We start from the raw sequence: 288,358 nt of genomic DNA, 5'->3' as shown, positions 1-288,358 counted from the left end.
GCCACTTGTTCTAAATAGGAAAATCATAGATATAATACCTGCCTGTAATGATGAAGAGTAGTTTAACAAATGAATTCCTTTGTATTAATTAAATTTCCCGATTCTAACATTGTAGGATAAATCCTACAGGTAATGTAAACTTTGCTCTAATGATGTCTGAGACTATAATGTGCCTAGGAAAATTAGGGTCAAATTAATTCTCAATTCATGTTAATAATATTTAGGATATCGTCATTAGTAATTTACCTACATTTAAGAAATGGAAGAATTTATTTAGTTGTTCAATGAACTTATGGCCTTGTTTAAGCCTTCCTGGAACAAGATTGGACACCACAGATCTGTTTTTTAGGTAACATTGGCTAAAGGAAATGTAGCATATTCTGTTAGGAGCAGATGGGGATATCACTGTTTTCTTGAGACTACTGAATAACGTTATCAAGGGGCAGCAACGTCTGTGGGCCATGTACAGAGAACAGCTCTGCCATGCATACAGAAATAATGGTTTCGTCTTAGGGTTTCTGGGCCAGGGCTAAGATAAGGAGGCCATGAAATTATGCTTGCATTCATGTGCCATCATGTTAAAACTACAATAGCTAAAAGAACTGGTAGTTGGTTATTGGATTAATATTTTCTAGTTAGCTCAATGTGCTTGTACACCAAAATTTACAAAGTGGTACAGTCCAATAGTATTGGATATGGCCTCCTTGATATGGATTCCCCCTAGCTATTTACCTCCTACAAGTTTGTCTGTGCCCAGCTGCCAAAAAGGGGGTAAATATTGTCGACAGGAGGTCACCTGTTTAGGTTACCTACTGTCGAAAGGGGGTAGAAGACTAGCGTAAGAGACTAGCTCCTGGGCAAATTAAGGTTAAGCAAAATTAAGTAACACGTTGTCCTTTTTTCTTGGTTTATGTGCCTATTATGTGTATTATTGTGAGCTATTCTGCGTGGAAGGTACGCAGGGCAGCTTGTTGTTGTGTTCTCTCTCACACCTGTCTAAGCTGTCTAGGAACGGCCATGAGACAATTGGTTGGGCTCGCCTTAGTCATTTATTTCACAAGATGCTGTGAATATGTTCTTAAATAAATAGAGACAAAGCACCTCACCAGTGCAAGTCTAATTGGCTATTAAGTAATACTGTTTGAACAAATTGTTAGAATTAATAAAATAAATAGATAAATACGCCATGTTACTGCCCCTCCTGTCTGTAAATTGATGTAATATGGAATTAGATAAGAATGAATGGATGGGTAGGATAGACTGATGTTCCCTTATTTGACTGAAACGAGGAAGACTGGACTCACAGTAACAGAATCCCTTCTAACAAGTTTAAATATTTCGCTTTCCGCTATGCAATAAGACTTCCTATGAAAACATCTTCAGGAAATAATTCTTATTGGAAGGATGGCCTTTCTGCCAGGATCATCACCGATTTTAAGCCTTCTTTGATTGAAGCTGTTTTGTGGGCCGTAGGACTCTGTGCCCTTTACTGCTGTTAACAAATGGTAAAGTGCCTGTGCTCTCCCTTCCTACATGGAAACATTGGTAGACACGATTGGTACATTTCATTTATTTGTCAATTTTATTGTTTAGTTAATAAAAACCATAACAATTTACATACAAACAGTATTGAGTAACGACATCCATCCAGATTCAAAAATTGCTAAGAAAATCCATATTTTACTATCTAACTTTAAATATTTCTAAAACTCAGGGTCCATTCCGTGATGAAAGTGGGTGTAAAATTCGTTTTGATAAAACCTCATAAGTTAAACCCCGTCCAGGCGGCGAGCACTCCCTCCCCACTCCCCCATGTTTGTTGCCATCGCTGCGCGCTTTTCCCTTAATTAGCACTTGACCACTTTTTGGTGCCTGAAAAGGTCGCAGTTTTATTTTCACAACAAACATTTTGTTAACAGGAAATCTTCATATTTCAAATTTCAACACTCATGGTCTTATTATAGTCCTTCAATGACCATGTTTCATTTTTATCCATTGTTCATCATTTTTCTATTCGCATTCTGGACCCAGCCGCCTCAATTGCCTGGGAGAGGAGAGAGGGGCCCCAATCCCTGTGTTTCGATTCACGGGTCTAGGCTTCAACTTGCTACCGATTTGGAGGGTGTCCCTTTCTGGGCATGCCCGGGCTGCAAGTGCCGTCCCGCTCGTCCTGTATCCTTTCGGGGCCCTCCCTTCTCCCTGCGGTCTCTGCCGTTTGGCATCCCAAGGACCTTACTTGAGCATCTACTCTATTCTCTTGCGGCGGGGTCCTCGTCATCTTCTCCGTCTGTACCCCTGCCGTAAGGCATCGCCGGGGTACTGCGGGAGTGTCATCTTTGTTCTTTGTCTGGCGGCACGCCGCCCAATGGCTCCCCCCGTGCCCCTGCCGTGAGTCATGACAAGGACACCATGCGAGCCTTTCATCTATCTCCTAGTAATTTTGTTCTCTACTAGGTTCCTCGTGTCAGCTCCGCCACGCTCCCTACGGTTTTTCGATCGGAGGGAGCTCCCCCCTTAGCTCGACCTAGCCTCGCGACCTACTTGCCCCCTCCTAGTTCGAATATGCCCGCGATGTTCCGCGTGAACTTGTCTATTCCTATCCCCGAGTGGTGTACCCCCTCCTCCAGGTGTTACCCCAACTACCAGTTTGCCGGCCCATGCTGCCTGACGCCCACCCCCGGGCCTTGCAGGCTTTGGCCCTGGTGGTGTGTGGCTCTCTTCTGGATTTTTCTATGCCTTCTAGCTTCGCCCTCTCCGCTATGCTCAGTGTGTGGAGCCGGTATAAAGGACTGGCTTTTCGTAATTGACACTAGGGGAATTGGTTTGGCCATTTTTTGCCACCGGGCTGGTTGATTGGTGGCGTGCCGGTAATCTGGATTGTTATAGCCCCCAGGCTGTCTTGGTTCCTTTCTGCTGTTTTTCTAGGCCAGCTTGGTGTCCTTTTCTTCCTGGGACCCTCTTCTACCCCAACGGTAACTTTTTTCCCGCCCTGTCCGGGTCCTGCTCTACCCGAAATGTCTCGTATTTAAAATGACACCCAGAGTCGGGTTGTCCTACCCACCTCGGGAAAACCTCGCCCGCACTGCCGGTCTGCCCCCACTATACCTGGTCCCACCCCTATGCTTATTTTCCGCACCGATGTTTCTCAGCCAACTTGTCTTTTATCTGCAGTGACCTGCCACTCCCAGATCTTCGTTTAGTAACGAAAGAAAATCATACTGTTTTCCTTGTGTAACTGAATACCAAAGCCCTGGAACATCGTCTGAGAAGAAAATCTCTCAAATATTGTGTTCTGCACTACTGCCTCCTTGGATGTAGAATTTCTATTAACTGCAATAGGGCCATACATATTTGTTAACCGTATCTTGCACACCAACCTTCTGTGAGATGATCCTCTTGCAATGTGTAAGTTTCACTGGCCTAGCTGTGGGATACCAGGCAGACACTCTCCAAAGGTTTACCCAGGTCTGCTGTTTACAGGTTAAAGAGGAGAGTGCAGGGACGCACCACTGCTTCAGGCCACCTCCGATGGTAATTTTGGAGATAACGGTATGTGGCCCTGTTCTCACTCGGACCCATGTGCCGGAGTAAGTCGTTTTTTACATAGCGTCTGGCAGTCTACATTGCCAAAAGTGGCACTTTATTTGATGAAACAGCAGAAGAGTGGTGGCTGTTTTTTTAACTGTTTGATGACTCAGGACTGTGAGTGAGGTGATATTATCTATTGTTGATGCAGCTGCTCAAACCCCTCTCTGAAAGAAAGGCAAAGCATCATTGTCCACAAGCCAGGCCACCCACTCTTTAAGTAGAGAGTGAGCATAAGCTTTGCCCTCTGGCTCTAAAAGGGTTATCAAACTGTATTTAGATGGATTTGTCGGGTCCCCTTTCTTGAGAATTGGGCACAAGATAGAACGCCTCCATGCATCTGGAACTTGAGCTGAGAGGAAAGCTTGTTTAGTGAGGGGAATTAATATCTTTGCACAATCCTCAAAGGCACATTTAAATATTCCAGCTGGGAGGCCGTTGGGACCAGGCACTCCCTCGTTTTGCATTGCTTTTATGAGTTTGCAGACCCGGGCCGGCGAGGTCACTTCCTGTGCGTTTCCCATCGACTGATCTACGATTCCCCTTATATCAACTGAATCCGGTGCAGCTTACTGGCCGGTGTATAACGCTTTTACAAGCCTCACCCAAGATCCTTCCGGGACTCCATTTTCCCTGGTGGTGTTGGGGGATTTTTGTGTCTTGATGTGGTTCCAAAAACGGGCTAAGCATTTGGTATATTTGTAGCCATTCCTTTTGCTCTAAGGCTTTCTTTGCCTCTGACATTGATTGTTTGTACTTTTTACACCAGTTCACGATATTCATTGCCGTTTTAACACTGGGATTGAGCTTGTGGGTGCACAGGGACCATCTTAGCGCTCCTTGGGGCATGTTATCAAAAACGGCGTTAAAATGATCGCCGCTTTAGCTGCAGAAAACTGCTGCTAAAGTGGCGATAATGGGCTTGATAATATGCCATTGAGAACTCCCATAGTGGTCGAAGCCGAGAACAACGGCTGGATCACAAGGAATGAGGCAGAGTTCCTGTCCACAAAAAATCCAAGGACACCGTATTTTTATACGTTGCCCAAAATTCATAAAGGAACTACACCAACCCCGGGTAGGCCCATCGTATCCGGGATCGGCTCAATCCTTGAGCCACTGTCGAGGTTTTGTGATCACTTTTTACAACCCTTAGTGAAACAAATACCCTCATATGTTAGAGATACGACTGACATCCTCCGCATTTTAGAGGAGACAGAAACCACCGAAGAGATAAACCTCTTGGTCACTCTAGATGTGGAGGCTTTATATACAAATATACCTCAACAAGCGACCCTAACAGTCATGGAGACGGCCCTGTTAAGAGAGGAGTGGACATCACCAACACCAGTGTCCTTTATCATGGAATGCGCATCTCTCGCACTCACTGAAAATTACTTTGAGTACCAGAAGAAACTATACCATCAATCCCAGGGTACTTCCATGGGAAGTACCTTCGCGCCGAGTGTGGCCTGCCTCTAGAGGTCATCATGAGCCCAGAAAACCCCTTCAGAGAACACCTCATACTATGCAGGAGGTTCATCAATGACATTTTCATCCTCTGGAAGGGAGAGAGATCCTTATGTGAAGCATTCTGCTCATGGATTAACACCAAGAACCCACATCTGAAATTTACACATACAGTGTCAGCAACTGAATTACCATTTTTAGATCTGATGGAAAGACTGGACAACTCGGAGCTGAGCACGACACTGTTTAGGAAACCTACGGATAGGAACAGCTTGCTCCTGTACAGTAGCCATCACCCTGGCACCCTAAAGAACAACTTACCAGTAGGTCAATTCCTGAGGATCAGGAGAAATTGTAGTACACTGGAAGACTTCAAAAAAGAGGTGCAAACATTGGCTGATAACCTAGAACAACGTGGTTACCCCTCAAAAGAGATAAAAAAATCAATGAAGAGGGCTAGGAACAATCCTCGGAAAACACTACTCCAGGTAGTGACTAAAGAACAGACAGACACTCTGACGTGTGTTACTTCATACACACCAACATCATCTTCCCTTAAGAAAGTGATCAACAAACACTGGGGTATATTAAATACCGGAGATTTAACCATACCTAGACCTAGATTTGCGTTTAAAAGAACTCAGAATCTAAAAGACATACTGATACACACCAGATCATTGAAGGAGGCCAGGGTAACACAAAGTACATTATGGGGCCTCCCACCAGTCAAAGGCCACTTCCCTTGTGGCAATTGTACAACTTGTGGACAGACAACAAATACCAAAGAAGTGACCTTGAGAGACAATTTCACCTGGGAGCTGAGACCACATACAAACTGCAACACCACAAACTGCATCTACCTTGTGACATGTCCTTGTGGCCTTGAATACGTAGGTATGACTCAGAGGGCAGTCAGTCAGTCAGTCAGTCAAGATAGCTTTATTCGATTTTTAAAGTTAAAATCATAAAAGCACAGTCAAAAGAAACATAATTAAAAACAAAATCGAATTTCGTACAAATTATGTTCATCATAAGAGGGGATATCAAACATAAAAACAAACACTACCAATAATTAATCCAGAGTTAATCTACATCGGATAGCGAATTTTAAAAACTTGGATACTGCACTAATAGTTATTTCATCTTCCAATAGGAGCAATTTTAGATACGCAGGTTTGCACTGTCTTAGGCCCCAGATCTTAAGAAGGGGAATCAAATATTTCTTTCTTCCCCAAGCATAGTACTTGCAAAAGAAAACACAATGTATTGAAGCTTGCAAGGCAAGATCATCACAGGGGCAATTAATTAAATTAGAAGAACAATCATTGCTCACTGGGAGTGTTATCAACCTGTAAAAAGTACCAGTTCTCAGGCGCGATAGCAACATTCTGTCATAACAAGGATAGTCAGGAGACAGATAAAGGTGCAAACCAGGGCCCTGGGCAAATGCGTTATATTGAATTACAGAAGACTTAGTCCTCTCCTCAAGCCATCTTTTGTTCCCCAGGTAATCAAGACAACTTTTCTTAAAAGCCTTTCTAGAGATCAAAGATAGCGAGGAGGGGTTATCAAAAAAAGCTTGATGGCCCATTTTAGTCATAAACTCCTTAACATAAAGAATCCAATGAATGTCTTTCCATCTCTCTAGCCTGAGGCAATCATTCAAAATAGCTCTATTAAAAACAGTTTCTTCTGAGGTCCATATCTTATGCCATAGGAGTAATGGGTTAATTTTAATGAGATCCGATATATAGGCCAGATCCAATTCCTTATGGCATATATATGTTGAAGTTGATTTGGGGACCGCTAATAGATAGCGGAGGAAACTGTTTTCTTTTACTTGGATTTCCTGGGGGTCCGCAATACCCCATATACCAGATCCATATAAAGCGGTTGATATGCATTTGGACTTGTAGATATCCGTTAAAATACGTACAGGCCTGCCCCCTAATTTGTTGGCAAACTGTCTAATTGCTCCTATGGTACGGGCAAAGGCAAAATTCCTGGCCCTAATTGCTGTTTTCCAAGTACCTTTTTGATTAAAAACAATCCCCAAGTATGAAAAAGTGGTAGTAAGTTCTATCTTAGACTTATCAATAAAAGTCTTACAAGGTAATTTATTCTTAGACGAGCAGCACATGGTAAAGGTTTTCCCTATGTTTATTTTTAAACCCCTAGAACTCATGAAGAAAGAAAAACTAGTTAATGCCTTTTGGAGGCCCAACTGAGTTCTAGCCATGATGACCGCATCGTCAGCGTATAATAAAATAGGAACTGCGGTGCCATCAATTTGAGGATAGTCTAGTTCTTGTTTGATTAAAAAATCTGCCACTTCGTTTATATACAAATTAAAAAGAAAAGGTGCCAGAATGCAACCCTGTCTAACTCCTTTCATAATCGGAAATTTGCCAGTGCACTCCCCTTTATTTCCGAAACGCACCTTAGCCCCTGCCTCTCTATATAATGCTTTAATAAAAATAAGGATATTTGAATCTATGCCCAGACCTAATAGAGTATCCCATAAGACGTCGTGGTCCAGGCAATCAAATGCTGAACTAAGGTCAACAAAGGTCAGAAAAAGATTACCCTTTTTTGCCTTCATGTACTTGCCAGTTATTAAAGCCAAGTTGAGCCCTTGTTCAACAGTACCTAGGCCAGCCTTAAAACCGTACTGAAACTTGGAAATAACATCACATTCCTCTGCCCACGTGTGCAATCTATTTAAAATGATTCTACCCGCCACTTTCATAAGTGAATCAAGTAGGGAGATCGGCCTGTAACATTTGGGATCAGTTCGATCTCCCTTTTTAAAAATAGGAACCACAATGGCTTCCTGCCATGTCGATGGGAATCCCTTTTATATTAAAACTATTTAGCACATTAGTCAACAAGGGGGCCCACAAAGAGACAGTATCTTTATATATGTCTACCGGGACCCCGTCAGGCCCGGGGGCTTTGTTTCTAGCACATTCCTGTAGGGCCAATTCCACTTCAGAAGGTGAAAAAACAATCCCTACAGGAAATAAGGCAGGAACAATAGGTTTGATCGCAGGCTGCTGGGTTAGGGGTTTAGAGGCTATACAATGCAAAACATCTTTTTTGTAGAGCTCAGTAAAGTGATCCACCCATGTTGATTCTTCTATCATAGGATCCAGCTTATCAGAGTTCCTTTCAACGAAGAAGGGGGCATTTACTGCTTTCCAGAACGAGATATTATCTCTCAAGGAGCTTGCCTTTACTAATGCGTTCCACGCATTCTCCTTGAGCTCTCGCTTCCGTTTTTTTATCGATGTTTTATATATTGCCCTGGCAGCTCTAACCTCCAGCATATCTTTAGGTTTTTTCTTTAAAATCTGCTTTAAGTTAGAGTGTGCCTTAGAACAGTCCGAGTTGAACCACCCAAAGAATTTTTTGGTGGGCCTTTTCTCGTAGGGTTCCTGTTAACTTTTTAGCGATAAATGAAGAAATCTGGTCAAAGGCGCAAATGGTCAAGCTAGGATCAGGATTATCCTCTAGGCAAATCCTGACATTTTTATATTGGTCCAGTATCAGGTTCTGGAGGAAATCAGAAGGGTCGACCTTATTCCATTTTATGGCGTATCCATTCTGTCTTGCCAAGGAAATGGCATGGTGGGAGAGATTTTCCACTACATTTGGGATAGCTCTAGTTCCCCTATCGATAAGGAAAGTTGAGCTAATCGGAAAGTGATCACTCATAGCAGTGTCTAATGTTTTAAACATCAGGACTTTACGACCATGAGAAATACTAACCAAGGTGTAATCTATAACAGACTCTAAACCTCGCCCGTTAAAAGTGGGTTGAAAATGGACCTGTGACGTACACAGTTCATTAGCAAACCCCAAGTCCCAATCAAAAATTAGACTGTTAAACATATTTCCCACCACAGTATGCTCAAAATGTGTACATGGGTCGCCAATTAGGTTAACCATTCCACATATACCAGAATTGTTATGTGGGCATAAGTGACAATTAAAATCTCCTGTCAGAATGATACATGTGTCATTTTGTTCCGAACCAATTGCACCGAATATTAAATTGTTTAGATCTTCAAATACTTTGTTCAGATCATCCTTCGGGATATTATTATATAGATTGATTAGTATAAATCGATTTCCTCCTGCAGTTAGGCAGAGGACCTGATAAAAATTATGCCCCTCTGTACTCTGTTTCTTTATTTCCAAATTTACCATGTTAGAAATATAGGTACAAAGCCCCCCCGAGTTTCTGCCTCTCCTAGACTCTGTTGCAGGGGTAAAAAATATGCGATGCCCTGGAAGATGAATCTCAACCTGATCCCAGCACTCCTGAAGACAGATAATATCATTCTTTTCGATTAGATCACAGAAGATGGGATCATCTACTTTGTTTGCTAGACCTGCTATGTTCCAAGATAAAAGGGTAAGCTCTCCCCTTGCTATTACTTGTTGACAGTCTTTGTCAGGGGAGCAATCTGGACACGGATTTAATTCCGTCAGGGAAATGTTATGTTCGGTATCTAACTCCTCATCAGAAGGGCAAGCCACAGATGGATGTGTTTCTACCAAAAGAAAGTTGTTATCCATGTCGGGCTGTGCTATAGGACGGGCAATTTTCGGAGATAAAGCAATTTCTAAACCACGGTCAGAATGTGTAATTATTTCTGACTCTTGATTATCAAATTCGTCAAACGAAACCTTAGATGTTGTTGGAGGATCTAACGGGTTTTTTTGTATCCCACCCTCATTAGCTTCTCTTTTGGGATCGTTTAATGGATAATCTAAGCTTTTGTACTGTTTATTGGTTCTAGAACAATGAGGCGGTAAACTAACGCCAGTCTGATGGAGTCAATCCACCGTCTCTAAGCTACTATAGCGATTTGATGTAGGTAGTCCTCTCCAGGTGTCGCTATGTGTTAAACCCCTGTTAATTTGCCTCCCCCATTGACTTATGCCCGCTCTTCTATCGCAAGTTTTTACAGTCACCCAGTTATCATCATTTGGTAGATAAAAATGAGATCTAGGAGGATAGAAAAAAGATAATCGTTTGGTTTGGATAGTCTCATTTATATGCTGGTTCCCCCAGGAGCAGATGTAATCAACCGTTTCCCGGTCTTCAAAATTGACCAGGATACAGTCCCCCTGTAGTGTTTTTCTTTCTGCCCCCACCCAGGAAACCCTACGGACCATTAGGATCTTACTCGTCTTATTCAAGGGAAGTGGCCGGTTTGTGTTAAGCCAATATTGGGCCTTATTTTTCAGGGACTCATAGGATTCTTCTTTATCCTCTTTCAATTCGGGGGCGCCCGTTAAAATCACCAAGTAAGGTGATACTTCTGGGGGCAAATCTATGACTATATTTCCCGATTTAGCATCCCTGTTAGAATCTTTATTTATACATGAATTTCCAGAAGGCTGATGAATTTTTTCTGTTATGCAGTTCTCAATATTAACCGGTGTCAGGGTGTTAGCTTTTGTGGTGTTTATTAAAACTTTAGATGATTGGGGGCCCACTAGTACGTTTTTTGTACCTTTTTTTATCCCTTCCACAACCTTTGATGGACCGATACTAGATGAGATCTTAAGAGAAGCAGCCACATCTATTAGCTGTGTCTCAATCTTCTTCAATCGAATTTCTAATGGGGTAAGAAATGTTCTAAAAAGCTCCCTTATGTGTTCGATTAAGTTATGATCAGCCTGCAAAGGCTCAGGGTTTAATGACATCGGAGTAAGAGTAGCAACGTTAGAGTGTTCCAATAACTGGCTATCCACAATAGTACAATTTTGGGTTCGGCCCTCTTTTAGCTCTTGTTCAATTCGTTCTTTCCCTCTAATGTGGGGTTTTCCTTTCCCTTTCTCCCCAGTTGCAATGATTTTTTTTGACTTGCTATACTTATTTACCTTTGGTTCTTTTTTCTTGTATTTTCTATTAGGGTATTTTGTAGTCTTTGGAATTGTACCCTCATTCTCTCTCATCATCTGGTTATTAACTGAGTCTTGCGACCGTGATTCTAACACCAGGGGCTCCGGTACAAGAATCGGTGACCTCTCTAGTTGCGAGGAGGATAAGCATTCCGTCATAGAAAAGGACAAATCTACTACATTTGGGATACTATGTATATCCGCCTGTACTAAAGCAAGGGGTGTTTTGTTACCTATATTATCGGGAGTTTTAGCTGTCGCAAACAGGCCCAAAGAGGAGCGTTTAGCTAGTAGTAAATCTTGTGACACTCTTCGTTCCATGAGAGCAATTCCTTGATCGATAACTGAATTTGCTCTTACGATGAAGTTGTCTAATGGGCCAGTAATGTTACTTGTATCCTTGATCATCCTGTTTCTACTCCCTCGTGTGGTAGCCATGGGTGATAACGTGCAAATACAAATACAAACGTTATTTAACAGGAGATATTCACAAGTCAGCAGGGATGTCTAATGCACACAAAATAAAATGTTAGTAGGGGGGCCCGGTCCGGTCTTACTCGGTCTGTAACGGGCTAGAACGGGCCCTCCCTTGGCCCGGGCTTCGCCCGGCGCGCGTCCTGCGCCGCGTCCCGCGCCGCGTCCCTCGCCGCGTCACAAGTCTCGATTTAAATAAGTATTAGTCCGCTAAAAAGGGAGTGTCCGGGAAGAGGCCGCAGCTGTAGCTGGTTTCCCAGCCGCGGTGCCTCGCAGTCCCTCACGCCCTGGTCAAGCACCGAGCAGCACAGACAAAGTTCCTCTAAGCACGAATGGCACCCGCGAAGCGGGGGCCGTGAGATGTCAATTTCAAGGCAGGCAAGGGGGAGTGTCCGGGAAGAGGCCGCAGCTGTAGCTGGTTTCCCAGCCGCGGTGCCTCGCAGTCCCTCACGCCCTGGTCAAGCACCGAGCAGCACAGACAAAGTTCCTCTAAGCACGAACGGCGCCCGCGAAGCGGGGGCCGTGAGATGTCAATTTCAAGGCAGGCAAGGGGGAGTGTCCGGGAAGAGGCCGCAGCTGTAGCTGGTTTCCCAGCCGCGGTGCCTCGCAGTCCCTCACGCCCTGGTCAAGCACCGAGCAGCACAGACAAAGTTCCTCTAAGCACGAACGGCTCCCGCGAAGCGGGGGCCGTGAGATGTCAATTTCAAGGCAGGCAAGAGGGAGTGTCCGGGAAGAGGCCGCAGCTGGCTGGTTTCCCAGCCGCGGTGCCTCGCAGTCCCTCACGCCCTGGTCAAGCACCGAGCAGCACAGACAAAGTTCCTCTAAGCACGAACGGCTCCCGCGAAGCGGGGGCCGTGAGATGTCAATTTCAAGGCAGGCAAGGGGAAGTGTCCGGGAAGAGGCCGCAGCTGTAGCTGGTTTCCCAGCCGCGGTGCCTCGCAGTCCCTCACGCCCTGGTCAAGCACCGAGCAGCACAGACAAAGTTCCTCTAAGCACGAACGGCACCCGCGAAGCGGGGGCTGTGAGATGTCAATTTCAAGGCAGGCAAGGGGGAGTGTCCGGGAAGAGGCCGCAGCTGTAGCTGGTTTCCCAGCCGCGGTGCCTCGCAGTCCCTCACGCCCTGGTCAAGCACCGAGCAGCACAGACAAAGTTCCTCTAAGCACGAACGGCACCAGGATTCGAATAACAGAGCACAAAAGTAACATACGGTGCATGAAAACGACAACCAGGCTGTATACACACTATAAGGAACACAAACACACCCCAGAATCATTGAGGTGGTTGGTCCTTGAAACTCACCCTAACATCACACAACAAGCCCTGTTCAGAATTGAACAGAGATAGATACACCGTCTGTCCTCAGACTCCCTTGGGCTCAATGATGACATCCCGTGGGTTAGCTTAAGGTCAATTTCACAGGAATACCTTAAGATATTTGGACCTCCATACACCCAGAAGCAACTTTTTTAAGGGGACCTATTTAGTCCATGAGTATCCATGGTAACGGTCGATATACACTAACTGACCCCTTTTCAATCCCCTACCTAATTTGTTCATAATACAACTATTAACGCTGATATATATTCCACATTATCACCATCATAAGACTCCAACACCTGACATAGAGAGTCATTCTTACTTAAGTAAACTCACTACAAAATGGCGCCCACCGTAACTCTGACAACTTGGAATTCTAACCGGACTTACACAGTCCATGAGTATCGCTGGCAACAGTGGTCGTTATACACCTACTGCCCCCCTTTTTCAGTAATACAATATATCTGACGTTGTCACCATCATAAGACTCCAACTCCTGACTCAGTTAGTCTTTCGTACTTAAGACAACCCACTCCAAAATGGCGCCCACTGTAACTCTGACAACTTGGAGCTCTAACCGGACTTACATAGTCCATGAATATCCCTGGCAATAGTGGTCGATATACACCTACTGACCTTTTTGAATATTACAATATATCCCACATTATCACCATCATAAGACCCCAACACCTGACATAGATAGTCATTCTTACTTAAGAAAACCCACTACAAAATGGCACCCAATGTAACTCTGACAACTTGGAGTTCTAACCCGATCACATGATCTTGAATTCCAGCCCAATCCAGATTAGAGCCCTTTACTACATAAAGGAAGTTGAAAGACACTCGTGTTGTTTGCAGCACTGGCGGTGACGGGTAGGTTACGAACCACCTCAGGCAACATGAAACTGTGAGTATCAATTGGCTGCAAGCGACGATGCTGCGATACTGAATATAACAACCTAACATTAGATTCATACATGTCTATGGGTTATTAATGGTACTAGAGACCATCTAACACTAGATTTATCCAACATATATTTGTGTGGGGTTCCATAATGATTCTAGAGAGAGGTGTGTTTACAATAAGTTTATCGAATTACTTACACACGGACGTACTCCAGATTGCCTAATGAGGTTTAAATAAGGACTCGATAAAATAGGGCTCCCAATTATCCTTTGTAACATGATTCTTAAGCGGTCTGTTTGGCTCGCTATGTGCTAATGCACGCTAGTTGTGCCTCCGCTCAGCCACCAGCTATGGCCACAATACTTGGCGATACCCTAATACATCACTATCACACCTGGTATTACCAATCAGGCTACCTTGGGATATGCAACCGCTGTACCGTAGTATAGCTCAGACAAGGCATCTTTAAGCCTTTACAACCGATTTTTAATTTTCTTCTTTATTAACTAAGAGATTGTTTAGATGCCTAGTACTCCTTGTTCCGTACACAACCTCTCACTATAACAAGATATTCCATGTTAGGAACAGCATCCTATACCTGAATAGCCAAATCCTTTGCCGTTTAACACGTGGATTTGCGTTTATTTCACTTCACAGATAGCTAATGGGCTAGCCTGTGACACCGCCAAGAGCTGATTGAAGCACTAATACCTGTCGCTCTAGGTGAGTTTCACCGTAACAAAATCATTTGCTACTTATTCTCCTATGCGATGAATTAAATTGGTGATGAGATGTCTACCACTTAAGGGTCTAATAAATGACTCCACCCCTAGTCTTGATCACCCACTCAGGTGTTCACCTGCACTCTGACATAAACAATAACGGGCACAGAACTAGATTGATGTCACATACCTCACGATGGTTTGGTTGGCTTGAGGTATACACGGTTGCAACCTTGAACATAAACAAATATGATTCTGATATGAATTTTGATATTCCCTTCTCCGCAGGTTGCTCCACTGCGACGATTGGCACACCTTAGTGGTGCCAGACCCAGATAGTGATAGTATCACCCTCTGTACACTGTAGATAGAAACACACATAGGTCCTGACGAAATGCCATGAGGGCATGAAACATGTCGACCACTAGAGTAGGAGACAGTTAGAGACAAATACAAGTCACACTAACTGCCCATCTTCCTCTAACTTTTTAATGAGGTGGACAGCTGTCCTAAATAAACACATTCAACAGACTATCCAACCTTTTTTAACTCACTCTACTCATCTACACTCCTTCAGGCCCCTCACACCCACGCACTCAACGGCAAGGAACAAAAGATCCCCGCTAAAGAGCCCCTTCACGGGTGCCCGTCGGGCATTGCACCGCCGGCCCGGCGAGGAGCTGGCCCAGATGATGAAGCATGACAGCTAGCTTGCTGGGTGTGTGAGGGCATTAGTTCCGAATATGGGAACTCCCCTTTCCTACCTTTAGGTTCTTTGAGTCCAATCAATATCGACGGATTTGAGAATTGACCTTACTAACAAACCATCCCCTTAAGGAACTGCATACCCTTTCTAAATATAGTCTATCCGGGGCATGTATGCTGGACCTCTTGTAAAAGCCCTTCTGTCCTCCTCCTTTTGTTAATAAACTCCCATAGAAGCCCATGTTCTGGTGTCAACCTGGGCTTCTATTGGAATTCTCTGTTGCATATTATCAAGCCCATTATCGCCGCTTTGGCGGCAGTTTCCTGCCGCTAAAGCGGCGATAATTTTAACGCCGTTCTTGATAATATGTCCCTTTGTGCTGTAACAATGGCCATCATATTGAAATTGCTCCTTTCCGTTGGCCCTTGGATGTTGCTGGCAGTCCCCGATTGCTAGCAGGGAATCCCTTGACTCATTTGTCAGTCTGTCCCATTTATGATGTATGTCTCCCGAGTGGGGGGAGCAGATAATGTTGGGCACGGTGGTCACCTTTCCTAGCCACTTGACCACCGTTGCGGTTTGTGTATCCCTCTATTTGATCCTCCTAACTAGCTTTGTTGCTTCGAAACCCATGGAAGAGTCCACTCCCGACCTTTAGCTGCCATGGGAGCTCTTACATCAAGAGTTAAAGTTGGGGATTATGATCATGTTCAGGTCTATTATAAATCTCAAACTTAATAGGACGACTCCCTAGAGATTCTTACAGAAACAGATATAGTCGATGGTTGAGATTCCTTTAAAGGTGTGGGGAAACTGGCAGTGAGGGTCTTGAGCCTCAAATATTTATTCAGTGGAGATTAGTTTGTAGGTTGTTGTCAGATGGTCATTCATTTTTGCATGTTGTTTGGCTTTGTGGGCGGAGTTGTTAGTGCTCCCCAATTTCCTGATATTGAAATCCCCTGCCAGCAAGATTTCATGCATACCAAACTCTAAAAAGAGCTCCTCCAAGCTGTCATAGAGATCTTCGATTGCAGACAATTTGGATGCTTTGGTCGCATTGTGATAACAGTTTATCAATAACATTAGAGGTTTTTTATGGCAGATTGTTATCCCTGAAATTCTTGCTTCTTGCAAGGCTGAAGAATTTTGGTTGAGTGGCACGACATCAATCTTGCAAGAGTGCTTAACAAAAATTGAGAGACCTTCCAATGGTCGGCCAAATAGATCGGTGCATTTTGCTGGCTTAAACAGCTCATAGAAGCCATGTAGAACTGATGGGGTGAGCGCCCAGGTCTCCTGCAGGCAGAGTATATCACTTCTGTCCAAGCAGGCAGTGAGGGACTTGCCTGTCAAAGTTGTCGTAAGGCCAACCACATTCCAAGATTTAATTGTAAAATATGGGCTCCGACTTGGGTTTCTATGAATGAAAGCGGCCTGGGAGGTAGTAGCTAGGAATACGTTTCTAGGCTGTCACCATGGAGATTACCCAGATGGCACCACTCATCATAATCGTTGTTTCTTGTCATTCATCTTACAGTTCTTTGGTTTTGAGCATAAGATACTTCTAAGAGTTTGCAGCTTTTGACGCACTTGAGAGCCAGTCGGTAGCAACCCACGCACCCATGAACATGCTCCTTTGTGACCTTGGGCGCTTGGGCTGCAGTAACACGTGAGGGTATATCGGAGGGTGTAGCTTTAATAGCTCAAAGACCCAAAATTATGTCTCTGAGGCCCTCTCACAACCATGTGGTTTTAGTAGTGTCCGCGGTTCCTTTACCTGAAATTCGAGCTAACTTTACAGATGTTAGGTCAGCGAAGGTCAGCTCTTTCAATATTGGAATGTGTTGGAATAGGCGTAAAAGTTTGCCTCTATTAAGTATATCGTGAGATCCCTTGGGAGTGTAGTGTGGGATGGACGCTAGTTTGAACTGTTCCGTGGTGGTTGCATAAATAGCTTCCCCGAACCTGTGGGCAGATTTACAAGCCCCTTGCGCCACTTTTGCATCACTTTTAACATGGGAAAAGTGACGCAAAATTGGCGCAAGGGGCTTGTAAATCCACCCCCTGGGGTTTAAGGGCTCCAGAGCCCCTAAAGGTTGGGAAGGTAGGGGCCTGAGTTCACCTGGAAGGCGGTTCATGTAATGTAATGAGGTGCTTATATAGCGCTCTATCACCGGACGGATATCCTGGCTTAAAAAGGAGAGTCCCCACCAGACGTTAATAGGGGCAGCCGAGGTGTGACACATGAAGGGAGGAAGAGAGATAATATCAGAAGGAAAATTTACTCCAGCCTAGGGAATAAAAACGTTTTCAACTTTTTCCTGAAATCCATAAGACTTTGGACCTGACGTAGATCCAAAGGGAGAGTGTTCCATAGCCGAGAAGCAACGGCAGAGAAGGATCTGCCACCTGTTCTGGACCGCCTGAACCTGACTACATTCATCAGAAATGCAGAAGCAGAACGAAGGTTTCTAGTTGGAGAAAACCAGCTGAATTTTCTTTGCCGGTTCTTAGGGCCCATTCCATGAGCTGCCCTAAAGACAGTACATAGAGCTTTGAATTGAATTCGCTGGTGGATCGGCAGCCGATGCAAGTCTCGCACGGCTAATGTGGTTGAGGTCCCTCGCTGCCTATTTAAAGCGAGTTTCGCTGCAATGGCCTGTATTCTGTACAGCTTCCCGATAAGGGTGTTAGGCGCCCCCAGATAAAGAGAGTTGCAATAATCAAGTCTGCTGAGAATTACGCATCTCACAACCTGCGTTCTAGCAGAGTTTGGCAAAAAAGGGAGGATCTTTCTCAGCACTCGGATTAGCGAGAAGCAAGTGCCAACCGTTTTGTTAGCCTGAGAATTCAGTTGGAGATCCTGATCCACCATCACCCCCAGATTGCATACTGAGCTAGAAGGGGTAATAGGTGCGCCAGTAGAGGACAGCTGAAAGATGGGTAAAACAGGCTGATCAGATCTTCTGGAAGAACACAGGACCACTTCCGTTTTAGAGATGTTAAACTGTAACCAGTTCTTCTTAAGCCACTTCGTGGTGCTAGTCATACACTCGTGAAATCTTTCCAAGGAAATTGAATCATTCCCTTCCAAGGAAAACACGAGCTGGGTATCATCTGCGTAATTCACCACCTCCACTCCACAAGATCTAATAAGCGGAATGAGAGGCTGCAAATAGATGTTAAAGAGCACAGGACTAATCCCTGAGCCCTGTGGGACCCCCTGTCGTAAGGAAGACTTGTTAGCGGAGAATGGCTGAAGGCACACTGTCTGTGTCCTGTCTGTTAGATAATAACAAAGCCTGTCAAGGGCGCGACCGGTCACACCCTGGTCTTTAAGTCTCTCCAACAGTATACTGTGGTTTACAGTGTCAAAAGCCGCTGACATGTCCAACAGCACCAAGATCACTGACTGGCCACTGTCCGCCCGCATCCTCATATCATCAAGCAGGGTTACAAGTGCTGTTTCAGTACCGTGCTTGGGCCGAAAGCCAAATTGCATCTCTTCAAGGAGCGAATACTCCTCAAGATACTGGGATAGAGACTTACTGACGATGCGTTCCAGAATTTTAACAGGATATGGCAATAAAGAAATTGGCCGATAGTTGGCCACACACCCGGGGTCAAGCGTGTTTTTTTTAGAAGAGGGGTCACAACTGCTTCCTTACAGTTTTTAGGGACCTCCCCCGTACTCGAAGAGAGACCACAGATCTGTCGTAAATATTCCTTCCAGATTCTGTGGGGAAGGGGTTCCAGGGGGGACCCAGAGGAGACACCCCTGGCTAAGGTATCAAATGTTTCCTCAGCCGGAATGCGAAAGCAATCCAGAGTATGCTGGCAGTGTTTTAAAATGGTAGGGTTGCTGGGCTTAGAGTCTGGTGATGGCAGAGAACACTGCTCAGCATTGGGCAACTGAGGATCAGGTTCTTCCACCGCTGTTAGTGGATCAAAATCCCTAACTATCTTGTCGATTTTATCCTCCAGATAGGAAGCTAACTCATCGCATAAAGCTTGAGTAACAGGAATTTTGTTATTAGCACAGTCAGGTTTAGACAGACTCTTTACTAAGCTGAATATAGCTTTGGTGCTATTAGCTGCTAGAAGAATGGTATTAGCAAAAAACTCGGCTTTAGTTATCGCTATAGTGTTTTTGTACAGATTAAGTTGATTCTTAAAAGCATTTTTATCTGAATCACTATATCCTTTTCCCCAGGCTTTTTCGGCCACTTTACAACCCATCCTGAGTGCTCGCAATTCCTCATTAAACCAGGAAGCTGAGGGTTTCTCTCTCTTTTTTAGCTTCTTTGCAGGAATATGCTTATAAAGCCTGTCTCGGATCTGCACACAGTGAATTGGTAATTCGAGTACACCGACCTACTGGGGTCCAGGCTGTCTAAGTCATTCCAATGCAAGGAATTTTTAAGCTTACTCAATGTGGCCCATTCTCTGCCCAGCCGATATTGTTTCTGATGATAGATTTTACAACACACATTAGGCAGAGTAAGCCTAAAATTTACCAGACTATGATCAGCCCAGCACAGTAGTAGAACATCTGTAATTGTAGCCATGTTGGAATTAGCAACAGTAGATTGTTTATATATGTCCACCCTGGTGCGTAGGTTGCAACACCAGCTGTAGCATATCGAAGCTTGTGCAAGCTTCCGACAATTCCTTAAACGCCGTGTCCAGCGGGCCATCAGCCCACAAGTTGAAATCACCCAGGTTGATCAGTTTAGAGTGTGTCAAGGCCAGGTTACACACCACATCAATCAGGGCAGAGCACTTAGAGTTAGGTCCTCCTGGGGTCTGTAGCAAAGCATACCAGTTAATAGATGACCGTGAGCTTCCCTTAAGGAAAACCCCAGAGGTTCGAACCCTTCGGCCTCATCTAATTCGAGAGGGGTGAAGTTACATTTATCTTTGAAGATTTCTCCCAAACCCACCTCCTCTCCCTGATATACGGGGTTTGTGAAAAACATTATACCCAGGGGGGCAAGCAAGTCCTAGTTCAACTAAAGAATCAGTGCGGGTCCAGGTTTCTGAGATGAAAATTCCAGATCATGACATTCCAGCAGGATGTGTATTTCCTGAAAGTGTTTAACTAGAGACCTGGCATTCACAAGACCACACATTACCTCAATCAGCGAGCCATCAGTACGCAAGGCCTGATCCCCCTCCCTCCCAGCCTTAACCGCTACCTCGGACTTCTGCCCACCAAGCCTCATAAGTTGGTCCTTGGAATAGCAAACATTAGCAGGGCGTGGGGGCTGGGAGAGCGATCCGGCAGCATGACTGGCACTGTGCACGGTCTCAGTGCAGACAGGCGCAGACGGGCTTGCCTCTGGCGCGCCCGCTGCGCGCTTGTGATGTAGCGCGGAATGCAATATCCCTCCCTCCGTCACAGATCATAGATCACACAGACACACTCAATCACTACACTCGCTGGTGGGGCCCATAACACCAACATTCAACATCTATTAATCTGTTACCTATGGAGGCGATTGTTCCGTTCGCTGTGATGGGAGGAAGTACCTACTTATTCCCAATGAACTATAGACTTCCCTACCTTTCTATATTCATTAAGGCCTAAGCTTTCACCTTTAATACTCCTCCCATGAATAGGCCATGGATCAGCTTAGCTGCAGGTTAAAGTGATACTCAATCTATAACGTATTTACATAATATATACATTTCATAACGACCTAACACAGTTCTTGTAATAAATCTTAAATCTTTATCTAAATAATTGAAAATCAAATCATTTGTTTAATCAAGCAGCTGACCATCATATTTACCTATTCTGGCTAAAAGTCGTCCTCTAAGTCAAAATCTTTGGTCATCAGTTCAATCTGTCAGAGTCTTTGGAAACAGCTGTCCTGCAGTGTCACCGTCCTCTCCATCAGCATAACGTCAGGAAATCGAAATCTTCTGAAGGGGCTCGACTAACAACCTCTCTATTCTACCACCTTTTATAGTAAATTTACATTCCAAAATGTTGCAAATATTATTTTGAATGTTCTTGATTGGCTGACGAAATCCGTTCTACTTCGTTCTCATACGGATAATGTCTCTTTTACATGTAGTTCATACATATGTATCTTTTTATTGTCCTCACAGAGCAGTTGTCAGGTATCCCAGAGTGACCTTCATGGGTACAGTCGAATTTAGGGTCGATCGGAGGACACTGCTGCTGATGATGACGCATGCGCACTTCACCCAGAGACTTTCTCGATGAAGTCATCTTTTCAATAGGGATGTCAGCCATTTTGTGGCCACCAAATGGTCAACTTAAGCAAAGAAACACAAAAACGTAATTAATACATAGAAATGACTAATAACATGTTATCCCCTTGCTAATACCCATATGTGTGTGTATTTATCTAGCAAAGCGGTACAAAAGGGGTGGTGATGGACGGAGCATCAGAACCAATCAAACACTCACACCCAGTCAACAGATCTGGGTTTGATCCATCACCGTTCTTTAGCCCACTCTGCCACCCCAGTTCAGACATGGCCATGCTCAGACGTGAGTCCCTTGCTCACTTTGCCACTGGATTCAAGCAAGCCTGGCTGAAGACGGCTGAAATGCCAGAAACCGGTCCTAGGAAGCTTGTTTCCGGTCCAGGGAAGGCATGGCTTGGCAGTTCGGGCTGGACTGTTCCCATGAGGCACAGGGTCAGACTGATTTGCATATGGCCATGCCTGAACTGGGGTGGCAGAGTGGGCTAAAGAACGGTGATGGATCAAACCCAGATCTGTTGACTGGGTGTGAGTGTTTGATTGGTTCTGATGCTCCGTCCATCACCACCCCCTTTTGTACCGCTTTGTTCGCCATAAGTTGGCAGGGTATGCTCAGACGTGAGTCCCTTGCTCACTTTGCCACTGGATTCAAGCAAGCCTGGCTGAAGACGGCTGAAATGCCAGAAACCGGTCCTAGGAAGCTTGTTTCCGGTCCAGGGAAGGCATGGCTTGGCAGTTCGGGCTGGACTGTTCCCATGAGGCACAGGGTCAGACTGATTTGCATATGGCCATGCCTGAACTGGGGTGGCAGAGTGGGCTAAAGAACGGTGATGGATCAAACCCAGATCTGTTGACTGGGTGTGAGTGTTTGATTGGTTCTGATGCTCCGTCCATCACCACCCCCTTTTGTACCGCTTTGTTCGCCATAAGTTGGCAGGGTATGCTCAGACGTGAGTCCCTTGCTCACTTTGCCACTGGATTCAAGCAAGCCTGGCTGAAGACGGCTGAAATGCCAGAAACCGGTCCTAGGAAGCTTGTTTCCGGTCCAGGGAAGGCATGGCTTGGCAGTTCGGGCTGGACTGTTCCCATGAGGCACAGGGTCAGACTGATTTGCATATGGCCATGCCTGAACTGGGGTGGCAGAGTGGGCTAAAGAACGGTGATGGATCAAACCCAGATCTGTTGACTGGGTGTGAGTGTTTGATTGGTTCTGATGCTCCGTCCATCACCACCCCCTTTTGTACCGCTTTGTTCGCCATAAGTTGGCAGGGTATGCTCAGACGTGAGTCCCTTGCTCACTTTGCCACTGGATTCAAGCAAGCCTGGCTGAAGACGGCTGAAATGCCAGAAACCGGTCCTAGGAAGCTTGTTTCCGGTCCAGGGAAGGCATGGCTTGGCAGTTCGGGCTGGACTGTTCCCATGAGGCACAGGGTCAGACTGATTTGCATATGGCCATGCCTGAACTGGGGTGGCAGAGTGGGCTAAAGAACGGTGATGGATCAAACCCAGATCTGTTGACTGGGTGTGAGTGTTTGATTGGTTCTGATGCTCCGTCCATCACCACCCCCTTTTGTACCGCTTTGTTCGCCATAAGTTGGCAGGGTATGCTCAGACGTGAGTCCCTTGCTCACTTTGCCACTGGATTCAAGCAAGCCTGGCTGAAGACGGCTGAAATGCCAGAAACCGGTCCTAGGAAGCTTGTTTCCGGTCCAGGGAAGGCATGGCTTGGCAGTTCGGGCTGGACTGTTCCCATGAGGCACAGGGTCAGACTGATTTGCATATGGCCATGCCTGAACTGGGGTGGCAGAGTGGGCTAAAGAACGGTGATGGATCAAACCCAGATCTGTTGACTGGGTGTGAGTGTTTGATTGGTTCTGATGCTCCGTCCATCACCACCCCCTTTTGTACCGCTTTGTTCGCCATAAGTTGGCAGGGTATGCTCAGACGTGAGTCCCTTGCTCACTTTGCCACTGGATTCAAGCAAGCCTGGCTGAAGACGGCTGAAATGCCAGAAACCGGTCCTAGGAAGCTTGTTTCCGGTCCAGGGAAGGCATGGCTTGGCAGTTCGGGCTGGACTGTTCCCATGAGGCACAGGGTCAGACTGATTTGCATATGGCCATGCCTGAACTGGGGTGGCAGAGTGGGCTAAAGAACGGTGATGGATCAAACCCAGATCTGTTGACTGGGTGTGAGTGTTTGATTGGTTCTGATGCTCCGTCCATCACCACCCCCTTTTGTACCGTATTTATCTAGCAAAAGCAGCACTCATTGCGGTTTAGACACACATTATTGCAGCACGATTCACAAATACATCACAGAAGCAACATGTAACATGTAAAATTCTACTTATCTATGGTCAATATGCGTACACGTTTTAGTTTACATATTAGTTAGGCCATGCAAATGCAATTCCCACATGTATTCTTTATATTAGTAAGATTGATTAATCCCACACCAAACCAGTTAATACGATTGTTAGAATCCGGGTTCTCTGGTTGGCACAGGTAGGTACTTGTGACAAGCAGCGAACCTTTCCTCTAGTCAGGGTAAGGGGATTACACTCCTAAAATAACCCCCGCTCACCCTCTAGGTAGCTTGGCGCGAGCAGACAAAACCCGGATTCTAACAACGATTATTATTAATTAATTTATTTTATTAATCTAAACATGCAAAATGGAGAGGGTATAAAAAGAAAATTTAAACTAAACCCTGCTCCAGCACTTGCATGGGTCTCCCTTTTAAAGAGGGAAGGATCGAAATTACGCTAGAATGCTAGAGCGCCAACCAAAATGGCGCTCACCCGGTGTCTCAACAGGAAATGAGGGAAAGAAGACACACCGGCTAGAGCGTCTACAGGAAGTGAGGGTAAGAAGACACACGGGCTAGAGCGTCTACAGGGATCGAGCACACTCAAGACAATGGCAGGTAAATTTTAAAAGCAGCATAAAAAACGATTCCCAGCAGCAGTCCCCCCAAAGTAGTGCAAATAGCAAAAATAAGATAAGTAAGTAAAAATTTTGTTTTTTAAAAGGCAATGAACAGAGTTTCACGCACACAACCAGCAAGTAAAAATTTAGTTTTTTAAAAAGCAAGGAACAGAGTTTCACACACACAACCAGGCTCTTAATTTGATCTGAGCTGCGCTTTCATGGGTCTCCCTTTTAAAGAGGGAAGGATCGAAATTGCGCTAGAATGATAGAGCGCCAACCAAAATGGCGTTCACCCGGTGTCTCAACAGGAAGTGAGGAAAAGAAGACACACCGGCTAGAGCGTCTACAGGAAGTGAGGGAAAGAAGACACACCGGCTAGAGCGTCTACAGGGATCGAGCACACTAAAGACAATGGCAGGTACATTTTAAAAGCAGCATAAAAAACGATTCCCAGCAGCAGTCCCCCCAAAGTAGTGCAAATAGCAAAAATAAGATCAGTAAGTAAAAATTTCGTTTTTTTTAAAAGGCAATGAACAGAGTTTCACGCACACAACCAGCAAGTAAAAATTTCGTTTTTTAAAAAGCAAGGAAGAGAGTTTCACACACACAACCGGGCTCTTAGTTTGATCTGGTTCATATAGTTAGGTGAAGGCTTGCTTATGAAGCCATTCTGCCCCCGGCCATTGGCCAGTTGGTCTTGGTAATGTTTGCAGTTGATTGTTGTGGTCAGCGCTGTTGCAGGGTATAAAGTGGGCCCACTGGTTAATTGAACCCATTGCAGATTATCGTTTAGTCCATACTGGGGCACCCACTGGTCCAAATTGTTGGGGAAAGAGAGGTTGGGCAAGAGAGTGTTTTAACCACTGCTGGCGAAACCAAGAGGGCCTTTAGAGAAGGGTGGCCTGTTGAATGAGTCAATGTAAAAAAGGATTGTATTGCTACTTATCTCCAGCGTTTGATTCTCAAAAACAGTTGTCAGTGTTGGAACCCGAAACTCTTGCATGTTGGCCTTTAATGGCTGAGCTCCTTTGGTCTCTTGTTTCGCCGCTGTTAGATTATTTGATGCACAAGTTGAAGAGCTTGTGTGTGTGTCTGATGTGCACAGTCCTACCTGCATTGTATCCGGAGGGGCATACATTTCCCTTGTGTCTTGCACACCGCTTGGTGTACATATACCTTGAGCTCTCCTTGTCTGCCTTAAATAGCTCCACGATAACTGTGGGCATTAGAGCGTCCACCGATGTCTGTACATTGACCTTTAATGGATGTGCACCGTTGATCCCTTGTGTAGCCACTTATGGTTTATTTAAGGCACAATTTACAGAATTCGGGAGTACATCTTTTTTTGGCGATCCTGCCGGTGCTATTCTGAAAGGGGCAAGATTTCTCGTTGTGTCTTGCAAATAGCTCAGTGTACGTATATCTTCCATGCACTCCATGCTTGATTTAGGTGCTAACTCAAATATGGTGATAGAGCGACATGTAGTTTTGAAATTGTAGGGGTGCATCATATTCCCAGGTAGTTGGCACCCACATATATTCATGAGTGGTAATAATTTCAATCAGTAGAATTGTGGGGTATTCATAAATGAATCCGTAAGTGAAGTGTTAGAAAATGGTTTTGTGTCTAATGAAAGAAGAAATGAAATGTTGTTTATTTTAGTGTTGTAACCCATAGTGTGCCACATTTATTAATGGAAAGCCTATGTGTAATGTAATGCATTCGATTTAAACATGCACCATATTAATGTTGCATATGTAGAAATGGTTAATTGTGCTTTAATAATGATGAAATGTAGTGCTTGCAAATATAACGTTTATTAATGTGTAATTCTTGATGTGTAAAGGCATCATTCACATTTTAATTCGAAAGGCTTATTTGTGTTTCTTATGTTAGCTGAATTTTGTAGGCCTGAAATGTGTTCCCTGGGAGAGCTCTCATTTAGAGGTAGTCAGCGAAAATTCATGTACGTGCAAGGATGTGTAGTTCTCAGGCTTCTGTTGCAGGTGCAAGGACATAGTCCTCGTTAGCTAAGACTAACCCTTTGTTTTAGGAGTTAGGTATGGAGGAGAGTTGCTGTAAGAGTCTTCAGGAATGCTGATAATTTGAGATGATACTTTTGGCGCTGAAGGAGCCTGGGACCCAAGAACGTTTCAACCGTTGCTGGACAAAGTTCAGGTTTCAGTGGAAATTTACCTTCGAGAGGTCTCCCGCCAGAAGAGGTGGTACGAAGGCGTGTCCTCCATGTTGTGCATTTTGTATTAGGGACAGTGCCCAAGGGAGGAGAGCAGAAGAAGGAGATGAGAGGTTAGAGAAGAGGTAGATGAGACTGATGGAGTAGGGAGCCGGTAGAGGGTAGGAATCAATCTCTGGAAAGAAGACTTAGAACAAATTCTGTAGCTTTGGCTATTGTCATACAACGTGAGTGTGCTTCTTAGGAAGTCTTCACGAGCTGACACCTTTTTCTGATTTCGCTTTGGAAATGCTAAGTAGGGATGCCACTCTAGTAGTAGTGTAGGGACAGATTAATGGATTTTTTTTTTAGGTATTAATGAAGACTGATTTAGATATCGGAGCAGTTATTGCTTGCTTAATATTTCTAGAATTTCTTATTCTTTTTATGCTTTATCGCATTAGGTTACTCCGTAGGAGGAACTTTGTATTAGTGCCCATATATTTTTTCAACCTCCTTATGAGGTGCTTGTACTTTCAGTTATTTTTGGCTTTGTAATAAAACCCCTGAATTTTATTTCAGAGTCAGTGATCCTTTTCCCGAATTAATTGGTCCATTGGTTTAGTTGAATGTGTTGCTTTTCTCCCCTTTACACTTCACAGCAGGTAAAAAGTTCCAGTCGGCCTGAGGATTCTTATGATTGGTAAGATAAGATAAGAATCCGGCGTTATCAATGGAAAAGAGCTTTGTGGGCCCCTGCCCTTGGTACACCTGAAAAGTGTTAAGCATCTCTGGGGTCAAAGATCGCCTTATTGCAAGGCGTTGGTTTTTTGGGGGTTTTTTCCGCCCTTCTTGTGAGGATAGAATTTTTTGCTGATGATGGTGGTATTGAAGTTTTCCACAATTGCGTTATTTCACCATCTTCGGTCGGGATCGAAGAGGACGTGTCTGCTGTAATGGAAGGGTGTGAGCGGGCTGTGTGATGGAAGAATGGGGTCCTATTTCAATTTACGGGGAAGCCGTTGATGACTTGACTGAAGAAGGGCAGCAATGAAAGTCAATTGGTTTGGCTGGAATGGTTCTGTTCGAGAGAGATTTGTTTGTATTTATTCCAGGACAGCAAGCCTTGCTCTTGATACTTTCCACAAGTGGCCATAGTATTTCGGGCAAAGTGCTTAGTTTGTCAATCAATGGAGAGCATGAGCAAGGATTGTCCGCCTCGCACATCCAATAAGATTTTCCAATTAGCTTAATCTAAGCTCCTGGTCTGCTAAGCTTGAGGCGATGGATTGGTTTAAATCTATCTGAAGTTCAAACTTTTGAGATTGCCATAAAAGTGCCCTGGCATTCGTGTCTTGCATAATACAAATGGAGGCCAGACAGGCCAAAGAGAGTCTGGGAGGACTAGTAAGGGGAGACGCATGTGCCCTTGTCTGTATGGAACTGATGGGCCTACATTGGTGCTATGCTCCAAATACTGATGTTTGTGCTAGTGATGCTTCAATGTGGGATCCAGTGTAGTGAGAAAACAGATGGATAGATTGCCCAGTTTCAGATCAGATTTGCTTTCTCTCCTGGGCTTCTTTGGGGTGACTGAGTGGGATTAACCGCTAATGTGTTTTTCCCTGACTCTGGTTCCATTGGTGTTGCCTGAGGCAGAAAGGCAGTCACCCTTACCTGCACTTTCCCGGTCACTGTTACTACCCACGTGCACTGTTTGCTACGCAGATCTTCCATTTCCCAAACATCTGTGCTTGACGGGCCGGGGAGGTCATTATCTTCCTCCATTGCTGATCTTTCAGGGACGATTCCCTGAACCGCCATCTTCTTATGACCTGGCAGAGAATAAAGTAGAGGTGTCTCCTTGCTTCGTTGGTCCTCCCGGCGTAGCCTTGAGCAGGAGTGCGACCTGCAAGACTTTGGCCCAGCGGCAGACGGTGCCTCTTGTCCTTCACTGTATAGGGTCTTTGAGAGCTTATCGAACTCCCATGGACCCAATGGCGAGGGTGGTTGGGTTCTTTGGAGAGGGAACGTGGAAAAGTATTATCGTTGATCAACCCCTGAGACAGTGGTGGAGTTTCTTGGAGAGGGATCTTGTAAACATGTTCGTTAATCAGCCCCTTCAACACATTCGGGTCAGGTTTAATGGCCATAAGTGAGGCCATGGATGTACTTCTTTGACTGATCTCATTCGCCCCTTGATTTCTCAGTGTAATTGGGGAGGAGGCACAAACTTCCTGGGGGAAGGCGGGGGGGGGGTGTAGATGACAGTGTAAAAGAGTCCTCTAGGAGGGCATTGACTTTTTTCTGAGGCAAGGCTTTTCTTATATGCATAATGCTGGATCTTGGCTGGAAACTTGGCTTGGCTTGGGACACTGACTTATAAGGTTTTGACTAGGTTTTGAAAGGAAAAATTATAGTAGCGTCATCTTACTTCCTGCTCAGCAGCCCTGCCCTACAGGGCACCAACGGGACGAGGGTAATTGGCACTAGCAGGCTACAGGCGGGAAGGTTTCCCACGCTGGATGGATGGGTCAACGGACTGACTGCTCAGAGTGCTGCAATAAGTGGGGAGGATGGTTGTAGTAATTGGGTGCTGGGCAGTGGGCAGATGGTTACAGTCTGTTATAGTTAATCGCATGCACCAGCTGTCCCCAAAGAGCTCACAGGGCCATCCAAGTCACCAGCTGTAGTGTAGTTGTTACGCTTGTTACTGGAGCCCGTAGTTAGTGATACAGTCCCTGGAACTATCCCTAGAACTGCTCCTGATGTTGGTCGTTTGAATGGTGCTGGTGAGTGCCAGGGAGCTGCTCTTGTGTGCTGAAATAGCCTGGCCAGGTGCGGGGGAGCTCACTGTGGAGAGCAAGCCGCACCACTTGATGCTTCCGCCACCCACAGTCTCTACCCTTAGGGGGGGAGCACTGGCTTCCACTCACACCCCCTGAGCCTAGTTGCCAGCACCTGCCTGCTCCTGCAGTATAGTGGAGGAAACACTGGCCAAAACTGGTCGTGGTCAGGGCAAGAGGCAGGACGACCCCCTTACAGGCCTCCTACTGGGCTAATTTACGTACACCAGTATCCACCGTGCCTCACTCTGTTTAACTCCCCTCACCTGCTAGGTAAGAGCTGCTCAAGACACTGCTGCCGCTGAGACAGCTGAAAGAAACGCTGGGTCCCCGACCACCAGCTGCCATGAAATTCGGGCTCCGAATACGGTTGATCACATGGAGCGGGTGCTGGCTCTGGAGGCAAGCCTGGACCAGCTTTCTGCATAGGGAAGCGGTGGGGCGAGGGAAGAGGTGTGGCGCTGCGGCCAGGGCGACTGACTCCGGAATTTGGGGTTCAAGGTTCGATCACCGGCACAGGCGGCAGATTAGGCCAGCACCATGAGACTCTGGGCAATAGCTTGCTTAATTTTCCCGACGGCCCCCAGCTCCTAGAGACCCTTACGGGTGATTGTTTGCACTTTACAAATGTGGATTATTATTACAAATGTGGATTATTATAAAGCCACGCCCCCCAGTGGCCTCCCAGTGGTCAAGAACCAGCTGCTGTGGCAGTGAGATGCGGTGGTGAGGAGTGTGGGCAGAGCTGGGTTGCACGCTATGTTGCATGTCCATCATCAACGGTGGCTCGTACTCCAGCTGTGTTATGCTTCCCTCTGCTCAGACAGCTTCCACTTGACACTGATATCGCACTATTCTAGCTCCTGAATGCCTTGCTGTCCAACCTAGAGCTTGGCAGTGTCTGTGCAGCAGTTCACTTTCCATAGGAAGGCAAGATTTGTTTCAGATTTTAATGTGTTTACACGTCCCTACTATATAGTACTACATGTACCCAGGACCTGTAAATGAAATGCTACTGGATGAGGGGAGGTGTAGATCTTCCTGACAGGGTGGCAAGGGAGGAGCTCTGCCCTGTCCTGATTACATTTCAAAGGAGCCTGCCCTGATTGACACAGAAGAACCTGACAATAGCCCTGCCAAACGCAGAGGACAAGCATTTTCAATGCAATAGGTCTCGCATTTACGAGAGTTTTAGCTATTGGCATTGAAAATGACAATGCCTTTTATTTATGTGATTTCAAAACCATTACATATATAAAAGACATTGTCATTTCTAATGCGAATAGCTCAAACTCTTGCAAATGTGAGACCACTTTTGTAGTGGCCGCGCCCCTTTCTTTAGACGTTGCCTGCCGTATTCATGTTACAGCGAGCTGCATCTAAAGAAAGAGGTGTGGCTACCATTAAAGTGAAAGCACATCATGGGGTGCTTTTACCCAAAAAAAGAAATTGTTCACAAACAGTTTTTAGGGGTAAAAGTGCCTCATACCGTGCTTTCAATTAAATAGTGTGCACGCCCCTTTCTTTAGATGCCGCTTGCTGTAACCTGAATACGGCAGCTGTGTCTAAAGAAAGGGGTGCGGCCACTATGCAAGTGAAAGCATGATACGGGGGCTTTCACTGAAGAAAAAAAAATGTTTCATAGCACGGCCGCTAAAGTTAAAGTCGACTGCGCTGCCAAATAAAATAAATAAATAAGTGTGGCGGCTATATTTAAAGAGGACCACGCTGCTTAAGTAAATAAATAAAGAAACGCGGCCACAGCATTTTTCATGTATGTCGTCCATATTCGAACACACCCAAAAAGTATCATTACGATTCCCACGGAACCTCACACGCTCCTTTTGCCCTCATGTAGGCAAGCACTAGTCGAGATCAGAATCGATTTCGATATTCATCAAATCGTTCAGCTGTTGCTCGAACATCATTCTATCCATCAATGTCTCCTTGGTAACAGATGGCCGTCTTATACACGTTGTAGCACAGAGGCCACATAAGGCAGGGCCACACTGCACACAGAGACAACACGTGAACAGAAACGTCACAACAACCCCTACGATCATCAGAATCTTCCAACCCCAAGTTGATATCAAGCCCCAAAACCATCCTAGAAGTGTCCAACCACCTTCGTCCACGTGTATGGACTCGGAGATCTTATGCAACTTCGAGATGGCTTGGTAAACAGTTGGAGCGTTGTCAGGGATGAAAATGCAACAGCTTGAATGGATAACTTTGCACACACCACCTCTATCTGCAAGAACAACGTCTAGAACCATACGGTTCTGCAACGTCATAAGTCTATCCGCCTGAAGTTCTGCTGTTAAATTACCAAGAGCACTCGCAGTTATGTTGGCAGTCGACTCTACCACACGGGTCAACTGTCTTAGGTTCCTACTATTAACCATAGGTCCCCAAAACGGCAAGAAACCCTTAAAGAAGTCTCCTGCTTCTTGACCGGCAGTGTCCTCTTCGCTAATAACGCCTCTCACAATTCTTGTTTTGTGATAGTCTGAGGCAACTGTAAAAGTCGGTGGCAAAAGATTCGCAATATAACAGGTACCCGAGAAGTCACGGGGCAACCATGTATATGCACGTTCATAACATACAAAATAGGTACCCTTGGCAGTCAGAAAAACAGGGGAAGAGAGCATCGGTAGAACATACGTATCAGTACAAGCACTGTTCCCAAGTTGTGCTCTCGGATTTCGAACAAGACCTTTCAAGCAGAAATTACCGAGGTGGGGTACGATCCATATTGGAGACGAGCTCTTAAGCTGTCTATCACCCACTGACATACTATACTCAGCCTCACTCAGGTCCTTATAGGCTTGCACCTCTTTATCTGGAATAAGCGATGCATCAAAAATATCTCTATCGAGATCAGCAATCGCTATCGCCAAAGGCTTGTGGTACAGACCAGGACCGAAGTTTGCAGAGCGTGGCTCTCGACTGGGGTAGGAACCTAGTGCACTACGGAACATAGTTTGGAATGCTCGAGCTGACCCTTGGGAGCTATAAGGAAGAACCAGATACAGAATACCCCTATCCATGGTATGTGGCATTAACCCACACACCCAACAGTTGGTAGTATTCATCACCAACTGATGCTGATGTAGGAGTTGAACGAAGGAGTTATTCATGAATAACCCTCCCTCCCTCCCTCCCACTCTCACTACGCTCTGAACCAAACCTGCTCAGGTTCAGGAAACATTTGAAAACTTATCTATTTCCAGAATAATTCTAAATCTGTTCTGCTTCACACAGGCAGCTTGCTCTGATTCTCTATAAGCGCTGGGATGCCTCTGGGTAACCGTGCGCGGTACAAAATTCGTTAATAATAATAATAATGAATTCCGCACGTCTAACCTGTTCATGTTGGGGCAGAGGATGAAAGGAATGTGGAGAAACAGTGGTAATAGAGCTTAGTTTAGGAGAGAGAGTAGGTGAAATGGAAGGCAATAACGACTGTATTCCGAAATACACTCCACCCACCAATAGCATAGAAACAGTCAGAAACAGCAGGAATACCTGAAACAAAAAACATTTCGTTCGTACAATCTTATGCAATTTTGATCTTTGCGCCGACATCCTTTCTACTTCCAACAGCTTAGAGAATGCCATCCTCTAAAAACCGTCCGTGACGTACTTGACGCACTTCGTTCTGAGTAGCGATTATCAATTCCCAGCAGTTCCCAGGAGTCGACAAAAAGTAACCGACCTAGTGTCAGAAACCTGCTAAACAGAAGGGAGTACCCGCACGGCCCTACGGTTAACCCGGATGATAGGTTTTCCTAAACACTCAGCTTAACACAAATCTCTTTAGCTGTGAAAAGCACACATAAAAAGAAAGTCAAAAAATCAGAAAAGGATGTAATTATTCTTAATGTTCATGGCAACAGTAGAGGAGGATATAAGAAAATTTTTTATTAGTCTCGGTTACGTGGACGAAGAAAATATCGATTTCTTCCAGGTCGAGTCTGTTCTTCAAATAATTGTTCAGCTGGTGAAACAGTGTTCAGTCGATTAGATGACAACTCAGACCTTGAGTTCTCCCAAACTGACGACCCAACAGGTGTATCTGGCTGCAATGAATTGTCTTCTACAGGTTGAGCATCGTTAAACGGCACAAAGCATAAAGGGGTCTCGGTTTCCGTTGCCACAATACCAGTTCTCACCCAACTATCTGCTGGTGAGGGGATCTGAACCTTCTTGGTATGGCCGGCGTGTACCCAGTTCTTTCTGCCTTCCAACCGAACTGCAGTCCTTGTAGCCAATAGTACTTGGAAGGGTCCCACAAATCTCGGCTCCAAGTTGCGTTTTCTGCCAAAATTTAGGGTAACAACCCAGTCACCCGGTTGGAGCCGATGTCCAGGACCCTCTGTCTGTGCCGGCAAAGCGTCAAAGACCTGTTGATGAATTAACCTCAGTTTAGCAGTCAGATCATGAAGATAATCAATTAGCATTGGATACTCAAGACTATCAAAGGCCTTAGGTCTCGGGACTCCCCAAATGTTCGCAGGGCGGCCGAACACAATCTCATATGGGCTAAGCCCTACTCGAGAGTGCACAGTCGCCCTGGTTGATAGGAACGCCAGAGGCAAGGCATCAGGCCATGACAAACCAGTCGTAGCTTGTATCTTTGCAAGTTTCAGCTTCAGAGTACCATTGTACCCTTCAACCAAACCCGCTGCCTGAGGATGGTTGGCGCTATGGAATTTCTGTCGAATTCCAAGGCCCTTACACACACTCTGCATCACGCTTCCCACAAACTCACTTCCATTATCTGACCACACAATCCGTGGCATTCCATACCGAGGGAAGTATTCCTTCAGTAGGACTTTCGCTGTGGACAGGGCAGTATTATCCTTAAGAGGATAGGTCTCGATCCATCTGGAGAACGCACAAACCACAACTAAAACGTACTTCAGATTATTGCATCTCTCCATATGAATGAAGTCCAGCTGGATAACCTCAAAGGGACAGACAGGAGGAGCAAAATGACCAGGTGGAGTGGGGGTGCCCTTGCCAGGATTATGCATCAAACACACCATACAATTCTTAACCACCCTCTCAGCACATTTAGCAATACCATCGTTCTTCCATACAGGGGACAATAACTTGCATATACCTTTCGCACTAATGTGTGACAACCCATGAGCCATAGTCACGGCGGCTAATACATACGCATCCGGTAACATCCACCTCTGACGTTCCGACAAGTCAACCCAACATCCATGCATGTCCAACTTTCCCGTGCTTTCTTTCCACTTGGTCCTTTCAGTCTCAGTGGCCTCATTCTGAATTGCTTTCACACTCTCAACAGTGTCTTCACACATACCAGTCTCCGTCGGCCACCTCACTGAACTCGTAACATACATTCGGGTTGCAAGATTCTTAGCCGTTTCCTTGGCAATCTCATCCGCAAATGCATTACCACGACCAACGTCATCCGTAACCTTTCGATGCGCACTACATTTAATGATCGCCACCTGTTTAGGCAATGTAAGTGCATCCAAAAGATCGTTCACGAGCTGTCCGTGTTGGATCTTCGTACCATGCGATGTCATAAATCCTCTTTCTCTCCACAATCGACCAAAACTATGTGCAACACCGAATGCATACTGACTATCGGTGAACACATTCACTCGCTTTCCCTTAGACAAAACACACGCTCTTGTTAACGCAATCAATTCTGCCGCTTGGGCTGAATTCTGACTCAACCTCGCAGTTTCCACAACCGTGCTCAACGTCACTACAGCATACGCAGTTGTCACATCACCATTCGGCAACTTAAAACATGAACCATCAACATACAAAGTGCCATCGGGATCTGTCAACGGAGTGTTTTTCAGGTCCACACGACCCTTCGTTTCTTCCTCAGTTCGTAAATAACAATCATGTGGTGGTACATCATCTGATTCCATATTAGTCGGCAACAATGTCGCCGGATTCAGCACATTACAACGCTTGATCTGTATATGACTTGCCAAAAGTGTCAACTCATAACCGGACAACCTTGCACTCGTCAGATGTTGAGTTTTTGTCCGATTCAGGAGAGTGTAAACTGCATGCGGAACCATCACTATGAGCATATTATCCATGACCAGACCTGCGGATTGTCGAATAGACACCGCAGCTGCCGCTGTCGCCCTCAAGCAACTTGGCAACGCTCTAGCTACCGGGTCTAAAGTCGAGGAAAAATACGCACATGGACGCTGCTTACCACCGAATTGTTGCGTCAAAACACTCAACGCACAACCTTCTCTCTCATGAACGTATAGTGTAAATGGCTTACTGTAATCAGGAGTACCTAACACAGGAGCCGAACACAACGCATCACGTAGTTCAGAAAAACTCTTCTGACATTCTTCCATCCATGGCAAAGGAGTCGAAACATCTTTGCACGTGAGAGCTATCAATAGCTTCGCTAACAGTGAAAAGTTCGGGATCCACTGCCTGCAGTATGACGTGATACCTAGAAAGGCACGCACATCTCTCTGAGTTGTTGGCACAGTCATTCGAGCAATTGCTGCAATTCTTTCAGGGGTCAACCTTCTTCCCGCCTTTGACAATAAGTGACCTTGATAGGTTACTTCTTGACAACAATATTGCAGTTTAGAAGGTGACACTTTGTGATGTAAGTCACATAGATGCTGTAACAGTGACACTGTAGCAGTTCTACAAATTTGTTCAGTGTCAGCAGCAACCAACAGATCATCAACGTACTGAATCAAAGCCGCACCAGCCGGCAACACAAACGCATCAAGTTGACTCTTAAGAGCTTGGCTGTAGATCGATGGACTCTCACAGTAGCCCTGAGGTGCGCGTTTGAACCTGAAGCTACGACCACCTAATGAGAAACCGAATAAATCTCTACTTTCCTCAGCAATCGGAATGCTAAAGAACGCATTCTTCAGATTGATTACCGAGAAGCACGATGCAGAGGCTGGAATCAGAGTCAATAAAGCTGTAATATCAGGCACCACGGGAAACTGTGGAACAACAATTTTATTCACCTCCCTTAAATCAATAACAAAACGATACACGGGAGGCTTGGATGGATCAGTTCGTTTCAAAATAGGTAACACAGGACTATTACACACGTTACCCCGCGTTTCCTCGATAACATCTTTATCGATCAAATCATAAATGATCGCTAATAGTGCTCGTTCACCATCAAGAGAGATACGATACTGGGGAATGCGTGGCAGTCGCTCGTTGGATTTCAATTGAACAACATAAGGTGGTATATCCAGCAGGCCCACATCATTGGGACCTGTCGCCCACAAAGAATCAGGAAGAGAACTCAATTCCGGTGGGAGCTTATCAGTCGACAAATACATAGGAGAGATCAATCTCTGACCCAAACTAAGCTCCACTCCCGCAGGAGAGCAGTACAAAGTCGCATATAACCGTTTCAACAAATCCAAGCCCAAAAGATTCTCACCACAACCAGTAGTCAAAATCAAAGGAGCCTCCAACTCACAAGACCCAATGGAAAGGGGCAAAGGGCTAGAAACTGGGTTGCTAACAGGGGCGCCAGAGAATCCAACGGAAACATTCGTTAAGCCAGACAAAGGCGCGCCAGGGAGTTTCGAATGCATGACGGAACTTTTCGCTGCACCAGTGTCCAACAGAAAAGGCTCAACTACGCCCAATGTCGTGACTGCGACATAAGGCCCTCTCTGATCAACCGGAACTGATACTACTCCCTTTCTTTGTCTATGGCTGTCCTAGTAAGTACCGTCCGCATCAACATCATGCTCAACATAATAGTCATCCACATGATACTGTGCAGATCTACCAGACGATGGATCGCGGCGATCAAAGCAATTTCGCGAATCTGATGAGGTGGCGAGACACTCATTCTGATTCTGAGTAACACCGCGACCTCTACCACGTGACGCTTGTTGAGGACCACTACGCCCTCCTCGAGCCGAAACACCATTGTTCCGGTCACGCAAAACTGGACAATTAAACTTCAAATGGCCCTCACCCCTACAATATGCACATTGATTATACCCCAACACAAAGCGAGGTGTAGAGGAGGCAGTACGCGACTGCGATCTAGAAAACTGCGGCTGTAATCGATTTGGCTGTTGTGAGTCATTTTGATTCGAGCGCGGAGGATACGCTTGCTGCAATAAAACCTTTGTTTTAAGATCCTTCGTTTTCTTATCTGCGCGTTCGCTTTCTTCTTTCTCTCTATTTTCGTAGTATTGGGCCGTGGCTAATATCTGAGCAGTGGTAGAAACGGCCCACGAACTTTCAGAATTCTTCAACTTGTTGCTCAGTTCAGGCCACAAATTCGATACAAATTTATCAACGAACAACCGCTGACCTCCCTCAGAGCTCATATCCTGACCACTATGATCAATAAATGCCTCCTCAAATCTCGTAAAGAAATCGGAGACACTCTCATCCTTCTTTTGCTTGCACGCAGACAATTTGTCCCAATTAACGCGTATAGCTGGCATAAGTGTCTTCATAAGTGTAATTATCCTCTGGGGCAGATGCTCAATGAGCTGTTCAGGTTTAGCCCCACCAACTTGCCATCCATCAGCCGCCGCAAGAGCAGCCCAATCACCGCCTAACTCAGCTGCGTGATTCTCTTGACGAATTTTCGCCCAAATCGGTTGAGGTACTACATTACCAAACAACATATCAATATCGGCAAGGCTCATGACAGTAGCATCCACTAATTGGGACAACTCCTTATAATAACCTGCAGGATTTTTGCGGGGGTCAGGCAAGGTTTGTTTTACCTGCAAAACTTCCGATCGCTTCCACGGGAGGTGTATCCAAACTCTCTGAAAATGTGGTGGAACAACAGGATTAGCAGCAGGATCACCTGGCATCCATACTGGGGGAACTTCCCGCATAGGATACTGACCTGGTTGTGCCATCCACTCCTCAGTGTCGTCCTTAAACAATGCTCGAGGTTGCACTGTAGATCGAAAAGATAACAGACGCTCTAAAGCACGTCGGACATTATCACCTACAATCATACCAGTCGAAAATTGATTCTGAAGCTCAGTGATCTCGGGCGGTACATTATCTACCTCCTCATTATCCCATTCTTCTCTCAAGAATCTACACATTTCCTCGAACACGAATCTTTGCGTGGGCTCATTAAACTGAGAAAATGTCTCAAAAACTATACGCGAAGCGTACTTCACAGGATGCCTAATCCATTTACGCGCCATTTTCACCAACGACTCACATTCCCTACCATCAGGAATTTGACTGCGCCTCTGAGCAACATCAGAAAGATCTGACCAGAGTACTGGTCCAAAAAACGGAGAATAGAGAGTAGCGACAGCATTAAATATACGACTTCGAACAGAAGGGGAAGAAGAAGGAGGCACAGGAGCAACAACATTAGGAGTAAACGTAGAAACAGTAGCAGTAGTCGGGGTAACAGGAGTAGTAGTAAGATTGGGCTGATGAGATACTGGCAAAGGAGCAGTAGGAAAAAGAGCGGGTAAAGGAGGATGAACAATTTGCGGCACAAGGGGATTCGGAAGAACAGGAGGAACGACAGGCTGACCAGCAGCCACCAAAACAGCAGGTTGAGGAACAAGAGGAATCACAGGACCCACAGTATCTGGAGCATAGGGAGGTGGTGATTTCAATAGATAGAACAATATGGGATCTTCTACCACTTCTTCTCCCGTCTTATCTGTACTAGACGGTAAAACCGGATAACATTTATCCACCGCCATATGATGAAGTCTAGCACAAACTTCCTGCTCCTTCTCATCTTTGTCTCGCTGATACTGTTCTGCATTTCGCATCACCGTAATGACACCTTCTCTCTTATTTTTCTTAATCTGTTTGATTTCTTTCTGCTTGGCCTCTTTGTGCCATAATCGAAAGGAATCAAACATGGCCGGCCTAGCCTTCTTTTTAAACAATTTAGCTTCAAGATTATCTAATATTGCAGTTTCGAAACTACCATGTGATGGCCAACTAAGAACACCATCATTTTTAGTGTAACGAATCCAATATTCATTATATACAATAGGACCTACTCCGTGGCGACTATAGAGCTCATAAATTGGAGTTCCAACTGGAGGTATCGGACATGAATCCTCCAGTCGGGAATCCGTGCTGCAACATTTAAGGAAACCAAACAAAGTATACGGCCAGGCATCGTGCACACTAACCGAGTTTACAAACTTCAAGGGCTATCGAATTACGATGTCCTCGCAAAAATGCAAGACCCTCGGTTTTTGGCAATTGCAATCGTCAAATAAAACCCAACAACTAAGAATCAACAACGAAGAACCACAAATGCAATGGAACCATGCAAACAACAAAGTAACCGTCCCAAAAAGGAACTACAAAACCATGAACTCTGGGAGCGACCCACAAATACTTAACTGAAAGAGCAATACCGTCACCAGGAAGGCCCGTCTATCGTCTCGCCGTACAAAGGACTACGCCAGGCGCCAAAACAGGTCGACAGTCAGGGCATCAGTCTGTCGCAGCCGTCAGAAGGCGGGAATCTTCGCGGGAAAAGTCTTCGGGCCACTTATTTCGACAACTGGATCGATGAAGCGGGGTGCACCTTCCCTCGGAGATTTCACACGAAGTTCCTCACGATCGTCGGGCTTTGGACCGGTACCGCTGATGTCGCCAACTGAAGGACTGGGCTATTCTAAGTCCCAGCGGTGCCAGGGGACAACACCTGAAACCTTCGTGGGTTACCTGTTCCGGCGTACAAAACACAGAGACACTTCCTGCGGCGTCAAAGATCAGCGTTTATTTACTGCAGGGATACAGAAAACGCAAGAAGTACACAAAGTGTAGGTTCTGAGAGACTGCTTCAAATTGCGAAAGTGGATCGCTCCTTTTATACACATTTTGGTCATTGCACAACATGACGAACAAAAGGTTACAACTCAGTTCCCACAGTAAACTTCAAAAGGGTCGCATTCATGTTTCAGAGGCCCGGAACATAATTACAGCACATTGCCGGTTCCCAACTGTAAAATCACATCATCCCCACATTAAGCACATTCCATTCTGACTGTAAACGATTTAGGAGAAGGGACAGAAACAGATGTAAAGGAAAAACAAGGATGCACAACAGATTGGAAAAGAGTGTAGAGAGTAATAACGGAAACTTGATTGCAGGATCAAAGACCTCGTGCCTAATGCATGCATGACTGAAACAATAGACTACACGGCAAGATGAGCCTCGAGCGGGGCATCTGCCTTTGCCGTGTCATTTCCCTTATCATAAAAGACACCTTCAAAGAAGCACGTGTCCTTCGTGAAAGCTTGGGAATCCCAGGGTCACAGAGCAGACAAGGTCCCTTCGCTGGCTACTTGAGGGCACGAAACAAAATGGATGCCGCATCTAAAATGGAACCCGAGGGTTCGGATGGACATACCCAGGAATGAGACGAACCGTACATAGTAGCGTAGTGAAAACGCGTACACCCACAAAACTCGTCATTTGCGGTTCGTAGATACCAAACTCGTCCATATTCGAACACACCCAAAAAGTATCATTACGATTCCCACGGAACCTCAACACGTCAATGTTCTTCCTCACAGTGTTCTTTTTGACTAAAGCCTTCAGGTTTTTTGTCATCTTCTTTCTGTCATCTCTTCTTGGGAGACTATGTTCTCCACCCTTGTTTTTCTCACTTTCCCTCTTTTCCCTCCTCGCTCGTCATCTTCTCCTCTTCATCTCTTAATTGGCGATTATGCTTTCTCCCCCAACTTTCTTTCCTCTTTCTTTCTTTTTCTTCTTTTCCTTCCTCAGTCCCTTTCTATACTGTTTTTTTAGTTTTCTTTTTACTCTTTATAATAGTGTTTCTATATTCTCCTCTTTACTCACTTATTTTGTCGTACCAAGCAATTTTAGATCCTCTTTTTCCTTTTTGCTATTCTCTTTTTCTCATTTACTTCCTTTTTTCATACTTGTATCCTTATTTATTTCTTAAACCCTCTTTTCTAACGTATTTTCATACTTTAGTTACTAGTTTTTTGCACCTGTCATTTCTAAGGGTTGTTTATCTTTATACCAACCTCATCCTTGAAAAGTCTTCGCATTATTTAATGGAATGTAAAAGGTATGCGTAATCCTGTTAAGAAGCAGAGAGTGTTGTCCCATCTTGCTAAATTGAAATGTCATATTGCTTTGTTACAAGAATCACACCTCAGGTTACAAGACTTAACTTCATTACGTAAACACTGGGTGGGCGAAATTTTCTGCTCCCCAGGTGACAATAATAAGAATGGGGTTGTTATCCTGTTCTATAAATCATTAACTGTTCATTTACAAAATGAATCTAAAGATACTAATGGTAGATGTTTTTTTTAGATGTTACTGTTAATGACACTCATTTCTTTTTGCAATGTATATGGCCCAAATGGTATTGACTCCTCCTTTTGGTCTGATTTTTTCACTCTCCTCACATGCTGCAGAAAATCTGATTGTGGGCAGAGATTGTAACCAACTCATCTACCCCTTTCTTGACCGAAAATTACAAATCAATATGTCCCCAACAAAATGCAAAAAAAGTTCCATAAAGCAATTACTGCAAGAGGATTAGTTGATGCATAGAGAACATCACACCCGGATGTTCTAGAATTTTCCTTTTTTTTCTCCTGCCCACACATCCCACTCCCGTATTGATTATATCTTCCTCACTCAACATACCTTACAATTCATGAATAATATTGAGATTGGTTCTATTATCATCTCTGACCATACCCCCATTATTTTAGATATAGAACATCCCTCTCCTATACCCTCATCTCGGCACTGGCGTTTTTACAACTCTTCTCCTGGATCCTCAATTTGTTGAAAAATTCTCGCTCTTTGCACAAGAATTCTTTCTCCATAATATCTCCTCTGTTTCTCAATTTCATTTAATCTGGGACGCCTTTAAAGTCTCTGCCAGAGGTTTTATAATTGACTTTGTCTCCCGGAAAAAGAAAAAGGCACTTTCAGAGTCAGCATCTCTCCTTAAACAAATTAAATTGTGGAACATCAGTATTTTTCCGCTAATTGCCCTGACACACTATCTAATCTTATTAAAGCAAAAATGCAATATAACAAATAGTCTTGGGACTCTGCCTGTAATAACCTTCTTAAATTCAATGCAAAAATGTATGGTGGACGGAATAAAGCTGGCAGATCTTTAGCTAATTATCTCAAAATTACAAAGCAAAAAACTAAAACTGATCCTTCGGGCGTTTTACATCTCTCTGATGCCAAAATTCTCGACTGCTTTACTAATTATTACACCTCTTTATATACCCCAGAATCTTCCCCCTCCGCTGATCTTATTGACTGCTTTTTTCAAAGAATTCCTAAATCTCATGAGAAGCAGGCTGATCTCTCTTCTTTGAATGACCCCATCTCCGTAAAAGAAATCATTGATACCATCTCCCATTTTGCCTAAAGATAAGACGCTGGGCCCGGATGGTTTCTCTGTTCGATTCTTCCTACAATTTAAATCACTTTTGATTCCTCACCTCCTCTCTTTAAATAATTACTTCCGTACCACTGGCGCAGCACATGGTACTTTTACTCAAGCTATGCTTTGCTTGATACCTAAAAAAGATAAAGATCCGTCTCTTTGTAAAGATTACAGGGCTATCTCTTTGATTAACACAGATTGTAAAATCTTTGCAAAACTACTCGCCTTAAGTATTAATAAAGTTATCCCCGATTTCGTTAATATATACAAATCCGGATTTGTTAAAGGTCGTTCCATTACAGATAACTCACGCACCTTCCTTAATATCATCCACTTGGCATCTAAATTAGATTCTCCTTTAGCCGCCATCACGTTAGATGCTGAAAAAGCATTTGATAGGGTTAACTGGGAGTTCATTTTCGGTGCACTTAAGTGGCATGTTTTCAGCCCTCCTATCCTCCAATATATAAAATGACTTTATTCAGCCCCGACCACTTCCGTTTGGGTAAACGGTTGTCAGTCTTGTTACTTCCCTCTTCTTAGAGGAACAAGACAGGGTTGTCCCCTTTACCCCCTTCTTTTTATCCTTGCATTGGAACCCTTTCTAGAAACAATCAGACGTTCTCCTCACTATATGGGCTTTCAATTCAAATCACTAAATATTAAGTTTACTGCATATGCAGATGATATTCTTTTATATATTTCTAACCCACCCATTTCTTTGCCAACTTTTTTCTCACTTTTACAGGAATACTCAAGAGTCTCTGGCTATAAAATAAATGTAGATAAATCTGAGATCCTACCTCTTAATAAGTTCTGTCTTCCATCTATGTTTTCAAATACAGGTTATGAATGGAATTCTAAACATATCAAATGCCTCGGTATCCTCTATGCTAACACCATCAAGGAAACCATTAAACTTAACCTTGCAGATATCCTTAAGAAAATGTCCGCTTTTATTGTAGGTTGGTCTCCGCTTTTTCTTTCATGGTGGGGTAGGTTAGCTACCATCAAAATTATGCTTCTCCCTATTATACATTTCTACTCATCCATGCTTCCTATTTCTCTTCCCAATTCCTTTTTTCGGGTTATAAATAGTTCTCTCTGCAAGTTTCTTTGGAATAATCGCAAACCCAGGATCTCATTGGTTCGCCTTCAATGATCCAAAGAAATGGGAGGTGTTAATTTTCCTAATATTCGCTGTTATAATTCTGCTTTCACCCTCAAGCAAATATGGACTTCTTTATCTGAGACCTCTGATCCGCTTCTCACAGCATGGAGTTCGTTAGAGCAAGCTCAATGTTCTCCTTTTTCTTTCATTTCTGCTGCCTGCTTGTCCCAACCTCCTAAACGTTTCTCTTCTCCTATTTTCATTCACTCCAAAGCAATGACTACCTCTCTGTTTCACTCTCAATTCCCATCTGTTGACCCTTTTCTACGCACCCCACTTTGGTATCACAAATCCATTAAGATTAATAAACGTACTTTATTTTGGAAAGAATGGATTGACAAGGGTATTATTAATCCTCAACACTTAATGAAAGATGGATCTTTTATGGATTTTTCAGATCTCCAAACTTCTTACAACATTTCCTCTTCTCATGCCCTTCACTATCCTCAACTCAAGGAATCTCTCACTCGTCTTTCTCTTCAGGATTCTCCCACGATTACTCCTGAACAAACTCTCTCTGCCTCCATTGATTTCTTTACTCAATTCAAAGCTTCTACTATTTATAAAATACTATCTCATTCCTCGAAAATCAGGACCAAATCCAAATTAGAACAGGCCTTAGCACATGGACTGCTTCAAACGCCTATCCACTATGCATGCAGTCCTGTAACCACCTACACACTTGTCTTTCACACCTTCAATTCCTCAGTCAGTATCCATACACTTCCAGCAAACACCCTGTGATTCTCCTTGCACTCCTATAGTGACCCATTCAGCACCATGTACAAATCCATTCACTGCGCCAAATCCCAAACACTTGTGAATTCACCCAGGCACTCTCCTTGCAGTACTTTAATCATTCAGTCAGTACCCAAGTACTCATGCACTGTGCCAGGCCTTAGCACATGGGCTGCTTCAAACGCCTATCCACTATGCATGCAGTCCTCTAACCACGTACACACTTTTCTTTCACACCTTCAATTCCCCAGTCAGTATTGAAGAACCAGAACCTTATGGGCCTGGCGGTGCAGGGTACGCCTTAATCTCCGGGGTTCTCCTGCTTAGCTGCACAGAGACACGGGACACTCTGTTAGGCGTAAAAGATCGGATTTATTTGCTGCAGCTAGCACAGTTATCCCAGAAGTACACAAGGTAGGTTCTCAGGAGACTGCCACTTCACTCCGTGGCGCACAATCTTATATAGTACATAGGTGACATATACATTAACCAAGAACACACCTAAAACATACAAAAAGAATCAATAGGAAAAGCTCGAAAATAGAATAGGTCCAATAGGAAAAGTTGGAAAACAAAGATATCGAGTAACTCGAAGAAGCCTCTCCTCCAACTGTGTTTGTCACCCCTCCCCACAAGTTAATTAATTAGCGGGTCTGCGACCGACTCGCAGGTGACTAGATATGTTTGTATGTTTTGGAGGACAGTTGTGAAACGAGAGAATACGAGCAGAGGACAGCGAAGGCCAGACGATAAGATAAAGTCAGAAAAGAATAGTGTGAACCAACAGATAGCTAAGACAGGGATTAGAAAAACCAGACAGGGATTAGTGTACTCGGCCGGTCCCTGACACCAGCTCTATAAATAGAGGCAGAAGGTTTATTTCAACACGATGCTACTTGGAAAAGCAGAAAAGACTTTGTTCGCCGTGCTGCCTGAGTGAGGGCAACACAAAATGGCGGCGGAGCACAAAATGGCGGGTCGATACGATCGTGATCGAAAATCGAATTTCCTCAGACCCTCCTTTTGCCAGAACTAAGGCAAGATACATAGACTCACGTTAATCTGAGTCAATGTCGATGGCCATGAGGTCATCGAGCTGTTGCTGTAACATCATTTTAATATTCTCTGTTCTTTGTAACTTGGGTTTAGGGATGCATACAGTAGCACAAAGGTCGCAGATGGCGGGGTCACAGTGCATACAAAGGCAACAAGAGAAAACGATGGCTAAAATTATTCCAAGGAATATCAATACCGTGCAACCCCATTTGGACAGTAGTCCCCAAAACCATTCCAATAATGACCAATCTCCTTCGTCCTGATGTATTGATTCGGTGATTACATGTAACTTAGAGATGGCTTGGTATACTGTCGGAGCGTCATCAGGTATGAAAATACAGCAACTTGACCCGATCAATTCACACACTCCACCACAGTCCGCAAGAACAAAGTCTAAGGCAACTCGGTTCTGTAAAGTCATAAGACGATCCGCCTGTAGTTCTGCCGTGATATTACTTAAAGCTCCTACAGTGGTTTCCACAACACGAACCAGTTGTCCTATATTTCTGCTATTGGCCATAGGACCCCAAAAAGGAAGAAATCCTTTGAGGAAATCTCCTCCCTCTTGTCCTGCTGTGTCTTTGGAATCAATAATTCCTCTGCCATATCTATTTCGATGATGATTGGAAGAAGCGGTGTATGTAGGAGGAAGAAGGAAAGCTATATAACAGGTACCAGAAAAACCAGTCGGCAACCACGTGTAAGCCCTATCGTGGCAGATAAAATACATGCCCTGAGATGGTACTAACGGCGGTGAATTCTGAGAGGAGTAGATGTATGTGTGGGAACATCTATTTTTTTGTCCGGTGTCGGCAGACTGGCCATTTATTTGTAGACAGAAATTACCTTGATGTGGTATAGTCCAAATCAGTGGAGATTTTCCCTGTTTAACCTTATCATTAAGGCTAGTGATATAATGGGTGACGTTCCAGTTAGTAGACGCTTTTCTTTCATCAACGGAAATCCTACTATTTTCCATGATTTTAGCCATAGCTACCATTCCCTTTATCAACGAACTATGGCTAAAATCTGGACCACCAATGTATGAACTAACGGGTCGTTTGAATTTGCTTTGATAGGCATTGGAGAAGATAACAAAATAAGCCCAAGCGGAACCTTCGTAGGAGAATGGAAGAACTAAATACGGCATCCCTTTTTCTGTAGTATGTGGCATAAGTCCACATACCCAACAGTTGGTTGTATTAATCACTAATTGGTGTTGATGTAATAACTGAATGAATGAATTATTGTAATATTCGGTTCTTCTAATGAGTTCATGTTGAGGAAGTGTATGAAATAGATGCGGAGAGACAGTAGAAGACAAAGAGATAGAAGGAGAGACAACTTTTCGCTGCAGAGCATAAACAATCCAACCTATACACACCAAATAAATACACAATAATATAATAATACATAAAGTAATACCACAACGACTGTACATTAATTTACACTGTTTTTCCTTCTTCTTGTTCTTTCTCTCTCTTTCGCTTAATGTAGTCTCCATCTTCTAAGTGGATGCTCACGGCAATCTTCCTCAATCACTTGGTCACGATTGTCTGCCGTCCTATGACACTGCAAGTCCTGCAGGCCTATTGCCACTACTCAGGTCACAACCAAGACTCCTACCGTGACCCTGCAACCGGGATAGAAAACTACATAGGAGAGGGAATCTTAAGTGTTCTTTTTCAATCTAGATCTTAAATTATATTTGTTTCTGTCCGATACAGTCTGGTCTCGAAACAATGTTTTTGGATCTGTGGTATTCAAGCGACGATGTGGTGGTATCACTTCCTGGAGAATGTTGTCGTCCTCTTTCTCCGACAATGTTCCATTCAGGCGTGCATCACTGAAAGGTACAAATCGTGGAACTTTCTCGCTTTCTGAGTCACTAATGCCTTACGGACCCACTGATCAAACGGTAAAGGCAAAGGCACTTTCTTGCAATGCACGCCGTGAATCCAGTTTTTCTTTCCTTCGACTTTCACCGCGGTTCTCGTAGTTAGGAGGACCTGCCAAGGTTCCTTTTACCGAGGCTCCAAATTTCTCGTTCTCTGGAAATTCTTCACGCAGACCCAGTCACCTGGTTGTATGGAATGACCTGAGTCTGTGGAGGCCTCTGGCAAAGCACTCTGAACCTGTTGATGGAGAACACGCAATTTAGTCGTAAGGTCGTGCAAGTAATCAATCAACATTGGATATGGCAAGTCTGAATATTTTTTAGGGCGAGGGACTCCCCATATATTAGCTGGGCGTCCAAAAACCACCTCGTAAGGGCTAAGTCCCAAACGAGAGTGTACTGCTGTTCTGGTGGATAGAAGAGCTAATGGTAGAGCATCGGGCCAATTAAGTCCTGTACTAGCTTGCACCTTTGCTAGTTTAAGCTTCAATGTAGCATTCTACTAAACGCGCTGACTGTGGATGGTTTGCCGCATGGAACTTCTGCTTAATACAAAGACCTGCACAAACTTTTTGCATGACCTGACCCACAAATTCACTCCCATTGTCACTCCAGACAATGCGCGGCAAACCAAACCTGGGAAAGAATTCCTTCAGGAGTATTTTAGCAGCTGATAAAGCTGTGTTGTCTTTCAAAGGATAGGCTTCTATCCATCTAGAAAAGGTGCATACTACCACCAGAACATATTGGAGGTTGTTGCATCTTTCCATATGAATGTAATCAATTTGCAACACCTCAAATGGATATGTCAGAGGAGCAAAGTGACCTGATGGAGTTGAGGTTCCCTTTCCCGGATTGTACATCAGACAAACAATACAATGTTTCACTACATTTTCTGCACACTTCGGAATTCCTTCGTTCTGCGACACTGGAGCCAAAAGCTTGCATATACCTTTCGCACTTAAGTGGGCTGGACCATGCGCCATAGTAACCACTGGTAGTACATAAGCGTCTGGTAACAGCCAACGTTGGTGCTCTGATAATTCCACCCAACATCCCATCTCATCGAACATCCCTGTACTTTCTTTCCACTTACTCAATTCTTTCTCTGTAGCCTCTTCCTGAATCGCCTTCACACTTTCTACTATATCCTCATTCATTCCTCTCTCTCTGACCCAATTCGCAGGACCCGCAACATACATTCGACTTGTAGTATCTCTGGCTGTCTTTTTCGCTACCTCATCTACAAATGCATTCCCTCGGCCAATATCATCTGTAATTTTCTTGTGTGCACTACACTTCACAATAGCTATCTGAGCAGGTAAAGCAAGTGACTCAAGAAGGTCAGTCACCAACTGACCATGCTGTATTTTAGTGCCATGCGAAGTAAGGAATCCCCTTTCTTTCCACAGACGCCCAAAATTGAACGCCACACCAAACGCGTACTGGCTATCAGTATACACGTTCACTCTCTTTCCTTTCGACAATACACACGCTCTTGTCAAAGCTATTAGTTCTGCTGCTTGAGCTGAATTGTATCTGATACGTGCTGTTTCCACAATGGTATGTAAAGTAGTTACAGCATAGGCTGTAGTTGTATCTCCATTAGGAAGCTTAAAACAAGAACCATCCACCCATAGAGTTCCATCCGGATTTTCTAATGGTGTATCTTTCAAGTCAATCCTTCCTTTTGTCTCTTCCTCAGTACGGAGGAAACAATCATGCTGTTCTTGAACACCTTTCTCTTCTGGAAGAGGCAGCAAAGTAGCTGGATTCAAAGTGTTACATCGTTTGATATGTGTGTGACTAGCCAAGAGCGTCAGCTCATATCCAGACAAACGAGCACTTGTAAGATGCTGTGTTTTCGTCCTGTTTAGCAATGTATCTACTGCATGTGGCACCATAACAACAAGAGTATTATCTAGCACTACTCCAGCAGACTGTCGAATAGAAATTGCTGCTGCTGCGGTCGCTTTAAGACAACTAGGCAATGCCTTAGCTACTGGATCTAATGTAGCCAAAAAATAGGCACATGGTCACTGTTTGTCTCCAAAACGCTGCGTTAAAACTGACAATGCACAACCCTCTCTCTCATGGACATATAGCGTGAAAGGCTTACTGTAATCGGGAGTACCCAACACAGGGGCAGAACACAAAGCAGTACGTAAGTCAGTAAAACTCTTCTGACATTCGTCAGTCCAAGGAAGGGGCTGAGGCGTATCTTTCAACGTGAGTGCCAACAGAGGTTTGGCCATCAAAGAAAAGTTCGGAATCCACTGCCTACAATAAGAAGTAATGCCCAGGAAGGCACGTACCTCTCTTTGAGTGGACATTTGAGCAACCGCTTGAATTAGTTCTGGGGTTAATCGTCTTCCCTCCTTTGACAAGAGATGACCCAAGTAGGTAACCTCTCGACGAACATATTGTAATTTGGAAGGTGAAACCTTATGATTCAGATCAAACAAGGGTCGTAACAATGCAACAGTCACCATTCTACAAATATCCTCTGAATCAGCAGCGATTAACAAGTTGTCCATGTACTGGATAAGAGCAGCACCGGACGGCAAATGAAAAGTATCAAGGTGACATTTTAAAGCTTGGCTGTAAATAGAGGGACTTTCACAATAGCCTTGAGGTGCGAACTTGAACCGGAAGCTTCGGCCTCCAAGAGAGAAGCCAAAAATATCCCTACTATCTTCTGCAATAGGAATACTAAAGAAAGCATTTTTCAAGTCAATAACGGAAAACCAAGTTGCTATAGAAGGTATCATTGTTAGCAGAGCAGTGATATCTGGGACAACAGGAAATTGTGGTACAACAATTTTATTTACCTCCCGAAGATCAATTACAAAACGATAAACAGGAGGCTGAGAAGGATCAGTGCATTTAAGAACAGGAAGAATAGGACTGTTACATATGTTTCCTCTCGTTTCTTCAACCACACCCTTCTGAATCAAATCATGGATAATTTCCAAAAGTGCTTTTTCACCTTCAGTGGAAATTCTATATTGTGGAATACGTGCCAATTCAGCATTAGGCTTGAGTGTAACAACATAAGGTGGGATCTCAAGACAACCAACGTCGTTCGGACCCGTAGCCCAAAGCGTTGCAGGAAGAGAGAGCAATTCAGGCGGAAATTGGTCTTTAGACAAATACATTGGAGAAGTCAGTTTCTGTCCTAAAGTAAGATGTACACCAGAAGGAGAACAATATATCGTAGCATGCATTCTTTTCAACAAATCCAAACCCAACAGATTCTCACCGCAACCATTCGTCAAAAGAAGCAGAGCTTCTAAATCATAAGGGCCAATTGAAACAGGCAAAGGGCAAGAGACCTGATTACGGACTGGGGCGCCAGAAAATCCTACAGATACATTCGTTAAGCCAGACAAAGGTGCCCCTGGGAGTTTAGAATGAATGATAGAACTTCTCATCGCACCAGTATCTAAAAGGAATGGCTCTGAAACACCCATTGTAGTAACATCAACATAAGGTCCATTCTGATCTACTGGAATCGACACAACTCCCTTACTTTGTCCATGGCTGTCCTAGTTAGCATGAAGACTTTCATTCTCGCCTTCAATATAATGGTCTTCATTGTAATACTGGGTAGATCTAACATTTTGCTGATCAAAGTAATTCACGGAATTAGGAGGAGGAAGGGTTGGGTCAACACACCTCGACCTCTACCTCTGTTTGCTGACTGGAGGCCACCACGACCTCGTGGAGCCGATAGTGCTCCATTTCGCTGCAATAAAACCGGACAACTATTCTTAAAATGACCTTCCCCCCTAGAATAGGCACATTGATTAGGTCGTAACAAAGGTCATGGAATATACAGCTCAGGCTTTTGATACACCCTCTGAAACTGCGGAGGCTGTTGAAACTGAGGCTGAGCATAACGAGGAGGATAAGCTTGTTGTAAGAGAACCCTCGTTTTTAATTCTTTCGTCTTTATCTCTTGCTTTTCTTTTTCTTCTTTATCTCTGTTTTCATAATATTGTGCAGTAGCCAATATCTGGGCAGAAGAAGAAACAGCCCATGAACTTTCAGAATCTTTCAACTTGTGTGACAGCTCGGGAAGCAAATTAAATACGAACTTATCTACAAATAATCGCTGTCCACCCTCTGTAGCCATATCTTGACCACTGTGATCAATAAATGTCTCCTCAAAATGAGTGAAGCAATCGGAGACACTCATCTTTCTTTTGTTTACATGCTGCCAATTTATCCCAGTTGACTCTTAAGGCAAGCATCATCGTTTTCATTTGTGTAATAATCCTACCAGGGAGTTCTGTAATCAAAGCTTCAGGCTTCGCACCACCCACTTGAGCTGTATCTGCAGCAATTATAGCATTCCAATCGCCACCCAATTCTTGAACGGGATCCTCTTTACGAATCTTAGCCCATAATGCTTGTGGGACTACATTTCCCATCAACATATCGATATCAGCTAAATTCATGATGCAAGCATCAACAGTCTGTGATAATTCTTTATAATAACCCGCAGGGTTTTTACGAGGATCCGGTAGAGACTGTGTTAGTGCTAAAACTTCAGATCTCTTCCAGGGGACATGTATCCATATACGTTGGAAGTGAGCAGGAATAGCTGGAACATTACCTTGAGCTGCAACTTCTTCCTTCCATATTGGAGGAACCTCTCTCATAGGATAATTCTTCGTGTCAATCTAACCGAAGGATCGAATCAAGGAAAGTGTGAGAGGACAATAAGGATCTAAAGGTAATAAGTGTCCTTACAGCATTCTCAACCTTAGAACCCACAATAAGTCCTTTATCAAAGTCAGCCTGAACATCTAACAGACCCTGTGGAACCGAACTCAAATTTATATCCTCCCATTCTTTAGCAAGAATGTCACACATTACATTATAAACATATCTCTGCGTAGGCGCATTCCATTGTGAAAAGGTAGACATAATATCGGGCACACTATATTGAGGACCCCTCTTGATCCATTTGCGTGCGAGAGAGTCCAACTTTTCTCGTTCTTCAGAAGCTGGGAACTGACTACGAGATTGTCTTCGAGCAAAAGCCGGAGACACATTTAAAGCTTCAAAGAAAGGAGATAGAATACCAGAGACAGTATCTGTGAGTCGCTTACGCACAGACGGAGAATTGGACATAAGGATAGGGGACAAGGTATTAGGCGAACTAACTGAAGGAGAACCAGTAATTGGAGGAGGAGCAGAAGGCAAAGGAGATCGAAGTTCAGGAGATGAGGGCAAAGAAGTCAAAGGCAAAGCTGGTAGAGGCGGCAATACTGGAAGGGGCAAATGTGGAAGAGCCGGAGCAGGCGGAGGTACTGCTGGCGGCTGAACAGGCTGTAACAACGGGGGTGCATTAGCACCTTGTGCATAGGGCGGAGGCAATCTTAATAAATTAGACATCAAGGGATCTTCTTCTAAGTCTTTCTTTTTATCAGAAGAGGAAGCAGGCAATACCGGATAGCATTTATCTATCGCCATACGATGCTGTCTTTCTGAAATTATCATCGCATTATTAATTTCGTCATCTTTAAATTGCTGGGCAGCCTGTATAATCGTCATACCCTGTGCTTTCCTATCTCGTTTTGCTTGCTTAATTTCTCTCTGTTTGGCTTCCTTTCGCCAAAGGCGGAAAGAGTCAAACATTGCCGGCCGGGCTTTTCCTTTTAAATAAAACTGTTTCCAAATTATCTAGCACATCAGGCTCGAAACTACCATTTTCTGGCCATTTTAAAACACCATCTTTCTTAGTGTATCGGGTCCATGCCTTGTTAAAAGCAAAGGGGCCAACACCATGTTTAGAATAGAGCTTATAAGTGGGAGTTCCAACCGAAGGAATCGGACAAGAGTCCTCAAGCCAGGAATCCCTATTACAACCAAAGCAACAAAGCTTTCCAAACTTAGTCAGACCAGGCATCTCGTGATTTCACTGGACTGTTCATAAACTTCAAGGGGGTAAACTCAAGTTACGCAGCACAAATGCACTTACCCCTCGGCTTCAGCTATTGCAATAGTCGAATCTAAGGATCTAAAGACAAAACAAAGAACCAAAGTTGTGGGAGCGACCCACCAAATACTTAACTAAGGACGTCTTCTTACATCAACAGAGGCCCGTCTATCGTATCGCCTTACCATACATCACCAAAGGAAGGGCCAAGGCAGGGCGGCAGTCAGGGCAGCAGTCGTCAATAGCCGTCAGGAAGGAGTAACCACACTGCAAAAGACCTTTGGACCACTTCGACATACAGGGGTCGCTTGACGTGGTTCGCTATTCCTCCAGAATATTCTTGCGGGGTTCCTCACGACCTTCAGGCAGAACCACTACCACTGAAGCCGCCCAACGTTGGGCGCCAGTTGAAGAACCAGAACCTTATGGGCCTGGCGGCGCAGGGTACGCCTTAATCTCCGGGGTTCTCCTGCTTAGCTGCACAGAGACACAGGACACTCTGTTTGGCTTGATCGGATTGATTAGCTGCAGCTAGCACAGTTATCCCAGAAGTACACGAGGTAGGTTCTCAGGAGACTGCCACTTCACTCCGTGGCGCACAATCTTATATAGTACATAGGTGACATACATTAACCAAGAACACACCTAAAACATACAAAAAGAACTAATAGGAAAAGCTCGAAAATAGAATAGGTCCAATAGGAAAAGTTGGAAAACAAAGATATCGAGTAACTCAAAGAAGCCTCTCCTCCAACTGTGTTCGTCACCCCTCCCCACAAGTTAATTAATTAGCGGGTCTGCGACCGACTCGCAGGTGACTAGATATGTTTGTATGTTTTGGAGGACAGTTGTGAAACGAGAGAATACGAGCAGAGGACAGCGAAGGCCAGACGATAAGATAAAGTCAGAAAAGAATAGTGTGAACCAACAGATAGCTAAAGCAGGGATTAGAAAAACCAGACAGGGATTAGTGTACTCGGCCGATCCCTGACACCAGCTCTGTAAATAGAGGCAGAAGGCTTATTTCAACACGATGCTACAGGAAAAGCAGAAAATACTTTGTTCGCCGTGCTGCCTGAGTGAGGGCAACACAAAATGGCGGTGGAGCACAAAATGGCGGGTCGATACGATCGTGATCGAAAATCGAATTTCCGCAGTATACATACACTTCCAGCAAACACCCTGTCACTCCCTTTGCACTCCTCCAGTGACCCATTCAGCACCATGTACTAATCCATTTACTGCGCCAAAACCCAACCACTTGTAATTACACCCAGGCACTCTCCTTGCAATACCCTAATCATTCAGTCAGTTCCCAAGTACTCATCCAGTAACCCAGGCCTTAGCACATGGACTGCTTCAAACGCCTATCCACTATGCATGCAGTCCTCTAACCACCTACACATTTGTCTTTCACACCTTCAATTCCACAGTCAGTATCCATACACTTCCAGCAAACACCCTGTCACTCGCCTTGCACTCCTCTAGTGACCCATTCAGCACCATGTACTATTCCATTCACTGCACCAAAACCCAAACACTTATAAATACACCCAGGCACTTTCCTTGCAGTACTCTAATCATTCAGTCAGTACACAAGTTCTCATGCACTGTGCCAGGCCTTAGCACATGGACTGCTTCAAACGCCTATCCACTATGCATGCAGTCCTCTAACCACCTACACATTTGTCTTTCACATCTTCAATTCCACAGTCAGTATCCATACACATCCAGCAAACACCCTGTCACTCGCCTTGCACTCCTATAGTGACCCATTCAGCACCATGTACTAATCCATTCACTGCGCCAAAACCCAACCACTTATAAATTCACCCAGGTACTCTCCTTGCAGTACTCTACTCATTCAGTCAGTACCCAAGTACTCATACACTGAGCCAGGCCTTAGTACATGGACTGCTTCAAACACCTATCCACTATGCATGCAGTCCTCTAACCACCTACACACTTGTCTTTCACACCTTCAATTCCCCAGTCAGTATCCATACACTTCCAGCAAACACCCTGTCACTCGCCTTGCACTCCTCTAGTGACCCATTCAGCACCATGTACTATTCCATTCACTGCACCAAAACCCAAACACTTATAAATACACCCAGGCACTTTCCTTGCAGTACTCTAATCATTCAGTCAGTACACAAGTTCTCATGCACTGTGCCAGGCCTTAGCACATGGACTGCTTCAAACGCCTATCCACTATGCATGCAGTCCTCTAACCACCTACACATTTGTCTTTCACATCTTCAATTCCACAGTCAGTATCCATACACATCCAGCAAACACCCTGTCACTCGCCTTGCACTCCTATAGTGACCCATTCAGCACCATGTACTAATCCATTCACTGCGCCAAAACCCAACCACTTATAAATTCACCCAGGTACTCTCCTTGCAGTACTCTACTCATTCAGTCAGTACCCAAGTACTCATACACTGAGCCAGGCCTTAGTACATGGACTGCTTCAAACACCTATCCACTATGCATGCAGTCCTCTAACCACCTACACACTTGTCTTTCACACCTTCAATTCCCCAGTCAGTATCCATACACTTCCAGCAAACACCCTGTCACTCGCCTTGCACTCCTCTAGTGACCCATTCAGCACCATGTACTATTCCATTCACTGAGCCAAAACCCAACCACTTATAAATTCACCCAGGTACTCTCCTTGCAGTACTCTAATCATTCAGTCAGTACACAAGTACTCATGCACTGAGACGTGCCTTAGCACATGGACTGCTTCAAACGCCTATCCACTATGCAGGCAGACCTGTAATCACCTACACACTTGTCTTTCACACCTTCAATTTCCAGTCAGTATCCATACACTTCCAGCAAACACCCTGTCACTCCCCTTGCACTCCTCTATTGACCCATTCAGCACCATGTACTAATCCATTCACTGTGCGAAAACGCAAACACTTATAAATTCACCCAGGCACTCTCCTTGCAATACCCTAATCATTCAGTCAGTACCCAAGTACTCATCCAGTAACCCAGGCCTTAGCATATGGACTTCTTCAACCGCCAATCCACTATGCATGCAGTCCTCTAACCACCTACACACTTGTCTTTCACACCTTCAATTCCACAGTCAGTATCCATACACTTCCAGCAAACACCCTGTCACTCCCCTTGCACTCCTCTAGTGACCCATTCAGCACCATGTACTAATCCATTCACTGCGCCAAAACCCAACCACTTATAAATTCACCCAGGTACTCTCCTTGCAGTACTCTACTCATTCAGTCAGTACCCAAGTACTCATACACTGAGCCAGGCTTTAGTACATGGACTGCTTCAAACACCTATCCACTATGCATGCAGTCCTCTAACCACCTACACACTTGTCTTTCACACCTTCAATTCCCCAGTCAGTATCCATACACTTCCAGCAAACACCCTGTGATTCTCCTTGCACTCCTCTAGTGACCCATTCAGCACCATGTACTAATGCATTCACTGCGCCAAATCCCAAACACTTATGAATTCACCCAGGCACTCTCCTTGCAAAAAGAGGCGCTATGTGCCTGCTGGATGAGGAGCTCTTTGTAAACTTCCTACAGAGGGGCACGTGCTGCCTGCATGTAAAACGTGCCAAAGATGTTTGATTATTGGGGTAATCGTACGAAAAAAGAACATCAGAAAAAGCTTAAAATGCGTTTTGAAAAAAGAGGTTTGTGTAAACCCGGAAGCCCACATTCCCCCAGAAGACCAGTGATGGTTTGCCTGAGAGCAACAACATAGCTATATTAGGATCAAAAATAAAAGTAACAGGTATAGTTGATAGTTTGCACGATACTAAAAGGTTTGGCGGAATAGTGAGGAAATGCTACTTTAAAAAACTCTTACTAAGCAAACTGTGTCCCGCACAGCTGTCATGCAGAAGCTCACACCTGTTACTGCTACAATTAGATACAAGCATCGCGGCACCGGCGCTTTACTTTAAAATTTAAAAGTAAAGCGCGGGTGCCGTGATTATAGCAAAAGTAAAGAAATAGATGTTTTTTTCTATTTCTTTACTTTTGCAAAAGTGAAAGTCATCACGGTTCGCTGCAGACGCAATATGTGGTGGGGGAGGGGGATAAGTGGGAGTTGTGTGTGCGCGTGCGTCATCGTGATCGCGATCGCGATGAAAGCGAAAGTGATCGCGATGACGCACGAGTTTTCAAAGTGCTGCTGGTGGGCGGCTGCGCGCGTGTGCGTGCACGATCGCGTGAACGCAAGCATTAGGCCAGCCAGCAGCACTTTGAAATTCCCACATACAAAATGTCTCTTCGAGCCAGCTCATGCGCTGGTGGGCTCAGCGAGACCTAACAAGGGTGGGGGAGAGTTACAAATACTTGGGCCTAATAATAACTAAAGGAGGCAGTCACAATGACCATAAAACAGCATTAAAAACAAAGGCACAATCCCTTATCTTTGCCCATCGCTCCATAAAAGGTAAAATGGACTGTCCCAACCATAGCCACCAATTAAAAGTGATGGCAGCCCAGATAATCCCGACCCTATCCTACGGCTTGGTAACATGGTGTGGGAAGGAGGCTGAGCTATTAAACATCTTACAGACTAAAATTTACAAAGCGGTCTTCAATCTGCCAAAATCTGCATCAGCCGCACAAGTCAGGCTTGAATTTGGCCTGCAAAACCAGAAATATCGGAGCATGAGCAGTTTTGTGAAACTTTGTCATAAACTTCGATCTGCTCACACAGATACACTGGATTGGCTAAGCTGGGAGGAAATAAAACAACGGGGGGAATCTGAAAAGCCAAATATTTGGGGTCAATATCTGAAACAATGTGTGGAAATGCTGGAGTTGGATTCAGTCTGGAAATCAGGGCCTGACAAGGCTACGTTTAGTAAACTAGCCAATGTGGCGGCAAAAAGGAAATCATTTATGGAGGATAAAGAGACATTGGTAAAACTTCGGCATGGTTGGACCATCATGAACTCTTTCATACCCTCAAAACCATTGCCCTACCTAGCATCCCACTTCAATGCACATCTTAAAAACGTATTATAGCTTATCGGATGGGGATGCATGTCTCAAAAGATCTACTACCATCTTGGAAACCGCCGCATCAGACGAAACAATGTCGCCTTTGCGGGTACTACACAGAAACCTTGGTTCATCTTTTCTGTATATGCCCGGCCCTGATAAATCAGAGACGACTTTTATTGAAACCAATTTTAAACGTGCTTAACATTCGAACTTGCAGACAGGCAGTCACATGTTGGCTCAGTGGCTCCTCGATTATTTTAGCTTGCCGTGGAGTCAAATTCCTCGAAGAAGCAATAAAACTCCTTTCTTAATCTCTGGACAGCATAAGTACATCTTTTGAAAGTAAAGAGTATTTAATTCCAGTATTAACACCTTTTTAAAATGAAAAAAAGAGGTTTTAGTCATTGTAATTGCATTCACTAGGTGCATTTTTGTAATAGTTTTAATTAATTATGCAAATAAAGCTTTTGTCTTTGGGTGGGGGAGTGGGCGAAGCTTCTCTCCGTACTGAACTACCACAGCTCTTCGCAGAGCTTGAGCGCTGGCTCACGCTCGACCTAAGAAGTGACGGACAACCTCACGACCACTCTTGTCACATATTAGCATAATTATATAATGTCAGGAATGACCTGATCTCATCACCTTTGTGCCGGTGCTTAGCACCAGCACCTTTTTATCAGGGACGGGACTACACTGCCAACTTACATCAACGACTGCACTACAGTCTGCACGTTATGTGTCAAAGTAAATTAAATAGAGTTGCCTTACTGGCGTGTTATTACAGTCTCCAGAGACCTTCGGTGAAGAAGAAGAGTGCTGCTGAGAGAGCACAGCGAGGTGGATAATAAATCCATATCCATGATGCGAATCAACATGCTTTCAGTGTTGCCGGTATGCGGTCCACTGACTGGGCTGCATTTGGTTCTATGGGAATAGGGGACTACGGCAGTGTGCCATGCGTAACCTTTTTTACACACACACACACACACACACACACACACACACACACACACACACACACACACACACACACACACACACACACACACACACACACACACACACACACACACACACACACACACACACACACCACCCCCCCTCCCCCCTCCCCCCCCTCCCCCCCCCCCCCCCCCGGTGGTTGTGACCTTTGGTCGACATCTTCGGATTCTTTTTCCCCCCCCCCCCCCCGTCTTGTGTTATTCTAGTTTTTCTTCTTATTTTGTAAAGTCTTGTATGTGTTTAATCCCTTTCCTACTGTCTCATCTCTTGGCGGAGGAGGGTGGGTTCGCTAGTGAATTACTACGCCGACAAGAAACTATACATTTTGCAGCGTGAATCTTTCTGGATTCACTATGCTGTGCATAGACTTTGTAGCGGTTTGTCCTTATTGTGGTGGCTGGGTGGAAGATGAGCACTGGTTACTGGGTATGTGTTGTAAGACCTCCTGTCCCACTTGTGCTTCTTTGTTCATTTGGATATCCACACAGTAGTGCTTAGTGAACGTGTGCACTGAAGACCATGTTGCAGCTTGGCAAATGTCTTGAATCGGTGTGTTGGCCAGAAACGCTATCGTTGCTCATTTCTTCCTTGTTGAATGAGCATGAGCTGCTCCTTGTAACAGTTGTCCAGCTTGTTTGTGGCATAGTTGTAGGGTTTGTGCAATCCATCGTGCAATGGTATTTTTGGTAACTGGTCATCCCCAAAAACTGTTTGCGAAGGAAACAAAGAGTTGCTTTGTCTTTCTGCATTCCTTTGTCCCTTCTATATGGTGCATCACCGCCATCCTGGCATCCAGTGTGTGCAGCGCTCTGTGTGCTTGTGGTCGGTTTTTGGATTGTTTGGTTGATGTGGAACCGGGGCACCATCTTTGGCATGAAGTGTGGGTCTGTTCTCATTACGATCCTATCACTGTATCTGCAGGTAGGGCTCTTGAAGAGTTAGTGACTGCAACTCACTTACTCTTCGTAGTGATAGCCACTAAGAAGGCAGTCTTTAGTGTGAGCATGTGCAGTGTAGCCTTGTGCATCGACTCGAATGGTGCCTTCATCAATTGGGTCAGCACTAAGTTGAGGTTCCATGCTGGTGTTGGCATTCTGTTTGGAGGTGCGATTCTCTTTGCCCCTTCTAGGAATCTCTTTACTTCTTGTGAGGTGAAGAAACATTTCCCCGTTTCTCCTCTTGTGTAAGCCACAATCGCCGCTAAGTGTACCCTTAGGGATGTGTAGCTTAGTTTACTTTGCAGTAGGTGTGTTAAATATTTCAGTGCTGTGGACTCCCTTGAGATATTTCTTTGCAACTTTTCTCTAATGCACCATTCTGAGTACCTTTTCCACTTTGCTACGTAGCATTTCCTTGTGGTAGGACTTCTTACCTCCATGAGCACTGCCATCGTACTCGCCGGTAGCTTGAGGTGTGCGAACTCTAGGTCTTCAGGAGCCATGCCACCAGGCTGAGGCTCTCTGGCTGTGGGTGTAGCACCCTCCCGATCTGCATTGTTAACAGGTCCCTTCGTCTTGGGAATCTGGGTGCTGGTGCTTGCACCATCTCCACTATTTGTGAGAACCATGACTGTTCGGCTCACTGCGATCCTATCAGTATCAGTAACATGTTGCTGATCCTGCATTTGTTGAATACCCTGTGTATCAGTGGTATTGGGGAAAAGCGTATGCAAATGTCTTTGACCGACTTATCCATAGCGCATTCCCTTGTGACCGATGGTCTGGTTGCGACGTGTTGGCATTTTGGTGTATTGCAAATAAGTCTATTTTTGGTGTACCCCACTTCCGGAAAATTTCTGTAATTCCTGTTGGTTGATCTCCCATTCGTGGGATGCTGACGTCTACCTGCAGAGTCTGTCTGCTTTCACATTGTCCTTCCCTGGGAGATGTATTGCTAGTAGGTCAATCCTCAGTGGAATAGCCCATGTTCATAACTCCTGTGCTAGTCCTGATAGCGCTACTGACTGTGTTCCTCCTTGTTTGTTGATGTAGAACATGGTTGTGGTGTTGTCTGTTTAGATCAACACCCTGTTTCCGTACAGCTCCTTCTGAAAGGCTTTTAAAGGCTGGGAACACTGTTCTTAGTTCCAGGTAATTGATGTGCTTGACCGCATCCTGTTGCGACCATAGCCCCCTCACCTTGAGCTTGTTCATGTGTACGCCCCACCCTAGCTGGGAGGCGTCAGTCGTGATGGTCACTGCTGGAGTTGGTGGTGTGAATGGTTTCCCCTGTGATATGTTTTGTTAGTTCCACCACGCTTTTTCCTGATGCACTGCGTGTGTGACAACCACTAGATCTTCCCAACTCCCAGTTGCCTGTGGCCATTGCTGCTGTATCCATTCCTGGAACGGCCTCATGTGCAGTCGAATATTTTGGACTAGGTGAATGCAGGGTGCCATCATTCCCATCAGCTTGCTCACCGTCCTCACTGTCAGAACTTGCCTCTTGCGGTAATTACGTGTTTCCTTCAGTATCGCCAATATGGACTCGCCAGATATTTCCACTTAGGAAATGAAGACTCAACTGGGCAAGGTTAGTCTCATCTCTTTATGTTTGGGGGGGTTTGTGTAGGAAAGTAGGATCTGCTTCTTATGGTTACCCCCACGTTTTGCTTAATGTGATGCTGTTTTTCACTAGTCTGACTGGGATGCTGCTAATCAGGACCCCAGTCTATCTGCTTTCTCCCTAGACTGTTGTGTTCAGTACCTAGGTACATCCCAGATTGGATACTGGGGTACCCTTGTCATTCCCTAGTATATATGTACCCCGGTGGTCTCCCATGGGCTGAAGCATGCATTATGCCACCCATGAGATACCATTCAAAATGGAACTACAGGCTTGCCATTGCAGCCTGTCAAAGTTGGTGCGTGCACCACTTACTGAAGATATAGGTTTACTATATCTAAGGGCCACTGCACTTAAAACCTATACATCATCCCTATAGCAGTCCTTTACAAATCTGAGGGCAGGGTGCTTGGTTCTGGGTGAGAGGGTGCATGAGGAGGACACCCCTGCAGCCTACGGAGTCCATTCTCTCGGGTTGTCAGTGAAGCAGCCATATAGTATATAGAGGGGCATCGCATAATCGTGCAATGACCATCTTGAAAATGGCTGCAACAAATCTTGTCATGTTTGGTATCAAACATGTTGGAATCATACCCCCACACCATAAACGGTGTGGGGGTATGATTCCAAGCACCGGTAGAGCCCTCCATTGACACTTCAACAAAGTAGCTAAGGCCGATACATAGGGTGGCCAAGATTTTAAAACCAAAAACCGGGACATTTAATAAATATAGAAGTAGAACTCTTAACTTTTGAACTGACCGAGGCCCAGAACGAGTTCAGAAAGAGCTCATGGACATAGAAAACAAGTGTACAGGGAAACAGCACAAAACTCACACAAACGTGCAGCACTCGGAGAGCACGTCAGGAGCCGCAAACGCGTGTGCGGGGAATGGCATGGCAGAGGGGGTGGAGTCTCGCCACGCCTGGCTAAGCTGATAAGGCACGGTCGGCTTTCAGTTTCGCCCTTCGCAAAGCTTTCTTGTCTTTATGGGGTCAATTGTTTGAAACACATGGCCCCATAAAGATAAGAAAAGCTTTTACCACAGATGTAAAGCAACCGAGCCAGTCCAACTGGGACGGCTCTAAAAGAGAAAAGTGTACGTCACTAGATGCTCTTTTCCAATGGCTGGCCACCATTTAGCATAAACGGTGACGCCAGCCAATGGAAAAGAGGGGCGGGGCTTAAAGCCCACTAGAGAAATCTACCCTAACTCATTAAATCTTGCCAGCGAGACTGCGCATCTCTGCGCAGTCTCGCTGGCGAGACCTAAAAAGCAATCTCACGTGAATGAGTCTAAACAGACAATTTTGGGGCAAAGGGCCATTTTAACATGGTTTTAGAAACACAGGTAGACCCTTTCTTGAATAAATAAAACTTTATTTACAATACGGTACATCGACTGTTCAAGTCAGATAAGCTATATACATATTATCAGCACCACATAAGCTTATATGTGGAACTGAATAATCAACTTTGCCCAAAGCAGTAGGCATTTCCTAGAGGCTTTACTCACTCCGTGTGGCCGACAAATAATGAGAAAAAGGCATGTTGGTAGCGTAAATGCAGGCCAAACAACATAACAAGAACTGGCTTAAAGACTGCATTTCTTCTCATCTCAAATCAGTAACCACCAAGCAAGTACATTACTTTTCATTGCCTCCCACCTCCAACAAGGTTACTAGCTTACAGCACGAAGATTCCATTAAACATTCATCATGCCAAACTAAAAAGACTTTTCCTTGTTTTACATCTTCCACTTGCTGCACTGTTCCCCTGCTCACCTCAGTCAGAAGCTATACCATTTCAGCAGTGTTAACCGGCCCGCTCAGGTATCCAAACATTTGGGAAGCTCTGGCAAACGTATTCCAGATTACAGTCGAACAACAGCTTCCCAGCTCCACAAAGCAACAAAACTCCAAGAATGTTGGGGAAAAAAAGCAACAATATTGATTGTAGAGGAACACATTAAGCGTTAAAAAGGTGATTTTGGAATCAAGGCACTGTTACAAAGGCTGAATACATCAGTTCCAAAAGTAAAGTTCCAATCCTGGTGTTCACGGCCTTCTTTTTCTTGCACTCTCACGCGTCCGGTATGGTGACTTTGCAGTCGTCATCCGTTTCTACCCCAACTTCCTCCTGCAAAATAGCAACGCAGCAGTTAAGGGCGACATGCTTGCATTCCCTAGTCATGCTTCTGTGTGTTCTGGGCTTTGTCCCTCCAGTGGGTAAGGTTGTAGGTGGGATTGGGGTTAGAGGAGGCTCTGGGGCTATAGGAAGGATTTAAGTGTTACGGTGAGAGTTTACGTCTGTAGGTGCAGTGGTCATCTCCATGGTGAGAAGCAGCACAGTCTGCCCACTTTAGAATTGCCATTCTGGTTGTTAGAATAACGGTGCTATGTTCCCTTTTCCCCCAGAAATCAACATTAAATGAAACATGTTCTACAAACCCCAAGCTGAAATAAATGTACTTTCACTCCCACGTGACCAGTCAGATTACATAATATAGTTCTACTATACCAGTTCGCTGTTTATACCACAGGAAATCAAATTCAAAGAGACTTTAATCGATTGCTTTTTGAGACAATCATAAAAATACTTATAAACAATTCATTCGTTAAAACTATAAATTATAAGCTATACATAATTACGTTAAAATTTTGACATACAAACAATCATAATAGTCTCCATGATTTACTAAATGATAGTTTTCCTGAGGCTAAATACTTTTTTTAAAAACATGCCTATTCTCCAGGCTCTGTGTACATCGTCCAGGAGCTGCAGCACAAGCAATGCAGGACGGCATTGTCTCAGGCCCAGCTCTTTAAAGATTGGGACAATCTGGACTCTCCTCAGGTTATTGTAAAACCTACAGAATAACAAAATATGTATGGTCGATTGATCCGAACAGCTGTCACACGGACACAGTCCTAATGTTCGAGACCAATCATTCATACCTGGAAAGCTCACTAGCCTGTGGAAAATATTACATCTAAAACGGGTTAGTAAAAACCTGTCGTAGCCACCAGGTACAAACAGTAAGTAAGACTGCATATTAAAAGAAGATAAAATCAATTGATTATACTGTACAGTGGGATTTGAGCTCTTGCTTGCCAGTCTAATTGAGTCCAGATGAAGTAGTCCCTGCTTTTTTAATTCCTTTCTACTGATCGACTGCATGGAGCTCGGGTTATTGTAATACTCCAAATGGCCAAGATCAGACATGAAATTTCTATTAAATCTCAGCCATGGTATCAGTAGCGCTCCTTCAAGTTTTAAACTATCTACTAAAACATCCCGATTTAGCTTTGTCTCAGGTTTAGACCATATTCTGTGCCATAGGAGGATAGGCTCCATTTTTATCAGATCTGAGATAAATGGCAGACCTAGCTCTGAGTGGGAGACGTATGCAGACGTGCTACTCGGGACAGCTAAGATGTATATCAAAAAGATGTTCTCCACCATTTGGAGCGACTGAGTCTCCGCGAAGCCCCAAACTGCAGCTCCATACATGGCCGCAGAGACGCATTTTGCTTTGTAAATTTGTATAAGTTCCCATGGTGGTCTTCTCCCTAATTTCCTTGCAAAGTTTGTGAGGGACATCATTGATCTAGCCATTATAAGTTTTTTCGTCTTAATGGCTTGTGTCCAGGAATCATTACGATCAAACAATATTCCTAGGTATGCAAAGCTTATAGTATGCTCTATTTTCTGACCATCCAGGAACATGTCCCTTCATATGTGACTCCCGGGCCCACATCTCATTATGCAAGTCTTAGAGATATTCACCTTAAGATCCAGTTGCCCCATAAACTTAGTAAAACCCGTTGTAGACCTAATTGCGTGCGGGACATTAAAACTGCATCATCTGCATAGAGAAGTGCGGGAATGGGGCGTGCGGCTATTTGTGGGAAGTAGTGATTGTCTTTAATCAATGCTTCACATAAACCATTAATATAAAGATTAAAAAGGAAGGGTGCCAGGACACAGCCTTGCCTGACACCCTCCCTAATTGGAAATGGGGCCGTGAGTTCTCCACCTATGCCAAAACGTACTTGCGCCTTAGCATCATAGTATAGGCGTCTGAGAGAGTATTATTTGTGTATCTACCCCTAGCTGTTCTAGGATAGCCCACAAATCCTCATGTCTCACAGAATCAAAGGCAGCGGTGAGATCGACAAATGCCAAGAACAATCTATCTTTTTTCACTCTTGTGTACTTTCCCACTAAAATAGATAAATTAAGACTCTGCTCCACTGTCCTCAGTCCATCCCGAAAACCATATTGTATATCGGCCAGGATGTTATTTTCCTCAGCCCATTCGCTTTGACGTTCCAGTATTATGCGTCCAGCTACTTTAGTCAGAGCATCCAATGAAGAAATAGGTCTATAACACTTCAGATCCTGACGTTCCCCCTTTTTAAAAATTGGAACGATGGTAGATTCCACCCATGTAGTTGGAAAGGGGGCGAGGCAGCTAGCATTTAAAACCTGGGTAATAATTGGTCCCCATAGTTCAGTGTTGAATTTAAAAAGATCTATGGGGATCCCATCCGGGCCCGGGGCCTTACCCCCTGAGCTCATATCAAGCGCACGGGTTACCTCCTCCAGTGTAAACCTAAGCTCAGAATACATAGTCTCAGGATTGATAACAATTTCCCCATGAATACTCTCGAGGGTGGTAACAGTATTTCCATTAACATTGTACACCCTCGAGAAGTAGTCAATCCACTGGTTCTTGGCTATACCGACCTCTACAGACGGTCCCTCACTAGAATTCAGAAAGGGTGTTTTTATCACCCTCCAGAAAGCCGCACTATCACCCCTTAAGGATGCTTCATGGAGGGATTCCCAGGCCTCATTTCTCACTGTGGCTTTTCGTTATCTGAGGGCCACTCTATATTCCCCTCTTACCCTCCTTATATGTTCAACATTTTTGGGTACCCTGGGTAGTTCCCTTTTCAGGTTGGAGTAGGCCCGAGAACACTTTGCATCAAACCAACCACAAGGGTCTTTTTTGTTTTTCATTGAAACAAATAATGAATCCCTTACTGCCTCAGATATGAACTTCTAAGACGAAAGAATGGCAGCTGGAGTTACTGTCTCATCTAAACACGTGTCAATAGCTGAGCTACACTTGCCTATCACTTTTCTAGTGATAGCAACAGGGTCCACTTTCGACCAACGCAGGTTATAGCCATTTGTCTTGTTAATGGTGATGTCTGACAAAATCTGGTCTGTTACATCTTGCCTATGTAATTTATTAGATGGTGTTTGAACTGAGAGACACAAAGGGTAATGGTCGCTCAGAGAATTATCATCCACATGAAATGAAATCAATCTGTGAGCATGGCTATTCTATATAAGAATGTGATCTATGGTAGTGTGGCAACCCCTACCATTAAAAGTGTGGGGCATAGGTGCAGGTATGTTGATTAATTCATTAGCAAATCCCAGATTCATACTGAAAATCAAATTATTATACAAATCCCCCAATGGGGAGTGACGGAAATGGGTATTGCCAATACCATCCTCTGGCAAAACGCCACAGGTTTTCCCTCCTTCGCTTGGGCAAATTCACAGTTCAAGTCACCTACCATAACCAACATCATTTCTCTATAATTTTTCCTAAGTACAGACTGCACATTGTTATGTAGTTGCATTAAGACATCGCTCACTAGGGCCAGAGGTATGTTGTTGTAAAAATGTATCAATAGTATGCAATAATTACCGGCAACATAGATTAGCATTAGTTGATAAGGTTTCCCGGTAAGAAGCTCTACCTTTTTAATTTCCAATCTATTTGATATGTATATACCAAGGCCCCCTTTGGCTCTACCGCCAAGCCCTTCGATAGCTGGAGAATCGAAGGTCTTAAAACCACTACAGTCACCCCAGGTGCAGCTGGAATGCGGTGACACCCAGAAGTAAAAGCAGCAAGTTTGCTACTGGTTCAATCAAATCATGATACAGGTCTACAAGTGGGATGAAAAGTAGGGGTCTGCAAGAGAGGAGTGGCCTATGCAATTAAGGGTGTGGCCTAAACACAAACTACATTTCTCAGATTCTCATAATGTGGAACAGACTGCTATTTTGGTTGCACTGAGCTTTCTGTGCACCTAAATATAGATCAACTTGGCATGTACCTAAAACAGCCAGGATGTTTAGCCTTGTCAATGTTTAACGGTTTAAAATAAAATAAAAATATTTTGTTGCAAATAATTAAAACTGAAAAGGTTTCAAATCTGAACTTGAGATGTGGGAGAGGTACTGGTGTTCAGAGTGTCCCATTATGTGTGCTCGATATTATGCATGGATGCCCTTTTCGCTCCATATCTCCTCCATCTGCATATCTTACACCTCATCTCTTTCCTCTTCAGCACATTTCCACACTCTCCTGAATACACGTCCTCGTATTTCCTTCGCTTCACGACCTTCCCAATCGCACAACGCACCCATTCACCTGCACGCACTGCATTTTCTCCCTTCTTTTTCCTGGTCAATACTTTGACAATGGAGTACATCCTTCACAAGGTTTGCACCTAAAATCAGTCATTAGCAAAATGATAGTCCCTTTAATTTTCTTATGCACAGCATTACACGATGGCAGGACTCTCGTCAATTGACACTACATTATAAACCACTGCCTTTTTTAACAGGACCGGTTATTCTGAAATTAAACACTTATGAGCAAGAAGACATTCAAAGTACAGCATTTGTATTTAGTGCACACAGCTACGAACACTTTCGTATGAATATCAAGAGATAAAGCATTCAAGCCCTGGGGGGGGGGAGGGGGTAGTGATGGCGAGACCATGTATTAATAGGAATAGAATGCATTCTGCCATAGGGTAGAAGGCTGCAGTGAATCACCTCAGAGTTCAGTAACATACTAAGAGAACTCCATCTTGTGTCTCGTTCGATGAGACTGTTGACTGAACTGCAAAATCTGAATATATGTGGCCAAGTGTACTTTATCCCCATACAAAAACAATTCGAAAACTTTCTTGGAGCCCCGGATTAATCCTATTCTACAGGCAAATTAAGATTGGTATGTCTGAGGCAATCTTAAAAAGAAAACAAATGTTTTGTATACCTCCTGTAAACTAAACTGGAGGCATTCTTAACTCAACCTTATTAACATGAAGAGCAGCTTATAAATGTAAGCTTACCTTTGGATAAATCCTGGGTTAAATCCGTTACTAATAGAATGTACCTTTCTGTGGTTTCCACTGCACTTGATAGAGAGAAAGAATTTGCTCAAGTTGGCAGGGTTTTTAATCTAATCTTTAAACTGGCCTGTAATTGCTCAACTGCTTCGCTTTAGAAATGCAAGCCCTTTTCTGACATTCATAACTGTTTTACTCAAATGAAATCCAGGCCTTGCTTTCGTTCTCTACATGTTTGAGACTAACAATTCCCACGGTTTGTGAATTACTCGAGTGGTCTGAGAAATAAGACAAACAGGGCAAAAACTTCTGGGGTTTGTTCGAAAAATAGTGCTATGCAAAAAAGAAGTCTGTTTTCCTAACTAGCAGTATTGACAAAAGGTTTGTTGTCCTGAATTCGCTCTTCTGGTTTTTCTAAAGAAGTTGAGAGGGCCATTTCTTTCCTTCATCCTTTTAAAGCAGTGGTAAATATTTCCTATTCCTGTTCCCTCTTCCATTACTGTACAGCTTTCTGGTTTCGCTACAGGTTTTATAACTCTTTTGTCCCCACCTACAGTAAGTGTGCAACTAGACAAGAATATGATTTCAGAAACGTGTCAGTGTAGATTGTCTTGGGAATTCTTTTATTGAGATGTTGAATAATAGTAAATATTAAATTGGAAGAAAGGTATAACAATGAGGTTTCTACCCTTAATATTTTGTACTTAAGGCCGAACAATGAAAGTAGCAACGCTGTGAACCAAAGACTCTACTGGACACAGAGCAACACAACATTCATAGTTATTCTGAAAATAGATGATGACTCAGCAGGAAATTGACCTATGGCATTTGAAAATGAATGTAGTATGCATTGGGTATCAAGAAAGGTTATACATTAATCAGAATTCAGGTGTAGGTGACACTCTTACCTCCCAAAAATGTACTCTAGCTGCTTAAACACTAGGTAGAGCGGGGAAAGCAGCCCCTTTTCTCAAATGTCCTAGAATCCTGCACTTCCACGCTGGTGCATATTTGAAACCCTGTAAAGTCCATTTCTGGGTGATGAATTTCAGATAGATTTGGCACATGGAATAACTGCAGTATTTCGCTCCATGGCCACAAGACACGTGAGGATCCCTGGGTCTTGGCTTCAGTCACCAAGATTCTCTGATCCATTTCCCCACCTGAAAGTACTGTAGCAATGAGTAGACATGTTTCAATTAAACTGTTAATGTTCAGACCATCTGCTGGTTTCTCAGGTTCAAGACCCATGTGATGCTACCTTTGTACAGCCTCAAAGCTTTCTGCAAATTTCTCATTGTCTCAAATGATTGTGATCCGATAGCTTTGTTTGGTCAATACAGTCAAGTCTGTTCTAAGCTCAATATAAAAATTAAAAAAACACAATAGAATTATGAAGGTATATTAAGATGGTTACTCACAAAAAACTGCTTCTTGCTTTTGGGATATCCTTCAAGTATCGCATCAAATAAATCAGTGGCCTAAAACAAAGTTTACAGTTCAATATTGCTCAATTTATTATTGAAGTGTGAACCTATATTGGCAAAGTATGATCTCAGAGTATGTACAGGACAAAATAACCTCCGACTTTAAATCACCCAATTCACTATTGAGAATACATGATAGTAGTTCATAACAGGTTTATAGCTAGGATAAAATAAAATAAAGCAGTTACCATCCTTTTTCTTTTCCTCCATTCCTTGCAGTATTGTTTTCTCTCAATGTATACCTAAATGAAATAGAAACACCACATCATTAATACCTTTTAACAGAGTAAAATATCAATGGACTTTGTAAAACACACGGTATCTGGAATGTCCACAGCTGTAACTTACATGAGGGATGGCAAAATAGCATTTGAGTTCTAGTGGCAGCTTAAGTCCTCGGTGGGTCCCCTTAAGTGATGTACCGGTCTCAACAGTGAACTCTTCCTTAGTCATTCCACAGGAAGAAGTGGGGGGGGTAAGTGGGGGGGGGGGGGAAGTCTTCCATTTACAATTAGTGGACTTCGCCCATAAAGCCATCCCTATGCAACAAAGCTGAAGACAAAACTACCTCTGAAAGAATGAGAATTTTGAAAGCACCTCTATCTCATGGCTGGCGGCCCAGAGATGTTTTATACAGAACACTATCTCAGCCCGAAGCTCGTCTGGCAAGAGGTCAGACCTATAACCATTTCAGGTAAGAGTAAAAACGTCATACTGTAAAATGATGTATGTTAATCTGTGCAGCACGGAGACGATTTGGCCCGGTTAGCACTACGACAATATGACAAATTAATGTGACATTGGACTTGTGTCTATAGGATATTTCACCTTCCCTTTGTAGCCCCTCAGACACCGCCAGCTCATAGTCTTACGTACTCTACAAAGTCCAAGTTCACCTTAGCATTTTTAGGATGGAGGGTCTCTTTAAATGGAGGGTTTTTCACTTCGCCTAGTGAAGGAGTTCGGGGTGTCTGCAATACGAAATACGAACAGCATCAGCTGTGGCGTCACACCCCTCATTAGTTTGGCTAAGGCATCCAGTAAAGTCAGGGGAAGTGGCTATTGTGGCATATTATCGGTTACCTCCTGTGTCACAGCACTTTCAGTATCAGCCGACAGTGAGGTAATCGCTCGAGCTGACTTCTAGTCACTAGAGGTAAATAATGAAAAGAAAATAGGCTGGGGTTGTCTGATTTACCTCATAAATGAGCACTGAACATCACAAGTGAAATTACAGATTTTATTTCCTACAAGTGAAGTACAAAGGCCTGCTCCTATCAAAGCTGATCTTTGAGCATCTTATCCCTCTTCTCCAAGTGTCATTTTCTGAGCCCCGCCCTTTCTAGTTCTATTCATCCTATTGTACTGGATGCGGCATTACAACTCACAGGGAGGGGGTGACAGGTTTCATCACAGCCAGATTCTAAACAAGAAATTCTCTAGGCCTAGAGACAAGTACACTATCCACAAATACTGGTGGCGGAATAAGAAACGAGGAGTCTGCCGACCCAACCCATGCGGTATAAAAGAAAAGCGACTGAAAGGAACCTTCTGAAGAAGAAGAAAAAAAATCACTTCTCAGGTAGAACTGGAAAGTATTGTGAAGGATAAAACTGAGCTCAGAGGGAAGAATTCAACGTTTCAAAGACTGTAGTTTGTTTGAATAATCCGAAATTCAACTTCAGTATCGATGAGAAGAAAACTCCAGAGGTACTGGGGTCAGCGCTGTTCCTTCATTCGCTTCATCCTTGGTCTCATGTATTTTATGTGTCGACATGCAGCGCATCGAGAGGTGGCGTCTGCATGCATCGCACTCACCAAAGCAGATGGAACATTTGTGGTCACAAGTGGGTTCAGGAAACCTTTTATCCTGCTCCATGCTTGATCACATGACCCAGGGTGTGACGCTGATACCTCAATGTCCCTGTTGAAGACCCCGTTGGAAATTATTTGTAATGCATCAAAACGTTGACGCAGCAACACATTTCCAGGTTACTTTTAACTGATATGACCTATAGTTCGTTTAACTTGTCCTGTAAGTTGGGAGTCCTGGCTTCTTTAACTAAGAGGACATTAAGTCAACATTATCCGTTTCTGTAAACTTTCGTACTTCCGGTTCCCCTCGGTCACTAGGATAACATGATAAATGTTAAAGATCACATTTTCTGTAGTGTAATATGGCAGCGTGCATAGAGGGCCAGTATAGCGAGAAATCATTACTTACAATCTTAAGCCAGTGTGCTCCATCAGTGCCAGAGCCACAAATTGTCTTAACAAGTGTAGTTTTGTCCTACAGTCTGGATTTGAAAACACTTTTCCAACAGATGCTATCATTTTAACCTTTTGCAAGGGACCTCGTCCCATTCCCGTGCGTGTGCTTCGCGTATTCCTTCTGTTGGCAGGATGCAGAGGTGAACTCCTTCTCCACTCTTTGTTGTTCCGCCCCTCACCAGCCCAACCCTGTATTTGTGAGCCAAGTTCAATTTTGGAGTGGCTTAAAAATGGCATTTCTCTTTCACACTGCCCATTGCAGACTGAGGGAAGCCTGCACCGTTTTTTTGGAGCACCTACTTGCTATATTGTTATACTGGATAACTGTCAATAGGTATTAAATACCTTTTTTCAATGCTTGAAGATTGCATATGTGTTTTTGCCTAGAATGCACAGGCTTAGTGCTTCCTCGGAGGGAACCATTGTTCTGGTTGTAAAAATAAAAAGAACCCATAAACGCAGCTTAAAGAAAGTCTGCAATGGGCAGTGTGAAATAGAAATGCCATTTTTAAGCCACTCCAAAATTGAACTTGGGTCACAAATACAGGGTTGGGCTGGTGAGGGGCGGAACGACAAATCAGAGGGAAACCCCAAGAAGAGTGGAGAAGGAGTTCACCTCTGCATCCTGCCAACAGAAGGAATACGCGAAGCACACGTACGGGAATGGGACGAGGTCCCTTGCAAAAGGTTAAAATGCTAGCTTTTAATTGCAGCAATAGAGGCAAAGTAAGGTACTGATATTTCTGCAAGAAATGCAAGCAATATCCACGTCACCTTGAGTCATCATGCCACAGATTTGCTGACCCGATTACCAATAGAAACTCATACCACACAGAAATCAAAACCAATATTATCTGTTTTTGTACAGCAGACAAACACAATGTTTCTTGGTACATCTCGCAGGTCTAAAGCAGAGCTGCTATCAATTAGAGGCCATTCGGCAAGCCCTAGGTAAAGACCTTCAAGGTCACTCCCATTCACTTCAATAGTTTCAAATTGAAATGATGGCCTTGAGGTTGCAAAAAGTGGTTTCTAGTTAAGGAATCTAAAAAAATTGTATACACCGGGTAATCTAAAAGAATACTGCTCCCCAGCTGAACCACAAAATTAGTGTGTGAGGAGTTAAAAATTAAACACGCATTTACAATGCAACGGTCTCTGCATTGTTAAAGTTAGAGCTATTGGCATTGCTCATGACATTATTTTTGTTTATGTTTCTGTTTTAAAACATTTAAAGAAACGGCATTGGTTTTTACAATGCCAATAGCTTAATCACTCTCAAATGCGAGACCTATTGCATTTTCACCCACACACAAAGCCACCAACACACACAGAGCCACCCACAGAGCCACTCACATAGAGCAACCCACACACAAATAGAGCCACCTACACACACACACACACACACACGCAGTAGCCCACTGACCCATTTACATTATGTGCACTTTGTGATCTGCATGGTACATGTTCTTTGCTGCAGGCACATTAACCCTTTCCAAGAGTCAAAACTTCCACTAGACAAAACTTCGATCTCTCTCTAGGAAGAACATTAAACATCAATCATAAGTATACAGTCTTAGAAAAATACACTTAGTGATCATCCTAGGTAATAAAGGCCATGCAAAAACAACAGAAACATCGTGCACAAGTCTGTTGTGAGAGACACTGACAGTTCTGACCTTGTTCAGCTAGTTCAAAGACACTTCATCTGGCCCAGGCCTCTCCACTTGGTGAGTGAGGGAGGGATGCAATCTACCCTGTTGATTTCAGAGGAGCGGCATCCTTACAATTCAAAAGAGTGTCTTTCAAGGTCTCTGAGGATACATCTGTGCAAGCAGAACCTGGGGTTGGATATATTGCAAAGTAAACCACACAGAGGTCTGTTAGCTGCTGTCATCAGATATGTACTTAGTAGTAAGAAAATGTCAAGGACATTCTCCATAAAACAAGAACAGTATTATATCTGTGGATGCAATGACAGAAGCAGCAAAATACCAATGGGGCGGTACACTATGCTAAGCAAAGATTTTTAGTTTATGTGTTTTAAGCCACGCCCTTACTTACATTGGCCACGCCGCTATGAGAGACGCCCCAGTTTTTTCATCCCACTTAAACCACTGGACCTAATGACCACAGCTGCCAACTTTGGGGCTAGTGATTCAGATTCAAGTCATGGCGTCAGTTCAACCCATGTGATTTTGGCCAAATCACATCTTCCAATGTCGGCTGATCGTGTGTAATGTAATTAGATGCTCATGTAAATCGATGTGGTGTTTTTGGGCCAAGTTCGCGCTATATCAAACTGTAAACTTGAAAGAAAAGACTAATGAATTCCTTAGTTTGAAAATGCGAGGAAACTGGAAACTAAAATCGATTTTAAAATGTACGACGCATGATAAAACGCTTCTTGTCTCCCCAGCTTCTGTTTCTGACAGGACTAGTGACGAGCGATTTTTTAAGACTAACTCAGCCTCCTCCAATGCCTTGAATGGAAGGAATTGGGAAATCTGTTTTGTCCTGCAGCATGGCGGCCGCTACTCGTTTACCAAAAGCCCATTTAGCGTTCTAGTTGTTTATTGGAACTGTGTTCAGAGGACGGAAGTCAATGGATTGCCGAATACACTTACCGGTCGGCAGCTCATGCGTAGAATATAGCCAAGGCAGCTGGTGCGATAGGTAATGAGCAAATACATTTTTCCTGTTTTTTTTCTTCAATAAATCCCCACTTCATTATTCCCATATTTCTGCATCTACGAGGAAGTAGTCCCTCTGTTTTGGCAGGGCACTGGTTGGCCGTTTCGGTGTGGGGTCTACTGCATTATTATCTGGAGCAGTTACTTAGCAATGGTGCCATCGGTCTAATACATTCAAGGAAGATGCCACCCTCCTACCCCGGTTTCGTATTAAAAGCTCGCCTTAGTAGGGGGCAGTGGACCCTTGCAAATGTTAGGTTTGCAGGTTGTAAGTTTTGACATTTATACCGCGATAACCTTGGGGGCCTCTAGGACTGTTTGAAGAAAAAAATTAAAACCTAAAGAAATCAGTCCCAGCGCCTTACCTGGCGAGAGCCATGAACACCGCCGTCTTTCTCCAAGGTCAAGCAGAAATGCCTCGGAGAAACGCAGCGGCATTTTCAGATTCAGTGGCGTGTTTTTCTTTCTCTCCTCTTGCCATTGGCTGGAATGTTTACATTCCAGAGGAGGGAAAGAAAGTAAAAAACACGCCCCCGAATTCGAAAAAGACGGGGCTTGTTTGGAGAGACAAAGCTCTTCTCCAATGGCTGACCAGCATTTAAGAGGCCAGCCAATGGAGAAGAGGGGAGAAGAGGGGCGCGTTCAAGCCCCTCTTCTGAAAAACGTTAAATCTCGCAAGCGAGACTGCGCAAGCGCAGCCTTTGCTGGAGCGGGTTTTTATTCTAATTTTTTTTTTTTGTATAGCCTCTCCATTTTCGCATGTTATATTAATAAGATTAATTGATTAATAGTAATTGTATTAACCAGTTTGCTGTGCATTTCTAATCAACCTTATTAAAATAAAGAATACACGTGGGAATTGCATTTGCATGGCTAAATTAATACGTAAACTAAAACGTGTACGCATATTGATCATAGATAAGTAGAAAATTACATATTATATGTTGCTTCTGTGATGTATTTGTGATTTGTGCTTTATTAATGTGAGTATAACCCGCAGTAAGTGTTGCTTCTGCTAGATAAATGCACACACATATGGGTATTAGCAAGGGGATAACATTTCGTTAGTCATTTCCATGTATTAATTACGTTTTTGTGTCTCTTTGCTTAAGTTGACCATTTCGAGTGGCCACAAGATGGCGGACATCCCTAGCTGACAATATGACTTCATTGAAGAGGTCTATGGGTGGACTGCGCATGCGTCGCCAGCAGCTGTGGTGACCGAACAGTGACCCTAACCCGACTGTGCCCACCAAGGACACCCTGGGAGGAATGCCAAATTTATTGAATACAATAAGAAGATACTTATTCCCGGGATTTAAAAGAACTACATTCAAAAGAAACATTTTCCACATGGGAAAGCGATGGCACAAAGTCCATCGACCAATCAGAGATGACTTAAAGAGACTACTCGTAACTTTTGGAATGTAATTTTACTATAAAACAGCCTAGATTAGAGAGGGTAGGATCGGAGCTCATCGTCACATCTTTGAATTTCCAGACGTTATGCTGACGGAGAGGACGGTGACACTGCAGGACAGCTGTTTCCAAAGACTCTGACAGATTGGACTGAGGACCAAGATTCTGATTTAGAGGACGACTTTAGCCAGATTAGGTAAATATGATGGTCAGCTGCTTGAATTAACAGTCAATTTTCAATTATTAGATAAAGATTTATAATTAATTACAAGAACTGTGTCGTTATTATGAAATTGTGTATTTATGTAAATAAAGTGTAGATTGAGTGTCACTTTAACCAGCAGCTAAGCTGATCCATGGCCTATCCATGGGAGGAGTACTAAAAGGTGAAGCTTAGGCCTTAATGAATAAAGAAAAGTCTCATTGGGAATAAATTGGTACTTCCTTCCATCACAGCGAACGGAACAATCGCCTCTTAGGAAAACAGATCAATAGAGGATGAGTGTTGGTGTTATGGGCCCCACCAGCGAATGTAGTGATCGAGTGTGTCTGTGCGATCTATGATCTGTAACGAAAAGAGGGATTTTGCATTCCGCGCTGCAGCAGTTTTTCCTGGTAGCAGAGTTATGGTTAGCCACTGTTTTGGTTTGGTGATCATTGCTTGTAAATAGCTGATTGATTTTGATTATTGATTAGTATTGATTTATGTACTAACACTCTATGTTGAGTCGCGTCGAGTTATATGTTGTTTGCACGGCTTCTGGGATGTAGGGAGTCGGAAGTTTGTAACAGTTCCGTAGTAGAGCAGAGGTAAGCGCTGCTCTCGGGAAAGACGGAATTGTTGTTGCCCTGTAGGTACACTGGGGAAACGTGTAATGATTGAAGTTGCACGTCGCATTGTTTGGGTTCGATTCGGTAGCATCGTCGTGTGTTACCACTAGAAATATTTTCTGTGTAAAAGAAGTGTGTATGATAGCAAAGGTTATCTGTGAAATTTTGGTCCAAATGGAATACCGATAACGCTTATCACTGAAAAGGTAGCAGGTATTCTCTGAGTTTGTTAGAAGGACAAAGTAGAGGTAAGCGCTGCTTTGTTAACGTATGTCATAATTCTGTAGTAGGACAGACTGTTCGCTGTTCTCGAGAAAGACAGGATTCTGTGTGAATGTGCTACATTTTCTTGTGTGAAAGTGCGTGAACGAAATGGCATTCGGGTTGATTGTAAAACTCTGGATTTATTTCTTAAATACTAGAGAAACAGTTAGCTAATGCTTGTTAGAAGGGTATGGTAGAGGGATGTGCTACTTTATCAACGGAAGTAACGATTCCGTAGTAGGGCACAGGTAAGCGCTGCTCTCGGGAAAGACGGAATTCTCGTGAGAAAGGTCTATTGCTGTTCTTTGGTTAGCGAAGCGGACAATGGAGATGTTTTTGTGCTGTTACTAATAGAATCGTTAAAAAGTTGCAATAGAAAGTTCACTGAGCGGACTTGTAAAGGAGGGGTAGACAGAAGCAGAGCTGTCGCAGCGGCTGCTGATGTCAGAACGACCGCGCTGGGATTGGACAGTCGGTCAGAACTGTAAAACGCTCCGGATTGGTGCGTTAGTGTAAAGCCGCGCTAGGAGTGGAGAGATACAGGGTGACGAAAACGCTCCTGATTGGTGCGTTAGTGTAAGTCGCGCTGGGATTAGAGGACTGACAGAGTGACGTAGACGCTCCTGATTGGTGCGTTAGTGTGAGTCGTGCTGTGAGTGGACAGAATAGCGGTACAGTTGTAGAGAGACTAGCGATATACGGACACCAAAAAAAAAAAAATTATTACCAATCGCAAGAAAAGAAGAAGTCGTGGTTTGGTAAAGTGAAAAAGTGGTTTAAGCAAGACAAACAGGTCAAGACTAGGGAAGGACAGTTAATTCCTCCATCGAAAACCCCCGCATCCTTGATGATTGCATAATATGGGTACCATACTTGTATTTGGCTAGACAACTGGGTAAAATACACCCAGGACGATGGAGTTCTGGCATTTCCAGAGCATGGTTCCTTTAATTTGGCTGTTTTAAGGAACCTACGGGAGAAGATGATGTATTTAGAACCAAGACCTAGACCGATGCAGTTTGAGGCATTGACGGAATGGGAAGACGAAATGCATGAACGAGAAAAACAAAGAAGTGGTAGAAATTTTAGATATCTGTTTGGCAGATCATATGGACATGAAACGCATGCTGATCGAATGAAAAGGTGGCGGGATGCAAGTATGACTGAGGGTATGTTTCCTGTGAGAGCAGAAGGAGAGAATGAAGGAAGAAAAAGTGTGGAGAAAAGAAAGAATGTGGAATGAAGAGGTTATGGAGCGAATGAATCAGATGATGATGTGCTGGATGATGTGTTTTATAAAAATCCACCACCGTACCGACCAGACCCAGAAATATTGACACCAAGTGCCCCAATAAGAGAATCATTAGGAATTATCAAAACTGAGACTATGTCACCAGATTTAGGAAGGAGGAATTCCATTAGAGAAGCAGAAAAGAGGTCGGAGAATAGAATAAATAGTGAAAATTCAGCAGAATTGGCCAAAACAACTCTAGAATTGACAGAGAAAATAAGAGAATTAACCAAGAATTTAGAGGCTGTAACAGTTCCTGTGATTATAGGTCCAGTAATGCCCATTTTTGAGAAGCAAAAGGATAGCGAACATTGCTTGACGGTACCTTATCGGAACCATAACTTAGTTGACAGTTCAGAACGGAGTCAAATTGAGAATCCGTGGGGACATACAGTAACTATGTTTGAACCAAGCGTTTCAAATAATCCATTTATAAATCAGAATTATGTTAAAAAGAATAGAACGACAGTAGAAACATTATTGGAACCCCAGAGAATTTCAGAACAGAGTAGTGTAGAAAACCCAGTAGGACCTTCAGTGAAGAACTAAGTGAATGGTTAAGAGGGTTACAGAAACAAGACTCCCAGTCAATAGATGTGGCAAAATTACAGATGGTATTGAAAGAATTAATTGTAGGGACTATACCTGTAGAAAAATTGAAAAATTATCAGGATGAGGAATTGTTATTCCTATGTAAGAGTGTGACATGGAGAGCAAAAAATCTACATGAAAGATTAGGAGAAATTGCAAATGAAATGGGTATAGAGATTGATAAGGTAAAAGCTTTACAGAAACCCTATCGAGTTGATTTTACTGAAAGGGACATTGAAAATCTGAACACCACAGGACAGATAGGACAGATCAAGGACATAATCATTTTATTGAGAAAATGGGGAGATGTGGATAAATGGAGAAGTAAGTGGTATAGAAAGCGTAGTGATGCCTCAGAAAAGACAGTTTCGGCTTTCCCTGTTAGGGAGAAAGAAAGGGTAGTAGCTGAATATCACATGAGAGAAATTCCAGGAGGTGGATATGTACATGTCCCCTGAACAAGACAGGACATTTTGTCGTTTACGAATGACTTTCCTCGACTGCGCAAAAAGCCCGTCGAGTGGTACAGGCAAGTAGACAGATTTGTAAAATTATCCAAAGTATTATGGATAGATCTGAATAGCCTATTTGATATAATAGTGCCAGCAGATTTGTGGACAGAATGTAAATTAATGATAAATTGGCCAAATCAGGAATACCCTAGGGATCCTAAGACAGGAGCTCCCGACCCAGAGGTAATGAAGAAATATGACCAGGTTACGGTATTTTTGAAAAATAAAGTACCCCCCAAAGAGACAGATTGGGTAAAAATTGACCGAACACATCAAGAAAGTAAGGAGTCAGTACATGCACACTATGAGAGGTTGATCTTGGCTTTTAAACAGTTCAGTGGAGATGAGAACCTGAGTGATAAGGTTTTGAGTCATTTCGTATACAGATTTGTATATGGATTACGTCCGGATATTGGTGATATGATAAAACAACATACAGTAGATTGGCAAAATAAGAAAATAGATGAAGTATTAAGACATGCTAAATATTTTAGTCAAAACAGCGATAATTAAAAGAAAAAGCAATGTGGGCACAGGTGAAAGTGGCTGAAAGACAGGAAGCTCAGCTAGTTGAACAAGCAAATAACCCAGGAATTAAACCGAGATTTGGCCCAGGAAAGGGGAAAGGTAATATAGAGGAAGCTAAAAAGAAGTTTCCATGCCACAATTGCGGTAGGTTAGGGCATTGGAAATCCGAGTGCAAGTTTCCTCCAAGTACTAATAATGAAAATCCATCATTGAATCCACAGGTGCAGAATGAGGTGAGTGATCAACTGCAGCAGCAGCAGCAGGTGGTTACCTCACAGAATCAGGTGCCAAAACCACCTTTTCCGCAGAACAGAAACACACAGAAGTATAGTAACGAATCGGGATTCTACAATGAAGAACAGGTAAATAAACCGCAACGCGCTCGCGCTGTTTCGCAGTATTGGCTGCAAAGCGATGAGAGTGAGTCAGAAGGAAGCGATTGACGGTGCCGAAGGGAGGAAGAAGAGTGCGTACTTGGCGCAACCCTAGAAGTAGACCAGACAGGACCATTTGTAGATGAGAGGGTTAATGATGAAAACATTACTTTCCTAGTGGACATTGGTGCTACTCGATCAACTGTAAGATCAGCTGATGTTAAGAATCTTCCTCTTTCGGATGAAACATTCCAAGTAGTTGGTGTGTCCAACAGACAGATAAAGACATTTTTGACAGAACCAGTAAAAGTTAGTATAGGGAAATTTATAGAGATGCACCGCTTTGTTTGTGTGCGACACCAGTCCAGTGAATTTATTAGGTAGGGACCTGTTGTGCAAAATGAATTGCACTATATTCTGTTCTCCAGATGGAATAGCATTTGAAACACCAGATGAGGATGTACTGTATAAAATGACCATAGCTAACAGAGAAGATGAGGTTACTGAGACTTATGCAATATTCAACCCTGATGAATTACCCAAAGAATTGAAGCAGTCAGTAAAGGTGGAAGTATGGGATTTTACCGGAGAAGATGTAGGACTAATGAGAAATATAGATCCTGTGAAAATAACTGTGAAGGAAGGAAAAAGCTATCCCAATATTCCTCAATATAAATTGACACCTGAGATAATTGAAGGAGGAACCCCAATAATTGAGAAAATGAGTAAACAAGGTATATTGAGGGAGATAATGAGTAGTCCATGTAATTCACCGATAATGGGACTGAAGAAGCCCAATGGGAAGTTCAGGATAGTACAAGATTTGAGAAAAGTAAACAAAATTGTTGTGTCATGCTGTCCCATTGTGCCAAATCCATCAGTGATTTTGTACCAGATTCCCCATGATGCGGAATGGTATACAGTAATTGATCTATGCCATGCTTTCTTTTCTATCCCATTACATCATGACAGTCAGCAAATTTTTGCATTTCGGTTTGGAGAGAGGATTTTGGCATGGTGCCGAATCCCACAGGGGTATACAGAAAGCCCTTCGATATTCAACCAATTGTTGAAGAAGTCATTAGAAAGCTTGCAAATGCCCGAGAGTTCAGTATTAGTTCAGTATATTGATGATCTTTTGGTAGCATCAAAAACACGTGAAGCTTGTGAGGTAGACACTATAGCACTACTAAATCATTTGGCAGATGGAGGATTGAAAGTGTCACCAGCAAAATTACAGTATTGTAAGATGGAAGTACAACATTTGGGACATAAAATTGAGAAAGGATTGAGAAAAATAACTATAGACAGAATCAGAATCATAAAAGGAATGAGAGCCCCCATGACTCAAAGAGAGGTGAGGATGTTTCTGGGACTGGTAGGGTACTGCCGTCAGTGGATTAGTAATTTTTCCCTGATTGCAAAGCCCTTGGTGCGTTTAACCAGGAGTGATGTAAAAGATCTCCTGGAACTGAACAAAGAAGAATTGACAGCATTCAAACGATTGAAAGAGGGTTTGTGTGAAGCACCAGCACTAGGCATGCCTGATTATGAGAAAGAGTTTGAGTTGTATTGCAGTGAGAGATATGGATGTGCACTCTCTGCGTTGATCCAAAAACATGGAAGGTTGAGGAGACCAATTGCGTACTTCTCATCAATGCTTGACCCAGTAGCTGCAGCATTACCTGGGTGTTTGAAGGCAGTGGCGGCAACATGTCGAAGCCTGGAACAGAGTGAAGGAATTGTGATGGGATATCCATTGAGCGTGTTTGTACCTCATGATGTGGCGATCCTTTTAACAAGGAGTCGTACTCAGTATATGACACATAGTCGGCTGACTAAGTATGAAAAGGTCATTTTAGGTGCAACAAATGTGAGTCTTGTGAGGTGTTTGAATGTGAATCCTGCAACTTTGTTACCAGATGCTGAGAATGTGGAAGTGAGAGATGAAGCAGATCATGATTGTTTGGATGTGCTTGAGTATTGTACGAAGCCACGGCCAGATATAAAAGATGTACCTTTGCCAGAGAGTGATTTCTTGTTGTTTGTTGATGGATCATGTTTGAGAACAGATGACGGAGTACTAAGTGCTATATAAGAAATTTTTTTACCTATGCCTCTGGTGACTTCAACACTTATTCGTATGAAGTAAGATAAACGAAAATTAATAAGTTTATCCAAGCAATGATTTATGCCTTTTATTTATTTTATTTTTTAAATTAATATCTTTGATCACAAAAAGAACACATAATAAACTACACAAAATACCACATTGATATTTACACAATAAAAGTGAACAACGTGAAAAATGTGTTTTGACATACAATTATAAATAAACTCATAATAGTCAAACATTGAAACCATCAAATGCAATGTCACAAAAAACAATCATTATATAAACAATACGAAATGCAAAGTTGTCAAACAAATTGATAGATTGGACACCTAACACCCTTATATTTGGAATCAATCAAATCCCCTACATGTCAGGGACACAAGGGAGTATATTTGTGATATTTAACCAAGAAGTTAGATTCCTTTGTCTGCCTTGAAATATTTAACCAAGGAGTTGAATTCCTTTATCTGCCGACGCGTTTCGAGTGCCGGTTAAATCAATTGCCGCACTCTCATCAGGGCTGGATTAATCTTTCACACGAACAGACTGATTGTGACAAAAAAGGGAGGGATGAAAAAAAAGAATTTGAATTTTTATTAAAAAAAAGGCGCTTCCCAAAGCCCTAATTGTTTTTCTATCTGTACAAGTTGGTGGTCACATACCTGCATTATGCCGGTTGCATGTAACCATCAGCAATGTATAACACACAGTGGTTGCCAAACTGATTTTCAATATTGCGGGGCCAAGACGATTTTTAAACCGCAGATCTTTAATTCTGCAAGAGAAATGTTACACGCACATTCGCGGTGTCTGTTTAAATAAGTTTAAAACGTGACAACTAAGCACAAGTTATTTACTCACTCAAGAAGGGGGGCCAAAAACGTGGTCCCACAGAGGAAGTGTTGTAACAAATACCGATCCTTCACTCTCTTTAAAAGTAGTTCGTGGCTGCAAGAGCAAACAAGTGTAAGAATTTGTAAAAATCGTTTTTTAGCTAAACTCACTTGAATTCAAATGCAAACTATTTTGCTCACCTAAAGAAGCTTCAAGCTCAAGATTTCAGGCTCAAGGTTTCAAATGGGATCTGTCTCCATTACTGCTAGCAGCTCGCCGAGCTGATTAGCACATCATGTGATGGTGCATCAGTGTCACATGATGCATTTCTGACCAATCACAGGAGGAGATGATCTAATTACATTCGTATTGACTTCTGGGAGATGTAGTTTATTGAAGTCATGTGTTTCAATCCAATTACCCAAGGTAAAATTTTTCAATATCACAGGTCGGTTATATTTACAAACATATCGATATCGATCCCATTTATGCTTTATTAGAGGGATACAAGTCCAGAAGCTGACAACAGCACCATATATTTAATTACAGCTCACGAGTCTTCTAGATTCTGTTTAGCTCACTCATGCAGTTGAGACCCTGGTTGATGCTATCGAATTTCATAATTAAATATGCCTCTTTCCGCAATAGAGCGGTCTGTGGAAATATGGATTTTTCTGATCAGTTATGTCCCCTATCTTGGACCCCAACGGTTTCATGTATGAATCACCAGTACATGTATGTTCCCTCCAGTTCCAGTTATGAAGACGCAAACACATGTGCGTCCACCGCCAACATGTCCTCTTTCAGATCCGCCATGAATAGGCTGGATATTCCATTCCTAAGTATGAAAGGCCACCGGCTTTATATGGTTCACTTATGCCATTTTACAGTCCAGGCAAGTAGGCCCTGATTCTGCCATCAAGCTTTTCTTGCTTTCTGCCTCTGAAGCTCCAGTCTGAGCCTGCATCTGTGACCATGAACTTTGTCTCATTCCCTGCGCGGCTCACGATGCCTGACATCAGCCTGTAGCCTGCCAAAAACTGTATTTCACCTTCGAAATTATCTGCTCCGCTCCCTGCCCAATGCATTCCTGTCTAGTAGTTTAAGTAAACATTCTTCCAGTTACCGAGCAAAGGCCCGGCTTCTCTGTCTTTATGCAAGTAATTCATAGCCTTATTATTATGGAAGACTTCTGCCCTCGCATCTAGTGTAGACACTTAGACGCTTGTACACGCACTAACAGTCAGTATAGTCTGTATAGAATAAGATTCTACTCTAAGAGACCTCTCTTTTGGATAACATAGTTCTTTAAACATAGGATGTTAGATATGATTTGGGATTAGGTTGACTTGACCCTCCAGACATCTGTCGCCACATGTAGAGCTAAAAGTCAAGTCCCCTTCACCCCCTTAGTTGCACGTCAATCACACGTCATGCTGCTGTGCACGCATTTCTGCCAAGTATTTCTGCTGACATTGCGAAATTCTTTCATGGAACCACCCTATTATGACATCACACCTGATGACGTTCTTTAGTTACACCCAGTTACGCCTACTTTTGCTACGTATGTATGTCTTATCTTCACTGTCAATTGTTACGCCTCTTGCATTTGCTTCACTGTAATGCCTATTGTATAAAAGTGATACTTATCAATAAAGTAAGTGCTTCACTTCCTGAACCTCCGTGGTGATGGAACTTGGAGTCACCGATTCGAATCGTCCATTGGAATAAAGCCCATTCCGAACCTTTAATACCACGGAATCTGCCTCTTATTTTACTGAGCTATTTTTATTATGTTTCTGTATCAAATTAAGTCCCGGTAATTAAATTATTTACCACATGAATGGCGCCCGAACAGGGACACTTTCTCATCTCACGCGCCGGCGGTGCGTTGCAGGCCCGGTCTCCTGCCACAGCTGGACGGACAAAAACGCGTACCAGCAGGATTTCCTGTATCTCCCTCCGGTCAAGCGGGGGCGACTGAGGCTGCGATCAACACCCAGACGAGGCGGTGAGAAGTGCGAAGTATCCCGACCAGAGCCTAGCTGAGAGAGCAAGATCCGAGGTATACAGAGGCCCACCAAGTTCCGAAGTTCCGAAGTTCCGAGGTTTCCGATGTTCCGAAGTTTCCGAAGTTATCGAGTCGAGTCCAGTCCGGTCCAGTTCAGTTCAGTTCCGTTCCGAGGCCTTCCGTTCCGAGCTACCCGGTGAGTACCATTACTGGGGAGGCGTTCTGACGTGCACATAGCCTGTGCCGGTCAAGACGGGTTTGGGTACACAAATCCGGTCTGCACTGTTTTAGCAGTGTATCTGTACTGTTTAGCAGTATATCTAGTATATCAAGTATATAAATTCAGAATAATTCAGTTAATGCCGAGTATTATGTTTAGTGATTAAGTTTCCTTAGATCGTCATTATCATTGTTGCTCATTTAAAATGTTAAAAGTTAAATGTGTTAATACGTCTTGCATATTGTGGTATGAATGACTGTTCATTATTGTGTTTATTGTATTAGGTTTGTTCAAAATCAAGTATCAGATCAGTTCTCAATATGCCGCTCTTTTCGAAATTAAGACAGTTCACAACTAGAAAAGGGGTACTCGAAGAAGCTGTTCCTATTCCTCCTAGGGACACTCCAGGGTACTTCATGTATCATAAACACGGCTTAGACGCTATATTATTTCTTGATTTATGGGTAGACTACACCAAGGAATTACCAGAAAGTCAGAGGTGGCCCGCAGCGGGGACCTGGGATGCAGAGTGCATCATGAAAGTAGAGGAAGAGTTATGGAAAAGGAAAGCCAGACAGTCACAGAAAGACGCCGTTGAGTTATGGCGCAAAGAATCTCATAGACGTACAGAAAAAGCACTCCGACAGGAAGAGAAAAATAAAGAGAATTCAAATAAAGTCCGAGAAAATCTATTAATTGAAGAAGGTACACGAGTGAAATCAGAACAAGTAGACAGACAAAGAAATGCCCTTATGAATGGTATGTATCCCCTTCTGGCCGAAGGATTACCTAAGGCTACTCCGGGGATACCAAAAGACTTGCCACCCCCATTATTTCCAATAAAAGTACATCCTAAGGGGCATCCTAGAACAGCAGAAGATGTTTTTCTTTCCTCATATTTAGATGACGCAGCTCCCGAGTATGCTAACCCCGCCCCACATAGACCGTCGGCCGGGGAGGTTCAACGCCAAGATCCTGTATCTGTATCTCTACAGCAACAAATCCTGACACAAGTTCCGGCAAGCACATCTGTTTCCACATCTGTTCCTACAGCTACTTCTATAGCTGTGTCCACACCTATAGTTGCTGTATCGCGTTCTACGAATCCTTTCACGCCCGATACCCCAGACGGGGCTACCGGAGGTGCTACCAACACTTTTTCTACGCCACCCAGAATAAATAAACTTACTTTTCAAGAGTCAGCACATCCACGTACCCCCAAACTCATAAATTCCCGCACGCTTAAGGAACTTCTTGTAGATTGTAGATATGACCCTGTGCCCGGTAAAGAGGACAAAATGATCCTGGCATCATTACGTATCAGACGAGCCGCAGTGTATTTAGGGAAGCTACCAGGAATGACTATGCATCTAGATAATATATATCATTTTGTCCAAACAGGGCGAGATTCTGAATGTATTAACAGAGCTATGGAATACCAGAAAGTGGAAATACAGGGGGAACTGTTACGTTTCCTCATAAATTGTGTGATCAGAAATCAAGACCGACCGGGGGTAGACCCGGAAACAATGGAAACTCTTACCAGATGGAGCCAGAATATATCAGAAGGGAGACATGATAGGCAAAAATGTATAATAGCCATGTGCAGAAAGATCCGTAAAGAAATAGAACGCCTACACGAAGACAGATTAGCGGTAGACCAGTTTGAACAAAACGAGGAGGAGGAAGGATCAGGACTGCCCACGGGACAGTCAGAAACCATAGCCTATGTAGGTAGAGGAAGATCTTGTAATAGTACTAGATGTTCTACTGACCCGATACGTCCGATATGTCCAGATAATAACAGGAATTTCCAAACACCTATAATAAATATAAGGTCCCCCGAGCATTCGTTCCAAGCCGCTGACAAATTACTCCGAGAACGAAGGGGTTACCATTTACTCGATTCTATGGATGAACAAGAATTAGCCAGGTCAGCCGTTCATTGGGTTGACAGTCCCGGAAAATATGGTGATGATACAGTAGCACACACATTTTTGAACCTCACCCCAGATGAACAGCGTTTAGCTGGGATTTATATGATTCAACAACTTCTTATACTATATAAAAGCCAACATTCAGATCCTGGTCCCTTACCTGATATATTGACTGAACTACTCACGAATAGATGGAGAGGTTCAGGTACTAAGTTAATTAGAGATATACTAGAATCAAGAAAGCAGTACATTCTTTTTGTATGCCCAGAACATGTCTCACTGCCCATCAAGGAAAGAACGACGTATTACATGGACAGACAGAATCCCTTACGAGAAGTACACCCAATAAAGGGCGAGGACAATCAGTTTAAACGTGTATTTGTATATACGCCCATATCGAAAATAGAATTGTTAGAAATGAAGAAAGTGGTACCCAGTCATGACAAAGACCCAGCGGGTTTCCACCGAGAAATTAAAGACATGTTACTCATGGGAGAGTATACCTATCCTGACATTATGACAATATTAAAGGTATTAATGCCTGCTGGCATTTATGAAAAACTTAAGGAAAAAGAGTGGGAGGTGGGAGACCAAAAGATAGACTGGACAGCATTAGAAAATGAAGAAAAGGCCCGAGGTCCAGGTTCGGGGCTTGGGGACAAAACTAAAGCACTACCAGGTTTACTAGTACAGGTACTGCCACGTTTATTAACTACGAAAAAGGAAGACTGGGGTGCAATCTCAGCCTGTAAACAAAAGCAAGATGAAGACACTAGTGATTTCTATGCCCGATTTGAAAAATGTTTTGGTATAAATAGTGGAATAAAAGCAAGTAGCGAATCATATCCACATCTGTTTGTGACAAAATTAGTTGAGAATTCCTTGCCCCAAGTGAAGAATAGAGTATTAAAATTCGAGAGTACCTGGCAAGGTAACACCCCATCACAAATGTTACAAATGTTACAGTATCATCACAATAGAATTAGAGAGGAACAAGAACATGAACAAAGACGCATGAAAGACACGAAAATGAAAATGCTAGTCTCTCAGACAGTTCCAGCTGAAGGTCATAAAAAGGGTACGACACATTCCGGTGATTCAGCAGGACCTATAAAAGGGACATGCAACTATTGTAAACAGCCAGGACATTACATACACGATTGCCCAGTCCTGAAGCGTAATATCGCCACAGGTAAAACACAAGAAAGACCACGGCCACCTAGACAGGATCAGAATGAACAAGGAGCCCCGCAGCATGCACAGTCCATGCCAGCTCCACAACAGTCTATACAGTTTGTGCCAGCTGCACCAGCGCTGCCGGTTGCTGCCACACAAACCACGACACGACAACTGTACCAGACCGCACAGTATGACTATCCTGATTATCAACGATACGCATGAACCAGCCTAGAGAGGGAAGTTGACTTACCCCTTATCGAGGTCCCTGTAGACCAAGAAGGACCTTATGTACATAGTGAATTATTAGGCCAAGATAGAAAATTTTTACTTGATACAGGGGCAAGTCGAACAACAATAAAACACAGTGAAGTTCCAGGGGCACCCCTCTCAGGCTCACAGAATATTTCCCTTGGTTTTTCAGGAAAACCTATTGTCAATGAAGTATCACAGCCTCTTCCACTTACGATAGGACTCTTGACCAGAACTACAGATTTATTGCTTACTAAATCATGTCCAGAAAACTTGTTAGGTATAAAAACACTGAAAGCTCTAGGAGCTATAATATGTTGTTCTCCGGAAGGAGTAAGATTGTTTTTACGTGATTTCAAAGGTCACTATGTGTCTCGAGACATGGATCCTCGACTGCAGACTTTACCTACACATTTATGGGCACAAGGCCCTACTGATGTTGGTTGCATGAATATTACACCATACCGAGTTACACTAAAGGCAGGAGTGGTACTACCACGAATGCGACAATACAAGTTACCACCAGATGCTGTAGTGGCTTTACTACAAATCATTGACGAGCTCATTGCCCAAGGAGTGGTTGTGGAAACAGACTCCAATGTATGTAATTCCCCGATAATTCCGATTCTTAAACGAACAGATCCAAAGGCCCCGCCAGTATATCGATTGGTTATTGATCTGCGCGAACTGAACAAATGCATTGTGCCACAATTCCCTGTGGTCCCAGATATCTCGTCATTACTGACAGCTATTGATTCCGAAGCAACATTCTTTACTGTAATTGATCTCAAGAATGCCTTTTTCAGCGTCCCAATAGATCCGGAAAGCCAACACTTGTTCGGATTTAGTTTAAATGGACGTAGCTTTAAATTCACACGCGCACCTCAAGGATTTACAGAAAGCCCCAGCATCTATAGCCAAGCACTGAAACGAGAACTCGACAGTATCCACATGCCAGTAAACACTGCCCTGCTTCAATATGTCGATGATCTGCTGATCACCGCTAGAAGCGAACCTGAATGTGAGAAAGCATCACTGACAGTTTTACAATTTCTAGCCGAAAAGGGGCACAAGGTGTCCCCTTCTAAGCTGCAATTCTGTGTCCAGCGAGTTGTTTATCTTGGACACTCGCTGTCCAAGGAGGGAAGGCAGCTTACACCCGACCGCATTCAGTTAATAGCTAACATGCCAATACCCAAGACACAAAAGGAGGTGCGGGCTTTTATAGGCCTCACTTCATATTGTAGGCAGTGGATCCCTCAGTATGCATTTCTAGCAAAACCACTCATTCAATTGACAACACAGGAGGCAGCCACATCGACTGTTCTCCCTTGGACTCAGGAACATGCACAAGCTTTTGAAAGCCTAAAGAAAGCCTTATGCCAAGCACCTGTTTTAGCAACACCATGTTACAATAAACAGTTTACACTCTTTGTTACAGAACGCGAAGGTACTGCCTTGTCAGTACTCACACAGGAACAAGCAGGATCATACAAACCATGTGCTTATTTTTCTAGTACATTAGATCCCGTAGCTCAGGCTTTGCCTGCATGCCTAAAATCGGTGGCAGCAACAGCTTTAGCAATCAGAAAAAGCGATGCCATAGTATTAGGACATCCGTTGACAGTTCAAGTACCACATGCAGTAGAGGTTCTCTTGAACCGCACACAAACACAACATTTGACTATAGCGCGACTTACAGGGTATGAATTAACATTGTTTCAGCCACATATAGAAATCAGACGTTGTAACACATTGAATCCTGCCACACTTTTACCCGTAATCGGAACAGACCCACTAGCTCATGATTGTATTGAAGTTATTACAATCACGACGAAACCCAGACAAGACTTGACAGACGTCCCATTGTCAGACCCAGACCTGACGTTGTATGTAGATGGTTCATGTATGAGAACAAGTACAGGAGAGTTAGTGGCCGCTTACGCAGTCACAACAGACACTGAAATCATTGAAACAAATTGCATAAATACCTTGTCAGCTCAAGCCGCAGAGCTCGTCGCTCTGACACAAGCCTGTATTCAAGCCACAAATAAAAAAGTCAACATATACACTGATTCACGTTATGCATTCGGAGTTGTACATGACTTCGGCGTGCTGTGGCGAGAGAGAGGTTATTTAACTTCTCACGGTGCCCACATTCAGCACGGACCCCTCATTCATGCCTTATTAGATGCAATACATCTACCCACTGCAATATCAATTATGAAATGTAAAGCTCATACGAAAGTTACTGATATCATTTCTCAAGGCAATGATCTAGCTGACAGAACAGCTAAACAGACTGCTCAAACTCAAACATCCGACATGACAAAGACAATAGTCCCGACGCCAACACATTGTATGATGGTTAAAGATCCCGCTCTTGACGTAATTGACATACAGACACATGCTACTCCAGACGAAATAAAGAAATGGACTGAATTAGGAGGGATCCAAACGGATCAAGGATGGATGACGAAGGAAAAATCTGTGTGGTTCCTTCCTGATTCAATGGTCCAAGTCATTATTAACACTGTACATAGTCCAGCGCATCTAGGAGAAAAAGCTATGCTAGACAGCATTCAACACATTTGGTTCAACAAACATTTACGAGCAGCAGCCAAACAAAAAGTTCGTACCTGTATGATCTGTTGTCAGTTCAACCCAGGAAAAAGCATTCCCGTAGAACAGGGTGGATTTCAGCCTCCTGATCACCCTTTTGAAGTCCTCCAGATGGATTATATCCAGATGGAACGATGTCGAGGATTCAAATATGTTCTCGTAGTTGTCTGTGCTCTTTCCCGTTGGACAGAGGCATACCCGGTTTCAGATTACACTGCCCCGACTACTGCCAAACAGTTGGTTCGAGAATTCTTCCCACGATACGGTTTACCACGTGTTGTCTACTCAGATAACGGCCAGCCGTTCTCATCCGAACTAATGAAACACGTTTCACTTTTGTTAGGTTATCAGTGGAAGTTCCACTGTGTCCGACACCCCGAGGCAGCAGGTCTCGTGGAAAGACATAATCAGACCCTGAAAATTAGATTGTCCAAAATATGCAGGGAGAAAGGTGTCGACTGGGTAGTAGCGTTACCAGTTGCACTCTTTTACATGAGAATGGTAGCACACTCTCGAACAGGGCTATCCCCTTATGAGGTGATCTTCGGTAGACCACCAAATATGTGGGGGACGCCTATACCACGTAAAATAACTGATATTGACTGTAATATGCTGACAGATTACTTGGCTTCCTTGATGTCTGCACTACAATCTTGTCGTTCACAGGTAGCTGCAGCTTTTCCCGACAACACTGAGGTGAAACCCCATGACGTAGTTCCGGGGGACCTGGTCTTAGTGAGGAACTTTGATCGGAAGTCTCAGCTGGATCCTAGGTGGAGGTCGCCTCAGCTCGTGTTGCTCACCACAAGGACAGCCGTGAAGATCGAAGGCAGGAAGGGCTGGATACATTCAAGTCATATCAAGAAATTTCATGGACTACCATCGGATGTAAATACCACACCTCGTGTGTTTTCACCCATTGACTCAAAGCTTCCTTTGGTTGAATCTAGTAATCACGAACAATATAAACTAAAACTCAGGTCTAACCAGTCAGGCAATTTGATTGTTTAAGTCCTCTCCAAGGTGAAGCGTTTGAATTTGTCTCTGACATGTATCCCTTAGACCTGAATAGAGAAAAAACACGAAAAATGTTGAAACGACATGCGTACTGTAAATCACTGCGTAGTCATTGCACAGTGACGTTATTAATTTTGTTTTTCTTAAGTCTTTTAATAATTACTGCAAGTATATTGTTGCACATATATTATCCTATTTCTAGACATGTTTATAATGTTACTGCTGAACATTCTTTTAGTGAATTACCTCTGCATGAGTTGTCTTATAGATTTGCGCTGCGCAATAACACGTTTATTAGTATGTTACATCATTCCCATCAGGTTAGCAATGCTACAAATTGTTGGATATGTGGCCGACTCCCTCCCTATCAGAATTATAAAGGAATTCTACCTCTCTTTCCATACCCGTTCACACACAACGGCTCCTGTGGAGCATGGTTTAGTTTAATAAATTCCCTAGACTCGAATTCTGCAGTTTATCAAGACAACGGGGTATGGGGAAATTTGAACTTAGTTTTACTTAAAGTCTGCTACCCTAACAAGGAGGGACTTCCCAAGAGAACAGGAACTGATCTAGAAAATGAAGTGTATGGATTAGGTAATTTTACACTTAATCTTATGATTCTAAATGTCGAATCCGAAGTTACTCCAATTTTGCCCGCTATGTCAATATTCCCAGTAAAAGGTGAATTATGTGTAAGAAAGAATGGTTCCATACATATGGGCCATAGTAGATGCACCACTATAATAGAATTTAGTGATCTAGGCAAGTCTACATTTAGAGCTTCTCGCCATTCCTATTTCATATGTGATCAGACGGCATATGTACGTTTGCCTCTAGATTGGGATGGTACCTGCTACATTGGATTCCTTTTGCCACCTGTTTTCCTAGCTCCTCCTGATTATCACAGAAATACTCATTTAGTACACAATAGAGAAAGGAGAGATCTCCCAATAGTCGATTACACTGAAACAGCATGGGAAAAATACACAGATTTCAATAAAGGTCTCTTTCCCTATATAGGTATCGTTACTAATAGTAAGCTGATACGTAGATTAACTAGAACCCTTGAAGCAGTAGTGAACGAAACTATTTCCGCCTTAGGCAATTTAACAGAAGAGCAGTCTGCTATGCGGATTGTTGTGCTTCAAAATCGTCTTGTCCTTGACGTCATCCTGGCCGATAGGGGCGGAGCTTGTAGGGTCATCGGATCAAGTTGTTGCATTTTCATACCAGAAAATTCGCCATCTGTATATAAAGCCATAACTCGCCTTCATAAGATTGTAAGCCAGATACACCAGAATCCAGGCACCTGGACTTGGTCCGGTTGGTTTTGGAGTGTATTATCTACCTTTGGATGGAAGGTCCTATCCTTCCTAGGTATTGGCTTTCTCATACTATTCAGTTGCTGTCTATGCCTACAATGTGGACCAGCGATCTGTGGTCTGTGTGCCACATCGTGTATTCCACCACCAGGATTTCATTCATCCCAGAAGAAAAAAGAAGAACAAATGATGCTATATGAACAGATCAATGGATTGATGAAGATTGATATCTCTTGACGGGCAAGTAGGGGACAAGGAGGGAATGTGGAAATATGGATTTTTCTGATCAGTTATGTCCCCTATCTTGGACCCCAACGGTTTCATGTATGAATCACCAGTACATGTATGTTCCCTCAAGTTCCAGTTATGAAGACGCAAACACATGTGCGTCCACCGCCAACATGTCCTCTTTCAGATCCGCCATGAATAGGCTGGATATTCCATTCCTAAGTATGAAAGGCCACCGGCTTTATATGGTTCACTTATGCCATTTTACAGTCCAGGCAAGTAGGCCCTGATTCTGCCATCAAGCTTTTCTTGCTTTCTGCCTCTGAAGCTCCAGTCTGAGCCTGCATCTGTGACCATGAACTTTGTCTCATTCCCTGCGCGGCTCACGATGCCTGACATCAGCCTGTAGCCTGCCAAAAACTGTATTTCACCTTCGAAATTATCTGCTCCGCTCCCTGCCCAATGCATTCCTGTCTAGTAGTTTAAGTAAACATTCTTCCAGTTACCGAGCAAAGGCCCGGCTTCTCTGTCTTTATGCAAGTAATTCATAGCCTTATTATTATGGAAGACTTCTGCCCTCGCATCTAGTGTAGACACTTAGACGCTTGTACACGCACTAACAGTCAGTATAGTCTGTATAGAATAAGATTCTACTCTAAGAGACCTCTCTTTTGGATAACATAGTTCTTTAAACATAGGATGTTAGATATGATTTGGGATTAGGTTGACTTGACCCTCCAGACATCTGTCGCCACATGTAGAGCTAAAAGTCAAGTCCCCTTCACCCCCTTAGTTGCACGTCAATCACACGTCATGCTGCTGTGCACGCATTTCTGCCAAGTATTTCTGCTGACATTGCGAAATTCTTTCATGGAACCACCCTATTATGACATCACACCTGATGACGTTCTTTAGTTACACCCAGTTACGCCTACTTTTGCTACGTATGTATGTCTTATCTTCACTGTCAATTGTTACGCCTCTTGCATTTGCTTCACTGTAATGCCTATTGTATAAAAGTGATACTTATCAATAAAGTAAGTGCTTCACTTCCTGAACCTCCGTGGTGATGGAACTTGGAGTCACCGATTCGAATCGTCCATTGGAATAAAGCCCATTCCGAACCTCTAATACCACGGATTCTGCCTCTTATTTTACTGAGCTATTTTTATTATGTTTCTGTATCAAATTAAGTCCCGGTAATTAAATTATTTACCACAGGTCTCTATACAGAGAGGAGTACTAAGTGCAGCATATGCAGTATGTACGGTTGCAGCAGTTATGGAAGCATCTTACCTGAAAGGAGTGAGGTCAGCTCAAGTAGCTGAACTTGTCGCTTTGACTAAAGTATGTAAGATTGGGAAGAGTGTGAGAGTGACTGTGATAACTGACAGCCAGTATGGCTTCGGGGTTCTCCATGATTTTGGGCAACTTTAGCTACAAAGAGGTTTCCTGACCTCAAGTGGAACCCCTATTATGAATGCTGAAGTGGTTGGAAAGTTGATTGAGGCGATACAGCTGCCTAAACAATCAGCTGTGGTGAAATGTGCTGCCCATGGTCAGGGTAGTGATTACATCACTACCGGAAATAGGTATGCAAACTATATGGCACAGTATTGTACACGGAATCAGAATTCAGTCAATCGGGCAAAGGAAAAGGAAATGCTTTCTTGCTCAGTAATGTTTACTAACGTTGTGGGAACTTGGGAAGAAGTGAGGCAATTGCAGGAAGAGTCAGGAGATGAGGAAATGAAACAGTGGATAAAAGCAGGGTGTGCACCAAGAGAAAAGGACCGTGTGTGGGTCTATCGAGATGGAAGACCAGTAATGCCTGATAGCATGATGTCTACCATGGCACGGATGCATTATGGCCAGGGACACATAGGGAGAGATTCTACGATCAGGTCCTTTAAGCAGACCTGGTACAACCCCAAGTTTAGACAGGTAGCAGAAAGTCTATGTCAAAGATGCCTAATATGTCAGCAATACAATCCTGGAAGGAAGACAGTGGTGAGTCTAGGAACAATAGTCCGAGAAGGCGGTCCTTCACTAGAATGCAGGTAGACTTCATTGAGATGCCTCCATGTAACAGATTGAGGTATGTTCCGGTCATAGTCTGCCTATTCTCCAGGTGGGTGGAAGCATTTCCAACTAGAAGAAATGATGGGATGACAGTGGCAAAGCTTCTTTTGAGAGAATTCATCCCCAGGTTCGGGTTCCCAGTGACCCTTGAATCAGACAGAGGAGGACATTTCTATAATGAGATTGTAAGATTAATTAGTGAAGCATTGAATGTACAACAGAAACTACATTGTGCCTACCGACCAGAGGCTTCTGGTGTGGTTGAACAGATGAATGGTACGATCAAAAATAGAATTGGGAAAATGTGTTTAGCCACAGGTATGAAATGGCCTGATGTCTTGCCTCTCGTACTAATGACAATCAGGGCAATACCAGACAGAACTACAGGGTTAAGTCCAAATGAAATAATTATGGGACGAGCAATGAGGCATGTGTTTATACCAGTCAACAAGCTGATGACAATAACTGATGACATGGTGTTGGAATACTGTAAAGGCCTGGCTGACGCAGTTCATTCTGTGTTTCATCAGGTTGGAGCGGATGCCACCACCCTTGAAAGGAAGCCAGCCCATGATCTGAGCCCAGGTGACTGGGTAAGGATAAAAGTCCACAGAAGAAGAAACTGTTTGGTTCCAAGGTGGGGAAAACCAAGGCAAGTCATTTTGACCACGACAACAGCTGTGAAGTGTGCTGGATTGAAAAACTGGATCCATGCCAGTCATACCTTGAGGATACCAAATCCACTGGACAGCAAAGATAAAGAGTACTATGACGATTCAGAGTCAAGTACTGAATCAGAGAACGAAGAGCCAAAAACACAAATGAACTCTGAAAGAGGGGAAACAGAACCAAATCACAGTTTGCTCCCCAGAAGTATCTCTCTGAGAAGAAGATTGCAGATTTCTGATATCAGTTCAGATTCTGAAAACGAACAAGGAACACAAGGCCCTCAAAAAGAACACAGAAAGAAGAGGAGAAAAGTTAATGAAGAGACAGTAAAAGGAAGTCAGAAAAAAGTTTCAGGTGAAAGGCTGAGGAAAATTCCACCAGAAATAACCAATTCAAGTGAACAAGGGACAGGTACAGAGAGAGAGGGACAGATTGCGGAGACCCCCGAGGAGTTGTAGGGAACTGCATCACACAGTTAGGTGAAGGGACAAGTAGTCAGGAGGAAGATTGCGTGTCGGAGACCCGATGAGGGACAGAAGTAGGGAAAACCAAACAAACAGTGGAAAAAGAAGTCGTTGAAAAGGAAAGACAAGTTGAGACAGAATCTGAAGAGAGTAGAAATGAGATACATGAAGGTCGAGTTCTAAGGAAAAGAGCTTGGAGAGACGAAAAGAATAAAGAAAGCAAACAGAAAAGAGTTAAAAAGGATGAAGTGTGGCCAAACAAAGTAAAGAGATTGAGATATCGGCTGACACGAGTAAAATCACCGAGAGCTGAACAGGTGAATGAAGTGACAAGCCAAGAAAAGTCGAAAGAAGAAACAACTGAGGATAAAAGAACAAGGAAACCTAACCAGAAGTATAAGTCACCGGAATAGACGTACGTGGCGCTGCCTGAAAAGGATGAAGAGGCAGATAGTCAAGGAAATCCAGAGGAGGCTTTACTGAAAGTGGTTGAAGAAGAAAAAGAAGAAGCAGGAATCCTGAGAGTCATCTTATCCGATATTGGAGAAGAAGAGACGGAAGATCAGGAAATTCTGAACTTGGATGAACAGAAAGAAGTAAAAAACGATAAAATGCCAAATTGAGAAGTTCCAGAATACTACTGATGAAAAGAATAACAATTGAGTCAAAAGATAGAGTCTGGTAGAACCAAGTAGAGGCTTAGAGCCTAAGGATAGAAAACTAGTTGTGAAGTAAAAGAGGCTAAGTCAAAAGACACAGTGCAAATTAATAAGATGGCTAACATAGATAATAGCAAAAGTAGATGTACATTCATGAAAAGATGGTGTAAAATGTGTTGTTGTTGTACAGGATTATTAATGCTTCTGTGGAGTATACTTGCTCTACTTATTTCTTTCAAGGTTACTATAGATACACTAGAAGGACACACTGAAAACATTACTAATGTAGGGAAGATTCACAAGGTAGTTCCGACTAGAATAGATAATAATTACTTGCACAAAGATAGGTCTATTAATGATTTTTCAAAAAATGTGTTTTCAAAGTTATTGTATGAATATGTAAAAACCATGGACGTAAGGGACTGCTACGTATGCATGCAGTTACCTGCATCTGTGTCAGAGGGAGTGACTTATCATCACCTTCCAGCAACGTATGGAATAGCATGTAGTGTAATAGCTTGGTTATTTTATCAGACAGGTAGATTAGAATATTATTTTTCAGATGTAGATAACATTTTTGCACAAGTGCCTTCTATTAACAAGCTAAACAAGGTGAAACCAGCTAAGGTATTAGGTGATTTTTTCTTAGAAACTAAAGAATTAACATTAGAATACATTTTTAGAAACAATTTGACTTGTAGTTTGAAGAAAGAAGAAAAGACATTCTTAGACATGGTCGAAGAAAGAAGATTGAAAAGGGCAAAGAAAAGTCGCAGAAGGAAAAGGGGAGAAAACAGTTTGGGATATAGAAAAAGAAAAACATTTGAAGGGTGAAGCTAGTCCAACTATAGCTTTAGACATGCCCCAGAAAGGTAAAATGTGTATTAGAAGGAATCAAACTGCTTATGACAATTATTTCGTAGGTAATAGTGAGTGCCATGATACATACCGAATCATGGGTGCATGGGGATTTAAAGGTGGAAGAGATCCAGTTTTCCCTGGACTATATTTTATCTGTGGGAACAGGGCATATTATCGTTTGCCAGACCATTGGTATGGCACATGTTACGTAGGCCTCGTTTTTCCAAAAAGCTTTCACATGGACAGAGGAGAAGATGGTGTACATAGTTTAGGTAATCATTTAACACGTAGTAAAAGAGAATCCTGGACTGAGATTATAGGTGATATCTTTGGAGCATTGATACCAGCAGTGGGAATATCTTTGAATGCAGACAAAATTAGAAAATTATCAACAGTAGTGGATCGCTTGTCAACAACCGCTGGAGGATTTATATTGGTAGATACTGAAATGGTTGCCATGCGTGCTATGGTGATGCAAAATCGACTTGCCCTTGACATATTATTGGTAAAAGAGGGTGGAGTCTGTGGAATGCTGAAAGTTCAACATTGTTGCACTTACATTCCAGACGAAAGCAAAGATCTGAAAATTTATATTAAGATTATTACTGAATTGCATGATGAAATTGCACCACTGGAGGTTGAAAGTGTTTGGGAAAAGATTGGTAAGAAAATTGCTGCTATTAAGAATTTCTTAGTTAAAGTAGGTAGTAAGTTTATAGGTAAAATATTATTTCCACTAACATGTGTGATTTTCATATTACTAATATTAATATTAGGTTGTATGTGTTGTAAAAACAAGAAAACTGAGAATAAAATAAAAATAGAAAAACTGAAAAGGAAAGCAAAAGATCCAGATAGAGATTTAGAAGAAATAGCTTTAGAAGAGTTGAAAGAAGGCATGTATAAAAAGGCAAAAAGAGATGAAGAAGAAACTGAATTATGAATAAGAGCAAGAATACATTTTGAGTTTTCGTAAAAGGGGTAAAAGAAGTGTAGTGACGTTGTGGTGATAAAATCACCAAAGGGGGGGTTTGCTGGAGCGGGTTTCTATTCTAAAAAAAAATTTTTGTATACCCTCTCCATTTTCGCATGTTATATTAATAGGATTAATTGATTAATAGTAATTGTATTAACCGGTTTGCTGTGTATTTCTAATCAACCTTATTAAAATAAAGAATACACGTGGGAATTGCATTTGCATGGCTAAATTAATACGTAAACTAAAACGTGTACGCATATTGATCATAGATAAGTAGAAAATTACATATTATATGTTGCTTCTGTGATGTATTTGTGATTTGTGCTTTATTAATGTGAGTATAACCCGCAGTAAGTGTTGCTTCTGCTAGATAAATACACACACATATGGGTATTAGCAAGGGGATAACATTTTATTAGTCATTTCCATGTATTAATTACGTTTTTGTGTCTCTTTGCTTAAGTTGACTATTTCGAGTGGCCACAAGATGGCTGACATCCCTAGCTGACAAGATAACTTCATTGAAGAGGTCTATGGGTGGACTGCGCATGCGTCGCCAGCAGCTGTGGTGACCGAACAGTGACCCTAACCCGACTGTGCCCACCAAGGACACCCTGGGAGGAATGCCAAATTTATTGAATACAATAAGAAGATACTTATTCCCGGGATTTAAAAGAACTACATTCAAAAGAAACATTTTCCACATGGGAAAGCGATGGCACGGAGTCCATCGACCTATCAGAGATGACTTAAAGAGACTACTCGTTACTTTTGGAATGTAATTTTACTATAAATCATCCTAGATTAGAGAGGGTAGGATCGGAGCTCATCGTCACATCTTTGAATTTCCAGACGTTATGCTGACGGAGGCGACGGTGACACTGCAGGACAGCTGTTTCCAAAGACTCTGACAGATTGAACTGAGGACCAAGATTCTGACTTAGAGGACGACTTTAGCCAGATTAGGTAAATATGATGGTCAGCTGCTTGAATTAACAGTCAATTTTCAATTATTAGATAAAGATTTATGATTAACTACAAGAACTGTGTTGGGTCGTTATTATGAAATTGTGTATTTATGTAAATAAAGTGTAGATTGAGTATCACTTTAACCAGCAGCTAAGCTGATCCATGGCCTATCCATGGGAGGAGTACTAAAAGGTGAGGCTTAGGCCTTAATGAATAAAGAAAAGTCTCATTGGGAATAAGTTGGTACTTCCTTCCATCACAGCGAACGGAACAATCGCCTCTTAGGAAAACAGATCAATAGAGGATGAGTGTTGGTGTTATGGGCCCCACCAGCGAATGTAGTGATCGAGTGTGTCTGTGCGATCTATGATCTGTAACGAAAAGAGGGATTTTGCATTCCGCGCTGCAGCACCTTCGCTAGCCGAGACCTAAAAACTAGGATTACATTTTTAAGTCTCGGCTGGCGTGGCTGCAAACATGCGCAGCTCGCTCGGCGAGATTTAATGATTTTGAGTAACTTCTGTGAAGGGCTTTAAGCCCCGCCCCTCTTTTCCATTGGCTGGCGTCATCGTTTATGCTAAACGGTGGCCAGCCATTGGAAAAGAGCTTTTTATGACTTGCGCGCCTGCTTTCCTCCGTCGTAAAAGTTTTCTTATCTTTATGGGGCCATGGGTTTCAAACACCCATAAAGACAAGAGATTTGCTTTTCTCACACAGCCGGGCTGGTAAGGCGGAAAAAAAAATTAAAATGTAGCAGGGCAAACTTTGATCTTCATGCCTCGCCATCATATGCAGTTGGTAGGACCGGGTGTGCGTCAGGGCCTGCGCGTTCGCCTTCCGGACATTGACAGGACTCAATGTCTCTTGCCTGCAGAAGGGTCATGGGCTCGCCAAGGGTGCTGTGCATTACACAGTACGGTGACTGATGGGAGCTGCTCTGGGCCTTCACGGAGATAGCCGTCCGTGCTGCCCTCTGCAAGAGCGGTGCCACCGCAGGCGCGAGCTCGGTGAGTCCCAGATGCGGCACAGCGCCGAAGTCAGCTGTCTCGTGAAGGTGAGTTAGCCGATACAACACCTGCCCTACCAGTCAGTTTCCAAGACCTTTAGGCCGGCGGATCACGGAGGGAGCTGTGGCGTGTTCCTGCATGCTTGTCTCTCCACAGCAGGCCACAGGGGAGGATGCAGCTGGACCCGATCTACAGACAGTATTTGTTTCCCGAGCTACAGTACTTAGCTCCATTGCTGTATTGCATGGCCTCCTTGGTAAAGGGAAGCTGCGTCATTTGAGAGCTCATGGCTGTCTATAGCTCCGCTCCCTCCATGACTCTCAGGTCCTCCTTTCTTTTACTTTTTAAGAGGACCCTCTGCTAATGCCGTGAACCCCACAGACTCCAGGTATGTAATGGGGGGATCTGGGTATAGTGGCTAGTAAGGGAATGTGCTCCGATACAGAACTTCAAAGTGAGGTAAAACAAAGCACTAGGAAAACCTGAAAGATTGTCTCACAAACCGATAGGGGAAACATTCTCGCCAGAAACAGCAGCTTCGAAATTCAATGTGATTAACAAACTATTAGGTTAAAAGCTATCATTAGTTCAGTTCCTGAAGCCTGCAAGTTTGACACGCTGTAATTTAGCAGCTCTTTAAATGGCCTGCATCCCCCCACAGGGGCCTCTTTGTGCCACCATCGCTACCGAATGCTCGTATTTGAATTCTGCCACGGGAACGCGCAGCTTCGCTTGCAGACAACCACTGGCACGGGAGGGGAACCATATGGTCTTATAAACCATTGTGCCTTAGTCTTGTAAAATGGTTTCAGACTTGAAAATCTAACGCTGCTTTTTGTTTTCTCGAATACAACCAGCTTTACTCTGTAGCTGGATAAGACATGGGTGTCCAACGTCGGTCCAGGAAGGCCGGGTCTCATTAGGTCTCGCGAGCCAAAGGCTCGAAGAGACATTTTATATGTGGGCTTCTCAAAGTGCTGCCGTGGCCTAAAGCTACAGTGCACGTGAACGTGCACGCGCGCAGCGCCATGTGTCTTTCCTCCGTAGCGATCGTAATCACGATCACTTTCACTTTCGCGCGCTCCTCTGTTGCTGACATTCCCCCCTCCCTTCTCGCCCAGCCCTTCTTGTCACCTCGGCTTGTTTATAGCGCGAACTCGACCCGAACGAAGGTCGAAGATAAAAAGCGCTTTTACGCGCGAGCACCAGTTACAGTACATAAGGACACATTCATTTTTTGCAGGCTTTGCCCAGGATCACTGTTTGTCTTACTTATCCATGCGTTCTCACTCAACAAACTTTCTATATAGCATAGCAATCAAAATAAATTGTCAATTTCAAATTAATTCTAAACTGGCCGCCAAGGACCATGAATGCATGATTCTCAGGGCTCCTAAATGGGGATGAAGAACTGGACCATAAACTTGGTCTTACACACTTAGCCTCACTCTTTTAACCTGAATATTTCAGTGAATCACTCTCTAAGAGATGTAAAAATGTATTAAATGATGGACTATTTACCACACACGTTACAATTACAGCCATGCGAGTTTCACACCTGAAAAGAGCGGGTTTGCAATAATTTCAGGCATAATCCTGTAAATTCAGTCAACTCGTGTTTTGCATGATTCCTTGTTTAAATTAGATTTTTCTAGAGCGCGTGAAATGAAGTCCACCGGGGTGACCTGCGTTACCCGCTTCCTCTGATAACTTCTGTGGGGCAGGAACGCCTGAGCCGCTAGAGGTCCCTGTTTAGCAGACAACATTTAATGAACGACGCCCATGAGAGAGGTGTCATGGGCGCCAATAAATTACACACTGATTAGGAATTCCTACCTAATCCTTCAAAGCCTGGTTAACTGTGGCAGCGGCTCTATGTACTTTGCATACACGGTTATACTAATGTGCTATTATTATATTTCTTAGTGCGCTGGTCCTCCATTATTTCAGCGCATCATTATCCGATGCTCCTTTATCTTATCATAACTACTGATTATGAGAAATAATTAACTTTGCTGTTCTTTTCACTCTACGGGCAAAGAGGCTAAAGGCAGATATTCGATTGCGTAAGAGGATTTGTTGTGCTTGTTTTCACATGCAGTAAATACGCAGCTGGTGGAAGAAAGGGTGTGGCTTAACAGCTACAGCGGCCGACTTTGAAGCACCAGGTTTGAGTCTTGTGGGTGGCTCAAGCATCCTGTGATTCTGGGCAAATCACTTCATCTTCCCGTGCCTAAAAAAATAAATGAATGTGTTCTCTGCAATGCAACTGGTGTTCGTGTAAAGTGCTTAGGTACCTTCGGGTCGAGTAGGCGCGATCTACTGGATGTAGCCTAATGGCTATAACAGACGCCCTCAAAGCTGGAGAACCGGGTTCGAGTCTCGGCAACGGCGCTCAACACCCTTTGTTACTGGGCAAATCACTTAATCTCCCCGTGCCTAAAATGAACGTGTCCATCTGGATTGAATTTGGTGCTCGTGTAAACGCTCTGATACCAGATTTCTCGGGTCTAGTTCGCGCAATGTACAACTCTACAAAAACTATATATTGGCTTCCAAATGCATATCTATTCATGTATTTAGGAGAGTTTGGCAGCAAATGCCATCAGCCACTCAACCTTATAAACAGCAGTTTCGAAGTACTGGGAATTTTTTATTTATTTTTATTTACCGATCCATCTTGGATTGGCAAATTAAAAACAATAGGCAACTGCGTCATTTGCTAGGCACTTGCTTGCACAGTGATGCATGTGTGCACATATGAAACCCAGAAGGATGTGATAGGACTCACGCCCGCTCCCTCATTCCTTGAGTTTTTGACACCCCTATAGCTCTAAAATATCTAAGCAGGTTAAACGTTTGCAGGGCGACTCGGGGGGATGAAGCCCCCACCCTCAGCAAACTTTCACTTTTGTTAACAATCCAGTTACAGTGGAGGGTTTATGTACACACACGTCACTTTCCTTCAAAGCTCACTCACTCTAAGATAACTCGTCCTCCACCACGTGGGACAGGGGCTGGTCACATTTCTGTTTGTTTTGCACAATATTTTAAGCATATTTTTTCATACTGGTGTGCTCTTAGTGTACAACATCCATGCACTGCGGCTGGGGATACTTGTAACCTGAAGGATGGTGACAGGCTCCTTTCTTGTCCCCTGGAACGCAGTGGATGCCATATTGTCGCTAATTCCAATATTGGACAGAAGCGCATCCCTACCAGAAGAACGCCTCATAAACATTGTTCCCCCGGGTAACTGGAACGGATCGAGGTCAGAGCAGGCTCAGTTCAACGAGGTGTGTTTTTACTTTCAAAGAATTTTTATAATGTATCATTTATACTTTATTATGCATGTATTCTGTGTTTTCTTTTATGACCTAATTTAGGTCGAATAAAGATTTTTTGATAATGATGACTCGGGAAACCTTCTTTGAGACTCAAATACAGAGCCTCATAAACGAAGGATGGACATTTATAAATATCTCTATTACAGCATACCATAAACTACTAGAGTCATTAGCTTTTAATCAAGGTTTTATTAATGTGTATATTTTTTACTCGCTTTCTGTTCTTTGTTTATATGTATTCTTGTTCAGTTGTTTGTACAGCGCTCCGATGTCCGCAAATCGCGTTCACACCTTATAAAACACCCTAAATAAATAAACAAGCATTTACAATGCAATAGGTCTCGCATTTGCGGGAGTTTATGCTATTGGCATTGTAAATGGCAATGCCTTTCATTTATTTGTTTAAAAAACCAACACATTAATAAAAGGCATTGTAATCTATAATGCCAATAGCTCAAACTCTAGTAAATGCGAGACCTATTGCATTGCAAATGCTTGTTTTTAGTATATCCAGGCTCAATATAAATCATTTAGACGGCTCCTAGTTGTCCTGAATATCTGACAGCCGTCCACCCCCTCCCTCCACCACCCGGTTTAAATTGGTTGCCAGCCTAGATTAGAACTGTATGTTACCCTCCGTCCGAACCTATTGCTCTTTAATATCATTACCCTGTCCCTGTACCTCTGATTGAGCTGTTGCCTTATGCCCCTAACCCTCTACTCAGCCTTCCATTTTGTTTCTGACATTCGTTCTCTTTTCTTCTGGCTCTCCGCCGCTGCCCCCTCACCTCTCCGTCTGATCTTCACCCGCTTTGCCTGTGGATCCACTGGTCCTATTAGCATGTTCCCCCCTTGTGCTGCCTCTCGCCCTCAGACCTCCTTCCCGGTGAAAGTTCCAATTGATGACTTGCAAAAAGTTGCTACTTGAATCCACCCTGACAGAAGAATGTCTAACAACGGACCACTATGCTCATCAGGGAAAACAAGGGGCATCTTTATTGTTACAAAAAAAAGGACAACTGAGACCGACAGATGCCAGGAGGCAACAATAAGCGCTTCCAGTCTCGGCAGGCGCTGTCACCATAGCAGCCGAGTGGATCTCCAGAAACACACGTGACAGTCAATGGATCCAGTACCAGGTATTTGTAGTTGGTCACTTGTGATTCCCATCAGAACTGTCCCGGTCCCCGTGCAATCTCACCACCCTTCCACTCCTCTGCCTAGATTATGGGCCCAGGCCTCACTGCTGCCCCCTGTGCCTCCTCGACGCCCCTCATACTTCACCTCTGCCCTTGTTGGATCTCTGTACCGTGTGCATACCCAGTGCCCCTGGCAGCCCGTGTCCTCTCTGAACTCCTGTGCCTCCCAGCTGCCCTTGATGCCACCTACCTGAACCCCGTGCATCCCTCACTCCCCTGCCTCCCTGCTGCCACTGATGCCTCATACCTGAACCCCGTGCATCCCTCACTCCCCTGCCTCCCTGCTGCCCTTGATGCCACCTACCTGAACCCCGTGCATCCCTCACTCCCCTGCTGCCATTGATGGCTCATACCTGAACCCCGTGCATCCCTCACTCCCCTGCCTCCCTGCTGCCATGGGTGCCTCCTACCTGAACCCCGTGCATCCCTCACTCCCCTGCCTCGCTGCTGCCCTTGATGCCACCTACCTGAACCCCGTGCATCCCTCACTCCCCTGCCTCCCAGCTGCCCTTGATGCCACCTACCTGAACCCCGTGCATCCCTCACTCCCCTGCTGCCATTGATGGCTCATACCTGAACCCCGTGCATCCCTCACTCCCCTGCCTCCCTGCTGCCCTTGATGCCCTCTACCTGAACCCCGTGCATCCCTCACTCCCCTGCCTCCCTGCTGCCCTGGATGCCTCCTACCTGAACCCCGTGCATCCCTCACTCCCCTGCCTCCCTGCTGCCATTGATGCCTCATACCTGAACCCCGTGCATCCCTCACTCCCCTGCCTCCCTGCTGCCCTTAATGCCACCTACCTGAACCCCGTGCATCCCTCACTCCCCTGCCTCCCTGCTGCCATTTATGCCTCATACCTGAACCCCGTGCATCCCTCACTCCCCTGCCTCCCTGCTGCCATTGATGCCTCATACCTGAACCCCGTGCATACCTCACTCCCCTGCCTCCCTGCTGCCACTGATGCTTCACACCTGAACCCCGTGCATCCCTCACTCCCCTGCCTCCCTGCTGCCCTTCATGCTTCACAACTGAACCCCGTGCATCCCTCACTCCCCTGCCTCCCTGCTGCCACTGATGCCTCATACCTGAACCCCGTGCATCCCTCACTCCCCTGCCTCCCTGCAACCATTGATGCCTCATACCTGAACCCCGTGCACTCCTCACTCCCCTGCCTCCCTGCTGCCCTTGATGCCTCATACCTGAACCCCGTGCATCCCTCACTCCCCTGCCTCCCTGCTGCCCTTGATGCTTCACACCTGAACCCCGTGCATCCCTCACTCCCCTGCCTCCCTGCTGCCCTTCATGCTTCACAACTGAACCCCGTGCATCCCTCACTCCCCTGCCTCCCTGCTGCCACTGATGCCTCATACCTGAACCCCGTGCATCCCTCACTCCCCTGCCTCCCTGCAACCATTGATGCCTCATACCTGAACCCCGTGCACTCCTCACTCCCCTGCCTCCCTGCTGCCCTTGATGCCTCATACCTGAACCCCGTGCATCCCTCACTCCCCTGCCTCCCTGCTGCCCTTGATGCCTCATACCTGAACCCCGTGCATCCCTCACTCCCCTGCCTCTCTGCTGCCACTGATGCCTCATACCTGAACCCCGTGCATCCCTCACTCCCCTGCCTCCCTGCTGCCCTTGATGCCTCCTACCTGAACCCCGTGGATACCTCACTCCCCTGCCTCCCTGCTGCCCTTGATGCTTCACACCTGAACCCCGTGCATCCCTCACTCCCCTGCCTCTCTGCTGCCACTGATGCCTCATACCTGAACACGGTGCATCCCTCACTCCCCTGCCTCCCTGCTGCCCTTAATGCCTCCTACCTGAACCCCGTGCATCCCTCACTCCCCTGCCTCCCTGCTGCCCTTGATGCTTCACACCTGAACCCCGTGCATCCCTCACTCCCCTGCCTCCCTGCTGCAATGGGTGCCTCCTACCTGAACCCCGTGCATCCCTCACTCCCCTGCTGCCATTGATGCCTCATACCTGAACCCCGTGCATCACTCACTTCCCTGCCTCCCTGCTGCCCTGGCTGCCTCCTACCTGAACCCCGTGCATCCCTCACTCCCCTGCCTCCCTGCTGCCCTTCATGCTTCACACCTGAACCCCGTACATCCCTCACTCCCCTGCCTTCCTGCTGCCACTGATGCCTCCTACCTGAACCCCGTGCATCCCTCATTCCCCTGCCTCCCTGCTGCCACGGATGCCTCATACCTGAACCCCGTGCATCCCTCACTCCCCTGCCTCCCTGCTGCCACTGATGCCTCCTACCTGAACCACGTGCATACCTCACTCCCCTGCCTCCCTGCTGCCCTTGATGCTTCACACCTGAACCCCGTGCATCCCTCACTCCCCTACCTCCCTGCTGCCCTTGATGCCTCCTACCTGAACCCCGTGCATCCCTCACTCCCCTGCCTCCCTGCTACCCTTGATGCCCTCTTACCTGAACCCTGTGTATCCCTCACTCCCCTGCCTCCCTGCTGCCCTTGATGCTCTCTATCTGAACCCTGTGCATCCCTCACTCCCCTGCCTCCCTGTTGCCCTTGATGCCTCATACCTGAACCCCGTGCATCCCTCACTCCCCTGCCTCCCTGCTGCCCTTGTTGCCTCCTACCTGAACCCCGTGCATCCCTCACTCCCCTGCCTCCCTGCTTCCCTGGATGCCTCCTACCTGAACCCCGTGCATCCCTCACTCCCCTGCCTCGCTGCTTCCCTGGATGCCTCCTACCTGAACCCTGTGCATCCCTCACTCCCCGGCCTCCCTGCTGCCACTGATGCCTCCTACCTGAACCACGTGCATACCTCACTCCCCTGCCTCCCTGCTGCCATTGATGCCTCATACCTGAACCCCGTGCATCCCTCACTCCCCTGCTGCTATTGATGGCTCATACCTGAACCCCGTGCATCCCTCACTCCCCTGCCTCTCTGCTGCCACTGATGCCTCATACCTGAACCCCGTGCATCCCTCACTCCCCTGCCTCCCTGCTGCCCTTAATGCCTCCTACCTGAACCCCGTGCATCCCTCACTCCCCTGCCTCCCTGCTGCAATGGGTGCCTCCTACCTGAACCCCGTGCATCCCTCACTCCCCTGCTGCCATTGATGCCTCATACCTGAACCCCGTGCATCACTCACTTCCCTGCCTCCCTGCTGCCCTTCATGCTTCACACCTGAACCCCGTACATCCCTCACTCCCCTGCCTTCCTGCTGCTACTGATGCCTCCTACCTGAACCCCGTGCATCCCTCATTCCCCTGCCTCCCTGCTGCCACTGATGCCTCATACCTGAACCCCGTGCATCCCTCACTCCCCTGCCTCCCTGCTGCCACTGATGCCTCCTACCTGAACCACGTGCATACCTCACTCCCCTGCCTCCCTGCTGCCCTTGATGCCCTCTACCTGAACCCTGTGCATCCCTCACTCCCCTGCCTCCCTGCTGCCCTTGATGCTTCACACCTGAACCCCGTGCATCCCTCACTCCCCTACCTCCCTGCTACCCTTGATGCCCTCTTACCTGAACCCTGTGTATCCCTCACTCCCCTGCCTCCCTGCTGCCCTTGATGCCCTCTACCTGAACCCTGTGCATCCCTCACTCCCCTGCCTCCCTGTTGCCCTTGATGCCTCATACCTGAACGCCGTGCATCCCTCACTCCCCTGCCTCCCTGCTGCCCTTGTTGCCTCCTACCTGAACCCCGTGCATCCCTCACTCCCCTGCCTCCCTGCTGCCATGGGTGCCTCCTACCTGAACCCTGTGCATCCCTCACTCCCCTGCTGCCATTGATGCCTCATACCTGAACCCCGTGCATCCCTCACTCCCCTGCTGCTATTGATGGCTCATACCTGAACCCCGTGCATACCTCACTCCCCTGCCTCCCTGCTGCCCTTGATGCCTCCTACCTGAACCCCGTGCATCCCTCACTCCCCTGCCTCCCTGCTGCCATGGGTGCCTCCTACCTGAACCCCGTGCATCCCTCACTCCCCTGCCTCCCTGCTGCCATTGATGCCTCATACCTGAACCCCGTGCATCCTTCACTCCCCTACCTCTCTGCTGCCACTGATGCCTCATACCTGAACCCCGTGCATCCCTCACTCCCCTGCCTCCCTGCTGCCCTTGATGCCTCCTACCTGAACCCCGTGGATACCTCACTCCCCTGCCTCCCTGCTGCCCTTGATGCTTCACACCTGAACCCCGTGCATCCCTCACTCCCCTGCCTCCCTGCTGCAATGGGTGCCTCCTACCTGAACCCCGTGCATACCTCACTCCCATGCCTCCCTGCTGCCCTGGATGCCTCCTACCTGAACCTCGTGCATCCCTCACTCCCCTGCCTTCCTGCTGCCCTTGATGCCTCCTACCTGAACCCAGTGGATACCTCACTCCCCTGCTTCCCTGCTGCCCTTGATGCTTCACACCTGAACCCCGTGCATCCCTCACTCCCCTGCCTCCCTGCTGCCACTGATGCCTCATACCTGAACCCCGTGCATCCCTCACTCCCCTGCCTCCCTGCTGCCCTTAATGCCTCCTACCTGAACCCCGTGCATCCCTCACTCCCCTGCCTCCCTGCTGCCCTTGATGCCCTCTACCTGAACCCCGTGCATCCCTCACTCCCCTGCCTCCCTGCTGCCCTTGATGCTTCACACCTGAACCCCGTGCATCCCTCACTCCCCTGCCTCCCTGCTGCCACTGATGCCTCATACCTGAACCCCGTGCATCCCTCACTCCCCTGCCTCCCTGCAACCATTGATGCCTCATACCTGAACCCCGTGCATCCCTCACTCCCCTGCCTCCCTGCTGCCACTGATGCTTCACACCTGAACCCCGTGCATCCCTCATTCCCCTGCCTCCCTGCTGCCACTGATGCCTCATACCTGAACCCCGTGCATCCCTCACTCCCCTGCCTCCCTGCTGCCACTGATGCCTCATACCTGAACCCCGTTCATCCCTCACTCCCCTGCCTCCCTGCTGCCGTTGATGCCTCATACCTGAATCCCGTGCATCCCTCACTCCCCTGCCTCACTGCTGCCCTTGATGCTTCACACCTGAACCCTGTGCATCCCTCACTCCCCTGCCTCCCTGCTGCCATGGGTGCCTCCTACCTGAACCCCGTGCATCCCTCACTCCCCTGCCTCCCTGCTGCCCTTGATGCCCTCTACCTGAACCCTGTGCATCCCTCACTCCCCTGCTGCCATTGATGGCTCATACCTGAACCCCGTGCATCCCTCACTCCCCTGCCTCACTGCTGCCCTTGATGCTTCACACCTGAACCCTGTGCATCCCTCACTCCCCTGCCTCCCTGCTGCCATGGGTGCCTCCTACCTGAACCCCGTGCATCCCTCACTCCCCTGCCTCCCTGCTGCCATTGATGCCTCATACCTGAACCCCGTGCATCCCTCACTCCCCTGCTGCCATTGATGCCTCCTACCTGAACCCCGTGCATCCCTCACTCCCCTGCCTCCCTGCTGCCATTGATGGCTCATACCTGAACCCCGTGCATCCCTCACTCCCCTACCTCCCTGCTGCCATCGATGCCTCCTACCTGAACCCCGTGCATCCCTCACTCCCCTGCCTCCCTGCTGCCATTGATGCCTCCTACCTGAACCCCGTGCATCCCTCACTCCCCTACCTCCCTGCTGCCATCGATGCCTCCTACCTGAACCCCGTGCATCCCTCACTCCCCTACCTCCCTGTTGCCATTGATGCCTCCTACCTGAACCCCGTGCATCCCTCACCCCTGTTCCTCCCTGCTGCCCTTGATGGCTCCTTGCTGTACCCCATGCATCCTTCACTTCCATGCCTCCCTGCTGCCCTTCATACCTCCTTGTAGTACCTCATTGACCCTTCACCCCTGTGCCTCCCTGCTACCCTTCTTCATTCCTGTACCCCGTGCATCCCTGTACTCTAATGCTTCCTTGCTGCTTTTGAAGCCTCCTTCCTTGCAACACTTACATCCTTTCATCCTGTGCGCCTCTACATCCCTTGATGAGTCCTTCCTTGTACCCCGTGCATCCTTGCACCCTTGTGCCTCCCTGCTGCCACGGATGCCTCTTTCCTGTACCCTCTACTATCCTTGATGCTCCTTTCCTGTTCCTCGTGCATCCTTCATCTCCATGCATCCCTGCGGCCCTTGATGCCTCCTTCCTGCATCATTTCACCCACTTTCTCCCTGTTGCCCTCGGTACCTCATTCCTGTACGCAGTGCACTTGTTCACCCCTGTGCCTCCCTGCTGCCCTTAATGCCTCCTTTCTGTACCCCCTGCATGCTTTCACCCTTGTGCTTCCCTGCTGCCCTCGATGCTTCCTTCCTCTACCCCGTGCATCTTTTCACTCTCGTGCCTCCCTGCTGCCCTTGGCGCCTCCTTCCTGTCCCCCTTTCATCCTTTCACTATGTCCCTGATGCACTTGATGTCGCTTTCCAGTACCCCTTGCATCCTGACACCCGTGTGCCTCCTTGCGGCCTTGGTGCCTTCTTCCTGCACCCCCTGCATTCTGAAACCCCTTTACCTCCCTGCTGCCCTTGGTGCCCCCTTCCTGCACCATGTGCATCCCTTCACCATGTTCCCCCTAGTGCCCTTGAAGCCTTCTTCCTGTACCCCCTGCACCCTGACACCCCTGTGCCTCTCTTCTGCCCTTGGTGCCCCCTTCCGGCACCCTGTGCATCTTTCACCCATGTGCCTCCCTGCTGCCTTTGGTGCCTTCTTCCTGTACCCCCTGAACCCGGACACATCTGTGCCTCTCTTCTGCCCTTGGTGCCTCCTTCCTGTACCCCCTGCATCCTGACACCGCTATACCTCTTTTCTGCCCTTGGTGCTTCATGCCTTTACCCCTGCATCCTGACGCTCCTGTGCCTCTCTTCTGCCCTGGTTACCTTCTCCCTGTACCCCCTGCATCCTGACACCCCTGTACCTGCCTGCTGCCCTTGGGGCCTCCTTCCGGCACCATGTGCATCCTTTTACCCTGTGCCCCCCAGGTGCCATTGGGGCATTCTTCCCGCACCCCATGCATCCTTTACCCCTGTGCCTCCCTTCTGCCCTTGGTGCTCCATGCCTGTAAACCCTGCATCCTGACACCCCTGCCCTTGGTGCCTTCTTCCAGCCAAGGACCCTCCATCAGACCAGTGCCAGGCAAACATGAAAAGCCAGCAGCACATGGCATCCCCAGTAGGTCCCACATCCAGATAGAAACCAAGCCCGACCCTGCTTAACATTGGAGATCAGACAAGAGCAGGTGCCACCAGGGTGGAATGGCCGCAATGCAGGAAACACCACACTGGTCAGCCAGGAACTCCAGGGGCACCACCAAGACCAGCCCGAGACACCCAACAGCATCAATAACACGTCCTGATCGGCCCAGCCACAGGAAGATGCGCCGGGACGTCCGGTGCCCCAGCCACAAGGGGTCGTCCGCCAACAAACGCAGCTCCCAGCAAACCCAGCAGGCCAGGAGACTGCGCAGCAGGACGCTGAGGACAGCCCAGTAGCCAGACTGCAGCCAGAGAACACTGCAGCAAGCAGCAGCAGGTAAGTCAACCAGCACCCACGTCCCATTATGTCAGCAGACAGAAACAAGCATTAAAAATGCAATAGGTCTCGCCTTTCATTACGTTAAAGCCATTTGCTTTGCTATACAATACCATTAGCAAAGCAAATGGCTTTAACTTGATCAAAGGCGAGACCTATTGTATTTTCAGTGCTTGTTACAGTTCTTGTAGAGTTTCTGATTTAGGGGATTACAAGACTGGCAATACCAAAGAGCTGAAGGGAGAGGATCTCTTACTCCAGGGTGCACAAGGTTGGAAGGGCGGGTGGAGTCATTTTGGTTTGGAAACGAGGCTATAAGATCTAATATCAACTTCTCTAGTAGGAGAAACTATATCTAATCCACTTGCCACATCATTCAGGGAAGCCACAATATGAACTGGGTTTGGAATACGTAGACCCTATTGACAACCACCAGAACCACCCTGCAAATTGACAGTCACCTCTCCACTCAGATCTATGAAACCAATGAACCTGCTGCTCAAACCTCCAATCGCTATGAACTGTATATTAAATATGATTTCAGTGTTTGCTTTACAGGGTATTTATTGTTGAAACTTCTACATATTATTCCGTTTGATTCACTGAACTATAAACCGTGATAAAATCCATTTCAAACTCCAAATAAAAAAAACACATTTGCAATACTCATCGGAAATTACATTTCATTCAGCCCCTCATGCTCTTCCTACTTCTACACATACATGCGATGTGTATACATGTAGACTCATGCACGCCAACTCAACAAGTAGATGAGATGCAAAGACTGCCCTGCCCATACTTGTATGTTTAAGCTTGAATACCTTTTCTTTCTCTGCAGGAGTCACGTGATTAGTGGCAGACTTAATTTTCTTCAGTTTCTCCGTGTGGATGGCACACTCCTTTTTCAAGTCGTCAATTTCTTTAACCATGGCTTCTGTGGTCATCGAGCTGTTCAGATCTTTTAATTCTAGGATAAACCATTGGAAAAGAAAGATCAATGTATAACTGAATAAGTATTAAAGAATAAAAGCAGCCACTTCAATGAGATAAACAATGTGGATAACTGTACAGTCGCATCACACGGATGATCTGGACTGCAATAAAACCTCTGAGCATCTGCAATACGAAAACAAAATGCAGGGTCTGCTGTGAGCTGCATGACATAAGGGTATCACATAACATGTTTAGGTGGCGGGGAGATGAACGACTAAAATCCACGCACCACAAAAATAAGAAAACCGGTATAAATCAAGTAGATAGACATGGGCTCTACTGCGTAATGAAGGTAAGCAGATGGGAAAGGGTTAGGGATCAGAGTTGACTTAAATGAATGTTGGACTTGGCCCTTTTTGCAGGGTCATCCCTGAACTTTTTGCCTTCCTCCTGTATTTTTTCTGACCTGTTGTTGGCTGTTTTATGACTTTGGGCACTTTACCACTGCTGATCAGTGCTAAGGTGCATATGCTCTCCCTATTGTAAATTGATGTATGAATTGGTGATTCCATAATTGACTGATTTGGTTTACTTGTCAGACCCTAGTACAGTGCACTGAGTGTGCCCAGGGCTTGTAAATCCAAATGCTGCTGGTGGGCTTGCAGCACTGGTTGTGCCACCCACAGAAGCAGCCCTGTAAAATGTGTCTAATGTCTGCCATTGCAGAGCCTGCGTGCAGTCTGGTACGGTCATGCTGACTGGGCAAGTGCACCCACTTGCCAGTCCTTAAACCTTCCCTTTTCTTCATATCAGACACCCCTATGGTAGGCCCAAGGGCAGGGTGCATTGTAAGTATAAGGTAGGACATGCCCTGATGTGTGTGGCATGTCCTGATAGTGAATTACAGCCATTTTCGTTTTTCACTATTGCAATGCTAACTGTTCTCCATAAACCAGAATGGGCTGTTAGATTATTACATGTTTATAATCTTAACTGACTCAGAGAACATGGTAGAAATTCGAGTTTAGTATGCCTGAACTCAGAATGATAAACTACATCTTTTAGTGAAGGTGGTTTTAACATTCTGTGTTTGAAAATACCACTTGTAGAAAGTAGGTATTTTCTTGCCTAACCATTCAAACCTGCCTCTGCTAGGCTGTGTATTCCCTGTCTGGAGTTTGAGTGACAGGGCTGGGGAATTCCAGGAGACAGGGTGAGTCCGCCCGGTGGTGAATAGAGAGATCTGCATCTAGATGAGAGGGAAGAGTTGCACCTGGGACCTGAATAGGACTGTGCCTGCCCCCCACCAGTGCTGGCTCCACCCCCTGTGGTGCGTCTGATGTCTCTGCCCTGCACTGTAAAAGAAGAGTAGGAATCATGTCAACAAAGTTCTCCAGGGCTGTGCTTTCCCGCCACAATGCTGGCTCCACCTCCTGTGGGACGTCTGATGTTTCTGCCCTGCACTGTGAAAGGAAAGGAGAAGTCTGGTAAACAGAGTGCTCAGGAACTGGTTTGGACTGGGCAAATGCCCCTCTCCCCTCAGAGAACAAAGGATTTTGGGGTATAAGTAGTGGGACCCTGATCCCAATAATTTAGATCACTTTTGGAACAAGAAGAAACCTTTACTGAGGAGCGGAACCTGAAGAAACTGAGGAGAGACTATCCCTAAGCTGAAGTGATTCTTGGGGGATTGGCCTGCAGTGGTTTGCCTGACTGCCAAAGGAAGGAGAAGAGACTTTGTGTGCTTATTTCAACTTGTAAGGATCTCCAAGGGCTTGGAACAGAGCTTGCCTCCTGCTGAAGTCTCAGGGACAACAGACTTCAACCCCCAGCTCCCCAGAGTTCCTTGGAAGTGCCTGCTGCTGTTTTGGGCCTTCTGAGGGACTGCGTGTCGCAAGGAGCTGGAAGCGCGACTCAACGAAGCCGAAGCGTGTCGCCGTCGCTGCTGCTGCCGTCGCACTTCTGAACAAGGGTGTCGCCGCTGGAGTTGTCACACTGCACTGAGAGAAGTCTCGCAACGAGGAAGAAGCGTGTCGCCGTCGCTGTTGCTGCCGCCGCACTTCTGAACAAAGGTGTCGCCGCTGGAACTGTCCCATTGCACCGCATTGGAGAAAGCGCCTCGCATCCCCGAGAAGCGCGCTGCCGTCGGAGCTGCCGCCGCCGCATTTCTGAACAAGGATGTTGCCGCTGTAGTTGTCGCATCGTGCGGAAGCTTCACGCATCGTGGGAGAAGAGTGTCGCAGTTGGAGCTGTTGCCGTCGCACTTCTGAACCAGGGTGTCGCCGCTGCAGTCCACGCATCGAACCGAGAACGTCTCGCATTGGCATTGTGCCCCTCCATGTAAACAGAGTACTGAGGATCGAAGACCACGTTCCATACCTATTTCCATTTGTTTGCAACTCTGCTGTGCCGTCTGCACCTTTGACGACAGCTCTGCAATCTGACTGTCTAGGCTCTTGATTTCAGAGTCACTCACGCAGGGAAACTGAGCCTGAAAAAACGAGATACATTCAATGAAATACAATATCTACCAGCCCAACAGCACAGTCTCTAAAATGTAGTAAATCCTCATTTCTAAAGGGAAAACCCACCCACAATCATGACACTCAACCAATACTTAACCATAGTTCACAGCAAAACTGACTGTTGATCTACACTGGAGAGGAAGCCGGTGGGAAAAGGACCACTGTACAGTCCATCAGAAGGATTAATGAAGAAAGTATGGTTTCGGACACCAATGGCGAGGCACATTGGGATCCAACAAGCAACACGTGAGACTAGATCTGCCTTGCTGTTAAACCGGCCTGGTTGGACAGTTGGACCTGTACAGATAATGTGGGTTTAAAGCCGTCAACACTTGGAAGAAGGTTATATATCTTGCACGTGAATCAGGCAGACGCTTTCATAACAAAGCTACATAGGCATCTAATAATCATGTATTCTTGACGCGCTCCGATGAAAGCAAATTCTATAGATAATGCTATTGGCAAGGATATGTTTAAGACGGTCTTAAGAAAGACCTTAATTATTGCATCCCAAAGAAGTGCTTTGTGTAACCTAAAAATGAGGTCCCCTCATGATCAGTATTGTGAGGCATAGGCATGTAAAGCTCCTCCGTATTTACCTCTGCCAGGGAGAAAGGACAGGAAAGGGCGCATCTCAGTTAATTGTACCGTGGTGTTAAAATGTATTTATATACTATTGAATGGCTTTCTATCTGTAATACACTTTTTTAATAAACCTTAAACTAAAGCCAAAAAAGAAAAGCTATGCATGGAAAATGTGGGCAATAGCTCCAAGAGTTGAGCGACTTGTAAAATGAGCCTTGCTAAGCGACTGTCGACTGTCGACTCAATTGCCCTTCCAATGCTGTGCAGTACGTTACTGTATGTACACTTAATACATAGAAAAGACAAAGTAACAATGACTGCGGCAACTCGAAGAGAAAGATCACGTCTTATTTTGTATTCACTTATTCCTGTGTTCTTTCAAAACAACGAGGGTTGAACACTCCTCCGGAAAACCACTTACTCCACCCAGTGCCCATCTTTCAGCCAACCGGACTTCAAACCGGACGTCTTTCATTAAACCGAACAAATAGACACTCAGGGGATGATCGCCGAATAAAATACTACGGGTAAATCTAGCAAGTTGACCCTGGACTACAGCAATGTATACAGGCATTCAAACTTAAGACGGCTTCAAGATTTGACGATGCTAACGCAGGTTCATGTGCATTTGCAATGCAGCCAGTGACCACTGCAGCTATGCGGTCATATCCTGAAATCATGCCTTGTGTACACTAAACGTTTGATGAAGACGTTCTGGAGAAGGACATACTAACCTGGTCCGCAAAATAGATTTTTTGCTTGCCGTACAACTTCTCCTGGACTTTCCCTTGCTGAGCCAACTGCTCCATTGCTTTTACCACTGCCTGAGGTGAAACAATGAACTGGTTAGCTAGTGTTACATCGAAGAGCTTACAACAAATCAAATCAAATGAACATGATGCATTACTACCTTTAGAGGTATTTTAAATAGAAGTAGAGTTATGCAACTCGATCGCCCGTTACATTACAAAGGAGTTTTGTTTGCTGTAGCTTATTTTGAACAAAGCAGAAAAACGTAACCCAACCGATTAGCTTGTTTAGTGTATGAATTAATGGTGAAAAAATAAACTTAAAAACCTAAGAAACAACAAAAAAACACATGAAAAATATATATATCACAGGACGGGGGGGGGGGGGGGGGGAGGGATTCGAACGCCATGGACAAGGTGCCCAGAAGCAAATGTTAAAATTTTGAGACCTTACATATAACAATACTAAAACAAGCATTCGCATAGCCAATAGGTCTCGCTTTTGGGACCTTATAAGTATTTAGTTTTGCAGCACAATATCCTTGGTGCAACAACATCAGCTGTTGGATGGCTAAACCCTACACACCTTATAAGTGTTTAGCCATGCAACAGTTGATGTTGTTGCACCAAGGATATTGTGCTGCATAACTAAAGACTTATAAGGTCCCAAAAGCGAGACCTATTGGCTATGCCAATGCTTGTTTTTTTTTACCAATGAGAAATGGTAAATGTAGCCTTGTTCCACTTGTTAGTGCGTGTTTGAGGCACCTCGATAGGGTAGTTGTGAACTGTTGCTTTATAAACATTAAATGCTGTGCATTGAAATTGAATGTTTGGACGGCTATAGAGAATGCATTTTTAGGTCTCGCCTGAGCCAGCGCTTTAGTGCAGCTCTCGCGAGAGCTTTTGTAAAAGGGGGATCTGGAAGTGCAAACTAGTGCTTTTCAGGCCTCCAAATACAGTGCATGTGCGCCGGGCGCGCGCACCATTTGGCAGCCTGAAAAGCACTGCCTGATCACTTTCACGGCCGCTTTGATGTCCTCAGTGAGCCGCGCGGCCACTGAGGACATCAAAGCGGCCGCGAAAGTGCACACCATATGCTCTGCTTCTCCCTCCTCCCTTTTTGGCACTTGTTGAGAGTCTTGCACTGGAAACGTCTGTTTAGAGCCCCATAACAACGTTCACAAAAAGCTCCCCGGGTTGCTTATCTCAGTGCTAGTCTCCTCCTCTCCCAGCTTCTCGCATCTCTCTCTGACATAAAACACACACACGCAGTTCGGAGGGTTCAGGTTGCAAACTGCTGCAAGTCAGATCAGGTTGCTTTTTCAACGCACGTTAGAAAAGCCCACTTTCCGTCCCATCCTCTGTTCCCCCTCCCTCACTTTTCGTTTCCTTTTAGTTCAAGCGACACACACACACAGCGGCAGCAGTCCCTGCTGCTGCAGCCTCCACACCACCATCAACGCTCCGACTTGAAAAATCTTTTGGCGCCATATTAATGACGTACTTAAAATTTCCTCATTTCTTTCTGTCTCAATAGGGAAAGACTGGCTGCTTTAAATAATGAAACTGTGTTACTCCCCTCCGCGCATGAGTTTCGATGGCTATTTAGAATTCGCCGTAAAGGATGGAGGCAAAGACGTTTTACCAACGGCGCTGGAGAGAAGTGAAAGCTCTTTCACGCGGGCTAGAAAACTTATGTATAAGAAAGGCGGAGGCATTTTACCAGTCTTGAAATTACGTAGAAGGGCTCCTACTTCTCAAGTACGTTTTTGTATCTGAAGACATTTCAGATTATCGTATCCTTTAAGAAATACAAACTTGCTGTATTTCTGCTGCACTAAGAGCGTGTGCATTTGTATCATTCCATACATTGAGGAAAATAAAAATCTATGAGGCCTATGTGTCCCCATGTGCCCCCCCCCAACGCTTATGTGCACATACATGTAACCTATGTATTTCCTCTCCATGGCCTTTCTATCATGATGCTTATGCTATAACGTGGCCTGCCATCATCCAGTCTCCCATGAGAGAAACGACAAATCTGTATTGAGGCCTACACGTTTTTCATCATGTTTTCCTGCATTTTCATGAAGCCCATGTTTATGGCTCAGCCAGAGCCGAAAAGAGGTTTCATGCCTCAGAACGCTCTGAAAGCTGCAGCTACGTATCCTTGGCCTTGCACACTTGGGCCTCAGCCAAAGGGGCCCCGACCGAGGTGCCGAGACAGTATTGAGCCCGGTTATCCGCTCCTCGAGAAATACATTCCTGCCTGGAGAAGGAGGAATTTAAACATGACCCATCTGCAAAGGAGAAAGCTTAGCCTTTCTGTCTCTTTTTGTGTGATTACAAAGCTCACGTCAGTGAAAAGCCCATAGCCCCCGTGCAAGACTTCTGCAGTAAATGAAGTAAATGAAGAAATAGATGCCACATCGGCTCTTGGTGATGAGCAACCTATGTCACAAATCAGTCCCTGCTCCAGACATCGGATATCAGATAATACAAGATGTGCTGGTCGTTCTGACACTGAAGGCCTCACTCACTGAAGGCCTCACTTCCAGACTTGTCCGGTTGCATAGCAACCCTCCCCACGTCAGTTACACGTCATGCTCGAGTTGAGCACAAGTAAGGCAAAGTTCCAGTACAATTCCAGCAGATCACGCAACCCCCTCCAGGTATCCACCCACACATGACAAATTACCCATTATCATCAAGTGGACGCCCACATGGACGCCCACCTTCACGCCTACTTACACGCCCACATGCTCTTATCTCATTCTCTCTTGCTCTTTTGCTTACGTACAATTGAGAAATGTATATATACTGTACTCTGTGAATAATGTTTTGAGAATATTGAGAATACTTTTGAGTCCCCTTCCAGATCCTTTTTGGTGATGGTAATATTCTCCCTTTGACTCGAGTTATTGGAATAAAGCCCTTTATGAACCTGATACCACAGACTCAGCCTCTTGCTTTATGCATGATCTTATTTATATACTAAAAATTCTGAGAGCGTAATATTTTATTTACCACATAATGGCGCCCGAATAGGGAAATCTCTTTCCCCACACGCCGGAGATGAAGGTCCAGTTTTGCCCCCTTCCATAGCCGTGACGGACTTCAAGCGCGCACGTCGCGGGTCTTCCCGCCAACTCCCTCAGGCCAACGAAGGGGACAGACTGCGACCAGGCATCCATACGAGGCGGTGAGGAACGCAGATTGTCCTACCCAGAGCCCACCTGCGAGAGAGCTGTGTCCGAGGTATACAGAGGCCCACCAGATTCCGAAGTTCCGAAGTATCCAGGTCACGAGTCGAGTCCAGTCCAGTCCAGTTTGGTCTAGTCCAGTTCAGTTCCGAGGCCTTCCGTTCCGTGCTACCCGGTGAGTACCGTTGCTGGGGAGGCAGTTAGACGTGCACATTAGGTTGTGCCGGTCAAGACGGGTTTGGGTACACAAATCCGGTCTGCACTGTTTCAGCAGTGTATCTGTACTGTTTAGCAGTATATCTAGTATGTCTTGCATATAATTCAGTATTCTCTAGTGTTAGTATTATGTCAGTAACTAGTTTCCTATTAGTTATCATCGTTCGTTAACTGTTAAATGTTAAATGTTTTAATACGTTCTACATATTGTGGTGTGAATGATTGTTCATTATTGTGTTTATTGTATTAAGTGTGTTCAAGTAATAAGGTCTAAAAATGCCGCTCTTTTCAAAATTAAGACAGATCAAAACCAGAAAAGGGGTACTCGAAGAAGCTGTTCCCATTCCACCTAGGGACACTCCAGGGTACTTTATGTATCATAAGCATGGCCTAGATGCCGTATTATTTCTTGATTTATGGGTGGACTACACCAAGGATTTACCAGAAAGTCAGAGGTGGCCCGCAGCTGGGACCTGGGATGCAGATTGCATCATGAGAGTAGAAGAAGAGTTATGGAAAAAGACAGCCAGACAGTAACAGAAAAATGCCATTGAATTATGGCGTAAAGAATTGCATAGACGCACAGAGAAAGCGCTCAGAAAAGAAGAGAAAAGTAGGGAGGATTCAGACAAAGCCCGAGAAAACGTATTAGTTGAGGAAGGTATCCGAGTAAAAGCAGAACAAGTAGACAGACAACGAAACACTCTTATGAAAGAGAAAATGTAGACCAGCTCGGAAGGATGCCATTGAGTTTTGGCGCAAGGAGTCACATAGGAGGACAGAGTAAGTGTTTCACGAAGCAGAGAGAAGTAGACTGGAGTCTGGAAAAGCCAAGGAAAAGATGTTACAGGAGGAAGTGGAGCTGGTAAAATGAGTGCAGGCTGACAGAAAAAGAAATACTGACGTTGCTGGTATTTATCCCGTCCTTTCAGAGGACCTAGCAAGAGTGGCCCCAGTAGAAAGACCAGTTAGAGTGCCACCGCAAGTACCACGATACATATAATAATGATATAGTAGCCCAAAGGTTCTTGAGCCACCCATCAAATGAACAGCGCATAGCTGGTGTTTACATGGTCCAACATTTGACTACGTTGTCAATAGGAAATTGAGAGGGGTGTAGCTAGAGAAGGAGCAACACCTGTGATTTGATGACACCCCTAATGTACAAAGTCTTAACGAAAAAATAATTAGTGAAAAGTTTAGCTTGAAAAAAGAATTGTGGGTATTTCGAATTTGCAAATTGTTCAAGAATACAGGTTTGTGTTCTTGGTGGTCCAGTGAGCCAATGTGCTGGGTCAAGTCGGTAAGATTATGACCCCCTGAGTGCAAATTGTATGTAAAAATAATTTTTCAATTGGGCGAATTATTGCAGTTTTTATGGAATTGAGTAGTCTTTTTGTCTTTGACAGCTTCAGAGTGAGGAGAAGGTGGGGGCTGTGTAGAGCAGAATGTGATACAGAAATCGGAGACAGATTCTGACCTTGTAGCCAGTGTAGGTGGGGGCCGGTGAGAGGAGCAGAACAGAGGCACTGCTTAGAAAGCTTCTCTGACATCGCATCTGTGTAATGCCTGCAGCCGGAGAGCCTTGGGGGCCAGGAGTAGGAAAAACAAAAAAAGATGGCTGGCAGCCCAGGCTCAAGCCGCGCTGAGGGGCTATTTTTAGCTTCTCTGATAAGACAGGGCAGCTGAGAAATGTAAGTCGAGAAAGATTCCCTTGTTCTATTCTGTGCAAAACAAGTGCCCCGGAGAAATGTCTATGGAGAAGATTTGTTTTATTTTTTAGCAAATGTTATATTGCTTCTGGCCAGAATGTAAAATGTTGCTCTTGCTTGGAATTTTAAGGGCTATATGCCTATATAAAAACGATTTTCAAATTCAGACATTTTTGAATTGTGGCCACAAGCTGCCACCAGTTGCATTGGATAAATGATCCAGTGGTTACGGGTCTGTGAGGAAAGATGGGAGATGCATCTTCGACTAGGACATGAGGGTACATTGTGTACAAAGATGCATAGCTCATTTTTATAAAAAAAAGACAGGTTCGAGTGTTCTTCATTTTTGATTATTGTTGCTGATCCTGTGTGTCAGACTGGACACGGTGATTTCAGCTGCCAGCTGGTCATCATTGGGATGACCCACTGTCAGTTGGGGCTGTATAGGGCAGGTAAATCAATTATTGATTATAAGCCTGACAAATTAAGCAGGCCAGAATGTTCGCCTCTGAGCTGTAGGTACTGTAATTGCGCATCGCTGCTCATTTATATATGTTCGTGTAATTGTCTATGCTTTCTGTGCTTGGTATACTGATGGCTTGGCATATGTATTTTATATACGTTTTGTTTTTGTGTTGTATTGACCAGTATGTTTGGCATTGATACAAGTTCTCCTGGGCGTTACAGAGATGGACGTGACGACGTAAATCTTTGCGCAGCGCTTGGCTGGAACTTGTTCACAATTACTAAATTTCACAGACATGATATTTCCTTTATCATGCTGTCAAAAAAAAAAAAGCAGACAACACGCTATCAGTGTATGTCTAATTGGTATTGGAGATGAATGAAAGAAGAAAAAAGTTATGCAAGACTAAAATATGTATCACATGCCTGCCTTTCTCTTATAGACAGGCAGCCTCGGTCATATGTTTCCAGATTGGACATTAAGGAACCATTATGATCTGTGCACTCGCATCTTAACTCTTGAAAGGCCTGTTTTAAATAAGGACTGCCACCCCAGAGTGACAAATGAGGCTCGGTATTTAGGGTAATGAGAAAATATCTGACAGGATTTCCTTTTTAAAGTTTGCTTTAGTAAGCTCATTCTTGTAAGTGGTGGCCCCAAAAGTTGACTTGTTTTTAAATTAGGCTATTTATTGTATAGGTGGAAATTATTGCAAAATGACTGATTTCTTTAGCAGATAAATTATTAATTATCAACATTAACAACTGTTCTTAAACTTGGTTTTCCGAATATTTAGGTAATTTAGCATTCCTATTAGGGCCTCCTAGCATTAATATTGACTTCAGGTTGGTGTAGGTTCATGTAATAGGGACATTTGCATATGAGATGTCATTTGGCCAGCTTATGAGCTAACACAATGAGGTTTGTACATTAATTTGAAGGATTTCTCGCCGTTTCAAATACGCTGTGTATCTCCTATAATTTTGCTTACGCCCAGTAGCTACACACAGGGATTAATAGTGTTGACAAGACACAGGGTTTGATAGTGTTTGACAGCAGTGAAATCTGTTTCAGATTTCCTCCTGTCAAAAAGGGGGGGAAGGAGGAGAATATTGGCTTTCTGCTGGCCCCTGAGGAGGTTCGCTTCCCGCTAGCCCCTTAAGAAATTAAGCCCCTTAGAAATTAGCCCCCTTAGAAATTAAGCAGAGGAAATAGGTATGGTGCTTTCCCCATTTTCTCATGTTTTATTGTGATCTTTCAGGGGAATTAGTTGTGGGCACCGGAACGTATTCAATTGATTTCTGGTTTTTCACAGCCCAAGACACAAAAGGAGGTACGTGCATTCATTGGCCTCACTTCATATTGCAGGCAGTGGATTCCCCAGTATGCTTACATAGCCAAGCCCCTAATACAGTTGACGACACAGGAGGCAGTTTCTACTAAAGTCCTCTCTTGGACACAAGAACACACTGTGGCATTTGAAGAATTAAAGCGAGCTTTATGTCAAGCACCAGTTTTAGCAAACCCTGATTACAACAAATCGTTTATGCTTTTTGTGACAGAGCGGGATGGAACAGCACTATCTGTCCTAACACAAGATCATGCAGGAAAACACGAGCCCTGTGCTTATTTTTCTAGTACATTAGACCCAGTAGCACAGGCTTTGCCTGTGTGCCTAAAATCAGTTGCAGCAACGGCCTTAGCCATAAGACAAAGTGACTCGATAGTGCTGGGCCACCCTCTGACAGTACAAGTACCACACGCAGTAGAGGTTCTCTTGAACCGGACACAAACACAACACCTGACTGTAGCTAGACTGACAGGTTATGAGTTAACGTTATTTCAACCACACATAGAGATCAGACGATGCAACATACTGAATCCCGCTACCCTTTTGCCCTCCAGTACAGAAAGCGTTTCACCACACGACTGTGTTGAAGTAATACATACCGTGACTAAACCAAGACAAGACTTGACAGACGTTGCACTCCCAGACCCCGACCTAACACTATAAGTTGACGGCTCATGCATGAGGACAGGGGCGGGAGAATTAGTGGTAGCATATGCAGTGACTACTGATACTGTAATAATAGAGACTAAAAGAATAGACATATTGTCAGCACAAGCAGCAGAGCTCATCGCCCTGACACAAGCGTGCATAAGAGCTAAGCACCTGAGAGTAAACATTTACACCGATTCTGTGGCGAGAAAGAGGTTTCTTGATCTCTCATGGGGCCAAGATACAGCATGGCCCCCTTATTCATGCCCTACTGGAAGCAATACATTTACCAACAGCCATAGCTATCCTAAAATGTAAAGCACATACTAGAGCCACAGATACCATTTCCCAAGGCAATGATCTGGCAGACCGAACAGCTAAACAGACAGCTCAGACCCCACTAGACATGACAAAATCACAGATACTATCACTGTCCAAAGCCATGACAGTTAGGGATCCTTCCAGGGATGTACAAGACATTCAGACACATGCTACTCTAGACGAATTAAAGAAATGGTCGGAACAAGGAGGGGTACTGACTGATCAGGGTTGGATGAATAAGGGCAAATCCACATGGTTTCTTCCTGATTCGATGGTACAAGTGATTATAAATACCGCACATAGTCCTGCACACTTAGGAGAGAAAGCAATGATAGATAGCTTACAGAATATATGGTTCAACAAGCACCTGCGTGCAGCAGCGAAACAAAAGGTCAGAACATGTATGATCTGTTGCCAATTCAATCCAGGTAAAGGCATTCCGATGGAACAAGGTGGATTCCATCCACCTGACCACCCTTTTGAAGTGCTCCAAATGGATTATATCCAAATAAACAGATGTAGAGGTTACAAATATGTCCTGGTACTAATGAAGCAGGTGTCCCTTGTGTTAGGGTATACCTGGAAATTCCATTGTGTGCGACATCCTGAAGCAGCAGGCCTTGTAGAAAGACATAATCGGACATTAAAAATTTGCGCAGACAAAGGTGTAGATTGGATGGTAGCCCAGCCGGTTGCCCTCTTTTACATGCGAATGGTAGCCCATTCTAGAACAGGCTTATCTCCCTATGAAGTGGTCTTTGGTAGACTACCAAATATGTGGGGCACTCCAATGCCTAAAAGATTACTGATGTTGATAGTAACATGCTGACAGATTACCTGGCTTCCTTGATGTCTGCACTACTCTCTTGTTGTTCGCAGGTTGCTGCCGCCTTCCCTGACAACACCCAGGTCAAAGAATACTCCATCGCTCCTGGATGGAAGGCGCCAAAGTCAGTGCTCTGGACCACGGGGACGGCCGTTAAAGTCAAAGGGCGGAAAGGATGGTTGCACCTTCACCACTCTTTTACAAAGGAAAATACCTTTTTCAGACTTTGAACACCATTTTCTAAGAGGAGACTCCCCAGCAGTTTCCACAAAGCTAAACTTAGATCTAAAAAGTCAGAACCCGTTTGATCAATTAAGTCCACTAGGTGGTGAAGCGGTTGAACATGTTGAACATGTATTCTGGCTTGCATAAGATCTTGGACAATAACATTGATAAAAAGAGCAAGATCTAAAGCAAATACTGTAAAATATTACGTGGTAGATGTATAGTGACTGTAATTTTTCTATCTCTTCTGTGCATCACGATAATATGTATCAGCTTAATACTACATGCTATTTTTCCTCCTATTGCCTCACTTTTACACTCCTCCACTAATGATGCCACAAAACACACGTTTAGTGATCTGCCATCCCATGAGTTATCATATCGACTTGCCTTACGCAACAATACCTTTATTCAGATACTGCACCATTCACATCAGACTAGCAATGCTACAGACTGCTGGGTCTGTGGCCGATTTCCCCCGTATCAGAAGGTAAAGGGAGTGTTGCCTCTTTTTCCTTTTCCGTTCTCCCATAATGGTTCTTGCGGAGCATGGTTTGCCTTAATGACATCCATCAACGGTGATACCATCTGTATACAAAGCAATAACAAGGCTCCACAAAGCATTGAAAATGGAAAAATAATGCTGCAAGAACAGATCGACTGTCTCATGAAAATAGACGTTACATAGGGGGTTCACTAGGGTACAAGGAGGGAATGAGGAAAATAAAAATCTATGAGGCCTATGTGTCCCCATGTGCCCCCCCCAACGCTTATGTGCACATACATGTAACCTATGTATTTCCTCTCCATGGCCTTTCTATCATGATGCTTATGCTATAACGTGGCCTGCCATCATCCAGTCTCCCATGAGAGAAACGACAAATCTGTATTGAGGCCTACACGTTTTTCATCATGTTTTCCTGCATTTTCATGAAGCCCATGTTTATGGCTCAGCCAGAGCCGAAAAGAGGTTTCATGCCTCAGAACGCTCTGAAAGCTGCAGCTACGTATCCTTGGCCTTGCACACTTGGGCCTCAGCCAAAGGGGCCCCGACCGAGGTGCCGAGACAGTATTGAGCCCGGTTATCCGCTCCTCGAGAAATACATTCCTGCCTGGAGAAGGAGGAATTTAAACATGACCCATCTGCAAAGGAGAAAGCCTAGCCTTTCTGTCTCTTTTTGTGTGATTACAAAGCTCACGTCAGTGAAAAGCCCATAGCCCCCGTGCAAGACTTCTGCAGTAAATGAAGTAAATGAAGAAATAGATGCCACATCGGCTCTTGGTGATGAGCAACCTATGTCACAAATCAGTCCCTGCTCCAGACATCGGATATCAGATAATACAAGATGTGCTGGTCGTTCTGACACTGAAGGCCTCACTCACTGAAGGCCTCACTTCCAGACTTGTCCGGTTGCATAGCAACCCTCCCCACGTCAGTTACACGTCATGCTCGAGTTGAGCACAAGTAAGGCAAAGTTCCAGTACAATTCCAGCAGATCACGCAACCCCCTCCAGGTATCCACCCACACATGACAAATTACCCATTATCATCAAGTGGACGCCCACATGGACGCCCACCTTCACGCCTACTTACACGCCCACATGCTCTTATCTCATTCTCTCTTGCTCTTTTGCTTACGTACAATTGAGAAATGTATATATACTGTACTCTGTGAATAATGTTTTGAGAATATTGAGAATACTTTTGAGTCCCCTTCCAGATCCTTTTTGGTGATGGTAATATTCTCCCTTTGACTCGAGTTATTGGAATAAAGCCCTTTATGAACCTGATACCACAGACTCAGCCTCTTGCTTTATGCATGATCTTATTTATATACTAAAAATTCTGAGAGCGTAATATTTTATTTGCGGGGTTTCAGCAATTACTTTGCCACTTGCAAAGGGACTTGTGGTCTCGTGTCAAAAGGGATGTGGTGCCCAGTAGCTAGAGAGCAGGGGGTTTACTAGTTTCCGGATTAAATGCGTTATCGATTTCAAATCACCTTCCTGCATGTAATAAAACGGCTGCAAGCGTTGCGTGCGTGTTCGATGGGCGTGATGGTTAATCTTGCCTTTCCCATCACGCGCTGTCTTTCTCTTTAACAGGTTACTTTGGCCTGTATCCGCTCATTCCCGCCCCCTAAAGCATTGGCAAAGCCAATAGGTCTCGCCTTTGGGACCTTATAAGTGTTTAGCCATGCAACAGTTATAGGATATTGTGCTGCGTAACTAAATACTTATAAGGTCCCAAAAGCGAGACCTATTGGCTTTGCCAATGCTTGTTCCCCCTTGTAGTGCATGTTTTAATATGTATGAGAGCCCTGGTAATAGCGAACGAATGACCTGTGTTGTTGCTGGGGCCTCACTGTTCTTTCTACCTGTTTTTTGCGAGCGTTTGCGGAATGTGCTTCCTTGAGATAAGCACAAGTGTTGCTCGACCAGAAGAATTCCTTGGCTTTGCTTTTAAAGTGGAGTGGGGGGGCGGGTGTTTTATGACCCCTCTGTTCGTCTGCTTAGAAACCTTTTGCAGACGTGAGCTGCATCTGGTGCCGCGTTAGAAGTGTTGAGCCAAGATATTTACTGGTTGTGATCAACAAAAGCTTGTATTTCTAGGAGTCCAAATAATATCTGATGGCTTTTTGCCTGTTTCCTCCGTTGATATGGGAAACATTCTTTGGAGGTAATCCTTACATGAAAGCCTGGATATTGTTCAAAATATACTTTAAATCCTGATTAAAGTAAAGAAAAAATACCCCTGTATTCCTTTGCTTATTTCTTTCCCTTGTAAGCATAGTGCGCATTTGAGCCCCAGCGCTGTTAGGAGCGGAAAGAAGATTGGGGCACAATTTGTTCCTAGACTTGTTGTGTCTGGAAGCGGCACTGTTGTGAGTGTCAAGCGTAGTGCAAAATTACTATGATAGTTGGTTTCAAATGACTGAACGAACACACAAGTACTGTATATCTTACACATTTGTCGAGGCACACATGAGAAGTAGTATAACCAGTAAAGCTGGTTTCCACTGTACGTTTGTGTATATTCAATTACAAGCCCATAGAATATTTCAGGAATTTCTTTCCAAAGTTTCTTTATTTTTTTCCTTCTTTTGATAACCACATGTGTATACAAAAAACAGCCGACACGCGTTTCGTCCGAAGGGACTTTTTCAAGGCTAATACGTACTCAGAAGTCCACTAATAACATCCAGATCGACCAGTTTGGGACAGCTAAAACAACCGGGAATATATAACCCCTTGTTTGAGATGAAATTGACATTCCCCGGATCATATGTTTTCCGTTTGGGATGGCATTGTTCAGGTCATGATAAACATGTTGCAGGTTCGTTGTCTTGACTTTCTAGGAACTGGTCGATCAATTATGGATGTTATTAGTGCCTCGACAAATGTGTAAGAAGTTTGTGGATTCCAAAGGGCTTTTGTGTCATTTGCTGGGTCCGATATATCCTCCAGAGGGAGAGGAGGATTTCTGTCTGAGAGCACCTTTATAAAAAAAGAAAAAAATCAGTCATATAGTGAATTATTAAGGCTTTCAGATGACATAATGGATGTGCATATAAGATACTGGCTAGCTTCTGCTTAAGTCTTTTTGTGTGCAATGGACACAAGTACTGTCTAACTAGCACATTGACCATGAAGGTTTCAAATAACTTAAAGAAACACACGTAGTGTAAAAAACAGTACATTGCCCCACTGCCAGAGGCGCAACACGAAAGAGGTGTGGCGCGTTTTCACCGTAGTGCGAAACTATGAAGAAATGCATTTCAAATAACAAAGACACATGTTTCAAATAACTTAAAGACACACACGTAGAGTTTAAACAGCATATTGGCACATTGCCTTAGGCGTCGCATGGTAGATGTGTTGAATTTTCCCAACCTTGTAATGAAAAAAGCTTTGGCAATGCCAATGGGTTTCGCCTTTGGGCCCTGTTAGCATTGACAATGGTTTTTAGTGTCCCTGATCTTGAATCTAAATAAAAAGAAAACAAGCATTTGCAATGCAATAGGTCTCGCATTTGCGAGAGTTTAAGGTATTGGCATTGTAAATGTCAATGCCTTTTATTTATCTGTTTTGGTAATTAACACATAAATAAAAGGCATTGTTATTTACAATGCCAATCATTCAAACTCTTGTAAATGCGAGACCTATTCAAAGAAGCGTCCGCAATTGTCCCGGACTGCTTGGAAAGTGATAGCATGCATGGCGCGCTGAATGTTGCAGGAAAGCATGTCGTGCATGCAGCAGGAAAAACTCATTAAAGAAAATAGTGCTTACAAACTAAATAAGACATACCCTGTAACAACAGAAGTAAAAGGGCCAGTCCTCATGGGAGATTACAAATGAAGACAAGGCGTTACTAAGGAGGGGCTAGCAAGCCTTTTAACGAATCAGAAGCCAGCATTTACAAGGGACAATGGCACAAGCCAATGAAAAATATGGGTAGAGGTTGGGCGGAGCTTAAAGTCCATATTCGACTACAGCATACCTCCAGAGCAGCGCATGCGCTGTCCAGGCTCGACCTAAAAAACGTGATGGGCTTTTCTACTAGGATATAACATAGAGTTTGTCAAAGACAGGCAGGCTCAAAGCTAGCAGGTTCGGGTTTTGGCACAAGCACACAGGGCACAGAGCTGGGCACAGCACTGAGGTGCCTAGATTTCGAATGATTCATAGGAACAGAGCACACCACCTGCTTCGAATAATGTTTTTCCAGGCTGCCGTGCAGTTCATCTTCTCCAGAATGTCTACACACTCTAATAGTTTAGTTTACTTTCTTTAAACTCCCTCCATTTCCCTGTCTCCCTGGTCCATGGGCTCTCAGATCCAGTTAGCAACGGACTAGAATAAAGTCAGACGATGAGGTGTATATGTATTCACAGCAGTCACTGCTATAAGGTAGTCAGCCAGAACCTGACTTGTGAGCCAAAAAGGGCCTCCCACTAAAATCATCAATTCAAGAGATTGAGGAGAACGAGTTTGACCCGGACGCTGTTCGTGGAAAGGATCAGCCCTGGAAACAGCAGGAGTTGTGGCCTCTTGGGCTATGCATATATAGTGCCTGGAGTGAGGGGGCAGAGCCTCCCAAGGCGAGGATCCAGGTCACCTTTTTTCTTTTAGATGGGCCGTTAATGGGTTGCCTATTTAGTAGATGCACGCGCCTCACGTTAGCAAGGTGCAAGACAAGGGAGTGAGTGGGTGGGGATGAGGAGGCAAGTTCTCTATTTAATAAATATTGATTAAAAAAAGTAAAATACAAACGGCCCATGATTCGCATTACTTTAAATGTTCTCTGAAGTCAGTGGCTCTTTTAATAATGGAATGGAAAAGCACTTCGACGTGGGGAATGTTTCTAAAATGCGAAGGCTGATCTAAATGTAAAACTTCAAAGTTTGTTGACCACGTTTCGTCCCTTGCCCTGTCTGCCGCTAGATGACACCATTGCTTTACTGTCCGCTAGTCATCATTTTGGGACTTCGTGCAACTTTATAGGTGGCAGTCAGGAATTACTACAGTGCCTTGAACATTTAAAGTTGTACAGCATCTCTCTCTTTTCGTCATACTCCACATACTTAAAAGGTACTGTGATGCAGGAGTCAAGGCAAGAGTTAATATGGAAACAGGAAAGGTAGAATGAATAAAAGGGTGATTCAGGAAGATTTCGAGGAACTACGTTACTTACAAATTCATATTTTGAGGAAAATAGATTGTCTAATATGGATTCTACATGTTAAAATGCGATGTTTGAGTGCAGAACGTTTGTCGTTGATAGTTGCGCTCACTGTAGAATGTTTAGGGCAGAAAGCATTCTTTTCAATGTAAGACATTGAAGGGAGCATATATATATAAATATTAGTGGCACTATAGTGAAATTGTTAGGATTGACGAGTGAATGAATTATTTGCTTTCTAAAATTAGCTTTATGGGGCCTGTTTTAGAGAGCGTTCCATATGTTGGCATAATAACAGACACCGCATGCCGCATATTTTCTGGTTTAAACCAGTGCAGAGATTAAAAGTCTGGGAAATTGTTTAATGGGTCATGGACAGAGTAAACAGTTTGTGACAACCTGAGACAGACAGTGTCAACAGAAGGGCAGTAAAGAATACACAAGTGTGCCCAGGCAAAGGAAGATAAAGCTGCGTGCATCACTGCCCTGAAGGGTTGGCCCGATTTATGCCCCGCGGACGGACGAGAGACCATCTCTTCATATTGCTTTGATTTGCCACTGGGCCTATTCCACGCTTGATGTGGAAATGAGCAGTGCCTCGAAAATCCGCAGGAGGGTGACCCACACGGGTCGGCCAGGGGGTGTAATTGATTCTGGAGCCCGAGACAACAGAGCGCAATTTGTTTTGAGCCTGTGTGGCAAATCAACGCCTTCTGCAGGGTGAGACGGGGAGGCGGGGTGACTTTCTGCCGGGTGGGGGCGGGAATGGAGGGGTGACATTGGTACTTGATGCAGACACCAAAAGCTGCAGGAAGCACCGTATTGCTTCTGAAATATACTGCCGTAGGGTGGGGATATGTTCTGGGAGAGGGGCAGCGCCTGCGAACGTGGATGGCAATCCTGAGTGTGAAAGAGCAACAGTCATGGGTGTCCTGGGGGTGGCCGCAGGCGGCTTCTCCTTGGGCCCGAACCTGCTGCAGAGCTCCCAGCTCCCAAATGCTAACAAGATAAGAACAGCCTTGTTTACAATGGCGCTCTCGGAAGCGCGCGCGCTTGGCGGGGGAGCGGACCCTTTGAAGTGCTCCCAAAAGGAGGATTGCATGGCGGCACGATGCGTGTGATTGTGCGCGTGCTAGCCATGCAATCCGCTTTTTGGGAGCACTTTTAAAACCTCACAATAGTCTCGCTTTGCGATCGCTTACGCGATAGCAAGGTCGAGACCTAAAAAGCAGCGCAAAAGTGTTTCTTTTTATTAAGCGGGTCTGGGAAACAACAGGAGGGCATGGGGTGGAAGCAGCATGGTGGGCACAAGTGGAAAAAAGCAACACGAAGGGCAGGGGGTCAGAAGTAACATATACGGCGGGGGTGGTGGAAGCAACACGAAGGACTAGGGTTGGGAGAGTTAAAGGAATTGCGAAACTGAGTTAAAACAATGCAGACGTATGGGTAACGGGCAATGACGACGGGTATTACTTCATTTTGTAGAAATATAAAATTCTTCAAGGTTCATGGTCTGAAGCATGAATAGTGACAAGACAAATGTATTTTGGAGCAGGCACAATGACTTGGGTCCCAAAATTTACAGCAGGCATAGATAGCAATGTGTGTCAGGTGAGTTTGGGATGAGGTAAGCGTTGGAAGGATTTGAGAATGACGCCATGACAAAAGAGTCAAGAGATCAAGCGATCCCGGTGAGACGTAACGCACAATGGGTGACCGTGTTTGTTTAGACACCAGACCTGGCCTCAGACCCTGTAGTTTACTCACGGTGAGCAGGCTTCGTTTAAAGTGCAATTTTAAAACAAGTCACAAAAGCGAGCGCACACGAACCATGTTCAGAAAAGGGGGGAGGGAGGGGAGAGGGAGATGCGAGCAGAGCATATGGTGAGCACTTTCGCGGCCGCTTTAATGTTCAGTGGCCGCGCGGCTCACTGAGAATATCAAAGCGGCCGCGAAAGTGATCACGCAGGCGGACAAATGGTGCGCGCGCCCGGCGGCGCACATGCACTGTAGCTAGAGGCCTGCAAAAGCCACTAGTTTGCACTTCAAAATCCTGCTTACTAAAACTCTCGCCCGAACAGCGCTAAAGCGCTGGCTCAGGAGAGACCTAAAAAGACAGCAATGGAGACTGTGGCAATTCGAAAACATATCACACATCTTTATTTATTCCCAGGTGTTTTTATTATTTCGAAATATTTCTTTTAAATGAAAAGCTTTACCAAAAGACACCAAACAGTCCAAAATTTAACTTAATGTTTTAATAAACATTTTCCTGCTAAATATACACACACTCTCACTTTATTGGCAAGGTTTCCTACGATCTAGAAAAGCCATCTTGATTCCTTCTCTTAAGTTGGCAGAACCTGCAAACAAACAAGCAAAAACACATACAAACTTTCCTGTTACAATCCAAATTCTAGTGACAAGTGAATTCGCAAAGAGAACAATAGAAGTCATAAACTGGTCATGACCACACAGAGAATATCATAAATATTACCAGTGACAGCACCGGTGACATCACTAACGCCATCGTCAACAACTTCACTTCTTCTCGCATCAGTTTATGGACAGTGGAAATATGGTCTGTTATTAATCTGGAAGGGGGTCTTCATGTCGACAGTAGTAGTGCAACCTTAACTACTGCAGATAACGTGCGTAAGGAAGGGTATGCGAGTGACGCTGCAGAACATTCTTAGCAAGAACACCTGGTGCTGAGAGGAACTGTGGTGTTTAATGTACAGAAATAACTCAATTCAATGCAAGTACAACTACAGCAGCCTTTCTCCTCTACAAGGAAATCTGGCTACTGAAGACAAAAGTTCTTACCGTTTGTAACAATAGGTCTGGTAAATGCAAGAGCTTCTCTCAGTCTTCACCTAATGAAGGAGTTCCAAGGTCCATCGCGTGGCAGGACTGAGGAGTACTGATAAACTAGTAAATCATGCAAGACAGCGCGCCTGAAGTCAATTACTTTAAATCTTATAACTGCCAGACAGTATTTGAGCAAATGTACGCAAAATAGACCAAGTGGCCGCCCAACCAATGTCAGCCACTGGAACACCCCTGGTGAGAGCAGTGGAAGCGCCCTGTAGAATGACCCAGGTGAGGTGAGAATGGGTGCCTGCTGCACAGCCTCTTAGCCAAGGCATACTAGGGCTTAAAGTGACCCAATGTGTGAGAATACTCTTGGTCGCGGTTTTGCTTTTCTTGGTGCCAACGACCTTACAAAGAGTCGATCATCCACTTGCTCTGATTTCATAGGATGGGCATTGTGGGAAACACATTGCCTACAGTCCATTCCATGCAGGGCTTCCAAGAGGGAATGAGCTGGGGTGGTAGGGGGAGAAGGAAGGGTAGCAGAATGACCCATCTTGATGGCAGACTTTTGGCAGGAAGGATGGACAAGTGTATAAAATTAACTTGGCTGGATAAGAGATTGCAAATGGCAAGTACACTAGCAAGGCCTAAAAGTTGCAAACCCCGGCAGCTAATATAAGCCGCCATGAACACTGCTTTGAGCGTCAGAAGCATCTGTTTGACTACCATGGTGCTCCATGTGTAAAGTAAAAAGGCAAAAATGCAAGTCCCAATCCAGAGCACTAAAAATGCATGAATAGAAAAACATACAACATGAACCTCACCACTAAATGTAATTTCAATGAAGAAAGCTGGTCAAGGCAAGATCATGTCCTTGACTTCAGGGTAGAGTTCCCATTCGTGATCCTCCAGGAACGGGCATCTGGTTTCACATTCAGAGCGACCATCAGATGGGCAGTTTGTGGGAAAATGTCCCACTACAGAGCCAACTACTAATCCGGAACTTATGCCGTCCTTTCAGTCGATCTAATGGACGGTGGTAGTAATGTCCAATAAAGCCTGCTCAACACTTTGAGAAGGGAAAATAATACTTCTGGGCAAATCAAGTCTGCTCTAATAGATATACCCTTCATCAGAGTGAGGCTTCATAGAGCGAGAACAGATTCCATCAAGAAGCAGTTAAAAAACAAATCGTACAACTATGTGTGTTGGGTTCCGCATCCCGTCAGAACCCACAATAGTTGTGTCACTCCTTTTGTTGTAGCGATTGTAGAGCACAGCAGCAGCAGCTCCCTTCTCCACCTTCTTCTCCAGTCTTCTGCCGGCTCTTGCATCAAAATCACTTCAGTTCATCCTTCCTCCCTCTGCTTCCGAGCCAGAGGCCGTTTAGCTTCCTGCTCCATGGTGAGCATTGGGTGCATGGAGGTACATGTGTCCCAGGGTGGGAAATTGTGGTCAGGCCCCCGAATATACATCTTTATATAGATAAATCATGAGGAATCAGACAAAAACATCTTTCGTCGACATCATCAAGAGGGTTTGAACCCTGAGACTTTGGAAGGTGGTATTTTACATAATATGCTGTCACAGGAGACGTGGGAAAATTCAGAAGACACCAAAGAACAGCTCGGGCCCCACATCAGTGAGGTGCAGAAAATAAGAATAACACCAGTGCAGCAAGCATCATTGTATACAGAGCAGCGTTGTAACATTGGAAGCGCCATGATAGCTGTGCAGCAACGCCTGGCAGCGCTGGACAACCATCGATGCGGCAACATGTGTTCCAGAACGTCTGAGAGCTGGGGACAACCATCGATGCGGCAACATGTGTTCCAGAACGTCTGAGAGCTGGGGACAATCTGCAAGAAGAAAGTAGAACTGCATTCCTACAACTCAGATGAAGGTCTGCTGATCTCTACACAATGGTGAGATGTTCAATCCATCCTCTTTATAGAATCTGGGACATGTATAGCTGACCATGGGACCACGGCCTTGAATCTCGAGGCCGTAAACGAGATGGATGGCATCCTTTCTTCTCGATATGCTTTCAGTGAGGACATCTAGTTGTTGAATGATACTGCAGGCTTTAGTTTCATGCAATGTCAGGGAGGACCTTTGTTCGGTGGAACTGCAGCATTTCCTCCCAACAACCTATGTGAGTAAGTTTGGGTGGTAGTGCAGTTTATTACATCATCCCTCAGATCATGAGGCGTGATTTGAAAGGCTCCACGATTGCTTAGGCATCTCTAGAACTTCAACAGTATTTAAGTTTTAGGTCATAAACAATACATCTTTTCAAATGAACGCTTCTTCCAGGAATTTATTTTATTTATAAATGTTGGCTAATTTTTGACCCACACACGCATAAAGGCCCTCATCTGAAAAGTTCTCAATGGTTTATAAGGATAGGCTTTATCAAGTGACCATAATTCACCTATGTGCCTACTTCAGTGTACACTAGGCATGGCCTTCAGCTACTGCAAGTAGTGTGTACTGAGCAGGGGGGGCTCCTACCAGCCATTTGTCAAACAGAAGCTTGCACACAATATTTTGTGCCTCCAGTCTTAAGTTTTGCACTTACAACATGCACTTCAACGGACGCCTTAAAAACTGCAGCTTGACTCGTCTAAGCCAATATCACTAACTAGTTCTTATGTGCCCGGGCCCAGAATTAAGCTGTGTTAAAGACCCAAGTTGTATCTCACTTCGAGGCAAAAAGAGGCGAAACGAGTCAGAATTGTTTGAGTCCTCATTCATACCTTAGCAGTCCACTTTGAAACATCCCTTTTTCATCAGGGCCAAGAGTGATTTGCGTATTGTTGGTCCATATCTATATACGCACCGTGAGCTAAAAAAAAAAATAGAATGAAATGGTGCCCAGGATAATTACCAGTGGTGAAAGTTCATGCAAACATTTCCATCTATCATAGCCCAAAGGCTCACAACTAAAAAACACCAAGAGCAATGTATGAAAGCTAGAGTCGGAGTCTTACAGTCTTTCCAAATCCATGTTCGCGTTGCAGATTTCCAAAAACATCTTGTGTGCTGTAAGGCCGGTTTTGGACATTCAAATACTTCAGGATAACGGCAACAGCTGCATAATAAAAAATAAAAATACCATCAAATCACTCCTAAACATTTGTTTGGTGAGATGTTTCAGATGTGTAACACTTATCTGCTCATCGCAAATATACTTTCAATTTGTTTCCCCTCCCTGAATTCCTCTGCCAACACAAACGTCAAGTCATTTAACCTACAGAGAAAGGATGACTCCTTGACCACTGTGTGATCTTCTCGTCGCGCAAGGCTGCGCTTAATGGCCAACCCCTCCAAGAACGTAAAAAAAGTTTAAAGTTTTATATTTAAAAAGCAAAATAAAAAAAGGCTCTCCTTTTATCCTTCACATTTTATCCAGGCCTGGGTGTAGTTTTGCTACGCGGAACTTCGAAGTTACAAAAAACCTCCGCGAGTGGTGAAGTGCAGTGAGAACTGCAGTTTGTGCTGATATTCCTGCCGCTCGGGTAGAAATTCTACCCGAGCAGCAGCTCGCGATCGTGAACTTACTGTTCGCAATCTCAAACTTACCATTCGCGAGCGGGGAAAAAAACCCCGCTGCACATCGCGAAGCGGAGTTTTCTGCACTCCGCAAGCTCCGCAGATTGCGGAGTTCCGAAACTCCGCGATCGGAGCTAAAGTCACCGCCTCCTCAAACCAGGAAACTCAACATTTTAAATACGTAATGCCTTTAACAAACTGCAAAATGTTTGTATCATTGTTGAGTAAGATCTACCAGCCATTTTACCTGCTAAGTTCTCCGTTGGTTTATCCACTCAGAACTGACTGACAGTCTGTACAAACGCTATCTTGCGGATATGCACAGCATTAAACGTGGCAGTGTTTAAATTCTCTAGTTGTCAATTCAAAATACTGCCCCTCTTACTAGAGACGTTTTTCATTTTCTGCTGCTTTTATGCTTGCAAAACAATTTGCCCTTTTACCTTTCCCTCCCATCTAAGCATCCGTATTTCAACAGACAATAACTTTTTTTTCCTACCGAAAAACGTTTAACAGAACAAGCATTTGCAATGCATTAGGTCTCGCATTTACGCGAGTTTGAGCTATTGACATTGCAAATAACAACGCCTATTGGCATTGTCATTTAGAATGCAAATAGCTTTAACTTGTGTAACTGCGAGACCTATTGCATTGCAAATGCTTGTTTTAAATATGCTATCCTTCGATATCTCATGGTTCCCTCTCCCTTTCATGATCAGCAGGCATACGGTGTCCGCCGGTATTGATTCTGCTGCAAGAGGCTGCGCCGAGGTCTGAAGTCTAAATAAACAATGCCTGCCCACCAAGGATCCCCATTACCAAGGAAAGCTGTCTCAAGGACATTGGGATGATATTGTCAGGCGTAGTTAGCGGGAGGACGAGAGGGGTGATATGGAAATACGCAACAATGTGTTACCGTGCTAGCCAGCACTTAATTACAGGAGTGGCTAGGGATGGACGAGAAACACCTCATGTGCAATCTTGAGACAAACGCCCAGGATAGACACCCCAGTCTGCAGGTAAAGACCACTTTGAATGTGGAATGCGCCCAAGATATCTGAAATCAAACCTGTCCAAAGCGCCTCCGCTCAAAATGTAATCTAATTAACATGTGCTGGAGAATGGCAACTAGCCATCAATCAAGGCAAGGCACTAGGGGGCATTCGGTAGCCACTTTAGGCAGTCTGCATTGTTTTAGAAAACAGCATAGAGTGCCAGACCTGTAGATTAGTGTCTGAGAGCAGAACTTCAGAGCTGCAACCATGCACTCAAACAACACCAAAATAAGGGTGGTAAGTAGTGTATTTTATTCAGCATCATAAAACAGGCGCTACTACTGTCTCGAAATTCTTATTACAGTGATATTGAAAGGATAATCGGGTGAACCAGTAGGCATGGGTTTAAAATCTGTGCAGGCGTATTTACCCACTGAGCTATCTTTCGACATGAAATATGACCATGGACAGTATGCAGTGAGAGAAATACTCTGTCAAGTCCTAACTGAAACAAGGAGCTGGCAGAAAAGGAAGTGAAGCGGAGAGAAAGAAAAGACGCAGGGATAGGAAAGGAGATAAGTGGAAGTGGGATAAGGGAAGGGGTGGCAAATGGCGTGTACATTTCGCGGGCGCTTTGATGTTCGCAGTGGCCGCGCGGCTCACTGAGAACATCAAAGCGCCCGCGAAATGTATACACAGGCTGCCAAATGGTGCGCGCGCCGCATGCACTGTGTGAAAGTGATCGCAATCGCGATCACCGTGCGGCCCGCGAAAGTGAAAGCAAACGAGTGCTTTCAGGCCTCCAAATGGTGCGAGCGCCCGGCGCACATGCACTGTATTTGGAGGCCTGAAAGCACTCGTTTGCACTTCCAGATCCCCATTTACAAAAGCTCTCGCGAGAGCAGCGCTAAAGCGCTGTCTCAGGCGAGACCTAAAAATCACGGATTTACACGCAAACTGTTTTTTTCAGTCTTTTCAGTACTATAGACAGAGATTGGCCTTCAGTTTTAGATACAATAATAAATAGTACTCGCTTCTCACGGGATTGCTGCAGTGGCGTTCAAGAGAAATAAACGGGAAAACCTAGATTATATATATAGTTTAATGTAGTGACCTCAACACACGATGCAGTCTTTTTATAATACACAAATCCCTGGCATGCAAGCAAAACACTTTTGCAGATAACAGGCGTTACACTTTCGAAATGTCACACCAAAATAGATGCAAGAAACTTGCTAAAGTTTAACGTACTAGCAGTGTTTCAGAACCGGATTAAGCTGCTCCGTTTTAAAGGGCTCTTAGCCCAAACACGGGGCAACACTACCACCGTGTGACAGAAAGAAAACTGCGTTTTGAGCTACTCCAATAACTGGTGTCAAAGCTATTCTAATGCAAAGGAGATAGGTGGTGTTGTGTACTGCTGGACACAGTCTTGTGTTTTTGCCAGCCACTCCCCCTAGGGCTAGCCCACACACACACCCACCCCCTCACCCATCCAACACGGGCGTCATCTGTCAGGTACCCCACAAATAAAAGAGCCCGAGTGTATGTGCTCGTTTTCCAGTACCACATTCCAGTGTCTGTGTAGTCCAAGTGGGCCGTATGCATCCAACATCAATTCCATTGCAAAGTCTGCTCTATACCAACTGCGCCTTCATGGGGGATTCGTCGCTTCTTCCCATGAGCAAGACCTAAAAACCCTGGTCCACTCGCTGTTTCTCTCTAGATTAGACTACTGCAATTCTCTTCTTACTGGCCTCCCCAAATCCCACCTCTCCCCCCTTAAATCTGTTCTCCATTCAGCAGCTCATTTCTTATATGGGGCCAAAAGAAGCGACCACATCACACCCATTTTATCTTCTCTCCGTTGGCTTCCCATTGAGGCAAGATCTATCTACAAGACTGCCTGTATCATCCACAAAGCCTTGCACTCCTCCTCTCCTTGCTACTTGGCGAACAAACTGAAACTCTGTGGAGGCTCTAGACCATCACTTAATGCGGAAAAGTTATTGCTTAAACCTCCCACTTTTAAAAAGGAAAGATCGATGGCCCAATCCTTTTCAGACAACGCGGTGAGAATCCGGAACTCACTTCCGCCTCAGCTCCAGACCACCACCTCTTCCCGGTCTTTCAAAACTGACCTCAAATTTCTCCTCCTTCAAAGACACTTCCAAATCTAATTCACGCCCTCTCTATTCCCTCAAGGAAGTTCTTTCACTATAGGAATTCTGCACTTCATGCCTATAGAAAGTGCCTTCCTAGTGTGTTCTTGTGTTTTGAGTGACTGCCACTTATTGCAATATTATACCTCTACTTGTATCTTGTATGCTTATGTAACATGCACACTTGTCACTTTTTCCTCTTGTAACGTATTGTCTGCTACCTCTTCTTGTATCTGGTTTGCTTTGTTATTTGCACAATTGTAATTTTCTCCTCATGTAACGTTACTGTTCCTATTGTGAAGCGCTCTGACACCTTCGGGTAAAGACCGCGCTATATAAAAACGCATGAAATAAAGGAGGGAGGGGGGAAGAGGGAGAGGGAGAGAGGGGGAGAGGGGAAAATGGGGGGGGGGAGGGGAAAATGGGAGGGGGAGGGGGGAGGGAGAGGAGGGGGGAGGGGGAGAGGGAGTAAAAGGGTGCTATCTACTAACAAATGTAGTCTCTGAATTTTATCGTTGGACCTAACAGCCAACCTGCCCTGCTTCTACCTACAGGTTTAGTATTGTCCTGTGCAGGTGGTGTGGGCAGCATACGCCCGACTCTTCCTGTGGCTGCCTGGATGGCTGGTGCGTCCACATGTCCAGAGGGGGCCTGCGTGCCGTGATTATCCTTTGCCGTTTGCACTGTGGGGAACTCATAGTCAGATGCACCAAGTTGTGCAGTGTCGCTCTTATGTTCTTGAAAGGCGCCCCTGGCAAACTCATTATGCGTGGTTGTTTTAGTGTCCTTCAAGGGGTGTCTGTAGGCAGAGAGGTTGGAGAAGTGCCACACCCTACCGTCACTAAGGAGTGCGGAGTTGCAGTACACTTCACGCACAGATAACGGAGGTGTATATTTGTCCTGCCCTTTAGTGATATGGATGCTTCTTTTTACCTTGACAATGTCTCCTTCCTTGAGCTCTACAGGTTTACTCCCGTGTCTTTTGTCATATATTTCCTTGCTTCTGGACTGAGCTTGCCGAATCCTTTCTTGAACATGATGAGTCGACCAGTATACCCTCTTTGCAGCTTTAATCCAACCCACATTGTCCATCGATAAAGGAGTTCTTCCCCGCATCAGTTCAAAAGGGCTGTGTCCTGTTTACTCACATGGTATTCTACTGTAGGCCCATAGAGTCCTGAGTGTCTCTTGTCTCCAGTTTAGGTTGTTGCTGTTTGATAGCTGAATTATTCTTTTATAACCCTGTTGAATCTTTCAACTGCTCCGTTTCCGGCGGGGTGGTAGACAGATGTCGTGTTGTGTTCTATTTTGTTCTTTAGAATTTAATTCTTGACAATATCAGACATAAATTGAGCTCCATTGTCACTTACGATTTGTTTAGGGAGACCGTCCCGAGTGAAATTGTCGTCCATGAACTTAACAATGCTTAGCGCATCCGGTTTGTTAGTAAATTTAACCTTGGGCCACTTGGTAAAGTGGTCAATCATAACAATTATGTACCACTTTTCTTGCTCATCAGATACAGGACCCATTACGTCCACACCAATTTTATGGCAAGACAGGAGGCTATCATTATGCATTACTTTATTTTATTCGCCACCTCTGCAGCACTTTAAAGAACTTAGAACATAGTCAAACTGCAAAAAAGAACTCCACAATCCCTCAAGATCCTGACGTCCGCCATCTTCTCCCTCTTTTATTTGCTGCTTCTGGAGCAGATAAGTATACTTTTTTTATATGCGAGTAAATTGTAAAGGAAACGTTTAAAGTTGAACATTTATAGCTTAGATGTTTTATATAATTTAAAAGTCCAATTTATGGACTAAAGAGTGAGGGAAAATATGTTAGGTAGTAAAATTAGAATTGTATATATTTGAATTCGGGCATTGAAAAGGCGAAATAGTGTAAAAAGGAGGGAGTTTGTAATCGGAGAGATGGAGAAGTATTTATTTAAAAGAAGCGAGAAATGAAAAGTAAATTATGAGGCATTTCGAAACAGTACCGTTACAGGCACGAGAAGTCTGGCTCATTTGAAGGTGGAGACGCGTCTTTTCAGTGGAAGCGCGAGCGAGGGTTGCTTGGAGGCAGCGCGAGCGAGGGTTGCTTCGCGTGTGGCGGCCATTAGGAAATGAGGGTGCGCGCGAACGCGGGTGCATGAGCACGCGCGCGCACTCAAGAGCATACGAAAACGGAGGAAATAAAGGGAGAGAAAAGAAGGGAAATACAGATTAAAAAGCATTTATAATTAAAGGAATAAGCAGGAAAATGATTAAAAAGACGGAAATAAAGAAAGTGATAACAAAAGTAAAAGAGAGGTGAGGATTAAATAAGAAGTTAGCGTACTAGTTTATTTTAGTAAGCGATTGTGCCTTTTTTCGAAGGAAAGTTGGGCATGTTAGTAGAAAGACTATCATAGCAACGTTTTTTTTGTGAGGAGAGTGAACGGAGGCTGTGTTTCTAGGTTAGTGTTTTGGTAGGCAGAAAATTGTTTGGTCAGAATGTCAGAGGGACAAAATACAGGAGAGACAGGAGGAATGTTGTCAGAGGAGATAAGAAAGTTGGTGAAAGAGGCAGTAGGGTTCAGCTTTGTCAGGTGTGAAGAGGATTCACAATAATGATGAGGAGGAGTTTCTCAATGGATGAGGAAGGAATTTTGGTTGATGTGAGTGGTAAAAGAAAGGAAAAGAGAAGGCATCTTGAAGACGGTGCAAGTGGGAGTGGAGTCCAAAGCGGCTCAAAGAAGAGAAATGTTCAGAGTAACAAAGGACATGAGCAGGATTATTCTGCAGAAAAGAGTGATCTGGATGAATATGTCCTGGATTTGAATTACACAGAAGATGAAGAGGATGAAATAGGAAGTGATTCAGCGAGTAAAAGAGAAGATAAAAAGGTAGTTGATCCTTTTGGAAGAAAACTGTTTGATCCAAAGGATGTTAGACATCCAAGGGGATCGGAATGGTGGCCAATGAAACATGTTTCTGAAAATATTCAGTACTGGATAAGAAGGCATCTAGAGAGAGGTGAAAGAAACATAATGAGGGCAGAGTGTTCTCGGCCAGTAATTGGTGAAAGAGATGCCTTAACACCAAATTTGGATCCAGACATTATAAGTTATATGTTTAAAATGGGAAGAGATCCAAGAAAGGGATTGGAAAGGGCACTGAAACAGTGTGAGGATAAAATATTGGATATTCTGGGACCAGTAGAGGGGATATTTGATTTGGTGGAGGAGGCATATTTGAAAGGAAAGGATGTAGATATAGCTTTATTAAGAGGATGGTGCCAGAGGGCAATATGTTTTATTGGCAACGCAAATGCAGGAATCATTGAGGAAAGAAAGAAAGCTGTATTGTTTAAAATAAGTCCAAAATTGGGCGATTTTGCGAAAAAAGATGCATGTGAAAATCCAAAAGGTTTATTATTTGGAGATGGTGCGGTGAAAGAATTAGGTAAATTTGTAAACACTTTTACATCTCTTGATAAAGTTCAAGCGAATATGAGGAAGGTTTTCAGTGGAAATACTTCGAACAGTTTTTATGGCAGGGCTGGAAGAAGGGGACAATCTTTCGGCCGAAGCTACTATAGGTCCCACTACGGATATTGGAGAGGAGGAAGAGGACAGCAACAAAATCAGTACAGCTTCTTTCCTCAAAGAGGACGAGGTTATTGTTCAAGGGGAACAAGAGGTAGAGGACAGTTCTCAGGTCAAAGTACAGGTAAGCTTGAATATGAGGACTTGTACTGGTTCTTTCCAGGGAAAGGTGGGAGGAAGGTTGAAAGGTTTTGTAAAGAATTGGAGAAAAGTTACGAGGGACCCTTGGGTTCTGAGAGCCGTAACAGGGCACGAGATAGAATTCGCGAATGCACCATTTCAAACAAAAGAACCAAGAGAGTTGATTTTCAAACAGAGTCAGGAAGAAATAGTGTTGGAAGAAATAGAGAGTATGTTGTTGAAAGGGGTGGTTGTGGAAGTAGGAGAAGAAGAGATAGGTTTTGTGAGTACTTTGTTTCTGGTGGAAAAAAAGGACAAGGGTTGGAGACCAGTAATCAATTTAAGGAACCTCAATCGTTTCGTGGTTTACAGGCATTTCAAGATGGAGGGAATTCATCTGTTAATAGATTTGTTACAAGATCTAGATTGGATGGTGAAGCTAGATCTAAAGGATGCTTATTTTTTAATTCCGATGAGTATCAAGAGCCAGAAGTTTCTCCAGTTCAGATGGAAAGGGAGAATTTTTCAATTTGTATGTTTACCATTTGGTCTTTCATCCGCTCCTTGCTGTTTCACAAAGGTGATGAGAGCAGTGGTGAGTTTTTTAAGAGAAAGAGGAATCAGGATGATTATTTATTTGGACGATCTGTTGATCTGGAGTCAGAATGTCACAGAATTGAAGAAGCATTTGGAAATGGTGATAGAACTTTTGCAGTCGTTGGGATTCATAATAAATGTAGAGAAATCGGTGTTGATTCCTTCTCAAACAATAGAGTTTTTGGGGTTTGTGGTGGATACAGTCAATTGTATCCTATTGTTGCCGGAAAAGAAGGTAAAGAAGATTCACAAAGAGGTGAAAAGCTTATTACGAAAGGATGCGGTGTCTCTGAGAGAAATCGCGAGGGTAATAGGTCTGTTGTCTTCATCTATTCAGGCTGTGTTCCCGGGTCCTTTACACTACAGGACTTTACAACGTTTGAAGAGGTTTATGGTATGGAGATCGATTGCAGTTGTCAGAGGAAGCAAGGATAGAATTGAATTGGTGGTTGGAGAATTTGACAGCTTGGAATGATCGAGCAATCTTTGGGACGAGACTAGATTTTGTTTTGGAAACAGATGCAAGCAATCTTGGTTGGGGAGCTGCGTGTTTGAGTCAGGAGACAGGTGGAGTTTGGAGTTTAAAGGAAAAAGGGGAATATATAAATTATTTGGAAATGCGAGCGGGGCAATTTGCTCTGCAAAGTTTCAAGAGTATCTTCAAAGGGAACTCTGTTCTATTGAAGATGGACAATATTACAGCAGTAACATATATAAACAAGCTAGGAGGAAGCCGGTCAAAGAAATTGACGGAGGTTTCTCAGGAGATTAGGAATTTTTGCATGGAACACAAGATTCATTTACAGGCTCAGTATTTACCAGGCCAGGAAAACATAGTAGCAGATTGGTATTCAAGGAATTTGGTAGATTTCAGCGACTGGCAATGTTCCCTCTAATTTTTTTCCTCTGTGTGCGGCAGTGTAAGGTCTCTGTGCGCTGCAGCCAAGGTTATGTGCGCCAGGAACCAGACCGCGTGTGTGGGTGCAGCGTCTAAAGAAAGGGGCGCGGCCAACATTAAAGTGAAAGTGCCTATGGGGCACTTTTACACAAAGTGTAATAAAAAGAAAGAAAGAAAGCTTTTGTACCGCAGCCACTAAAGTGAAAGCGGTTGCACTGTAAATTAAATAAATAAATAAGCTCAGCTGTTCAAGTGAAAGCGGACTGCACCGTAAATTAAATAAATAAGCACGGCCATGGTAGTTAAAGCAGACTGCGCTAGAAATGTAAAAATACATGAGTAAATGACATAATATAAAAGGTGTCGGCGTGATGCAACATCCTGGGTGGAATAGGGAAGATCATTAAAGAAAGCAGTGCTCACCCACTAGATAAAGCAGACCGTGTAACAACACAAGTAAAAAGTCCAGTCGTTATGAGAGGATACAAATACAGACAAGGTAGTACTAAGGAGGGACTACTAAGCCTATTCACAAATGAAAAGCAACGATTTAGAAAGGACAGTAATAAGAGCCAATTAAAAAGATGGGTGGGAAATGGGCAGAGCTTCTATGCCATAACTCAACCATGCCTCGCAGAGCAGTCAAAATTCAGGTAAAAGGTAAGTTTTACAGACACATCAGAGGAGGTTGCGCAATAGTATATAAGTAAGTAAAAAGACAACCACTTAAGTACAAGTGAAAGTAAGTTTATATTAGGTTGAGACAATTGTGCACTGCATGGTTTTTCAGTATGCGCGCAGCTTTACGCAAATGTGCAGGTCTTTTTGTGGTAACAAAACCGCCCCCACCTTTCCAGCTCCTAGAGAAAACGCCTGATGCCCGGTCCGGCCAGTCGGGCCTTGCTACCACCCTCCAATGGCGCCCCTCATCTTCACATAGACCCTCTCTCGTGTGTATTTTTAATTTCTTCTATAGTGCTACTCATCCCAAGTATGTGGGGCAGTGTTGGAGTGCGTTGCAACACACACATATTATATAGAGACAATGACTCATATAAATGTGAACGTCAATGTATAGGAAATGTTGCTTAAGATAATGGGGCTTACAATGTGTAATCATACTTTCATCCATCATTCAGTCTTTCACCATTCATTCTGTCCTTCCATCTGTGTGCCCATCCATGTCCATATTCAACCATTTACAAACCTATCCATCACGTATCCTTCCATCCATCATTTCACTCATCCATCCCTCCATCCACCCTTTTACTCATCCATCCATTATCCATCCATCCATCCATCCATCCACCCATCCACCCATCCACCCATCCCTTCACTTACTCACTCACTCACCTTTTCACATTAATTATGAGCTGATCCGTTGTCTGCAGAGTTGCAGACAGAAGAGTCCCATCAAGAACTCCACCCTCACTGTAGTTCCTAAAGCAAGGGGTGGGGTGGGGCAGGGTTCACTATGCCCCTGCACATAGGTAATCCGAAAAAGTGGAAGGCATGAGTCATGCATGATGCACAGTGCCTGGACGCGGGGCGACTGTGGCATGGTGGTATTTCCAGAGCTTTAAGTGGGATGAAAAAACGAGGGGCGTCTCGCCAAAAGGGTGTTCGATGTAATTAAGGGCGTGGCTTAAAACACATAAGCTAAAAGTCTGTGCTTAGTATAATGTGCCGCCCGACTGGTATTTTTTGTTGCTTCTGTCATTGCATCCAGATATATAATACAACAAGTAACGTTACACCTAGAACAAGTAACGTTACACCTACAGCAAGCCAGAACTATTGGCTTTGTCAGTGGTTGTTAGTTGCATAAAATAATACAGCAGCAACCATGGCTTCCTTGAATATAATTTTGAAAATGCGTCAGTTCTAAAACGATGAGACTTTGAGAGAACTATAATCCTTTCCTTTGAACTTTTCACCGCCTTCCTTTGGTTAACTGGATTCTCACCTAGCAGCAGCATGGGCGTTTTTGCACTTCTATGGGACAGAATGCCCTGCCCTGGACTGAGGCTGGCGGAGGCCATCACACGCTGTGCCAGCCCAAACCCATTGTCATGCTGTATGTGGCAATCAGCCGCACACAGAATGACAATGGGCGGGTGGGGCTGCTCTGTCTTGTTCTCAGAGGAGTGCGAAGCGGCCCCATCAGGGACGGAGGCCTTTCACAAGGGAACAGCTCTGTTCCCTAATAGGCCAAAAATTACGGGATCCCAACGGACGTGAGGTCCAATTTACGGACGGTCACCCTAGTCTCTGTGCCACCGAATGAGCGCTATGAACAGCCTTTGGGTTTGCATAGTGGTCCATAGACACAATAGAAGTTGTTCCTCCCATCTCTTTACCACCCCTATCAAATCCGCTAGTAAAAACCTACACTGGGCGTAAATAACTACAAATCACCTCTTCGTTTTTCTTTGATTTTATAGTTTCTTATTGGTTAATTCACATTCGACTTTTCATCAATGCTCTTGCTTCTCCTCCATTTCACTTTCCTTTATTTACGAAATGCTTTTCTCACTTCAGTCCTTCTCCCCCTGTAACTTTAACCTTTTTTCTTTACATATACACCAGTTGCTATGTAAATATTAATCATTTATCCCACGGAGGGGCTCCATCTGGGCCATCTGGTCTCCCCCGAACCCCCCCCCTCCCCTCCCCAGTCGTGTGTGTCAGCCCGGGCTGAGAGAGCTTCCCGGTCACCACACAGACAGTTTTTCAGCTGCCAGCCGCACCAGAGTACTTCACAGGTCTTTAAAAGACCATTGACTTGTTACTTTTATTCTACGGTCAGCGGAGATTCAGACTTTTGTGCGGGGCAGTCTCCGTTCTGAAAGGTCGCAATGGTGGATGTGCTACGTTTAGGAGATGGGCAGCTGAGTGGGTGGTCTTTGCGTGGATGACTGACGAACGACGTTAAGCCATCATAATAGGCTGCTTAATTGATTGTCACATCGGTGCTAGTGAATTTGAATGTGGCACGCAGAGTGAGTGTTACGTTTGTTGACAGCCCAGATCGTTTGTTGACAGCCCCTTCGAGCTGAGTGAGTTAGCCCCCTGCTGAAGCTGCTCCAGGGGTCGGCTATGTGCGCGCTTCATATAGGACAGTGCGCGCTCGGCGTGAAAGAGGTGGGCGCGCGCGCACGCGCGCAGGTTCGAGGGAACACTGGCGACTGGATGTTGGAAAGGGAAATATTTCAGGAGATTCAAGTAGTGCATGGTCCTCTGGAGTTAGATCTGTTTGCTTCCAGACTAACTTATCAGTTAAAGGAGTACTTCAGTTGGAGGCCGGATCCGGGGGCATTGGCTGTAGACGCGTTCAAGCAGAGTTGGAAGGGGAAGAAGGCTTATGCATTTCTGCCTTTTTCGATGATTCAAAGAGCGTTGTTAGAAGTGAGGAAGCAGGTGGTTCAGATAGTTTTGGTAACTCCTTTTTGGACGTCTCAGGTTTGGTTTCCGACAGTTCTGGAAATGGCTGTGGAAGAACCTTTTTTTAATAAAGAGTCATTTAGGGATGTTAATAGGTCAAAACGGGGAGGAACATCCTTTGGTTCAGGAAGGTTCGCTCAACCTTCTAGTATGGAAGATATCAGGGGATCTCCAAGAATCACAGAACTTTCGGGAACAGCTTCTGATTTGCTCAAGGAGTCTTGGGCACCAGGCACAAGGAGAAGATATAGAGGAGCATGGTCAGGTTGGTTACGTTGATGCTTGGAAAGGGATTTGGATCCCGTGGAGGCTGATGAGATGATGGTAGCGAATTATTTAGCAGAGATGTTTGAGAAAGGACTATCTTATAGAACGATAAACTGCTGTCGTTCTGCAATTTCAGCAGGACATTCGTTGATTGATGGTTTAACAATTGGTAGGAGTCCTGTTGTATGTAGGATTATGAAAGGGATAAGATTGAAGAGACCACCGAAGGCAAGGTATGCTTCGGTATGGGATGTGAATCTGGTGTTTAGGCTTTTTGAGAAATGGCCAGGAAATAGGTATCTAGGTTTAAGAGAATTGTCATGGAAATTGGCATGTTTACTTTGTGTTTTATCTATTAAAAGAGTTTCAGACGTCAAGGCATTGGATGTGAGTAGTAGATTTTATCAACCTCAAGGGGTGATGTTTGAGATTTGGAGGAGAACTAAAACAATGTTTAGTACGGTTTTTAATCCAAGCCTGGATGATTTTCCAAAGGTTTGTGTGGTCAGGTGTCTGAAAGAGTATGAGAGTAGAGTAGCAGAGTTTAGAGGAGATGGGGTCGATCAATTGTTGATTTCTTATGTTAAACCTTTCAAGGCAGTTTCATCTGCTACAATTGCTAGATGGGTCAAGATGGTTATGAAGGAGGCAGGTGTTAATCTAAGTTGCTTCTCAGCTCATTCTGTAAGAGGTGCAATGGCAAGTAAGGCATTTGTAAGTGGGAAAAATTTGAATGAGATCATGAAAGCGGCAGATTGGTCAAATGCAGAGGTGTTTAAGAAGTTTTATTTTAAACCCATTGAGCATGTTGCAAGGAAAGTTTTGGTAGGCTTTGAACATGCATAATGATAGCCTCCTGTCTTGCCATAAAATGCCGATTCTCATAGATTAATTCCATAGAGAATCGTGATTTTATTAAAGACTAGGAGGCTATCATTATCCCTCCCTCCCTCCCTAAATTAGGGATTGGAGGATTGGAAATGAAAAGAATTCTTGTTTATCATTTGTTTTACAGTGTATGAAAATTGGAAAATATATATTAGTAAGTTTAGGGTAAACACTATTTGTTTTGTTCCAGAGAACTGATTGTGTCTGCGGAATTTCAGTGTTCGATTTGGTGTTTTATGGAAAGAAGAAAGTTTTGGATTACTGAAGAAGAAACAAAAGAGGGAGAAGATGGCGGACGTCAGGATCTTGAGGGATTGTGAAGTTCTTTTTTGGAGTTTGACTATCTTCGAAGTTCTTTAAAGTGCTGCAGAGGTGGCGAATAAAAGAAAGTAATGCATAATGATAGCCTCCTTGTCTTTAATAAAATCACGATTCTCTATGCAATTAATCTATGAGAATCGGCATTCTCTACCATGGCATGCCTGGGCTGGGAATGGGTTGCAGGGGTGGTCTGAACGTCACTTGCGCTTTATCTGTGTCCATGCAGAGAGCGCTCTCCCTGACTGTTCTCTCTACATCTAAGATTATGCCCGGCACCAGTACACGTTTTTAACTCTTCCTTTTGTCTTCACAATGACCAAATGCCCTTCCTGACATAGCTTGAGTATACATACTAATGGTTTCCCATCACTGTACCACTCTCAGCCACTGTTGCTGTGTTCTTAGTTCATGTCGGGGTTAGCTTGATGGGCTGTTTCTATTCCAGTAGTGTTAATTGAATGAAATAATCATTTGTAAAGTGCACTACTGTCCGTAGGCGTCTGGGTGCTAGCTGAAAAAGGAGGTAACCTAATAAGTATACCGAAAGATATGAATAAGAGCAGACTATTGATTGAAAAGCCATGTTTTCAGACCTTTCCTGAAAGGCATTGGTCCTATCATTTTCTTATGGTAAGGGGAAGAGTATTTCAAAGCTTGGTAGTACAGATAATGAAGCTTCTACCTCCCCAGTACAATCTTCTGACTTTGGGACCAGTTACTTTTAAATGCTGAAGATTAGTGTAAGGACCCGGAGGGAGTGTACCACTGGAAGGTTTGTCTCAAGTATTTAGGACCAGACACCTTAAAAGTGATACAGAGTGCTTTAAAATGTCAGAACTAAGTCAATACTTGATCCCCAGAAATGAGGCCAGCCCTTCTGCTTGTCCCAGGCCCACCAACACTCCCCTCCAACGCAGGGTCCAGTTCACAGCAGCAGTCCCGCAGATCTCATACAGTCCCCGCCACGCCCCTGGCCTAGGAGAACCGCTGGGGACATGAATGTCATCTGGCGCCAGGGAATACAGTGGATGTCGGAGTCCAGGCTGCTATTTTGGCCTGCTAGCCATGTCTCCACCCCCACCCCCTCTCTTGCTGCCCCCCTCGGTCAATCATTATATTTCTAGACTGTTTCAGGTATTTGAAAGTTTGAGGAGTGCTGTGGTTTTCAGTGGAAAGCAGTGGGACCATGAGAGTTGTTTGCCTCCGGCGCGGCTCCTCCATTAGGGCGGAGGAGCATCGCCCCACTGCTTTCACTGCTTTCTCGCAGTGTGCGAAGCAGAAACATAGGTAAAACTACCATTTTATGTTTCTGCTTCTTGTGCTGCGAGAAAGCAGAAGGGTATGCCTGGTTGGGTGCGGGCAGGCCGGGGATGAGTGTCTTGCCCAATGTTGCAGGCCATGACTGTTTGGTCGGCCATCTGGGGCCGACCAAACCAGTCATGCGCACTCTCCCTTTTCTCCAGGTAGTCAACATGCAGCCTAAATGGAGAAAACTGTCTCCCACCAGTCACAACGCTGCCATTGCAGCGTTGTGATTTGGCTGAGGGGAGGGGAGGAGAGGGAGGCTGCCTACTCCCTGTTTCTGTAGGAGAGCAGGAAAACTGGACCCGGTAAGTTTCTTTCTTTCTTTTTGTTTTTTTTTAACATTACCCCACTCAGGCCCGGCCCCCCCCCCTCCTGTCATTGGGTTACTGACTGAACACGTTTTCAATAATTGTCTCTGCCATAAGTGGCTGAAAAGTCTTTGAATGTGCCGCTTATTCAGATGAATGCGAAAGTTGGCAGACCTGTGCTCGCCTTGTGCCGATCTGTTGGCGCTCTTCACGTGCTCAATAGATGATGCCACATGGCAAAAAGGCGATGTACTGGAAACCCCTGCAGAGTCCCTGATTATAAGTTGCCCGGTGTAATTTTTATTGCACCAGGAAAGTAAAAATGTGGGATATACGTTATTTATGAGAACAGTTTTTCCCTAAAATGGGGCTATATAGTAGGTGGATTTTTGATGCGCCAAAATGTACCTGTCCTGTTACTTGCCAGGCATTTTTCTCCATTTAAATTCTTTAGGTTTAACCTGCCGGAATATAACTAGGGAAAAATCATAATTCTGATGTTGGTAATTATTAACGAGCTTGTACGTAAAGAGGCTACTTGGAGTTGGTTTCCTGCTTATTTGGAGGCTCTCTGTGCCTTTATAAAATGAATTATGGGTTTTTCATCCTCCCACCTGTTAAGTTCTGGGCACCTAGGCCCACATAGTGTAGGAGGGACGACACAGACACTGGAATGTGGTACTGGAAAACAAGCACGTGCACTCTGGCTCTTTTATTTGCGGGCTCACCTGACTGGTGACGCCCGTGTTGGATGGGTGAGGGTGTGTGTGTGGGCCAGCCCTTGGGGGAGTACATGCAGAAACACTGGACTGTGTCCAGTAGGACACAACACTCCCCCCAAAACAACAAACAAGAGTCCGACCTAAGGGAAGGAATGGGAAGACAACTAAAAATAACAGGAGTCTCACAGTTCAGAGATGTAGCTCGCAGGACAGCGGTAGACATGTGCAGCTGGGAGCACCCGGACATCCTGGCACATGTTCATACTTTAACCAGGCCTATCTGGACACAAACCCGGTGCTGATGAAGTCCGGACCTTTCAGCTTGGCGCCAGTTGAGGGATGGTCCACCTATGTGATATTCATCGGTCCAGCGTACTCTTGCTGTGAGGCAATTAGTGTCTTGTTGTTCAAAATAGGTGCATCAGGAGCGTAGGTAGAGTCCATTGTAAAGCACCCGACGATTATGTCGCTTGATCCTTTGACGATAGTCTTGACATTCTGTGACCTGTTGAATTCTCAGCTGTATGGCTGCTTCCTGGAATCCATTGGTGGGGCAAAGTAAAGTCCATCTCTCATGCTCTGGGAGGTCCCTTGGATGAGTTGCCCCGGGACTACATATGGGCTCTGACTCTGGCGCCACCGCCTAGTCACTCGTGCAAACTTCAGGGGTGGATGTATCCTGGTCAGAACATGCTCTCGCTACCAGGATCAGGATATGCGCCAGTTAAACAGATGGTCATTGTATCTTCAGATCGTCGCTCCGTATGGCAATGGTGCAGGACTCGTCGTGATACTTGATGCTCCAGGGATGGTAGTGATGCACATGATGATGGAATGGCTGTCATGAGACTACTGTACACCAAGTGGTGATGCTTGGCAGTGATTTGGGGGTGACTGGCGAACCTTTGCCGTCATGATACTCATTGTACGCTGGATGCAGCTCTTCTTGTTTGGCATGTGTGTGTGCAAACAGGGATGCCCTTTCCTTTAGGCAGCCGGCGACAGGTGGCTGAAGGTCACTGTGAAGAATGACGTCACCGCACCCCAGTGGCTGTTGTATCTTAGAAGGTGCATTTAGATGAGAGTGCGAGTACTCGTTCTGGTCCCCTTTTGTTGACTTATACTGCGCACCTGTTGTCGTCTGCTTTCTTGGAATAGGACTGTCACTGTCCTATATCTCCCCACTCCTTATCTTATCTGAAATGTGGTGACAGGCCACATAATGCAGGTCGCTTCTTGCTGCAGTGGCGTCATGCTGCAGTGGCGTCATGCTGCAGTGGCGTCATGCTGCAGTGGCGTCGTGCTGCAGTGGCGTCCTGCTGCAGTGGCATCGTGTTGCAGTAACCACGCAATGCAAGTCGCTTCAACACCTGCTCTGAAGAGTGGCGAAAGGGCACGTAACGCATGTTCTGTCTGTACATGCTCTGAATATGTGGCGAAAAGGGGCCACGCAATCTCACAGGAACCTCCTGCTCACTCCGTCGTGTTCTCTGGGCTTCGCATTTTTTCCCGTCCCGGACCACTCACCGGTCCGGTCCTGTCAGATAGGTCTGGGGGTCTTCTCAGGTGCGTCAGCCATTCCAGGGACGACAGTGGAGGTAGGTGTGTTTGATGGATCCGTTCTGTAATGCCTTCCATTTCCTTCTCCTTGACCGAAAATTCCGGCTGTGATTTAGGATCGCTGTGGGAGGTAAGTGTCTCCCTTCTCTTGTGTCAGTTGTGGCGGCGCGCCACTCGGAGTGCAGGATTCTCCTCATGCCTGTAGAGGACCATTGCACACCACAGTCTTAAGGCAGTATCGGAGGCACTCTCTGAATAGTTTCTGGCCCACAGCTGAGCGATGTTGGTGCAGGTGGGGTGATCATGACCTCTCTCCTTCCTGCGTTCGGGCCACACTGGGCCCCTCTCCCCTCGGATCTCCTCGGTGCTTTGCAGATGGCGGATAATCCCCCTTCCGCCTACTCTTCGCTCGAGGGCACTGCTCTTGCATCTTGAGGATGTGCCATCATGACGTTGGATCCTGTCTTGGTTTCTGCATGTTTGGCAGGGTTGGTAACTCTTCTTGACAGTACTAGGGCAGCTGGCTGGCACACATTCCGTCATGTAGTCATTCAATGTCTATGGGCCCCAGTGAGTAGACGCTCAGCCTGTGTTGGAGTTTGCACGTAGTGGCTGCTCCCCTGTGGTGCTTCCTGCGGCAGAGCTTGTGCAGTGGTGAGTGTAGTCGCAGCTTCAGGCATCCACTCTTGACGTTCCTTTGATTCTCTTTTGTCATTTAAGACACTTGCTGTCAACATGCAGTTGCTACTTCATGACGCTGGCTATGGCAGCATGGGTGCGAAACACACGGTCTCTCCAAAGGCACCGGCCAGCGGTGGTGTACAGGTACAGCCTCTCACTTTCAGTGCCCCAGATCAGCTATCTGCATGGCTCAGCATGCAGAGTCCCTTTAGCAGGATCTTTGTAGGAGGTTAACAGTCTTCTCTGCCTTGACAGTTCGTGTATGGCTTTCCTTGCAATAACGACAAACAGCCACCAGAGACCATGCAGTGCTATTCAGACTATTTGCTTGCAGGAAGTGTTGGAGATGCACGTTGCTCCTGACTTCGAATACAAGAGCTGGAGGAGGGAGCCTATTCTTGGTGCAGCGGGCATCGAGGTAAGGTAACAAAGTTCTGGGCACTGCAGGCCGTGTACTGATGTACAGGAATAGCTCAGTCGGGCCGCTTTATTAGCGAGTCACTTACTGGTTCAGTTCAGTGGGCTGCTGGCAGGTGGCGCTGCAGCCACATGTACTCAGTCCGCACAGTGTTCCCTTATGAGCCTGCCTTTACCTCCTCTGTTTTAAATATGGGCCCCACTCCTTTGTGCCGCCTGCTGGACACAGATGAAGGTAGGGGTGGGGAGTTGATTCTGCTGGTGCAGGTTATAGAGCTATTGTTTTCGGGCCAGGTATTGTCGTGGTGAGTGGCTACCAGGTTGTACTTTGATGCTTTAGGCTCCTGACTCAGCTCTTCATCGCTGATCCAGCTAATTTAAATATAGAGCTCCTTTACTGCGGTTTCCTTACTCCTTGTTCCAGCTTTTGCTACATTTCTTCTTCTCTTCTAGCGGGGAAAATGGGTAAATGTAAATGTAGTACATTTATATAGTGCTCCGCACACCCCCGAAAGGGTCTCTCAGGCGCTGTGCACATACCGCTGTGGAACCCTTCCTGGCCTTTCCCTGTGAAGGGCCCACTCCTGGGCACCCCCAAGGTGAAAGCCAGATATCCTAGCACTTTTGGGGCCGTTGTGGAGATTAAGCAAGCTATTGCCCAGAGTTGCAGAGTGGGACCCATGATTAGAATAGGCACCGAGGCGAGAATTATCGGGTCCGGGTAAATTGAGCCCAAGACCCGCCGAGGCGGAAATTGAACCCTGGTCCGGGCCAGACCTCTGCATCAGGGTCTGCCGCTCTAACCATTGACCACACTTCTCCACTAACCATTGAGCCTCACCACTGGCTCCGGTTATAGGCTGTATCTGCTGACCGCGATGCTGCAACTGACCACTAGTCGGCAGTGTTGCCTTATTTCTATCGGACACAGATTCTTTATGCTTTCTCCTCTTCACACTTCATGTCGGCCGGTGCCAGGTTACCCTTGGCTGCCCCTCTATTTCTCACTCCATCAGCGCAGGCACTCCACCCACGGTGGGTGCTATACTTATTTTTCTCTCTGTTTGTTTTGACAGAGTTCATTATTTGCCACTTGAGCACACGCACGACCGGGGGCACTTTTCTCCTGCCATCCTTTACCCGCCCTGCCGGCCTCGTGCATTTAAGGCTCTTGACATTTGAAAAACTGCCTGGTCCCCGACTGCACCAATGGTGCACCTATCAGCTTAAGTAGCGTCTTATACTCTGCGGGCTTGCTTCACTGCTGCTTTTCTTGCGGCCGTTTCTCTGCAGTCTCGTTGCACCGGCCGTGTTGGGACCACACAGCAGGCGGGCGTGGCCTACTCTTTTGCTCCTGCCAGCCACGCGCTCACTCTTTCCGCAGGCGGAGCACTGAGACCTCCGGCTTCTCTCCTGCACGCATGCCGTGGGAGGCTCTCTCATCGGCCAGGTGCAGCCACATACACGGCAGCTTCCCAGGACTCACACAGGCGGCCGACCTCACCGAATAACTCCTTCACCACAGTAGGTGTCCTGTTTTCCAGTGTGTTTCAATTGGGAGCCAGACCCTCGCTGCCACACTTTTCTCAGCAGCCCTCCCGCTCACCTCACATTGACGGCCGCTCACGATGCACTAGCTGCAGCCTTTTCAGTTCTCTTGCTGCGCTGGGGCTTGAGCTGGCGCTGCAGACGGCTGGCCCTATTGCAGGCACAATGTCTTTTCCTCACAGGGGCGGGTAGTGGGCAGTGTTGTGACTACTGTTGTTGTGTCCCTGCGCGGACACCGTAAATGTTACTGCTCTTCTGCTGTCCCAGCTGGGATACCGTACCAGCTGTGATGTCATCAGCTGAAAACTGTCCGTTAGCAGTTGACAGCTGATCACGGAACCGCACTGACATTGTTTTCACTCCAGCCGTTCCTGGAGCCTGTGTTGGCGATTACGAATAAAGAACTGTATAACTTCATTCACTGCGTTGAGTGCAGTACTTTACAAAGTGGCGACGAGGGTGGGAGTCAAACGACATTTTTTCAAGGCGTGCAACAAACGGAAACTGAGACACGTAAAAATAGATGAATCAGAAGAATACAAACAAAACATGTCAGATGAAGACGACATCAACATGTTTGTGCTTAATATAGAGGAAGAACAAGTTGACAAAATTACAGGAACTGGCAACACCAAAACAAAAAACCCAGTTTGCAACATGACTATAGGAGGAGTCAACATAAGCATTGTGGCAGACTCAGGCTCGCCCTATACGATAGTGAATGAAAGGGTATGGACAGAGAAATTCAAAGAAAGCATTGGTGGACAGTTAAAGAAACCAGGCATAGTAATAAAGTAATTTACAGGACAGCCAATTGATGTGTGTGGCTACAGAGAACTCAATTTCGCGTACAAAGGCCGTCAGTTCTGGGATGGAACGATAAAGGGTTAACCGCAGAACATCTGAAAGGTACATTTGCTAGTAACTCTGTAAACTATCTTGGCCACCAAATAAACGGGGATGGTATAAGTCCTAAAAAAGAACTAATTCAGGCCATAAAAGAGTCACCAGTGCCTACCAACAAAGATGAACTGCGGTCATTCTTGGAAATGGTTGAGTTCTACGCCAAGTTTATCAAGAATTTTTCACACAAGACGTATGAATTGAGGCAGCTTTTAAAACTAAAGAACAGATTTGTATGGACGGAAGAATGTGACAAAACTTTCAAAAACCTTAAAAGGGATATGTGCACCGCACTACCCCTACAAAGATTTGATACGTCTTTACAAAATTTTGTGACCACAGACGCAAGCAACAAGGGTGTGGGTGCTGTACTCACCCAAAAAGACTCAAAGGGTGGGGAGTGTACCATAGCCTTCGCGTCACGTTCACTCACCCCTGCGGAAGAGAACTTTTCAGTAATAGAGCGTGAAGCACTTGCATGCGTGTGGGCTCTAGAACATTTCAGGCACTTTGTTTGGGGCAGAAGAGTCACATTGTGCACTGATCACAAACCCTTAACCAAAGTTTTCACACCAAAAGGTCTGTACACAGCCTCTCCGAGGCTAGCCAGGCTATCCATTCGTTTATTCGATTACATGTATGACGTCCAATATGTCCCAGGAATAAAAAATGTGGTAGCAGATTTTTTAAGTAGAATGCCAGTAGGTAAGGCAAGCAACGACGAAACCTCTGAATTGGATGAGAGCACCGTAGCCAGGGTACTTGAATAATCTAGCGGAATGTTTAAAGAGGAATGGTTCAAGGAACAAGACAAGGACAGTACCATCGGTCAAGTGATACAGATGATGACCCAGGGATGGATCTGCAAAAACAAGCAATCGGAACAAATCAAACCCTTCTGGGAGGTGAGAAATGAATTGTCACATGAAGACTGGTTCCTTCTCGGAAGCAGAAAATTTGTGCCACCATATAACTTAGTATGTACATAAAGAGTTCATAAAATCGAAATCAGCCATGATGTTACACCCGTTCCTCAAGCGGTCTAGAGAGCTCCCTGGTCCCACTCTTGTACCCTTAATGAAGGTTATCAACGCCAAGCTAGTGTTCCCCCTAGCCTATTGTTCAGAGGTCATGTTCGGGGGAGGCTCCCTCTTGCTGAACAAGCTAGTAGTAAGGACCTTTAAAAAAGTCTTTCATCTACCCAAAAGTGCCTCTCCTGCGCAAACCAGGCTTGAATAACACTTGTGCAGTCAATACTAGAAAGACAAGCCACCTTCCTGAAAGTCTGTTTAAGCTCCGCTCAGCAGGCACCGACATGCTAGAAAACCAACTCTGGATTGAAATATCTAAAACGCCCAGGCACTTTGTTGCTCAGGACTACCTGGATCAAATCCTTCAAGAACCCACAGGCAGCTGATTTCAGAAAGCTAATCACCAAACTGGCACATCACATATCTTGGCTAGCCGACAAACAGAAAACTGTTTCATACTCCCCAGCCTAGTCTGTTCTAGGTAGTTACACCAAACTGGGGCCGCATCCAATCAAACATATGGATGTCAAAGTAGATAAAATAACTAATTCAATACTGGTTTGAGGGGTCACTGACCTCGCACTGCCTACCCGTACAAACAAGCATTGGAAATGCAATCGGTCTCGCATTTGTTTGATTTAGAGCTATTGGCATTGTAGATGGCTATGTCTTTAACCTACGGGTTATGGAGTGTTTGTATGTGGTGTATAGTGGAATTAGGTGGGTTGGATGGAATTAGTTGTGTAATTGTGTGGCGTGGAATTGAGTGGTTGGAGTGGATTTGTGCTGTGAAATTGTGTGGCATGGTGTGTTGTAGAATGATGGTGATAGTAATTATGTGGTATTGGGTGTACTTGAATTATGTGGAGGGGTATTGTGCGTTATGGAGTGGAATTGTATTTAGTGGTGTGGTGTGGTATGTTAATTATGTGGTGTGCTGTCGAATTTTGTGACAATGTAATTGTGTGGTGTGGAATGTATGTATGTGGTGTGTTAATTTGTATTATGTGGTTTGGTGTCAAATTATGCGGTGTGGTTTAGAAATGTGTGGAGTTGAACTGTGTGGCATGGAACAGTGCTGCTAGCTTTGCATTTGAGAGCTATTTGCATTGTCATTGTTAATGTGTTTTAGCCATGTGTTATGGAGTGGATTGGATGTATGTGGTATGGATTTGAAATATGTGGGTTGGATTGGAATTGTCTGTTGTGTAATAGTGTGGGATGGAATTGTGGGGTGTTGAGTGGAGTTGTGTGCAGTGGAATTTTGTGCCATGATGTTCCGTGGAATTAAGTAGATAGAATGTATGTGGCATTGAGTGTATTAGAATTATGTGGAGTGGGATTGTGTGTCGTGGAGTGGAATTTTTGTGGTGTCAAATTTTGTACCACAATGTGGAATTATGTGTTGTGAATTGGATATATGTGGTGTGTAGTGGAATTGTGTTGTGTGGTTGAATTATGTGGTTTGGTGTAGACTGGTGTGGAATGGAATTTTGTGGAGTTGAATTGTGTGGCATGGAACTGTGTGGTGTTCATTGAAATTATGTGGAGTAATTATGTGGTATGGTGTGGAGTGTATGTGGATTGCTATGTGGCATAAAGTGTATTTATGTGGTGTGTATTTATGTGGTATTGAGTAGAGTGGAGTTGAATTGTGTTGTGGAGGGGTAATATGCGGAGTGTTGAATGGTGTTACACCATGGTCTCATTGAATCATGGTTGTATTGTTACATCGCCGGCATTCAAGTCAATACCTTTAATAAACTGCACAAGAATGCCGATTGCGGTACTGGTCACCATCCAGAGTTAAAAGACAGTCATTAGAACATACAGCAAATGGAAAAGGCTAGAGCATTGATAATTCTGTGTGAGAGTAGGGGATTTCTCATGTTATTGTACTATTTTCAAAGAAAAACAGGTGTCTGCTATGGTAAGTGAAAAAACATGTGAATCAAGTCTCAGCACATGATTTATCACTCAAAAACCACCTTAAAATATATTTTGGAAACAACCATTTTTTCCCAGCTTACAAGCTCTGAAAATATATACATTTTCATCTTTGAATAATTAATTTTGTCATACCTATATTAATTTAAACAAACCAGTTCCAATTTAAAAGGCTGGGATGCACACAGGAGTGCTACTGACAGGTAGCTGGAGAGCTACCAGTAGCTCACGAGCTACTCTGTTGGCGAAGTCTTATCTACAGGCCCGTTGCCTAGCGAGGTCGGGTATGTCTGCTTTTCTTTATTACTTGTTTGGGCCTCTTCCCACACTTGTGTTTCCCACTACAGTCTTCAGTTGGGGATGATGGCATCCCCTGCTTTTGGCGCTCACGTTTTGTCTGCTTTACATGATTTGTGATTTGCACTGTTTTTGTTTTTTACATTAAACTGACATGTCTGGTTTGAAGCATCCTTAGGGTCTTTGTGTTTCAATCACCATGCGCTTAGGTATGAGATCAAGCTTAAGGAATGGGACGGGAAGAGGGACGAGGATGTAATGCCCAGTTACTCACTGGTAATCTTCATTACTCGCAGTCCTGGTCCAACCGTTCCATTCCTGAGCCCATCCCTTTCTCCCCGATTTCTGTTTATGGCGATTGTTTTGTATTTTCTTTTCCTTGGGTTTCTTTGGTATTCTCAAGCTGTCATGGTGACGTACTTGTCACTTTATGCATGGCGGGTAGGCAGTTCCATATTGGGGGGGAGAGTATTGGACCTCAGCTAGGTAATAGGTTTCTGTGGAGCCAAAGAGCTGCTCATGTGTAAAGAATGGAACGGAAAGACCAGGACTCGTAGTAATGAAGATTACAGATGAGTAACCGAGCAATACAGAGCAATAGTGGAAGACAGATGTGCCGGGGAGGAGCAGTACCAGTCGGTTCTAAGAAACGAGGTGTAAGAGGAATATTTCAACCTGACAACCGTCATCTGGCTAGGATAGTATATGAGTCTGGACAATACATTTAAACATCAGATGTGGGAACCAGAGGTTCAGAAGTGTAACATTTTAACGCATGCTTGCAGACTCTGAAGCATTTAAGTGTGTGTTAGCCACCAAATTGTTCAGAATCACAGCTTTTGAGGGTTCCTTCAGTCTAGGTGAAAAACTCTTGAAAAGGATAAGCAAAGAGGTGAGGAGACGCAATTAATGACAGACGGCCATTTTTTTCATTCAAGTCAGTGGGAAGTGGTTTTAGCTAATACGCGGAAAAACAGCCACTGGATTTTTAGATGGGGTGGAGACATAAGTATGTTCCTCTTCTTTTCTTCTCTTCCTATTTTCCCTTTTCTCTTTCTTCTCGTGCTCTCTCCCCTCGTTGAACATGGAATCTTGGATTCCATGTTACAAAGTTCTAATATTTGTCAGTTGCTGCTTTATTCCTGCTAAGTGCGGATGCGAGGTGCCGCTCTTATAATAAACTACAATTTTCACTTACCTTATGGATTTCTTCGTACTTTACATGTGGCGACGATTGGTAGAAAACTTCGCTGGCTGCATCATCCCAGTGGCACAGGTGCGGTGAGGTTTTCCGGAGCCGTTCTTCATTTCCTGTATTATTTCACCACCGGAACTGTTGTCGTTGAAGTGGGTGAGATCTGAGTATTGATTTGTGAAATCCAGATTGTTTTGGCATCTTCGGTGAGGTACCGGAACTCGCTGAATTTCTACTTATTTGGGCTCTTTTCATGCTTCAACAGTCATCTCCTCCCAGTGGCGTAACGAAAGTTGAGGGGGCCCCCCTGCAAAGTACACGGAGGGGGCCCCCTCCCCGGGCCACCACCTACCACTTTTGCAGAGGAGGTCCCCTGGAGCTTGAGGGCCCACCCTGCACCGAGGGGGCTGCAGGGGCTTATCTTACGCCACTGTGAAGATGCCAGACATGCCTCTTATTTCAGTTATGGACCTATCTCATTAGAAAAACAACAGACATACAACTTCGGGCCATAAGACATCCACTTTAACACCAGGTAAAAAACAGAACAAATTCATTTTGCACTGACAGAGCAACAATAATTAGCCCAAAGTAAGATTATTCTATTTTGGCCACAGCTTAAAAATAGAAAAACGTTCTCATATGCCCCGGCAGTGAGGTCTGTGGGACTAGCAGGTTTCTGTGCCCGGGGAGGTCTCTGGCGACTGGCAGGTTTCTCTGCCTGGGGAGGTCTTTGGGACTGGCAGGTTTCTGTGCCCAGAGAGGTCTGTGAGACTGGCATGTTTCTGTGCCCGGGGAGGTTTGTGGGACTGGCAGGTATCTGTGCCCAAAGAGGTCTGTGGGACCGGCAGGTTTCAGTGCCCGGAGAGGTCTGTGGGACTGGCAGGTTTCTCTGCCTGGGGAGGTCTACGGGTCTAGCAGGTTTCCCTGCCTGGGGAGGTCTGTGGGGCTGGCAGGTTTCTCTGCCTGGGGAGGTCTGTGGGGCTGGCAGGTTTCTGTGCCCGGGGAGGTCTGTGGGACTGGCAGGATTCTGTGCCTGGGGAGGTCTGTGTGGCTGGCAGGTTTCTCTGCCTGTGGAGGTCTGTGGGACTGGCAGGTTTCTCTGCCTGGGGAGGTCTGTGGGGCTGGCAGGATTCTGTGCTTGGGGAGGTCTGTGGGGCTGGCAGGTTTATGTGCTAGGTGAGGTCTGTGGGGCTGCAGGTTTCTATGCTTGGTGAGGTCTGTGGGGCTGGCAGATTCTGTGCCTGTGGAGGTCTGTGGGACTGGCAGGTGTCTGTGCTTGGGGATGTCTGTGGGGCTGGCAGGTTTTCCTGCTTAATGAGGTCTGTGGGGCTGCTATGTTTCTGTGCCGGGGAGGTCTGTGGGACTGTCAGGTTTCTGTGCCCTGGGAGGTCTGTGGGGCTAACAGGTTTCTGTGCCTGGGGAGGTCAGTGGGACTGGCAGGTTTCTGTGCCCTGGGAGGTCTGTGGGGCTAACAGGTTTCTCTGCCTGGAGAGGTCAGTGGGACTGGCAGGATCTGTGCTTGGGGAGGTCAGTGGGACGGGCTAGTTTCTGTGCCCGGGGAGGTCTGTTGGACTGGCAGGTTTCTGTGCCCAGAGAGGTCTGTGGGACTGGCAGGTTTCTCTGCCTGAGGAGGTTCTTGGGACTGGCAGGATTCTCTGCCTGGAGAAGTCTGTGGGGCTGGCAGGTTTCTCTATCTGGGGAGGTCCGTGGGGATGGCAGGTTTCTGTGCCTGTTTAGGTCTGTGGGACTGGCTGGTTTCTGTGCTTGGGGAGGTCTGTGGGGCTGGCAAGTTTCTGTGCCCGGGGAGGTCTGTGGGGCTAGCAAGTTTCTGTGTCTGGGGAGATCTGTGGGACTGGCTCAATTCTGTCTCCGGGGAGGTCTGTGGTGCTGGCAGGTTTCTCTGCCTGGAGTGATCTGTGGGGATGGCAGATTCTGTGCCTGGAGAGGTCAGTGGGACTGGCAGGTTTCTCTGCCCGGGGAGGTTTGTGGGTCTGGCAGGATTCTATGCCTGTAGAGGTATGTGGGACAGCTAGGATTCTCTACCTGGGGAGGTCTGTGGGACTGGCATGTTTCTCTGCTTGAGTTCTGTGCGACTGGCAGGTTTCTGTGCTAGGGGAGGTCTGTGAAGCTGGCAGGTTTCTGTGTTTGGGGAGGTCTGTGGGGCTGGCAGGTTTCTCTGCCTGGAGTGGTCTGTGGGGATGACAGATTCTGTGCCTGGAGAGGTCAGTGGGGCTGGCAGGTTTCTGTGCCCGGAGAGGTCTGTGGGACTGGCAGGTCTCTGTGCCTGGGGAGGTCTGTGGGGCTAGCTAGTTGCTCTGCTTGGGGAGGTCTGTGAGTCTGGCAGGTTTCTGTGCCCGGAGAGAGCTGTGGGGCTGGCAGGTTTCTGTGCCCGGAGAGGTCTGGGGGCTGGCAGGTTTCTGTGACTGGAGAGGGCTGTGGGGCTGGCAGGTTTCTCTGCCTGGAGAGGTCTGTGGGGATGGCAGGTGTTTGGGGCAGGATGCTGGGTGATCTTGTCACACCCACAGAGTCAGGGATTTTGAGCCATTTATGGACCAGAAACATTGATCCTTTTACTGCTACTGAGTGGAGTACGATGGCTTCAGGGCGGGAAAGTGCATGGAGCGCCCCACAGTTCAAAGGTCGCAAGTGAGGTAGGTTGTGCTGGTGTTAAAAAAAAAAAGTCCAGAAAGAGAAGAGAGTTACACACGCTGGTGCCTGTTTCCACGAAAGTCACGTGCAACCTTTGGTAGAACATGCTTCGTAACATAGAAAGGCTGTAAATGTTATTTTTTTCCTTTCATATCAATGGGGTAGGATTGGTGGCTCTTTGTGACAGCAGTAAACAGAGGGGAAGTACATGGTATGCAGTGCCATGAGAATTATGCTGCAGGTACTCAATTATGCAGCAGGAAAAGGCAAATTATGTGGTCTAATGCCGCACATTTTGTGATACTTATACTTAATTTTTTGTAATTTTTGCACCTTTTAAGACTGTTCTGGCAAATGTTTCACCTCAGTCTCAGTTTAACAACCAAACAACAAAGAGTAACTGAAAGATGGCCTGTCAATTTTAGTGAAGGGCATTCGACTGGGCAGCAATGCATGTTGCTGTATTTTAGTAACTTAACTGTTTCAGCTAGAAACCATTTTATCTGCAAGCTGCAATTTATGTAGCACCACTGCCACCACAGCCCCAATCCTCCCCCCTCTCTGCCCCAATCACACCCTGATGTCCAGTTCAGCTGGACCTGCCCCTTCAGAACCGACATCACTTGACAACTAGAAATCAGCGACAAGAAATCGGGTCAGTTTTAGGGGGAAGTGGGTATCACTTTGCCTTGACAAAGTCGGGCAAAACCGGGAAACTTCTCCCAAAGTCACAGACTAAGGTGTAAATTCATAGGTGAAGGGTATATTTTCTTGCGCCCACAAACTTCAATGACAATTTTTGTGTTTTCTGTAAAATCCGCAAATCAATATAAATCGCAGGTGAAACTGATGACACGCACTTTTAATCTTTAATGTGTAACATAACCCCCCCCCCCATATTTTCCAAACAACCTTCATGTACCAAAGGCGCCTTTCTTTTACTAAATGCCTACACACTAAACTGGAGACCTTACGCACACAAGTGGTCGTCGCAATCAATTTTGGGTGGGGTGCACTTGTCTGCGGGGGGTGGCATAGACTGGGCGAACAGACAGACTCACCTGCGCGAGCCGCAGAAGACAGGGCAAACAAGGCTAGCCAGAGAAATAATTAAATTATGGCAGGTAGTCGCCGCCGCACGTTACCTCTCAATTGTCTCCACTCTGGCCTCTGGGATGCCTCCTCGCTTCACCAGTCAGCAATGCGCATGACAATTGGTCACCAGCCCCACCCTAAGGGTGAAGAGTAAGACCGCGCAGACGCGGCGACGGAGACATCTGCACGCTGCGCAGTGTGCACCATTACCATTTTTTAAATGTTACCATTTAATTTATAAAGAAAAGTCTAGAGCAAGCGTAAGTTACATAACCTACCTATATTAATTAATTACCTATCCCAGACAGTCACGGATTTGTGGTGCTTGCTGGCACCGCTGAGGGGGCCTCTGGAGCGCTGGGGCCCCCCCCCCGCAACACGGGAGCTGTGGGGGCCTGTGTTACGCCCCTGGGGCCTGTGTTACGCCCCTGCTTATAAATCCACACTGCACAATTCAACTATAAATAATTTAACCCTACAACATTCCATACCACATAATTACAATCCAGAAAAAAAAACATATTTCCACTTCACTCCATACCACATAATTCCACATCACAGAATCCCATTCCACACAACTTAATACCACTCCCAACCACATAATTACACTCCACACAACATATTTACACTCAACTCTAAAACACATAATTACCCTCCACAAAATACAACTCTGCAACATGTTGCATAATTCCACTGCGCATAATTATACACCACACCATGCCACATAATTCCACACGTCACACAATTCCACAATTCATCCCTACACAATTTATCACACAGCATAATAACACTCCACACAATACCACTCAGCTCCACATAATTAACCTCCACATAATTATGCTCTACTCCATACTGCATACAATACACTCCACATAAATCCAGTCTATGCCACGTAGCAACACTCCACATAGCTACACTTCACACCATGCCTCATAATACCACTCAACATAATTTCACTCAACACCGCAACTTCCACGTCACACAATTCAACTCTACACATTTCCATTCCACACCACATAATTCACAACAAACTACATAATTCAGACTAACACCACAAATGCACAACACACCACATACATCCAATCTACACCACAAATTCCACATCATGCTATAATATTTAACAGCACACCACATAAGGAAACTCCACAACATACCACTCCACAACACAAAATACCATTCCAGATAATCCCACTCCAAGACACACAATCCCACTCCAATCAATACCACATAATTGCACTGCACACCATGCCACATTATTTCACTACACAGATCCAATCCACGCAACACAATTCCACAACCAACGATTCCAATCCAAACCATATATGTCCAATTGACACCACACACATTCCCTCCACTCCAAACAGAAAACGCATAGGTAAAATACATTGTCCATTACAACATCAATAGCTCCAACTCTCACCTTCTGATGAGTCCCAGCAGATCCTGTTTCTGGAGCTGCAAACTTGCTGGCTGAAGTCAGCTCTGTGCTGCCTCAGAGGAGCAGTGCCCTGTGGTGAATGCGGTCTCTGGGGCCCCCACCCCCATCCATTCCCCTGTCAGCTCTCCTCTGTGCTGCCTTCTGCCTGCTGTCTCTGGGGCCTCCACCCCCATCCTTGTCCTCTCCCTTCTCAGAGGCAGTGCCCTGTGGGGAATGCTCCTGCTCGCTCTGGGGCCCCAAGAGCTGAGGGGGCCCCCTTCATTTTCTGAAGAGTGGGGCCCCCCCGAACCGCGGGGGCGTTTGTTACGCACCCGTCTCCTCCAATTGACTACAGTTGCTCAGACAACAGAATGCCTTCTGGTGACGTCTGCTAGTCTCTATGGTTCCGATTAACATACCTTGGGACTGATGCTTTTGACACTACGTGCGTGCTGTTACTTTGTTACTGTTGCCCTGACGCTTTTCCCAAAGCGTCATTTTCTTCTGTACGACACCTTTGGATTCTCCCCAGCGGCGTGCTTACATCATCACGCTATCCGCCATTTTGGATCATTGATGTCAATAAAGGAAACTGACATCCATCGTCAATGTGCTCGACTGCGCATTTATTCAAAGTTTCCTGTCGGCGTCAATGCGCACGACAGCGCATAATACATACCGTTTTCCATTATGAACACATCGTGCATCTGATATTGTGGTTTCTCATTTTAAGGTACTTTCATCACTCATAAATTTTGCCCGTGTAGTTTATCCTTCAACTTCATATTCATTTTCTGAGATTAGTTTTTCAAAACTTAGACAATGCTTCTATGGCAGATGTGTTATCTTTTCTACATTTTCTTCGTTTATTGTACTTTTTGGTGCTTGTTCATTATACTCAAATCTAATGCATATTTTTACTACGGTGACAGGCACACCATACTGTACCACATTGTTAAATCAAGACTTTCTCCTATTTTGCCTGTTATTTACGGTGACAGGCACACCTGGTTTTTTAATTCATTTTCATATTAATTCTCTGCTTTAACCAGTCCATTTTTTTCTTCATTGTATTTTTGTTATTGTCTTTATTTAAATATTAGTTCGAGATTTTGGTTTTAAATTTTACACCATGCAGTTTGATCCACCAAGTAAGTTTCTACAAAACAAAGGTGAACCACCCATTCCGTGGTTGAGGTGGAAGGAAGAATAGATTACATATTTAATAGCTATTGATGGTGAACGCATGTCTGCTGAGAGAAAGAAGAATGTTTTTCTTCATTGTTTGGGCTCGAAGGGTCAAGTGGTTTACAGGGCTCTTCCTCCACTAAGGTCTAGTGGTGATCATAATGTTTATGATGAAGCTGTTTTACACATTGAAAACAGATTTAAACCCACTCCCAGTGTTGCGTTAAATAGGTTTAAGTTTTACACTAGGGCCCAAGAAGAGAGAGTGTTTCGATGATTTTCTTACTGCTCTTTGTGCTTTATCTTTGCACTGTAACTTTGGTTTGATCACTGATGAAATGATCAGGGACCAAATCATTGTTCATGTGAGAAGTAAAATAAGTCCAAGAACAACTTTGGATTTTAGGTGACCCTTATTTGGAGACAGCTATCAGCACTGCCAAGGCTTTGGAACAGTCGGAAAAGTGGATGAAATTCCTCAATAAAGAGAATAAATCTTTTATTTCAAACGAAGAAACAGTGTTGTGCCTAGCACTTCTAAGGGTACATACAATACCAATTTGAAAGGTAACATCAATTCAATTTTTTTTTTTTTACTGTTAAAGGTGTGGTAATCCAGGTCACATTGTTTCTTTCCCACGATGTCCTGTGATTGGGAAGGAGTGTAGCAAATGTGGACGCATGGGGCACTTTTCCAAGATGTGCAAGGATACCAATACCAAGAAGAGTTATTCCTCTGTTTCGTCTTCAAATTACTCTAAAGGGAAAATTTCTACTCTCTCTCATGATTTATCCTTGGGTGAGGATATTCAATCTGAACTAGAATCCGGAAATGTTGTTTCTATTCGAGACTCTTCTGATGTTTCAGAAGCTGACAAGATAGGGCCGCCAACGTGTATAGTTTGTATACTTGGAAGAAAACTTGAACTTATGGCGGACTCTGGGTCTCCTTGGACTATCATCACAAGGCAATTCGATTTAGAAACTTTTGGAAATTTAATTGACATGACATCTTTATGCGAACCCGATATTGTAGCACTACATTTTGATGGTTCTAATATTGATGTCATAGGTTTTAAAGAGGTTGTCATTGAATTCAAAGAAAGCAGTGCATTTATTAAGCTTTATGTAGCATTCAAGGGTGTGAATGTGCTGGGATGGCGTGATCAGGCCAAACTTGGTATTGTGTTAAATCCCAGGGAGAAAGAACCAGTATCTGTTCTTGCTGTTACTGCTCCCAATACTGAAGATTTTACTTTACTTTTTCCTGATGTGTTCACTGAAAAGCTTGGTAAACTTAATAGTTTCAGTCATAGAATAAAAGTAAGAGAAGGTTCGGTACCCGTCAAGCAAAAACTTGCTTTCCCATCAGTATTAGAGCCGAATTGAAATCTATGTTGGATGATATGGTTAAAGGGGGAATTATCGAAGAGATTGAGTCGTCTGAATGGGTTTCACCCATTGTTTTAGCACAGAAGCCTGACAAAAGCATTAGGTTATGTGTTGATATGAGAGCGCTCAATGCCAACTTGGTTGCCGATTGCCACCCACTTCCTAATATTAACGAGATGGTGTGTATGTTGGATGGTGCATGCATTTTCTCCACTCTTGATCTGCGCTCTGCGTACCACCAAATTGAGGTCACAGAAGACTCCAAACACTTTACTTCTTTCATCTCTCCTCATGGATTGTTTCAGTTCAAACGTATGCCTTTCGGCCTAGCGTCGGCAGCATCCATTTTTCAAAGGGCTATGTACCACAGTTTTAGAGATGATGGAAAATTTGTGAAATATTTCCAGGACGAGTGAGGATGATCATGTCCAACATCTTAAGGAAGTCTAAGGTTGAGGAACAGTGGGTTGAAACTTAAGTCCAGTAAATGCAAATTTGTCCGCAAATCAGTGGAGTATCCTGGTCACACCCTCTCAGGTGAGGGTGTGGTACCTAAAAAAATCTTTGGTCGAGGCTATTATAAATGCACCTTCACCAGACAACAAAGCTAGCTTATGTGAATACTATAGTAAGTTTATACAGAATTTTGCCACCAAGATGGAGCCTCTCAGAGAGTTAACCAGAAAATCCACTGAGTTCATCTGGTCAGACAGACAGGAAACAGCTTTCAAACAAATGAGATTGTGAATGCTCCTATCCTCAAGTCTTTTTGTTTGAATAAAAAGTGCATTATTACTGTCGATGCTAGTTGTTATGGTCTGGGAGGAGTACTGAGTCAGTGCTCTGGGAAGGAAGAGTGGTGTGTTGGGTTTGCATCTAGAACATTATCGGCTACTGAAAGAAGGTATGCAGTGATTGAGAGGGAGTTATTGGCATGTATTTGGGACATAGAGCATTTTCACAACTATGTGTGGGGGGAACAGATTTCTCTTCAGGACTGCTCACAAACCCCTCATCGGTATTTTATCCTGGGTAGCGGGGGGGTAATGGAAATCTACTACTCGCATTGCCCGACTCACTTCCAGCGTACAAGAGTATGATTTTGAAGTTATGTATGTCACTGGCAGGAGTAATGTTTCTGCTGATTTTCTTTCCAGATTGCCTTGTTCTGATGATTGTGCATTTTTTGATGAACAGGAGGTAGACATAGTTGCAACTGTCAAAGATTTTGTTTCAGTAGAGGTTATTAGCTTGTCTGAATCTGAATGGATAACTGAAATGAAAAATGATGCGGTGTCTCAATTTGTTTGCGACGGTTTGAAAACAGGCTGGCCTAAAGATAAATCCACTACTGCTGATTTTGCCCTTTTTGCCAAGCCTCTGGTGAGATTGAGGAAGATGGTGGTTTACTTTTCAAAGAGGGAAAGATTAATCTGCCAGTCTCCATTCAGAGAAAAATTCCGTTACTTGCGCACCAGGGACACCTTGGTATGTCCTCTATGAAACGCCTTATTAGGGATAATTTTTGGTGGCCTGGTCTTGACAAAGTTGTTGATAGAACTGTTAGGGAATGTCCTGAGTGCATAAGCAGTGACGAGATGCATGCTTAAAGTCTCCTCGGCTCCTCTCAGAACGGTTTCATGGCCTGATTTTCCTTGGCAGAAGGTGGCTTTCGATATTTCAGGTCCTTTTAATCATCTACCTCATAATGCACGTTTTGCCTTTGTGATGATTGATTACCATTCCAAATAGCCGGAGGTAAAGTTTGTGGCGAGTGCCACCACTCAAGTTATCATTTCCTTTTTCAAATAAGTTTTTGCACTTGAGGGGTTCCCCGAGGTTCTTGTGACAGATAACTGGGTTCAACTTTTTTCACAGGATATGGAGAGTTTCTTATGTATGTGCGGCATTAAGCATAGGACTACTTCCATATATGAATCAAGGGAGAATGGCCAAGTGGAGCGATTCAATCGAGTTCTAAAGGATGGCGTTGAATCTGCTTGCAAGTCAAGTGAGTCCTGGAGAGATGTGGTAAGGAAAAGGTTATGGATGTACCGTATCACCCCTCATTCAGTTACAGGCGTAAGTCCTTTCAGACTTTTGAAGGGCAGAGAACCCATATTGGATATTTGTCCGTGGTGGGTCAGGAAAGTCAACAAGGTTGTTGATTGCATGGATTTGGATCTTATGGCTAAACGTGTGGAAATTAAGCAGGACAAAATGAAAGCATTATTTGACTCCGACATGAATGTAAAGGTTACTAATTTTGCTGTTGGCGAGTGGGTGAGGATCAAAAAACCTGGGTTTTTAGCCAAAAGGTACCTCTAGGTTCGGGCACCCTGTTAAAATTGTTAAGGTTTGTAAGAACTCGGTAATTACTCAGGATGGAAGAGTGTGGAATATGAGGAGAGTTGCCAAGTGCAAGTCTCAGGAGCTTTGCCGGGATGGTAATTTTGATTCACCGTTGTGTTCTCGCTCTTCACAGTCTGTAGCATCCAGAGTTAAAAGTAATAATAGACCAAATGTGTTACCTGCCAGATATGTCTTGATTTTCTGTTTTTGTTCTTTTTCTCTTTTGTTTTCTGTTAGGGGTGAGATGCGTTACATCCTCTTCTTTTCTTCCCATTTTCCCTTTTCTCTTTCTTCTCGAGCGCTCTCCCCTCGTTGAACATGGAGCCATGTACCTGCCTGTACATCCTGGATTCCATGTTCCAAAGTTATAATATTTGTCAGTTGCTGATTTATTCCTGCTACGTGCGGATGAGCTGTGCCGCTCTTATAATAAACTATAATTTTCACTTACCTTATGGATTCTTCGTACTTTACAGTATGTTGTATGTACTGTTCATGCTATGTATGTTTTATGTACTGTTCATGCTATGTAAACAAGCTAAAGTTCAAATAATTCTCTTGGTTACCCATTTAACTCTTTTTTCAGCGGTGACCTCACACCACATACAGGTCTCATGTGATTTACTTCAGGAAAATGTTGTGCCATTACATGGATCCTGCTGTCTGCCAGACTGGTTGGAGATGCCAGTCAGACACTTGGAAGTACATGCGTGTTGTTGACAAGCTGATGGGAAGTCATGGTATATCTGCACGCTCTGTACATAAACATAGAAGACACAGATGGTGCCTATTCTAGACTCAGCAGGCAGCCATAACTGGGCACAAACCATGGGGTCACGTTCACTAGTCCTGTTCTATTGCCAGCAATGCTATGTATGCTGGGAGTTGTAGTCCCATACTTAAAACAGGACAGAGAAACTTCAAGACCTAGAATCCTAAGTGGAGTGGGCTACAAGCCAGGAATGACCAAAGATGAGCCTCATGCCTAAGGACCACTTTGGAGCATGGACATTAATATTGACATCTTTCTGACAAGAGCAGTGACTAGTCCAGTACCAACCCGGAGCAACCCAGGTTTCAGAGGATGTCAAACTGCTGCCAGGCCGTCAAAGGCTCTGGTGGGATGGTGGGGCAGGGCCAATGAGTCAGATCTGAGACTCTGCCATATTCGACAGTCATAAGAGTTCCTAGAAACAGGTACCTTCCCACGTAATGCGATTTGTAACCCGCAACACTCATAGGTCAGTATTTAGTTCAATTGTTCGTTGGTGACACTGGAGTGATTTTTCACGTGCTACGAATAAGGATGTAGAGGTTTGCGAGTGGCATATGCAGAATGATGGACCTGGCTGTTCCAAATTGTTATTTGTAGCTAAACATGAGACTCAGGCGGTTGCTGTGCATGTGGCTCTCTTAATAAACATCTCCAAATCTGCAGCTTTGAAGAAAATATTGTTTTCACCACAGCTTCTACTGTGAAAACATGTAGAGGCTGTGGCAGAAAATGACATTATGCAAAGCAGAACAGAATGGAAACACTGTGTAATGAGCGAGAGAGAAACGGACCCTGGCATGTGTTGGGCCACAAACTAATTCACAGAGTATTTGTCGGATAATTAGTTTATTTTGAGCTCTAACTATAAGCCGGCATTGCGTGCACTGGAGTCTGGAGTGCCAATAATGTCTCTCAGTGCTTTGTGCAGTTTGATGCAAAACTTCAAGGGTACCAATGAACATGAGAATATGATCCAGAGTGCCAGAATCAGCTGGCGGAAGGTCTCCCATGCCTCGAGAAAGGATGCAGAAGGGTCACCTCAGATGAGTTATGAGATTACATTTGGAAATATTCATGGTGATCTGGAAGACGTGAAGGCTTTTAACTCACAGGAAGGTGTGTGGATCTGTAGGGAAGATGAGTGCGGAGCAGAATCCAGTGAGGGACTTAGCAGCAAAAGGATACAATGGATGGAGTTTAGTTTACAAGTATTCTGGGAGGCCAGGAAGGTGTGTGGATCTGTAGGGAAGATGAACGCGGAGCAGAATCCAGTGAGGGACTTAGCAGCAAAAGGATACAATGGGTTGAGTCTTGTTTACAAGTGTTCTGGGAGGCCAAGAAGGTGTTGTCCGTGTTGCCTGGTTTCTGTTGGAGAGGGCAATGTTTTGAAGCCACAGTCATTATTGGGTATCGTTTATGGAATACAGCCTATTGGGGGGGGGGCACTTGGGAAAGACCAGGAAGGACAGAGTGAGAGTTAAGTATTTGTGACCAGGATCTAGACGTAGAAGACTGAATATGAGCATAACTTGTACGAAAAGATTGATAATTTGCCAGACCCAATGAAGGCTATTTGAGGTATGATGAAATGTGCTGAAGGAACCAGTATGGGACTTTTTTTGTCCAATGAATGATGATCTACTGGGTGATAGATGGTATGACTGCATTTCCAAACGGTTTGAAATTGGGTTTCTAACTGAGATCAACTAAAAGCACAAAAAAGGGTGTTGAGCGAGAATGTTGCACAGAAGTCTTACCTGAGAAATATCGATAAGGATTCAGTTCTTGATAAGGGAAATTTATTTAGTCATGAGTTCCCATGGCCTGCCCTCCACTAAGGTGAGCCCATGGTATCCGAAGGTAAATGAATGAGTGAAATGCCTAAACAGTGTGATAAATGGAGTATTTAAGACCTTGGCATACAGGATAGCTGGTGATGTTGCTATTCCAAAGATGCAGAGAGAGCGTATTTGTGTAATAGGAGGTAAGGGTATTATTTTTTGGTGCCCATCTTTCCAAATGGGTCGAAATAAAGGTTGCAAAGGACTGCAAGCACAGCAAGTGCACTTAGTGAGAGGTTTGTAGAGAACGGTAACCTGCAGAAACTGGGATTTCTAATCTGTATGACTGGCTGTGATAAAGTTACAAATTTAATTTTATCGTGGGTGGAAGTTTGGAAAAAAATAAGGAAAAGAGACAAATTACTGAAGCCAAAAGTAGATGGAAAGGTTACAAAGAGGAAATTCCAAGGAACACGAGAGGGAAAAGGTTAAAGAAGTGGTAAATATTGGTGTGTACATGATGTGGTCAACGGCAGGTTACAAGAGTCTTTAAAATTGAATTGTTCCAGTTTGGGCCCCTGGTGGTAGTGAACAAATGACGTTCATCTTAGAACAGGTGGTAAATGTAAGAGTTGGGAGACAAATAGGGGGTGGGGGAAGAAGGAGGTTTAAGGGGAAAAGGTGCCCTGGCAGGGGGGAGGGGCATTTCACGGTCCCCTCTTGCTGTAGAAAAAGGTCAGGGGGACAGAGACAGAGGATTTGCTGCTATTGCAAGCGAAGCCTTAAGTAATTTTATTGGGTGATTTTTCTTGCCGCTACAGTCGGGCTCACTGTTCCCAGTTCCCACACCCATGAATCCGTGTGCAGGAACACCCGGGCCACCGTGATGGGGTGGAGTGGAATTCCACATGACAATTACGCTCCGCCTGACTTGTAATCAGACCCAATGTGAACACTGGACATGTTTGTCCTATAAGGCAAGAGACATTGCAATGTTCCAGAGTGAGCCTTCCTCGGATCCCTCGTGATTCTTACCAACCCTATAGAACATGTGTATAGTGTTTTTCTTTGTACCGTTAGTGGCATGCTTACGTTTACTGGAACACATCTCATGGCATCTTTATAATTATTATTACTGGTTTCGTTGTGTGTTTGTATTAAGAGAAGAAGACATTGTATGCCTTTAAGGCGCCTTAGAATGGTGCATCAGAGTTCCATTCAGCTTGCAGGAAGGGGTAAGGGGGCTATTCTGGTTAACAGCAAAGCCGGCTAGCCTGGGTGGACCACGCCCAAGTTGGTGTGTACATAAACTTTCGACACTGCATTTTTGTGACTCGGGACGGTGAATGCAACAAGACGCATCTTCCCTTCCCATGAGTATCATCGGAAATTACAGTTCATTCTTGCCCACAGCTTGTACCGTGAAGTCTTCTTACTACACCAAGGACCCACAACAGCTCAGCAAGACTTCTACTACACCTCCGTCCATGAGAATTCTTGACCGGTGCACCAGGCACTTCAATGGTTACTGGTAGCCAGACACTTTGCATGTAAGGCACTTTGCATCGTCCATGGTGCGATCCAGAGTAAGGCCTGAGGGTCCTTCAACTAGAACTCTAATGGTACTCCCAGAACAGGATACTTTCAAAACGAGCGCCTCAGCTCCACATTCCTTAGTAAAGGAAATAGGACATTGGGAGGGCAGAATATTCAGTAAAGGTGTCGAAACTCAAACATCTGGTCAGCTGAAATGAATTATGCAAGAACATCTGTAAAACAGGAAGGAAGTAAAAACATAGTGGTTCTCAAGATGAAGACACAGAACTGACCTGGCGCACAACACATGAGTAACATTGGTGCTCAGAACTGAAAACTCCTCTCCAGAGTGACCTTAATGTCACAGGAACACCAGACCTGACTACACCACAGCCGGTCTCTAATCAGGCTGGGCAACAATTGCACTATTCCGGAGGCCCGTTTAAAATATGGCTTGCCCGGTTGCCCCACTAATTTTTACCAGAACAGACTGGAGTTTTACTCTCTAGCTCAGGTTTGAATCTGTAGAACGACCACAACATGCAATTGGCAATCTAAATCCTATAGGATAAAATAATAATGCCAGGCAACCACCATCAAGCCACCTAAAACGATGCCATTCAAAAATAAGAGGTCAAACAGCCAAAGCAAAAAGAGATCTGCTGCTCACCTCTGCCATCTTGAAAGTCCAATTCCTGTAGGTTCCTGTACTGCTCGATTTTCCCGGCTCTCTTGTGATTAAGGGGAACTAATGTGACTTCAGTCTCTTTCCATCCAAGTCTAAGGGTTAGAGTAGTGTATAGAGCCTATTTATTAGGCACTTCGACATGATCCTGTGTTCTTCCCCATAGATTAGGGTTTGCACATATATCCTAGAGGATAGATCCGTTAGTATTAGGGGTAATCTGTTCTATAGTGAGGGTATTTCATGGAGTCGTGCTGAATCCAGGCCTGGTAGGCCTTAAACGGGAGAGACTCCATCTTTCTTTTCGCTCCGGCAGCTTGGAAAGTTTCTAGGTCGAGGGTGATGTTTTAGTTATGAGGTGTTATTCGCTTGGAGAGAACCGGTTCAGGCCGGCCCTTATCGAAGGATTGTATTTTTCTTCATGCCGAAGACACTACATCAGGCCGGCCGGCTGGGAACGTGTCCTTGGTACGGGGAGGTACAAGAATTTGGTGGGCGGCAGGTTACGGGCTGGAATTTTCCATGAGAAAATGCACCTCTATATTAGTGAAAGTCTGAGGCAGATACTGACACTTGCTTTTAGTCCGTAGGCGGCACCTGGCCGTTAGCAGTAAAGCTACTACTTATTCCAGGGAAGACAGATGACAAACTTGAAGGTGGAGAAAAACCGAGAGACAGATATTCTTCTAACAGAATAGCCAAAGAGAAGAGAGTAGCCAATGAGGAAGAGGTCCCAGTGACTCGGAGAAAGAGAAGGGAGTAGATCTGCGGAGGTGTGACTTCCAGGCGAAGCCGAGGCGCAGCCAAGAAGGGAACCTAGATGACCATTGAGTACAGGCTACATACGACTAAGGTGATGTCGACCCCTTTTTATTAGAGTGTATAACCTAATCTTTCACTTTTCTTTGCAGGTTACATGTGATATGTATTGTATTCTGTGAGCGTGTATGTAGTGACTAAATAAAGTATCCAGTTTGTAGTGAATCAACATGTGCTGCGTGTTCTTGTATAAGAGGGTAGCCTATTCTTCTAGTCAGCTGTGACTTGATATGAACAGATGTTAATCCTGATCAGGTAAGTGGTAACTGAATAAGGGAGAAAGGAGCCCCTCGAACTGGGGAACAGGTTGTGCTCAACTAGCAGTCTTTGTGTGATCTGATACATAGTAACACTGGTTCCCTTGTTGTATGTCGTGGTAATTATAGGATGAACTTGTGCTAAGGCTGCCGTCTGGGCAGGAAGTCCTGGGTCCGTTTGGGACCGCGAGGCTAAGGCTGCCGTCTGGGCAGGAAGTCCTGGGTCCGTTTGGGACCGCGAGGCTGAGGCTGCCGTCTGGGTAGGAAGTCCTGGGTCCGTTTGGGACCGCGAGGCTGAGGCTGCCGTCTGGGCAGGAAGTCCTGGGTCCGTTTGGGACCGCGAGGCTGAGGCTGCCGTCTGGGTAGGAAGTCCTGGGTCCGTTTGGGACCGCGAGGCTGAGGCTGCCGTCTGGGCAGGAAGTCCTGGGTCCGTTTGGGACCGCGAGGCTGAGGCTGCCGTCTGGGTAGGAAGTCCTGGGTCCGTTTGGGACCGTGAGGCTGAGGCTACCGTCTGGGTAGGAAGTCCTGGGTCCGTTTGGGACCGCGAGGCTAAGGCTGCCGTCTGGGCAGGAAGTCCTGGGTCCGTTTGGGACCGCGAGGCTGAGGCTGCCGTCTGGGCAGGAAGTCCTGGGTCCATTTGGGACCGCGAGGCCGCCACTTGTATTATAAGAGGTCTTGATATATATATATATATATATATATATATATGAGTAGGAATTCCCTGTCCTTAGGTGGTATGTATATATATGTGGTTTCTTAGGTGTGAATAGGCCCTAGGGAGGGGGTAACGTTCTGGCTGGGTTAGAGAGGCTCTGTTGAGCGGGTTCTATCTGATCCGAAAACCCAAGCAGAACATTTGGCGTCACGAACCGTTTACGAAACCTGTGTGCGTTGTGGTTGTCTTGTGTTTGCTTTCGGCGCGTGCGTGGTTTTGTTTGCGTTTTCTTTTTGTATACTTGTGTGTATAGTTTTTTTTTTTTTTTTCTTCTTTCTTTTCTTTTTCTTCTTTTTCTTTTCCACGATGTTTTCTAGAAGATCTAAATCTACTTTTAAGTTGCCCGTTGATATTCCCGGATGGGATTCAACGCCTTATGAAGCCTTGGCCCGTGAGTGGGCTGATTCTACTGGTTTGAGTGAGAATTGGAATTCTTCTTTGGAGCTGGCGGAGCCAGCTAATGTGATTACTTGTTTGCAGAAGGCACCCGTATCGAAGGGTGAGGAGATTCCCATTTTGGGGCGCAGAGGTTGGATTGTTCTGTCTGCGTATCGGATTCTACATGAGAGATTATTGAAATTACAGATCTCTCTTAAAGATGTGGAAGCGCACTTTGTTGAGATTCAGAATTCTCATACTTTGTTGCGGTGTCAAAATAAGTTGCTTGCTGATAAGCTGGAGACTTACCAAACTATTGCCGAAAGGGCGGCTGTGCGAATTGCTCGTTACAAATACAAGAACAGGCGCGGTCGGGTTTCGACGCGAAAGGTGCGTCTGGTCGTGGCGAAAGCCGGACTGGATTGGAATCCTGATGAATGGGATGGTAATATCTGGAACTCGAGTGATTCTTGTTCCTCGGGTGAGGAGTCTGCCAAGCGCGAGTCTTCTCGTTCCCGTCATGATTGTAAGTCTGCTTCTCGCACCTCTGATGGTGCACCCCGTGATTACGCTCGTTCTTCGGGTGGGATCGATACCTCTTACACTGATTATCCCTCTACGAGAACTGATCGGGCTCCTTGTGATGCTCGTCCCGCGGTCTCTGCGCATCCAGTTTTCGTCGGAAGTTGCAGCAGTCTCCTGCTGCTCCGCAGGGTATTTCTTTGGACTCTTTAGAGGACTTTACTCAACAGGAAATTAGTGATATTTTGCAGCGATTTCGGCAGCGAGCTGGTGAGACCTTGCTCACATGGATGGTGCGCCTTTATGAACTGGGCGCTGCGGGCATTATGTTAGATAATGGCGATTGTTTGAAGTTTTGTTCCTTGAGTTCGGATTCTACTGTACAGGATCATTTTCGTAACTATAATGGTGGTGGTCAAATTTCTTTACTTCAATTGGCGACTGAGGGTTGTAATCAAAAGTATCCTACTGAGTCTGATTGGCCTGTGAATGACAAACCGTGGTATACTTTGCGCGACGCTGCACAACGTCTCAAAGAGGAGGTGATGAAATCGGCAATTTTTCTGGGTACTGCTGACAGGTTGCTTGATGGTTTGTTGACATCTTCTGTGCGGAATCGCATTATTCGGTCTTCCCCTGTTGCCTATAAGCAGGTCATGATGACTTTATTGATTAATCAGACTGGTAATGTGTTATCTACGGTACTGGAGTCGGTACGCCAGCTCGGTGAGTTGGGTGAGTGGTTTAAACCTGAACGTCAGTCCCGGCCTGACACTCGTACTCCTGGTGAAAATAAACTTACTAGACGTGATATCTTTTCTGGTCTTCTGGCTGATGGTGTGCGTAGGGAGGACATTGACGGTGAGACTACCGCTCGTTTGTGGGAGTTGTTTCGCAAACGTGGCTTGGATCGGAAGGAGGGTGCCCGGCGTGTTCGGACCACTGAGTGTGATTGTGGTGATTCTGATGGAAGCGGTGATGACGACCGCCGTGGGCGCTCTGTTCGTCGTGATGATCGACGTTATGTACGTGATGTGTCCCCCCGTCGAGAGAGAGACAGGGAGAGAGAGGGGGAAAGAGAAAGGGGGAGAAATGATTATGTTTACAGCAGACGTAGAGATGATAGGGATCAATCCCCTGAGTTGAGGAGGAGAGAGGATCGTCATAGTTTGGTCGATCGTAACCCGCAGTACAATGCTGAAGACTCGAATCTGTTCCGTACGGGGAATGGATATGAACAGGAGGTACCGATACCTAAGAAACGTGAGAGTCTTTATCCTGATTTGTCTTGGTACACAGAATGCAGTAAGAATGACTAGGAAATAGGTCAAGCTCCGGTACACAGATGGGCTCACAGAGATAATAGACCCTATGTAGATATTGATATTTATTGGAGACATCGTAATATCCAAAGGGCCCGAGCATTGGTAGATACAGGAGCGGAGGCCACTCTTATTCATGGAAAATCAAAGAAGTTTACAGGTCAGCCTTTTACTATTACCGGATTAGGTGGAAAAGAAACCCCTGCAGTTCAAACTTTGCTTGAAATGAGAATAGGTAGAATCCCTAGAAAAGAATATTCTGTACTAGTGGTGCCACTCTTAGAATTCATAATTGGAATTGATATTTTGAAAGGAATGACGTTGCATCTAGATGATGGGTGTTACCAATTTGGAACCATGTATTATATATCGTCCAGGCCTATACGGGTTGGTCGTTTAAGAATGCCCCCCATACAAGTTCCCCAGGCGACAAAAGTGGTTTGTCAGAAGCAGTATCTTATTCCAGGTGGCCATGAGGAGATTAGTACCACTATTCAGGAGTTGGTGGATGCAGGTGTTATAACCCCGGTTACTTCTGCATGGAATAATCCTGTTTGGCCTGTACGTAAGAGTGATAATTCTTGGCGCATGACTGTTGATTATCGAGAATTAAACAAACATACGCCCTCTTTGACTGTTGCAGTACCGGATGTTATTACCCTAATTGAAAGAATCCAAAAGCATCCAGGTACATGGTATGCGTCCATTGATATTGCTAATGCTTTCTTCTCTATTCCAATTGCCCCTGAGTGTCAGGAACAGTTCAGTTTTACGTGGAACGGGCGTCAGATGACGTTTAGGAGTCTTCCTCAGGGCTATGTGCATAGTCCTACAATATGTCACCGGCTGGTGGCAGAGCATTTGGCTGAGGTACCGGTTCATTCCCAAATTCAGATATGTCATTATATTGATGATGTTTTGATCCAAGGCGACACACAGGAGGAAGTTCAGACCCAATTGGATAGGATCATTGAGTGCCTGCGTGGGAAAGGTTGGGAAATCAACCCAGATAAATTGCAAGGTCCGTCCCAGGCTGTAAAATTTTTGGGTATTAATTGGCATGAAGGGCATCGTGAAGTGATCCCTCAGGTTAAACAGAAGATTCTTGATTTTGCAGTTCCGAGGAATAGGAAAGAAGCCCAGAGCTTCATTGGCCTGTTTGGTTTTTGGCGCCAGCATATTCCTCATTTGAGTCAAATATTGGCCGCCTTGTACCGGGTCACGCGTAAAAAGAATGCATTTGAATGGGATAAACCACAGCAAGATGCATTTAGTTTGGCAAAAGAAGCAATTCAACATGCTCTGGATTTATGGCCTGTACGTGATGGTGACGTGGATTTGAATGTGTCTGTACAGGGCCCTTATGCAAATTGGAGTTTGTGGCAGAAACAAGGCAGGAGTAGAGTACCGTTAGGTTTTTGGACCAAAAAGTTACCTGATGCTGGTGAGCGTTATACACCCTTTGAGAAACAGTTACTTGCTTGTTATTGGGCTCTGGTGGATACCGAGCAATTGACTTTGGGACATGATATAGTTTTGCGTCCTGAAATTCCTATCATGCAGTGGGTTCTGAGTTCGCCGAAAACTCACCGAATTGGACATGCTCAAGAGGCGAGTGTGATTAAATGGAAATGGTATATACAAGACAGGGCACGTGTGGGCCCGAAAGGAGTTGCTTCTTTACATGAGCAGGTGGCGCGAGCGCCGTCAACTGAGACTGAGAGTGAATGTTCCGTACCTTTAGCACAGGAGTCTCCTGTCAAGTGGGGTAAGCCTTTTGATGATTTGTCCGCAGCGGACAGAAACCATGTTTGGTTCACGGATGGTTCAGCGAGGTTTATAGGGACGACACGGCACTGGAAGGCGGTGTCCTATAATCCGGTCACACAGAAATTGCTGAGCACAACTGGTGAAGGTAAAAGCAGCCAATTTGCCGAGCTTTACGCTGTTTATCAAGTTTTGAAACAAGAGTTACCTGGTACATGTCATATTTTCACTGATTCTTGGTCTACTGCCAATGGACTGGCTGTTTGGTTACCGACTTGGCATTCCCATAATTGGAAGTTACATTCCAAAGAATTGTGGGGAAAAGAGTTATGGCAAGAGATTTGGGAGATGCTCCCACAGAGTACTGTCACAATCTTCCATGTGGATGCTCACACCCCGATAGATTCTCTTGACAAATTTTTTCATAACATTGCAGATGAGAAATCTAAAATTGCTGAGGCAGTGGTGGACAGGCAAGATTCTGACATTGCGGGATTGGCGAAATGGGCACACCAGAAGGCAGGACATTTTGGAGAGAAGGCCACTAGCAGGTGGGCTGCTGATCGAGGAATTTATATTCCCCTAGATTTAATTAAAAATGTTATCTTACACTGTCCCGTTTGTCAGCATATCAGACAGCGTAAAGTGCCGCAAATTGTTAAAGGTCATTTACATCGCGGAAAACTGCCCGCTCAAATTTGGCAGATTGATTACATTGGTCCACTTCCTATGAGTAGGAATTGTCAATATGTTTGCACTATTGTTGATACATACAGTGGCCTGCTGGTAGCCCTTCCCTGTAAGCAAGCTACCCAATTGAATACCATTAAAACATTAGAATTGATTATGATGTATTATGGTGTGCCATTCCAAATTCAATCTGATAATGCATCCCATTTTCGTGGAAGATTGGTACAGGAATTCTGTGCGGAAAACAATATTGAATGGATATTCCATATACCCTACTATCCACAGGCCTCGGGCCTGGTGGAGAGATTGAATGGCCTGCTAAAGGACCAGCTGCGTAAGTTAACAAATGACAAGTATAAGAATTGGCGAGACTTTTTGCCTCAAGCGTTATTGATTTTGAATAACCGTCCTTTTCTAAATGCTGAATCCCCACTTATGCGTTTGTTTCCTCCGAATGTTGATGCGAAGCCCAATGAAATCAGAGAGACTGTGATGTACTGGGAGATTACTCCCGGAGCTTTGGCTCCATGTAGAGCGACCCCAGGGTCGGCAGGTTTAGACTTGCATGCCATGGATGACACCGTTTTAAAAAGTAAGGATTGGGTCATCATTGCTACCGGTGTTGGTATTCATATACCACCTGGGAATTTCGGATTAATCGCCCCTAGATCGGGGCTGGCTGTAAAAGGCATTCAGGTGCTTGGAGGAGTAATTGACAGCGATTATCAGGGAGAGATTAAGGTGCTCCTGCTGAATAGCAGTGAGGTTGACTTACTGATACACCGCACTGACCGAGTGGCTCAATTACTCATTATGCCTGTTTTCAGTGGTTCATTAATGAAAGGCACTGCCCCAACTTTGCTAACTGTACGAGGCCAGAAAGGTTTTGGCTCTACGGATAACCCTGGGGCTAGGGTTTGGGTGCAGTCGCCTAAGAATCCCCCTGAACAAGCAGAGGTTATTGCCACCGGTCAGGACAATACCATTTTGGTTATGAGACCAGGGAAAGATAGCTGGGAGGCGGTCCCGGCTGACAAATGTTATTTACGAGAATGATTAATGCCTGTATTTGATTCTCTTTCAGATCATTCTTTGGACTGTTGCTGCAGGATGTGTCGGTACTGGACTCCTTTTGGGATGGTACGACGAGAAAGGAGGGATCCCGTCAACCCGGGATGAACTGAGAACCCGAGTGTTGCGTTCCTTCGCTGCGTGGGATTCATCATCGAACTTTTGGACATCATTAGCCAAGAGGGTGACTGATGCCCCTCACTTCTGTTTGACACCGATGAGATCTGTACATGATATTCTGGCGACCTGTCTGGTTGCTGTCCCTGCCTCATTGGAAACCCTAATTCACATTTTTAATGTTTCAAAGGCTCGTCCCAATGTTCTCCTGGGTGATTTTGCTACCCATGTATATTGCCCCTTATGCACTGAACTGCCGAACGAGCCACCCCCCATCCAGTCCCAAATAGTTACCTATAATATCACACAAGGTGATTTATGCTTCTTTCTTACGTGTAATCCTAGTGTGATCTCTGAATGTCTACGCCTAAAACTAAAAGGCGCCACTTCATTTACAGCTCATGAACGGACTTTGTGCTTTCAAAGGACACCGACCACATGTGTTTCAGTTCAGAACAATATGACTTGCAATAGTTTGGTAGTTACCCCCAGTCATTATCGCACGATGTTACTACCTGCCGGATGGCTTTTCTCATGTGGTAATACTTCCTGGCCATATGTCCCTGCAAACATTTCCGGAGGCCCTTGTGCTATTACGAGACTCAGTTTGTTGATGTTTTCATCACATCCGAATGCCAACTCTCGTGTGATTCGAGATACTGTGATGTTACAGGAGGATTGTGACTCATCTTTGCATTTATATTCCAAGTCTGAATACCTTAGCCTAGCTATTTCAATTATTGGTGTTCCTGCTTTGGCAGTTTCTAATGCCAAATCCATTGGGAAAATGGCCTGTTGGATGGTGAAATCCATTAATCATACTTCTACAGTCCTGTCCGACATGCTACTAGATGCCCAGGGTGAACGTAGGGCCATTTTGCAAAATAGAGCGGCCATTGATTATCTTTTGCTTAAACATGGACATGATTGCTCCGATTTTGAAGGTCTCTGTTGTTTTAACTTGTCCGATCATACACAATCCATTCATGCACATATTGACAAGTTGCGTGATTTAACGGAAGAAGTTAGAAAACACGTTGACCAGGGCTGGTTTGACTGGCTCTTTAATTGGTTGCCTGACGTACACATGCTACGTCAAACATTAGGTGGTATTCTGATTGCTGTTGCTGTTTTGATTTCTATCTGTTGCTTTATTCAGTGTATTCCTTCACTGCTTCAATTCTGTACACTCGGTACTAGACATAGATCAGTTAGCTTTGTTTCATATTATTCTTCCACAGATGTTAGCTCCATTTAATGAATGTATAATAGACTGAAGTCAAGGGTGAAATGTACTGCTCGATTTTCCCGGCTCTCTTGTGATTAAGGGGAACTAATGTGACTTCAGTCTCTTTCCATCCAAGTCTAAGGGTTAGAGTAGTGTATAGAGCCTATTTATTAGGCACTTCGACATGATCCTGTGTTCTTCCCCATAGATTAGGGTTTGCACATATATCCTAGAGGATAGATCCGTTAGTATTAGGGGTAATCTGTTCTATAGTGAGGGTATTTCATGGAGTCGTGCTGAATCCAGGCCTGGTAGGCCTTAAACGGGAGAGACTCCATCTTTCTTTTCGCTCCAGCAGCTTGGAAAGTTTCTAGGTCGAGGGTGATGTTTTAGTTATGAGGTGTTATTCGCTTGGAGAGAACCGGTTCAGGCCGGCCCTTATCGAAGGATTGTATTTTTCTTCATGCCGAAGACACTACATCAGGCCGGCCGGCTGGGAACGTGTCCTTGGTACGGGGAGGTACAAGAATTTGGTGGGCGGCAGGATACGGGCTGGAATTTTCCATGAGAAAATGCACCTCTATATTAGTGAAAGTCTGAGACAGATACTGACACTTGCTTTTAGTCCGTAGGCGGCACCTGGCCGTTAGCAGTAAAGCTACTACTTATTCCAGGGAAGACAGATGACAAACTTGAAGGTGGAGAAAAACCGAGAGACAGATATTCTTCTAACAGAATAGCCAAAGAGAAGAGAGTAGCCGATGAGGAAGAGGTCCCAGTGACTCGGAGAAAGAGAAGGGAGTAGATCTGCGGAGGTGTGACTTCCAGGCGAAGCCGAGGCGCAGCCAAGAAGGGAACCTAGATGACCATTGAGTACAGGCTACATACGACTAAGGTGATGTCGACCCCTTTTTATTAGAGTGTATAACCTAATCTTTCACTTTTCTTTGCAGGTTACATGTGATATGTATTGTATTCTGTGAGCGTGTATGTAGTGACTAAATAAAGTATCCAGTTTGTAGTGAATCAACATGTGCTGCGTGTTCTTGTATAAGAGGGTAGCCTATTCTTCTAGTCAGCTGTGACTTGATATGAACAGATGTTAATCCTGATCAGGTAAGTGGTAACTGAATAAGGGAGAAAGGAGCCCCTCGAACTGGGGAACAGGTTGTGCTCAACTAGCAGTCTTTGTGTGATCTGATACATAGTAACACTGGTTCCCTTGTTGTATGTCGTGGTAATTATAGGATGAACTTGTGCTAAGGCTGCCGTCTGGGCAGGAAGTCCTGGGTCCGTTTGGGACCGCGAGGCTAAGGCTGCCGTCTGGGCAGGAAGTCCTGGGTCCGTTTGGGACCGCGAGGCTGAGGCTGCCGTCTGGGTAGGAAGTCCTGGGTCCGTTTGGGACCGCGAGGCTAAGGCTGCCGTCTGGGCAGGAAGTCCTGGGTCCGTTTGGGACCGCGAGGCTGAGGCTGCCGTCTGGGTAGGAAGTCCTGGGTCCGTTTGGGACCGTGAGGCTGAGGCTACCGTCTGGGTAGGAAGTCCTGGGTCCGTTTGGGACCGCGAGGCTAAGGCTGCCGTCTGGGCAGGAAGTCCTGGGTCCGTTTGGGACCGCGAGGCTGAGGCTGCCGTCTGGGCAGGAAGTCCTGGGTCCATTTGGGACCGCGAGGCCGCCACTTGTATTATAAGAGGTCTTGATATATATATATATATATATATATATATATATACCTGCCTGAGCAGGGCCCCTCTGCAGCTGGCAGAGTCTATTCCCTGTGGCTGTTTGTGGATGCGGTTAAACCATATACTCTTAAGTGCATTATAACCTCCCGGTTAATGCAAACTTTGGAATGACTGCATCAAAACATATCGTGTTTGGTGTCAAACATCTTGGAATCATGCCCCCACATCAGTCCATGATGTGGGAGTATGATCCCACCCTTCTAGAGGGGATGACATGTACCCACTGTAGTAAAACGACAGAAATTTGAAAGAGCCCTGGCATCACAAAATGGACGCCACCAGCACAGACACTTGGCTGCCCTCCTGCTGCTGACTGAAATTCGCAGTGGAGGAGGCCCAACAAAAGGCATCCTGTCACAGGGAGGTGTCACCACCTTCCAGACAGGATTTAGTGTATTGGGGCTGGGTGGGTGCACTCCTAGAGTGCTTTGAAGTCCTGCACTGGGGGAGCAGTAGGCTCCTCTGTGCATATGTCAGCTCAAACCGGTTCAGGGGCTACCAGCCCCTGCTCTGGCGCGAAACTGGACAAAGGGGAGTGGGCGTAACCATCCACCCCCCAGACCCTCCTAGAGGAGTGATCATAGAGCTAGTCCCTCCCTTTCTTTCACTATAAGATAGGTACACCTTGCCATTGCAAGTTAGATAACCCTGGACGACGCTTTACAAGACGAATCCTGGCCCTTCTTCTGTCTTCCAAAGGTAGTGGAACGTCGAATTTCCCTTGGAGTCAAGGAGTGCCTCCCCTGCTTGGCAGGCACCAAAACTTGAAAAAACGGTTACAAACTTTCCCGCTCCCGCCGGAGTCCGAAGTCCCTGCGACCCCAGAAGCGGATTTCCTGACCTCTCGTCAGCTATTTTGAGTCCCCAGCGAAGCTGTGGAGTCTGGACCCCACGAGTGACGAGGAACTGCAATACCTGGGAACCGTGCACTATTGTCGAGTGCAACCCCTTCACGACGTTCAACGAACTTGTGCTTTGGACCATTTGTGGCCCAAGCCTCCAGCAGGTTTTGCAGCAAAAATCAGAGGCCTACCGCGTCCCGTGTGACCGTAGGCTCCTGTGAAGCATTTACTCAAGAGGCGTCTTCGCGATCCCTTGCCTGTTGGCTAGCGGGTCCCCCGAAGACTTTATTCTTGACTCAAAGGGCTCCTCTGGTTGCTCCAGGCCTGCCCTCACTTACCCTCGCTGGATGAGGCCCTTAGAACTTGCTGGTCTGCACCATCGACTTTCTTCACTTTACACAAGACTTGCTTTTGCCAAGGCTTGTTGGCTCCAATCCGGTTGCCGACACCGCCATCAGCTGCAGACGTAGTGGGACACTCCGAATCCAGCTGCTGGTCATCTTCGATCCCTTCTGGACCTCGTGAGCGAAGAGTCAAAACACCATCGACGACCTGGAATCACCCGACATCCGTGGGCATCCATCTTCCTGGCCCCGGGTCACTGGCAAGTGACTGTGAACACTGTCCCTTCAATTTTCAGGTCTTCTACATCCAGAATCCAGCCTTGGATTCGACCGGACACTTCTTCAGTCGCCGCAAGCAGCAAGTCTTCTTTGGTCTCCATTGAAAACAGCGATGCGACCTGGCACCAAAAGACACCTATGCACCCGGCTTCCCTGGGTGAGGTAACTCGTGCACTCCGGTGCCCTAGTGTGTGTTGGCCCTCGAATTACATACCTTGGAAGTGGCTTGCTTGTAGACTTCCTCGAAGTACCCTAAAACTTTAAAAATCAAACCGAGACTTTCTCCATTGTAATCAATAGGGAATCCGCGTCTGTGTTCACACACTGCACGTGTCTCCCGTGGGCCTGTTACTTACCTGCTAACACTGCAGTCTTGAAGCCCAAGCGATTCTACAGGCTCTAGGCCTTGTCATTTTGCAAGTCGACTTTCCTAACCCATTTCTTTAGTATATGGTCTGGTACGCCCTAGGGCCCCAGCCATATTTGTGCTTAACTTATTGTGAAACGTTGATATTTGAATGTGTTCCTGGCTTCTAATCTCATAAAGAGATTAGTAGAGTGTATCTAGAAATAAATACATATATATTTGATATATATACCTGTGTGGTGCCCTTTCATTTGGCAATTCAAGAGATTATAAGGTAAAACAAGCTGCTTTACATTCCTCTGAGACGTAGCCTGAAGGCTGCTCTCCACAGCTACCACTCGAATAGCTTTCTTTAAAAGGTTGGCTTAAACCTATCTACCATAAGAGTCGAATTGGACTGGTGCAAGGTGGCCACTATAACTAGTGACAAGCATATGCCAGGCCAACTTCGCACAGGATGCCTGGGACATAGTCCATCCAGATGGATTTCTCTCTCGTCTCTCTCTAGACCCTATACGAGTATCCTCACTGCTGCACCCAGCACAAGGGGTGATGCTAAGTCTTCGGTAGACACTATAAACTGAACATGGTACCGCTGAGTACCCGGCATCAGCTAGCTGCTATAATAATGAGAGTGCGCCATATCTCATACTCATCTTCCCTCCATCACAGGCGCTATAAAAGCCCCGCCCTGGTCACCCACCTGCAAACCACATTGGCCCGCAGCAAATAAGACACCCTTCCAACCAAGCACTCACCACCTCCATGAAGTGCTATACGGATGCAATTACAAAACATTTACCTAAGGCTCGGATCCTTTAACACTGCATACAGAATGTGTGTTTGTGAGACACAGTCTGCTGAAAACATTCAGAGGCCGGCTTACGTTATTTTCTGTGGCCTCCGCACTATGATTTTAGACATTTCTCTACCCAGAAGTAGCATCAGGGACTTTATTGGCGGGACCTACTCCTGGAAAGTCAGCGGTAGGCCTGGAGTTAAGTCACACCTCACAGAAAAATCTTTACGGAATTCGGCTCTTGAAAAGAACCAGAGAAGGCTGGCAACACAAACACAGAGGATAAATAAGGCCAACAGATACGTCAGTCTACCGTGAGGATTTTTGAGAATAATTCCGCAGGGTGTGTTTCATTGGGTGAGGTGGAACCAGATCCTCTTTTCAGTGAACTGATGAGTGGGAGTATGTACAACTATCCATGTGGTATGTACAGCTATCCAGGTGGTATGTACAGCTACAGCTATCCATGTGGTATGTACAGCTACAGCTATCCATGTGGTATGTACAGCTATCCATGTGGTATGTACAGCTACAGCTATCCAGGTGGTATGTACAGCTACAGCTATCCCACAAAAAGAAGAGACAAGGGAATGAGCCTTCTCTGACTCCCCAACCCAAACTAATACCTCACTAAAGAGAGAGAAGGACTAGAACAACAAAATAGTGCCCACCTAGGATGGAGGAGGCAAGAATTAACCACTGTAATGCCCTCCAACGAGATGGCTAAACAATGTTAACAAGAGAGGCCAGAGACGAAAAGACATTGCTTTTCTTAATACTGCCCTCACACACTTTGCAGTGTCATGCTTCATCATAAGGCCGCATCAGACGTCCAGGTGCAGACCAACACACTGGACGGAGCGCGATTTTTTGTGTGTATGAAGAACAGTGGTGAGGGGGAATGAAAAAGGAACAAGAAATGAAAAATAGGAAAGAGTATTCCCTCAAGAAGGGACCGAAAAGTGCAGATAGATATAGTTAAAACTATCTAAGGGCATAACCACAATATGCCTTTATTCATGTGTCCCCTTGACAGGATTAAAAAATAAAAGATGGGATATTCAGGGGAGGTAAAGGCCCCTATATCCCTACTGCAAAAACCAACACGTTTCAGCCAGTGCTACATGCCCATCCGGGTCACATGGTAATGATCACTTATCTTTTATGATCTACCCCCTGCTAGGGTGTTTACCTCAGTTGCAAAGTGCAAAATCTCCAATAACTCACTCTCCAATAATCGTAGAGAGGAATCCTTTTTCTGAAAAAAAGCGCGATTCTAAAACCACCAGAGACACGTTAACTATCCTCCTAATGCCCCAATTATTTAGCCTCTATATTGCTGCCAACAATTCCAATGCAGTGTCTTCATCACTCTCAACCAGTCATATATTCAATAAAAACTTGGACACCACTTAGTGCAACATCCCACACACATAGGTGGGGATAAAACTTGGTACACTCTCAAGCCCCAATGATACTTTTACACGTCTCCATGTGAAATTATAAAATTAAAGCTCTAAAACCACCAATATTTCAGTGCCTACGGCGCGATTAATGGCCATATCATTGTCCTACTTACACGAGTTCACAAGTACTTCTCTGAACCCAGGACCTTTGTGGGAATGTGGGCTCGTAGTCCCACACTGGTACGGTTGCGGGGGCATGTTGCTGATACTGGGTCATTACGGATAAAGTTTGGACGGGGGATCATTAACTTTGTTATGATGGCTCATTTTATCATGCTCTTGTATATATGCCCATAATTCACCACATATAGTGTGCAGCTAAGATGATTTTGACTGTTGGAAAAATGTACACCTAGTATATGAATATTTAACATACAGACCATCTGATTAGGAAACATATAGAAGACTTTCTGTGTAGCCTAAAGGTACATAGAAGTCAAATATAATAAGGTTCTCTCTTTTATACAAAGTGTGACTACAAGCCCAAGTTCCCACAAAGGTCCGAGGTTCAGAGAAGAGCGATGAACACACTGCATTGGAATTGTTGGCAGCAATATAGAGGTTAAAAAATTGGGGCATTAGGAGGATCGTTAACGTGTCTCTGGTGGTTTTAGAATCAGGCTTTTGTTTTTTTTGTTGTTTTTTTTTTCTTTCAGAAAAATAATTCCGCTCTACGATTATTGGAGAGTGAGGTCTTGGAGATTTTCCACTTTGCAACTGAGGTAAACAACCTAGATGGGGTGAAGATCATAAAAGATAAGGGATCATTACCCTGACGAAGGCCATTGTGACCCGGATGGGCACGTAGCACGGCCTGAAACATGTTGGTTTTTGCAGTAGCGATATAAGAGCCTTTACCTCCCCTGAATATCCCATCTTTTATTTTTTAATCCTATCAAGGGGACACATGAATAAAGGCATATTGTGGTTATGCCCTTAGATAGTTTTAACTATATCTATCTGCACTTGTTGGTCCCTTCTTGAGGGAATACTCTTTCCTCTTTTTCATTTCTTGTTCCTTTTTCATTTACCCCCACCCCCCCCCCACCACCATGCTTCTTCATACACAAAAAATAATAATCGCACTCCGTCCAGTGTGCTGGTCTGCGCCTGGACGTCTGATGCAGCCCTATGATGAAGCATGACACTGCAAAGTGTGAGAGAGCAGTATTAAGAAAAGCAAATCTGTTTTCTTTTCTTCTCTTACCCCTCTTGTGAAAATTGTTTAGCCATTTCGTTGTTGTTTAGCCATCTCGTTGGAGGGCATTACAACAATTAATTCTTGCCTCCTCCATCCTAGGTGGGCACTATTTTGTGGTTTCTAGTCCTTCTCTCTTTAGTGAGTTATTGGCATGTACAGCTATCCAGGTGGTATGCACAGCTATCCATATTTACATCTTCTTTGGGAAGGTTTGTAGGGAAACAGAGGGAGGTGCCGGACTCTTAAAATGCAGTGGGGTCTGAGTTGAGGACATTTGAGGATTCAGCGGGGTCAGCGCCAAAGCTGTATCCATACACTCCAAGAGGAATTCAGTCATTTTTTTTTTTAATACTTCTAGTGGTTTTTACAACCATTTTTAATCAAATATTTTAATAGGCTCGTCTGGAACACCTATATTTTTTTTTTTAAACCTGACACACAAAAGACAAGTTCAGCAAACCTTCGGAATTGTAGTGGGTACAAGGCTCTCTACTGTGGGGAGGGGGAAGTCAGGTCCCTCTGTGTCATCACATCCTACAACACAGCTCCTCGTTACACCACAGCAGCCTCTGGGAAGAAATGATACAAGGCCAGCACATAAGAGCCCCCCCGGGGTCGGGGGTGGCCGGTGTAGTACACGGGAGGTGCCCCCGAGGTCGAGGGAGGCCGGGCCAGAACACAGGAGGTGCCGCCCCCGAGTTCAAGGGTGACCGGGCCAGTACACGGGGGGCGTCCACGAGGTAGAGGATGACGACGCAGGTGGCGCCCCTGACGTAGAGGACGACGACGCAAGTGGCGCCCCTGAGGTCGAGTGCGGCTGTAGGCTGGAGGTGCCCGTGAAGTCTATTGTGACGTCTTAATGTTCAGGAAACACGAATTAGGTCGAGTGTTCATGGGGTCAGCGCACAGGAGGTGACCCTGAGGTCTGGAGTTCATGGGGCTGGGGCTAATGCACTTAAGTATCGTTGAGGCCGAAAGTTTACCGGGTCAGCCAGTGCACTGAAGTTGTCACAAGAGACGGGGTGGCGCTGCTAGTATACCGGGCGCATCCATAGGTCAAGGGTGAGCAGGACCTGTGCACTGGAAGTGCCCTTGAGGGGATGGGCAAACAGGGCAAGTATGGGTACCTGATGTAGAGGGTGAGTAAGGCAGTACCTGGGGGTACCTCTGATGTGGAGGGTGAGGAGGTTCAGTACGCTGTCGGTACTTTTGAGATGGAGAGTGAGGAGGTAGGTGCACTGGGAGTGCTCTTGCGGTGGAGGGTGAGGAGGGGCTCCTCTGATGTGGAGAGTGAGTAGGGCCAGTACGCCAGGGGGTACCTGTGATGTGGGAGTGGCTAAGGCCAGCAACCTGGAGATACTTCTGAGGTCGAGAGTGGGGAGTAGAGCCCGTACTCTGATCCTCTGGCCTCTACACTTGAGCTGGACATGCCACTGTGATGGAGGAGGCGGTCTGGTACATTCATCTACTCCGTGGTGTAATGGGTAACAAGCCCCACAACACCTGGCTGGTTAGTAAGGTAAAACAGGCATCATTGGGGTTTAATGGATCCTCACATACCAGGTACAGGTGCATTATTGAAAGGTACGCCTCTCGCACCAGAGCTGAGCGAGGATGGATAGCGCTGGCCCAGTGCAGTGGTGCACTGCCTGCAGGGGAAGAATGCAAAGCCACTGAACAGAGCTACCCTTGGTAGGCATGTAGACTGCCCTAGAGAGGGAAGAGGCCAGGGCAGTACACCGGGGCTTTCTCAGTGGGGAAGGGGCTCAAGCTCAGTACACTGGACGACCGAGGTATGGTGAAGGGGGTGCAGGGTCAGAACACTGCAGGCCCACTCTGCTTTTTGACTACCATAACATCTCTCCATGCCTCGACACAACTCTCAAAAGTGTTCAAACGGCCGGGCAGGAAATAGAAACACCGGTCACAGTACTCACATCCTCCATGATCCTGCGATTAGATCGCACTGGCCCAGGTTTACCGATCTCACTGGTGAAGCGCTACAGATCTCATCCCTCCATGGCTGCAGATCTCACTTATATAGAGATTCAGGTATCACCGATCCGCGCCTGCAGATGTAACCCATCCTGCACTGCAGATGTCTCTCTCTCTCGCCGTGGGCAGCAGACTTCTCACCTGCCAAGGCAGCCGATCTCACCTCTATGGGATTTAGATCCAAAGCAGCGGCAGGTCTCACCCACCGAGACTGCCGATCTCACCCTTCCAGGGCTGAAGATCTCGCTGTCTGGTCCACAGCTGCAAAGCCCATTGCCCAAGCAGGTTTCACCGTCTGCCACAGAGGGGTGCAAACGTATCACCACTGGGCTCCACCTCTCAGCGGTCCGGGGCTTCACCTCTCAGCGGTCCGGGGCTTCAGCTTGCGCTGCTCGTGACCTCAGATCCTACGCCAGTGTAAATAGTGACGTTCGCTGGAAGCTCCAGCATCTGCCGGGCGTCTCCCTGCTGCCCCAGTGCCCGCTGTCTGTACCGAGATCCTCTCTCTGCCACCAGTCTCTGCTGTCAGCCCAGACCCTGCCGCTCCCTCTCTGTCTGAGCCCGCTCCCTCTGCACAGAGCCGCAGTTCCTCTTGGCCGGAGCCTCCTCGCTCTACTCACAGCTGCAGCGACTGTGAACTTTTGCAGAGCAGATAATAAATTTGGTTTCCGGTTCCTTGTGGCCGAGTCTCCGAGCAGCCACGGACCTTCGGCAGGCGCGACAGTGGTGCGCAGGGGCGAAGTGGGCCAACCCACGGGGTAGGGTGGCTGTGACATTACTGGACAGAAAGGGTGGGGGTGGCGAGAAGGCATCGGACTGCGGGAGGCAGGGGGCACGGGAAGAATGTAGTCTGTGCTGTAAAGGGGCCAGTAGCCATGGAAGGATACACATGACTGACATGGCTGTCATGGGGAGGGACTAACAAGCTTAAATCCAATCAGAAGGCAGCATTTATAACCTAAACCAATCAAGAAGATGGGTCAGAGAGTGGGCGGAGCTTCCACAAAGCTTCCACACTATAGTGTATACTACATGCCTCGCAAAGCAATGGCAACGCATTCGAGCTGCAACGCTAGGCGAGACCTAAAAAGAAGGTCTAAACAACCTTTGTTGGCTCTTGTCAGGAAACACCAGTGAATATCACCTGTGTTTCCACTGCCCTGCAGGTAAAAATATCAGTTCCTGGCACTGATAATTAATTCATGGAGACCTGCCGCAATTGCCTGCCTCTCAGCAGAAGATCCCCACCTTGGCAAGAATATTCATGGAATTCACTCAGTCGTTAGAGAGATAACTGAACAAACTTTGCCCACACTGACCAATTGCACTTTAAGTCAGGAAAGCTCTGGAGCCCAAGCTCGGCTGATCATGCCACTTTCGGACCGGGCTACTTTGCAAGGCCCGAGAACCATGCTTGTGATTCGCGTGACACAATAGCATCATGCACAGATAAATTGATCATGGCTTTAATGAATCTTACAAAAAGATATGTTCTGTTATGCATGACCTGGCTGAACCACTCATGAAATACTGGATTAGCATGACAACTGCAGGGCAAGGGAAAATAAACTGTTTGGATTAGGAAGGCACCCGGTTGGAGAAAGAAACTTAGAGGGTGAAAGATTTACGAAAAATGTCCATTGATTGCTGTATTCTTGTTTAACTCGAAGTAGATGTTAACCTGCAGCATAACCTTGCATTTACTAAAATGGTAAAACATGAAGTATAACCTGCGATATGCATCTAGACATCCATGGGTGCCAAAAGAACAATGGCTGATGGGGTGGTGGGAGTTCAACAATAATGCCATATGCAATTTCCATGTGGTTAACACCTGGAGCAAAGTCTTGTAATTTTTAAAAATGAAATAGCCGCAATACGGAAGAAAGTTTAATTCAGGCATTTAGCCTGTCAATTTGCTTGGGAATGGTAGCCTTATAAAAAGAACAAAAAAAATCCAGTATTTAGGTTTAGCTCTCTAAAAACAAGAGCTAGATTAGTCATGATTTGCTACCTGCACTTTCACCCATGGAACCAGGGTGCATCAATGGTAAATTTTTCATTGGTTGGCTGTGGTATACAGAGTCTGTACTGATGTCAAGCCTCTGTTGGACTTTAAGACAGCCTGGATGCATACATTTTTCACATTATGGGCAACAGTCCAATTATAGCCCAAGAGTGAAACTCTTGTTTCGGTTTTCAGGAGTTTGGGTACACACACTCCCTAAATAACAATTGGTCAAACGGCAGACATTCGATTATTAATGACATACTGAGTTAGGTCTTAAGAGGGAGAAGCTGTCTTTGGGTGGAAAATGACAGAAACAATGCCAGATATTGATATCTGCAGAAGATGAGTTGACATCAGGCACAAAAAGGTTAAGAACGCCATTTAGTGGTAAAAGCAGTGTGTCTTCTTATCCAATTTCACATCATCAACAATAAGGATTCTGGGATGTCCCTATGCTTGAGAACTCCTGGTTGGGTTGTAAAACCAATTGTGACATTATTCACTATATGGAGCCTTTACAGTGGCGCAAAAGATACATTTATTATAGATAAAATGAATTTTAAGACCGGTTCCAAGATATCTCGAGGTAGGATGCGTGTGAGCAATGCAGTCAGTCTGTCAATTATCTTTCAAAAAACGATTTGATTTTTTAGGACAAAGCTGGCTTTAATCTTTTGCTACTAATCGTTGGAAATGTAAAAATATAGGTCTTTACACTAGCAATTAGTCATACTAAATGTGTGTAGGAAGGTCTTTTGACTGAGCTAGACCATTAAATGCGTCATGGAGCGACCATCAAAGGCCGATGATAACAGCAGGGAGCCAAGGAAAGCAGAAAAGTGGTATACCTCGCCGCCCTTAGAACCAACCAGGACTATTGGCTTTGTCAAGGGTTGTTAACTCTTTAGGATAAATAACTAACAAGAACGATTACATTTAAATTATTAATTTTGATAATGTTTCAATTTCTTTAAACCGGCAATTTGGGTCAAGCAGAATTTGGGTTTTACCATGTGTTTATTCCCCATAGACAGTCCAGATATCATGGCCATATGCCTACAGGGTAACCCCAATATCAAGTTAATGATAGTAAACATCTATGCAAGGGGTCTCAGCGGAGGAAAACAATCTAGCACAGTTGATTGCCTAGAGGACTTATGGGGTGGATTGACGGGCATCCCCAAAATATTCATTGCAGGGGATTTGAATACCACCTTTGAACCCCTTAGTAATGAGGATTCCAAACTGATGGAAGAAGATGCGCTATGCAGTGTCCCTACTTTAGAGCTACCCCCCATTAAGCGATGGACCGAGGCAGCCCTCCAACTTAAGGCACTGTGTATGGAGGGGGGCTTGGAGCAGTACATGGTTGTTCACCTTCCGACAAGCATGGAGCCAACACCTATAACAACGGTGTGAGTACAAGTCGGATTGATTATATACTCATTAACTTAGAACACTGGTCCATATTTTGCGATATGGAGGTTTTGGAGCGAGCTGAAAGTGACCACAACCCTCTTTCACTAAAGATGAAAATTTTGGGCCCAACGCAGACAATAATTCCACCAATGCTTGATTCAACTAGAGAGGTTCAGCTTTGTAGCAGCATGAGGAGGCTAAAATGGGACAAAGTTGTATCTAGCAAACAAACACTTATAGATATAAGGGCTGCAGTCTCTAAAACCCTGGAAGAGCTAAGAGCTATAACAACACAATCCGAGTTAAATGATAGGATAACGAAGCTGCATGAGGATCTGTTTTGCAAAATAAGTACCTACTTTTTAAAACCAGTTAGTAGTCCGACTAAGCGGAAACGTAAAGAAGCTAATTGGTATAATACGGATTGCAGGGTAGCCTATAAGTAAGTATTGGCTGCAGCCATTAGGCAGAACGATCATACTGCAGTCAAGCTCTCACGACAAAAATATAAATCTGCATTAAACAAGGCCAAAAAGGGGTGGGATGAACAGAGGTGGGCAGACCTATATCAGGCGAGCAAAGAAAGTGACTCCCAGTCTTTTTGGCAGCAGGTAAAATGGGGATGAGGGGGGCAAGCTCCAGCACCCCATAACCATGTAGCCCCAGAGATGTGGGTCTCCCATTTTGCAACACAATTTGCTTTTGAGGCAGGGGACGAAATTGAGGATGTATTCACCACTTCGTCTTCTGACACAGTATTGAGTTTTGATATAGGGGAAGTTGATATAGCGCTGGGTTCAGCTGCTAATGGTAGAGCACCTGGTCCTGACGGCGTACCAGTTGATCTGTTCCAGAATGATAAAATAATTTGGCAAGAGTATATACTCTTGCTAGTGAATACAATAGCTAGCGGGGCAGTCAATCCAAACACATGGAAGGGCGCAGAGATTTTGCCAATATTCAAAAAAGGTGATCGCTCGTGCCCAGGTAATTACAGACCAATCAGTCACATAGACGCTATCCCAAAAATTATGGATAGAATTGTATTAAATAGGATACGAGATTGGATCGTTGAGAAAAATATACTAACCTCACTACAAGCAGGTTTTTGTACTAATGTGAGCACAATAGACCAGGTCTTTCGGTTTGTTCTGATCTATTGGCGTGTTGTTGTGCTGGCTGGTGGTACTATTTATGCAGCCTTTGTGGACCTAAAATCCACTTTCGACTTGGTATCACGAAGTAAACTTTGGAGGGTCTGCAAGGATCTGGCTATGCCTGCAGAATTACTATCTGTTGTGGATGCAGGAAATTGTGCCCAGGTACGTTGGAGTACCCAGCGTAATAAAACCAATCCATTCCCAGTATCTAAAGGGGTGCGTCAAGGGTGCGTTTTGGCGACGACCCTATTTCATTGTTTATTAATGGGGTTGTAGATTATTTTTCTAATTTTCCAACAGATGTTAAAGTCCCCATACTTATGTTTACCGACGATACCCTAATCATTTCTAAGACTCAGAGTGGTTTACAGAAGGCCTTAAGGTTTGAGGGGTTTTGTAAAGATTATGGGTTGAGGATGAATGCAGATATAACAAAATTTATGGTCCTCCACAAACAGAGCAATAAAGGGCAGGGTGTCTTTAAATGGTGAACTTTTGGAGCAAACTAATGTTTTCAACTATCTGGGGGTTACGTTGGGGAACAAACTCCATTGGAACCCCCAAATAGATACCATGGCCCTAAAGCATTGTCATGTAGCTGGTGCTTTGCTGAAGGAATATAAGACCTCACACACCCAACCCATGCATCCCTTACTCAAGATCTATAAACACCAAAGTTATAGTCTCTGTAACTTATGGCGCGGAACTCTGGGGCTTTAATGATTTAAATCCATTAGTTTTCGCACATAATAAATTTGTGAGAAGTGTTATTGGTCTACCACAGAGCACTCCATTAAAACCAGTCTTCTATGACATAGGTTGCAACAGACTGGAGGAGGTTGCCAAGTTTCGTCCAATTGCTTACTGGCGGAGACTATGGACTATTCCCAAATTATCACAGTATGCAGCTGCTCTAAAAGAGTCTTTGGGCCTTAGATACCTCATGCAAGATCAAGTGGCTACAAAATATAAAAACTACACTGGTTAGTATGGGATTGCGAAATTTGAGGGAAGACCCAGAGAACCAGCAATTTTCCCCAAAAAAAGAGATGAAAAGACTCTATTGGTCTAGGGTGGTGAATAATAATATAATGACCTCAGAGGCAACATCACTGACAGGCAACTTTTTAGAGTTTAAGCCCTGCCCACAATATGAGCATTACTGGGATGTCATTACTAAACCAAGGGATAGAAGTCTATATTTTCAATTTCGGGTAGGCTCATTACCTGTAAATGCATTTACACGCAATTGGCATAGTGAAAATTACAGTATGTGTAAGTTGTGTCTAGAATTTGAGGAAAGTTACCCGCATATATTAGTTGTTTGTCCAGCATACAAGGCACCACGGAAAAAATGGTTGCGCCCACTATGTAAGAATATGGGCGTTAGGAGCAGTGTTATAGCAAGGAGGATACTGCTGACCGACACTAGTGCACCACGTGTAATAGCTTCTTGAGTCGGACGTGGTCAGTCCAGGAGAGAAACACGACAAAGGTTGTCATGCCTATTTAAGCGTATCCAAACTAAAGTTTGTGAAAGAAGATAAATGATGTAGAAATGGGTAGGCTGGTATTATACCGGAATATGGTCGTCATCTATCACAAGGTGGAGTTTCCCGTCATTACAACTCTCAAACACACGCACTCTCTGTATAAAGTGTGGTGCACCTTTGATAAACACTGTACCTGATCTTCCGTGCCACCAATGGTTACGGATTCCAAGGTCATCTTTCCAGTTTAGAAATGCAAATGGTATTACAGGCTTATTTGATGCCTTTTTATACTAATATGAATTATTAGGCTTTTTAGCAAATCAACTGACATTTTTTAATGTAAGGATTTTTAAAATGAATGTATATTAATTTTATATACCGATATTTAGTATTCTTTAATGTTAGGGCAAGTGCCTTTTTTTTAATTGTAAAATGTCTTTTATGATCTTAATTTATTGAAATTAAGATTGAATTGAATTGAAATGTTTCAATTCTGAAATCGAGAGCCTGAATTAAGCATTACTGAGGCCTGAGCGCTCTGCATAGAGGCCAAGAATTGGATGACCATATGTATTCTGAACCCCTTTTTGACCCATTACCGGTGCCATGAGAAACTCGAACTGCCTTCCTGCCATTATAAACACATGGAGGGAACTCAGTTCAAAGAATACACTTTATAAAAGTAATCTGCTACATAAAAAATACGGAAAAACAACATCATGGAAATAGATAACACTCTCAGAGAATTCAAGATTTGGTACAACATGTTTAATTCAAACAGGAAATAAACCGCTAACCAGGATTACCTTAATGCTTTTTTCCTTCCTTGTTCAGAAAACCATCAGTGTTTTTGCCATTAAGGGTGGGGGCATGCAATCGCCGCCGGGCACACAGAGTATATTTACAAGAAACTCACTTGATTTCCTCAGAGCTTGGTAAGGTGCAGAGACGATGTAGGGGTCAGTTATATGGTACTGTATACTCTGCTTTCTTGCGGAGGCGGCAATCTGGTTGCGGGCAGGAGTCCCCTTCTCATGGACTGATAGCAGGATAGCTGATCAAGGGAGATATGTACTCTTGCTGGGGATGCTAGATGGTGCACCAGCGGTTTTGGGGTCAATTTACGCACCTAACACTGACCATGGCACCTTTCTTTACCGTCTCTCGCACGCACGCAGGGCAAAAACTGGTACCAACATCTCCATAGCATATGATGTTTTTCGGGGCACACGACAGGGTTGCCCCCCGACGCCCTTGCCGTTTGTGCTTGCTTTAGAACCCCTGGCACAACGATTGCATTGCACAATGGCTCCATATGGTATTCCAGTAGGCCAGATACGTCACTCTGTTTCAGCTTATGCAGATGACATGTTGCTCTACTTTGCAGATATGCATTAGACACAACGCCTGTAGCCTCGCTGTTTGAGCAATTTGGGGAGATCTCTGGTTTACACCTCAACGCCCCCAAGTCGGTAGCTTTCTCCTTTTATGATGCGTATACTTGTCCCACCTTTCAATTAGGTCCAATGCAGTTTAAGATGGAGCCTTCTAGGAGCGCTAGGTGGCGCCTGACCGGCATGGCTGGTCTGCCGTGAAGCTCCGGATGCCGGACCCCGCCGATCCTTCCCGCTTTACCGGATCCTGCCCTGGCCGGCCGTTTTTGGCTGTCTTGGGGCTCTGGCCCGCCTGGCTGTCACAGGTGCGAGTTTGGCGTGTGATCGCCCCCCCCCGGAGCCGTGCCTGCTGCCTCTGATCAGCGCCCGGCGGGAGACGGCCACGATGCTGGGTGCGGGCGCGCGGCTACTCGAGCCCGCGTCGCCCACGAGGTGGCTAGGCCTGGAGGTCCTGGCTGCCCGGAGAGGTAGTCGCTGCTGCTGTGGCGGCCCCCCCACCGGAGGGGCCCCTGCCCGAGTTCCTGTGGCTGGCGGTGGGGTGCTGTAGGGCCCATCCCAGGCCGTTGAGCCGGGCCGACGACCAGGCGGTGAGTGGGGCGCTGATTGCACTCCCTGGTGGGGTGGCCGGAGCGGCTGTGGGGGCTGGAGGTGGCGGGGGCCCTCCCCATCGGACTGGGTATCGGCAGTCGGAGTCCGGCTTTCCACCCCCCCCTCTTCCCCCACCAACGTTGCTTGCACTGCCCTGGTGCCAGAGGCCTGCAGCGGTGAGCTGGTGGAGTGGCACTGCGTCGGGGGTTCGGGCCGCAGGCCGGCGGTCAGGGGGAGGTGGATGGTCATCCCTCGCCTCCTCCTCCTTTAACCTCCCCCCCCCCCATATCCGCCTCTGGGGACCTGTGTGTTGGGGGTGGCCCTGTCTGCGGGGGCCCCTGGAGCCCCTAGCCCAGAGCTGTACACGGGCGGTGGACGTGTTGGACTCTCCGAGGCAGACGAGCGCCCGGTGACTTTGGCAGCGACGCGGGGTGAGGAGTGGTGCCCCTCCGGGCGAAATCCTTGGCTGCAGGTGGGCGGCGGCCCCGCCGGGCTCATCCCTTGCCGGCTTGGACGGTTGGCGCGGGGATACGCCGGGGGGCTAGTGACGAGTGGCCTCCAGATCTCACAAGGAGTCCTCCTGCTGTTCTCCTCCCGAGTCCTTCTGGAATCGCCGCGGCCGGATCCGTTGCCCGTGGATTGGGCGAAGCGCCCCCCGGTGTTGCAGGTGCCGCCGCCATGGGTAAAGACAGGGCTTCCAGGTCGACGCCCGCGGCTACCCAGACTAAGATGGACAAATTCACGACCTCCGAGAAAGGGCCGTGCCCCGCCGGGGAGGGGACCTCGACCCCTGGCACCGACCTTGCTGCCATCTTGCAGGCCATCACGGCATCCCGCTCCTCCCTGGAGGGCATGGTGGGGGAGGTGAAGGTGGACGTGGCCCTTCTTCGGCAATACCTGCGTAATGCCACTGCCCGTATATCTGAAGCTGAATCTCGTATTTCAACAGCCGAAGACGATATCCGCCAGCTGCAGGACCAGGTGCGTGAGCTTACCACCCACTCTAAAGAACTGCACCGCCGAGTGGAGGACGCTGAAAATCGTGCCCGCCGCTGTAACCTCCGCCTGGTGGGGTTCCCGGAGGCGGGTCGCGCGGACGACTTCCTGGAGCATTGGTTTCAATCCTGGATGCCGGTGGGCGGCCTGTTTCGTGGTGGAAAGGGCCCATCGTTCCCTGGCGCCGAGGCCCCCAGGAGCGCCCCCGGCCTTTTATCCTGAAGATACTGAACTTTAGGGACAGAGATGCGATCCTCAGGGAGGCCAGGCGCTCTACGAATCTCCGCTACCAAAATCACACTATAATGGTGTTCCCGGACTACACCCGAGAGGTCCAGGGGCTCCGGCGCTCCTACATGGAGGTGAAGCAGAAGATGCGATCCCTGGGCCTCCAATATCAGCTGCAGTTCCCAGCCCGCCTCCGGGTCATTTTCCAGCAAAAGACTTTCTTCTTTGACACGCCGCGGGCGGCCTGGACCTGGCTCACGGAGGAGTGTCCCCTGCAGCGTGCTGGTCGGGGATCACCGGTGGAGGGGCGGGATGGGCGAGGAGCGCTCCGATCTTCCAGATCCCGACAGCGACGGCGCATGCTGCCCCGGAGGCGCGCGGGGGAGGAAGTGACTGTCGTGCGCTCCGGGGGGCGGCTGCGACGGGCATCCGGGGCCTCGTTGGCCTCCTCGGTGGCGCCCACCGGTCCTGACGCCGCCGGGCAGCGGGCCGTCTCCCCCCAGCGGGCGGACTCTGTGACCCAGCCTGTTCCTCAAATAGACACTTCGGACCTCTCCCGCAGCCCTAAGATTTGACTTCCACTTACTGCTTGTAATGTTTTTGCCTGGGAGGGGAGGTGGGGATACGCTTCCTGGTTGCTGGACTTCGCAGTCGGGCCTTGGTGCTCCTACACATTTGTTGCTCTCGGCCAGGGTGGGTGATTCAGGTCTGATCTGATTTCTTAAGGGGTCCACTAGCACTCAGGCCCGAGCGTTTTAGCTTGGTTTTGGTTACACACTGTTAGGGCGACAGATGCTTCTGTTTTCGAAGTATAGGGTGGGGGGTGCGGGTGGGGATTGGTTTGGGGTTGTTTCTTCCTCCTAGGGAGGTTTTTGTTGTTAGAGGGTGCAATCCTCGTTGTTATGGTTCTAAGGCATCATGTAATGTTTGACCTGCTCTCTTGTCCGAGCTCTTCATGTCCCTCCTTCCGGGGAGCTCTCCTGCCCACGCGCTTATTGGGCCCAGTGTGGGCGCGGTGCCCGCGGGGACTTGGCATCCTGCGCGCTTCCCGACCCACCCACGGCTCCCTTTCATGGCCACTATGTCTATCTCCTGTCCTACATGCCCCTACATGCTCCCATGGCGGACACACCCCTGCCTAAAGCTGCAGTGCGCGTCTTGTCCTGGAATGTCAATGGTCTGCTAGATCGCTTCAAGCGCATGGCGGTCCTCAAATATGCGCAGCGCGCGGAGATTGACATTCTTCTTCAGGAGACCCACCTTATGGGTAATAAATGTCCCTGCCTCGCCCGCTATGGCTACGATAGGGTCTGGCACGCAGGCTTCGCTAGAGGTTCACGGGGGGTGGCTATCCTGCTTAAGCGTTCCTTTCCCTTTGTAATGACCCAGGTGCATTTGGACCCCCAGGGTATGGTCGTTACGGTATGTGGCGCGCTGGAGGGACGGCCGCTTACACTGCTGTCCCTCTACGCAGCAACATCCCTGCTGCAGTCCGCTCTTGCTTACACGGCGGACCTCCTCCCCGGGCTTCCGACGGGGTCCCTTGTCCTCGGTGAGGACTTCAACGCGGTCTATACACCCCATCTGGACTCGACGGGTCCGATCTCCTCCACCAGGACCGCTCGCGCGAAACAGCTATCGTGTTGGGCTGAGGCCCTGGGCTTCTGTGACGTTTGGAGGGTTTGGCACCCACGCGATCGCCAGTATACCCACATTTCGGCGGCGCACCACTCCCACGCCCGTATTGATCTAATTTTTGTTCCTTCTACCGACTGTGCAGGGGTTTGTGACGTCCGCATTCTTCCGCGGGGCCTCTCTGACCACTCGCCGGTGCTTCTGGCTTTCGGCCCACCTCCCTTTACTGCCCGTCCGACGTGGCGTTTGAATGCCTGGTTCCTTCAGGACAAGGCCTTTCGGGGGGTGGTGGAAAAAGGGATTGCGGACTACTACTTTCATAACGTGGGCTCTGTCTCTTCTGCGGCTGTCCTCTGGGAGGCCGGCAAGGTGACTATTAGAGGGGTTGCGAAGGGGCATCTGCAGCGGCAGCGCCGGCGCCAACTCCAGCAACTTACGGCTTGTGAAGCGCAGGCCCTGGAGCTTGAGCGCGACCAGGACGCGTTGGGAGACACCGCTCGGGCGCGACGGCTGGCCTTTCTCCGCGATGAGATACGCATGCACTCTCTAGATGCGGCGAAGACTCTTTGGCGCTCCTCGGTGGCCCGGGTCTATGGGTGGGGGGGGGGGAAGGGGACAAGAACAGTACGCTCCTGCACCGACTGGCCACCTACCCTCGTGCAGCCCGGGTGATTCCGGCCATCGCGGACGCTGCGGGGGAGACGCAAACTGTTTCGGTGGCAATAGCTCAAACCTTTGCGGACTACTATTCCCAGCTATACCGGGCGTGGGCGCAGGGGCTCTCCCTTGCGGGATTGATGGGAGGGGGTGAGGCGGCCCTGGCGCGGTTGGGGCAGGAGGATAGCGAGACCCTGGACCTGCCCATTACCCTGCAGGAGGTCAAGATGGCAATCTCCCATTTGGCGCCTGGGAAGACCCCGGGACCGGACGGTTTTCCACAGGAGAATTACGCCCATTTCCGCGATACCCTGGCCCCGCGGCTTCGGGATCTCTTCGCAGAGGCGGTGGAGAAGGGTTCCTTCCCGCGAGAGACAGATACCGCCACTATAGTCGTCTTGCCGAAGACTCATCCCCCATCACAATCCTGCTCCGAGTACCGACCGATCTCTTTTTTCAACACCGAGCTCAAAGTCTATGCTACCGTCCTTGCGCAACGGCTGCGCCCGTTTCTGGCCGCGCTGGTTCACCCGGACCAATGCGGGTTTATGCCAAACCGAGGAACCAGACACTGCCTGCGGCGCCTGCATCTTGCTCTGGCCCACTGAGAGCGCCTTTCTCCTTATCTGGCCCTTCTACTGGTGGACTTCGAGAAGGCCTTCGATTCGGTGGGGTGGGAATATCTTGGAGACACCTTAGAGCTAATGGGGTTCGGCCCTCAGTTTTGCGCCATGGTTCGTGTTCTTTACGCGGACTCACGAGCTCGGGTGCTGGTCAATGGGACCTTGTTATGTTATGTTATAACGTTTTATTGAGCGCGAACAGCTGCCCCAGCAACGAGGCGTCCCGGCGCTGAACTATAACGATAACCTGAGGGGGGAGAAGGAAAGGACGGGCTGTAAGAGATTAAGATGGGGAGAATAGAAATGTTTTGATCGCTTTGCGGAAGGCCAGCAGGTTAGTCATGGAGCAAATGTGAGGTGGCAGGGAGTTCCAGAGTCTTGCCCCCAAGACTCTGAAAGAGCGACCGCCCATTCTGCTTAGCCTTATACGTGGGGTAACCACCAAGTTTTGACCCGAGGAGCGTAGGGCCCGCTGAGGGGTATAGGGCTCTAGGAGTGGACGCAGGAGGCCAGGACAGTCAGTCTTGAGAATTTTAAAAACAGTAGTGAGGGCTTTAAACTGAACTCGGGCTTCCATGCGCAGCCAGTGTAATTTCTGGATGGTGTTTCTTGCAGAGCACCTACGAGTGAGGCCTACAACTGCCCTGGCAGCAGAGTTTTGTATACGTTGTAGCCGCGCCATCTCAGCTTTATTAAGGCCAAGAAAAAGGATATTGGCGTAGTCCAGTTGAGCCAGGATGGTAGATTGGACTATCATTTGGCGCGTATGGTGGTCAAAAAAGCCAAGTATCGGATGAAGGCTCCTCAACAGGCCCACACAGGTGGCAGCCAGTTTCTTGGTGTGGGTCTGGAAATTAAGAGATGCGTCCACCCAGACACCAAGGCTTTTTACCACGGTTTTGGGGGGGGGGGATAGGGCCCAATGCGGACGGCCACCAGTGATCAGTCCAATAGTCAGGATTTTTACCCAGAAGCAACACCTCTGTTTTGCCAGCGTTCAGCTGGAGGCAGTTGTGTGACATCCAGCGTGCAACTGCCTCTAACCCGTTCTTGAATCTCGCCGCTGAGATCGAGGGGCCTTCAGTCAGAGAAATGACGAGCGTCCCGTGCGTTTTCCATAGGGCGGGGGACGCGGCAGGGCTGCCCGCTCTCGCCCCTCCTCTTCGCCCTGGCGATGGAGCCCCTGGCTGTGCTCATCCGGGCAGACCCCGTTCTCCGTGGTTGGGACTGGCCGGGTATGGTGCCTGATAAAATTGCGTTGTATGCAGACGATGTTCTTATTTATCTCTCGGATCCGGCTGTCTCGGGTCCTCGGGTGCGCCGAATTCTTCATCGGTTTGGGCAGGCATCTGGTCTCGGTTTGAACTCCGGGAAGTCTGTCCTGGTTCCGCTACACCCTTCACGGGAGTGTTTTGATTGGCAGTCTGACATTCCCCTCCGACTGCTGTCCTTTAAATACCTGGGGATCTGGGTTACCCTTCTCTGGGAACTGTGCTGGGCTCTCAACGTGGCCCCCGTGGTTAACAAGGCCAGATCAGATATGGTGAAGTGGCAATCTCTCCCATTGAATCCGTTGGGAAGGATTGCTCTTTATAAGAGGATGATCCTCCCTCGGTTTCTATATATGCTCCAAAACACGCCCTGCTCCTTCCCCCGCTCCTGGTTTCGGGACCTGGACAAGACCGCGACTAACTTTCTTTGGGGCGGAGGTAGATCCCGGTTGGCCTTAGACCGCTGTCGCGTTCCTTCCTATGATGGCGGCCTGAGCATGACGAATCTATACCTATATTATCTCGCTACGCGGCTGCTGGTGGTACACGACTGGTTTTCGGGTGGGTGGGACGATCCGGCTTATAGACTGGAGGTGCGGCTCATCGGATTCTCTTCTATTCAGAATATGCTCTATGGCGCGACGGTCCCTGGATCGCTTCCGGAGGTCGTGCGGGTCCCCTTTCTGGCGTGGCGAGCGGCTCTACGGCACACCCGGTGGTCGAGGGTGCTAACCCGGGTGACACCGCTATGGCATGGCACTTGGATGCGGGAGGTGGCGGGACTCGGTGGCTTTCGCAGCTGTGACCTCCTGGGGATCTCCTGCTTGGGCGACGTCTGGCGGGGAAGCCACATGTGCTCCTTTCAAGAGCTCCGGAGTCGGTTTTCTCTGCATCCCTCGCAGTTTTATCGTTATCTCCAGTTGCGCCATGAGCTCCAATCTCACGTCCCCCTAGACTCCAAACTCCTTGACCATAGCCCCCCTGAGGCCCAGGTGATGCTGGGTTATCTTGGGAAGGGGGGCATCTCCCATATTTATCGATCCTTGGTTAATAATACCCCGATGGACTGGAGTGGGCTGAAGCAGCGGTGGGAGGCCTGGGTGGGTCCTCTGGATGACAATGATTGGAGGGACGCCCTTATGGCGCCCAGGACAATCACCGCATCGGCTCGATTGCGGCTTGTCCAGGTTTATTACCTTCACACTGCATACCCGACCCCGGAGCGTCTGTTTCGCGCAGGCCTGTGCCAGGGGGCCTCGTGCGGGCGGTGCGGGGTGGAACCGGCAGATTTCTTTCATATGGTCTGGTCTTGCCCTCGCTTGGACAGCTTCTGGGGGGAGATTGAAACTGACTTAACTGACATTCTGGGATGGGAGGTCCCCCATGACCCTCGATTAGCGCTGCTGGGCATAACAGACGGGCTGGATGGCTCCCGTAACGAGCACTATTTCCTAACCACGGCCCTGGTGGTGGCCAAGAGGGATATAGCGGCCGCCTGGAAACAGGTTGACCCACCCAAGGGAGACAAATGGCGGAGAGGGGTGGATTGGTGCGCTGCACAGGAACGGACAATGTACGCTGCTAGGGGTTGCCCCAAAAAGTTCCGTAAAGTTTGGGGGAAATGGCTCGGGGGCCTAGTTTAGGGGGCGGTATGCGTGGGGTGGGAACGGAGGGAGAGGGGTGGGGGAGAATGCTTGTGCTGCTGTTTTTTATTTACTATGTGACGGGTCTGACTGCTAACAAATTGCTCGACTTGCTGTATGTCCTTTTTGATCTTGATGCCTATTTGAAAATAAAAACTTGTTTATCAAAAAAAAGATGGAGCCTTCTACCTTTAAATATCTAGGGATCTACATCAACAGGACCACATCGGACACCATAGATGGAAATGTGGTCCGTACACTTAACAATCTTAGGGCCCAAGTGGCGTTTTGGACCACTCTGCCTCTAACGATCGCCGGCCATATAGCCGTTTCTAAGATGGTAGTGGTCCCTAGATTGTTGTACCACTTTGTGAATCTCCCCGTGGTCCCGCCTGCTTGGATCTATAGAGCACTAGATACATTATTAACCTCATTACTATGGGGACAGGGCCGTCATACATTGGCTCTTACCAAAATGCAATTACCGAGTACTGAGGGGGGCATGGGAGCACCGTATTTTAAGGCCTATTTAATAGTGGGTCAGCTGCAGTGGATGGCTTATTGGTTGGCCGGTCATAACTTTTTTGAGATTGGTTATTCCCCCGAACGTTTGCAGGCTGGATCCCTATAATCACTATTATGCCCCGGTACGAACCGAATGAGAGACCCCCCCATATCTATTACACATTGCACTCAATTATTGGAAATTAGCGATAAAATATACTCGCATGCCCGTACCATACGCCCCAATGTCCCCCTGTGTGGCCTACCCACATTATGGGGAGTGTTATCCGCCACTAGACTACGCAGTTGGGCAGAGACCGGTGTGACGACCGTGGGCGGCTTATTTTTAGATGGGAACTTAATGCCTCATGAAGAATTTACGCAGACTTACTCGGCCCCTCCACGCTGTTTTTAACACATGCTGCGATTACACAATAAGTGCGAAGTACTGGTTGGTGGCCCAGAAGGAGCCCCCGACCTTCGGACTATTGCAGACCCTGCACATAATGGGTCATGGTAGTCATTTGCTCAGATGGCTGTGCCACGGCTTACGGTCCCATCTAGGACTCTCTCTGTTGACCCTTCGACATAAATGGGAAGCTGGCATAGCCAGGGAGTTTAATGACAGAGAATGGGTGCAGATCCATGAGTATCCTAAGCCCGTCTCCGGAAATGCCCGGCTCAAAACAATACAATTGTTCTTACTACACAGGGCCTACCTCATGCCTGGGGCGATAAAGAGTATGTACCCAACTTCCCCTTCGGAATGTCCTTGATGCCACTGCCCAGAGGCAGATTTTGTAAACATGTTATAGGCCTACCCTCTCTTGTAGAATTCTGGACAGAGGTTGTACAGGGCCTCACACACCTAACTGAACCCTCCACATGGAATGCTCCTGAAACCTGTCTTTTGGGTCTCCTTCCTCTTCCTAAGAAGGTGAAGGTACTGCGACGTTTTACGGGCCTCACCTTGATGCTGGCCAAGAGACTCATCATACAGCAGTGAAAATCACACAAGGCGCCGCGTGGGGGGAGGTTATACAGTGGGCCACTGCTGAGAGGGAGGCGCTGCAACGCGAAGAGTAGAGGATTGAGAAAGAAACCAATATCAATGGAATGGGCTCATTTACTAGAACATTTTAAAATACAATCTACAACCCTTACTGACGACTGATGTATTACTGAGGGCATGAACCGCGTCCTCCCATTTTTTCGTCGCCCCTTCCCACTCCTCCCCCCTTCTGCTCCCCCCCCCACCCACCCGGTCCAGCGGCCATCCACCCTGCCTATCCCGCCAGGTAATTGAAACAGACACTTAGTTCGTAGTAGCTTAGTTCTTTATTGTTGTGTTTTTGTTGTACTTGACTCAGATTTATTATTTGAATTTCTGTTGGTGGAGGATACATTTATGATTGTAGACATGACATTCAGCTAGGTAGGACATATGCCAAAGTCTTTTTCCACTGTTTTCGTGTAGGAGATCAATATATAGGTAGGTTGCTCCCCCTCTGCACAGCACCGCCTGTGTGTCCTTGCCCCAGCTACCGCTGCTGAGAAAGTTCGGGGCCCTCCTCCACCCGCAGGCTACCACCTGCGCCTCATCCCTGGTGGCCAGTGGCAGGCCGTAGGTTTGTATCATCATCTGTATCTTTATTGTACTGCCTTTATTGTTATTTTGGTGTCTGTAACTGGTGTTGTCTGTTTTCCCCCATTGCCTGTATTTGGTCTGTGCCCTCTTTTCCTTCTGTTCCCCTAGGTGTCCCCGTGTTTCTCTGCCCGTTTTTGCCTTCTGTTCCCTTGTTGCCCCCGTGATTCTGGGCCTGTTTTTGCCTTCTGTTCCCTTGTTGCCCCCGTGATTCTAGGCCTATTTTTTTTCTGCTCCCTTGTTGCCCCCGTAATTCTGTGCCCGTTTTTGCCTTCTGTTCCCTTGTTGCCCCCGTAATTCTGTGCCCGTTTTTGCCTTCGGTTCCCTTGTGTGCCCCCGTAATTCGGTGCCCTTTTGCCTTCTGCTCCCTTAGTCGCCCCTCACCGCTCCCGCCGCTGAGTCCCCTGCGGCCCCGCACCCCTGACCGCCCATTTGCTGCCCCTGCCCTGCCTCCCAGCTGCTCCTCCCTCCCACCTTCCCATATATGTCAGCCGCTGCGCGGTGAGGAGAGTGACCCTTGACCCCGTTAGGTAGGTCGCTCCCCCTCCGCACAGCACCGCCTGTGTGTCCTTGCCCCAGCTACCGCTGCTGAGGAAGTTCGGGGCCCTCCTCCACCCGCGAGCTACCACCTGTGCCTCATCCCTGGTGGCCAGTGGCAGGCCGTAGGTTTGTATCATCATCTGTATCTTTATTGTACTGCCTTTATTGTTATTTTGGGGTCTGTGACTGCTGTTGTCTGTTTTCCCCCGGTGCCTGTATTTGGTCTGTGCCATCTTTTCCTTCTGTTCCCCTAGCTGTCACAGTGTTTCTCTGCCCGTTTTGGCCTTCTGTTCCCTTGTTGCCCCCGTGGTTGTGTCTGTTTTGGCCTTCTGTTCCCTTGTTGCCCCTGTAATTCTGTGCCCGTTTTTGCCTTCTGTTCCCTTGTTGCCCCCGTAATTCAGTGCCCTTTTGCCTTCTGCTCCCTTAGTCGCCCCTCACCGCTCCCACTCCAGCCGCTGCGTCCCGCCCCCCCTGACCGCCCATTCGTTGCCCCTGCCCTGCCTTCCGCCTCCCAGCTGCTCCTCCCTCCCACCTCACCGTGTATGGCGGCTACTGTGCGGCCAACACGCTGGCGCGCCGAAGGCGCGCCTAAGGCAAGCCCACGCCTGGCACGCGCCCAGCGCCAGTACCTGTGGTCCCCGGGCCCGCCACAACGACCGCCGCCGCTACGATGCCAGCACACTCCACGCTCTCAACTCCGGATGGACCCACACCTGCTTCAAAGCCGCCCGAAACGCACACAGGGTCCCTTCACCTGCCGGAACTGCAGCTACACCAGCCTCAGAGCCGCCAAACCACCGGCCAAGAAAGGCCACAATCACCTCCGATGCATCCTACTGAATACCCGCTCCGCACACAAACATGCCGTCGAGCTCTGGGACCTGCTCGACACTTCATCCCCGGACGTTGCCTTCCTGACAGAGACCTGGATGAACGACTTCTCCGCACCCGACATCGCCATTGCCATCCCAGATGGCTACAAGATCACCCGCAGAGACCGCATCAACGGAGTCGGAGGAGAAATCGCCATCGTCCACAAGAACAGCATCAGGGTCTCGACCAGCACCGACGACACTCTCAACACCGCCGAACATATGCATTTCCAGATCCACACAGACCCCAACTCCACCCTCAGAGGTACCCTCGTCTACAGACCCACCCGGACCCTGACCCCAGTTCAGCGACTCCATCGCCGACTTCATCAGCACGCATGCCCTGACCTCCACCGATTACATCCTCCTCGGAGACCTGAACTTTCACCTTGAGAACAACAACAACTCCACCACTCTGATCGATAATCTCGCTAACCTCGGACTGAGGCAACTCGTCACAACGCCTACCCACTCCGCCGGCCACACGCTCGACCCAGTCTTCTCCTCAAGCTGACACGTCTCCTTCAGCCACACCACCGAACTCCTCTGGACCGACCACCGCTGCATTCACTTCACCTTCCAGAAACCCACCACACACCACCGCACCCAACAGATCCCCGCCGCTGCTGGAGCAAAATCACCTAAGACCAACTACACGCAACCCTCGCCCTCAGCCCACCCACCGAACCCTTCAACACCGACGACGCTGCCCGCAGCCTCAGACGCTGGATCGACGACTGCACCAACCCCCTAGCCCTGCTGAAGAAACCCTCCCACAGAGACACCAGCAAGAGGGCCAGCTGGTTCACCCCAGAACTCCTAGCCTCCAAGCGAGCCTGCCGGAAACTAAAGAAGAAATGGCATAGTGAACAGACTCCGGACAGCCACGCAGCCCACAAGGACGCCATCCGCAACCACCATCACCTCATCAGGACTGCCAAGAGGACCTCCTTCAAAGACCGCCTTGACAACAACGCACACAATAGCAAGGAGCGCTTCAACATCGTAAGGAACTCTCCAACCCCAGCTCCAACACCAACGACATCCCGCCGTCGCAAGCCCTGTGCGACTCCCTCGCCACTTTTTTCCACCGCAAGATAGCAGACATCCACGACAGCTTCAACACCCAGACAGCCCCAACAGACATCAACATAACAGACTCTCCGCACACTATCGACCACGACCCCCTGCTAGCCTGGGCCAACGTGAGCATCGATGACACCATCAAAACCATGAGCACAATACACTTCGGCTCGCCGTCAGACCCATTCCCGCACCACATTTTCAACAAAGCCAGCAGCTCCATCACACCCCATCTGCGCAACGTCATCAATCTCTCTCAAGAGACCGCAACCTTCCCAGAGAGCTGGAAACGTGCAGAGATCAACTAAAAAACCCAAGGCGGACCCGAGAGACCTCAAGAACTTCCGTCCCATCTCTCCGCTTCCGTTCCCGGCCAAGGTCATTGAGAAGATCGTCAACAGACAGCTAACCTGATACCTCGAAGAAAACAGAATCCTGGACCCTTCCCAGTCAGGGTTCCGCAGCAACCACAGCACCGAGACTGCCTTCCTCTCCGCCACTGACGACATAATGACCCTGCTGGACAACGGTGAAACCGCGGCCCTCATCCTCCTGGACCTCTCCGCCGCCTTCGACACCGTCTGCCACCGCACACGCCTCCATGCCATAGGGATCCGAGACATGGCTCTGGAATGGACCACCTCCTTCCTCTCCGGCAGAACCCAGAGCGTCCGCCTCCCCCCATTCCGATCCGAAGCCTCCGAGATCATCTGCAGCGTACCCCAGGGATCTTCCCTCAGCCCGACACTGTTCAACATCTACATGGCCCCGCTCGCAAACATGGCCCGACAGCACGACCTCAACATAATCTCCTACACCGACGACACTCAACTGATCCTCTCCCTCACCATGGACCCCATCACCGCCAAATCCAACCTCCACGAAGGAATGAAGGCCGTCGCCGACTGGATGTAGATCAGCCGACTGAAGCTGAACACGGACAAGACGGAGGTCCTCATCCTCGGCTCCAACCCTTCAACCTAGGACGGCTCCTGGTGGCAGCCCCGACACACACCGACCACGCACGCAACCTGGGAATCATCCTCGACACAACACTCTCAATGACCAAGCAAGTCAACACCGTCTCCTCCTCCTCCTCCAACACCCTCTGCATGATCTACAGGTGGATCCCGACAGATACAAGAAGAACAGTCAACCAGGCCCTCGTCAGCAGCAGACTCGACTACGGAAACGCCCTCTATGCCGGAGACCCGACCAAGCTCATCAAACAACTGCAACGCATCCAAAACGCCTCTGCACGACTGACTCTCGACATACCACGCCACAGCCACATCACCCCCACCTGAGAAACCTGCACTGGCTCCCCGTAAACAAGAGGATATCCTTCAAGCTCCTCATCCACGCACACAAGGCACTCCACAAGACCGGCCCAGCCTACCTCAACAGATGACTTTCCTTCTACATACCCAACCGTCAGCTCCACTCCACCGACCTCGCACTCGCCACCGTCCCTCCATTCCGAGGTACAACCACCGGCGGGAGATCCTTCTCCCACCTAGCCGCCAAGACCTGGAACACCCTCCCACTGAGCCTACGACAGACCCAAGACCTGCTAACCTTCAGGAGGCTACTCAAGACCTGGCTGTTTTGCCAGTAGTGTTCCCCCCCCCACCCCCCACCCCCCCCCCCCCAGCGCCTTGAGACCCTCGCGAGTATGTAGTGTGCTCTACAAATGACTGATTGATATACAAATGGATACCAAGGAAGATGATACTCTTGTAACCTTAATTGTTGTCATATAATTGTAAACATTAGATCTGTATGCTATGGATGGTTAGATATGTATGCTATGGAAGGCCTCATATGTAGAGGATGCAATGTATTACGAACCACAACAAAAAGGGTGGGGACATGAAATTAGGATTAGATAGGGACCCATTTCAATATCCATTTTTAATTACTACTGGGTCTGAGACTGGGAGGGACCCAGCCACCTAAAGCACTGCCCTTATGCATCTTGTGCCAATTCCTTAGTCAAAGCAAGCCAAATGATCATTTATCCTCTACTTCGGATTCCACGGAAGGCAGAGACGATCCAGAAGAGGGTTCGGGGCTTATGGGTTATAATGCTAAGGCACACTTAGAACTTTAATAAACAATGGCGTAGTCAATAAAGGCCAACGCTATTATGGTCAGCAGATTAGTGAACATTAGTGTTCAATCAAATTACACAACAAATGATACTCGATACTGCCTTGCCCTCTCGTGCCAGAGGGGTTAGATCACCGCCAACAGGCAATCTACCTGCAGTGATGTATGAGTTGACTGCAATGCTACTGCCTGCCTTCCTAAAAGGTCAAATGTCTTCTACAACAGTTAGTTATTTCTAAATATCTGTCGTTGATATTTAAATGATCGAAATAACTAGTTTCAACTGAATGATCAATATTACTCCAGCAGTACAAAAACCACTAACTTCAAATAACCTGCGTAGAGGGTAGATACATTTACAAACGTGAGTACTTGGTAACACAATGGAATATATATTCTTTATCTAAATAATGTTGCATTCTGCTTGCTAGGCAGTAGGTCGCTAAAAAGCAGCAATTCAATCAAATAAATAATAATGCAACCAATTAAATAAATGACATTAATAATGCATACACGTAGTTTATGGTTCAGCTTATGGAGCAAAGTAATCTACTTGTCAAGTCATGCGGAGGCATCCACAATCCTCATTTAAGTAGGACTGGACTAAATGCACTTTAAAACGTTTATACGCAAACACACTGCAATATTTTCATTTTTCAATTTTCTCACCAGCAATGAATCAAGGCATAACTGCACACCATATTGTAGATAGACGAAATATATACCTGCCATCAGATCGAACCCTTAGAGCCAGAGGAAACGTATTCCTGACATTCCCGAACTCCCACTGCGAATAAATGAAATCTACTAGGCGATACAAGAGAACGTTTGAGACACCAGATGTACAAATGCTTAGAGTTACAGCGCCGACCCTGTAGGACAACAAGCATTTGCAATGCAATAGGTCTCGCATTTATAAGAGTTTGAGCTATTGGCATTGTAAAATTACAATGCCTTTTATTTATGTTTTGTTTTTAAAACAAATAAAAGGCATTGTCATTTACAATGTCAGTAGCATAAACTCGCATAAAAGCAGTGTGTGGAGTGCAGCAGTATGCGGCGTGCAGCAGTGTGCGGCGTGCAGCAGTGTGCGGCGTGCAGCAGTGTGAGGCGTGCAGCAGTGTGAGGCGTGCAGCAGTGTGCGGCGTGCAGCAGTGTGCGGCGTGCAGCAGTGTGCTGCGTGCAGCAGCTGCGTGCAGCATGGAGCAGTGAGTAATGCAGCAGTGTGTGGCATGCAGCAGCGTGCAGCAGTGTGCTGCGTGCAGCAGTGTGTGGCGTGCAGCAGTGTGTGGCATGCAGCGGCATGCAGCAGTGTGTGGCGTGCAGCAGCGTGCGGCAGCATGCGGCGTGCAGCAGTGTGAGGCGTGCAGCAGTGTGCGGCGTGCAGCAGTGTGCGGCGTGCAGCAGTGTGCGGCGTGCAGCAGTGTGTGGCGTGCAGCAGTGTGTGGCGTGCAGCAGTGTGTGGCGTGCAGCAGTGTGTGGCGTGCAGCAGTGTGAGGCGTGCAGCAGTGTGAGGCGTGCAGCAGTGTTTCATGTAGCAGTGTGAGGCGTGCAGCAGTGTGCGGCGTGCAGCAGTGTACGGCGTGCAGCAGTGTACGGCGTGCAGCAGTGTGAGGCGTGCAGCAGTGTGAGGCGTGCAGCAGTGTGTAATGCAGCAGTGTGCGCAGCAGTGTGTGGCGTGCAGCAGTGTGTGGCGTGCAGCAGTGTGTGGTGTGCAGCAGTGTGTGGCGTGCAACAGTGTGGTGTGCAGCAGTGTGAGGCGTGCAGCAGTGTGAGGCGTGCAGCAGTGTTTCATGTAGCAGTGTGAGGCGTGCAGCAGTGTGCGGCGTGCAGCAGTGTGAGGTGTGCAGCAGTGTGAGGCGTGCAGCAGTGTGAGGCGTGCAGCAGTGTGAGGCGTGCAGCAGTGTGTAATGCAGCAGTGTGTAATGCAGCAGTGTGCGCAGCAGTGTGTGGCGTGCGGTAGTGTGCGGCATGCAGCAGTGTGCTGCATGCAGCAGTGTGTGGCGTGCAGCAGTGTGTGGCATGCAGCAGCGTGCGGTGTGCAGCAGCGTGCGGTGTGCAGCAGTGTGAGGCATGCAGCAGTGTGAGGCGTGCAGCAGTGTGAAGCGTGCAGCAGTGTTTCGTGTAGCAGTGTGAGGCGTGCAGCAGTGTGAGGCGTGCAGCAGTGTGAAGCGTGCAGCAGTGTTTCGTGTAGCAGTGTGAGGCGTGCAGCAGTGTGCGGCGTGCAGCAGTGTGAGGCGTGCAGCAGTGTGAGGCGTGCAGCAGTGTGAGGCGTGCAGCAGTGTGTGGCGTGCAGCAGTGTGTGGCGTGCAGCGTGCAGCAGTGTGAGGCGTGCAGCAGTGTGGTGTGGTTTGTAAACAACAAGAAAAGCGGACATCAAAGGAAGGGTGGGAGGGAACGAGCATATGGGGTGTGAGTTATAACGAAAGTTAATTGTTGTAAGAGGGGATGCAGGAAGTGAGGCCGCTGTCGCCGGGATCGAACCACAGGCTCTGCCGTCCGGAGTCCACCACTCTGACCACTGCACCACGCCTCTCCCTCTCTTTTGAAGAGATACCTCTGTGTCGGCGATTTGTATGTGTTGATGCATAGCCACGAGTGTCTGCGCTTGTGAAAGCGTTCCTTATCTTGTGCCCAGGATAATAGCCTTCTTTGTTTGTTTACTGAGAGTTTAGAAGTGTGATGCGTTAAGTGTGTTTCCCACAGATGTTGCGAGGCCAGTTCTCCTAAAGCCTCACTCCTGTTTCATTGGTCGAATGACTGTGCCACTGCATTCCATACAGTTCGCAGTATCCACTACCTAATGTCTGCTATTCCATGTCCTCTCTATTCCTCTTCCGCTCCCGGCAAATGTTTGTCACCAATCTTAAAGAAAAATAATAATAATAATAACTGTAGGCTCCAATTCGCAAAGTCGTCACGGGTGAACACACAAGGGCGGATTTCCAGGTGCAATCACAAGCCGGCAAAAAAGGGGCAAACATTACATGTGCTGCCACTGATTTCGCATGTTGGCTAAACTCCAAGGAATTGTATTCTAATCGTGTTTGTTCTTTGCATTATTAGACTTATCCAAACATAGCAAAATAAAGCATAAACTCAAAAGCAACTGGCCCTTGTTTACATCCGCGTGCGCTAAATAGTAGTTGCACCAAACATCACGCCCAAACAAGTGCTTGCTAAATCACTGATTTGAGCATCAATCCGTGTGATTGACAAAAGGTAAAAATAAACAAGCTGTTACCATGATTCTTTCTTGCGCACAATCGTTTAAACAAACAAAAAGCGACAGAAAAAAAATCTCACTGAAACTGCACATGCACAGAAATAAAAAGCATCTAATTAACATAAAACAAAACAGCGCACACTGGCCTAACGTAAGCAAAGGATGTGTGTGACTTTAGTCATTTCACTTTGTTTTACGTATATCTAATCACCTCCTGTTCGGCCATGTCACTGAGTGGTGGAAACACTGAACGAGCAAGGAATGAAACCACGTACGTGCCAGCATTTTGGAAGAGGAAAAGCTGGGAGCCTTAAAAAAACGATAATCGGGAGAATGTATTTTCTTCATTGATTTGTATCGAATCAGAAGCAATGTAGACACCAAAATAGACATGTTTGGCGTAAAAAAATCGGGTGTATCCCTCCTGAATCGGGTCTCTAGGCATGTATGCAACAATTATATAAAACGTGATCATATATTAAATCCTCTACCGCGGGTCCCCAGAGACAAGAAAAAACTAGCTCACTGGGTGTGTCGGCGGCCATTTCCAGGGTTAGGAAGGAGAGCATGTTGCGTCTATGGTAACATTATTATGGGGCTAAATGCGCATTCTGTGTGGTTTCTTAACCGGATCACAGAGCAAGAGACAGTTAATTGGGTCAATACGACACTGACCGTCGTGTCTCATGTGCGGCAGGGTTGGGAACCCTTCACACGCGGCAGCGATACCCACAGGCGTGATTCAGGAATAATTTCAGGGACGCCAGGAGTGTGGTAAAAAAAAAACAAGCGCACACTGAAGTTGACGAGGAGGGAGTGGGAGGGGGGAGTGTGGGCGGGCACAGTGCAAATGGTGTGCACTTTGATGTCCTCAGTGGCCGCGCGGCTCACTGAGGACATCAAAGGGGCCGCGAAGTGATCAGGCAGACAGGCGGGGAGGGTTTTAACCAGTTTGATACTCTCACTCCAAGATTATTTTTTTTTAAACGATATACTGCTTGAGGCTACTCCAGGGAAAACCCTCCCAAAAGATGGCACTGCGCCTGTTTCAATAACATACGTCAAGTCGGTTTCTCTCTTTAGCACACTGACCCAGAATTGGAAACCTGAACTTCACTTTTTCATCAGACTCTCTCAGAGCAAGAGAGAGAAGGGCAGAAAAAACAGAAGAGAGAAGGAAAGGAAATAAAGGAAACAGTGACAACGGCAGATGGAAAAGAACTTGTAAGAGATAAAGAGACAGGAAGAGAGGGTGGTGGGACTCATAAGGTGGAACCAAGAGTTGGCAGCCTTGGGATTCTGCACCAGCAGCTTTGGTATTCAGCAACCCTGGCATCCAGCAGTGCTGCCGAGGGCAGTAAGGAAGGGGGTGGCCACGCCGCCCGCAGGATGACAATAGAGCGCCCAGCCTCAGTGTTTACCATCAGCCGGTGACGTGTGTCTTCTGTGGCTACCACAAGGTCATTTCGGCGGGTGCGGGAACTGCTGCCCGGAGGGGCAGGGCGGTAGTCCAACCTGGGCGGCTCCGCGAGGCTTGGGATGGGGGCATTGGCGAGGGCTCACAGCTGCTGCTCGCCCTCTTTCCTCCTCGTGGCTGCAGTAAAATCCGCCCGCCCGGCTTGGAGAACAAGAAGCTATTAAGTGATGTTTCTGTTTTTCAGTGTCACAAGCGGAGTTACAGGGCCATCCTAAGGCAAGACATATAAAAGGATCCAATTAATGGAAATGGGGCCACACACTTCATGTCCTCAGGCCATAGGGGGCCCTGAGAAGGAATCGATGTTGACCCCTTTATCCATTAAGGGCCAGTTGGTATAATGACAACTGGGGAATATGCTTTTAATCGCTCCGTGTCTCGCGGGTGCCGCTACTTAAGTATTCTACAAGGAGGCCGTAGCCCAGCACAGCGAGTACCGGATGCCGTGCACTGAAGTATTGTATTCCCGCTGCTCTGGCTTGGTGGTCAGGATGGGGTGTCAGCGATTAGATTGTAACACTGCGCTGAACACTCGGATCGCACGTAAATTAACCCCACCTGTGTGTCAATAGGATTAATAAACTTGCGTCACTTTCTTCCAATCCATAAACTGCGTAGTTTATTTTTGTGTTGAATTTAGAAGCAATGATTGGGTTACAATGAAGAACGAGGCTTGGTGTACAAACCCAAAGCCCTGGGCCCCTGTGGTGAACTGATTTACAAATTAAGCGCTGCAGGCATGCTCTATCTTCAAGCCCCCTCTGGTGTCCATTCTTTGGAATAAGTTGGTGGTCTTTCCGGAATACATTGCCTCTTTTGTGTGCTCAGTAGTGCGGGCCTTGCTGCTGGGATTTCCCCAGAACTCCTCAGGCCAGAGCCTGCCCGGGGCGTGTTTACTCAGGTCAAGAGGGCCGCAAGAATGTTAATGGCCTGCCCCAGCCCCACACACCTCAGCAGAGCGGTCGCCGCCCAAGCCCTAAGGCGGGAAACTGCAGGGCCCATTGGAAGCCTGCAAGAGCCATTGGAAGCCTGCAAGAGCCACAGAGCAAGAGACAGTTAATTGGGTCAATACGACACCGACCGTCGTGTCTCATGTGCGGCAGGGTTGGGAACCCTTCACACGCGGCAGCGATACCCACAGGCGTGATTCAGGAATAATTTCAGGGACGCCAGGAGTGTGGTAAAAAAAAAAATGGAGAGCTATTGGCTTTGCAAATGGGATAGAAATGTGCAATCCGCCTGGTTTTGTTTTGAAATGTATTGACTCTTGTAGCAATCGCGGCACGGCTTAGATTTAGATGTTAAACGCTAAAGCGTGGTGTGTTGCCATTGCTAAAAAAGTTACTAAATCGAAAGAAGGTTTGTGGCTGCCGTATTTTTTTCTATTTATTTACTATTGTAGCAATCCTGGGACGCTGCGCTTTAGCTTAATATGTGTAAAGCAATGCGTGCCGTGATTGCTATAAAAGTAGATCAACGGAAAACAATGCACCTTCCTCCCGCCTTTGTTTTTCTATTTATTGACTTTTGAAGCAATGACGGCATGCCGCGCTTTGGCTTTAGATGTTTAAAGCTAAAGGGCGGCGTGCCGCCATTGCCACAAGTCACTAAATAGAAAATAAAAGTTGTGCGCCTGCCATATTTCTTTTTTATTTATTTACTTTTGTAGCGATCGCAGCAGATAATAGGTGGCATTGATGCGTCATGTTAAAAATTCATTATGTGCTTTGGTCACGTCAGGTTTCAGCCGCAAAACGAATTTGCTGAACGGTGTTGTCACGCAAGCTCCCAAGTTAAAGATAGGAAAGTAGACCTTATTTAGATATGCCATGGTGAGTGTTAGGAAATCTCAGGCTCACATGCTCCCCAATTTTACTGACCAGCTACGCCCGTTTGGATGTGAAGGCGGCAGTAGGGTTCTGAAGTTAAAGTAATGAAAGGGAGAAGGCTTTGGAGCAGGGTCAACTTTGAGTTGAGGATTGCCTGGATGTATAAGGTGTAAGCCTGAAGCCATGGGAGCCGGTTGAGTTCAGGACACGAAAACACCTCTATGTGAACCATCCCGATGTGGAAGAAAAAAAACACACACACCCCCCAGCAGATGTCAGAGTGCAATTTAAACAAGAACAAGCGGCCGCGAAAGTGAAAGTGATCGCAATCACGATCAAACATGAAAGGAAACAAATGCTTTCAGGCTGCCAAATGGTGCGCGCACCCGGAGCACATGCACTGTAGTTGGCGGCCTGAAATGCACTCGTTTCCACTTCCAAAAGTCCCTTACTATAAGTCTCGCCAGAGCAGCGCTAAAGCACTGTCTCAGGCGAGACCTAAAAATGTGTGCCCGAGATAACAGCATTTCATTGCAGCTACAGTGTACATAGATGGGTAGCGTTATAGCACAGACTCGCGAGAAGAGGATTTCGACATGTAAAGCATGCAATAAAGCAATTATAAAAAAAAAGAAAGAAAACAAAATCGCGTCTGATGTGACGGCGAGCTTCGGGACACTCTTTTCCTTGCAAAAGTATTGTCTACCTACTAATACAACCAACAGTTTTGTGCAGAGAGAAACATTTTTCAAGCACAACACATCTTTTTTGATAGCACGTAATGTGAATCAACGGTAGAAGATCTCTCTACATTAGACTGAAGCTGTATGCAGGCAGCTTGAACCACGTATGTCTCTCTGCCACATGTTTCCCTTTCGCCCGACTTCCCTCTCGCCCCGGCTTTCTCCTAGAAATAAAGGCGCTGGCTGCTCACCTTCGGCATCCTTGGACCTGCTCATCTTAGTATCACCCTCTGGCCTGCGGGACAGCCTTCAAAACACCCCACGCTTAGTCAACAAGCGCCAGGCATGCTGGGACCAACGTACACAGCCCTTGACGTGACGCCATTTTAGGAGGGGAAGAGGGGACCCAGGGGGAGCGGAGCGCGAGCCAGTCTCCCCCTGGGTGGTTTCGCACAAGGGAGCGGCCACCCAGGTGCGGGGTAGAGTTAATTAGGGAGGCGGGAGGCGCGAGGCAAGAGGCAAGAGGAGAGGTGATAAGTAGAGGCGCTGTGGGGCGGGAAATTCATTGTGATCAAGGGAGTGGGGAGGAAGGGTTTTTGAATTTGCTATTTGACTCACGGCTGACACCGTATTTTGGGGGCGGTAGAGGGTGTCGCAGGTGGAAGTGCGTGACGCTGTCCGGGTGCGCTGCGAGGCCGGGGGGGAGGTTTTACGAAGCCGGGTGTCCCAGAGCAGGCTGGTTTGGGACTGGAGTGTCGCCCGGGAAGGCTGCAGGTGGCGTCGCGATGGCGGCGTGTGTGTAGCCCCAGCTTGGAGACGGCGGCGTGGGCACTGCGGCAGGACAGGAGGGGGCCATGGAGGCGGGGACTGCGCGTCTGGAAGCATCGGCCGTGTTTCTCGGTGAGCCTGCTCGAGAGTTACAGGTATTTGGGGCCGCCCGTAGCGTTGTCAGCGGGCGGCGCACGGCAGGGGGAGGCAGGAGAGGGCGGCCGTTAAGCGCAGCTGGTGGGCGGGGGGGAGGCGTTGGGAGCCGTGCAGCCGCTAGTGTTGTGAAGTGTGAGGTTGGCAAAATGTGTTAGTGGTACGGAGGGGCCCCAATTCCAGGGCGAATGTAGTGTGCAGACACAGTCGCTTGCCCCAGTGCATAACGGTATGGCGGGGCCGAGGGGTCCGCAGTTGTTGAATTTAAATGGGTGGCAGTGGGTTATTCGCCCTGCCCCGACGGTGTCCTGCGTTGCCCCCCCCCCCTGTTGTTTTGGAGCACAATTAGGCTGGACCGCCCGTTTTGATGCCACATACGGGCGTTAGCTGGTCTCAGGGCGCCTTGTTTTAGGTCCAACTCCCCAGGAGGCGGAATTTTCTCGGCAAGTCGGGTCCATGGGAGCTTCAGGGGAGGCGCCAGTGGCAGCCTAGTCCTCACAGTTACAGGTTGCAGGAATATTAGGTCAGACAGAGGTTTGTGGCAAGCAGGTAGCTCGGTATTTTGGCAGCCAGCAGGCGGGATTGGGGCGACAGCGAGGACGCTTGCGGGGTACTGCCAGGACGTTGAGCGCGGGCCCACCGAGGGCCAGTGGGTCTGGGTGAGCGTGGGTGGCGCCCCTGGCACGGCGCGGGGTGGTGAGTAACGGGTCCTAGGGGGCGCATAAGAAGTTCCGGAGGAAACTAGTCAGAGCGGCTCGGTTTCCACACTGCCAGTTTTGACCACACGGTTGACGGCTGGCAAGCTTTCACTGCGGATAGAGCACGCAGCGGCTCTGTCTTGGGGGCATGTCGAGGGAGGGAGATCTGGAGCGGTTTTCCCTTTCTGGCACACGGCCCCCCATCTGTTCAGTCAAGTGTTCACTGTTATTTGGTTTCTGGCGGCAGGGGAGTGCGGGGCATGCAGGGTGGAAGTGGGGCTTTGTGTGGTGATCATGGCGCTGAAATGATATTTGATACTGACAGTGATGCATTGGACGTCGGGGAATGGAGTGAGGGAGTTGGTGGGGATGACGGAAACGATATGTGACATCATGGAGGGGTCTGAGGGGTTTGTCGGGGCTACCCATTATGCTTCTTTTGCAGACGTCTTGAGCGGACCACGCAAACAGCGGGAGCATGATACTGGCACCCACCTACGGGAGGAACGTCCATTTATACAATGCGGAGTGGGGCATTTGTGTGGGGTTGCCGTGATGGCGTGGGTATTTGGTCACTGACAGTGATGTTTTGGATTGAAGGGGCATTGCGTGAGGGAGCTGGTGGGGGATTTTTTGAGGCACAGTATGTGACGTCAATGAAGGGTAAGAGGGGAGTGCTGGGGCAACAAAGTATGCTTAGTTTTTTGCAGGCGTCTTGAGCGGACCAAGCAAGCAGCGGGAACAGGTCACTGTCACTCAACTGTAGGAGGTACAGCGGAACGTACAGAACAGAGCGGCCCAGTTGCCAACAGGTACGGCAGGATGGTGGTCGGTTTGGCAACAGGGGAGTGAAATGCACACAGCACTAAGGTCCCCTTTTTGTGGGGGAAGAGTTGGTGGGGGTTAATGCTCATGCTGGGGTTGTGAGCCCTGGGAATTTGCTAGATGCTGTAAGGTTGGGGGGGGACTCGATATTGTTGGCAAGGCACGGTCGCTGAGACGGGTAAGGACGTGTGGGATTCAGTGGAGGGAGACGAGAATATACACAACAATTGCCGTATATGGGGTTTGGTATGATTTTAGGATCAAATTGATTGGTTCAGGTCACAAGCAGCATTTTGACATATGAATTTGGGGCTGTTTTTAAAGTGCTGCATCAGGTTATTCTGGTCAAAGAGGGTTTCACAGAGGGGGTTTTCCGGTTAGGAACCAGGGCCCAAGTCAGGGTACGTGTTTGGATGATCTGACATCTGCTAAGGGCTTCCTCGAGGTGGTCCAACATACGTTGCAGTACAAGGTTGCAGCGGGTAGGGTGGCTGGCCCTTTCGGTCAATGTCACATACGCATTTTGATGGTCTCTCCATTGGGGGTGGGCCCACAACAGAAAGCTGGGGATTTTTTCGCCTGATGCCACATCTGTCGTGGCCTGAGGGTGCCTCTATGACCGATTTCATATTCGCCAGCGGATTCTTGCGTGTCTTACGCTTCAGTGGATATGCACTGGGTTTGGTACGCTCTGCAGGGCGTCACGTGCAATTGGCTAAAAGTGATATACTGTCTGCTTTCGTTTCCTCCCCATCCATCCATGCGATTTTAAACTGTTAGACATGCCTTTAGGGGGCGTTTACTTAGCTACGATGCTGCCAAAGGGGTTTATTCTCTTTCGGGTGCAATATTTGAAACATTTAGCCCCTTTTTTACAGTGGCGTTTTTATTCACATCTCGGGTCACCCCCTCGTATGCCATTATTTGGTTAATTTTTGGTTCCTTGGTGCTCAGAACTCGGGGCAATGTCATGCGGCTTTGTCTGCTTTTCAGAGTATGGCACAGGAGATCGGTGCCGTTGGCTTGGGACGCACCGGAGGGCCTCAGCTCTACATGGTTTTCTTGGGTATTGCAATAGATACAGTGAACATGGTAGCCCGGCAGCCGGAGGCACAGTTGCCGGAGATTTCTTCATTTTGTCATCAAGTGATCGGGGAGCCCGACTCGGAGGTCAGGGGAGTGCAGACGTTATTGGGATACCTCATGTTTGCATGTAGGGTGGTGCGGGCTGGGAGATCTTTATGCAGGAGGTTGGGGTTGGTTATGTCTGGGGGTTTTTTCTTCCGCACCAGAGCGTAGGGATGTCTGCAGCCTATAGGGCGGATTTGCGATTGTGGCTGATTCTCTCGAAGGGCTTCAAAGGAGTGCCTTTGTTTTGCGGTCAAACATATGGTCTGGCAGGTTCAGGTTTTACTCAGTGGCGGTGGGAGCAACAGGTTTTGGCGTATTTTGGGCAGGGCGTTTGGTGCGCCGTGAGTTGGCCAGAGGTTTGATTAAGGCAAGGGAGCAGTTTCACGATTTTCGACTTCTTTCTTTACTAGTGGCATTGTATGTCTGGGGTGAGATGTTTCGGGATCGTTCAGTGATGTTTAATGTCGACAATCTAGCGGTGGTAGAGTTGATCAATCGTCAGAAGGCCAAGGGTTTGAGAGTTGTTACGTTTGCTGAGTGATGGCTTGTCGAAATGTTTACAGCTTATCATTGTTTTTAAGGCACGTCATATTTCAGGTGTCAACAATTTTATGGCGGACTTTCTGTCTCGGTGGCTGCGGGAGAAATTTCGCCGGCTGGCTCCTGGGGCCGCACTTCCCATAGACTCCGGTCCCACTGTGTGTCTGGGGGTGGGGGGCCTAAGAATGGTAGAATTGGTAGAGCACTTTGTAGCGGACACTCCGAGACAGAGCTATCAGCAAGCTAGGAGCGCGTTCTTCTATTATGGATACGCGGGTGCTCTCGGGAGGGGTAGGATGGCTTATGATCAGGTAGTTTTTTGGGTTTGGCTTTACACCTGTTGGTTCAAGGTTTTTCCCACAATACCATTTTTTCGGTAAATTGGCTGGGATTTCGTTTTTACGGACAATGAGGTGGGGGAAGGACACGGTAAGGGGGGGGTGAGTGTGCAGAGAGTTCTCAAAGGTTTACGTAGACTGGGCTGGGAACGAGCAGTTACGCCGACCGGTGTCATTTGATTTGTTGCAAAAGATGCTTGGGCGGCTGCCACTTTGCTGTTCTAATGAGGATGAATGCGGCCGTTTTAGGCTATGTTTGGTATTGTTAATTTTGGAGCATTTTGGGCATCCGAGCTGCTCGGTTTGTGTCATAGGGTGGGGATTGCCAGCGAGGAGGTTTCACGGGAAGAACACAGGCGGGGATTTGGTTGAGGGTCTATAAAAACGGTTCAGTTGGTTTGGGGTAATTGGGTTTTCCTAAACAGGTGTGTAGTGGGCCTCTGCGGTACAGTGAGGGTATGGGAGGGTTTTTTAGGGCGTTCTAGTTCCTTTTCTCTTGAGGACACTTTTTGCCATGCAGCAGGGAGTCAGATTTCAGTTGCACAATTGTTGGCAGTAATGAGGACAGTGCTGGTTCTTGTGGGAGAGAACCCTTTAATGTTTGGAACACATTCGTTTTTTGTATAGGGCTGCAACAGAGGCGGCGAGATTGGGATGGTCATAGACTAACATACGTCAGATGGGGAGCTGGAATTTCAAGTGGTGCGCGAACTATGTTCGAAAATAAATTTTTATTTCTACTGTGTTTCCTTTTGGTTAACATTTGTTTTTCTACCTAGGTACGTCTTCGGGGCTGGTAAATGCGAAACAGTCATCATGGATAATAGGACACTCCTTCGTAAAGTGGGCCGACGTTTATGCTGAGCAACAGATTTGTGGGAGATCGCTCGGACTACAAGGTGTTAAGCATGAAGTGGTTGTTAGGGTAACGGGGGTATGCGTTGGGGTTAATTTTTGTTTATTTGGTCCTGAGTTGTTCCAACAAGGGCCCGCCAGACTGGCTGATTATTCATTTGGGTGAGAATGATCTCGCGGCCCTGTCTTGGGCCGACACTCCTAAGCTAATGGAGCAAGTTCTAGCACACATCGAGTCTAATTGGTCAGGCACCAAGGTAGTTTGGGACTGAGTTCATACCGAGGATGCACTGGAAAGGAGCATGGAGACATGTAGCTATAGAGAAAGCGCGACGGAAGCTTATTAGAGCCATGAGAATATTTTGTGTAGGTGGGATTCCAGTTTCTTTCTTATTCCCATATACGGGGCTCTGAAGGGCATCTTTGCGGGGATGATGGGGTACTTTTGTCTACCATGGGGCAAGTTTTTTATTTGCTGGAGTTGAGGGTCATGATTGCTCGAATTTGGAACGAGAGCTTTTGGTGCGCATCTGCAAGATGGTACCCCTTTTATCTTGGGTGGGGCAGGAAAACTCTCTGGGTTTTCCTGGTTGGCGGGTTTTTGCTGGGGGGGTGGGCAGACTGGAGCGGGATTGCCCATCCTCCAACGGGGGAAGTGGGGGACGCAGTCATGGGGACGGGAAATGAGAATGAGGGGGATCTATCAACAGGAGTCATTGAGTTGTTTTTGCTTGGGGTCTACCTTGGGGTTAGGTTTTTATAGATGTCAGAGAAAATTTGGGGATTTGATTATCAGATAATGGAAAAATAGTGTTTAGAGAAAAATTATATTTTGGCACCTGTCTTAATAAAGTGGCCTTTTTTGCTAATAAAGAAGTGGTGGATTGTGAGTTATTGTGCGAGAGGGGACCCAGGGGGAGCGGAGCGCGAGCCAGTCTCCCCTTGGGTGGTTTCGCACAAGGGAGCGGCCACCCAGGTGCGGGGTAGAGTTAATTAGGGAGGCGGGAGGCAAGAGGCAAGAGGAGAGGTGATAAGTAGAGGCGCTGTGGGGCGGGAAATTCATTGTGATCAAGGGAGTGGGGAGGAAGGGTTTTTGAATTTGCCCCACCCACCCTTCCCCTTTTTTGTGTTTTCCCTTTCCCTCTACGGGGTTTTTCTTCCATGTTTGGCTACGGCCAGGCCTGGGGTTTTTTCTTTTTGCCATGATAAGACAGGTTTTTTCGGTTAGCTAGTTTTTCTGGTAGGCGGGTTTTTGCTGGGGGGGTGGGCAGACTGGAGCGGGATTGCCCATCCTCCAACGGGGGAAGTGGGGGACGCAGTCATGGGGACGGGAAATGAGAATGAGGGGGATCTATCAACAGGAGTCATTGAGTTGTTTTTGCTTGGGGTCTACCTTGGGGTTAGGTTTTTATAGATGTCAGAGAAAATTTGGGGATTTGATTATCAGATAATGGAAAAATAGTGTTTAGAGAAAAATTATAATTTGGCACCTGTCTTAATAAAGTGGCCTTTTTTGCTAATAAAGAAGTGGTGGATTGTGAGTTATTGTGCGATAATTACACACGGGGCCACTGTTGAGACGTATTACTGCCAGGCTGCAAATCTAACCAGACATTCGTGGGCTTGTTTATTGCCTATTCCCCGGAGGTGACGATTTCGCGTTCATCCCCGCCCCCCACTCTCGCCCGCAGGTTGCGAGTAGGGTGACCAGCTAGCATGGGTACGAATTCAGGACAGTGAGTGTAAAAATTCATAGTGCCAATATCGGTAACAGTTGTCACAAAACACATAAGTACATAAATAAACCACACAACACTGTATTGTAAGTAGAGAAATATTGCTGCAGGTATATTAGCATAACCAATATGCAAACATGGTGGGTTATCTTATGGGCGAACCCAGGGCAGGCAAGCCCCTATGCCGCCTGCCCGTCTGATAAGCCTAAAGTACACCGTGGTCAACGCCAAATGGTGTATACCAAATATTGGGAGGGGCCACCCCTCCCATCCGTGGACCCCCAGTCCACTTGCTTACTCACGCCCCCCCCCCGTGAGGGGTGGGCGGAGCATACATGGCAGCCCCCGGTTGCTCAGACCCACAACCGCCTGTCGGCTAACGGGGCGCCGTCGTTCTTCCAGGGGACAACGCTAAAACATCCCTGGGTATCCTGGCTTAGCACCCCGCGGTGCTGCTGCATGATGTACCCCTTGGTATGTGCAGACTCTGGATCGCCCTGTAACTCCTCCACAGCCTAGGGAGTGGCCACCGTCACTACCAGGGCCCCCCCACCAAGGTAGGCCTTTTTACTTACAACCTGCTGATTGCCGGGCTTCTCCCAGGTCCAGCCAAAACAGGTCTTAACCAATACAGGGCCGGAGGCCAGCATGCCCCTTCAGGACAGGTGCCCCCATCCTTTCAAAACTCCCCGTGGAATTTAGACTTAATTGACCTGAAACCTAAAAATAGGCGATGGTCCAATGTTACCTTTGCCTGGCTGAAGAACAATACCTATGACAAGCCACTCCTGCCAGGAAGTGCCAATGCGGGTGGAGTTAAGAGTTAACAAGCCCGCTCTACTTCCTCTTTCCTCAGTTATCTGAGTCTAGCACTAGTCGGAGTATGACCATCACCTTCCGACAGTCACCACCCTATGTGAAGCCTTGCCCTCCCAAACTTCTGCTAGCATACCAGGGAGCAGACAGGACAGCGTGACCCAGGGGGAACCAAAGCATAAATACCTCTCTATGTTGAATACAGGGAATGCCAATAGTTCTTTGTAGCCCAAATATGTTTCCCAGGAGATTCCCCCAATCATATGGACCAAATCACCCCCGTTGGAAGGCCACTTCCACAACCTGCATAGCTGCCAGCCAGTGCTGGAGGGCGGGAGAAGTTACCCGTTACCGTTACTCACATCAATGGTGCCTGCTTCGTCAAACTCAAGGACGGGCTACTAAGTGAGCTTACCAGGCTCCGCCCTTGAACCAGCGTTCAGACCCAAGCCCCTCTAAGTTCTGCTGCTTCACCTGCCTGTTAACACGAATCCCAGGGCAGGCCACCGGCCTCTAGCCCCTGCTTGGCCATGCCTGAGCTAAAACACCTCTGAAAAGCATGATAACAGGCTAACCACCAACATTGCATTCTAAATGTTCCTAACACTGCCAAGGAACATGCGCGTAACTGAAGCAACTGGCACCATGCCATAAAAGTATCAATGTAGCCTTCTATGAATGCAAAATGTGCTCTTGTGGCAACCCTTATTAGTGCTCCCTCCAAACAAGCAGCCCTAACCAGGCAACCCGCACCCTCTTGGCACTGGCACACTCCCGCCCCAGCTGCCCTAGAGTGCCTGTTCGTGTGTAGCCACAACCTTACGTTTTATCACTGACGTTATACCGGGGTATGATGACACTCATTTAACTCTACTGCTGAGTGCCCGTTGCACCAGCGCAAGTATGTCTTTGCCTACTCAGTGTCTGGCTGCAAAGTTTGATGACATTGGCCGCCTGGTCCCGGGCGAAAAATAGAAGCGTTACAGTTTCTGGTGCTATCGACGGTACCAGTAGCCTGATGGAACAGAATGGAATTCCCTTACTCCTGTTGAGCACGAACCCACAACCAATTGCTCACCATGGTTCAATATCTTCCTGCTAATAATCATTTCCAAGAAGAATGTTGACAAATCTATGTTCTGCAATGGCACTACTTAGCAGCCTGCACCATTCTGCCAGTGCCGAAAAGACCTTTGTCATGCTGCCTGGCCTAATCAATCTGGCCCTGCTCTGGAAGCGCCCGCTTCGGCCTTAGGGCAAACAATTCACCAATAACATAGCTTAGCAAAGTGTGCTGCTGGGTTCTGCCTCCTCATCCATCGCAACCAATTATGAATCAACCCTCATCCGGCCCTGCAGCAAGCAGGACTAGGACTCAAAGCGTCACACCAGGACTCAGTCATAACCCCCGGAACGGACGTGCTCCTCCCAACCTACTGATCCACAGACCGCTTGCATACTGCTCACAGTATGGCTGAGAAGAGAGGCTGTTGATGTAAAACCCTTGTAGATGAACATTAGACAGACCCGACGGGGAGCATCATACGAATGAGGTCCGGACCACCGCGCCTGCCTGTGAATCAGCCCCGGTGATATTCGTCATGGCCCCTCCTAAGACCTTGGAGATCACCATCAACAACATGCAGTGGCCAGGTGGCAGGCACCCAGCGGGACCTTCAAATCCCAGATACTCTCCAAGTCCTTGCCGCCTGGCGGCGCTCCCTTCTGCAAGAAACTTGCTGCCCCACAACTTGCCTTCTTGGCCCGTTGGAAAATAAACGCTGGAATGTGTGATCATCTCTCGAGGGAGGTGTCGGTAGAACGTGTAACATGCGTCCCGAATGTACAATTTATACGAAGGTGTGCAGGCGTGTAGGAATCAGAACCTAACAGTGACTGTGCATAGGAACTAGTATTCAAACTGCGACCTATAGAATATGCATGGTGCTATGCAGCACAGCTTGGCCCATCTGATCCACTTCACAAACCTTGGAAGCAAGCCTTTGATGGTTACCCTCAGATCCTAGCCGTGTACACCTAACCCCTGAGGGTTCCCTTACTCACGAAGCATTAGTCCTAATGCTAGCAAGCTTACCGCTCAGTGTCCCAGGACATGAGATGCTAAATCCACCACACAATATACGTTCTCCGACCGCAAGTGAAAGGATGTGTTCACCCAACCAATGTAAACTAAAATTGCAAGCAGCACTTGTCTGGAGACATTCAACATCTGTCATGAAGCGCTGCTACGTGGCTATCAAGCTTGGGGAGCTGACACGCCTCTATTTCCCTTGAACTCCAAGAGTCCAAAAGAAGCAAAACCGCCCCCTCCCCCCCCTCAAGGCTAGGAGGATAGCTTGTGCAGGAGGAAAGCTGAATGTAACCGACGAGCCAAATCCAACCACAGGGGAGCACACAGTTACTGCGAAAATGGGCACTCCTACCTTCAACCGGATCCAACAAAAGACCGTCATGCTAGCCCTAGTGGTATAGGTTCCACTGCCTCACTCATGAAATTACCGGGCACCCAAAGTGAACGGCTAACATAACGACACCAACGGAGCAGAGGGAGCCCTGCGCAGGGTTCAAGGAACGTGTAACAGTTAACTAATCTGCAGGGCTGCACAGCTTGCTCAGGCGATCACTGTGGCAAGCAGGCCGGCCACCAGCACACCGCGCCTTTACTAGGTGTTCTGCGCACTGAAAGGTATGACTGAACACTATTCATGGCGTTATCTCACGCGCATTGAGAATACATCTCAATATACCAATGGGAATGATGTTACGTGCGATACTGAGCACATGTCATGCATCCCTATATTAACTACAAAATAAGCACTCCCTACAACGAGCCCATCTATTGGCTAACCAGCTGAACCAACAGAAGCGGAATACAACAGGGTAACACGTGCCGTGGGCCCACTGGAATGCAACAGCCATATGACGCCTGACTGGGATGTACACTCCTTGCGCTGGCGGTGAAGCCAACCACCCTCTAGCCGGCTGCCGCTCAGGGCCCCCCTCATTGCCTACAAGCCCCTGAACCACAGACCTTCCTTACACTTTTACAGTCTTGGGGCGCTGGCCGTTACCGCACAGCTGGAAAGTGCGCAACACAGCGGCTTCGTTGACAAGGTTGGACGGTTAACAGCCCCTCCCCCTGCAGTCTTCCATATCTTAAAACAGGAAACCGGAGAAGGCTGGAAATGGGCAAAGGAACCTGGGCGACGCGACAACAACTTGATATGCCTGATCATTTCCGTAGCGCGGACACGGTGCTCCAAGCTCATTATGAACGGTAAACCCTTTGAACGGTGAGTCCAATCTTAGCTGACACATTAATGTCAAAATTCCCCCAAGGCGGGTGCTGATCCAAGCAGATTAAACCTCTCGCCTCACCTCTGAGGACTGCACAGCCAGTCTAATACCACTGTGCTGCCCAGAGGACACGGTTGACGATCTCAGCACTGGCACCCAAGGCGAACGAGAGGGACAAGAGGGCGAGGAAGGGGCGGAGACAGTATAAATACCCCTGTCCCCTCCCCGCCGGAAGTAGCCATCTGCTGGGGATCTCCCCTGGCAGGACCCAGGGACTAGACCTCCCACCCCTGTGCCTTCCTGTGGCACTAAGGCGGCTGCCCTTTTAGGGGGGGCTGCTGCGCAACCCCCCCCCCCCCCCCCCCCCCGGCAGCCTTACAGGACAGAGGGTCAAAATTCAGGACAAGAAAATCAGGACAGAAGGTAAAAATTCAGGACAAAACTTCGGGACAAAAGGTAAGTGTTACAGACATATCAGAGGAAGTGGCGCGATAGTATAAAAGTAAGTAAATAGACAACCACCTAAATACAAGTCAAATAAGTTTTGGATTAGGTTGAGACAATTGTTTTTCGATATGCGTGCAGCTTTGAGCAACTGTGCAGGTCTTTTTGTGGTATTTCATTTGATAATAATTCTATTTATATGGTTACTGCACTGGGTTGTCCAGACTGATGTTTTGTTTACAACTCATGGTCTTGGCAGGCATGTTTGGGGAGAGAAGTGGTCAGGAAAATCTGCTCAGATAGACTTTGTTACTAGCATCTCATATCTGAGTGCCATTGTGAGATGTAAAGCAGCACTCATAGGTGAACTAAATGGAGGATTGCTGTGATGAACCCATTAAAGGGAACGTATTATGGGTGTTTCAGCAAGTGGAACTTAAAATATGGAATCTTGCTTTGCCAATGGGGGCTTCGCAGAGAGTTGCACTAGCTGACGGAAGTCACAAAGGTGCTTTTCCCAGCAGCTTTCTTTTTTTTTTAAAAACCTTTATTCTGTTAAGTCAGGGACACAGCTATTCAGCCGACAACCCGGGGGTACGGCAGCTTTAGAAACACAACACAAGCGAGCGTCCACATTTCACTGACAGAAGAATCCAAAGGTTCTGTTTTAAATAAACACACACCCATACCCAAACACAAGCAAGGCGATAAGTACTTAAAGCACAAAAAGGGTTCCCATCAGGGGGGGACGAGCCCCATTTCGTCCATCAGACACAGATCTCTAGTAAGGGATCGGAGGGGAAGGCAGAGACTCAAGAAGGCAAACACATACCAGCGAAGACTACAAAGCCAGAAAGAATGCTAAGGGGTGAGCTGCTCCTCAGGCGGGTCGGGGTCTGGGGGCAGGCATATGCCCCCTCTATACTGGTTCCATCGCCCCCATATGGCGTGCCATTTCCGGGGGCGCCCTCGAGCACAGTATACTGTCTTCTCCCTAAACATGCTCCAATCCATGTTTTCCATCCACGCTGTCAATGTAGGGGGCCCAGCAGAGCCCCACAGGCGAGCGATGTCGCGCTTAGCTACCATGTTCCCTAGGGTCACCCACTGAGTCTGTGCCGCGTCGTGGTCAGTAGGACCCCAAACATTCAGGAGGCAACACCGCGCCTCCGGCTGCATGACGATGCCCGTCACCTCCCCCATCACATCGTGGATTCGCTTCCAGAACTCCATGATCGCACCGCATTCCCAAATAATATGTAGGAAGGTGCCCACCATACCACAGCCTCTCTTACATAAGCCCTCCTCAGAGAAACCCATACGGACCAGCCTAGGCCCTGTCACGTAAACTCTATGGAGGATTTTAAGCTGCACCAGCCGCAGGCGCGCAGGGATCGCGACCTCTTTGGGAGAAGAGACTGCATACTGCCAATCCTCATCATCTAATTCAAGGCCATCCCTAGTCCATTGATCGCGCAACCCTAGAAGAAGATCTGCCCGACCATTAATTAATTTCTTATAGATGAGAGAGATCGTACTCTCTGGCATATGGCCATCCAGGATACGGTCCTCCAACGGAGAGGACACAGGCACCGTCTCCCCCTCTACAAGGACTGACCGCAAGGCGTGACACACTTGAGCGTATCGGAAGAACTCTGTGCTCCCTAGCTCATATTCCTTCTGCAGCTCCTCAAATGACTTCACCGTACCCTTAACCACAAGGTCTCCAACCCTGGATATACCGATTAGGTCGCATTTCTCAAACCCTTTTGTATGCCAAAGCTTTCCCAGAATATCGGAGTCAAACAACGGGGTGGCGAGGGTAAGCTTACCCTTCCAGCCCAGTGAATCTGTCGCCACCTTCCACACATGCACGGCCACCCTGGTGGGCCCCGTAAGGGTTAAGTCCAACGACTTCGAGTACAGCGCTCTGTGGTAATTCCCCCCGCGCAACAGCCACCGGTCCATGGCATAGCCGGGGCTCAGCGCCGGACCATAGACACCATGATTAATCGCGCTCAATTGAGTGGCCCAATAATAACGTCGAATGTCTGGAAGCGCGATACCCCCGTCGTACCACGGAAGCGTCAACTTAGCAATCGCTATGCGCGGTCGCCCTTCCCACAGTAGCGCGCGCTGGAGGCTTTCGACCTCTCGGAAATAACTGGCCGGGACCAATTCAAGGGTATTCTGCAAGGCATAGAGGAAACGGGGAAGGGACATCATTTTAAACAGAGCGGCGCGACCAAGGAGGGATAGCGGCAACCGCCGCCAGCCCGCCACGTCCCGCCGCAAACGTGCCAAGGGAGGGAGCAAGTTTTTCTCGTATCGTAAAGCGGGGTCAGTGGAAATATAGATCCCTAAGTACAAAAAGCCCTGCCGGGCGATCTGGATCGAGCAGTTTCGCGGGACAGGCGGGACATCACCACACAGGGCATACAAGTATGACTTCCCCCAGTTAATAACAAGACCAGAGTTCCTACCGAACGAAGTCAAGACGTCACAAACCACTATGAGAGATTTCTTAGGCGAGGTGAGGTATAACAGAATATCGTCGGCGTAAAGCGAAATACGGTCCTCGTGGTCAGGTGACCATCGAATCCCACGTATATCCGGGGTGCCATCTTATCCACGCCGCCAGCGGTTCAAGAGCAAGGGCGAACAACAACGGCGACAGGGGACAGCCCTACCGGGTGCCCCTCCCAAGCTCGAACGGTGTCGACGCCCGCCCGTTCACCACTACGCTAGCAAGGGGCCCCTCATAAAGCAACCGCACCCAGCCTACAAAGCCAGGCCCGAAGCCGAACTTGGCTAGCACAGCCCACAGGTATGCCCACTCCACCGTGTCGAAAGCCATCGTGGCATCGAGAGCCGCCATAATGGCCGGCTCTCGCATCGTGCCCGTCCTAGCAATCACTCCATGAAGGCGTCTAAGATTCAGTGCAGTATTACGGTGCGGGATAAAGCCCGACTGATCCGGGTGGATCAAATCTCCAAGCACCCGAACCAGGCGGTTGGCAAGGATCTTGGCAAGGATTTTCGGCTCAGCGTTGAGAAGTGATATCGGCCGATAGGAACCACACTTATCCCGGGGCTTACCGTCTTTATGTATTACCACTATCGTAGCCAGCCGTTGATCGAGCGGAAGAAACCCATTCTCCCGCGCCTCCACGAACATGGCGCGCAGGTGAGGAGCCAACTTATCCGGACGGAGCTTATACAACTCAATCGGCAAACCATTTGGGCCCGAGGCCTTACCCGAGCGCAACGCACAGATAGCACACACCACTTCGTCAACAGTTATATCTCAATCGAGGTCATCCCTATCTATGGCAGAAAGGCAGGGCAGAGCAATATCACGCAGAAGGTCGCACGAGTCCTCAGTCGGCCTATCCGAAACCGAGGTGTATACCGTACGAAAATAGTCCAAGAAACACTGGACTATACCATCGGGGTCAGTGACAACCTCTCCCCCATCCATGGACAACTCCGGCACCACTCGATTAACACGCTCTTTTTTATCCAACCACGCCAACAGTTTCCCGGCCTTATCACCAACGTCGTACAATCGACCCTGCTGTTCCCTACTGAGGGTCTTGGCAGCGTTCGTCACTAGATCCCTGTATTCCAATTGCTTCAAGCTCAAATTATGCAGTGTGGCCTCCGCAACCTCCTCCTCCAAGGCCACGTCTAAAGCCGCAATCTCGTCCTCAACTTGTGTCACCTCGGCGTCTCTCCGCCGCTTGGCGGCCACTACCAAGGAGAGGGCCTCCCCTCTCAATACGGTCTTAAACGCTTCCCACAAGGACACCGCCGATTCAACTGAACCCTGATTATCCTAAAAATAGTGATCAACTGCTTTCAGCAACGCACTGCGCAACTTGGGGTCACGAAAGTACCAGGGGTTAATGGGAGCCACCCTGCCCCACCACCCGGCCAATATCCAGACGGGCCCACACCGGCGAGTGATCGGAGATACCTCGTGCCATGTGCCTAGCCTCAGATACCAATGAGGCGTGTGCAGCCAGAGTGAGCAAGTAATCAATCCGGGAGAGACTGCCGTGGGCTCCGGAGTGAAAGGTATATTGTCTCTGGGTGGGGTGCCGTAGCCTCCAACAGTCTACCAGGCCAAAAGTATCTATAAAGTCGGGAAGCCACTTCTGAGCCCCCCCGGTGTCCCTGGGCGGGTACCTATCGAACAATCCAGATCCAACCGCATTGAAGTCCCTACCCACCACCAGCATCCCTTCAGGGAGTTCCAACAAGGCCCTGCCCAGATCAGCAAACGTGGAGGCCTGCAAGGCAGGAGGGACATAAACAGAAACCAATACCAACGTTCTGCCCTCCCACCTCCCCGCCACAGCCACAAAGCGCCCCCTATCATCAGCAATGGTGGAGTCAACCTCGAATGGTAGGGAAGCTCTAACAAGTATGCCCGCACACCTGGAGCCCGAGGAGAACCCCGAGTGAGCAACAAATTTATAACCCTTTCTATTAAGTGCATAACACGTATTCCCTATAAGGTGGGTCTCCTGCAAGAGGACCACATCTGGTGAGGTCCGTTTCAAGAATTGTAGTACTATCCCCCGTTTTATACGATCCCCTAAGCCATTAACATTCCAGCTAATTATGTTTAAGCCCCTACCCCCCATCCCCGAACATAAAGAGACCTCCACCCCCCCCGGAGAACCACAATCGGACAATACTGACAACAATTACTACGCCTTGCAAGAAAAACCCCCCCCAACAACAACCCCAACATCCCAAATCCCCCCCCCCCTGCACCCCTGCATCAGCTTGCGAAGCCCCCCCAACTTGCAGTGTGCCTGTCGCCCTACCAAAAACAAATCCACAAAAAGTACCCCAAGGGAGGAAAGAGCTCCTATCTTCCCCCCGCCGCCCTCCCATTACTGCAGTAGGGTACTAGTCACTGTCTGGGATTGAGTCGAAACAGACCGACACCGGAGGTGTCACTCCTGTCCCTCCCGGTCGCCTTCCGCTCCAACCACATGGTCCCTGCCGGGCTGTCGCCGAGGGAGCGCATCCAACCAGTCCCCCGCCATGTCCGGCGATTCGAAAAAGAAAGTCCGATCCTCATACACCACACGTAGCCTGGCGGGCAAAAGCATGGCATATTTCAGGTCCATCTCCCTAAGCCGCCTCTTCACCCCCAGGAAACTCTGCCTTTGCTTCTGCACCATCTGGGTAAAGTCAGGATAAAAGCTCACAGAGGCATTCTGAAAAGGCACCGGGCCTTTCACCCTTGATGCTTGCAGGATAGCGTCTCGATCTCGAAAGTGAAAGATCCGGGCGACAATCGGTCGCGGGGGGGCTCCCACCTTAGGCCTTCCGCCAGGCACTCGGTGAGCCCGCTCAACCGCAAAAAACTTGCCGAGGCCCTTCGGCGCAAGATGGTTCACCACCAAGTCCTCGACGAGTAAATCCACGGAGAGCTCCTCCGAAGTTTCCGGGACCCCAATCAGGCGCACATTGTTGCGCCGGGCCCGACCTTCAAAGTCCTCGAGCCGGCGGGCGGAGAGGTCATTCGCGGTCCGTAACTTGCGAACCTCAGCCTGGAGTTCCGAGACATCATCCGCGAGGCCAGTGGTCTTGAGATCCAGGGACTTGAGCCGCTCATTGGTTTTGCCCAGGTCCGCGCGAATCAAGTTGACATCAACCAAAATCATGTCCACCTTGTGCGCCAGGGTCTCGAACTGTCGCCCAATCGATGGTTGCATCCCCTCAATCGCCCCCTTGATATCCTGCAATGATAACTCCGAGGCTGGGGATGGACCAGGGTTCTGCACCTCCAGCGACTGTCCCGATCCACCAGGCGACCCCTTCTGCTGGGCATAGCGATCCATATTGTTGGATTGGGTATAGCCTCCCCGCCTGGTAGCCTTAGACTTCGGCTTGTCCCCCTCCAGTTTGGTCGACATCTCGAACAGCAGGGCGGTCAGTTACAAAATGACGTCCCTCGCTCTGCCAGAGGAGACGGGGTCAACCAAAACTTTCACAGCCAGCCAGGGTCGAGTGTATGTCCTCCAGATATCAGGGGATCGGCACGAAGCACTCCCGGGCCAGAGCAAACAAAGGGCGAGAAAGCAAAAGTGAAAGTGCAGCGGCACCCGTCCGCCAGTTCACACCTTCCAAGGCCGCTGTTGTTCAATTAGAGTGCGGGCATCCTTCCAACGCGAGCCCCTGGCATGCTTCGGAGGTAGGCCGCAATCTTCCGCCATGCACAACTTCGGTTCCCGGTGGGCGATCTTAGCCCGGACAACGTCAATCGCCCCAGCTGTGACTCGTCTGCAGGATTCCGTGCATGAAAAACAGGATTTAGGACAGGATAATTGCAGGAGGGCGCGAGGGTCGCGGGAGCTCAAGGCTCACGTGGCCATCTTGATCAAGCGCTAGGCTCCTCCCCCCCAGCAGCTCTCTTAATGAATCTACTGTCAATACGCTATTACATAGTTTATTTTTGACGCCATACCTATTGCTACAAATACTATATACATGTCAAGCACAGCTCATGGCACTATGAGTCTCCCTAAAACCTTACACCTAAAACAAAACATGCAAAAATGTACAATTACGAGTGTAACATAAAAGTAGCAGTTGGGTGTCACTCAAAATGCCATATGCGAGATTTACAGATACCACACGTAAGCACACAGCAAATACAGAACAGTTTTTTTTTGTTTTTTTTCATTAAGCTTTATTGCGGTTTGATTTACCATAAAAGCACATTAAAAAAACTGTTCTGTACAATATGTTAATCAATCAATACAACTCATGTGTATAATCACGATTGTATAGCTAAGTTGTTAAACATATCCTTTAAAACTATACAATTTAAATAGTGTCTAGGGCCCTAAAATTGATAAAAACAATGGTTATTATACTGATAAAATACTATCTGTTCTCTCCTGGTCCAATAAACTTAGTGCAGATGTGTAGCAATGTTAGTTATCAAGTTCCTTCGAATTGACCACATTGAAAACAGATATTTGGCTACTGCAGACACAATCACTGCATTGGTGTCAGTTTTTAGGATCCTGAAAAAACCCAAATATTGCTTTACACCCAGATTTTTACACAACTGAATTATCCATTTCCTCCTGATGTTTACATATGCTGGACAGAAAAGGATAACGTGTACGGGGGTTTCTTCCTCAGTTCGGCAACCTGGGCAAGGACGTGCCGGGCCCCCTGTCCACCTATCAATGTTAGAATAGAAAGGCAAAGTGCCATATGTAAATTGCAGGTAGAGCTTCTTCGCCAAAGTGGGTTGTATTGCATCAATCTCCGGCTCAAAACTATAAAAAAGACTTAACATCCAAGAAGATGTCAGTTAAACTTGAAGTTAAACTTGAAGTTTTTGCTGAGCGGAAGAGATTCCTTAAATTAAAGTCTTTTACAACACATGTCATGTTTTTTTTAGAAATGGCTGGGCAAGAGACCTCAGGGTTTAACCAGAGATCCTCGAGCCCAATCAATGTGAGTGATCGTCTTACAAATGATAGCCAAGGGATCCTACCAGTTCCGACTGAAGCCATGACCACTTTAAGTTCCTCCTTATAATTCACCAGTTCAGGAGTGCTCCACAGCCGCCTCCATTAAAGTAGGGGCCGAGCAGCAATAGCTTCTGCGATTGGGCGAATATTCAAGTCCAATCTGAGCGGGCCCAAAGGAGTACTTCTTGGCAAATCCAGTAGTTGCCTTATAAAATTATTTTCTGTTATGGATAGGTCACTTGCTGATATGTGTCCCCAGAGTTCCGCCCCATAAAGGGATGATGCCCTGGCTTGAACTCTAAAAATTTCACGGGGGCACTTATTATTTTGTGGGTACAATTCTTCTGCACTTTTAAGATACCCCCAGCTGCCTGAGTAAATCTTAAATTGGCCTTGGCCAATTGAGGACCCCCCCATTTTATCGTTCAAGGTTAAACCCAGGTAATCAAAAATTGGGACCCTCTCGAGGGGTCTGCCTTCCATCATTGGATGGGGGCAGTTGGTGGTACTAGCATTAAAAACCATGTACTTGGTCTTGTTGATGTTGACCACCAGGTTCCTTTTATTACAGAATTTGACAAACTGATTCAACACCCACTGCATACCTATTGGAGATTTTGAAAGCAACAGAGTGTCGCCCACAAACATTAATGCGGGAAATCTTTGGGCGGACAGTTTGGGGGAGTCAATGTTGTTTATGGCAAGGAGATCTTCAATAAGCCCGTTGAGAAAGAGGGAAAACAGGGATGGGGCAAGCACGCAACCCTGTCTAACGCCTTTCTCAATCGGAAATGGTCCAGTTAACTGGCCTTGCTTGCCAAAACGAACTCTGGCAAAAGTGCCTTCATGTAAGATCTTAAATTGATGACATAAATATGTCGGAACCCCCATTGATAATAAAATGGTCCATAACTGGTTCCGGTCCACCATGTTGAATGCGGAGTTTAAGTCCACAAATGTAAGATATAGACTACCCCCTTCCAAGACCACATGGTTCCAGTGAAGGACCTGCAGCCGGAATAATTGGTCAGTTGTTGCTGTTTTAGCCCTAAATGCCGCCTGGAGCGGAGTCAAAATGTTATTGTCATTAGTCCAAGCCTGTAAACGTTGTGGAAGGAGCCTGGCATACATTTTTTGGGTCACATCGATAAGGCTAATAGGCCTATAATTGGAAGGTTGGAGCGGAGAGCCCTTCTTGTAAATGGGAATTATCTCCGCCCCCAACCAAGTACTTGGGAGTGGTAACCCCTGCAATATCGCATTAAATAGTACTAGAAGATATGGGGCCCAAACTGTCGGTTCTTCTCTATATAGATCACCTGGGATCCTATACGATCCCGGTGCTTTATTCGATTGGATACTTGAAATGGCCGATTGAACTTCAACCAACGTGAATGGTTGTATTGACCACGTGGGGTTCAGGGCCAATAGGCTCGGTAGGGGCTCACTTATAAGTGTAGAGGGGAGAGAATAAAGGTCTTTAAAATAAGAAGACCATGCTTCTTCAGAGATGTTTGGGTCAATTGTAGTCCTGGCCTCTGGTTTTCCAGTATGGACAAGATTCCAAAATGACCTTGGGTCCTTTGCCGCAAGTGCGGATGTGATAGCAGACCAACGATCTGCTTCCCATTCTGATTTTGCGTTACTTAACATTTTCTTATATACCTGCCTGGCTTCTGTAACACAAAGTTTGTTACCTTGCCTTAGGGCCAGCAATAGTGCCTCTTTTGCGTCCCTACAGCACCTATTAACCCCTTGTGTGCCACGCCCTTTCCCCGCCCTGTGCCGGCCGTTACATTAGCGGGCGGGGTTTATGACGAGCTGGACTCGTCATGGGCAGAGCGCAACCACGGCCCATGACGAGTCCAGCTCGTCATGGGCACACGAGGGGTTAAACCATGGATTCCCATCGTCGCGAAGTTTAGGCTTGGTGAGACCTGTCTTGTAAAAGGTGTCCTTCAATATTGAAACCATTTCCCTATGGATGCCTGTAAGGTCACCCATATCTTATCCAAGGGATTAATAATGCTGGAGTTTACCCTTTCAAGCAGGGGGATTACATCTCGATACATTTTCGCCATATTTTCAGTGGACAATTTCACAGCTGCCCATCGGATTCTTCTCCCACCTTGCACTATTCTCAAGTCACTACTTGGGGTAATCGTCATTGCACTATCCTCACTGGTCAGTTGAAAGTCCATCTCAATTATCAGGGGATTATGATCACTTTCAATACGAGGAGGGACACTAAAATCTATGATTTTAGGCCACAGGACCAAGCTGGCCATAAAATAGTCTATTACAGATGCATGCCCCATGCCGCTGTAAGTTAGCTGAGCTGGAGTGTCACTCTGGAATCGGCCATTACAGGCTCTAATGGAAAACGTATAGGTGAGGGAAGTCAACTGGAGGGCAAGAGCTGTCCAATTTTCCACAGGGTAGGCGTTGGGGGCGAAACTGACCAGGTTTCGTCTTCTTCAATTGTGATCGGAGGGACCCCTTGTAATGGTTCGAAATGACAGTTGAAGTCTCCTCCGATCAACAAGACAACGTCACCCCCAAGCGAATGCAATAGGGTGGTCAGTTTATCTAAGGTGTTAGAAGTTCCCCCCGATCGCACTGGCCGTGAGTATATATTAATGAGTGCCAGTTTTGGTGTTTCTTTGTGTGACATCAGGATACACATCAGATCAGGACTATTTGTTTCTAGCCTTTTCAGCGTGAATCCAAGATGGACACCCACCCATATGCACAGCCCCCCTGATGGTCTACCTCTCGGGCCTTTTACTGCAGGCTCCGCAAATGTTACATAACCCATTCTATGAGTGGGGTCTACCGCCCACGTTTCCTGGAATAAGCAGATCCCGTGTAAATCCACGAATGTGCACCAATGCGGGATGTCTAAGTTGGATGCGAGACCCGCTATATTCCAGGATAAAATTTTAAGGGTCCCTTCGTTGATATCTGCCTATTTCCCAAACTTCCCTCTTGACCAGGCCTGGCAAGACCACACACCCCAGGACCAGCTGAATGCTGATCCAAGTGTGGGTGGGCAATCTGATGTTGCGGCAAGGGTATAAGGTTATCAATCACAGGAGGAAGTGGGCCATCCCCTGACTCCCCTGTGGTTGCATAAGGTTTTCCCTCAGGGAACATTCTTGCTTCAGTAGAGGGTGGAGGGTCGATTACGATGTTCGCCACCCCCAAGTAATCCATCCTGGTAATCTTCAAACCTTCCTCCCTTTTATTAGCATCCATTGGATGGACCATTAGGGGGCTGGGAGGCATATGAAGTCAATCCACTTGATCCAGCAAATTATATCTATTATATCTATTGTTTACTGGAAAGCCCAGCACTTCACTCCTAGCCTGTCCACCCCTACTTCTGTCTAGATAGTGCCAGGAATCCTCTTGCTGAGGCCATAGGTCGTAAGGCCTATAGTTGGTGGCACGATGTACATAGACCATTTAGTGGCCTAGCCTCAGTGTTTTGATAGTTGTGTCAGGGCTTGTATGGTGCCTACTACATACATGATCAACTGCCCTATGATCCTCAAAGTTAATAATTACACAGTCTCTGTCCACATTTTTTGGTTTCCAACCCACCCACCCCAACCTTCTGACAAACAAAATTTTGGTTTGGATGGTTCTAGGCAATGCATTGTCTTATTCTTAAGTTCCCCGTACGATTCATGTCTATCATTCGTCAACTTAGGGACCCCTGTAAGGACGACCACGTACAGAGCACAATCCGGGGGTAGGTTGATGCATGGTAGATCTGAAGAGAAGTCATTTACCCAGGGTCGGTTTGTGGACTCTTTTCCTGGGGTTTTAATTTTTACAGGATTAGCCGGTTGCAAGGGCTGTGCCTTTTTCACAGCTGTGGGACCAGTTTTAGGGCCAGTTTTGCTGGAACTTGAGTTAGACCCCTGGTTAGTGGTCGCAATGGGTCGACCATTAGGAGTAGTAGGTATTGGCTTATGCTGGGTCTGCGGGACATTCGCTGTGATGGCCAGGGCTTTAACTTGAGCTTGGATGGCCGATAGATCCTTTGCAAGACCCATATTTTTCACAAGCAGTTCCTCCATTTTCCCCAGCCTTTTTTCTATAGATTTCAATCTTTGCTCCATGGGCTGGATAACAGTAGATAAGACCATACTTAGTTTTCCCACCAGTAGGTCTAAGTCAAGGGAACATATAGGTGTAGAATCGGTGCCAACCCTAACAGGGCTATCTAAGGAAACCACAGGAGCACTGTGCTCAGGTTGTTCTACAATTGAGGGTTCCGGTTGGCTGTTATGTTTAGACTGTTTAGGTTTTCTGCCCCAAAGTGGGGCGTCGGCCCTCTTCCTTTTAGGGATAGCACCCTCTTTGCATCTTGTCATGTCCGGCGGATTTTTACTCGCTTCTGAGTGAGCAGGTGTCGTGTTTGTAGTCTGCCCACATAGTAGTTGGGTTGGCCTATCCGCCAGGTCTGATATGTTGCTTTCGGTGGAGTTTAAATTGGTAGAAATCTCTTCAGTAGCTATATTTTGCTGGGGGGGACTTGGTGAGCATGCTTGTGCGGCAGGGCCCAAGGAAGATCTCCTTAGGAAGACCGGGTCCTGGGACAGACAGCGTTCCGTCATTGCAATTTCACGTTCCAATACCGATGATGCTCTCAAGATAAATTGATCTAGGGTCCCAGCTACATGCCCTGTTGGTATCGGTTTCATACCCCTTCTGGCAGCCATATTAGTCAACAGTTAGAATTAGGAACATGTTATAGATGATACTCACAGTTCCCACTAGATGTCAGGGGGTTGGCCCGGTCCGGTCTCCTTCGGTCTGGGACGGGCATGGACGGGCCCGCCCTTGGCCCGGGCTTTGCCCGGCGCGCATCCCGCGGGACGGAGCAGAGGGGCCAATTATATACCGCTACTGTGTTTGGAGCGTGGCGGCTGGGCGTCTCTGGTCCAGGTGGCTGTTGGGGAGCGTAGTTCTCCCCTCCCGTATGCCCCCACTGCACTGCTTCCAAAACCGGGGAGCGTGGTTCTCCCCGCACCATATGTCCAATGCCTGCTGCTGCCTGTCACCACTTAAACAACTCTGCGAGCGTCTCCCCTTTGATTATGCAGAAGCAAAATTAAATAATGTTCTAATAAAATGTAGAATTTGAAATAATTGCTGGCCAATTGGTAATCAGAATCATGTATTTTAAGTCTGTTATTTTGTGTAACTAGAGAAATGAATTGTGTATTCAAAGACAATTATGTGTATGATTAAAGAACCAAATCATGTACTTTAATACAGTCATGTATTATAAGAGAACTGAATTGTATATTATAAGAATTTTGTGTGTGCGATTATAGAACTAATTCATGTTTTAAAATAGTACCATGTACGTGGGATTGGAGACCTGTAATTCAATTCATAAAACAACTGGATTGGCTAAATAAATAGTTTTTTACTAATATATTTAAATATAATTTGTACCTTTCAACTTTCTGTCAAAGATTTTGTATAGCACTCAGCCAGTATTTCCACTTTGTGGTGTTAAATAAATTCAAAACACATGACAGAGCCTGCTACAAGATCTCGTGGTTGCCCAATATTGCGTTGTGGTTCCCTCATATGCCATGGTGCTCATGTGCCAAGGACGGTACCATTCCTCCTCTGCAAACAAGCACCATATTCCTTGTAATTTTTTTCAATCCCGGGAGCTGAGGAAGAGCTTCCTCAAACTCTGAGGCATTTTTTTTCTAGTGTATTGACGAACGGCTCATTTCACTTTCATTGCCTACGTGCTCACGGGGCTATCTCAGCCCACCCGAGCATGTAGGCAGACAAGAGAGGTATCATTGGAGACGCTCCTCTTTTTAATGGTACCATTCCCTAGTGGATAGCTTCTTGGGACTCGCTGAAGAAAGGTGATCCCCCAAACAAGGATCCACCCAGGATCATGGCGGGTGGAGTGACTCCTTGGGTAATGGCTTTTGCTCCCCCCATGTATAATGGCCATATATAGTCTTTCCCCTGCGACCATCTAGGTAAATCTACCAAACCCAGACATTTCTGAAAACTGGACACCCAGGGGAGTCCAGGGAGGTGTGGCCTTTGTGGATCCCCCAATGTATTCTTACCCAGAATCTCCTGCAAACCTCAAATTTTGCTACAAATATATTTTCCTCACATTTCTGTGTGGGAAAATTGTGGGATCACCGGGCAGACACAAATTTCCTACCAGCCAATGTTCCCCTAGGTCTCCCGATAAAATTGGTACCTCAGTTGTGTGGGTGTGCCACTTGCCTGTGACAGGGAAGGGCCCAAAACATAATGTGGAGACATCAAGATTATCTATCACAAAACAGCCTGGTTTTGCAAGGGGGCACCTGTGTTTTTTGTCCTGGGCTCAGCGGCCATCTAGGGAAACCAACCAAATTCAGACATTTCTGAAAAGTAGATACCCGGCGGAGTCCAGGAGGTGTGGCGTTTGTGTTTTTTTCAACTCAATTTCAATATTTGTTTATTTTAAATGTTACTTTCTATAGGAAAACCTTGAAGAATCTACACAAATGACCCCTTGCTGAATTCAGAATTATCAGCTTTTTAGAAATGTATAGGTTTCCAGGATCCATTATTGGGTTCACACCCATTTCTACCACTAACTAGAAGGAGGTTGAAAGCACAAACAATAGCAAAATGGGCTATGTCTGTGTAAAATGCCAAAACAGTGTAGAAAATGTTGGTTCTCTGGCAAACGTCTGTCTGATCCTGAAAGCAGGAAATATGGTGATTTTAGCACCACAAACCCTTTGTTGATGCTAGTTGCAGGGAAAAAAACAGACGCTTTCTTCTGCAGCACTTTATTACCATTTCCCCCCCCCCAAAAAACAAAATAATGCTGCATTTTGGATAATTTCTCGGTCACCTCCAAGGAGATTCACAAACCCTGGATACCTTTAAAATCCTCAGTATGTTGGGGGAAAAGGATGCACATTTGGCATGGATACCTAATGTGGACAATAAGCTACAGGGGCCTAAACGCGAACTATCTCAAATTACCAAAAAAAGGCTTAGCATGGGTGGGGAGGCCTAGCAATGAAGGGGTAAAATGACATCACTGTCTTGCCACCTAAAATGAAGAAGCTAAGCCAGAGGGTGTATTTCCATCATCCATCTGCACAGCAGGTGAAATCCTTGGATTTCACATTATCCATCTACGCAGTGAGTGACATCACTATTCCCCCAACCCAGGACCTACTTAATGGCTGCCACATTGTGAATGTGCAGCGGATGTGCCAAAGGCAAGCCCATCAGTGCCTGGACCATGCCCAGTGCCAGGAACCCTGGTTCTCCCGCCTCCTGCTGCTGTCAAGCTGCAACCCTCTGGGCCCTCCACCCAGGCCGCTGCTCCACACACTGCTGCCTCACCACATCACACAACACTGAGGGCACATTCTCTTGCACTCTGTGCAATTTTTCATGCACTTACCCACACCCAACACTCACTGCACTGACATCGCCTAGCATCCCTCTCTCTCACACTCACTTAGTCCTACAACCACTAAAACAACACTCCAGACTTGCATGCATGCTCCTCAACACCTTCTCACTCACCAAACACGCAACAAAGATCTGGGACTGGTTGAATGGCAATGCCCCGGACCTACTTTTACTCACAGAAACCTGGCTGAAACTTGCATTGACACCTGACATCGTCATCCCCCACATCTACAAAATTGCCAGGAAAACAGACTGTGTAAGGCCAGAGGCGCAATCACCGTCATCCACTAGACTACCATCAGCTGTACCACATCCACAGACTAGTCATCCTCCAACATGGAACACTGTCGTTCAAACTTCACGTTATATCCAAGTTCACCCTAAGCAGCACTCTCATTTGCAGACCACTGGGATCGCACACCAGCTTTACCGCCATTATCACAGACTTCGTTGTGCCACTCGCCCTCAATGCTAGCAATTGCATCCTACTCGGAGACCTGAACTTCCACCTGGAACACCATGCCAACACACTCATTGAAGACCTTGGAAGCCTGGGCCTCACCCAATGATTAAAGCGACCCATCTATGTTGCTAGAGACCTTCCGAATATTCACCAAATTTGACAACATCGAAGTTGACGAGCCCACACCAGTCCCCTGGACTGTGGTCAGTATTGCTATCCTGATCCAATGCACACCCACCACCGCCAGACCAACCCACCGAAACTGGAACAGTATTGCTTCCAAGGACTGGAATACCTCTTTCATAATACACTGGCCCAAACAAACACAGCAACACCCTCCCCAAATCCGTCAAGAATTTTAAGAATTGGATCAATTTGTGTGCCAACTTCATGTCCCCCCAGCACCCCACCCCCCCACACCACCTCAAACACAGCAATACAGCAAGATCCAGACCCAGGCCAGTTGGTACACTGAGGAACTCAGATTGGTGAAACAACACTTCAAATAACTGAAGCACAAATGGAAAAAACCAGGACAATGCAGACAAGAGAATTTGCAAATCTGTCTTAAGACACTACCACCAAATGATAAGACCACATCAATGCCAGCATTAGTGTAAAGATTCAAAGTTTCTGTCTTACTTTTGGTGTAAGTGCAGCGTTTGCTTGGTCATGCAGCAACATCTAGTGGCTCTCCTTACAAATAAGCATTAAAGCTTTTGGATGCTAAAAAAAATGTTCTTTTTGGCAATTTTATAATCCATTTCCTTAGTGACAGCTTTTAAGATGATAGGGCATTACTCATTTTTATAAGAAATTTTAAAGAAATGTAATAATGATATTTAAAACTTTGCTGTACCTTTTTTTCTTAAAAAGAAAAATACTGTTGCAAGTGATAAAAAGGACAATGTAGTGGTTAATTACACAGGTAGAACAAGGCCATGTAGTGTAAGTGATGTAATCTTAGCTAAATGTCATTGTTGGCTTTTAGACCCGGTATCATTGGTGTGGTTTCATCAGTCTTTTTGTCTTATGACCTCCTGTTTTTCTGACTTAAGTTTTGGTGGCTTTAGGACTCTGGGCCCTTTACCACTGCTAACCAGAGCTGAAGCGCATGTGCTCTGTACTTAAGACACTTTGAAATTGGCTTATCCACAATTGGCATATTTGATTTATTTGTTAGTCCTTAGTAAAGTGCACACCATGTGCCCAGGGCCTGAAAATTAAATGCTACTAGTGGGCCTGCAGCACTGATTGTGCCAATCACTTCAGTGGCCCTTACAACATGGCCCAGTCTTGCAACTGCAGAGCCTGTGTGTGCAGTTTAAAACTGTGTTGTAGACTTGGCACGTTAAACCTCTTGCTAGGCCCAAACCTTCCTTTTTATAAGTCCACCCTAACCTAGGCCTTACACAGTCCTAAGGGCAGGGTGCAGTGTATTTAAAATGTTTTACATGCCCAGGTAGTGAAAAACTCTTAAATTCGTTTTTCAGTACTGCAAGATCTAAGTCTCCCATAGGTTAACATTAGGATTATCTTATACATTTTATAAGTGCAATTTCCAACTGGGAAAAGATAGACATTTCAAGTTTCTTTTCCTTGAACTCACAATTTAAAACCACAACTTTTGGTAAAAGTGGATTTTAAGTTACAAGTCTGAAAATGCACTTTTAGAAAGTTGACATTTTCTTACTTTCACCATTCTGAACCATCCATTCAGAATGCCACACACAAAGGGAGCTTAGGTGTGACTGATGGGCCATCACCATCCTAATGGGTCTTCCTGGGCAGTGTGAGAGGGAGGCACTGACACTTACACCTGAATGGGCTATGTTCGTTCCCACACAAAGAGCTGCACACCCTCCTGTAGGGAGTCTGGAGCCAGTGCAGGAAGGTCAGGGACTTTTCTCACTTCAAAGGCCTCTGTTTGAAGGTTTCCTCTACTTCAAACGCACAACTGGGTATAATTTTTGGACCCCTGAGACACCACCACTTCAGTACACTTCTGGACCTGAGGGCATTCTGCCAGGAAGAAGGAATGTAGTGCTCCTGCAAGGACTGTGACTCTGCTGTACTTTGCAGGAATGCCGCATTGTTATGCCTGCTGTGCTGCCTTCATTGCCTGGGAGTGAGAAGGACTGGACCTGCATCTCCACATCCCAGAACCAAAGTGACTCGAAAAGCTTGCTGAAGTCTCAGGGAAGTCTCAGGACATCAAAAACTTCAAACAACCCTTCTACAGGCTCTAGACTCTGCCAACTGTGAATCCTATCTTGCTAAGTGGTGCCAATCCAATCCTGGGCCCTTAAAAGCATTTTTGGCTATTTTCCAGCAACATTTCTTGCATCACTGGTGTTATCCCTGTTGGCACCTACGCATCACCACTCAACGATGACAAATCGCCTTCAGTAGAAAGGGCTCATCGATGATGCATCTCTAAGTGCGCAGATTAGAACCTATATCTGAAGGGATCAACACTGACGCATCATCTACTCTGCTCCCCGCATCAGGCCATCAACATTGATGCATACTCCATTCAAAAGTACTGTTGGACCTGTCAGCCCTAGGGTGGTCTCCCCTTCCGTTTTTGTATCGTGCCTCATTTTTTCCACCCTCATTTTTATGTTGGACTAGGTCTCCGGGCGCCTTTTCATTGCTAATCAGTGTTAAGGTGCAGGTGCTCCCTTCTCCCAAGATGGCTGCCACAGACCCCTGCTACTGCAGAGTGGTCTTTCATAGTAGCACCCTAGCTGCCAGGAGCTGGTTGGAACCCCACAACAATGTTGCGACTCCAGCCCGCCTTTTTGTCCCATAGGTAGAGTGGGGAAGCTCCTGGAATGTGCTGGAACCTTCTAGAAGGGAGGTGTGGTTTTTCTTTTGTCGCCTTGGCCAGAGGTCCCCTGACCTAGGGCTACTTAAGAGAGGGAGGGAAACTTTTGGGGTGAGTTGGCCATTGGGGTGAAGTAGAGCTGGAAGAATTCACCAGGAGTGTAGGCGGTAGGGCCTAGCCAGGGACTTATGCCTCTGAGAGTGACAGGATTTAGGTGCTGCCTCTTAAGTGAGTGAGGGACCCTGTGAAACCCACTGATCTTGCCCAGCAGTAGGAGGACCCAGAGACTCTCTGCCCAGCCTGACTAGGAAGGATCTAGTCGCCCTCTCCATTCCTAACCCCCTGTAACAGAACCCCTTAAGGGCGCCAGATACATCTGCGCCAACAAGACCTTATCGGACATCTAAGAACAGAAACTTACAAGCCAAGCACTGAGACTGCGTGTCCAGATTGAACTCTGAAACCTATTCACCAAGCCCTGAGACTGCGTGTCCAGACTGAACTCTAAAACCTATTCACCAAGCACTGAGACTGCATGTCCAGACTGACCCCTGAACCCTGATGCAAAGCTGACTGGAGAACCACCGGGGATCGACCAGGTATCAGCGCTGTGACCCCTGCGCTCCCTGCCCTGGTCTGGGACCCCCGGCAGCGGGCTCCGCTGAGCACAGAACCCCATCCTTAATTTGAGCCCCCCTGGTGACGACGAAGCCAGCGCGCTCACCGCCGTGGCCTGGAGGCCTGAAAAAGTGCCCTGCCGTGTCACGAGGCCCGCGGAGAAGCCCGGGGCCCCGCCACTGCCGTCGCAGCTGCGTGAGGAGGTGTGCGAGGCCGGGGCCGAGTTCCCCCATCATCGTGGGAGCAGACGCCTGCTGACGCCGAGATCGAGGTAAGCCCGGAGGCTGAGATCGCCCCCGGTGCGCCCCCTGCGGGTTGGGAGCCACACCGCACCCTTAGCCGGATTTCCTCTCCGTGGGATTCCCCCCCGTGTCTTCACGACGGAAGAGACCCCGCCGAGGGATCCTTTCCGTGTGCCCCCTCGAGCGGTACTGAAGCGCGGTGCCCAACGAACTGCACCGGAGCTCCTCGATGGAAGCTCCGCTCCAAAGTACTGAGAGTCATTGATTCCGAGTGGCGCGTTATGTGCTCCGCTCCAAAGTACTGAGTGTCATTGATTACGAGTGGCGCTTTATGTTATTTGCTCCGTCCCAAAGTACTGAGAGTCATTGATTACGAATGGCGCTTTATGTTATATGCTCCGCTCCAAAGTACTGAGAGTCATTGATTACAAGTGGCGCTTTATGTTATACGCTCCGCTCCAAGGTACTGAGAGTCATCGATTACGAGTGGCGCTTTGTTTTTACATGCCCTGCTTTAAAGTGTTACGTGCTATCAATTCCGAGTAGCGCGCTGTAACTCATGTGCCAGGTTGAAGTGTTACGTGCTATCAAGTCCGAGTAGCGCGCTGTTATTCCTGTGCCATATTGATGTGTTAAACGCTATTGATTACGAGTAGCGCTCTGTTATTTATATTCCCTATTACAGTGCTATGTGCCAGAGATGACGAGTAGCTCTCCATGCTAGGTGCCCCGTTCTGAGGTCGTCACCGGTTAGCGCGCCCAACGCGCGTGTGCAGCTACGTGAGTGGTAGTTGTGCCCCAGGCAGTACTGTCATTTCATGAATTGCATATGTGGTAGAAGCAGCCTTTACAGCTCCTGACTGATATATACATCGCTAGCTATTGTATTATCCGCATATGAAATGTACTGCTACCTCATGAACTGCATTTAACGTGATCTACTTGGATAAACTTGAGTATTTACATAATTCCTACAGTGTGGCGTCACTTATTGTGTGTGTTCCTCGTCGCATGTGAGGTGCGTGTTGTATGGTTGCTTTACACACAGACCTTTGGTGGCCCGACCTCTCGTGTCACGTTACCGCCCCATAGGGCCTGGAGACCCCAGGTCCTACATTGTTGGCGAGCGGTGGGATCCTTAGGACCTGTGACCATACAGCATCCTTCCGTGAGGCGGAGGGCGCCACAATTAAACGCCTATTTGTTCCAGAGCTTGAAAACCATTGATTGCTGCATTATTATTTCCACTGTCCAGGTTGAGAGTGCAAGGAGCCTGGTTAGCTGATAACTGTTGCCTATACCCTAGGAATTTTTCTCCTTAGTGTCTAGGTCCCCACCTGCCAGAATGGAATTCCGGTTAGCTGACCTCGAGGGGTACTCAGTGAAGCAACTAAGGGAGTTTGGGCAGGGGATGGGGGTGCCTGGGGTACGGAGGGCCAAAGGACCGGAACTCCGCACCGCCGTTAGGGCATGGGTAGAAGCCCACCCAGACGGGAGAGGGGATGAGGGACAGGAGGCGCCAGATGCACCTCAGGAGGAGAGCGCCCAAGAAGTGATCGACATACTAAATGTAGATGTATCCGAAAATGTGCCCCCAGGGAGACGTTCTGGGGCAGTAGTAGGACAGGATGAGGAGGAGCGCGTCTCCAGAGGAGTACGAAGACAGGAGGGAAGAGAGGCAGTTAAGGTGGGAGCTGGCCAAGTTAGAACAAGAGAAAGAAAGGGAATTGGCCCGATTGGAACAAGAAAGGGAAAACAGGAGATGGGCAATGGAGGAAAAGAAGCTTGCGCACGAGCTTCAGCTAAAAGAGCTGGAGTTACGCGCCCTCCAATTGAACGCGTCCAATAAGGACAATGGTGGCAGCATACCTAAGGAACCTCAAGAATCAAAATTCTACCTACCTAAAGAGGTAATTGCCAACTACACAGTGGGGGACGACATCATGAAATGGTTGGAGGCATACGAGGTAGCCTTGACGGCCCATGGGGTACCAGAGAGTAATTGGGGAGGTGGTTTATACCGGTATATACCTCCCAATGTTAGGGACACCCTGCTATATTTGGCCAAGGCGGATCAGGTAAGGTATGCCCCCATGAAAGAGGCCTTGTTAAAAAAGTTTGGTCTCAACCCCGAGAGGTACAGGCAAAAGTTTTGTGGCCGCCATAAGCTGTCCACCCAGACATGGGTAGATTTTTTTGATTATGCGAGGAAGGCACTAGATGGTTGGGTGCGTGGCAGCGAGGTGCAGGACTACCAAGGGTTGTACGATCTTTTTTTAAGGGAGCACCTCTTGGATAAGAGCTTTCCGGAGCTGCGCCAACATCTGGTGGACCGCAAGTTGATGGATCCCCGTGAGCTTGCGGAGGAGGCAGATATTTGGGTGAGCACCCGGGTGTCTCACAAGGGCCCCGGGGGAGATGGCTCGAAAGGCGGACAGGGTTTCCCCCAGAAGAAAGAGGGGGGAGATAAAAAGGTGGAGTTCTCGAAAGGTCCCCAAAATAAGTTTGGGAAGGGAGTAGGAACCCCACCCCCGTCCAATTCCACAAGACCCACTTACCCTGACAGGAGTCAGCAGCCTAGGATTGTGCGGTGCTACGAGTGTGGGGAGATTGGACACTACTGGGGAGATCCCAAGTGTCGCAAGCGACCACCAGCCCCAACGGGCGGGAAAAGTCCCGGGGTGAGTAGTATAGCGCTTGGGGTGGAGCTGCCCTTAGATAGGGAAGGGGAGTGGACAGGCCTGACGCTGGTTTCACTCGGGGATAGAGAGGTGGTCCCCGTAGTGTCCCTGCCCCCGAACACTGCTAAATATCAGCAGAGGGTGAGAATTAATGGGGAGGAGGTGGAAGCTCCGAGAGACACAGGGGCCAGCATGACCACTGTCGTTCGTGCGGCTGGTGTCCCCAGACCAAGTAGTCCCCGAGGAGTTCCATCCGGCCGTATTGGCTGACGGCAGTATGAGTCACTATCCAGTGGCTCATGTTCCATTTGAGTGGGGAGGAGTCAGAGGCCTGCTGAGAGTTGCTGTGAGCCCTGCCTTGCCTGTGGGGTGTTTGCTAGGGAACGACCTGGAGCACACCAAGTGGAAAGATGTCGAGTTTCACGCTCACACCGAGATGCTGGGATTACCAGGGTGGACTTGCGTAAGCACGCGGTCCATGGCTGCCCGGCATGGAACTCACCCTGGGTTGGAGCCTGGAATCATGGCCCAACCCAAAGCCAAACATGGAAAGAAGAAGGTGGTAGAGGACATGCCCCGTGAGATGGATGGGGAGGCCGTAGAGGTGCCCCCAGAGTCCGCGGAGGTAGATGTTGTTCCTGTGGAGGACTTGCCGACCCTTGCTGACTGGCATGTGGAAGGAGGACCTACCCGGGAAGAATTTTGTCAGGCACAAAGGGCGTGCCCCACTCTTGAAGGCATGCGGCTGCAGGCCGAAGCCCAAGTGGCCAGTCAGGAACTGGGAGGTTATCACGTGTATTGGGAGGATGGTCTCCTATACAGTGAGCCCAGGGTGCCGGTACATGGATCTTCGAGGTCCATAGTGGTCACCCAATGTTACCGGGCCTTTCTGCTGGAGTTAGCGCACGGGATACCCTTAGCCGGACACCTGGGTCAGGACAAAACCTTTGCACGGTTAGTTCCCCATTTTTATTGGCCCAGGATGAGGATTGCATCAGACACCTTTTGCAAGACCTGCAAGTCTTGTCAGGCTAGTGGCAAGACGGGGACTAAGTTGAAGGTCCCGTTGGAACCGCTCCCCGTGGTCGGGACCCCTTTTGAGAGGGTCGGTATCGATATTGTTGGGCCATTGGACCCTCCGACCGCAGCGGGACACCGGTTCATCTTGGTTTTGGTGGACCACGCCACAAGGTACCCAGAGGCTATACCTCTGAGGACCATCACTGCACCGGTGGTGGCGCGGGCACTGTTGGGGATTTTTACCCGAGTGGGATTCCCCAAGGTCGTGGTGTCGGACAGGGGCACCAATTTCATGTCGGCCTACATGCAGGCCATGTGGAAGGAGTGTGGGGTGACCTACCAGTTCTCCACTCCTTACCATCCCCAGACTAACGGACTTGTAGAGCGCTTCAATAAGACATTGAAGGGGATGATCCGAAGCCTACCAGAGGGCTTGAGGCGTAAATGGGACGTCGTCCTCCCCTGCTTGTTATTCTCCTATCGGGAGGTACCGCAGAAGGGAGTCGGGTTCAGCCCGTTTGAATTGCTCTATGGCCATCCCGTTAGGGGTCCCCTCAGTTTAGTGAAAGAGGGGTGGGAGAAGACTTCACAGAAGCTTCCCCGTGACATTGTCAGCTACATGCTGGCGTTCCGCAGCCAGATGGCCAAGCTGTGGAAGGTAGCCACAGAGAACCTGGAGGCTAGCCAGACCGTGATGAAGGAGTGGTATGACCGCAACGCTCAGACGGTCGAGTTAGACGTTGGACAGAAGGTGTGGGTTATGGAACCTGGGGAGCTTTGTGCCCTCCAGGACCGGTGGACTGGCCCGTTCGACATTGTGGAGCGGCGAGGCCAGACCACGTATGTAGTCGATATGAAAACCCCCCGTCAGTCCCTCAGGGTGCTCCACGTCATCCGCCTGAAGCCGCACCATGAGCGATCAGAGCTTGCTCTCCTTATGGTGACGGATGGGAGCGAAGAGGAAGAGAGTGAGGCTCTTCCTGACCTTCTAGCGGTACAAGAGAAGGATGGTTCGGTGGAAGGTGTAGTCCTCTCCCCATCCTTGACCCCAGAGCAACAGAGGGACTGTCGCCATGTCCTGGGACAGTTCGCCTCGTTGCTCTCCCTCACGCCTGGAATCACTCATCTGTGTACCCATGATGTGGACACAGGGGACAGCCCCCCGGTGAAGAACAAGTCTTACCGGCTCTCTGACCGAGTGAAGGATAGCATCCAGCGTGAGGTGGCAAAGATGCTGGAGCTGGGGGTGATAGAACCTTCCAGCAGCCCGTGGGCTAGTCCAGTGGTGTTGGTGCCGAAAGCGGCCCCACCGGGTACGACACCGGAGCTTCGGTTCTGTGTGGACTACCGGGGGTTGAACTCTGTCACGAAGACAGATGCTCACCCCATCCCACGTGCAGACGAGCTGGTGGACCGGCTGGGAGCAGCCCAGTACCTCAGCACCATTGACCTGACATCCGGATATTGGCAGATTGCCATGGCCGATGGAGCACGGGAGAAGACAGCGTTCTCCACCCCCGAGGGCCACTACCAGTTTCAAGTGATGCCCTTTGGGCTCAAAAAGGCTCCGACCACATTCCAGCGGTTAGTGAATCAGGTACTATCGGGCCTGGAGTCCTTCTCAGCGGCCTACCTGGATGACATAGCTGTCTTCAGTGGCACCTGGGAGGACCATCTGCAACACCTCCAGGAGGTATTGCAGGCGCTGCAACGCGCTGGCTTAACAATCAAAGCCAGCAAGTGCCAGATTGGACAGGGATCTGTCGTGTACCTGGGACACCTGGTGGGCGGAGGTAAGGTGCAACCCCTCCAGGCCAAAATAGAGACCATCTTGGCTTGGGAGCCCCCCAAGACCCAAACAGAGGTCCGAGCCTTCCTCGGCCTCACTGGGTATTACCGCCGGTTCGTCAAGGGATATGGCACCATCGTAGCCCCCTTGACGGAATTGACCTCAAAGAAGCAACCTCGCAAGGTCATATGGACAGCTGCATGCCAAGAAGCCTTTGACACGCTGAAACAGGCGATGTGTACCGCTCCAGTACTAGCAACACCAGATTTCAGCAGGGAATTTATTGTACAGACAGATGCCTCAGAGCACGGCATAGGTGCGGTGCTCTCACAACTCAATGCCGAGGGCCAAGATCAACCTGTGGCCTTCATATCCAGAAGACTCCTCCCTCGGGAATGGCGATGGAGCACCATTGAGAGAGAAGCCTTCGCGGTGGTCTGGGCACTGAAGAAGTTGAGGCCATACCTCTTTGGCACTCACTTCCTTATTCAGACCGACCACCGGCCCCTTCGCTGGCTCATGCAGATAAGAGGCGAAAACCCCAAGTTGTTGAGGTGGTCCATTTCCCTACAGGGGATGGACTTTCGGGTGGAACATCGGCCCGGAGTTGACCACGCCAATGCTGACGGTCTCTCCAGGTTTTTCCGCCTTAGTGATGAGAACTCCCTAGAGGTTGGGTAGCTCTCCCCTCTTTCGGCTGGGGGGACGCATGTCAGCCCTAGGGTGGTCTCCCCTTCCATTTTTGTATCGTGCCTCATTTTTTCCACCCTCATTTTTATGTTGGACTAGGTCTCCGGGCTCCTTTTCATTGCCAATCAGTGTTAAGGTGCAGGTGCTCCCTTCTCCCAAGATGGCTGCCACAGACCCCTGCTACTGCAGAGTGGTCTTTCATAGTAGCACCCTAGCTGCCAGGAGCTGGCTGGAACCCCACAACAATGTTGCGACTCCAGCCCGCCTTTTTGTCCCATAGGTAGAGTGGGGAAGCTCCTGGAATGTTCTGGAACCTTCTAGAAGGGAGGTGTGGTTAGGTCTCGCTGAGACAGCGAAAGCTGTCTCTTTGAGACATTTTGTAGTGGGTTTTTGAAAGTGCTTCCCCTGGCATAGAGCTACAGTGCACGAGTGCACGCGCGCAAAGCAGCCATATGGCTTTACTTCGCTCTCCCTCGTAGCCCCTCTCCGCCCCCTTCCCTGCTGCTATTTCACACCAGTTTATCTCTACTCGCGCTTCTCTCCCCCACCCCCCCACCATCGCGTCTCGCGCGTTCAATGCCTGTTCATTATCCCCCACCATCGCGTTTTGCGCGGCCAATGCTTGTTAAAATGTTTGCTTGTTAAAATGTTTACTTTTCCTCGCTGCTGCTCACTCAGACACTCACATGCGTGCGTTTATGTGTCCTTTGTTTCCTCCGCTAAGTGTGCCTGTGTTTCCTCCTCTGACCTGCGAGTGGCGCGCGGTTGTTGCAGAGGCCGCCCCCGCAGGGGGCTCGAGGGCCGGCGCCATAATGGCCGCCAGAGCCCGGGAAGGAACAGGAACTGGTTTTCACCAGCGGGAAGCGCCGCAGGGCAGAATGCCCTGAGGCCCCCGCCCTCTCCCTTCCAGGAACAATAGGAAGGGGAGATATAAGACGACGCTCCCCCCTGTGGCAGCCCACTTGCATATCATGGGAGCTGGGGGAGCGGCGCCAAATACTTTCGAATGGAAGATTTTGACTCGGAGCAGCTGCGGTATCCACCATCATGACCCAGGCGATGAAGGATCCAAACCGGCAGGAGAGAACAGGGGGTGCCAGGTGTCGGAGGACGACGTGCCCGAAGTGTTCCCACCCCTGCCGGGGCACAGAAGGTCGGGAGGGAATGGACCGAAGCCGAGACGCGGACACTACCCCCAGCTCCCCAGGCAGTATGACGAGGCTTGCAGCGCCGGAAGCGATGGCAGGGTAAGGGATCGAGGAGCGAGGAGTGGCGGCGTCTCTGCCGGTCACCATGGCAATGTTGTAATAAGTTGTCCTGCCCTGCCTTTGTTCTATGGCGCAATGGCGATGTGCGAGCTATGCAAGTGCAGGCAAATGTGGCGCTACTATAGGATGGTGGCTCAGCGAGCGGAGGGCTGTTATGTGGAAACATTTGCGCTATCCCGCACAGCGTCTGCCTGACACGTGTTTACTGTGCGTAATTTTGAGAAGAAATATAAGTGTCTGGGCCCTTTCCGGGAGGACACTGCGGCCTGTACCAGGGCCTGGCTTATTCCGCAGAGGGCCTCGCGGCACTGGGGGAGGTTCCAGGATGAACACTGTCCGCAAGGAGCCCCCCGAGGGGAATACGCCCTCAGGAAAGATCAGACACACTGTCTACAGAAACCACCCCGCCCGGGCGGTGGGAGAGGCTCCCGAGGGATCATACATATCAATTGTCCACAGAGAGCCCCGGGGAGGTGGGAGAGGCGCCCAGAAAATATGAGAGGCAAAACAACTGTCCCCAGTGAGCCCGCGGGGCGGGCTGAGCCCAGCTAGGGCTACGAACGGCTCTTTTCTTTCCCTGATACGTATATTTGCATCACACAAGGGGCAGCTAGACAAGCTGGTGACCCCCTCCGCAGGGATATGCATCCCGTTAAGACCAATGGAGGTGTGAAGAGAGCGCTTAGCTCCAAAGAAGTAAACCATCCCAAGAAGGACTGACTCCAAAGAGGAAGAGGCCGTGAGCCGGGCACACCTGATGCGTCTTTTTAGGAGGCGCACACATGCAAAAGGTCTGAGCCCTGCAGTGCATTGTTAATTTGTCAGGCAAGCTGTGCGTTTTATTCGTGTTTGTGCGCAATCACTGCGTCAGGTAGGATCGAATACAGGGGAGTGAATTTGTTTAATTAAATCCATCTCTGGCCGTTGCACACTAAAATTGTCCAGCCTCCCAGGTGAATGTCATGTAAAGCGCTCCGATAACTTCGGGTCGTGTTCGCGCTATATAAATGTGCAAAAAAAAAACAAAAAAAGGGTTTGTCCCCATGTCTGAATGTGTAATGTAAATACGGTGGTCATGTAAAGCGCTCCAATACCTTAGGGTCGAGTTTGCGCTATATAAATATACAACACCGTAATTGCGATAAAACACTTTAAGGTGCCGCCAGAGCTTGCAGGGCCACTAGGGTACTGATTGCTCGCAATTCTTTTCCTTTGAATTTATTGATACTCATCTATGAGTCAACAGCACCGTTGGGATGGGAGGTGCGGTAACCCTTAAGCCGGGCAAGGCACTGCGGCAATGCACCACTAGCGCCGGCCATAAGGCCATCCTAGGCGCAAGTACTGAAGCACGATCCTGTCGGCAGGGAACGTATCATTGCAGGGTAAACAAGCCGACCGGCGCGTGGGTGATACGTTAGAACGGCGAGAAAGTGGCACATAGGGCGCAAATGCCGATGCGATAAGAAAAATTCAAGAAAGGCATGTTGTTTGTTTGTTCAAAAGGAACAGGTCTGTGTGATGTAAATGGTGCCCAAGTGAAGCGCTCTGTGTGTGCGATATACAAGCCTGAAAACATGAGCTCCCTCCCAGTTGAATTCTCGGTGAAGCATATCGGGAGCAGTGACAGGCTGTACTTTCCAGACGAAATGGACCCGTCGAAGGTGTCACCAGGGGCCGGCTTAACCTTCCTCAAATGGCACAAGTTTCTATTTATTTAAGCATTGATATAGCGCGATTTTTTTCCCCGATGTTGGCAGTGAGCTGTACAATACCATTCTACCTCCGGGTGACCCTGGAGCATGGTTTGGGGAAAGTGAATAATTGGGTGGCACTGGGGCCCAGCATAGAGCACCAGATATTCCGTATGCAGAACAACACATGCAGGGAACGAAGGTCCCAGCAACCACGTAGCGCATAAAAGCACAGGGCACTGTGCCTACAGATGCAGAATCAAGTAATTCATTAGATCTACATCCTAGGGCCTTACCACCCTGTATCCGCCTGATCCCGGAAGCTAAGCAGGGTTGGGCCTGGTTAGTACTTGGATGGGAGACCTCCAGTTGCTGTAGCGTGAGTTTTCTGGGTTTTTGATATTTAAGTGAGTTAATCGGCAGAGCTGGCACCCAGCACTGATGGAGGCCACCCCTCCCTTTTGGTGATATCCGAGAGGGTTAACAACTAATTACAGTATCTCTGACCTTTCCGGTCCTCGGGAACACGTGTGGACATGGCTGGAAATTATTCCGCCTGCAATTATCCGAGGAAGTTGATAGAAACTCAGAACTTTCGGTAAAAAAATAAAATAAAAATAATAGCCCCCCCCCCCGCAGTTCCTTCGCTCGAACACCGTAATCAGACTGTTTTTCGGATCAACATGTATTCATTTTGGAAATTCAGTTAAATTACTTTGTCAAAAAAAAAAAAAAAAATGAATGTGTCTGCCTTCAACGCTACTGGTGCCCCCGTAAGCGCTCTGAAAATGGGCTTGTAGTGGATGGGGGTTGAAAAAGCAGGCTTTATTTTTATCCAAAAAAAAATGACTTCCCTTGGATAAGCGGCATTAGCACGTTCTTAGGTTCGAGGAACACGATCTATCGATTGCCGCCTTGGGTAGGGCAATCTGCAAGCTAAGTAGTGCCCAGGGTGGCCTGGCACGTTGCGCAAAGGTCGCCCGTTGTACCGCATTGAGGAACCCATAGCGATACGAAGGTTATGTTCCCTGCGCCCCCTGGCTGGGCCTACTCGGTATTTCATCCTCCCACAGTTCAGTGGACTGGATGTAAAGAAAATGTCCGACGTGAGAAAACCACAACATAATAAATAGTTGTGTTGTGGAGTGGACTCCGGTAAATTAAAGAAGCAAATGCACTTCAAATATGTGCAATGGATAATGTTTGGAAAACATATTATGCACTTCATTGGGCGCGCATAATCAAAAAAAAACAAAAAAAAACAAAAAATGTAGGAAGAAGGAAAGGTTTAGCGGTAAACCAGTTGAGCTTGACAAAAAGCAACCTGCGGTTAATAACCTGGTTCAAAAAAAAAAAAAAAGTGGGAGGTCAACTAGTGATTTCACCTCCAGGAAATAAGATCAGTTTGTTTGAGTCACGGCACGCAGCGCCTTGGGTTAGCAGGCCTGCTGCAAAAACCACACAACAATGAATTACCGGATGGTTGTGTGGACATGAGCAAGATTATACATGCTCTTCACATTTGACCCAAACCTGTTGGCTGGATATTAATGAAGACAGCCAAGTGCGAAATTAAGGGGTAGTGCACGGAATTACCGAATTGTCATTCATATTGGTATTGGTGCTCCACATGTCTGCGGTACAGCAGAAGTCAGCTGAGTAAAAGACTACAAAACTCCTCGCTGAGATTTCCCGGAGGCCCCCCCACCCCGACCCATCCAGAGTACCGTAAACCGACCCATCCAGTAGGTACCGGAAACCGTAGTAGCGGAGCCTGGGAGAGGTAGAGGTCATGGTGTAGAGGTGCCTACCGGAAGAGCCTGCCAGGAGCAGGGGTGAAGTAGAGGATGGGATGTGAGCAATGTAGACTGTATCATGCCACCACAAACTGTAGCTGACTGTCTCCCAATTTTGTTTCATGATTGGCCCATGGTGAGAGGAGACAGCGCTGTAAGACTCCGAACAGGACGCAAGCGTCCCGCCCCAAAAATGGAAAAAGGCGAGGAAGGAGCAGAGCACCATGGCGTGTGGATTGAAGATTGCCATCAGAGCCGACCGGACGTCAGCCACAAGAGGTATGACCCATTGCGGGGGGAGACAGTAGTGTCAGACATCAAAGTAAGATGCAGGTGTGCCAGGGCACTAACGGCAAAGACGGAGCAGAGCGCATCATTGCGTTTGTGGGGGAAGATTGCCGCCGGAGCTGACCAGATTTGGGGGGAGCCGCAGGAAGACGTAAGCCTCCCTGGCGGCGTGGCGGAAACAACAAGTGTATTGGTATTGTATGGGAGCACACCAACAGGGCAGTGTGTAGAAGGAGGGCCACTCACTTTGGGATGCCGCACGGCAGGGTGAGTGCGCCTGATGAAATCGGGGTAGCAAACGGAGACGGCGCTCGCAGCCCAGCCCCCGCCAGAAGGTGGGGCACAAAAGAGACTAACAAGGTAGCGAGTTGGGGGCCTAACTCCGGGGAAAAGGCTACCCCCCCACACGCAAAGGGGCGTGGTAAACAACAAAGAACAATCTATGAGCTGTCAGGGTGATTTACGACCCTAGGAGTTGCAAATGAGCAAAAAGACAAACCAGTGATTTATAGCCAGCCGATGATTTATGGCTGATGATTTATGATGCTCATGCGGAGTGATTTATGACAGCCGAATGATGACAGATTGTGACAGAATGATTTATGGCCTACCGATGATTTATGACCCATGATTTATGACCCATGATTTATGATATGTAGGCAAAATGATAACGAAATTATGATGGCTTGTGATAGAATGATTTATGACCAATGATTTACGACCCATGATGTCGGGCTGCTGATTTATGGGGATCAGGCAGAGTGATTTATGGCAACAAAGTAAGGGCCAATTGTGGCAGAATGATTTATGATGCATAATGATTTATGGCCCATGATTTATGATGTCCAGCGGACAATGCGTGACATCACATCTGTAATAATGTGTGACAACGATTTATGACCCCGGCCTCCAATGGGTGGCAGGGGGAGTTGTACAAGTGCGATTATGTAATAAAACTGCGGCCAACAATTACCACCACATACGACGATTGTTGGCTGTTTTTCTAGTAATGCAGATGCACGAATATGGTACGGTTCCTGGAATGGGCGCAGTGCGGCCGTTATTGCAGAGGCCGCACCCGCAGGGGGCTCGAGGGCCGGCGCCATAATGGCCGCCAGAGCCCGGGAAGGAACAGGAACTGGTTTTCACCAGCGGGAAGCGCCGCAGGGCAGAATGGCCTGAGGCCCCCGCCCTCTCCCTTCCAGGAACAATAGGAAGGGGAGATATAAGACGACGCTCCCCCCTGTGGCAGCCCACTTGCATATCATGGGAGCTGGGGGAGCGGCGCCAAATACTTTCGAATCCCACCCACCCACACCTTGGGAGCAGCAGCGTCGCAGTGCTGACGAAAACCAAAGGAACTACGGGTACAAAGGTTTGGAGAGGGAGACACACCGACATACGGTGTGTGTGAATAGGGCCACTCACTTTGGGATGCCGCTCGGCAGGGTGAGTTGGCCTGACGAAATCGGGGTAGCAAACGGAGACGGCGCTCGCAGCCCAGCCCCCGCCAGAAGGTGGGGCACAAAAGAGACTAACAAGGTAGCGAGTTGGGGGCCTAACTCCGGGGAAAAGGCTACCCCCCCACACGCAAAGGGGCGTGGTAAACAACAAAGAACAATCTATGAGCTGTCAGGGTGATTTACGACCCTAGGAGTTGCAAAAGAGCAAAAAGACAAACCAGTGATTTATGGCCAGCCGATGATTTATGGCTGATGATTTACGATGCTCATGCGGAGTGATTTATGACAGCCGAATGATGACAGATTGTGACAGAATGATTTATGGCCTACCGATGATTTATGACCCATGATTTATGACCCATGATTTATGATATGTAGGCAAAATGATAACGAAATTATGATGGCTTGTGATAGAATGATTTATGACCAATGATTTACGACCCATGATGTCGGGCTGCTGATTTATGGGGATCAGGCAGAGTGATTTATGGCAACAAAGTAAGGGCCAATTGTGGCAGAATGATTTATGATGCATAATGATTTATGGCCCATGATTTATGATGTCCAGCGGACAATGCGTGACATCACATCTGTAATAATGTGTGACAACGATTTATGACCCCGGCCTCCAATGGGTGGCAGGGGGAGTTGTACAAGTGCGATTATGTAATAAAACTGCTGCCAACAATTACCACCACATACGACGATTGTTGGCTGTTTTTCTAGTAATGCAGATGCACGAATATGGTACGGTTCCTGGAATGGGCGCAGTGCGGCCGTTATTTCCTCGGGAGAGTTTGCCTTAGTTTCTCCCGGGTGAGTGCTTCACACCCTGATGCCAGCATGTTTATGCTTTTGGACCGTTGCTGGCCGTTTTTATTCCCCTTCGGTTTCATTATAAGCCCTCCCTCCACTCTTCAAGTGCACACAGCCCCTGCAGCAGCCAGCAGTCAGTTTTTATTTTAGCCCGTTGATGCGCCTTCCACACAAACGCAGAACCTCCCTGTTTGCAGCGAGGCCTCGACACATGCTGCGTAGCTTTGGCATCCTGCTCTATTTTTAATAACAGCTTCCACTACGTGCTCAGGGAATTCTGGCTTTACCAATACGGTAACGTTGACAGCTGTCTTGTAGCATACATGACGCGTAAATAGAAATGTGTGTATTGCAACATGCTAACGATTGGTAGGTTCTTATCAGCATCGCCAGAGACTGGCATCGACGTTTAAAGGAAAGTGTTTGTCTCTGTGTGTGCTGGCTTGAGATAAACCATGCCCACCACAGCGTGAAACTTTTTGAATGGTGCGCACTTCTTTAAAAATGTCAGCCGCATACCTCTGTGTAGTCTCCCACTCTCTCTTTTGTGTGCAAAATGTCTTTCCCGTTAATTTAAATTTGCGATCTGTGGCCCCTTGTCTTTGCGTAAGAGATTTTTACGCTCCTTGATTGTAATAGAACAGTCGCAATATTTTAGAGCTTTGATTTCAAAGTAAGGCAGAAATATTATTTGCTTCTCGTAATTTGTTACTTAGATCTCATTATTTAATTCCACAACTGCAAATGGCACAGATAGAAACGGTCACGCTAAGGATAGATAAAGCAGAACACACCATAGAACCCCCTGACCTCCATCTTACGGTTTTTCGTTTTCTCAGCTGCATAACTCAAGACTCTTTCAGTGTTATTAGTGATGAGTCATAATAAAGCTGTGCAATTATTTTTTTTTAAATAGTGCTTGCGTTCGTCTTTAGCTCCTAATGACTTACTGCAGGGTAGGTGTGCGTTCAAACATTCGAGGAAGAAACTAACAATGTCCCTTTTAGTGTAGCCATGTAAATTACCTGTCATCGATCTTGGAGGGACAAGAGGCAGGAAACTGGGCAAATGTGGATATATATTATACGCAGAAATGAAGAAACATAGGGGCATATTATCAAGAAACGGCCTTAAAATTATCGCCGCTTTAGCGGCAGAGATCTGCTGCTAAAGCGGCGATAATGGGCTTGATAATATGCCGCAGAGAATTCCAATAGAAGCCCAAGTTCTGGAGTGAACATGGGCTTCTATTGGAATTCTCTGTGGCATATTATCAAGCCCATTATCGCCGCTTTAGCAGCAGTTTTCTGCCGCTAAAGCGGCGATAATTTTAACGCCGTGCATGATATGCCCCTAAGTTGTTCAATTTTACACCATACGCATATTGCATTGTGACCATGTTTTGCTATCAAGCAATGCTGCACCTGTTTGTTTAGCATTTTACATAATCCAAATTTGGACTGTTTTTCTGATCCAATCTGGTGACGTCGGGTGACAGATTCACCAGTGCATACGTATATTTCAGTTTGCACCAGTTCTGCATGTCACATTATAATTCTAAAAGTGTTGCATCTTTATGTCCTTCTCCCTACATATGCTGAAGTTCGTTAGGTGTGGAGTCAAGGCAATCTGTTTAAAATTTCCTGACAGGAGGTATGAACACATTTTGGCATCGTGAACCTTACACCAACACTCCGTACATTAGGATTCTAACAAACATTTCCATTCTATTGTCGGGAAAGCTTTAAAAGCAGTATGCTGAAACTGTCAGTATTCCTGCAATTGATCACATGGTGCACAGTGGAACATTAAAAGGCACAGGCAATTAGATCTGACATCCGTGGTCTGGTATTTCCCCAAATATTTTGCCTTCATACCACCTGTTTTGATGAATTTGTTTTTTGTTGGCTTTAGGTCTGTGCACACTTTAACAATGGTAACAACTACTAAAGTGCCTATGCTCTCTCCTTCAAACATGGTAACATTGCCTTACACCAAATTAACAAATTGAATTACTTTTAAGTCCCTAGAAAAGTTGTACTACCTTTACCCATACCCTGCAGTACTCATTGTGCCACCCACTAAAGTAATTATCACTCAGGCCTGCTACTGCAGCATTTAGTTCAGTTTTAAACTGTCATTTCAACCTGGCACAATAAACCCTTGGCCAGCCCTAAACCTATCCTTTTTAATGCATATTAGTCACCCTCAAGTATTTCCTGTAGGCAAATTGGGCAGGGTGCATAGTATTTAACAAGCATTTGCAATGCAATAGGTCTCGCATTTGGGAGGGTTTGAACTATTACCTTTGTAAATGACATTGCCTTTTATTTGTATTTTCAAAACCTGCAAGTGTTGCATAAACACGCACTTTGTACTTGTAGTCGTAGCTTATGAGAAGCAAAGTTGTCCTTTTTGACTGCCAGCCTTGCTTCTTGTAAGCAAGGACCATAAGTAACAAGAATTTACAATGCAATAGGTCTCGCATTTGCGAAAGTTTAAGCTATTAGTATTGTAAATGACAATGCCTTTTATTTATGGTTTAAAAACCAAAACATAAATAAAAGGCATTGTCATTTACAATGTCAATAGCTCAAACTCGCGTAAATGCGAGACCTATTGCATTGTAAATGCTTGTTTTTCTTTTGCCGCCTTGGCCAGAGGTCACCTGACCTAGGTCTACTTAAGAGAGGGAGGGAAACTTTTGGGGTGAGTTGGCCATTGGGGTGAAGCAGAGCTGGAAGAATCCACCAGGAGTGTAGGCGGTAGGGCCTAGCCAGGGACTTATGCCTCTGAGAGTGACAGGATTTAGGTGCTGCCTCTCAAGTGAGTGAGGGACCCTGTGAAACCCACTGATCTTGCCCAGCAGTAGGAGGACCCAGAGACTCTCTGCCCAGCCTGACTAGGAAGGATCTAGTCGCCCTCTCCATTCCTAACCCCCTGTAACAGAACCCCTTAAGGGCGCCAGATACATCTGCGCCAACAAGACCTTATCGGACATCTAAGAAGAGAAACTTACAAGCCAAGCACTGAGACTGTGTGTCCAGATTGAACTCTGAAACCTATTCACCAAGCCCTGAGACTGCGTGTCCAGACTGAACTCTAAAACCTATTCACCAAGCACTGAGACTGCGTGTCCAGACTGAACTCTAAAACCTATTCACCAAGCACTGAGACTGCGTGTCCAGACTGACCCCTGAACCCTGATGCAAAGCTGACTGGAGAACCACCGGGGATCGACCAGGTATCAGCGCTGTGACCCCTGCGCTCCCTGCCCTGGTCTGGGACCCCCGGCAGCGGGCTCCGCTGAGCACAGAACCCCATCCTTAATTTGAGCCCCCCTGGTGACGACGAAGCCAGCGCGCTCACCGCCGTGGCCTGGAGAAGTGCCCTGCCGTGTCACGAGAAGCCCGGGGCCCCGCCACTGCCGTCGCAGCTGCGTGAGGAGGTGTGCGAGGCCGGGGCCGAGTTCCCCCATCATCGTGGGAGCGGACGCCTGCTGACGCCGAGATCGAGGTAAGCCCGGAGGCTGAGATCGCCCCCGGTGCGCCCCCTGCGGGTTGGGAGCCACACCGCACCCTTAGCCGGGTTTCCTCTCCGTGGGATTCCCCCCCCCTGTCTTCACGACGGAAGAGACCCCGCCGAGGGATCCTTTCCGTGTGCCCCCTCGAGCGGTACTGAAGCGCGGTGCCCAACGAACTGCACCGGAGCTCCCCGCTGGAAGCTCCGCTCCAAAGTACTGAGAGTCATTGATTCCGAGTGGCGCTTTATGTTATGTGCTCCGCTCCAAAGTACTGAGTGTCATTGATTCCGAGTGGCGCTTTATGTTATGTGCTCCGCTCCAAAGTACTGAGTGTCATTGATTACGAATGGCGCTTTATGTTATATGCTCCACTCCAAAGTACTGAGAGTCATTGATTACGAATGGCGCTTTATGTTCTATGCTTCGTCCCAAAGTACTGGGAGTCATTGATTACGAATGGCGCTTTATGTTATATGCTCCACTCCAAAGTACTGAGAGTCATTGATTACGAATGGCGCTTTATGTTATATGCTCCGTCCCAAAGTACTGAGAGTCATTGATTACGAATGGCGCTTTATGTTATATGCTCCGCTCCAAAGTACTGAGAGTCATTGATTACGAGTGGCGCTTTATGTTATACGCTCCGTTCCAAGGTACTGAGAGTCATTGATTACGAATGGCGCTTTATGTTATATGCTCCGCTCCAAAGTACTGAGAGTCATTGATTACGAGTGGCGCTTTATGTTATACGCTCCGTTCCAAGGTACTGAGAGTCATCGATTACGAGTGGCGCTTTGTTTTTACATGCCCTTCTTTAAATTGTTACGTGCTATCAAGTCCGAGTAGCGCGCTGTTATTCCTGTGCCATATTAATGTGTTAAACGCTATTGATTACGAGTAGCGCTCTGTTATTTATATTCCCTTTTACAGTGCTATGTGCCAGAGATCACGAGTAGCTCTCCATGCTAGGTGCCCCGTTCTGAGGTCGTCACCGGTTAGCGCGCCCAACGCGCGTGTGCAGCTACGTGAGTGGTAGTTGTGCCCCAGGCAGTACTGTCATTTCATGAATTGCATATGTGGTAGAAGCAGCCTTCATAGCTCCTGACTGATATGTACATGGTCACCTGTACCCAAAAAGGCAGCAGTGAGCCCAAAAACAGCCCCCATGAGGCTGTTGGTCAACAATGAGCTCTAAAATAGCCCAAATACAAAATGGCAGCCCTGGGCTGCACAACCCTCCCAATTTGCCCAGGGGTGGACCTCCCTGTGGTTGGCTGTCCCCAGAGCCCCTTGGGAGGGATGGGTGCAGCACAGACCAGTTGTGTTGTGTGAAACATGCCGCTGTATTGAAGCACGTACACGTCACTTACTTCACCTGTGCAATCCTCCTTACAAAACTAAAACCTCCCTATACATCAAATGAACTATACAATATTCTGCCCCCACCCCTACTGTCCCAACCACATACCCCCACCCCATAACTATCTCATTTGTATTGTAGTGCATTTCAATGTTTAGCAACTTTAACTTTCCCCTACAGCCTATGACTGCAAGTATTAACTTCTTTTCCACGTAGTTCACCAATGGCAACACCAATCAAAGTTCTGTAAACTTAGGCAAAACTTTCCAGGCCATGCCAAGTACCTTTCTCAGGCGACAACTATACAATAACAACCCTGAAAGCTAAAGGGTTAGGGACGGGGTTGGGGCAAAAAGATTACCAGAGTCTCCCTGCCACCAGTTAAAATTTATTTTTGCAGCCTTTTATCTGCTCCAATATGGTTAGCAACAGCACACTGATGTTACAGGTGTATCCCAGAGCCTCGATTTAAAGAATTCAACAGCAGATCAATGTTTACCCCTTCCAGTATGGCCGCCAAGTAGTACATTAATGTTACACACGCTGACCTCAGTCTTGCTCTAATGATCACTTGATGCATGAAGTACAGATCGCAATCGAATCTCCGGCGCTCATTTTCACAGACCGTGTAGGCACCAAGCAACAGATATTTTTGGACTCTGCATTCTTTTCCCCTTCCTCTTCTGGTTTGGGAAAGATTTGTGTAATTTGCTTAGTTGATTACTAGCAGTATTTTCAGCAGCCTCTGTGTAAGCCCATGCACAACTACCCAAGATTTGGCAACTTTCTGGCATGTACTCCTGAGTTTATCTGGTTTTGCGGCTTTATCACTGCTACTGGCATATTGCCCTATTTATTTTATTTAGAACATTGTTTATGATATATGTATATTGTTATCTAGGACTGTGGTAATTTAAACAAGCATTGCCAAGGACCATGAGTCTGACGTTGATGTACTAATTATTGCAAAGAATATTTCTGCATGCCTAGCACATTAAAGTTTGCCAATTCTTATTTACACTGTCAGACTGTGTTTTAGCCTTTGTCGCAGAGTAAGTAAATGTTGTAGGAAACACAGCACCTGCTCGTCCACATTTTCCTACAAATCTCCCATACCTCAAAAACATCTAAACAACTGCGATCCCCCCACCAAAGGACAAGAAGCCTGGTCTAACTAATGCCATGCAAATATTATTGAATTCAAGTGGACATGGAAGAAGGAAGGTTGAGGAACAGGCTGCCATGCATATGTTATACCTGTCTAAGAAGTAACCAGGCTCTCTACAAATACCCTCAATGGAAACAATGGCTTCATATGTAGAACATGAGATTATAAAGCAATGTACTTACACACAATAAAAAAGGAATTTAATAGAGCAGCTGGAATAGCAGAATAAATACTAATTCTACAACTTTGCAGACACCCGATTACACCAAATTGGGCAACTAGTTGAGGCTGTAATGGAGTCAGTGAGGAATAATTCCATATAGGATAATGAGGAAACTATAGAAGTACATTATACTAAAGGAATCTCTCTTGTGCCCATCTGCCAACATACACCTATTTTAATTTAGCTCTGGTACATGACTGTCAAGAGAATCTCAGGTTTATCAAGGCAACTGTCTCTTTTCACACTCGATTACTGCTTACGGAAACACAAGGAGAGCTCCTCACCTTCAGGTCTGACAGTCAGCACCAGGTCTCTCTCCTCGCTGTCCTGATGCAATGTTCACAAATACTGGTAGGACTCCTCTTCCTCCAGCTCGGACTGAGAGAGGTACCCCAGTGTCTCTCACTTCACTGCGCTGTCACAGTTTACCTAAACTCAAGCGCGCTCCCTTCACCTCTAGATCTGACTGTCGGTGGTACCCCTGTGTCTCTCACTTTGTTGGCCTGCCACAGTTTACACAAATACAAGTGAGCTCCCTTTACCTGTCTCTCTCACTTCACTACCCTGTCACAGTTTATGTAAACACAAGCGGGGCTCCCCTCACCTCTAGTTCTGACTTTCAGAGGTACCCCGTGTCTCTCACTTCGTTGGCCTGCCACAGTTTACACAAATACAAGTGGGCTCCCTTTACCTCTAGATCTAACTGTCGGGGGTACCCCTGTGTCTCTCACTTCACTGCCACGCCACAGTTTACCTAAACACAAGCGCGGGCTCCCCTCACTTTAGTTCCGACTATCTGGGGTACCACCGTGTCTCACTTCACTGACCTGTCACAGTTTGTTATCACAAGCGAGACTCCCCTCTGCTCTAGTTCTGATTGTCAGGGGAACGTCATGTCTGTCACCTCATTCCCATGTTACAGTTTACGAAAACACCATCAAGACTTCTCTCACCCCTAGTTCTGACTCTCGGGGTGTACTCTGTTACAGTTTACATAAACCCCATCAAGGCTTTCCTCACCCCTAGTTCCAACTCTCAGGGATACCGCCATGTCTCTCAACTCATTGTCCTGCTACAGTGTACATCACATGAGCACCACCACCTGGGTTCCCCTCACCTTCAGCTCTGAGACTGTCCTTCTTTATTCAGCTGTCCATGTCTGCAGGTCCTTCAGCTCGTCCTTCAGTCGCTCCACATGGTCACAAAGTGATTTCTAAAACGCAGTCCACAGATTTTTATTATTTAATCCCTTCCCTCTAAATCAATAACTATTTTCCATTAGCCCCTAGATGAGGCCAATTAAAGGTTCCAGTCTCTGCTGGACCGTGTCCAATTTCTTTTCCAAATTATCAATTTTCTTGTCCATGGATTCTAGTCTGGACATCAGTGTCTCCATTGCCTGGTCATGTATGGCCTGTCCAGCTGACGGTCCAGAGGCTGCTGGTGTGGGGCCAACTGAGGCAGAAGATGTTGCTAGGGCCACGGGAGTCGGAGGATGCTGCTGTGGCTGCATGCCATCCCTTGCGGCGGGGTTGGTGACCCATGTGTTTACAGCCCGCTCCTTGTCATACTGGCGGGAGGTCCAGCGGAAGCCATTGGCCACAGAGAGAATGTGGTGGTATCGGGCCTTCCTTATGCGGAAATCCCGCTCTTCTCCTGCATTCATGTTATCTGTATGAAAAGGTGGACATGTGTCAGTTCACCAGAACATGGCGGACATAAATTCTTAGGAAATGCGTGCTGTCATGTGTAATGTAAACAACGTTTGGGCAAATTATCTTTTACATTTGTTGCCCACACACACCAATACAGAAGTACTGATTTAGCTCAGCACATACTGTGCAGTCAACTGAATGTCATGGTTGCATGTTAATCATTGCCACACTTGACATAGTAACTAATTAATGATGAGCCATATGAATGTATGAACCAGTCAACAGGCATCATGACATTTGATAATTTCCTCACAAAGATGACATCTGGCTAGCCTTGTATCAGTCATGGAGTCATGTGGACATTAATCTGCAATGGATGCTAGGTTCTGACAGTGTCACAGTTTGTCATGGAAGAAGAACTACTTCCCTTGCATATTTACCACTAGCCCGTTCATTTCCCACTCCAACAGAGGTATCCACTGTAGTGGCAATTTCCATTTGGAACACAGAGGTATTCACTGTAGTGGCAATTTCCATTTGGAACACAGATGTGCTTGCTGTCTACACACCAAGGAGACTCGTAATTGATTACAATACTAAAATTGGATGGCATGCAGCATGCCACGTAGTACTAGCAGGGTGAAATTAACGTCAGCTTGATTTTCACAGCATACATGCAACAAGCACTTAAATGTAGACCATAGTTTTAATGTGTATTGTCTAATCTCCAACACACAGAAACAGATCTACCATAGCTTGCAGCTACTCAGTCATCATGACATAGGATCACGGATGCGTCACAGCATCATGACATAAGTCTTATGTTGTCATGAATGTGAATCTAAAATTTGAAGACAGGATGTGCCACACTTGTGTGTTGACATACTTTCGTAGTGTCACCTACCGTGTGCACTAAAGCACGTCACAGCAATGTCAACATCATCCCTTATCTGTCCCATGGGAAAAAAGGGACAATCAAGTAGTACAGATCCAAGGATCACATCAGAAGGACCCATGCCTAGCTGTTGAAGTGTCTGGACGGCAGAAATGCTCACCTGCAGTCCATGCATTAATTGCAAACGCAACTATGCTGCCCAGGGTCATCATGGCTATCGGCCATCTCATTGATTGTTCCATACACATCCAATCATCTGTGGGACACCCATTGTAAGTCCTGTACCAACTTTAATTGTGAAAGTGGGTCTGTGATACGTCTAGACATGAGATGAGGCTGTCAGCCAAATAATCAAATAGGAGGCTGATTCCTGTCCCACAAACAAATGGCTCTGGACATCGAAATTCTAAAAGCCACCATAGTCTTGAAATTATCCGTGTGGAATTCCATGAAGACGAACCGCGCATGGGCTGCCATCTGTTGTGTTACATGTAGGAAAAGTCTATGTATGGACACTACACCAGCTGTGGTACACATATATTGACATCATCCTGGAAACTGATTGGATTGTATAAGCCTTTTCACTACATTATGGAAGACATGCATACTTGACACATAGCTTTGCTCTGATTCTGTGCATATGGTACATAGTGTCATCTATACTCCGTTGTAGGAATATTGTATACCTATCCAAGGTGGGTGGGTCTTCTAGCACAATGGATCCACATGAGAAATGTGATGAGCGACAGATTGAATGCCAACTACATGACTCACAGACATATTGATGTGCAGATCGCAAGGCATATCCACAGGACGTTTCCATACATTACAAATTGACCTTTTCATTGACCCAGCACAAGGATAACCGCAATCAAATACACAATATGCTATACACAGTACGCAAACACCCCATCCAACTTGTGGACACAATCCATACATCTTCCTCGGATGTTGCCTTCCTGGGGGAGACATGTTTGAAGGCCTCCTCCATGCCCGACGTTGCCCTAGCCATTCTGGACGGCTACAAGATCACTGGCAGGGACCGCAACAACGGAGTAGGAGGTGGTCTTGCCATCGTCATGGTCAACCACAACACCCTCCGGGGCTCACACATCAATGACCACACCCTCAGCACCACCAAACTCATGCATTTGAAGATCCACACATACCACAACCCCATTCTCAGAGGAACCCTCGTCTACAGAACCCCTGGACCCTGGCCTCAATTCTGTGACACCATCGCCAATGTGTTCAGCACGCATGCCATGGCCTCCAACGACTACATCCGCCTGGTAGACCTGAACCTCCACCTCAAGAACCACAAAGACAACAACTCCGCCACCCTGGTAGTCAACCTCTGACTAAGTCAACTGGTCAAAACGCCCACCCACTCCACCAGACGCACGCTTGACCCCAGATGCTCGGCTACCTCCCATGTCACTTTCAGCCACACCACCAAACTGGACTGGCCATTGGTGCATCTACTTCACCTTCAGGAAAAATCACCACACCCCACCACATTCAACACATCACATGCTGCAGCTGTATCAAAGTCAACAATGAACAGCTCAACAACACCCTTGCTCAGAGCCCACATGCCAACCCAAACTACACTGACTCCGCCACATGCAACCGCAGGCTATGGTTCAATGACTGCGGCAACACTCTCACCCCGATCACAAGACCCTCCAACAGACACATTTACAAGAAGGCTGGCTGGTTCACTGTGGACATATGGCCCTCCATACAAACATGCCAGAAAGTAAATAAAACATTGCACCCCAAACAGACACCAGACAGTATGTGGGCCACAAGAACGCCATCCTCAGACATCAATCAATCAATCAATCATAGCATTTATATATACATGCAAAACCTGCTACCCCTCCATCTCATCTTTGACAACATTAAGCATCACAGACAACGCATCTACCATGAGACTCATCCTTTGATGATAACAAATGTGCCCGTGACCAATCTCTCCTACCAATCAGCGACACACGTCACTCCAGCATTCAGCGTTTACAATTAAGCCGGGTGTGTAATAGTGAGCTTAGGAACCTTAAGTGGACTAGCACCTGCTTACGACCCACATTCAATGAGCTGACAACAAACATCCTGCGCAGACCACACCGTGCACCTCTCCTTTTCAAATGTATGTAACAGACTCTGCAACTGCAGTTGGATTGCGACCCTCACATGTGAGTAGGCTAATCATGATGATGAGGCCTGCTTGATTCATCTATTGATACGTCATGCTTACATACACAACCAGAGTCATGTATATCTTGAAATATGCACAGGGTATGGACTGAAATACAAGATTGTGCAGGAATGATGCAACCCCAGACCTTTGTCTGCACCACACTGTTTAAAATTCCAAGCAATGGAATACAACATGGACATTTTCAAGATTCCTTGTTCCAACAGTACTTCACTATATTCTACATCCTGGTGGTGCTGGTTCATGCTCAACATTGACAATGAACTGCAAATCCAGCAAGCTTGTCTTACCATGCCCTTGTAATCATGCAACATTTCCACTCTTTTTTTTTTAAGCTAGCTATGTTGCATGTTGTTAGCTGTGGATGTTCACACACAACACCGATAGCCACTGATGCATAGCCAGACTTAGAGTTGCAATTAACTGTGAAAGCATCAGGATGGCACTCCACCCTAAGGCCGGCCTACTGTGTCACAAAAAAGGGAATATTTATTCATTTCATTTACCATCGCTCAATGCATGCTGCATTTGACTACACACATTGGAGGAGATACTCATAACAATTGTAACCTTAGGGTGCATGAAGGTGTCCCTTCCTGAACAGACACTACTGCCCCATGACGCAGGCAGCCATGTACCTGTTTGCAGGTTTGCATGCACCTGCACATGCTGGCAGTTTGTGTGCCAGCACAGGGCTTGGCACCGAGATTACACATGATGTGTAAGAGATGTTTGAGGTGTGCAGCTTGGAGGGAATTCTGCTTTGCAAAGTCAAATGTGTTGCAGCACCGTGCAGACTTTGTATCCTAATAATCCTCCCCCTTGTTTAACCCCTTCGACGCTCATGACGGAACGGCTCCGTCATGAGCGTCGGTTGGGCTGTGCTCATGACGGAACCGTTCCGTCATGAGCCCGCCCGCGCAACGAACCTTCAGCGTGGCGCGGGAATCCGCGCCGCGCTGAAGGGGTTAAAGCATCACAATAATATTTCTATTTTTGACTCTGGTGCATGTGTGTGTGTGAATAGAGACAATTTCTATGTCAACATCATATATATTGTTTCCAACATATGTGTCTGTGACCACACAACATTCCTTTTTATTGCATGCGCTCATATGTAAATCCAAACTGACCATTGCAACGCCAATTGATTGGTCATAGGAATTGTGCGGAGGGAGATATGGCATAGATTTGCACCTCTGAAGAGAACAATATGAGTAACAAGAAACATTTACTTACCAACTGGACCATCAACCTCCAGGCCAAGATGATCAAGCAGGTCAGCCTCCCTGGCGATCACGTCCTGCCAGCGGTGCTTGATCTGGTGGGGTGTCCGGTGGATGTCAAATAGACGCCCCAGATGTTACTGCACCGTAGTCCAACGCCGCTTGCGCTCTGCCGTCTCATAGCCCTGACTAACCCTGCCCCCATTGTTGATCATCCAGGGCAGGTAGTGGAAGATGAGCCAAATCATTCCCCCAAACTTCTGATTGGTCAAATTCCTTGACCTTCCCGACATGATGTGTATTGTGATAATATAAAGGAAACTTACAAAATATAACAAAGGAAACGTATTAAATATTTAACTGATATGTACAAAAAATTACCCCACCCATATATGAACCTTAACACTAACTACCCCAATCGACAAACACCCCACAATACAAATCTTACAGACACACACAAGACTGACAAATCACTGAAGACAGACAAACACACTTCAAAATACACAGGGGACAGACAAAAAACACTTGGAAAGACAATTCAGCACAGCACAGACTCCAACCAACTCCTCCACCAAGCATACACCTAGAGCTAATGAGGGGAAGTGAAAGTAACTGTGCCCTTCCTGGTTTGGGAGGTTCTGGAATCATTGCATCATTTCCTGCTTAGATGCGTCACGTTTTGACGCTTTGCGTCACGCTTCCGTCAATGCGTAGACTTCCACGTCTTGCTGTTTGGCTCAGTTATGCATGCGTGACGCTTCTTTGTTTAGCATGTTGCATCATGCATTAATCATTACGAAGCGTGACGTAATTCACTGTGCATCGCGCATTATTCAAATGCTACCCGTTTGTCAGGGCTCATGTAAGAAGGGTCCAAGGAACACTGACGACCCGCGCGCGAGCGCCGCCAAAGAAACAGAAACTACGATCCCCAAGAGCCTTTGCGGGCTGCAGACGGCGGTGACGTCATGACGCCCGGTAGCGGAAGCAGACAGGTATTTCCTCGGTTCTTGCGGGGAGAAAGGGCGTGGTACATTTGGCCTGCATTACGAGAGGTTATCCGTTCTAGCAGGAAACATGGTTATTGAGGCTGAAATCACTGTCATTGAAACGCTGGGTATGCTCCAACATGTTCTCATGATGTAATGCTAATGTGTATGCAATCAACCCGTGTGTGATTCCGGAGACAGTGATTAGGCATTAGGCCAGAAGGCTTACTATTTTCTTTTCTTGTCATTTAGCAGGGGTTTTGAGAGTGAGCTGGAGGTCCGCTCATCCGCTCCCCTGTATTGCCCGAAGCCTCTAAGTGTAGATCTCAGAGAAGGCTTCCCTACGTCTTGTAGGTGCAAACCAGCGCAGCGCATTCTTTTCCTTTACAGGTAGGGCCAGGGCGCTAGGAGTGGGAAGGGGCAGGGACTGAGCAAGAAGGAGTTGTAGGGAGGGGAGTACTGATCTTTCTCTTCTTTCTCGTTTCAGGTCTCCCTCCCTGCTGTCCCCATCCTTTCCTTCCCCCGCTGGACCACCTCATTGAGTCTGTGAATATCTATTTCAGACCTTGAGGGTGTCGAGAGGTGGACCCCTATAGAGCAACGCACGTTCCTGAGGATTCCAGGTCACAACACCAGTTTTTGTGAGTTTCCGAGACTTTTCGTGTAGATGCGACACGTTTCAGGGGGGATGAGTGAGTAGGGATTAGTAGATGCTTTACGCTTTAGTAAATGCGAGACTTTACGGGTAGATGCGACACTTTCATGGGGGTTATTGCTGCAGAATGTAAAAATATCCACGCCTGGCTAATTGCGACACTCTTCTATAGTGTGAGTGACTCAATCCAGATTTGTCACTGTATAGATGTGTATGTGTGAGGGCAGGACTACCAGGAAGTGTAGCATTGTAGCACCGTTTGCATTTTGCACTCCTGAATGCGCAGGTATGCCACGTATTCACAGAAATATGTTGCATCTCCATGCTTCACCCTGCACTGGTGCAACAACTTCAGGCATGCAGTGGCCCAGGACCCTTGGACCCTGGTGCATGGATGCGTACGTCACCAGATATTATCTGTGTGCATGAAGGGTGACCTCCCTGACCATGAACAATCAATACAGGCATTATCCCCTTGAAATGAGTGCTGTAGACTGCAGCACAGATATGGAGCGGGAGAAGGCAAGGCGTAAATACGAAGAGGCAAATTTACAATCCCATTACGCCATATTTGCGGCACCGTTGCATCACTTTTGTGCCATGCTTTTGTCTATTGACAACGTGACACATCTAGTGAGATGTGTCACGTTGTTAAGCCCTGCGCAACATGTGGGTGTTCCTGGCAGGGGGGTGTGGGGGGTGGCCTTCCAGTGCAGGAACGCCTCAGAAAAGTGGCTGAGTGACATGTACAAGATTCCACTCAGTCACTTTGACGTCCATGCAGCGTCAAAAGCCTGCGCCTTCTTGAGATTGATGCATCATGTTTGGGGTAGGTGCAACACCAGACTTGCTTGACCTACGTTTCACTTGCAACGCAACTCCAGCAATGCACCGCATTGCCACAGGGGGATGCGACACGCATCTGCACATCCGTGCGCAACGGTGCACCACATTGTAAATGCGGCGCATCTGTGTTGGCGCACGGGTGGGCAGATGCATCGATACTCTTCTGGGTGCATCCCTGTTGATTGACAGAGATGCGCAAGAAGTCCGTAATCTTGCCCGGAATGTCTCCTTTTTGCAAATCATTACGCCACCTCTAGTGTGGTTTAGTATTCAGATGCATCTCCAGGCTTTCGATCATTTGGTCAATCTGGATATGTATCTTGTTCCATGTGTGTTGTGTGTGAAGTACCACAGCAACGTACATGGCACTCAACTTCTCCGCTAAGTGCTGCGTGTAAAGGGAATGTATTTAGAAGGAGATGTAAAGTCACACAGGGTGGGTTTTCCTCTCCCTGTACAGATGGATGGTCCCCATGCACCACCAGTTCGTCAGACAAAGTGATGTTCTGGTGGCACAGGGGGCTTGTCCTTCTACCCCGAGTTGTTGTTCAAGCTATGTGTAACGTATGGTACATGTGTGTATCCTGTGTCAACATGTTGCCTTATTGAATGTTGACTTGTGTGGCTTCTTCTCACCAACATTTCCATCTGTAAAGTAATATGTGTCTATATTCTGAGTGAATTATGATTGGTCTGTGAGTGGTACTTCCAAGTTGCACTTGCACAGCAGGTGACTAACATTACATCACACATTGTTGGCAGTGGCTGCATGTCATTGCTTAACCTGTGACTCTGCGCAGACATGTAGGTTATTTTCTAATCCACGGCGGTACTGCTGCATCACTTTTCACATATCCATACGTGAGACATCAGCATCCCAAGGAGCTTTTGCACATGTTTTTACATGCGTGATATTTGGTGCCACTTTCAGCAGCTATGCTTGTCAGGCCCACCACACACACATCGTTAACTCATGGTGCAAGTGTGCATGATTTACCGCATGTCATCTATTCATGCAAAATAAGGTTGCACACAACTATGAAACCTGTTTTGGGAGGATGTTGCATTCCTGTGCTACGCCAGTGCCACAGCTTGTTACAACCAAGGTCCTTGGACTGGCATGCAGCAGCAGTTTCATGTACATCTGCACATGTATATATCTATCATTTGAACTTGAAAGTTAATGGACACAAAGTTGACGATGCGACTTGAAATTGTGAAATGTAATTTATTGTATATTGTAACGGACTTAAATTTTCAACATCATGTGAAGAATTGTGTCACTATGTTTGTGCATCGTCGGATCCCTGCTGCCGTGTGGTGGATGTCTTGGACTTCTGGTTGCACATGAACATC

The 288,358-nt window shown here is 46.7% G+C and overlaps 1 protein-coding gene across 2 annotated transcripts; it reads right to left on the bottom strand.

Moving 5' to 3' along the window:
• Positions 1-63,493: 63,493 nt before the first annotated feature.
• LOC146869256 (homologous-pairing protein 2 homolog) lies at positions 63,494-228,364 on the bottom strand. Of its 2 annotated transcripts, XR_014981365.1 has the most exons (9): positions 228,211-228,364; positions 140,319-140,419; positions 119,837-119,926; positions 118,372-118,483; positions 115,881-116,026; positions 70,984-71,037; positions 70,730-70,789; positions 64,057-64,278; positions 63,494-63,993 (listed from the first exon to the last, which is right to left on the bottom strand). XR_014981365.1 is itself a non-coding variant. In XM_085653560.1 (8 exons), the coding sequence occupies exons 1-8, from the start codon at positions 228,233-228,235 to the stop codon at positions 64,222-64,224; spliced, it is 645 nt and encodes a 214-aa protein (XP_085509686.1). In that variant the 5' UTR covers positions 228,236-228,364; the 3' UTR covers positions 63,494-64,221. The 2 variants fall into 2 exon arrangements, 1 of the variants encoding a protein (XP_085509686.1); XM_085653560.1 differs by having other exon boundaries at positions 63,494-64,278.
• Positions 228,365-288,358: the final 59,994 nt, after the last annotated feature.

The sequence above is a fragment of the Triturus cristatus genome, chromosome 1_1 (genome assembly GCF_964204655.1).
Source record: "Triturus cristatus chromosome 1_1, aTriCri1.1, whole genome shotgun sequence".
NCBI lineage: Eukaryota > Metazoa > Chordata > Amphibia > Caudata > Salamandridae > Triturus > Triturus cristatus.
This window is presented reverse-complemented; position numbering and strand designations above follow the sequence as displayed.

Bases quoted from the DNA above. Each gene is read 5' to 3' on its own strand.
- LOC146869256 (XM_085653560.1), bottom strand. From the start codon at position 228,235: ATGAGCAGGTCCAAGGATGCCGAAG. The intron at 119,927-140,318 runs GTAAGACTCCGA...GTTTCACCTCAG, and splicing joins AACATGGATTTGGAAAGACT to GCAGTGGTAAAAGCAATGGA. The intron at 70,790-70,983 runs GTAACTGCTTTA...ACTTTGTTTTAG, and splicing joins GGAGGAAAAGAAAAAGGATG to GCCACTGATTTATTTGATGC.